This window comes from Sebastes umbrosus, chromosome 2 (genome assembly GCF_015220745.1).
Source record: "Sebastes umbrosus isolate fSebUmb1 chromosome 2, fSebUmb1.pri, whole genome shotgun sequence".
Taxonomy (NCBI): Eukaryota; Metazoa; Chordata; class Actinopteri; order Perciformes; family Sebastidae; genus Sebastes; species Sebastes umbrosus.
The window spans coordinates 36,402,128-36,659,838 of NC_051270.1; the positions used below are offsets into that span (position 1 = coordinate 36,402,128).

Below are 257,711 nucleotides of genomic sequence, written 5' to 3' on the forward strand. Positions count from 1 at the left end.
TCATGAAATATTGTTGATGTGTGCAATACACTGATCATACAGAGAGACGGACAAAAACTGTGTTTGTTGTCAGTTATTCTGCTGTGAATAAGCTCTAAACTCTTCAGAGCCACCTCTGGGCAGCTTTGGGCAAAGCTAATCCTAATGTCAGCATATCATAAATTTGTTGGTTTATCACTGAGCTTTTGTAGGCTACATCTTGTACATCACTGTGTAAACACAACCAGTGGTGGAGCAGCTCTGCTCCAACAGCGGATGTCCTACTCCAGAAGTAGAGTTTAAACAATTGCTGAGAATCCAAATACCTGTACAAACTTAATAATCCAGGTAAACAAAGGTATGACTGTCCTGCTTACAGGAACGAGGGGCCCCGCTGAGAAACACTAAACCATTTAATTGAGGCATTTTGATTTAGGCTGATGATCAACACGTCCATACGGGGGCTTAATGGATTCACTTCTAATCAAGCGAGCTTACCACTCAAAACAAAGAGGCTCTCAGTTGGAAAGGCTTCACTGTGCTGGTGTAATGGGAGTGCTGTTGATACAGAAACCTTCTCTGTGACTGGATACTAATGATATCTGAGCCTTGGGCTTAATCCAGTATGACAGTATGTCCTGCATGTAGAGCCTGGAGTATGATGAAGTGACTGCTCACACACTCACACACACACACATTGTCTGAGAACTGGAACATAGATCCGCTTTCAGGCTTATTACACTGATCTTGGACTTACTATCTAAATCCATTTCACCTATTTCTAAACTGTCTTTTATACTTCTAGTAAATTGAATTGTAATGTCCTTTTTTAGTCCCAAAAATAATCTGCAACTGTGCAAAGAAATAATGGAAAGAATGAACATGATTTCAACCAATCCCTTTTCCATTACTTCGACAACTTTCAGTTTTGGGGCCCTGCATTAATTAATCCACTTCAGAATCAGTGTTAGCCGAAAATCAAAGAAAATCAGAACTCAATTTCAATAGGGCTTAAACTAACAGTTATTTGAATTATCAGTTAATCTGCCAATTATTTTATAGGAGTATTGTCATTTTTGAAGATATTTTATATTCTTACTGGAACTAATTGCTTATTATGAATGTTACATATTACATATATTGACATACAGTATTATACATTATTGTTATATGTGTTCACTTTCCTCTAATTTTCTGACTGTTTTTTGTTGTTGTTGTTATGGTATATGATCTCAAAATTAAAGTAAAAATAATACATTTATTGGTTTATTCTTATTATTAATTATTATTAAGTTTGCAATTTTTTTTTTTTCCAAAATAAAAGTACGGGATAATGTACAGCGAGTCAGTCATTGTTGTGAAATAAACCCCGACAGGGCGATGCACAAAGCGGAGAGGTCTCTCATCGCCTTGAAGGGGTTTATATCGCAACAATGACCGGCTCACTGTACATTATCCCGCTTAGTACATGGCTACTTTCTTAAGAAATCAATAATTTCACACAAAAACGGTCCTCCAGATTCCGGGGTCAGAACTGCGTCCATAGCAACAGTCTGTTATCCATAGCAACGGTGTGCTATAAAGAAATAACAGAATCAAGTATTCAACAAAGCCGTGTAATAATGATAGATAACACCCTTTCTCTCAAAAAAAATCTCTTTTATTAATTTCTTTATGTCTTAAAGTTTTTGGGGGAAATTTTCTTCCTCCTCCTTGCCTGGCTTCTCTCGCTGATGTTTGAGCATGTAAAGCTCATTTAGACACTGTGATATTGAGCTATTCAAAAATAAACTTAACTCGACACCCACACGGAAAGATACTTGTGAATGCTTATTTTACCAGGTGGATTTATGTATTTCATGAAATCCTTTCCCCTACTCAGCGCTGCAAAAAGCACCAGCTGCACTCGAGCTGTAACTCTCATCCACTCCAAGACAAGACTTTATAAGGCAGTGTTATCCTAAAAGCGAAATGTTTGGACCTAAAAGAGCCTCACAGAAATCTGTTTATCAGTGGAGTGCCGCACTGACACTGTTTACTGAAAACCACAGCAGCACTGAGCAGCTTATGGAGGAAAAAAAAAACACTGAAGGTTAATAACGAACAGTGTGTTTAGCTGCAGAGGGAACCGGGATAGAAGATGTTGTGAATATTTCCAGCCCCGCTTTGGCTTTTCTTCTCTCTACTCTACACACTCTCAATCTAATTTAGTTTCTTCTATTCTTATGCCAAATCTCTGTATCAGTTTATCTTCCTCCTCCTCCTCTGTCTTTGGATACCCTTCTCTCCTCTCGGAGGCGGAGCCGAGCCTCCGGTGAAGCTGGCGTTGTTGACAGAATCAGGATGTCTCCTCCCAGAGGGATGCAGGGCTTTTCAAGCTGGGACAGAGACTAAGGAGGGCTGCAGGTCCTGCATAAACAACCCTATATACATGCACACACATCCATGCACACATATTTGTCCCATATGCTCATCACTATTCATCACTAGTCATCTGCATGTCCTCATAAGCTGACAGGGAGTGGAGAGACACAGGAAGAGGGAGAGAGAAAGAAAAATGAGGTGAACAGAGAGAACAAGGGATAAAAAAAAAATGTCTATCCTTCAACTTTTAAAGTCACAGGGATTTCGGTGGTTTCTTGCCTCTGTGATTAATATATTTCTGATTGAACAAGCATGTTAAGGCAGGACATAACACAGTTCATAACTGCAAAAATGATTCCTTTACAATCTTCAGCTGTCACAAAAAGGAACTTTTGTTAGCCACACTTCTGGCTAAGAGGGTATTCTTGGGCTTTTGGCTGGTCCACCACTTTGGTCCAGAGTGAAATATTTCCACAACTATTGGATGATTTGCCATGAAAGTTTATACAGACATGCATGTTCCCCAGAAGATGAATCCCAATGAGGTTGGTGATCCCCGGATTTTTCCTCTTGCACCACAAATGGGTCAAGGTTTTCATTTATCCTGTGGAATATCTCGAGATCTACAAGATGGATTGGCACAAAATTGGGAACAGATATCCATGGTGATTCACTTTTCATGATGTCAAACATTACTTACTAAACATTAGCGTATTGATGTTGTCATTGTGAGCATGTTAGCTTGACAAACACTACCATATTTACATTAATTTCACCGCCAGCCATTAGACCTGAACTTTAATCCATCTTACAAATTGTTTTTCTTTATGAGCATTACGGGCTCACACTAGCATGGCTGTGAATTCTTAGTTTTGTTGTAAAACACACTCACTTCGCCCCTATTCATTTTTTATGGGACAAGAGCAAGTATCTCCCCAAGGCCCACTGTGTTCTATGTTAAATCCTACGCACCTGCAGCATGTTTACTCTCCAGAAAAACAGCAATTTCATCACATTTGCTCCCTGGCTCTACATGTACACATCTGGCTTAATCACATTGGTTGCTGTACTGTAGCTGTAGTTTGTGATGCTGTTGAGTTGTGTTGACTGAGAGGAGTTTCTAGCCTACCCTCAGATACATGGGGTTGACAAATATTAGTGTACCTAATAAACTGGTAACTGAGTGTAGGTGTGTGCTGTGATCTGGAGAATCAGCAAACAGGAATAAAGTAGATTACAAGGGATACTCATGTCTTTTTGACTTTAATTAATTAATAAAGATTAATTTCACAGCATGCACACATGTCAAGTCAGCCAAGTCAATTTTATTTATACAGTGCCAAATCACAACAGAAGCAGGCTGGTCTCATTTGCAATTCGTAGCTATACCTAGGAAAAGTAATGCACTTTAATTTATACACCACAAAATTAATTTGTGTGTTATTCACGTACGACATTCACCAAGGAGACTGGTGTTTGTGTCCCGTGTGAAACCAAAAGTCAACTTTGATGTATTTGTCACATAACTTATGTACTTAAGTAACTTCCGATGTTATTTTAAACCAAACCACGATCTTTTCCTAAACCTAAGTTTTCTTACCTAAACCTAACCACAACGATCTTTTCCTAAACCTAATTAAGTAGTTTTGTTGCCTAATCCTAACCGAATCGATCTTTCCCTAAACCTAAGTAGTTTTCTTGCCTAAACCTAAAGACTTTGTTTCCTGTGAAGACGGAATTTTATTTTGAAAAGGCTGTATGCATGTAATGAACGTAAACTCACACATGTGTAGGAAAACAAACGAAAAAGGAGGAGTAACTTTTTTGTAAGATATCAAACAAACCGTTGTATGAGAATATGTTGACAGAAGTTATGTAATGACATTTTTCATGAAGAGCAGGTCTAGTCTGTGCCCGATCGCACGAAAAGGTGTATAAATGCCATGATGATACGCAAGTCAAACGTATGCAATAAGAATGTCTTTCTTGCTTTTGGCGTGTCATTTGTACGCTATGTAGTCTGTACCGACCGCAATGTAAATGCACCCGCGTGAATATGCTACGCTCAGAGCTATAAAGACTGCTTATGGCAGGTGTCAGGGGAGTTTCAAACACAGGACTTTCAACTAGGAAACTGGCGTTTTGTAAGTTGCGTTTGTGATGTGTTTTTTAATGACATTTGTGACATGTTTTCCGTACTTCTGTTAGGTTGTTTCTGTATGTATTTTACTTATTTCAAGCCATGACGTTTTTCCTAATCCTAACTAAGTGTTTTTTTGCCCCCTGCTGGTAGGCTACTGTACCTTAATACACACACTATCCTCTGGTGGACAGGCGGGTCTATTACATGCTTTGGCGTGATGCCGGGTTCCTAACATACTCTTTAATTTACAGAGACCCAACATTTTCCCCATGGACAAGCACTTGGCGATGGCGGCAAGGAAAAAAACTCCCCCTTAACGGGAAGAAACCTCAAACTGAACCAGACTGTAGGTGGGCAGCCATCTGCCTTGAACACATCACAGTAAATATTGTCAAACTGATATACACGTTAAAGGTGCTATTGATAACATTAACATTCAGCCACTAGATGTTGCATCCCCCCCGTTCCATTGCATTCACTTCATAAAAAGTCATTGCCAGACACTTACCGTCAATCTCAGCTATTTATCCGTTTTTTCAACACTAACTGACGATCCAGAGATATACCATATGATACCAACATCGTTATACTATTGTCTCACAAGCCTTTTTAGAAGTGGGAACCAAACGTTGGATATCGTCCAGATATTAAAGGTCCCATATCGTGCTCATTTTCAGGATCATACTTGTATTTTGTGTTTCTACTAGAACATCTTTACATGCTGTAATGTTAAAAAAAAACTTTATTTTCCTCATACTGTCAGCCTGAATATGCCTGTATTTACCCTCTGTCTGAATCGCTCCGTTTTAGCGCATTTCGACTGAATTGTGACGAAATTGCAACAGAATTGCGTTGCTGGGCAACAGCTTGGGTCCATGTGTACTTCCTGTCAGTTGATGACATTCACATACACTGCAACCAAGAATAAACTGGGACACATTTAGAATGTTTACGTTTAAATCTGTGTAAAGGGTTAAAATATTGTATATTTGTGACATCACAAATGGACAGAAATCCTGACAGCTTGATTCAAATGCAATGTTTCTGAATACGGACCATGTGTATTTCCCTGTGGATTGAGTTTTTCGATACTTTCACAGTATTTATATAGCACTTAAGCCTGCTTTATAATAAAAACAACATGAAAATCTCCCTTTTTTATAATATGGGACCTTTAACAAAACATTCATTTTCGACCCGCCACAATTTTTCAAATGATTAATACTTATTACTTTTGTTCTGGATTTTTCTAAAGGCTCTGTGGATGTATTCTTTTTTTAAATATTCATCTACATAAAAAATGTTATTAATAACACCTTTAATTGCTTTTCTGTTTCTGTTCAGCTACGACTACAGGAAACCATATAATGGTTGCATCGTGAATGCTAGAACACTGGTTATGTATTGATCTATCGCAGTGTTCCCACATAAAAAAATGAAGATCTTCCAATAAAAACAAGCAGCCAGTCAATCCTCTGATCCTCAGCATCATCGGGAGACACTATCTGGCGCTTCTCCATCGACAGAGAATTATAAACTGGACTTGCAGACACTGTGCCATTATGGTTTCTGTCAATATGAACACACCTTCTGGCTCTACAAAGAAATCAGCTCAAACAAGCTTCCCACGCATCCTTGAAGTCAGTGTTTTATTGATTGTCAATGCTCCAGAAAAGTCTCCTTCGGTGGAGGCCCGGCTGTTTGGCTCCTAGTTTTGGAAGACGATCGTTCACGGTCAAAAATATTGATCTAATTACTCTGATTCACTTTAATGGAGAGAGGAGAGCCAGAGCAAAGATTAAAACCCAGCCTCTGCAAACCCAGAGGAAATGTAGCTCATGTGTTTATCTCGGCTCCAATCTGTGGCCGCGCTAAGACCTGCACTCTGTTCTCCTGCCCTCGGTACTTTTAAGCATTTGAGCTTCAAAATAAGCAACTTCCAAGAACCACATGGTGCAGGCAGAAAATGGAAACAGCCCTCCTTGTTGGTTCAGCGGCACGATTTTGCGTGTTTGAGTTGAACCAGGGACAACTGCTGATTCCTTCATGCAAAGATAAACGTGTTTTCGTAGCAAAAAACGAGCTTGGACAGAAAGTACCGGCACATAATAAGTGGGTTTGTGTAATCATAGCGACATACATGACATGATGACACATTGTCCTGAGATAACCCACCTCACCCTCTAATGCCCTTCAACATGCCTTCGATCCGTCACACTCCTCCCTCTGCTCTGCTCACTTTCATCCCTCCTTCATATGATTTCTTTTAATGTTGCGGCCTGCATCTGTGCGTGTGTGTGCACATACTGTACACATGAACATGTGCGGGCCAAACTGCATGTAATATTAGACTTATAAATCCAATCAGGACACATCTGTAAAACATTAGAGATTAATAATCCAACCACACGGCAGTAAAACCGCCACCGCGAAGAAAATCAAGCAAAACAAAAAGGGGGTATTACATCCTTGCCTGGGATTAGTTAAATATAGACCGCACACTAGTGGTTTTTGCTTGGTGTAATTGTCGCCACACAGGAGGAAATATATTTCACACATTGTCACTTTTTTTTCCCCCTACCTGTAGGTTCATCGCTGCCTGGGATGATGGAAGCTAATGAAGTGTTGTGGTGCAGCGCTGCTGGAGACGCAGCCCAGAAGCTGTGGGAGTTATGGGGAGGAAAAAAAAGAGGTGAAAAAAAAGAAGAAAAAAGTAAGAGGAAACGTGGGAGGTGGAAAGTTTGACAGAGATAGAGGCTCTTCTGTGCCCCGTTGCTGCAGACGAGCCACCAAAACTCGAGTGGGAGACAAGTCCACAGCGCTCAACTGCAAGTTGAGTCTTAAGTTCAGAATCTCTGTGTGCTCACATTGCACCCATACAACTGATGTCAGTTATTCAATACAGCGAGCAGAAGAAGGCACACTGACATAAATTACTAATTGCAAATGTCAATAAAAATGTAAAAGTCAATAAAAAAAGCATGATTTCACTTATTTGAACGAATGAGTCTTTGACATGCTTCAGAAACACATTAAAACGATTACATTTAAAGCTACAGTACTTTTTTGGACACTTGATGCAATAAGCTCAATAAACGTATACATATTATCACCTTAAACTGTGTTATAGCTAGTCAATATCCCCACTTTCACACCTAAACACACTCGTGTACTACAGTAAGAATATCTAATCCTTGCTTAACTGTACATGGATCCTTTTGCAACCATTCAACTGCCTTAATGGATTTCCTTTCACAATTAAACATGTTTACACACAGCCCAGTTGCACAGCAGTTTGTGAAATAGTCACAAAATTGTAATGTATTGATTTATGTACATAGACATGAATTTCACATTTTTTTCATGATGGTCAACACAAAATCAATTAATATAATTAATATAATCTACATAACTGGGAACTGGGAAGTATAAAGACCGGCGAACGCCTCATAGGGAGGTTGTTGAATTATCAAAGAGCTCAAAGCTGAATTATTTGACACGTAACTTGTGTACTTAAGTTACAGCACTTCCAGAGTTATTTTAACCCAAACCACAATCTTTTTCTACACCTAACTAAGTAGTTTTTGTCACGGTACTTCCGTACTTATGTTATGGTAGTTCCGGTGTTATTTTAACCCAAACCACAATCTTTTCTTAAACCTAACTAAGTAGTTTTATTTTGAAAAGACTGGAGCGAAAATTGACATGTGCGTCACGTGTTGTTGAAAGTTGTGCTGAGCGTCACAAGCACATAGACACAGTATGTGCACGAATTAAATAGATTCAATTTGTGACTATTTCACAACATCTGTGTGACTGTGTTGTTACATACTGATTACAAATTGCTGGTCCAGTGTTTTTTCAGTTTTTTTTATTTTCCTCAGTGATTATTTGTGGCACAGTGTCACTTTAATTGTATTTTGGGCGTGTGATCATGTTTCAGTGCCACGTCCATCTCTTTTTTTGTTTGTTTGTTTTCTCTTGTTGGTATTGCTGCCCCTGTTGTTGCTTACTCTTTTGTTTTGGTTAGTTTGAGTCTAGTTATTTGGCTTTTCTTGTGCTGTGTCATATGTTCTATAAAAAAAAAAGAAATTTTAAAAAGTTTCCACACTTTCTGCTCTGTTTCGGTCTCAAACCACTCCTGAAAAAATATCTGGATTTTTATCAGCCAGCAGAGGCCTTGACTCTGAATCCTATATTTAAAGAAATCGTAATGCAGAATATAAATTCATAGGAAGAGGTCAGTGGTGATTAGGGAAGGTGTATTTGTGGGAGAAAGAGAGAGAAATGTGTTTTTGTATGTACATCAAGTGTACTTGAAATTAAAAGAAGCAAATATCATCGAATTATACGGAAGCCCAGAAAGGCAAGCGGGAAGTTTTTTTTTCTGAGTTCTGAGAATTTTCTAAGTCTGATCTAAATTATTTTCTATCCTGTGTTTATGACTTAAGAACAGGTGGATTTCTTTTGCCAGGATAATCTTTCTAAGTTTCTTTTTCTTTTCTTTTTTGTGAAACAGGTAAAAAAAAAAAAATAAATTCTAAGTTTCTTTTTTTCTTTGACTCTTAGGCTGATTTTGTTTTGTTAAGTGTTTTTTGTTGAGGAGCGACGTTAGCCTTAGCGATTGCGTCCAGTATGCCCTGTAACCGAAAGTTATAGCGTTAGTTCCCTCAAACAATGTGACAAAACACAATACAAACTAACGTTACAGTAAACTCCGTTAGCTAGACAGTCGACTTAACCTAGGTTGTATCTGTTGGTTAGCCATGAACAACATGTTTTTCACTTCTAGCTAGCAGGCTAACGGCTAGCGGGCTAATGGCTAACGGCAGTATAGCTAACGCTATGATTAGTGCCGATTAAAATACATTTCTAGCCACAGGAGAGAAAATAATTTAGATCAGACTTAGGAAATGGATCACCAGAAATAAAAAAGAATCACTTGCCTTTCTGGGCTTCCGTAAATTAAAGGCAGTTGTTGTTTGAATATCTTGCTCTGGACCAAAGTGTTGGGCTGACCCTGTTGTTTCCAGTGTGGTAAAAGTTACAATAATTAAAACATTGACATGCAGACTGAATGTAAACTTGTTTTGCTTAGGTTGATAGTTTGAGTATCCTGTGACTCCTGTGTAAGAGTTTCAGAGGTGTCTGAACTCTGGTTTCAGTTAGTGGTTAGGGTTAATCTCTGGTTACACCACAGATGTGATGAATTGCTCCCCCGTAGCTGTGTTGCTGGCGGTGAACTGGAGGCTGACTGTGTGTGGTGTTCAGGTTGGTTGAGTGGATATTTTCAGGTGTTTTCAGGAGTACAATTCAGGTCTGTTATTACACTGAGATGACGCTCAGTTGAAAGTTTCATGGATCAATGACCTTCTGCCAGTCAAACAAAAATCCATTTCTCACTCACTGTGAGCTCTGGACTTCTGTTTGGAAAGAAACCGTTGTTACAGTGAAACAAAAAAAATCTCAACTTGGCTTACTTTATTGTAACATACATAAATTTTTAAGTAAAGATGATTTGAGACAGAATGGGGTAGGTATAAATAGAAAATATAGGCTGTAATAGTTTGGCATGTTAGCATCCTTATGTTCCCTAAATTAGCAATAAACATAAAGTACAGATGCAGCTCCAACAAACACAGGACTTTCAAGTCAACCTGTTTTTTTTTTTGCACGGTTGTGCCGGTAACGGTTGTACGTGATGGTTGTCACGTGTTTTCCGTACCGACGTTACTTTGTTTCCCTACATGTTTTACTTACTTTATGTACTTATTTGAAGCCCAACATGATGTTTTCCCTTAACCTAACTAAGTGGTTTTCTTGCTTAAGCCTAAGTAAGTGGCTTTGCTGCCCCCTGCTCGTACTGCACGTTCATATAGGCATGTAATATTCACGTCCCTACGAGGCAAAACTTGACACTGACACGCTACCTTATATTTAAGCGTCTTCGAGTCCCTGAAAAGCGCTATATAAGTCAAATTTATTATTAATATCCTCTGGTGGACAGACGGGTCTATTACGCGCTTTGGCGTGATATTGGGTTGGAATATACCTGTATTCACGCCTCTGTGTCCTCCGGTGCTCGTAACGGCATCTGCAAGTGTTACGTGCCTCATTCCGATGCATGTATGTTGTATTTTTGAGCCCTCTCTCTGTCTCCTCAGGTGCCAACCTCCTCCTCCCATGTGCAGCTGCAGTCCATGGAAGGACACGGCTGCAGCTGATCAGCAATCAGGGCAGATTTTAAGAGAGCTGGAGAACAGAGCAGAAGTGGCCAGTGGGCCTAACGGCAGTATTCAATACTGTGTGTGGTGGTTGACGTCGTGGTTGGTGTCGTGGTTGGCGGGGGAGTGTCAAGAGTCGGCAGTGGTTTATTGTTAAGTGTGTTTATTGCTATATTGTTAGAAAGTAGCGTTAACTTGTTTAGCACCTGATTGTTCGCTGTCTCTGTGGAGCAGTAGATTTAAGTTGGGTACCTTTGGGTTGTTTTGTACTGCACTTTTTAAGCAGTAGCTTTAATTTGAGTGTTTTATTTTTCATTACTGCCATATTTATTTAGTTGTGCACTTACCTTCCGCTTTCTGTTAGAGAGTAGTTTTCATAGGTTTTGTACATTTTTGTCATATTTTTTGTTAATAAATTGTAGGATTATTTTTCACACAATCTTGTTGCCAGTGCTCTCATTCCCGGGTTTACAAATTTATTTTGTTACCTTCTCCATCCCCTGGACCTTAAATTGAGGGGAACATAACAGCAAGATTTCACAGACCAACAACCAATCAGAGCTGACCTGGGATCTGCTGTCCATCTGCTGTCTATGAGAGCCGGCTGTCAATCACTCAGGAACTCCGACCAAATGGTCAAACTAGGCAGCGCTGATCAAATATGAATCAATATGATGTTACGTTAATGCCTATTTCTCACCTCAAATGTTTTCAGAACCATCTTGTTGTGCACGGTTTATCTGTAAAATGAGAAAGTTTGTGACCCAGCCGCCATGTTGAAATCTCTTGAAGGAACGCCAAGCACCAATCACATGACTGGAGCACAGCCAGTAGGAACGCTCTCTCTATGAAATGACCTGTGATTGGTCAAAGTCTTCCGTTACGGGCTAGATTTTCTAAAGCCTGAAAACGGAGCCATAAGGAGGTGCAGAAGTCTAGTTATCTCTCAGAACACTTGAATTACAATATGCTGAAAGGTTATTATGGAATTTTTGCCCAATGATGCCAAAAGTATACTGCTTACTGAAGCTTTAAAGTTCGCAAATGTTTACCAAACCGTGACCAAGAAATAAAACCACTGAACAGCTAAAAAGACTGGATTTCATTTTTGGATAATAGTTGCATACTCAATTCTAAACTGGATCGACAGCAGATATTGTAAATCCTAAAGCAAGAAAGATAAAACAAACTCACCAAAATAACTTTTCAGTGCTGCGTGCTCTGGCTTCTGATTTGGTTCCTTTTGATTACTGAGAGTGATTAGCGTGAGCAATTTTCAGTCCAATCAGTCATCGATCAATTCACTGCAAATGTGGGAGGCCGTGGGTGGCCTTACTGGAAAACAGCAGCACTGGTATGTAACCAGCGAATATATCAATCCCACCTCTTTCCCCTGTAGTTATTATGACAAATTGCTGCATTTATGGGATTCAAACACATCAACACATTTCACTAAACATGTCCCTCGTGCATTGTTCCTCTGCTGCACTCCCTCATTCCCCACGTCAATCAAACCGCTCTGTTTCTTTACTCCACCCACCATCATCATCATCATCATCACTATCAGCAATCTCTCCCCCGTTTCTTCCCTCCATCCCTCCGTCTGCATACAGCAGCCTTTTCTAAGCTACAATCAATATGATATGGAGTGTGGCCACTTGCCTCTCAGCTGCTGTCAATCGAAGTGATTGTCACGCACACAGAAATGAAAACAGCCTCTATTATGTTTGATTTAGCCTCACAACGCCTGCACGTGATTTCTCCTCTTTCTTTCAAACAGGCAGTGAATCTGCACATTTACTCTGAGTAAAAATAGGACATTTATAAGGGGTTTTAATGCCAAAAACATAAAATCAAGAAATCAAAATAATACACGTACATTGCAAAAACAAATAAGCTATTATACAGAATTTATTAGATGCTATAAACACCTTATATGGAGTCATATCATCATAACTGGAATGAGGTTCTGAATAAATTATAAGGTGTGAAAAAGCCTCTCTCTTTCGATCATACTTTGTTGTGTATCTGGTTTAATGGCACAATCTGTATCTGATGAATAGATTATTATCAAAAGAACTCGGGGAGCATGTTGTGGATGAGGATGGGGATGATTTGATATTCAGTGTTGGTTGCTGTGTACTGATGATGTTAATGCCATTTTCCTACTTATACCTCTGCATAAAACATCCCGATCACAAGGTCTGTGGGCAAGCAGCAACATGTTTACTATCACCCCACTATAAACTGTGTAATAACTATAAATAGAGCTCAACATTTTATTTATATGTTTGTTTTTTGTTATTGTTCAGAAAGAAAAAAACAACTTGTTTTTTAACAATCAAAACAGTTACAAAGTAACGAGTTGTCCTAAAAGCTGCAGTAACGCAAGTACGTTTTTGGCCACTTGGGGGCAGTAAAACATCCTGAAATCACAACATCTGACATATTATCACCTCACGAAGTTGTTTTGGCTAACCTGTCGGCAAACGGTTGCTTATTTACTCATTGAGCAGACACGGAGCAGCATTAGCATTCATTTTGTGTCCACCTGATCAACCCAATCTCATGGAAGGCATATAAAGAGCACTACATTTTGAGGACATTCCGCGTTTCACGATAACGTATTTTAGACTCTTTGTGTGTCATTCATACGCCACAAGCTTGACGTTATGAAACCATGACACCACGTTGTTACTGTGAAACTATTTCCCTGTTGAAAGTCCTGTGTTTGGTGGACCCATCCACCTCCCCTCCCACCACCGTAAGCAGTCTCTCTTACTTTTTATTCTACGTCACTAGCTGTGAGCGTAGCTTATTCACGCGGATGCGTTTGCATTGCCTTCAGTACAGACTACATGGCGTACACGTGACATGCCAAAAGCAACAAAGGCGTTGTTATTACACGCAAAATGACTCACAAATGACTGTGTCATTCATACTCTTTTTGGTGAGACTGGGCTGACCTGATAAATAAGTCCAATAACACTCTATTTTTAGTTCTGATTTTATCTCCATCAACTCTTGAGAAAAATATCTGGTTGAGCAAGATTTTTTGACGTTGCCAGAAATTCAAAACAATGAGCTAAAGGAGGCTAAATGCTCTGCTCGAAGCTCAGTGGAAATACAAAGAGTGAAAGTAACCCATTACAAATAGTAATTTGATCCATTGTTAACATAGAAATAGTGAATAGTGCAGCTTTCAGAAAAACAACCGCCAATGTCCGAGCTTCAAGTGTTTTGTACCTTTGAGAAGACTTGTGCGTCCAGTTTGGTGAGAACACTTTCAAAGAACCTTTTACTCTGGTGTATAATGAACTACAAACAGCATGATATTAACAACCTGCTGTGTGTCTTCTGTTTGCTTTGATTTGGTTTTGACAAAAGCCAAGGCTCATTTCTGAGACTCACATGTAATTGTAGATGTTAAAGTGTCACATAATGGTCGTAATTTCGATGCTCCACATTTGCTGCTGTGGAAACATCTTTTCATGTTCTCTTTCTGAGAGCAGTGATAGTTGCCATTATAAGCCGGCCTGCTATCTGTGCCTCTGCACTCAAACTGAAGAGCTCAAACACACATTTATTACAAACTCTCGGATGTATAATCAAGTATTCATGCTATCGCTGCCATCATGACAAGCTAACAAAAACACAGAGATGTTTGACCTTACAGACGAGCTGAAAGGGTCTTCACTAATGCTCGTCTTTCTACATCATTATGATGTCCATGCTCAAAGTGAACGTTTGCATGCGATGCTGCTGTTTACTAATACATTGTACTGTTTTCAGTGTTTGAGTTATAATTGTTATATTATTATAAAACAACTTTTTTTTACTGTTAATGCTCTTACCTTCCCACAAGAGGAAAAAAAACAATCCAGTGGTCTACGATGATCAATGGTCAAACAAACACAGGACTCTCACTCAGGAGACTGCTGTTCGTGGCGAAACCAACAATGTATCATTTGTCTTTGTGTTCACAATGTTAAGTTTCACTTTCACTTTACAAACAGGATTTTTTAGCCAAATTTATAAAACTTTTGATTTGTTTGAGGAAAATCAAAGGACAAACAAATGGTTATTTTCAGTGCATCTTTGGCAACAGCATGCCTCCGCATGTAAATCACAAAAGTCATAATGAATCACTACATATTTATCTGCTGATGAGCTCTTCTCTTTCCCTCTGTGTGTCTTCTGTTTCTCAGTAGCTTCCCACATCACATTGACCAGACTTGCTGTGTGTGTGTGTGTGTGTGTGTGTGTGTGTGTGTGTGTTATGAGTGGATCATAAAAAGTGGTGAGTGTTTTCATTGCTATCCCAGCCTCTTTATTCCCTTTATTTTACAGGCTGCAGGGTCTGAATCAGCAATGGCGCTGCTTCTTGCCAAAACCAGCGAAGGTGAAATTTCTCTCTGAGTGGAATGTAGAGTTTCCGAATAAAATCCAAACAACACATGAGGCTGTTTATGGGGTAGAGGGGCGGCAAAATGAAGGCATCAGGCCCACACAGAGTTCACACCCAGCAGGTTCTGGGCAGCTTATTTGATCTTTGAAGTTTTTTGGCTCTTACTTCAGTTTGGCTGGCCAGGTTGTGATAACAGCTTAGAGAGAACAAGGTATACACTCAGAGCTCATTTAACTTTTATCGGTGACATTTTGACCCGACTCACATCTTTCAAAGGCAAATAACCGCGTACATGTTACCTTTATCTTGCACTCTTGCTGATATATGTATCTGGCACCTATCAATTCAAATTGCTTTATTGGCATGATGTAACACTGTACATATTGCCAATCTGGGGACATGGTTATATTGCTAGATCATCTGTTGTAACATACTGGAATCCCAGCCAGCTCTCATTCCCAGGGCTTAAAATACAGACGCTTTGTCACATCCATCGGCATGTGATACTAACGCACTTTAGCAGCTGTATGAGACGAAGTAACTACAATGTAAATCCGCAGCAATATTAAATGCTCAGAGAAAGTCCTCTAAGAGTGTGGTGACGTAGTTTAAAGAGCGAAAAAGAGACACACATAGGACGGGTGGGAAGGGAGGTGGATGGGTCCAACGAACACAAGGCTTTCATCCTTGAGACTGCTTTTTCAAGATTCAAGATTCAGGAGTTTTATTTGCCATTTGCACCTAACTACATTGGAATTCTGAGCAGTTTACACCGAGTCAGCTTTAACAAAAGAAAAGGTAGAAAAGGCACAAGGTAATTACAGTACAGAATAAGTATCACATTCAACTCAACACAATAAATAAATAAATTATTAAAACATAAAGCGCCCTCAGTGTAGTCAATAAATAAACTAAACTACCCTCTGCATAGGAACGATACCCCATAATACAAATATACAGTGTATATGCTCCATGACCATGTTAAAAGAACTTGTAGCTCTCATAAAAATATATGTATTTTTTTTAATAATTAATGTATTTCAGAGAATTACACAGTGGAAGGCAGCATATTGCACAGCATTTCAGTCCATTCAGTTCAGGTGTACTGCGTGTCAATAATGGTACCGAGGTAAGGTGAGGGGTATTTGTGTCCCCCTTTAATGTCCTTTGCCACCAGTCTTATTGTAGCTGGGAAGAAGCTGTTGTGAAACCGTGCTCTGTGAGTTTGTGTCCCATGTCTTAAGTTTCACTTTCACGTTACAATCACCTGTTAGTTTGTGTTCTGTGTTCACAACGTTCAGTTTCATTTTCATTTTACAAACAGTAATTTTAAGCCCGACCATGATGTTAATTCCTAAACTTAACTAAGTGGACCGTAAAGTGACGCCGAGGGGTCTGACAAAGCATCATAATGTGACGAGTTGGGATGAGAACATGTTGGGAATCCTCAAAATACTGTATGTCTGAAATTTTGCTTGAAATTAAAGTGTTTTTAGACATGGAGATTACCTATAACCATGATATCAACCAACAAATTCACACTCCCAACTCGTCAAATACCGCCGTTTGGTCAGTGTCCCCTGGCACTGGATACCAACGCATGGGGTACCTCTCTTGCATTACTTTTGGACAAACCAGGGATGGCGTGTCAATATATGCTCGTTACATACATAGTGTACTTTCAAAGTAAACTTCTGTTTCACAGGAAGTTATGTTTGGGCTTGGTAGGATTAAGAAAACGGTCGTGGTTGATGTTGACTTCACGTGACTAGTGACTCATGTGGCTAACGACTCACTCGACTAGCGACTCACGTGACTCACTTGACTGACGATACCACAACTTACGTGACAAAATAAGTCAACGTTACTTTTAGTTTCACACGGGACGCGAACAGCAGTCTCCTGGTTGAAAGTCTTGTGTTTGTTTGACCCATCCAATATCTAACCTAGACGTCTACAAAACTTTAACTTTTAAACCAAATGTTATCTAGTTTTAACCCAGACATCGGAATGTCTTTTGACCTGCAAATCATAAAATCAGTGCTTAATGGGCTTCAAATGACGTCCAAACATCCACAGATCTCAGTAGTTGGATAGTTTGTACAATATTCTCATAAGATCGTTGTTGAAAACTAAGCAGAACAAAATTAAGTCTAGAGACCTTTACCTGTTGCCAGAAACAGTAAGCTCACAAGGTCATCAAAACTTCCATCCAATAAACAAACAACCTGTTAGTCCATGTGGCTGCTGTTTACGAGTCCTGGCTGGCTTGTAATTGAAGTGTGTGAAATTAAATGGAGCAAGGACAAAATTCAATAAACTGTTCCAGTTTGGACCAAAGAAAAGCCAACTTTCTTCTTTTTCTCAACTGTCCTTTTGTTAGTTTTCCTTCCATCCAGATTCTCTTGCATCCAACTGCTCTGCAACTAATCTTTGTCGCTCTTCCATGTCTCCATCCTTCTGTCCTCACAAACGCCCTCTACCCCCTCCACCCGGGGAGCTGTAGCTGTAATGACGGTTGATGGAATTACAGTAAAAAAATATTGATCTGCGGCTGGCTGAAACACTGAGCAGATCCCCAGCTTGGCTGCCAGCTTTCCTCGGGTTCCAAGGTCTGTTTTTGTTCCTGGAGAGCTTTTGAGGAGGCGACGCACCACCAAGAATGAAATCACAACAACATGATTACAAAACTTGGAAATTGGGATGATTTTCTATTTTTTAGCAGAATATCTCCAAAATGATTGCAATTGGTGGAAAGCCAGACCGTAAGCCAAGGAACAAGTGATATGTTTCTGATTTGGATAGCCCTACTTGTCATGTATATTTTTTTTAAAACCTTGCCATTTAGACTTGGCCATGTGTTCATTTATTTGATTGTATTGGTGGCATTGTATGTCAACATGAAGCACCTGACAGTAGAGAGCTGACAGGAAGTGAGGGGTGAAAGAGATAGGGAATGACATGCAACAAAGGCCAATTGGGCACCCCACTTGTGGCCATTTATAAAGCACAACATTTTTGTCTCAAAACTCCCGAACTTTGAAAGTCGATCTAGTTATTTGGTTTATTGTCTTGGTGGCGGACATTTTCCCATCATGTTGCACTACAGTATGCGTCATCTTCTTCCTCTGGTCTGTCCTTTGTTAACGCCCAAATTCCAGTACAGATTTGGTTAATGCTCACATCTTATAGCCAAGAGGGTCCGCCCATGTTTGTGAGCCCAATATTCATGACCACACAGACTGTATGTGCTAACTGCTACTAACACGCATACTCTGGCCCTGTTCAGACCTGGCATTAAAATGCGTCTCCACATGGGTATGGAGTGACCACTTGTGATGGTTGGATCTCACTTCTTTGCAAAGACCAAATGCGTTGTTGTTTTTTTAACCAGTTTGGGTTTTAAATGATTTTGTTTACTTGTTTGTGCCGATCAAATGAAGCATTTAGCTAGCTACAGACTGAGAACAAATTATTTAATTTACTGTGGCTACCAGCAGCTACTGGGAACTTTTAAGGTGGAACATTTTCTTGCATGTTACTCAATGCATGAGTTGACGTCGTGAATCAATCAACACATGTCAATATGACAACTTTGACCATTCCATTTGTTTTTATTGGCTCTCTTAAGTGACATACGCTTTAGTGATGAATGTATCTTCAAGCGCTTAAAAATGTGTATATGAATTTCAAAAGAAATGTTAATGTTAGAAGAATGTGGGCATATGCGGACCAGACCACCTGCGAATGTGGTCTGAGCGATCAGATCTCAATGCGTCTTGAATGCATTCACATTTGTACTTAAACCCAGGATGCATGTTAATACCAGGTCTGAACAGTTCCTCTGACACCCAATGTAGTATCAACAGAACCGTGTCAGTTTTGGAGTATGTCAGAGCTTTAAAGGTGGTACTCTACATTTCTCTTATTGTCAACAAAACCAACAATGTGTTCTCTCAATACTTTCCAACTCCCCAAGCTTGTTTGTTGCACTCACCCCCAAGCTCATTAATTCCTACTAAAGACATGAATCTTTAAAAATGGATCACATATATATAGTTTCTTTTTTCTTTCTCTTTTTTAAAGCTAAATAATTTCCTAAAACAGATAGGCACTGTCATTTCTAACAATCATTACTCAACACGAGTAAGTCGTGCAATTGTTGGGGATTGTATTTGACCCAACGTGATCTCATATAAATACATGAAATGACCATGACCCCTTAAGAGTGCCTAATTTTAACAAGTGCCACCACCATGGTTTTAACATTAGGTTTAGGCAACAAAACTACGTTGTTAGGTTTAGCAAAGAAAAGATAAGGTTAAAATAACTACGCTTTTTACGTTACTTCTTACATAGCCAACGTAATTTAAAATAACTCAACATTGACTTTTGGTTTCACACGGGACCCGAACATTAGTCTCCTTGATGAAAATCCTGTGTTTGACCGACCAACCCCACCCCGACCCCCTCCCTATGCAAACTTTGATTAAACATATTTCTGTTGAATCTGTGAATTTGTGTGTCCACCACAACAAAGGATCCTAATTGATTTTCCATTGGCATTGTTTCTGTGGTGCCTGCACATCGTTTTAACACATTACGTACCACCATCACGTAATGCGCTGGAGGTGATGAGGTGATGGTCATTTCACATTTCTGTGAGATCAGGCTGTTTTGGCCACAGATTTGGTGAGCTAGCAAGTATTTACAGCAGCGGGACGTTTCATAATGTAATTGGTAATGAAGGAACATGTCATCCAGTGCAACACACTTGATGTGTTTTTAATAGTTTTCGAACAACAATGGAGTAGATTAAATCCTTGTTGGTTTTGGTCTTTTCGTGGAATTTGCTGACAACATTTCTGAGACTTATACTTTAAGTATTTCTCAGGTGAACTATTTGTGACCAACAGAGAAAATCAATAAAAGTCTTCAAGTGCAGTTAATGGTATCAAAACATGTTTCAGGTCTCCAGAATACACTCACAGGTCAATTTAGTGCTGATGGTGCAGGATGTCAAGTCAACAAAACTGTCCCACGGATGAGTTACCTGTCAGTCCGTGAAAAGTAATGTTTACAAGCCGCTGGCTGTTAGTAATAAGTCAAACAAACAATCTGTTGTCCCAAAATGGACTAAAACTAAAAGCCAACAATTGATTTTTAATCTCGGACCAACAGAGCAGAAATACAGTGGAGAACACATCCATAGTTCCTGTCGGTCCCTGTTGTGCCGTTACAGTGATAAGTGAATACCAGGGAGTCGAGGTGTGTGTGTGTGTGTGTGTGTGTGTGTGTGTGTGTGTGTGCGTGCGTGCGTGCGTGCGTGCGTGCGTGCGTGCGTGCGTGCGTGCGTGCGTGCGTGCGTGCGTGCGTGCGTGCGTGCGTGCGTGCGTGCGTGCGTGCGTGTGCGGTGATTCATTGAAACCGGCTGGCCCAAGAAGAGAGGAGGATGATTGAGTCATGGCTGCAGAGTGTTTACGGCTTTTCGGCACAGCCCTCCTTATTGTACCTATAAAACCCTTTTTATCATTTTATAGCGTCTAGAAAAAGAACACACACACACACACACACACACACACAAACACTATTTTCACTACAGTTTCTTAATGTAATTATTCTCTGCATCTCAAGCCAAGATTGCACAAAAACAACCTTTATAGCCTAATGATGATTATCTCCTGAAAACCGCTCCAAGTGTTTGTTTACACCAGAGCCCTGCGTCTTTGCGTTGAGCCTTTGGCTTCGGCCCAAACCGAGAACTTCTTCAGAGTTGTATGCAGTCGACTGGATGCCCACTTTCCCCTTCTGTCAAACTGGACTGATGGAATTAATTGAGGGATACAGAAGGAGCTTGTTCAGTTTACTGGAGTTATCTAATCTTCCAGCCATCTCTGAGATGATGAGTCTGGGGGACAACAAAGCCACTTTCCCCGTCCGACTGAACAAATCTATTTGAGCTCTTATCCTGCCACTTCCCGTCTCTTTAACTCTGTTTACAGTCCGTCTTTCAGAGATGGATACTCTAGTTTCCAAGTTGCAGGAAAGTTGCACTTGAAAAAATATATTTCGTTTTTTTGGTTGGTTTTTTTTACAGCCTGAGTCAATTTTCGTAGTTTTGATCAATTATGATTGCATCCGTTCCCCTTTTCTCCCACACGTATATACAGTAGATTGGCCAGTTCTTTATGTGTACTGCAGTTGTTGTTGTTGCTGCTGTTAAATGTTTATATGTATTTTTAATTTGCTTTGCCACATATGTTTTGGAGGAAACCTAATTGCTGTGTGGAATACAGTCACTGGCGAGGTGTTTTTTCCAATCCAGGCAGTGTGACGTTTCTCAAACAGCACAGAAGTCCTAGTGAGGAGGGCAGGACTGGATGGCTGGTAGAACAAACCGCATGACTCTGACACAAGAAGCAAACCTAGTCTCACTCCCAATTCGTCAAATACCGCCGTTGGGTAAAGGCTTCTCGGCATCTGAAACCGACGCACGGAGGAACCTTTTAGCAACAGTATGAGACAAACCGGGCTTTCAACTAACTCCAATGTAAACCCACCCACAACCTGTCGGAGTAAGTGACGTAGTATAAATAGCCTGAGAGTCCGCTAAGGCTGGTCATTAGAGGTGGTGGATGGGTCTAACACAAGACTTTCAACCAGGAGACCGCTGTTCATGTCCCGTGTGAAACTAAAAGTTGACTTACTTTGTCAAGTCCGTCGTTAGTCACGTGACTCGTTGGTGTCGTCAGTCCCGTGAGTTACATGAGTCGCTAAGTCAGGGAAGTTAACGACATCCACGACCGTTTGCTAAAGTAAAAGTTAACGTTTATATACTAAGTTAGTTGTTCGTCATGTGACTCGTTAGTCATTCGTCAGCCCCGTGAGTCGCTAGTCAGTCAAGTTAACGTCAACCACAATCTTTTCCTAACCCTACCTAAGTAGTTGTGTTGCCTAAACCTAACTTCTTGTGAAAACGGAAGTTTATTTTGAAAGGAGACCATGCGTTTCATGCACGTAACGAGCGTATATAGACACACTGTCCCCGGTCAGTCCAAAATGAACACAAGAGGGGTACCCCGTGTGTCATCTCTGATGCCGATGGGCGGTATTTGATGAGTTGCGAGTGAGTGTGTTGCAACCCTGAGACATACTTCTTGCGTCTCACTGGTTTTGACTACTAAAAAACACTTTTGTTTTTATATTTAAAAGTCAAATTGTCTTGTCTCATGCTTAAAGTCAGCGTTGAGTTCTTCCCAATTTAACCAAGACCTCGATCTTTCCGTAACTTTTATCAAACGTCAATCATATTTTTAAATTCCGGGATCAGTTATTGTAGGGAAATCAAATAAAATATTTTTACAGTGTAGGTTTCCAGATGTGTTGATGTGAACATTTGACGTTATGTTGCTTTAAAAAAAACATATCACTTAAACTTAAACATACGACTGCAGTTTTTCAGGTGAAATAGTAAGCTGTCACTAGTCACTTTCTTTCACACTATATTCACACTGTCTCCCCATCAGATCAAACCCCATTCCATCCAGGCATCCATGACAACCAGAAGACATCACCAATGTAGTGACAAAGACACAATCCCTCACCAGCTTCCCACCACCACACAGCCAAGCTGGAAGCATCACTTAATACCACCTGAACACTGTCCGCTGAGGAGATGAGTGAAGTTTTTTCTGTCTGCAAACGATTCGTTTCACCGTTGTCCATCTAGAAGGACAGATAAAGGCAAAAACTTTTAAGAAATTATTGAAAACTGGAGCGAGACATTAAATGACATAATCATATGATAACATTTCCAGAAAGCTCATTGTGCACCTGTCCACGCTGCTACACAAACCAGGGATTTTCAAAAGTGTCTTCCTTGTAGTGGGGTTTCAAAAACACTTGTTTATTGGTGAAAACACCGGAGCCCAGGACCACTGTACACACTGTGTCTAAACCGGTTGACAAGACCAAACTGTTGACAAGACCAAACTGTGGACAAGACCAAACTGTTGAAAATAACAGAGAGAAAGATGAAGATGTGATCATAAAAAATGAGATCACAGCCATATGATACAGATCCATTCCTTCTGTGAGAGCGTGTCATGTACATGTTTTGGTTGTTGATGTGTCATTGATCTGTTCCAGAAGTTCCTTTCATCACATTATCAGTAGTCTGTTGCGATCAGAGTAACGACAGCTGTCTCTCATTGGCCCTCGCCTCACCTCTCAGCTCCCCAGATGGCGATGATATGAAGGGTTCCCACCAACCCGTCTGATCAGAACCACCCAGCACGCCCCGGAGAGCAACCTGATCTTCTTCTGCGGGACCAAGGAAGAAATGCAAGAGCTGTGGAGACGAAAGTCTGCATAGAGACATCACACAGAGAAAGCTTTATTGAATCTATAAACACAGTGGGAGTTATTACACCTCGTAATAACAGTGAGAAATCAGTGTAACGTTCCCCGAGGCACAAACAAGGCAGTAACCAATGAGGTCATTCTACTGATGAACTATGTCCACAAAAACAGAGGCCTGTTAGACTCGTGTTAACGCATGTATGTCATAAATTCCTTTCCACAACTACACTAATTTGGCCCAAGGCTGTGTTGTTAACTTTTTTGCTTCCATATCACACTTCCTGGTCAAAATGAGCTGCTTGCACTGGAGTTGCTGGCATGCATGCAGGAACGTATCTTAGCTGGAGGGCTGGGGCTGCCCTGAATTAAGTAAAAACCAGTTTAAACTTTGCATTAATGTGCCTGGGATGTACAGATAACATGCAGCCTCACTGTCACTACTGGACGCTGTGTTCCTTTTTCCATGAAGCCTATTTTTAGTTGGTTTCGGACTATATACAGTGAAGAAATATGATATTTTAGCTTATTTTCTGCGTCCTCAGTTGGCCAACACGTTCTCATCCCAACTCGTCACATACCGCCGCTTTGTCGTCACTTTATTTTCGGCATCAAAACCACTATAGTTACCCATGGCGTCACTTTACCATTAGGCAACAAAACCACTATAGTTAAGTTAAGGAAAGAAATGCATAGTTGGGCTTGAGACTACTACGTTTGTACAGCGAAAATGACACTGGACGTGGGGACACAGGACACGAACGAACAGCTGATTGTAACGTGATGCGCTGGACACGAGCAGCAGCTTCCTGGATGAAAGCCCTGTGTTTGTTGGACCCATCCACCTGCCCACCCGGTGTGTCTCTTTTGCTCTTTAAAGTACATCACCAGACTCCCGGCGCACTTTCTCGGAGCGTTCATTGTTGCCGCAGATGGGTTTACATTATAGTTAAAGGGACTATTTGTCACTTTAAGAAATGCTTGTTAACAGTGACACCTGTGGCCGTTAAGTGAACGAAAGTCAGAGTCGGGCTCGCGCTGGTGCTCGCTCTAAATAGACATGAACGGGCATCGTTCAAAACAGTGAGGCGACACACGTCAGCTAAAACCACAATATCACTCTATATTTCACCTGCTTGGCAGTAATATTAGCTGACCAGACGAAGGTCTCTCCATGAATCAATGCTGATACCAGTGTGGGCTCCGCAGCGAGAAACGTTATCGTCTCCGACTGCGCCCGCAGGGAGACACCGGCACCCGGTCGGAGGCGATAACGTTTCTTGCTGTGGAGCCCCGTCACTTCACAAGACATGGGAAACCTCTGTTGGTCTGGAGGAGCTGCAGCATTTATTTCTGCACAAACGTCCACTGTACATTTACTAGATATTCTCAGAGCTACTAACTCTTATGCAGTGTGGAGTGAGCACGCATGCACGTCTAATAGAGGTGGAACGAGACAGTGAGAACGCGCGCGGTGTGTGTGAGTGAAGGCAAGCAGGCAGAGGAGGAGAGACTACGGCCACACGCGAGCACGCATATGCGAACACACATGGGATCCCGACCCGGTAGATTTATACGTGTAAAAAGTTACAAACAGTCCCTTTAATGGAACGTCCAATGCATTTCATATCGGCGCTAAAGGGTGCTGACGCCTGTGACAAAGCCTCGTTATTTAACGCCCTGGGAATGAGAACGGGCTGAGTCTGCTATGGTCAATTATGTTTAGCAGTGCTTCTAAACGTTTAGCTTAGGGTGAAGGAACACAGTCATGTCAGGATACCTCTGTAGGACATCTTATATATGGCTGTCCTTCAAATTAGTACTTCAACAGAAATTGATTTTAAATTCTTGTGTTTCACTCTGGCCAGCAGGGGGAGCTGCACCCCCCCCCTCCCACGCTAATGGTTACTGGAGGTCATTAAAACACCTCACTGTACTGTAAAGACAGAAAGATCTTGGCAGGATTTCATACGGGGAGCCTCGTATCGCTACTATTTGACCATGACTCATCGGATTGTGGAAAGCCAGCTTTAAATCACAGCTGACAGGGAAGTAATCATCTTTACTGGAGCCTGTTGTTCTTCAAAGGCTCCTCGTCCATTTTTAGCTCCATGTCGTTTTCAGAGTTCATGATGTCATTCCTGCTTTGGCTTTCAGGCTGATCTTTTGAATCCCTAGTTCCGTTTTTAAAACCTGCCATTAGCCAACCAGGGAGCAAAGTAAACCAGTGGTTCACCCCCCCACAACCCCCGCGTTCATTTACGTTCCACTGCTCGGAGCAAGATGATACTTCCTGGAGTTCAAATAATGTGTGTGTGCGTGAATGAGAGAGAGCAGACACCAACCAAAGACACACTGAGCATCAGCAGAGAAAGGGGGACGCAGAAAGATAAACAGAGATGTTTTGTTAAAAGATTGGGGATGTGGAAGTGGCTGAGCTCATTCTGAATATATGTCTGTAGTAGGAAGTAATGGGGGTTTAAGATTTCTCTCCTGCTCTCCACAAAGACTTGTTTTGGCCATAAAATGTTTGAACAAAAGAGATAGTATTTGAATTTGATTTGATATGAGGAATAGTAAAATGTTTAGACACCTCTCAGGTGGAGATAGAAGTTTGGATTTATTACGGAGCTGTTTCAGCTAGGTGTACCAAATAAACTGGCAACTGAGTGCAAATCAAATGAAGAAGCAATTGATGCTTTGAATATATCCAGCCCGTTCTCATTTCCAGGGCGCAAGTTACCGATGCTTTGTCACGCCCATTGGTATGTATGAAACGCAACGGGCTTTCCATTGACTACAATGTAAACCCATCCATGGCAACATGCTCAGAGAAAGTGCGCCGGGAGCGGCTGTAGTGACGTAGTTTAAAGAGCGAAAAAGACATACACAGGGCGGGTGGGTAGGGGAGGCAGATGGGTCCAACAACGGAGGGCTTTCATCCAGGAGACAGCTGTGTCCAGCCCGTTCTCTTTCCCAGGGCGTCACATATCGAGGCTTTGTCAAGGCCATCGGTGTTCGATACCGCCGCACAAGGTACCCTTGACTGCCGGTCTGAGATGCAACGGGCGCGTTCTGTGGTGGTGGCAGAAATCTCAAACACAGATAACTCAAAACCAAACTATCTGCATGGACAGGTACCACTAGAGGTTAAGTGAGAACATGTGGCTTTTTTTGTAATTTTGGTGAGCTGAACCTTCCATGTACCTGTGTTTATACACCTATAACTCTCTCCCTTCACTGACTCAGAGGCTGCTGCCGGATTTCCATCTGCGTCTGCTCACATCTCTAAAAAACGCCGCACGTTGATTGGTTAATGGTGACCGATGGTTGCTGTGCGGGAGTCTCGAGAAGATTTGGGGTCAGAGTAGCTGTGGAGATCCAGCGTAAAGTGTAATCCATCACTTTACTCTGGTCAGGCTTCAGATGTTCAAATCACGTGTTTGCCAAGCTCCGGCCACAAGTTATAGAAAGACAATAAATCTCATTGTGTTCTTGAACATTCTTTCCTCGGGGCTGAAAGCAGAAGTGGAAACTTCTCTGGTGTGGTCTGAGCACACGATCAGGTGAAAGAAAAAGAAGAACACTTGTTTTGTTTTGGGGGCTTTTTCCACATTAAATTTCTCCTCCATCACTTAGCAGCAGGGAAATACTGTAACTGAACATCTGTTTAAAGTTTGACACCAGTTGGAACAGAAGTTAGATACTGGAGGGTTTCAGAGACACAAAGAGATGAAACAGGTGATCCAATTTACTTTCTGTGGTCTGAAGAAATGGTTTCAGGCTGTCTAGCATAGAGGTTATTTTGGCACATACGGATTAATTAAAAACATGCCAGCCAAAGCTGCTCATGTCTGACTTCAACTCTGTCTCATTACATTTATACTACTAATTTGCAACAGCCAAATGCCACTTCTTCCAAGGCTGAGAATGAACCTTTCAAACTCAAATTAAAGGGACTGTAAGAATCACAAATTGCTTGTTAACAGTGACACCTGTGGCCGTTAAGTCAACGACAGTCAGCGTCCTGTTGCTCACACTGGACGTGATTGACAGGCATCATCGCTCGTTTTCTCACAGGCTCGCCGCCGCTCTCACTCTCTTGCTTCACCACTCACTTCCCACGTGCACACATCAAGCCCTCAGGAAAAGCGCCGGTCGTTGGTGCCAATTTTCTTTGTGGCCAAACAGCGGTACTACAACTTCTGTGTCCGTCACGTGATGCCATTGAGCCCAAAAAGATTTTTTCCCATAGACTTACATTGTGAAAGAGACGTCTGTAACTCATCGGATAAATTTTGAGGTGAATCAACTTCCCAGTACGAACACTTGAATAGCCCTTATTTAAATCATTAGGTCCTAAAAGTTGGAAATGCACTAATAGCTGAATCCAGAGTTATTTCCCTTCCTGTGTTCATGTGATTGAGACCCAGACCGAGACTGGAGCGAGGGCTGGGATGCGGAGTTAGCAAGTCGTGACGACAGCGTGACGGCTTTGACCCAGTAACCGAGCCATGTGACCGAGCGGACGCTACTGTGCCTGTTCCATGGGCCCAATGGATGCGGAAGATCGCCGAAGATCCAGGTACTTTTCCAGCCGGAAGTCGAGCCATTTTGTCATCATGCGCCACTGAGCAACTCTCTTAGGAATGAACGGGGCCCCGCCTCCAATGCTGTGTCCAGTTCTCTTAATACATCCATGGCTAACACACAGTCTTCGCACTCCCTCTGCTATACTCCCACAACACCAGTTTTCGCCCGACGTCGGTCACTTTGCAGGACGGGCTTCACTAGATATAACTTTGTTTGTTTTTGTGCTCCCATGGAGTTTGTGTTGAGTCTGTGGTGGGGGGTGGTCGTTTGTTGCCGTTAGCGACTCTATTTCTAAGCGAACGTTAGCTAGGGCTAAGGCACTCACAGGCGTGCATGATGTGGATTTTCCCAGAAACCCAGGCCAGAGTTCTTCACATTAAAAGCAGTCCACAGGCTGATAGAGGAAAACCAGAAAGTTGCGTAAGGTCTAATTTTTTAGGTTAGGTTACAACATGCTCACACATTGACAATAAAAAACTATTTATACGTGTAAAAAGTTACATAATGCCGCTTTCAAATCAAATGTGATATCTTATGCATTTGTATCGGCTGTGTCATCATTTTATTTCATTCTGATTATGTAATCAAAACTTTCTCTTATCATCTCAATTACTGCAGGGGGAGACTTTTTTAAATGATTTATTTATTATTATTTCTTGCTTTAAGAAGAGGCAAAAAAAGAAGCTGGCTTGTGCTTTTCTTTCCTCTCGTCTTGAACTCTTTCATGCAGTTTTCACCGCTCTACTAAAAGCAGACAATAGACAAGAGCACAGCTTGTGCTGAATGCCCCTACCAGAGTGCTGACTACAGGACAAAAGACAATGAACACATCGCACCTGTCTTGGCCACCTCACACCGGCTTCCTTTCTCTTTCAGCGTTGATGTTAACATGGTGGAACTTGTTTTTTAAAGGGCCTTGCATACCAAACAACATATCAGATTGCCTAAAGGACCACAGACCTGTTCACAGTTTGAGATAAACAAACAAGAGTCCTCTTTATTTTCCATTAATTTTCCAGTTAAAATTAGTAGAGAAGCTTCCTGATCCGACCAACACAGCTGATTCACACGTTGCATGTTTAGATATACACTTTGATTGCATAGCTTTTGATTCACCGATGCTATTTCTTTGCATTTAAATTGTCTGTTTATTTCTATTTCCTTCTATTTTCTCAAAGCTCTTACAATTCCCGCCTCTTTGTTCTCACTGTTTATAGCTTCCTGGTATGTGACTGATTTATTGTGAAGCATGTTCAGCTGCAGGAAATGAAGACCGGAGGATGCTATAAATTTAATTGATTGAAGACACAAACTGGGAGCACATGAAGGGCTAAACACAGAGTACCAACTGGAAGTCATTCATCAGTTTCCAAAATCTTGGATTGGAATTGAACCTGGTCAGCCTCTGCAGATACAGTACTAAGATCATTTTGTGTAAAAAAAAACGGAACTTTCAAGTATTAACTTGAGGAAAAGCCAGATGAATAAATCATCTTGGCCCTGACACTTGTTGGCTTCAACTGAAAGATTCTATGAGCCTAATGTTGCACCATCACAGCTTGTATCCCAAAATCCTGTATTTATCTCTTGTTTCTTTATTTTTCTTTTGTATAATCTCATTTGGGACAGTCTCACCGAGACACTTAAACCTAAATGTCTCCAAGACCATTGTTTTCCTGTGGTCCTGCACAGATATACTCCCCTCTTGCAACATGTTTTAAAGAAGATATTTCATGCTCATTTCCATACTTTTATTTGGGGTTTCTACTAGAACATATTTACATGCTTTAATGTTCAAAAACACATTATTTTTGTCATACTGTCTGTCTGAATATACCTGTATTCACCCTCTGTCTGAAACACTCCATTTTAGCGCCCGTCTCTTTAAGCCCCCCTCCTGAAAAAGTCCAGTCTGCTCTGATTGGCTCGTTGAATCACATGTTTTCTGATCTATGCAGCCCACAAAAAACTGACTGGGTTGTCTTATTTCACAGTCTGTGGGTTGGTAGGAACTCCAGATACCCAAATATATGTGCATAAGCACTGAAAAAAGGATATGTCCCCTTCAAAGTTTCCTGGGTTGTCTGTAGTTAACACTTTTAACTCTTTTGGCATAAGGTGCACTCATCAATGTCCCAGCACAGCCCCCAGGCATTTGAGCATTTGGTCTTTTTTGAAGACTATATCTAGCAGAAATAAGGAGACATTATGTTTGCCACAACAATTTTATTGAAGCTTGGTCACACGAGCATTTGAAATGTCAAAATCAATTTATTTCAATGGAATTTCCACAATTAGTGGGTTCGCTCGCAGACATGAGGTCGTCTAAATCTGCACTAATCTTTCACGTCGAGTTCAACTTTGGTGACGTTTGGCTCACAAATTTGTGGCTTTCACCAACTGTGTTGACAGTGCTGACCCAAAGGAACGAAGTGCTGGAGAGTCCGCAGTGGAGAAAGCTGTCGAAGCTTATTAGATGTGTTGCACCATCCACTATTATTCAGCCATGCTCCTCCAGAGTATAAACTGCTCCACTAAGGGGGCATGGTTTGCAGACAATTAGGAGTCGATGATAGTTGAATAAACAGAACTTATTGTCCTGTTTGCGACCAAACAAACAAGCTTGTTGAATGATATAATGTGCAATCTGGAGAACTAAATGCCCGGGGGGGGTAACAAAGTGGAAGATGGAAAATGGAGAGCTATTGTGATTGGCTATTCCTGGCTTTCTAGCCTGTTATTGTTACAGTAGTTCACCAACTACTTTTGCCTCATTTCCACTGTATGGTTTGGCTCGACTCATTTTTTGTTTTTCCGCTGCAGATAGTACCCAGCCAATATAGGTGGGATTCTTAGCTGATTGCCATAGACATCATCTTCAACGCGACACATGGCGCATTGCTCCATCCAGCTCTCGCTGCATCCTTTCATCGGCAGCTGAACAGAAGAATGTCTGCACTTCATCAACTGACCATGCCTTGGTTTTGCGCAGCACATTCTCACTCCCAACTCGTCAACTACCGCGGCTTGGTCAGTGCAAACAAACACTGGACTTTTAACCAGGAGAGCGTTGTTCGATATCGTTGTTGACCGGTGTTTTGTTTTGCAATTTACGTTAGTGACGATTGTCGCATGTTTTTTGTTGACGTTTGTGACGTGTTTCTCATAGCTGTTTCCGGACGTGTTTTACCTAGTTTACTTACTTATTTTAAGCCCAACCATGACGTTTTAAGCATTTTCTTAACTGAACCATAAGTTAGTGGTTTTCTGAGCAGTTTCCAGAACAGAAGTGCTCGCCATCCAATCACCGAAAAATGCAATTCTTGCAGAAATCTCCAACTGTCAAAAGTGTTTGATCCCAAATCACAGCATGGCTTTTTCTATGGTGTTCCTCAAGGTCTTGGTGTCTTAATGTGGTGTTATGGAGGGATCATTGATAATTTTTATCAATTCTCGAGTGGTAAAAAATGGTTAAATTTACTGTAGCACCAAATCTGTGTAACAAATGGTATCAACCCAAAAAATGCTGCAGCAACTAATGAGACATAAGTGAGAATGGGAATGACCATCATATACTTCTATCATAATGTTCTTGGCACTTTAACTTTCAAAATGTATTTTAATTAATAAATTAAATGTTTATTTCTGATTTATGACTAGAACAACTTTGCACACAGTGCTGAGCTTTCAGATGATGAACACCACTTCTATGTGACGCATACTGTTGACATACTATCTCCCCCTAAAAATCCCTTGTCCCCCCCCCCCCCCTAAAAAGGACGAAAAAACAGGTATGTGGGAGTCTCTTAGGGTTAAGATATTTTTCACAACATAGCTCAACATTCACTGCTTCACAGCAAAAACAAATGTTTAATTTGTGTGCACAAACTGACATGAAGAGTGGAAACGGGCCACTGAAACTAACAGAAAAAGCGAAGCAGCAGTATTCTTAAGACTGAAGCATGAAAGACGCCTCTGGGAAATAAGCACCTGAGCAGGCGGAGTAAGATGATGATGAGGGGAAGCGGGCGGGTCAAACCTCAGTGGAAACCTGCTACCTTTGGGATCACTGGATTGGACTCTGCTGCTCACCCTGTCAATCAAGACACTTAGCCTCAGGCTAAACAGTAAGCGACACACATACAGCACACACTACACATACTCACCCTGTTGAAACAGCTTAAAAGAAACAGCCAGCGGTGTCAAGACACTGTTAGTTATGGCTCACGTAAAAACTCCAAAAGACTCATTTCCAATGCAAGAGGCTGAAATCCAGCTGGACATCAAAGATGCCGACAGCCCAACCAGAGTGCAGAGGTGACTGTATGGAAATGAATTCGCTCATATAAAATTCATAAAGCACTCAATTTAAGCTGTGGAAAAACATGGCCGTGGTGTCTGTGACGATGACCCAGTGGTTCCATGGAGGGTGAGTAAATAAAAGTGAATTTTATTGACTTTAGTGATAACACAGAATCCAGCTCTACAAGATAATCCTGCTTAACAGTGTCCTGCAGTTCGCTCCATTTGTCAAGATAGAGAAGCTACATTAGCTAATACTAATGCTTATTTTTGAGCCAGAAATCACATTAGAAAAACTCAACAGCAATCTCTGTTTCACTTCTAACCAAAGTACATCTGGCAACAGCCAAGGCAACAAAACTGCTTAGTTAGGTTCAGGAAAAGATTGCGGTTTGGGTTAAAATAACACCGGAAGTGCCGTAACTTAAGTACAGAAGTTTACTGACAAAGAATACATAGTTAGCTTTACAAAATGGTCATGGTTTGGGTTTAAATAACTCTGAAAGTGCCGTATCTGTTATGTTTTAGTTTGCAAAACATGGACCCAAAAGCAGCACACGAACGAGAGTTTTAAAGGTAGAACAAAAGAATATTTATTCCAAAAAAAGGTTCCAAAATTAATCAATGAGCAGAGTGCAGGAGTGAGCTGGTGGCAGCTGCTCCAGCCGAGCCCGCCCAGAGGAGGAGGAGGATGAGGATGAGGAGGAGGCCACACCTCCCGACACACTGACAAACAAGACAAACCAGAGGAAAACACACAAGAGACAAAAGGACAGGGAAACATAGGAAACAAAAGGAACTCCTAGACTAACGGTAGTGAACATGACAATATCTTAACTAGTACAGAAGTTACGTGGCAAACAAATCAACTTTGACTTGTGCTTTCACACGGGACACAAACATTGGTCACCTGGATGAAATTCCAGTGTTTTTTGACCCACCCATCGACCCCGACTTCCTCCCTACATGGCGTTTGCCACTCTTTATACCTTCCGGTTCACAATTACGTGGATTACATACAAATTGATTTCATGCTGACCATCACGAAAAAAAAAAAAATTGTGTCTATGTACACGAATCAATACATTTCGCGACTATTTCACGAACTGCTGTGCAACTGGGCTGGATGTCAAGGGCATATGTTTAGTTTCAGAAATGGGGGGGGCTTCAATGAAGTGAGAGATTCTTCACTGAAGAAATCAAGCATATGAATTTAATTTTCTTCATTCATATAAATTTAATGACGACATTGGTTATCATGCTTTCCATAATAATGATATATCAAAAAAAAGGTAATTTGCTGCATATTAATGCACTAACCCAATAATCATCGATATTTCCTTGAAATTAAATCTACTATCTCCCATACAACTAAACTGCATTCTCAAATACATTTCGAGGGAAAGTTATTTTCTCTCGGATTACGGTCACAGTTTTAGTCCAACAAACACAAGTCTTTCCGGGAGACCGCTATTTGTGTATCGTGCATTAAAGCTGCAGTGGGTAGAAACGGAGCAAATATGATTAAAAAAACTTATTTTTATAAAATGGTCGCTATATCCTGACAGTAATACATGAGACGGGTAACTGCATCTGTGTCCTCCGGTGTTCCTAATGGCATCTGCAAGATTTCACAGACCGGAGGAAAAAAAAACAGTCAGAGCTGATCTGGAGCATCTTGCAGTGTACTGTTAAGCTGTAAAATGAGAAAGTTGGTGACCCGGCAGCCATGTTGGGATCAATTGAGGAAATACCAAGCAACGCTCACCAGCCGGAGCACAGCCAATAGGAACGCTCAATAGGAATGCTGTCTCTCTGAAATGACCTGTATTTGGCCAACGGTTTCCATCACGGGCTAGATTTTTCTAAAGCCTGTAAACAGAGTTAGAGGAGGTGCAGAAGTGTAGTTTTCTCTCAGAACACTTGAATTACAATATGCTGAAAGGTTATTTGGGATTTTTTGCCCGATAATGCCAAAAAAACAAAAACATTCTAGACGAGGCACACCAGGTTCCAATCACCTCATCAACCTCCCCATAAAAGCCTGGTCATCTCTCCACTACATTGCCAGATAATTCTGTCTTGTTCGGTAGTGCATCACGTTCCTTCCTCTGAGTGTTTTTCCAAGATTGCGATTTTTCTAGTGTTCGCTCGTGACTTTTTGACTTACCTGTGGTTTTTGTCCTCTTGTCAGATCTCCCGGTTTACCTTGCTGCTTCCGCATCTCCAGTGACTGAGATTTCCCATGCGCTCAGTCTTCGTGTTCCATTCTCTACTAGCCACGAGCCGGCCAGCTCCATGCCCTCTTGCTTGCGTTTTTTCCTCGTTGTTGGAAAATAAACACTGTTTCATTTTTTACTAACCCGTGCCAGTCTCTGCTTTGGGGTCCAACCTGAAAACAAAACCTAGCAGGTTTAAGTTTCACTTTCATGTTACAATCAGCTGTTCGTTCATGTCCCGTGTTCACAACGTTCAGTGTCATTTTACCATGTTGTTTTTTCCTAAACCTCATTAAGTGGTTTTGTTGCCTAATCCTAAGCAAGTGTTTTTGTTTAAATCACAACATTAAGCACGTGTTTACTGAGAACGAAAAGTGGGATGGGTCTGACAAACGCGTTGAACTATCATTACAAACACATTTGTGATACGTCAAAATCAAATATGATGACAAAACACGTTTCCTTCGAAATGTAATTCACAATGCACCTTCGTTGTATGGGAGCGTAATTTTTAGGAGACTAGGCTGCTCTGAACCCACTAAATAATGTCTTATTTCTATCTTTACTACACAAAGCATTGTCTTCAGTTGCATTATCTTTGAATTATGGTGAGTTCTAGAATACTTTTAGAAGAATTTGCTGTAAAAAAAGACTGAAGCAAAATTATTTTTCAACCAGAAAATACAGAGGAGTCGGGACTTTTTTCTGCACTGAATAGTGTAGCCTTCCTCACATGCTAAATACTGTTTATGGCCCCAACAACCTGGGGCTAAAAAACTCAGCATTGTTAACCTGAAACAAGAAAAGTTAGGGGGACAAAAATAAAGATTTCAAAGTAAAATTACACCCATGCTTGATATACCTTATAATTAAGGTACAATGTTTACACCTGACAAGGGGGGAAATTGTCTTTATAGTAGGCTACTAGTTATGAAGTCATGTTTCATGATCATACTTCTGTATATAGCGCTCATGAATGAACCTTGGCTCCATGTAATACAGCCTATTAAGGCCAGCCACTCTGTGAATGGCTCTATACAACCCACCACAGCTGGCTGCTGGGCGGTACAAGGGCGATCAGAAGCAGAAGGGTGAGAAGTGACAGGCAGAAAAAGGTGACAAGGGTGACGAGGGTGTGTAACCACAGGAGGAAACCCAGTCTGTTTACCCAAGTGATATTTTAATTTGCGCTGCGGGCCTCAACTTCGTTTTTTCTCCGGATCCTTTCAGCGTAGACTGGCTTTTTTCACCTCCTGAAATTGGGCCCGGGACGTTAACACAACATTGACTTTGGCACGGGGGGCAGCGACTGGGGAAGTGACGGGACTCTTAAAGAAGTTTCCTCCCGCCTGCTCTCGGTGCCTGGCTGCACTCTGATCAACGTCACATCACACTCGACATTCACAACAACCAGACACGCCGGCTCGTGTCCCCTGACGTCTCTCTCCGTGCCGCACTGATGAGGTCACAGTCTACACCTCACATACCTGAAAGACTTCTGTTAGCGCTGTATCACTTTATGTAATGATCATTTTTTTATGTAATGAATTTTCCAGCTGTGAAAATTATAATTTTTTTTAAAAGTTTTTACAGGTCTAACTGTAGGATATATGTCATGCCTGAACCTGCACTTTGTTGGCTCTCCTCAATAAAGAAATACCAAAATCCATTCAGTCGGGTCAGTTTTGCACAACCTCCGGGGTCTGAAAAGTGAAGCCAATGCTGAAGTGCCTTAAAACTTGCATTCTCCAGAAGGGGGCGACTCCTCTGGTTGCAAAAAGAAGTCTGATTGTATAGAAGTCTATATGAGAATGAGCCTACGTCTCACTTGATTTATTACCTTGGTAAACATTGTAAACATTAAAGAAGCGATTGAGACCATGAACTCAAGTCTTCTTCAATACAGCATGATGTTCATTTAGTAAATTATGGTACCATTTAGAGTCAAATAGACCATAGAGCAGGGTATGATTTAGGGCGTGGCTACCTTGTGATTGACAGGTCGCAAACACGGCGTTGTGCAGTCTGGGTGATGTCAGTGTCTTACAACTTTAACCCTTTCACAGTGTGTTTTCAGTCCATGCAAGTTAATTGTAACATTTTGTACTTAGCTCCACCTTCTCGTGTCGCTTCTGGTTCCAAAAAACCAAGATGGCGACGACCAAAAACCAAGATGGCAACAGCCAAAATACCAAACTTGAGGCTTCAAAACTGTAGTCCACAACCCAATGGGTGACGTCACGGTGACCACGTCCATTTCTTATAGTCTAGGGCAGGGGTGCCCAATACGTCGATCGCGATCTACCGGTCGATCGCAAAGGTAGTGTGGGTAGATCGCATGGCATTAAAAAAAAAAAAAAAAAAAAAAAAAAAAAATTAAAAAATAGACGTCAGCCTATCAGAGCAGATTGAGAACTGTCTGTCAGAGTTTGACAGACGCTTTCAAGACTTTGTTTTACTGGAGCCAGTCGCTACATTCATGTGCTACCCTTTTCGGGAAGATGCTGAGGCTGATTCACTTGCATCAAAAATTGCAACACTGTTTCACCTGAACTCATCTGGAGTGGAGGATGAGATTTTGACACTACAAGCTGACATTCAGCTTAAGTCCAGGGCTCATGGACAGTTCTGGAACTTACTCACAGAGGAAAAGTACCTCAACATGAGGAAATGTGCTACCTCCTTGACTGCATTATTCAGCTCCACTTATTTATGCGAGTCAGCCTTTTCCCACATGAAGATTATTAAGTCCAAATACCATTCCACCTTGACTGATGATCATTTGGAAGTGTGCTTGAGGCTGGCTATCAGCAGCTACTGTCCGGACTATGCATCCCTGGCTGATTTCATTCAGTGCAAGTCATCAGAGTAAGGTAATGACAAAAAATGTACAGAGTTATATTGTACAATATGGGTTCATGCAGTTATGCAAGATACACCAACATATATTATACATATAAAGAATACTCAATATATTTATAAATAAATATATGTTTTGCATTTTTATAGTAGGTAGATCATTTTGACTTGGTCATTTTATAAGTAGCTCGCATGCTGAAAAAGTGTGTGCACCCCTGGTCTAGGGACACCTGAACCAGTTCCATTTGCTGAAGAAGACCACAAAGTCAAAGAAAACCCTGTAAAGAGAACTTTTGACCTTAGATTATTTTATTACTCAACTCATTTAATTAAGCAAAAGTGACACAGTGTCATGTGACTTAATCAAACAGTATTTTGTATTTATACTTCAGCAAAAGCACATGTTGTTGCAACCAGAGGCCAATTGTCCGATATTTTGGGGGCGGAAAGAATTCTTATATTCAACGTTTGAGAGGAGACAGGAAGTTTTAGTGGGAAGAGGCTGGCACATCCCCTTAACAGAACAAAGGAGATCCAAGTATTCTCCAAGAGAATCCGAGAGTATTCTCAGTTGTCAGGCAGATGAGGGAAAACTGACAAAGAAAAAATTGATTTCCATTATCTCAGGATGTCTGACAATCTGCTCCATCCCAGTACAGTACGTGAACGCTTCGGATCGATTTGCCATCGTTTTTATTTGGTTAGAGGATATCTTGTTGACATTTAGTCCTGAGAGTGCCACGAGAGGAAAACTCAGGGAGTGTCCACAATATATAGGATTCATCCTCTGAGGACCATGAATTTGCTCAGGAAATTTGATTGCAATCTTCCATTATCTGCTGATATTTCGTCTGAAAAAGTGGCAACTTTATACTGAGGGTGGCAGTAGAAAAACAAATGAGGAGGGGTCACCAAAATGGCTTGGATTCATCCAGTGGATACCAAGAATATTCTCGTTTGATGGCAGTAGTTGTTGAGACATCTTACTGTGGATGGATAGACTGTCCGGCAGTTTTAAGAAGACGTTTTAATTCATTTCAAAGCTGCATTAATTGATTTTTTGGGGCCACATTGGGGTAAAAATATTATTTGGGGAAAACATATCTGAGGTGCTGTCACTTTGTAGGGATTTTATGGTGAATGTGTTGGCAAAGAATTGCCTTTTTACACATCCAGCAGGCACGGAGACATTAACATTCATTTGGAGTTGTGTTTGTGTCCATGTTGAGCAGTTAATATTAACCATTTTTACTACTCCAGAAAACAAATAATCCCTCCAAAATACCACATTAAGTCACCAAGACCTTGTGGAACACCATAGAAAAAGCCATGCTGTGATTTGGTATCAAAAAACTTTTGTGGATTTCTGCAAGAATTGCATTTTTCTGCAATTGGCTGGTGAGCACTTCTGTTCTGGAAACTGCTCAGAAACCCCCTTATTGTGAACATACCTAGGAAAGCCATTCATCCTCTGAATCCTCTAGGTCTGTAGTTTGTGACTGTAAAGTGTTATGAGCCTGTGATTATCTTAGAGAAGTGGTTTCCAAACTTTTTTTAAGTCAAGGACCCCTAAACTGTCACAAATTAGACCGCGGAATTAGACCGAGGTTCCCCATTTGATATTATTTTTGCTTTTAGATGTTTTATTACAGAATGTGTATGAAACCCATGAACAAAATGGTCATACATTCTGTCATCGTGTTACTTATGGATGGAATTAAAGTGAAAATAGTTTCTTCCCCTTTTTGCTGGGGACCCCCTGGAATCCCTTCAAGGACTCGTAGGGGTCCCCGGACACCAGTTTGAAAACCACTGTTCTAGAGGTCACAACAGGTAATTTTGGGGACTAACATCATCACACATGAACACAATTGGGCTCATTGAATCCAGTAGTAGTAGTAGTCCAAGGTATCAGTTTTACAGTTATACCCAAATTATGCAATTCCAAGACCGTGCATATTTGTTGCCCCTAACTACATGTGATTATCATAAAGCCGGCATGTACTGTATATAAAGGGGAGACTCGTGGGTACCCATAGAACCCATTTTCATTCACATATCTTGAGGTCAGAGGTCAAGGCACCCCTGTGGTGACGGCCATGCCAGTTTTTACCTTGCCAAAATTTAGCCCAACTTTGGAGCATTATTTAGCCTCCTTCCGAGCTAGCACGACATGGTTGGTACCAATGATGATTCCTTGCGTTGTTTAGTTTCATATGATACCAATATCTTCACTCTAGCTTTAAGACTGAGCCTGCTACAACCTCTTACAGACAGTATTGTCAGTCTATTCACTTTTACCTCTGGTTTGGTCTCCACCAACTCCCGAGGAAAAAATATCTGGCTTTTTAGCTGCTAGAGGCTTCCAATATGATCACCAGCCAGTTGCTAACTTCGTCTACTGTTGCAAGCCGCAAAGCCGGAACAATAACCTAAGAGAGGTCATAAAAGCTCCGTACTCTTGCAGAGTTGGGCGATAACTGTGGGTTTGTCATGAGTGGCGCCTATAAAAAAAAATACAGATAAATGCAGCTTTGCATCTCTAAATTATATCAATTTAGCTGGGTGGATTTAATTGATTTTGCTATAGAACATAATGAAGAAAATTGTCATCCTCAGGTTTTATTTGAAAATAAAGTGATGAGAAGTTAACAACGTGGGGAAATGAAACATTCCCTTAGTATTACCGGAGCAGTTGTAACAGGCGTTGGTTGTTTGTTTGTAGTTTATTTTTTGTACCTTTGGAAGAGAAAGGCAGACCTGTGGTCAGTGTGACGCTGTCATCCAGGCCAAACTACAGAGGACAGTCTGATGAGTATCCGTCTGGCTCTTCCCCCCGCTGAGAGCAGAGATTGAAGCTAAACTGTGTCCCGAACACAGACTAATCGTCCTCTCTCTGTTTACAGCACCCAAGGGTGAGCTTTAATGAGGCTAACGGTGATATGACTAAACATCCTGCAGCCTTCATCCGTCAGGAAGAGAGCAGCAGGGCCCCGGGCTTTTGATGCCTGCCTGAGCAGCAGAAGAAGCCGAATCCCTCCTCCTGTCCTTTCAGATGACTTTACCGCGTCCTTGTCGAAGTGGAAATATGAAATGTCACGGAGAGTTGTGTGCATGTTTGAAAATGTCAGAGATACAGCAGCTTGTCGCACGCGGATCTCCGAGAAGCCGGTGGGAGATTAAAGGAGATTCAAAAACAATTTTGGTAACAAAAAAAAATAACCAAAACAATTGTGCAGAGGGTTTTTTAGGTGGTGCTGACATTTCTGGATTTCAAAAGGCCCTTTCAGGCATGAAATCCATATTGGAATAAAAACTCTCCAACTGGCGCAACAGATTTTGTTCTCATGCCAGAAATGCAAATGCCAAAGCAGTTTTGTTATTATACTGTCCAGCATGCTAATGTTTTAGTCTTTGTTCTGTTTCTGTTGGATCTCTGCTCTGATTAGCCAGTCAAGTCCTCTCTGTTGTGAAATTTAACATTTTTCTCATTAACGGGCCACCATGAAGTGTTCTTGTCAATGTAGCTGTACTTGTCCGCTGTAAAAGTTGCAAAAGTTATTATTTAAAGTGTCAACATTATACATTAGACTCATTAGTGGTGAAAACAATATTCAAATCTTTTATTTAAGTGAACATCAATACAACAATTAAATAATAATAATATTAAAAGTAAAGCAGCAATCTAAACTTTATTTCAATTAAAATAACATAATTTCAGCAGTAGAATGCACTTAATCAAAGTCAATGCCAAGATGGGACTACAATTGTATTAAAGCTAAGTGGCCCACAGAGAGAGTGGCAAGGGGACAAAGACAAATTAGATGAAGGTGATATCTTAATGCTATTAACTGAAGGGAATATATTAATGTAAATTGCAGAAGAAAATAACAAATTATAAGGGATTAATAAAATGTTTCCCCCGGACAGAAACATCCTGGCGTTGTAAACTGTTCTGTACTATTTATTTCCTGTGTGAACTGTGATGCAGGTTAGGCTACCAGGCTGATATTGGTCTTTTATTAACCGATGGATGTTATTGCCTGACCTACAGTAAAATGCCTGCAGTAAAATGTAATTCTGTTCTGTAAATTGAAGGTTTCCCTGACATGGAGGAGGGGTCCACATGCTGCTAACCCTAAAATAATTTCACCAGTCTGGTAGTTGGTCAGAGTTTTACCGTCCCATGAATATCTAAATTTCCTTTTCTTGTGAGATTATTGACCTAAAATTGGTCATAATTAAAGAAATAATCAAACAGAAAGTAATGCAGTTAGTATCAGCTTTCAAGTTCCCATAGTGAAACCTTAAAATACATACACAAACTACATGTATATTTCCTTTGGAAGTCAGTTTGGTGTCCTTGCCGTCTCCTGCTGTTCCACAGTCCCTGTCTCGATGCTAATGAATGCACTGTTTGGGGGAGGCGGAGCATCGAGGTGTGGTGGCCCCCCTCCAAGGTGAGTCCACCTGAGTGAGGAGGACGAAGAGCAAAGAGAGTGGACACATCAGAACAGTGATGAATATGGATGCTCTGCAGAAGCTGCTGTCCTGCTGCTATAAAACATCCTGTTACTGAAACTGATGGACATGATGCAGTTTGTATTGGAAGCTTGTGTTAGCATAATCAGGTGCCTTAAGCTATATCAGGTTCATTGTTGGTTTAAATAGGAGCACCATAAAAGAAAATACATTTAGCATTGAACCAAACAGGCCGAACTGAAACTGAATGAAACAAAGAGACACCATACAGCTGTTCCCATGAGGTTTATTTGATAGACATCACCAGGTAACACCAGTTTTATATATGTACACATCGACTGTTTTCATGTGCAGGCATGGGAGAAAAAAAAAAACAGCTGAGGTAAAAATGTCTTAAAAGCTGTTAGCTTTGATGTACCAGCCTGTCATTAAGTATATTGTTCACTGAGTCTATCTAAATTAGCCTCGTAAACCTCTCGGCCACAGATGCTCCATCTTTACAAACTCAGTATTCAGTTGAGGTTGGGCTTAGCTCTCAGCTGCAATGTTTTCAATTGTTGCTTTCACACTCCCACACATAAAGAAGTCCAAAGAAATCTACGCAAGTTCAGGCAAAGCCTAATGATTTCCAAGTGACTCTCCTGAAATGTGCTTAGATAGGGGAGAGCGGGGGCGGTTGGGACACTTTTGCATCAACACCAAATAATCTTCCATTACTCGCAGACTACTTGAACAGTAATGAAATATTTGATCCCTGAACAGATACAGGTGTTTGCCAACAGTTTATCAAGTTTTTTAGAGCCCAACTCAAATGTGAAAGGCATAACTTTGTTAAAGTATATTTTTGTCATCTTTGGGAAAAAATTCCATAATAACCTTTCAGCATATTGTAATTCAAATGTTCTGAGAGAAAACTAGACTTCTGCACCTCCTGATGGCTCTGTTTTCAGGCTTTTAAAAAATCTAGCCAGTGAAGGAAGACTAACCAATCACAGGTCATTTCAGAGAGAGAGTGTTCCTATTGGCTGTGCTCCGGCTGGTGGGCGGTGCTTGGTATTTCCTCAGCAGATCTCAACATGGCTGCCGGGTCACAAACTTTCTCATTTTACAGCTAAACAGTACACTACAAGATGTTTCTGAAAAAATCTGGGATGATATAATCACAGTAACAGAATATTGATTCATATTTGATCAGCGCTGCCTAGTTTGACTGTTTGGTCGGAGTTCGCGAGTGATTGACAGCTGCTCAGAGACGGCAGCTGGACGGCAGACTGATTGGTTGTTTTCCTTCGGTATGTGAAATCTTGCAGATGCCATTAGGAGCACCGGAGGACGCAGAGGCAGATTACCTGTCTCATGAACTACTGTCAGGATATATAAATTTATAAAAAATAACTTTTAATCATATTTGCTCCATTTCTACCCACGGCTGCTTTAAATGTACAAGGAATGCATTTTCCCAAAGTTCTTCCTTTCTGGGATGGTGGGTTTGGACTTGCTCTGTTCAAAAAAATATAATTTAAATTGAAAAAAAAATTGCAGTATAAATTTGAAAACATTATATTTACAATGGTATTTGGTCACATATTTCTTTGAGAAAAAGAAAAGATTTGTAAAATCAATATATTTTCTGAAATTACTGAGATATGGAATTTGGCAAAAAAAAAAGGGTTTCTGACTGTCTGCCACTTTAGTAAAGATTCACTCAGTGACTTCACAGTGGGTCTTAATCAATAAGGAAAAGTCTTTGTCTTGTTTTTGTCTGCTTTTTGTTGATTTGTTAACAAGGACAGCTAAGACTAGCATCAACTGAGAGGCCAGAAAATAAGCTTCCCAACAATATGTTTTTTATATGTGGCATAAACTAAAAACACTATGGTAGAAGAAAAAGAACAAAAGTAGAGATTACTATTATTTCTCATTGCATTGTTTTTTGTTAAATTAAATAATACAAAATAAATGAATTAGTAAGTGATCATGAGAAAACCTTTTTATGTTGTGATTTTGACCTATTTATTCCATGATTGTGTGACAATGTGATTGACGTCTTGTCATCATTTACTGATTACTCTAGGAAGAAAAAGTGTTTACACATAATCAGAAGATAGTCTCACTAAGGAATAGTTGTTATAAAGTGCATTTCTTGGAGTAATGGGAAAACACCATTAAATCATTTTTTAATAAAAATCATCTCTGTTTCCCTCCGTTATTGTCAGACCTAATTTATAAATATGTATGTGAGCTTCCGTAAACCCATTGAACCCTGGTTATCCTCAGCCCACAGCTTTATTATCTGTGTCAGGTGTATCACCGGGTTCAGGTGGTTGACATTGAGGTGCATATCTATATTACTGTTATTGGATAATGGGGGTTGTGGTATATTGCAGGATTTCTTTCCCCCGTCCACTCAGTCGGAGCAGGTCATAATGGCTTCATGGCTAAGCCACAGAGGCCCGGCGAAGGTAGAGGAAATCTGTCTGAGCTGAAGTCTTCATCAAATTGAAGTTTCCATTTTCCTTCCCTCTGAAATCCCTAAAGCAGTGCCGAGGTGGATCCATTTCACACCTGGAAATAGTTTCCTCCGCGTGTGAGTTCACGACGGGCTTACAGGCAGGCGGAGGCGGCACGGGACGTTTAAGCCTCCATCAAATAATGGCTTTTGTAATTTCACAGCAAACGGCTGCGTCAAGCCAATCTCCACCGCTCCCTCCCTCTAATTTTATCTCCCTCTCTCTCCTTGTCTTCCTGTCTGTTTCCCCCCCCCCCCCACACACAGACGTCGCCCCCTATCTCGCTCTGTTTCTCCAGCCGTCTCTATCTCTGACAGATACAGACTCTATTAGCCGTGATTGGTTACAGTTCACAGCCATGAAATGATCCTTCCGAGGAAAAAACACACACACACACACAGAAAAATGGGAAGAACTCACATTAGCTGCAATGTGAAACCTGCTGTATCTGTACTGTGACAGGTATCGGATGGTGTAACTTCAAAGGCTTAAATAAACATCTGTGCTATCTCAAACCTGGCTGTCCAACTTTGTGCTGCTCTTTCTTCAGTTGGGCTTCGGGAGAAAAAGGAGGGAAATCCCACTTTCATTGTGGGATTTTCTCGAAGGTGTTGTTAACGAAAAAGTACACTCGTCTTGTGTGGTTTTGTTTTAACTGTTGTCAGGTTGTTCAGGATTCGATGCTTTCTCAAAAGACATTTGACATTGGAGATTTATTCTTTCAGGTGGAATCAGGCCGGTTCTAGATTGCTTTGAATGGGCAAGCAGTAAGAGATGTTGGTTGGTCACCAACGACTGTGGTAATATGAGTGTTCTTTAGGACTGTAAGCTATAACATGCACTGTTTTGTTTTTATCTAAAGCTATCTCCCAACCATACTTGCCAACCCTCACGATTTTCCCAAGAGCGTACCATTTTTCATCGCCCTCTCCCGGTTTCCTCCTGGGGTCACAATTCTTACGTATTTCGCCCGATTTATGACAAATGTTGAGCTGTGCTCGCCGCTGGGTTCAGCGCACATTGTCAGTGTGCGCTGCACCTAAAGTTGGGCTTTGCTCGAGGCAGCAAAGCCATTGGAAATAACGGGTTTTCAGAGAGCAGCAGTGTTGTTGTCACATCTGGAAGGTGAGTGAGAGAGGGAGAGAAAAAAAAATGGAGAGTACTAAGAGAAAGAAACAGGCCTACTAAATCAGAGGCAGAAAGTGAATAAATGCGTGAATGAATGAAAACTGATGATGCCAGAGATCCACACAAGTTCAGACCAGAGGGGCCAATTACTCTGTATTTGTTTCTGAGAATTAAAAGTATTTAACACAAAACTGCTGTTGCAGTGTACTTTTATAATTACCTCCGCCAAGGCCAATGGCCTTGGAAGGAGGTTTTGTTTTCACCGGCGTTGGTTTGTTGGTTTGTTTCTGTCTGTCTGTCTGTCTGTCTGTCCTTCTGTTAGCAGGATTACTCCAAGTTTGTGATGGATTGGGACGACATTTTTTTGGAGGGGTGGAGTGTAGCACAATGAACAATCCATTCGATTTTGGTGTCTCTGACAGCTACAGACTCTATTAGCCGTGATTGGTTACAGTTCACAGCCAATTCTTTTAAGAATTCCGATCAGCATGAGCATTAAGACCACAGGGTATAATTCATGCGCAGTGCACAGTGGGACTCTGCTTTGGTTTCTCCCTATTTTTGAGGTCACAAGGTTGGCGAGTATGCTCCCAACGAGTACAGACAGGCTGTGTACCTTAAGAAGGGCTTTCCACAAAGATATGGAGTAGCCAGCCATTGGGGAAAAGTAGCCAGCTAGGACGGTCCGGGGCATGCACCCCCCTGGAGAAACATTTTGGCCGTAAAAGCCCAAATTTAGTTCCTCTGGCCAGTCTGATGCCGCTATTCCATCATAAACACTGATATTAATTATTGCATATTTTAATGAGTTTGCATAAACATGTAGTGAATTATTGTATAGGAGAATAAGACTTCTTGTGCGATATTTAAATCCACACCTATTCCTGACTGATCAAAACTTTTGTTATTAAGAATCATTGGACATTTATTTATTTATTGACACCTTCGCTCCCTTATCTTCTCTATTGATATACTTCACACCTATGGGCAGTAAGAAGGTATGATTTAAGAATGAACATTCACTTTGTTGAATGACAGAATAACCAAAAATGTAAACCATGGATAAAATGTGGAAAAACATTAACTTGATCATATATATTACTACAGGAAGTTCCATTACATCATATTTTATTTTTTTAAAACATGTTTTGGGCCATCTAACATTAGTTCGCATAATTGGTCAATGGCAAAAAAAAATACAGTGTGAGGCTGAGGCCACATTTTCCTCATATGACATAGGCCTGTTACTTTGACAACATTGCCTGTTTTACTGTAGAGTGTGTTTTGCAAAGGACATGGCTCTGCTGTAAAAAGCAAAATGTAAATAAAGATAATTCATTCTTCGTTCATTCATTAAACCCTTAAACATCTGTGTGGTGTATATATGTGTATATATGGAAAATGCAGCATATTATTTTGATGTGACATTTGTATAATTGGTTGAATCAACACGGAACACATAAAATACTTTTTGTTTTTGAAATATTGGAGTAAAGGGAAGATACTTGGCATTTGGTGGGGCATATTGGCTGTTTGTGGCAAACAAAGACAGACTGCAAAAACATTCTGGAAGGCAAATGCAAATTTTCGCTTCACTTTTAGAGGCCTGTTCTACGAAGTGAGTTCAACATACCCAGGGTATCTTCTCGTTATCTGGCTTAACTAACCCTAACAACCAAGATCCCGCTAAGTGGTCCTACGACGGTGGTTATAAACTCAGTAAATCAACCCAGGGTTTCTCTGTCTGGTTATGAGCGCGTTCATGTGAACGGGGCAGTGTTTGCAGCACATGACCAATCACAGACATGGACAAGTCTGCTGTCAGCAGAGCGGCACATTTTACAAGCTATAATATTAGACAAATACGAAGAATTTAAACACATAATCCAGACTAAAATTAACACAGTTGAAGCTGCCAAATGCAGGAAGGACAACTGGCAAAAGAAAAAAACTCCCTATGTGTGAATGCGTAAATTAACAGACTTATTAATGTAACGGAATACTCAAAAGTCAGATATAGTCGTCTAGATGGGGCAGTGATATTATAAATAGCTTTCAGAAGTGTAATGGGTGAGTTAATTACACTTCTATGTCCTTTGACAAAATTGTGGCTTGTGTGACTATTTCAGCCTTCTTTCAGCTGCGTCCCCGTCTCCGGCGGTGTGAAACGAACTCGAGAGCAAGTAAAAAAAATTAAATAAAAACAAAATTCAAAGCGGTAAACACCCCCAGCATACAGCCAGCTGTCCTTCCTGCATTAGTCAGTTTAAACTGTGTTGCTTTTCAGATGGATTAATATTTAAACTTCTTTGTATTTGTGTAATATTATCATATAGTATGATCCGGGCATCTAGCTGTAATTGGTCAGTAGGCGGTGCTTTTTACGAGTTGATCTCTTATCTGGAACATAACCTGCTCCGGAGCTGGTTAGGTGTTCAGCATAAGTTACCATGGCGATCTACCACGGTAAGAAGTGAACCACCGTCGTAGGACGGAAAACCCTGAAGGGTTAACCCTGAAGTTACCTCGCTAACCCCAAATCCTGCTTCGTAGTACAGGCCTCCGGTCTAGAATGCCCACTTCACCCATCAAATAGCCGTCACTAATGCAGTGACAAGGGCATGATCCCTCACCAGCTTCCCACCAGAGCGGCCACACTGGGTGTATAGCTTTTGGGAATTGCATTCTGGGTCTCTCTGCTGTAAAACCTGATATTTATCTTTGTGTTACATCACACGGCATTAAAAAACGGACAGAGATGCATCACCATAGCAGCTTTTCAACAGTGTCGAAGTGTTTTAGAGCGGATTTTCCCTTTGAGCCCTCATTCTGCTACGACAGAAACTGTGAGAGATTTGAAAACATTATTACTATAATTAAACACTTCATAGGGATTAAGTGTTGGAGCAGAGAGGTATTCTAGTTTTTTTTTACAGGCCGGTGTGTGTTTGTGTGTGTGTAACTGTGAGAGAGCATGTAATTCATGGAGTATGAGGGCGGGGCACGTGGGAGATTTAGTGATGATTTAGTGCGAGCAGTCATAGCTGTGGAGAGGTGGAAATGTTTTCCTAAGGCTCATAGCACTTAACGGCCGTGGGTTACAAACACACACTCTCTCGCTCACACACACACATAACTCACATTAACACACCTGATTTCCCCACCCGCTGGAGTACAGCAATAATGAAGTGCAGATTGAAAAGCATTTGATGTAAGAACCCAGCAATTATATGCATTCACACAAAAACAAACCTACTGTACGTTTTACTGTTGCACGTACTGTACTGTATGGAGCATTTTTTGTAGCTGTGGGATATCATAAACTGATCACAGCATGCCTGGACTAAACATGACAACACTAACAGCGATGACACATATACTGGAGAGAAAGAGATGCTTAACTTTTCCACTGTCGACATCTTTTTCGTGCCTTCTTCTCTTCGTCCACCTCCCTCTGGAACTCCTAAGCTCCTGGGCGCTTCCACCTGTAATCATCTTTCATCGCTCCAACACACTGCTGAAGGCCTCAACAGCCTCGTGAAGGGAACATCCACCGTAAAACACTGACGGCAGGAGCTACGTTTGAGTTTGAAAAACAAATGTTCAGTTTTTTGAATGTTTGGGTTAAATGTCGGGTTTAAATTCAACAGTGGTTTAATTTTTTAGACAAACATCAGAAAAGTCGATAACAAGAATTGTGAAAGAAGAGGTCAACAAGTAGTGTAGGCTGTGTAGTTGCTGTACACGGAGGACCTTCCCCCAATTTTTTTTTAAACAACCTAACAATATAAATTGGTAAAATCAGGGATGTCTTTGAACACATCACTCTCTCCTTTCTCTACTTTTAGTGGTGAGAAGCAAGATTTTGATTGATTTTGTCGTGTTTGCTTCGTTGATGTTTGTGAGCTGTTTTCCGTAGTTGTTTCCATAAGTGTTTCACTTAGTTTACTTACTTATTTTAAGCCCAACCAAGACGTTTTCCCTTACCCTAACTAAGTGGTTTTCCTGGCTGAACCTAACTGCGGATGTTTGCGTGGCATACAAATGACGCAGGTTAACGCTAAAATGCGTACTCATGTCACACAGAATGTCTGCGTACTGTCGTGGCATTTATACGCCTTCCCATGAGACTGGGTTGGGTAAGGACATTCACTTTTTTCTGTTGGCTGATTATTACTTTATTACTATTATTACTTACATTTCACCAGCGTTGGTTTGGTGGTTTGTTTGTTTGTTTTGTCCGTCAGCAGGATTACTCCAAAAGTCCGCAATGGATTTGAATGAAATTTTTTGTTGGGGACAAATGGTGTTTTCTCACCCACTTTGTCACAATGTACAATTCCCCCAATACTGCAGTTACGTTTTCTTTTCTAATTCTGAAAATAAAAAAACAGACAGACTGAAAAACAGAAGTTCCTATTTATTTAAGCATATAGCACAGGTCTTCATCACATGGTCATTTGGGTAGCTCTCTCTTTTTTCACCATGTGTTTGCATCCCTGTAAAATATAAATACATGTCAATACAAACTAAATAAAGGAAAATAAGAGACAATTAACCAAATTATGTCATTTGTTTACCTCGCTTACAGTGCACTCTTAAACTCTTAAAAGACCAGTGTCTAACAACTAGGGGGATCTATTGGCAGAAATGGAATGAAATAGTAATAAGTATGTTTTCTTTAGTGTATAATCACCTGATAATAAGAACTGTTGTATTAACTTAGAATGATCCGTTTATACATAGGGAGCATAGTCCACCATGTTGCACCGCCATGTTTCTACAGTAGCCCAGAACGAACAAAACAAACTCTTAACTTTTCCTGCTTGGGCCGGAGTCGGTAACGTTACTCGCTCCCATCGCCGCTGCTCTCTCTCTCTTGCTTCACCACTCACTTCCCAATCTATGCACAGGCTCTGATCCAGATGGCTCTAGGGAGAGCCATTCACGTTTTAGCGTTGGCCACCGTAGCTCTCCAACATGCTTGTCCCACAAGGGAGGCTTCAGTTGGTTGTAATTTCCTCTCCTCACACTGGATCTTTAACAGCGACGCATGTACAAGTACACTCACCGGCCACTTTATTAGGTACACCTTGCTAGTACCGTGTGGTCTTCTGCTGCTGTAGCCCATCTGCTTCAAGGTTCGACATGTTGTGCGCTCAGAGATGGTATTCTGCATACCTTGGTTGTAACGAGTGGTTATTTGAGTTACTGTTGCCTTTCTATCATCTCGAACCACTCTGCCCATTCTCCTCTGACCTTTGACATCAAGAAGGCATTTCCGTCCACACAACTGCCGCTCACTGGATATTTTTTCTCTTGTTGGGACCATTCTCTGTAAACCCTAGAGATGGTTGTGCGTGAAAATCCCAGTAGATCAGCAGTTTTTTAAATACTCAGAGCAGCCCGTCTGGCACCAACAACCATGCCACGTTCAAAGTCACTTAAATCCCTTTTCTTCCCCATTCTGATGCTCGGTTTGAACTTCAGCAAGTCGTCTTCACCACGTCTATAGATGCCTAAATGCATTGAGTTGCTGCCATGTGATTGGCTGATTAGCTATTTGTGTTAACAAGCAATTGAACAGGTGTGCCTAATAAAGTGGCCGGTGAGTGTATTTCCTGTAGAAACGTAAATAAACAGGTCTTCGTTGGTTACACACAAGACAGTTGTGGAAATAAAAACGTGGCTGCATTTTATTGAAAGGCCAAAATCATCGGTACAAACTGGAACTTGTCGACTGTTGGCTAACAAGCTGAGCGGTTAGTGAAGGAGCTACTGAGCCAACTAGCTAGCTAGAGGTTTATAGCCGCTCAATCACTTTCAAGTCTTTGAGTGGTCCATGACCTCTGCAAACTGAAGCAGGCAAATCTATTTAATTAGCTAATTATTGTGGCTGATTAGTTACATTTCAATAAAATCCAATATTGCATTGAATTTAGTCTATTCATCTATTAAAGGAGTTTGTTTATGTCTGGTTTCACTTGTAAAAAACAAAAAAGTAAGACGAAAAAAGCAGCATTTAGGCTATTTCTCTGGTGTGACTGGTGTGTCGGTAATTATGGTAAGCCGTCTTGTAATGACGCATGACCACAAGTCGTAATAACAGGATGCTTAATTCCTGTTCTTCCCATTCTACCAACATTGTGTGAATGCAGCATAGTCAACAGTCAACTTTTTGTGTCGATGGCGGCCGTGTCCTCAGTGCACTCTGAGACAGGCTCGGAGGACTGAAAATAACAAGATGACATCATGTCTTCATGAATGGTAGCCATTGCTGCATCCCAATGTAAGAGTGTCCTCTTGTGACGTCCGCATTTCAAGATAGAAAATGATTTGACAAGGCCTGTTCCTTTTCAAAGGATCTCTCAATGTGGTTTAGAAATGCAGCTTTCTTTCCATTGAATTTACTGCTGGGAGTATCCCACAATCCATTCTGGGTCATTCCTGTGCTTAGTGATGCATTTAAGTGACCACTGTCTAATTGCAAAGCCAGGAAACATCGCGCAACCGCATCATATTTACCAGGTATTTGCCTTCAAGCAGTCATCAGTCATTTGTAAATACCTTACATGTGGTGGACCAATGAAAAGCCACTATGGATGTAAATAATGTCCCTTTGTTCAGCCTGAAGATGTTGTTAGTCATATTCAGTTGCAGATGAATGAAAGTTACAGTGGATGGATGTACTGTATTTACCATCACCTGTGTTGAACGATTCGTTCAAAAGAACAAATCTTTTGGGTGAACGAACTAAACTGGATAACTTCCTGAAACGATTCACTTGCTAGCGAACGTGCAGCCAGGGACTCACTGAGTGAGTGATTCAAGTCATTTGGTTGCAGGAGTGTGTTGTGTTCAAGAGAGCAAATACACCGCTGATTCGGGTAGGGTTGCTAACACACTAAGAAATGATGAACATATGACAGTTTTGATAAAAATGTAAATGTTTTCTGTGTAATAGAGACTTTATGAATAGAGACTTTATTTGTTTTGTTTTTCACGTGTGGCCTTGGGCTACAAATGCAAAAATAATATTTGCACATTGAAACGAATATAGACAGATGTGATGTGAAAAAATTGAAATTGAAATTTTCTTCTGCAACTATTATTTCTTGTTTTCATTTCAGTATAATAACTGTGAATTTAGAGTACATCATCAAACATTCCCCAGTTTACCACTGTTGTTTACCCTTAAGTGGTGGCTCGCGTGAGTCTCGCGTGGCGTGTTGTTTTTTATTTCGGCGTCCATGTTAACAGGTTAGAGTGGACACACTGCCTGCATGAGACGCGCGTCTATTTTATAGAATAGAAGGCTCGCCTATTTTACACGCGAGCCCCTCGGGTCTCAGCTGCGTGTCCCAGCAGCAACAGACAGTGAAGGTGATCTATTGACAGTATATGGACAACATATCAGCTACATAATACAGTTTCCATGTCTAGACATCTGTAGAATATGTCACAGACAGTGAAAGTGATCTAGTGACTGTATATTAACTTCATACCGGCAAGACTTTACTACAGTTTCGAGGTTTATCTGTAGAATATGTTACGGAGATGAAAAAAAAGTAAAGTTAAGTAAACTTGTTTTTGAATCAACACTTCCTGCTTTCATTTCAAAATAAAAGCCCTCAGGCATTTTTTCTATAGACAGAATCCCTTTATTTGTTAACACGAGGCTTTTATTCTGAAATATGAGCAGTCAGTGCTGTGGAACACGCAGTCACTTTGGAAGCTCAAAAAATGTATAAAGTTTGGGGTTTAAATCCACACTTCCTGCTTTCATTTAGAAATAAAAGCCCTAAAGCGGGTTTTCTTTGCACAGAATTCCTTCATTTGTTAACACAAGGCTTTTATTCTGAAATATGTGCCGGACAGTGATGTGGAACAAGCAGTGACTTGGAAAGCATCATAAATGAATACAGTACGGAGTTTTAATTGTGGATTATTACTATTATTTACTAATTACCACACGTTTCTGAACCTTTCTCTGTCTAAAATAAATATAAATTATATTTATCATGAAGTTAAATGGCCATTAAAAGGCAAACTCTATGTAGAAAGAAAGGGCTGACAGCAGCATCAGAAACACAGCTGACAGGTAGCAGACACGCTCCCGACAGGCAGCTAACTCGCATCTAGTGTGAACACCCTAGGTGTGCATCACGCAGCCACGACGCGACACTGCCGTCATGCGAGCCTCATGCGGGCAGTGTGCCCACAGCTTTATGTCAGCCGTGCAAGGGCAACTTCCTAAAACCCCTTATATTTTATACCATTTGACAAATAGCACCCAAAACACATTGTTAGTTTGGTCTCTGTGAGGCTGACCCATCTTATTTGGAAAGAAGGCACAGATTCAGCCATTAGCAGGTCTTCCTCCATGTATATATTGAATGTACCGCTGAGCATATGTTTACAACCCTTACTTGGCATTGTCAAAAGACTAGCAATCACTAACTGGAGTAGAAGTAGTAGAGGAAAGGCAGGTTGACCAAAAATGTTAATTTCCACACTTAATCTGAAAAAAAAACAACTCTTAGAATGCATTGAACATCACAGTCTGATCAAATTCAACCGTATAATAATGATCTGAGGGTGAAATTGGTTTCCTCAATGTGGATACCTATTTCCAAAACCCTCATAGCTTCATACACCACCGGTTTGCCCGCTGTTGTGTAAAATTAACCTGAAAATGTTTTCCCGTCATGAAATTAGTTTCAATGTGTTATTTCTCAATCAAAATGCGCAATGAGCGCAGCACCTCAGCGGCCAGAGGCAATTCCTGAATAATTTAGACTTAAAACAGCCTGATGGAGCTCTATAACCTCATCACAGATTCAGTCACGGAAGCAGGTCACCAACCCTCATCTATAATCCACAGAGAGGGTTCCCCCATCCATTAACACCCTCGCTGCTGAACGCATGCAGGACTAGAGAACCAACACAAATTACATGAGGAGGGGAAGTATGTATGTTTGTGTGGGAGGAGGTTGTTGTTGGGGGATGTGATTATGTTGGGATACGTTCAAATGGGATTTCTTTCCTATTTTGAAGCAGAACTGCAGCCACGTTTCATATGGACCCAACTTTAAAACCTTTCCCGTCATCCTGATCATTTTTGGACACATTTCCATCAACTACTTCACTATAAATCTACTTCAATCTTCCTCGACTGGGTGCGTTTCAACACAACAAACCACTTCATACTCAGAAGTCAACCACCAAAACATGAGGCCCAGCCCACAAGCACATGGCACCCACCAAAGAAAAACATTTTTATTATGACTTGTGAATAATTACTTCCATATCCTGTAATTATGACCTCTGGTATGTGGCATCTGGCAATTGTGAGAAAGTGATTTTTATTTTTCCCCTTTGGTGAATGCAATGCACTTCTGGACAGGTGGAACTGGGAAAACGACTTCAAAGCTACTGCAATGTCCAAACTCTGTGTTGATACACCTTGCTAGTAGCACTAGGACATCTGCTATCAGCTGAGTGATTAATTAGCCAAAAGACTGAACGAATGACCAATGACGTATGGCAAAATTATAATGTAATATTCAGTCCTGTGAGGAGCTACTGGCAGCTACGGGTGTGGCTTAGGTGTGTGTAATGAAACAGAGAGGCGATTGTTCGTTCTAAACAACAATGGCGGAATATATATATACAAGTTGTTGTAAGTCGAAATAACAATTCTGAAATCAACATATTTCTCTGATAAATATGAAAAAGAGTAAGTTAACTACTCCTAGCAACTGCTACAGTAGCTTTCATGTTAACAAAAACTGGCATCGGTGGGATGTATTTGTCACTCGCTACCGGTTAGTTAGAGGAAAAACAGAACAAACCACTCCCCCTCTTAACAAGAAATTGGCTAACCCGAACACAATGTCAGACTGAATGAATCAACTGAAAAGAAATGGCGATCCATTCTGATTACCAGGCTCAATGCACACCCTCCATAACAATCCATTTATCTATTATCTTAAATGGTGCATGCCTGCGGGTTCAGTTCCTCTAATGGTGTCTACAGTAGATCCAGGCGGTATTGAAGTGAATGGGAAACACCCCACAACACGTCTGTAGAAAACATCTGTATTTTCCCCAAGAAATAGGATCTTTAGTAAGGTAATTTCTCTTACATTAATGTGTGTCATGTTGACAATTGTGAACATTATTGTCCCATTAAAAGGAAATTATAAATTCTCAAATAATATCAGGATGTGTGGCCTGTTCAGATAGTTAAATACAAGTCAAATAAGGACAAATAAAACAACAACAACACGGACACAGCATCACTGATGTGAAACATCACTCTAACATAGAAGCCCTTGTGGTGTATGTGCGGTATGTATGTAGGATTGGGTGGAATATTCAGTTGGTTGAAGTGAATATTTCTAGATGAAGTAATGAAAGGCTGTCCCTGTTCAAACATGGAAGCTGTTCTGTTTTTAGCAGCAGTGTTGTACCGGACGCGGTTGCTGCTACGTTGCACGGCTATATTAAGAATAAAGAAATGTGTTGAATATTTCTGTTTACATAATCACTGCCTTTCTCCTACTTGTGATATCAGGTGCCAACACTTTGATCTCGCTTTCATACACACACTCACAGGCTTCCCAGAGAAAAGAAAGATGTTGTTGCCTTACAGCGTCTAACGGCGTGTCCAGGCCGCCCGCGTGAGCAGCGCCTGACGGCTGCCACGCTGAACTGCTGCGTGATTCACGCGTCGGGTGTTCACACCAGCTGCGTTTCTGCTGCTACTACCAGCCCTTTCTTTCCACGTAGAGTTTGCCTTTCATATTGGCCATTTCATTTTATTATGAATGTCATTTATATTTATTTTAGACAGAAAGGGGTTAAGAAGCGTGTGCTCATTTGTAAATAATAGTAATAATCCACAATTAAACCCCGTGCTTTATTAATTCGTGGAGCTCTCCAAGTCACTGCATGTTCTACAACACTGTCCTGCACATATTTCAGAATAAAAGCCTTGTGTTAACAATGAAGGAATTTTGTCCACAGAAAAAAAAGCGCTTGAGGGCTTTTATCTTGAAAAGAAAGCAGGAAGTGTTGATTTAAAAATAAATCTTTACTTTTTTCATGTCCGTGACATATTCTACAGATGTAAAGACATTGAAACTGTTGCTGGTATGATGTCAATACACTATCAAATGATCACTTTCACTGTCTGTTGTTGCTGTGAACCATGTCTCATGCGCGTCTCATGCGCTGCTCACGCGGGCGTGTCGACACGCCGTAACTGTAGGATTTGTACATTCTGGTGACTCCTGGTGATACGATCAAAACAACACTAGTCCTGCTGTAGTTTTATAGCTTTATATGAAAAGTCAGGGGATTACCAAAATCCTTAGAACACATCCTCTGGGGACTGTGAACATCTGTATAACATTTTGTAGCAATCTATCCAATAGTTGCCAAGATATTTCGCTTTGCACCACAGTGATCGACAGAATGACTGAGCCACTCCTCTAACGTGGCTAAAATACACTGCAGCAGACTTTGAACTAAAAATTAACATTGAATTCATCAAGATCTGACAGTAATTGGTTTAAGGTGGACAATTCAGCATCATAGATAACACATTCGTACAATGTAGTCATGCCATTCCTATCACTCGGTTGCTCTTAAAGTGCCAGAAGGCAGTATATTTTGGCATCATTGGGTATATATCCTATAATAACCTTTCAGCATATTGTAATTCAAGTGTTCTGAAGGAGACAACTAGACTTCTGCACCTCCTCAGGCTCTGTTTTCAGGCTTTAAAAAATCTAGCCTGCGATGGGAGACTTTGGCCAATCACAGGTCATATTACTCCTTTCAACCAGATCCACACCTTCTGTTCTTACCTTTCACAATAAAAGCCTGAGACATATACACTGCGTATCTGTTTACCAGAGGCAAATTCACTCCAATCATGTTTAGGCTACACAACAATTTTCCTCAGACGGACTGCCAGCCGCTGCTCTGGGTCGACAGGATCCCGTTTTTGTCCTCTGTTTTTCAAACCTTTTACTGAAAAAGTGTTGCAACTGTCGCAAATTCGCATCGCTGCCGGTATGAATAGTTTGGATGCGAAATATTCACAAGCGAGTATTTCACATTTTTGCGGCGTTTATTCATCACACACCCATTGTGTAGGCCTAAAGGCCTTAACTCAGTACATTCTACTGATTATCCTCTTTAATTAGTTTGCAATATTAAACTGCCTTAAACTTGACCATGAGCAGCAGCTTTGCAGTAATATCCTTCCGCAGAAGTGATCATGCACACTGAGCCACAGAAAAACGTTTTCAATGACACAGCAGGAGAAGAGGTTTGCATTTTCAGCATATGATCGTGAACCAGGATGTATAAAGAGGGACAAACGCTGTGTAGGGAGGAGGTCGGGGTGGATGGGTGGGTCAAAAAGCACAATAATTTCACCCAGGAGACCGGTGTTGTACCCCGTGAGAAACCACAAGTCAACATCGATTTGTCATGTAACTTACATACACCATTCGTAGCTACACCTACGAAAAGTAATGCACTGTAATTCATATATATCCCAAAAAGAAGTCAGTGTTGATTTATTTGTAACGAAATTTCCATACTTAAGTAACGCCACTTCCAAAGTTATTTTAACCCAAACCACAATCTTTTCCTAAAACTTACCAAGTTGTTTCCTGTGAACACAGAAGTTTATTTTGAAAAGACTGCATGCATGTAACGAGCGGAAATGGACATGTGTTGCTGGACGTTCATAGGAAAACGCATGAAAAATGAGGAATAACTTTTCACAAGATGTTGGAGAAACAGTCGACCAATCAGAGGTTTGTAGGCGGGTCATCTTCCTACATATATTATATAGAAAGATAGTGACAGAAAAGTGAAAGAAAGTGTTAATTCAGTGTAGTTATCAGGGTAGAAATACGAAGACAATTAGATGAAAATAGTTTGGTTGGAGTATAATGGTGCAGATACAGAATGCAGGCTTGAAAATGGTCAGATATCAGGTCGAACATCAGTTTCAAATTCTAAACATAATAAAACCTCCATTATAGCATTTGTAACATTCATTATTTTATGAAGAAGCACAAAGCAGCCTGCAGAGTTGCTCACCGAGAGACATTGCCATTGTCGTTATAATAACCGATGTCATATGAAATCACATCCAGCAGGCTGACATCCAGTAAAATGTTCTGTCAAAGATAATAGCTGTGAATGAGATCAAAGTCAATTTGATGTAATTTATTAACCTTTAAAGTGCATAAAAAGTGCATAATTGAACAGATCAAGGGATGATTTTTTCTTGTTTCTTTGATGTGCCTCGCAGTTCATCTCACAATGTGGATTTATGAGTCCTGAATACGGGGAGGGAGAGCTTAATATCTCTTTCTGCCTGTTCCACTTTCACAACAGATCGCTCCGTTGAGGCAGGTTCAGACTCGGGCCTTGTGCAGCTTCTAGCAGCGCTGTCCCCTGTGTGTAGGACAATCACCGACTATTAAGGGACTGCTGGCAAGAGACCGTGTATGATGATTTGTGTGTGTGTGTGTGTGTGTGTGTGTGTTTATGTATGTGTGTGTGTGTGGGTGGGTGTGTGCCGTGGTAAAAGTTGCAACGTGAAATCTATCAGCAGTGGGAGAAAACCAGCCTGCAGGGCTTTTGAGGCTTTTGTGAGTTTTCCACCTTCAGAAAAAAAAATTGGCAGCAGCAAACTTAATCTTACTCCTACAGGGCAAGAGGAGGCCCGACCAACAAGAAAGAGAGACCGAAAGAGAGAGAGAAGAACAGAGCGAGGGAGGAAAGTGAGAATTTCTAATGTCAGGGCTTCTGTTTTCAGGAATACAGAGCTTAACAAATCACTCATGATCAAAGTGCAAAGCCGTTTTTCTTTTTTTTTGCTTTGTGTTTGGAATGAACAAAGCAAACAAAGCAAAAGAAAACATTTTGTAGATGGAAAAGGATAAAAGTCACTGACTGCCTGGCGTTGTCTGCTATCAATTTTTACCCATGCTAAAAGCTGAAAGGATGGCAATGTCAGTCGGTCTGCCGGTCTGTCTGGCCAACCCTGTTTCATGGGAAGGTGTGTCAATAGGACAATAAGGACATTCCACGTCACGATAACGCATTTTAGGCTTTTTGCGTGTCATTTCTACGCCACGTCGTTACCGTGAAATGGTCACAGAACAACATCATGATTGGGCTTGAAATAACTACGAAAACTACTCAAATACTTACATAAATCACGTAACATAAGTATGGAAAACATGTCACAAACGTCATAAATGTAACTTCAAAATAACCAACGTATACTCAAAAGGTTTGTATGATAGCTTACAAAAAGGTTATTCCTCCTTTTTCGTTAGTTTTCCTACGAATGTCCTGCAACACGTGTCGATTTCCGCTTGTTACATGTATACAGTCTTTTCAAAATAAACTTATGTCTTCACAGGAAACAACTTCATTAGGGTTAGGCAACAAAACTACTTTGTTTAGGTTTACGAAAAGATCGTGGTTTGGCTTAAAAATAAATCAGGAAGTGGCGTTACTAAAGTACGTAACTTACGTGACAAATAAATAAGTTTTGACTTTTGGTTTCACACAAGACACGAATGCTCTCCTGGGCGAAAGTGCGGTATTTTTGACCCACCCATCCACCCCGACCTCCTCCCTACACGACGTTCACCACTTTTTATATTTCCTGGTTCACGATTACCTTAATTACACATGCAATGATTTTGTGGGACATACACAAATTACAGTGCATTACTTTTCGTAGGTACTGTATAGCTTCAAACAGCATATGAGACCAGCCTGAAACAACTCAACAACACTTTGGAACATGAACACCGGTCTCTGGAAAATGTTGATATTCATGGTCCCCAGAGGATGGCTCCTAATGATTTTGGCGATCCCCTGACTTTCCCTCTACTGCCACCATGAGGTTGACATTTTGACTTGAAGTCTATTCAACTACTGGATGGCTTGCCTTGAAATTTGGTACACACATTCACCTTCAGGAAGAATTGTGAAACTTTGGTGATCCCTTAACTTTATTCTAGAGCCATCATCAGGTCAAATATTTATTTTGTACAATAACTTAATTACATAATAATACGTTTTATGACCAAATACCTGCAAACCCAACTTTGTGTTTTGTGCTAATTAGCAAATATTAGCATGCTAACATGCTAAAATACTATGGTGAGCATGGTCAGCATTAACATGTTAGCACAGTCATTGTGAGCATATTAGAATGCTGATGTTAGCATTTAGCTCAAAGCATCATTGTGCCTAAATACGACCTCGTAGAGCTGCTAGCATGGCTGTAGACGCTAAGTCTTTGTTATTCTACATTTCAGGGTGAAGCTTCCCTGCAGGCATGCTCTCAGTTTCAGATTTCCTGTATGACAGTGATATGACAGGGATATGTATGAAATGCACATGAAATTCACTGGTTTTGCCAAAAGAGATGAGTGTTTGAACACATGTTTATGGTGATAGTGATCTGTAATATTTTTATCTTTGGGCTAATTTTGAAAAGCTGTATGTGTCCAACAGCCATCTCAGATGATACAGTAGTGTGTTAGGTGAGAACTGACATGTCGTCGGATGTTTTCGGATGTCATCCACTCTTCTTCACTTTCTTCATGCATGTCAACTGCATGACAAAATGAATAATTAACTTTCGTTTATTTATTCAGGAAGTATTTTTTTCATAATCTTTTTATTTCGGTAGAGTGTACAATAATCAGCAATCACCAATGGGTGAACATACAAACATATCTGAGTCTGAGCCTCGTATCCCTCGTCCATTCCGTCCATCCCCATATTCCCAAGTAAACAAAAAATAAATAAAACAGAACAAAACAAAAACAAACAAAACAAACCAACAAAAAAAGTATTCTTCAATATATTTTCTGAAGACTGATAATGATAAACCTCTGCAGACCCTGAGTAATTATTTACATCAACATCAACAGGTGAATACAACACATGAGCAGTATAATAGTATTTAAAACAAAAAGCATGAACGTGTCCAAATCTCAGTTCTGGATCACCGAGATCTAATCAACAGACAGGAGAGGTGGGAGAGAAGTTTGAGGGCAGCCAAAGTTCTTCAAGTCCTTTTCCTTTCTTACTGTTGAAAATGTGAGGTGACTGACCGTTCAAGCATTTCCAACATCCGGAAATACGTCAAACTCTCCTGTTTAAATCATCAGTTCAAAATAATGACCAGTTGTGTTTAAAAAAAATTCCAGGTGCATCAGAGAAAATATCAAAGTTGCAAAATGGTATAAAGGTCCCAGAGAGAAATATCCAATCAAAAGTTTAGAAATTATGTTTTGCCAATACAGAATTTTGCAATGTTGAGCTAATTCCACAGTGTTTTAATCCTTTAATCCATGTTTAATGTTTATTAAACATCTATTTAACCAGAGCACTGTCCTGGCATCACGATATCTCTTTTTCAAGCAAGTCGTAGCCAAACTGGCAGCACAATTTACAGAAAAACAACAAAATAAAAAATACAATATAAGACACAATGCCATATAAATAGACAGTGTTGATTAACACTATGAGGCTAAAAGCATGTGGACACTTAAACTTAACTTGAACAACAGCAAAATCAACTGAGGTTCATAGATGTTTTAGCATTTATTGTCATTTGACAAAGAAACTACTTTTGTGTTGGAAACAAAGTGAAAACTTTTTCAATTAATTGTTATGGGTCGTGGGAAGCTTGTTTGAGCTGATTTCTTTGTAGAGCCAGAAGGTGAGTTCATATTGACAGAAACCATAATGGCACAGTTACTGTAAATCCAGTTTATAATTCTATGTCAATGGAGAAGCGCCAGAAAGTGTCTTCCGACGATGCTGAGGATCAGAGGATTGACTGACTGCTTGTTTTTATTCTTCATTTTTTTATGTGGGAACAGATCAATGCGATAGATCAATACATAACCAGTAGTCCAGCTGATTAGATTGTTGTCTAGTCAATAGTGGCCTGTTACACCCACTAGTAGGTTTTATCATCTATGTACATGGTAGATCACCGAAAGAAAGTATAAAAGAACACAACAGTGACTTCTAGTGACCGTTGTAATTATTACAGGAGCAGAAGCGGAAGTCAGGCGCTGTAGTATAGACTGTGTGAAACTCCATGAGGGGTGGGGTGGGGGTGGAGGACGATGGATGGGACACAGAATACAGGAGACAAGAGTTTGCATCCCATGTGTAACCAACAACGTGTAGTTGTCATTGTGTTCGTTTTTTTAACCCAAAACAAAATGTTTTTCCCTAAACTTAACTAAGTGGGGTTTTTTTTGTTGCCTAAACCTAAAGAAGTTGTAGTTGAATTGCCTAAACCTAAAGAAGTTGTAGTTTTGTTGCCTAAACCTAAAGAAGTTGTAGTTTGTTGCTCAAACTTAAAGAAGCCTTTTTGTTTGTGTTCAAAACGTGACGTTTCATTCAGTTTTACATGTCAGAATGTGTTGCTTTTAAGTTTCACTTTCACTTTTACAACGTAGTAGGTGTAGTAGGCCCCTAATGACCCACATCTATAGATGGTGTTTATAGTGACTGATAACACCTATTTAATGGCCTGATAACAGTCAAATCGGGTGCGTAGTCTAGCATTCACAATGCTACCATTATATGGTTTACGAAGTCATAGCTGTCAAACAGAAAAGCAATTAATGTATATATCAGTTTGACACTATTAACTGTGATGTGTTCAAGGCAGCTGGCCGCCCACCTAGAGTCTGGTTCAGTTTGAGGTTTCTTACTTACTTAAGTGGAGTTTTTTCCTTAATGCCATTGCAAAGTGCTTGCTCATGAGGGGATGTTGGGTCTCTGTAAATTAAATAGTATGGTGTAGCAACCCGGTATCCCCCCTATCGACCAGAGGATGGCGTGTCAGTGTCACGTTTTCTTCGCCGAGGCGTGAATATTACACGCGTGTATGAGGGTGCTGTTCCAGCAGGGAGCAACAAAACCACTCACTTAGGTTTAAGAAAAACATCATGGTTGGGCTTAACATAAGTACGTAAACTAAGTAAAATACATATGGAAACAGCATAACAGAAGTATGGAAAACACGTCACAAACGTCACTGACGTAACTTACAAAACAAAACGCCAACGTCGGTCTCCTGGTTGAAAGTCCTCTGTTTGTTTGACCCATCCACCTCTCACCCGCCATAAGCAGTCTCTCTCACTTTTTATTTTACGTCACTAGCTCTGAGCGTAGCATATTCACGCAGATGCATTTACATTGCAGTCAGTACAGACGACACGCCAAAAGCAAGAACGGCGTTCTTATTGCACGTTTTTGCCTTGCAAATTATGTTGTCATTCATGCGCCTTTTCGTGCAACTTGGCTGTCATGACATGTGCTTAAAATATTGTTAAACTGAACGGGAGACTCCTGTGTTTCTATGATGACTGGAATTGGGGTTATTGTAAATCAAATATTGTAAAAATGATGCAAATTAAGTTTATCTCACTTTCCCAGTCTTCTGTTCTTTAAATGGAGGGTTCTCTGTCCAACAAGGAGGAAAAACAAGATGCTGCTGTGAAAAGAGCACTCATGTAGGGACAATAAATAATGCAAATGTTCCCAGAACTCAGATTAAATCACATTATGATCAGAATGCGTGTTTATCATTTACAAAACGGTACAAACACTTCAGAGTGCATTAAAACACTTCTGCTTCGAACCTCACTAAACCTAATTCACATAAGAAGGCCCAGTCTGAAGCACACACACAGGCTGAGGGCTGCTTAAGACATAAACTAGTCCACATTGCAGCCTTTCACGTGGTACTCCATGATTATTAACCACTAATAGGCAGTCTTACATAGTCCAATATAAACATAAAGCCCAAAGACAGCTATACGTCCAAACAGGCTGCTTTCTGATGCTAATTCAATACAGGAGACAGAGACAGAGGAGCTGGGCAAGAGACCACAAGCTAGCTGGTCTGAAAGCAGAGCCGACGTGGTCTTGGAGTCGCCCTCGCCTCGCCACTGAGGCCAATTTGCAGACGTTCATTTCCTCCAATCTGTCAGGGCGGGCGGTGGGAGCAGTGGGGAGCAGGAGTGGACGGGACGGGGGGAGTAGCGAGGAGAAATAAGGCTAAGTGAGACTCCAGGGGATTGGAGACCACAGAGCAGCTAGCTGTGTTCCTCTCTCCTCCAATGCTGGGATCTATGAAGTTCTACTCCTCTTCCTCTGGCTCCCGTCTCCAGAACAAAATAACCTCTTCACACTCTCAGCATGCTCACAGAGCGGGGATTAGCATTCAAGCACTGCTAGGTGTGCCCTTAAGATCTGCAGGGTAAACTATACCACTAAGCAAAACTGAGCTTGTGCTCTTCCTCCTCGCCTCAGAGGCCACACAGTCACCCAAGAGATGCTGTTAGGAGTATTTACCAATTGGTACAAACACAGAGGGAGTTACTGTGCAAGCCGTTGGCTTTGTTTCAAATTACCGTTTGCCCTACGGCAGGAAAGAGTGAACTGCTGAAATGTCTTTTGAAGCTGAAATCCACAAAATGTTGTAATGTTAGTTGGAATCCTCCTCTTTACTCTGCTACTGAGAATGTTGATTTGTTTTGTTGACAACGCTAATGCTATCTAACTTCATCACCTCAGTAAATTAATTTGCATTCTCACAACCTGGTAGGTTGATGACCTATGACCTTTCAGTGCAAACCAGCAACCTCACCTCGAGCAAAGCAACATTAGACGCCTGAGTGTTCCAATCCGCGTACTTCCGTACTTACACTTACTATTTTGAGTGCACAAGTGCGTTCACACTGAGAAGTATGGCAAAATGCAGTGCAACCGGAAGTACCCGGATGTTGTACTCAAAACGGTCAAATGGTTGAGTGTGGTACGCTGGACACTTTTCACACTCAATTGTCGCCATCCTGGCTACGTACCGGAAGGGGCGGGACCACGACCACATATTCTAACGTGAAAATGATGGCAGATGATGCAGGAGCTTTTGCGGTGCTGAACAACGTACCTTATAGATGTAAGTTATAAGGTTTCATGTCTACTCATTTGATTTAATTTTCTGTGTATTCTGGATCAACAAAGCAGGCAGATATTTTTGCGGGTAGTATACGGGTAAATCCTGAGGGAGGCAGCAGTGCAACACAAAGGATGCCAGCTGCCGTAAAACCCTGAAGAAGAAGATATTTTGGCGGGTAGCGAGCCGCAGTCAAATGTTGCGATCGTCATTTCCAGTTAGTGTGCCGCAGAGTATTCGATTTGAGAAGACCCTACCCTGTTGAAATTCACGCAATACTCAAGTAAGTACAGAGTGCACACAGTGCACTACATTGAAGTGTACTTCAGGAAGTACGTAGATTGGAACACACTGGCTGTGTTTTTGGCTGCAATTTTAAGAATCGATTCATTGTTTTAAAGGTGCAGTGTGTAGGATTTGATGGCATCTAGCGGTGAGGTTGCAGATTGCAACCAACTGAAACTTCTCCCGTGTGCCAAGCATGTTAGAGAACTACGTTGGCCGACGCCAAAACGTGAATGGCCCTCTCTAGAGCAAGTGTTTGGTTTGTCCATTCTGGGCTACTGTAGGAACGTTGCGGCCAGCTCCATGAAGAGTTACTATGTAGATATAAAGGTAACAGTAACACAACAATTTTTGTTATCAGGTGATTATACACTAAAGAAAACATAGTTATTAATATTATATTCCATTTTAGCCAATAGATCCCCCTAAATGCTACACAATGGTCCTTTAAGTAAATCATCACATAACAATGCCAAACAATTGGTTCCAGCCTCTTAAATGTGAAGATTTCCAATGTTACTTCTCATTTGTCTCAAATTTAATTTCTGAAATCCTTATTTTGTGACATTTCTACAGACAAACATCATCAATTAAACATGTTGATGTCTTAGTGAGGGTCAGCCATCGATTGTACAGCCTTGAAATGATGTCTGTCCCAAGCAAATGGATGTTGAGCCTCAAGACTGCAACAAGCAAAGCAAAATTAGACAACAAATCCTCTTAAAAAAACAACTTGTCTGAGCGAGTTGCCACGGAGGTCTGGTTAAATGAATAGTTTAACATTTTGGGAAATAGCTTATTCACTTTCTTGCCAAGAGTAAGATGAGAAAATCAATACTACTCTCATATCTCTCTGATAGATTTGTTGTGCTTACATTTTGTTTTTTGTATGGATTAAACAAAGAAGATATATGTGTTAACCCTCCTGTTGTCTTCGGGTCAAATTGACCCGAAGACAACAGGAGGGATAAATCCACAGAAATTCAACATTAGGTCATGAAAAATTAACAAAAGTATGCTCATATTATTAATAATAGCCAGACAAGAAAACATTATTGTCAAATAATAGCCTTGTTCATTATCATCAGTTGGCCTGTTTAACCCTCCTGTTGTCTTCGGGTCAATTTGACCCGAAGACAACAGGAGGGCTATACAGTGAGCTTTTAACCGGGTTCAGACTACATGGATTTTAAAATCCTACCCCATTTTGAAATTGTGTTGCATCACATAAGGAGAAACTTCACAGATGTTCCTATCTCTAATGTCAAACGTAACACACTACAAGATTTGAAAATAAAGGTGAGACGACGTGATGTAACAACGTGCTGTAGGCTAGTAATGCTTTGCAGTGAGAAAAAAACAAAAGCAGAAGGTTAAAAATGTCTGGATGAGAAAATGGTTGTGGAGACGCAGTCAACAAGGGTCGTCTACAGGGTGCTACAGGAATGAGTACTAAAACCCAGAAATTAGTTCCCAGAGTTGAGTGAAGTCAATGAGTTTTTAGTTAGATGCCAAGAAAGAGATTTTAATGTTTTGTTCTACGATATAAAATACGTCAGTAAATATCCCAAGTTAATTCTGAAGCTTTTACACGTCTTAAAAAAGGCGGTTGCTAACAAGTGGCTAAATGAGACTACAAAACATCATCACACCGACAAGTCCACCTTCACAGCGTGTGTACTCGCGCTCATGCGACCGTGGTGTAGTTTGTTTATAGCTACGTTAGCTTTTTACTTCTGGTGTTCATTTAAGAAGATTATCTTTCTTAACAAAACGTGTAAGTATCATAACCGTGTGTTTGCCACAGAGCTTATTTTCTGCAGTAATCCAAAAGCCAATGGAAAAATCCCATTGGCTTTTTGTCGAGGGAACCAGGGCGATACTGACTTCCTGGTTGGCCTACAAAATACGTCATCCCTTGAGCATTCTATTCTTCAGCGAGAACTGGAGGTGAAATTTTAACTGTCCATTTTAATATCTCTCAACAGTAGTATGCTAGCTAACGTTAGCATCAAGGGCTAGAATGTTTACCATTCTTGGCAAGCCCCCAGGAAGAGTGCCAGTCGTTGATGCCAATTTCCGTATTGGCCAAACGGTGGTACTACAACTTCTGTGTCCGTCACGTGATGCCATTGGGCCCAAAAAAAAAAAATTTCCCATTGACTTACATTGGGAAAGAGATATCTGTAACTCTGCGGATCCTTTTTTTTTTTTAGGTGAATCAACTTCCCAGTTTGAACACTTGAATAGCCCTTATTTAAAACATTAGGTGCTAAAAGTTATAAAACGCACTAATAGCTGAATCCAGAGTTATGTCCCTTCCTCCATTCATGTGAATGAGACCCAGACCGAGGCTGGGATGGAGCGAGGGCTGGGAGGCGGGGTTAGCAAGTGGTGATGACAACATGACGGCTGTGACCCCGTGACCGAGCCATGTGACCGAGCGGACGCTACTGCGTTTGCTCCATGGGCCCAATGGATGCGGAAGATCTCCGGAAGATCCGGGTACTTTTCCACTCGGAAGTCGAGCCATTTTGGCATCATGCGCCACTGAGCAACTTTCATAGGAATGAATGGGGCGCCACCTCCAATGATGTATCCAGTTCTCTTATGGTTCTTTGCAACACCGACAGCTGCTCCGGCTTGTCTCTGTTATTGGCTATAGTGGTCCATCTTGTTTAAAATAATCAGGGTGGCCCTGATGAGTCAGCGAACAGTTGGGGAGGTTTAAGACTGAATCTGTAAACCCCTCACATTAGCAGATAATCTGGGCCGAACATCGGTACTGACCAAGGTCCCAGAAGGGTGAATCGGGGATAAACCGGCCCAAAACCCCTGTAGTCTGAGCCCGGTATGGTATGCAGATTTTGTTACCTTTGGACAGTGCCATAGAAGATTTTGCTATATTCATATAAATGCCTAGAAATTGAAGCTGTTGCCAAAGAAATAATATTCATAGCAGACATATCAAGTAATCATTCCAAAACCTCATCCTAATATCTCATATTGTAGATTGACAGACTGCAATCTACAGGCATGATAAGTGCCGTGGTTTATTTGCGGCGTGTTTCATAAAGCTTCTGTTGACATATTTTTCATGTTTTAATACAGTGGCAGCCCTGATATGTAGTTCAGAGGTTGTGTAGTGCGGACCTCGTGGTTACAGTAATGACATGTTTAGTAGGACGATGGCGCCAGACAGCTCAGTAGACCCCTACCACACTTATAATTCGAGAACAGAATTGTTTCAGTCAGAAGTGTTCAACGCGCTGAATAATACCATATGAAAGCAAACAGTCCAAACAAATGCTGTGGGCCGAAGTGCATGTTTATGAATTTTTCAGGAATTTAGAGCACCCAGTCGCAATATTAGACAGTGTGTAATTACTTTAAATATTCCTCTGAGGGATTTCACAGAGAAGCAGCAGTAGCAACGCTGAAGCCGGCAGACTTCATGTCTCATTAAGCTGATGCTCTTCACCCCTGCAACCCAGACAGTGAGCACTTTGGGTTTCGTGTCTTGCTTAAGGACACATTGACAGGGAGCTTTTCATGGATCAAACCTGGGTGACCTGAGATGACCTCTCCAACATTCCCTGCCTCCGTACTCCCTCAAAAAAAAAAAAAGACATTCTGCAAAAAGGCTGAGAGTCCGGCTGCCAAACAAATGTTTGTGGTTCTGTGTCTGTTCACCCGCTTCAAATGTTATCCGCCGACTGAATGGGAGTATTAGTGGTTATCAGTCTCATAGCTATGGATTAGAAGGGGCACCCATAGTAGGTTCAGAGGGCCGTTATCTATTCACATGGTTGATCGCCGATAGGAATACAAGAAGACGACGCCAACCTCTAGTAGCCATAATAATTATGACGGAAGCAGAGGAAGTCAGGTGACGTAACATAAAGAGCGACACAAACAGATGGCTTTTCAACCGGGAGACCGCTGTTCGTTTTCCTGTGTGAAACCAATAGTAAACATATCATACTTTTGTTCGTAACTTACGTACTTATTTTAACCCAAACATGAAGTTGTTTTGTTTAAATTCACAACGTAAAGTTTCAGTTTTCACAATGTGGGAGGTGCAGGTTGGCCCGTCTAAAGAATTAGAATGGGAGTGATAACCACTGATAACGGCCATTCAATCAGCTGATAACATTCAAAATGTGGTCTGTTTGTATTGGTTTAACCTGCTGTAACATCCCATAAAACTGAATATGAGATCATCTGAAATGAATTATGTGAATATTATGTTCTTAATTCATGCATTGAATGATATGATAATAGGATTAAGTGGACATTTTTAACCTGTTTGGTTAGCAAACAGTTTTGGAAGGAAAGCAGTTAAACCTTCAATAACAGTTTCTTTGGCCACTTGGGGGCAGAGAAAACAAGTTGTGAACACAACATTGGCATACCATCACCTTTATGATGAATTTGTTGGCAAACAGTTCAAAGTATTCTCGTACAACGGTCCGTATGAAATCTTGCGAAAAGTTATTCCTCATTTCCATGCATTCTCCAATGACTGTCCAGCAACACGTGTCAATTTCCACATGTTAAATGCAATCCGGTCTTTTCAAAATAAACTTCTGTCTTAACAGGAAACAACTTGGTTAGGTTTAGGAAAAGATCGTGGTTTGGGTTAAAATATCTCTTGAAGTGGTGTTACTTAAGTACGGAAATTTCGTGACAAATAAATCCAGTGTTTTTTTTCACCCATCCATCCACCCTGTCCTCCTCTCTACACAGTGTTTGTCGCTCCTTATACTTACAGATTCACAACTTGGATACGTATTGATTTTGTGGGATATATATGAATTACAGTGCATTACTTTTCGTAAGTGTAGCTACGAATGGTGTATGAGAACAGCCTGAAAAGTTGCTTATTTATACCTCCAACAGTTGATGAGCGACATCATCATTCATTTTGAATCATGTTGCTGTCCATCTGATGAATGTAAGTCCAATATTCTCTCTCTTTTAGCTCTGCTTTTGGCCTCTACCAACTCCTGGGGGAAATATGTGTCTTTAGCGGCTAAATGCTCCACCAGCTAGTCACTAACTGTATCTGTCCATTGGTTTTAAAACTTTCAATGCCAAACTTTCAGGAATTTATTAAACAAAGAATAAGTTACTCAAAAACATTGTCCTGTACTTGCCAATGAAGGGCGATTTCCTAACTCATATGCCAAAACACTCTATTTGCTCCTGGTGCCTATAACATTTGGGCATTCTTCAACACCAAATCCATAACTGTTGGGGTGTTAACAATTTCTCATGTGGAATTTTCATTGACATGTGCAGTTATTTTTTTTAAATTTGAAACCAATGGAAGTTATTTACCTTTTTCATCTTTTCTTTTACTCTATATTTTTAACTTTACTCAGCTGAACTCGACTTGGTTCAATGTTGATATAATATCTTGATAGTGTTCTTATTGATGGATGCTATAAGGAAGTTTAATTCTTAGTTTTACAAGTAAAACTTGGTAATGAATGTGCATGAAGTAAAGTCTTTCTGGGCCTAAGAGCTTCACATTGCCAGCCAAACTCGCTGCTCAGCACACTGCTGTTCATCAGGGATTGGTTTCTTGTTGGTTCACCTCCAGCAAGTGTTTCCTGGAGGGAAAAAAAGACATCAGACTAGTTGAAAAGAGTCAGTTCATCCAAAAAAACAAAATATATACAATCCAAATGATCTTCTTTGCCAGACAACTGTAGGGATTAGTTTGGATCCCCATTAGCTGCTGCATCAAAGCAGCTATAAGTGCAAGCATAGGGTATGTTTATGTGTGTGTATCCATGGGATCCACAGTTTCATTAATCCTTATCATCCATGCAGTGTGTATCTTGTAAAAGTTTGTGGGAACGGTTATAGCTTAGGTGGTGAGTTAATATGAACCATAGGGTTGGTGGTTCAATTCCCCTGTCATGTCCAAGCATCCTTGTGCACGACTCTGAACCCCCTCAATAGCTCCCAGTGTGTGTGTTTGTTTGTTGCTCTGGGTAAATGAATGTAATGAGAAGAACACTCTCATTACATTGCGCTGTTGATTAAAGGTCTCTGATGTGAAGTGGATGTGTCAGCATGTTCGGCCGTCTCCCCCTCCGTCAGCCCCCTCCTTGTAAAGAATATGTTTTGTTCACGGCGGATTCAGCGGCACAATTATCACTGCGGCCTTTTCAGTCTCGGCTCTTTAGGCCAAGAGATGGAGCATGAAATGAATTCTGTGGCCAGCGGCCGGGGCCAGCTGGATTTGGACTGTGCCAACACAATGGCTTGGGCCAGTGCCAGGGCACTTATTTGCTTTTGCTATGAAGTTGTTTCTCTTGATATTTAATGAGTACTGTCAGCGTAAACTTCAGGTTACTGTGTCCTCAGGCCTTAACCCTCATTATGTCTGCATTTCAATATTCTATATTCTTGGTATGCTCAGTTATAGTTATAGCCGAGCTAAGCACAAATAATAGTAGCGTTTCTACTTGCTTTTTTTCAGAAAAAAAAACAAGACAAAGTACAGTATGGGAGGAATCTAGTTCAAAGGGCATTCAAATGTTCAATCACATGCTAGATGGCGTTGAAAATTAAAAAAAGGTGCATTTTAATGACGTCTAGGTGGAAGAGCTCATATTTGTAACTAAAGACAATCAGTAAAATAACCTTCCTGTCACTTGTAAATTCAACCATGGACAAAACATGTTTATTACATCTTTAAAAGCTGCTTCACTTATTCTATGCGGTAATTTAGTTAAAAAAAAAAAAAAGGGAGACAGAAATCTGTTTAAAAATAGAGTTGGTTAAAGTGTAGAAATGTTATGAAATTAACTAGAATTTGGGTGTTGGCTGTTTCCAATCCATCTGACCTGCATGTGTCTGGACTGTGGGAAGAAAGACATACAGATATTCTACATCCATCCATTAACTATACCTGCTCATCCTTTAGAGGGTTATCGGGGGGGGAGAGGCAGGTACTCCCTGGACAGGTCACCAGTCAATCACAGGGCTGACACATAGAGACAGACAACCAATATCACACTCACGTTCACACATTCACATATTTGAAGGAGGAAACCCACACCACTGTGAGAACATTAAAACTCCTTCATACAATTTAAAGGGTCAGTTCACCCAAATCACAAAATATGTATCCATGCATAGAGTTTTAGTTTTATTTGACCAGTTTTTCAGATATTCTCTTACCCAATACAATGGAAGTGAATATTTCATCGCTTACAGCATTGTAAAATTCCATTTAAAAAACAACACCAACATCTCTTTCCAGAAACAGTGTTGCAGTTATTCTGCATAACGCATAGAGCAAACTATCGACAGTTTTCATGGGGACTATTTCTACAGTTTAAAGTAGTTCTAGTAAAGAAAACCGTCCCTCAACGTTAATATTGATGATATATCTTTTGTTTTTTTCAGTGAAAAGTGTCAGAATGAGTGAGGAAATGATCCCATGTAGCAAATCACAGCTCACATGTGACAAATTTGTTGAAACCGACCTTAAGGGCACCAGAAGGCCTCATAGCTGTTTATTTTTTTTTAATAAATTATGAGAATCAAAATCTTCTTATTGCCTGGAAAAATACCAACCAAAGCTATCTGCAGGCTTAAGTGTGAAAATATAGATTGTTTTGTAATTCACGTGAGCAAACCTTTAAAGGGCCAGTGTGGAGCATTCAGGGGGATCTATTGGCGGAAATGGAATATAATATTAATAAGTATATTTTCATTTGTATAAAATAAGAATCGTTGAGTTTTCGTTAGCTTAGAATGAGCCCTTCATATCTACATAGGGAGCGGGTCCACCATGTTTCACCGCCATGTTTCTACAGTAGCCCAGAACGGACAAACCAAACACTGGCTCTAGATAGGACCGTTCGCCTTTTCATATTTTCGTGTCGGCCGCCGTAGTTCTCCTACACACTTGGCACACGGGAGATGTTTCACTTGGTTGCAATCTGCAACCTCACAGCTAGATGCTAGATGCATCCTACACACTGCACCTTTAAAAATGTGAAAAATGTGAACTTAAAAGTGCAGATATTAAATATAATGTGGAACATCATGCAGGAGTTAAAAAGCTGTGGATACAGCGTTCCAAAATAAATCTTTGTTCATCATACAATGAAACAAACATGATCAAAGGGAAGCTACCAGTTAAATTTTACTAAATGTGCCAAAGACGAGACTTGTCCAAGTTCACAGGGTCCATTTACGCAACAGGTGCTGTTCATCATTCAACAGGTACAGGCACACACCTTCACACCAAGCTGTACACGCCCCCATGCCCTCCCCCCTCCACCCCTCCCCCAAACACAGGTGTAAGAGTCTTTACAAAGAGCAAAGTGTAAACAGGCCCGTCTTTTAGCCAGGAGGCCAACATAAAAGGCAGTTTGCAGGGTTTTGAGGCTGCTTTAGGATCGCTCGGTAGCCTATTGACACAGCTGCAGGCCCCACCTTCTGCCCATATCACCTAAAGAAAAGAGGCTCGCATGGAAGCCTGCATACACCGCAATCTGTTATTTTGAAGGTTAAAAGAAAATCCAAGCGGGTAGAAGACATTCTGAAGAAGCCAGACAAAAACCCGACAAGCCTTTATAATCACCAGAGGATCCAGAAGCTTTTGTAAGCAGAAAATTAGGATTCTCTGTGTACACATGCATGCCTAGACACATATATGCATACATACTGGTGTATACTGTATATGTGTGCTTTTTATTATGTGTGTGGGATCTTTGTGTGCGCGGTAACTCTCCAGCTGTTGCAGGGAAAGTGCCGTTGCCTCGAAAAAGAAGCGGCACACAATTACAAGTTCCATTCTGAGGAGCACAAAGGGCCGATAGAAAAGACGCGTATTTATAGAGGACTCCTGGGCCTGTACAGCGCACGGCCAGCTTTGTGTTTGTGATGGAACATGTGGATGAAGGAAATTGTCACGTAATTACACCCTGTTAGGCATCTGACCTGTCATTTCGTTGAAATGCGAAAGGGGCGATTCTGCGAGAGCTTGTTATCAACGATGGCAGAGAATTTCAAACAGAAGGAAAAAAAGGGTTTGAATCAAGTGCACATCAATCAATGTGTGATTTGAAGGACACAAACACACACATACACTGGAGTACATCTCTGCACATACGGCATTGATTTTTCAATGCAAAGAAAATCGGTTCAGTGACCTTGACTCCACTTTTACCAGCAGTGACAAACAGGCCATGTCCACACTTTTGTCAATACACTTGAAAACATGTCTTTTTTTCTCTGTCTTGGGCTTTCAGTGGGTGTTTTTCCATGACAGAAAATAGAGATTTTGGAGACAGTTCTACTACGTCAGTACATTTTACATTAACATTTTAAATTTTACATTAACAACAATGTAAACTCAATCGCGGCAACAGTAAATGCTCCTTGAAAGTGCGCCGGGAATGTAGTGACGTAGTTTTAAAGGGAAAAGACACACACCAGGCGGCGGGAGGGGAGGTGGATGGCTCCAACAAACACAAGGCTTTCATCCAGGACACCGCTGTTTGTGTCCCGTGCATTTCCGTGTGTTAAGTTTCACTTTTACGTTACAATCAGCTGTTCGTTCGTGTCCTGTTGAAGCCCAACCATGTCGTTCTTTCCTAAACCTAACTATAGTGGTTTTGTTGCCTAATCGTAAAGTGACGCAGGGGCAGGGTGCCAAGAAGGGGCGTGACGCCAAGGGGTATGACGCAAAGGGGCGTGACAAAGGGGCGTGACAAAGGGGCGTGACAGAGGGGCGTGACAAAGCAGCGGTTTATGATGAGTTGGGATGAGAACGTGTTGGTTTCAACAGTAAAGTTACATTCAGACTAAAAATGTCACTGTGTTAAAGTGTCATTGATGTACTGTAGGTGTGTAGCTACAGGTTCAAGTGAGAAATTAAATAAGACGCAGGATGTCCAGTTGAGTAATAGATCAATGAGTTTAAAGGTTGTATGTACAACATTCATAGCGTTAATATAGCAACAATCAACTATTTGCTATGTAAAGATATGGAGGAGTAATGTCTACCTGAGCAGAGAATGAAGTCTCTCTCCCTCTTTGTGTGTTGTAATCAGAGCTTCTCTGTGCTTTGTTGACATAGCCGGGCTGGCCGTGCATGTGAGCGTGCCCCACTGGCTAGCTCATGGCCGCTGCTCTGCACTGCCCTCATACAGCGATTACAGCCGATAACGCCGTCCCGATCGATGGCGTCATCATGGAAGCGTAGCGCCCACCGTCCGGTTCCCTCCCAGGTTAACACTGTTAGCTCTGTCAGCACTGTTGCCGTTGTTATCACCTTTAGCCGCAAGCCGCAGCTAGGCTCACTTGTCGCCATGTTGAGAGCCGTGTGGAGGCAATAGCTCTGAATTTCGTATTGGGCACCTTTAAAGGTTTATCAGATGCTAAAGAAGTTCATAATACTACAAGAGAGGATTTTACTACTCTAAAGTTATCACGGCAACAATCGTTTTATCCTCCAACATAAAGTTTTCCACATGCAACAGCAAAAATGCATTATTCGTGTTACAAAGTAATCTACCAACAATGTCTATGACTATGAAGTCCACATTGAAATGAATGAGAAAGCTGCATTTTTGATGCAGTGCTAACGAAAAAAGCCAACCTGTTCATTGATGGACTGGGTCTCAATGTCGTAATGATTAGTTAACCCTCCATCAAATATTTGATATGTACAGTCTTCAGATATGTCAGTATCATAACCGGTATTGTGTCCTCAGCAACACAGAAACACAAAATCCTGTAAGTAATCACCGAGTCAGAGGAGACAGAACGCAGGTTTACACAACAGAGATCAAACAGAGAGTAACAGCCCCACTCCTTACCAGATGATGACAGTGATGCCACCCAAAAGAGAAGAGCATAAAGATTTAAAGGGGCCCTGAAGATTGTTCTTGTAAACAAACAAAGTTCTGTTTACGTCGAGTGTTACTCATCAAAACACACTGTGTGTATCCTTGAGGTCTAAAAAACATGCTGAGTAAATTTCCTTCCTCATGAAACATTTGCAAAGCAGATTTTTTTTAACATTCATATGGTTACGGTCCAGTGCATGTAATGCGGAACCAAAGTTCACAAGCACGAGTCCCGCCTGGAAGCTTTTAGCATAAGAGATGCTTTTTAGTTTTATAGCCTATTGTGACCTGTTGGGCAAAATGCTGCCTCAGTCAGCAAGGATCACCAGGATTTAGTCTGTCTTTGGCGCTACTGTCTGTTCAAAATAATGAAAAGAAATGTATGCATTTGGGTTTTTTCCGCTGCACCAAACCGAACCTCCTAAACCGGGGTATGAACCGAAGCGGTGTACCGTTACACCCCTACTATTGGCTCTGTTTAGTCAACATCCTTGTTGTGAAGTGGATCATTGACAGGTTTGATGTAAAGCTGCAGTGATTAGGCAACCTAATCTCATGGGAGGCCGTATAAATAGCAAGCCATTTCAAGGACGTTCCGCACGTCATGATAATGCATTTTAAGCTTTTTGCGTGTCATTTAACGCCACGTTGTTACTGTGAAATGGTCACAGTTATGTATAGGCAACAAAACTACTTATGGGTAACACTTCATTTTACAGGTCCGCAAATTTCATGGTAATTAGATAATATTATATGCTAAAATAGCATATAATGGTTAAAATAGGGCCCTTAGGCTTGAGGAGCGGCTATGCGCTGCTCTTCATTGGCGGTGGAAAACCAAAACTAATACAAGACAATTCTGATCGGGCACAAATCTCACCATTGTGTGACTCATTGTTTTAGAGTTTTTTAAGAAATTTCAAATAAGTTATTTGCTAATTATTATCTCTTTATCAGCAGACATGGAAATAAATCATATCAATTAACTTTGTATTCTTTTCCTGGAAACGTATTAAATAAATTACCAGCTATTGGGAAATAGCGGAATATAATTATTAAATAACGTTTATAATAAAGTAATTTTTGATCAATTTTGAGGTAAATATTGGGGTAATTTGGCAGTAATTCGGAAGAAATTTCAAATAGGTTACTTGCTAATTATCACCTAATTACCATGAAATTTGCAGACCTGTAAAATTAAGTGTTACCCTACTTAGTGAGGTTTAGGAAAAACATCATGGTTGAGCTTAAAATAAGTACGTAATCTAAGTAAAATACATACGTAAACAACGTAACATCACTCACTCACTCCTCTTCATCCCCTATAGGACATAAGGCTTCAATGAGCTTTCTCCATTGCATTCGGTCCTTGGCAGCATGTTGGGCCTCTCCCCATGACAGGTTCATCTTGTCCAGCTCCTGTATCACAGTTCTGCGCCAGGTGGATTTGTGCCTCCCGGGTTTTATTTTTTCTGGTGGTGTCCATCTTCAGGCAACCCTCGGGATCTGGTCCTGGTCCATTCTCAGCACATGTCCTAGCCATCTCAGACGTCTGTGTGTAATTTCCTTGGTGATGCTCCGGCTACCCGTTTTTGTTGTACAGTTGGTGGTTGGAGATTTTGTTTGGCCAAAAGATCTGGCATATTCGTCTGAGGCATCCATTGTGAAAAACTTCCACTTTCCTCATATCAGTTTTGATCACTCGCCAACTCTCTGAGCCATATAGCGGAACGGACTTGACATTGCTGTTGTACAAGAGCCTCGTAACAACAATGTAACATAAGTAGGGAAAACGTCACTAACATATCTTCAAAATAACTCATCAACACTTTAGTACACAAACACCTGTCTCCTGATTGAAAGTCCTGTATTTGTTTGACCCATCCACCATAAGCAGTCTCTCTCACTTTTTATTCTACATCACTAGCTCTGAGCGTAGCATATTCCCGCGTATACGTTTACATTGCAGTCAGTACAGACTGCCATGTATGACATGAAATGCCAAGCCAAAAGCAAGATCGGCACGCGAAATGACTTACAAATTGTAGATGGGTCTGGATGTGGGGATGAAGTGAGGCTGAAAATGTAGCTGAGCCTGCCAGGTAGGCAGGGCGAGCGTCTCCTCTGGGTGGAGTCCAGTGGATGCAGGAACACTAAATCACCAGCGGTCCCACAGTAAACATGTGAGCTTTATAGCAGCTCTGGCTTTCAGAGCTGGATGTCAATATTTGGTCCCATTCCTTGTGGTCGGGGCTGTGACGCATTCAGCCAGAGTTGGATTTGTGCTGCGGCCCTCCACAGGCCGTCCAGCCAGCGGCGAACAAACAAGCTGCTCTACATTAGCCAAATACCCATTCCAATAGCAAATACAATGCCTTATTATCTTATTGACCCAAACCACAAGCCGTTATGAAAAACACTGTGGTAGCAGAGACGACTCTTTGTGATCTGAACAGAGCCGATGCAAAATAAAAGTTGTTTCGATACAACAGTTAAAGGGAAATTCCGTCTTCAAATTCTCTTCCATTGTTAAATCTATCTGGCTGTAAAGTTTCATGAGGCTGTGATTATCCTAGAGGTCACCACAGGTCATTTTATACAGTGAGGTCAAGTTTAACAAAATGCTTTCACTACAATGAAATGTCTCCTATGGGGACAAACATCATTACCCATGAATACAGTATGCAGAAATATTCAAACAAACCATTTTAGAATAGGCGGAAATAACATGTATGTTTCATTCTTCCATTCTATTCTACTCTCTCAGTTCTTTGAACATGCTGAAACATTTATCTATGTCCCACTTTCACTTTTCAACAAGTTTAGTCCAGTTTTAACTTCGACATCTTTTGATGCTTGCTGTGTACTTATTGAGATCACAGATAATACAAATTATAAACCCCCCTCTGGTACATTTGAACTTAATTTCTGATCGGTATCCAGTTTGCCCACAGGACCCCTGAGGATTCATCATTTCAGATACAGCGCCGTGTGTGTGTGCATGAGATCCATGTATGCGTGCAGTATGACACGTTGTGAAAGCACATGATGATTAGCAGCAATTTATCCTTCTTCAAAATCTTAATCTCGCCCTCAGAGATAATTCTGCCCACAAAGCCGTATCAAAGCTCTTGGCCTCTGTTTCTATTTCAGCGGCTTTATCAGAAAGCCCGGCCCTGCCCCATCCATAGCCTCCAGAGCTGCCCCAGCTTCACCTCTCCTCAACCCAGGCCTCGGTGCGCTCCCTCTGGGTACGGAGCCCTCAGAGCTGGGGCCTCTTTGGTAGCAGCGGCGCCCTCCGGCGCTGTGAGTCATGGAAGATCTGATGGCTTTCTAATGAGGTTTTAAGACCCGATGCCAACAGGCCAGGTGCATGAGGCTGTATAGGTGGGTTTTGCTGCGTGTGTACTTTGTGCAGGGGAGGAATGTGCGTGTGTGTTTACCTGTGTGTGAACGCGCACATTCATTCAAATTATGTACACCTGCAGGAACAAGTGTGTGTTTGCTTGTGTGTAGGTGCTGATTATGTACATTCAGGTCTAAATCTCTCTTGCGCCTGCCGCAGATGTTAACGGTGGATCACTCATGTTGAAAGATGTCAAAATCAGATTCCTGTAAAATGCATTTGGAGTTTGTATAAAACTCAATTAAAAGCCAACAAAGCTCAAGTAACAGAGAGTGTTTTAACAGGTGAACGTGATGCTTTGTCTAAGTTATTGTCAGTGATCCAGGTTTAACTTGCTTGTATATGCTTGTTTCTGCTCACAGTAAGAGTTGGCGATAACAGACATCGGCCGTTTATTGTCCTTCTTTCACAGTAAACAAGCAAGTCCTCACATCTAAACAACAAAGTAATGTGTCAGTGTTTTCCAAAATGACATATACAACTATTTCAAAAATGACTGATACGAGTGTTCCCTGAGCTTTATGTTAGATTAAGTGTGGAAAACTAAGGGCGTATTCACACCGGCCTTGTTTAGTTTGGTTGAATGGAACCCTGGAGCATTTACCCTCTCGGTGCGGTTCGTTTGGGCAGGTGTGAACGCAGCAATCGCACTCCAGTGCGCACCAAGATAAGCGAACCGAGACCTCCTTGAAGGGGTGGTCTCGGTTTGCTTCCAAACGAACCGCGGTACAGTTTGGTATGCTTCGTTTGTGGTGAGAACATGATCCGACCTCAATCCAGCCCAACTGGAGAAAGCATTGCGCCTTTCGGGATTAAACCAGCTCCGGTAGCAAGCAGCGCTGTGCATGTCAACACCAGACACCAGACAACATTATTACAACAGAGCCTACGCTTGCCCTCGCTATTCACATCAGAACTAAACAGGTGTAACGTCAGGCTGTGTTGAAGACCACGGGCATACCTGACGGATCTTCGGAAATATTTTCGGCCGATGACCACGTTTCCTCCTGAACTGTCTTGATATACGCCTTCAGCAACTCCAGTGCATCAATACATTGTTTTCCAGTCGCCTCATTTTCGAACTGTGTCGTTTGCCTTGAGTGAAAAATTGCTACAAGGTAAAAAAAAGCGTAGTCGTCCTTCCATTGTTACGTTCTGGAATTCTGCTCTTCTTTGTTTACTTCCGGGAGATTTCCCGCATGGAAATTCTGACCAATTAGAAAGTAGTTTCTTTGCGCATTAAAATTTTGGTCGCTTGTAAATGGTGCTGTGTGAAAATAAACCAAACTCAAGGCAATATGCAACAATTTGGTCCCTGATTCAGACCAGAGCAAACAAGCTACAGGTGTGAAAACGCCTTAAACCTACTTGGGTAAGATTTGTGAAAGATCTGCTGAGTGGTTAAAGGAAATCAATGTTTACTGTTAGCAGGGAAGAAGATGTAATTTGGGGTCTACCATGTCACCCAAGTCACCCAACCATCCACCAGACCTCCTCCCTAAGCAGCCCTGTCTCCTAAAAAGTATACTCCCTTACAAAACTGCGTTCACTAATGCACTAAACTGCATTCTCAATTACATTTGGAAGAAAATGTAATTTGTTGCAGATTATGTTTGTCTCCACTATGGGCAGGTGGGAGGTGTGGTGGGTGGATCTGATCGTGTCCCGTGTGAAGCTAAAAGTCAACATTCACTTCTTTTACATAACATAACAAACATAGTCATTTTTAGTCAAACCATGATGTTTTTTCACTTCACCTAACCAAGTAGTTATGTTGCGTTTTTTGTAGGGCTGTCAAAGTTAACGCAATAATGATAATGCAAATTTGTTTTAACACCACTAATTTCTTTAATGCATTAATGAAATCGATCTTTCGGAGGATGTAGAGGGCTCAGTTTTAAAGCTAGAGTGAAGATACTGGTATGATATGAAACTAAAACACCTAAACCTCACTATATCACTTTTTGCACTATATTCACATTTTTAATAGTCCCGTATCTCAGTTGTTACCCTGCACTATATTCATTTTTAACAGTTTCTTCATTTCCTGTTATTTTTATATCTGTTATATTTTTTTGATATACTTTGTATTACTTACTTATGCCTTTCTACTAATATGTTTGCACTATGGAACTGTGATGCTGGAAACCGGAATTTCCCTTGGGATCAATAAAGTTTATATCTATCTATCTATCTATCTATTTAAAGAATCCATTGGTACCAACCATGTCATACTAGCTTGTCGTGAAGGAGGCTAAATGACGCTCCACACTTGTGCTAAATTTTGGCGAGGAAAAGCTGTCAGGCCATTTTCAAAGGGGTCCCTTGACCTCTGACCTCAAGATATGTGAATGTAAATGGGTTCTATGGGTACCCACGAGTCTCCCCTTTACAGACATGCCCAATTTATGATAATCACATGCAGTTTGGGGGCAAGTCATAGTCAAGTCAGCACACTGACACACTGACAGCTGTTGTTACCTGTTGTTACCATGTTATGATTTGAACATATTTGTTCTGTTAAATGCAGTACCTGTGAGGGTTTCTGGACAATATTTGTCATTGTTTTGTGTTCCCATAATAAATATATACATACATTTGCATTAAGCAATCATATTTGCCCACTGTTGATAAGATTATTAAATACTTGACAAGTCTCCCTTTAAGGTACATTTTGAACTGATAAAAAATGTGCGATTAATTTGCAATTAATCATGATTAACTATTTTAATCGATTGACAGCCCTAGTTTTTTGTTTTGTTTTGTTTCAATCCAATGTTAAATATGTGTTTAAAACTGCGACTGTAAATCGAAAACATGTTTCACTCAAAACGTAATTGAGAATGCAGTTTAGTTGTATGGGAACTTAATTTGGTAGGTGACAGGGTTGCCCTAAGGGCTTGGTCACACCAGCATTTATAGACCTTTTCAAACTTGACAATATAAACATTCTTTGTATTTCCTGTGTCAATGTTAGTTATTGGAGTACCTGACAGGAAGTAAACTTGGACCAAAGCTGTTGCCCTAGCAACAGAATGGCAATGAAAAGGTCTGTAATTGCGGAATTTCAGACTGAAATCCGCTCAATGCAATGTAACCACCACAATCAGTGGTTTCACATGTGGAGGAGAAGTCAATTTGCACGTTGCGACTTTGGTGAACTTGGACATGCACGTGTTCCACTGACATCTGGTCATTTAGGAAACAGAGAGAACCATAGAGTTGGAAAAAAATCCTGGAAGCATTGCATCCATAAGTTCTTCTTTAGGGCATCTTTGTTAACCAGGACAGCTGCGCAGTCCAAAATACCGAAGGTTTGACATGGAAAGAAATAACTAAACATCACAAGATCTGATCGCACGTGAAACCTAAAACAGAAGTCAGTGGACTGTAAGCTCTGAACAACACCAGTATTCTCCTTTAAGACACACAAAGGACGAGTTATGATTGGATCTAAAATAACACCAGCTTGTAAGAATAAAGGCCCTTCTCATTGCGACCGAGGACAAGCCGTGTGGTCAGAACCCGAGTCTCCGTGCTTCGAAAGGCCAACAACGAAGCGAGGCGAAAGGCCTGCGTCCATGTCAGCGTGTGTGTTTGATTTTGGCCACATGTAAACGAGCCCATTGTGCGAGGAGAACATGGAGAGAGCGGAGCATCCACGAAAATAAACCTCACACAGAAAAGCCCTGTAGTTAGACGGGCCACAGAACAGGCTGCTGGGCTCTGACCCACACCACAGCAGGACACACTCTGTGTGTTTGTGTGTGTGTGTGTGTGTGTGTGTGTGTGTGTGTGTGTGTGTGTGTGTGTTTGTGTGTGTGCGTGCGTGTGTGTGTGTGTGTGTGTGTGTATGTGTGGGTATGACTGTGGCACTGCAGCCAGTCCATGTGTACTGTGGTGTGGTCGGGTTCCCCTGCTAAATTTAATAAGGGTGTCTCTGGTTACATCATGGCCAGGAGAAACAGAGAGAGAGAGACAGGAAGTAGAAAATCTGCCATCAGCGTTATAATGTCCCAAGAACCATTCTGATGGATTAGCGTGTTTAATTCATCTAATTAGTTTACCATAAATTAAAGCTGCATTCATATTTTCTGGCACGTTGGGGGCAGAAGAACTCCACCACAAGCTGACAGACACTGAGTCCTAAAACCCTTAAATGAGTTAGCATTTTAGCACTTTCGGTTCCCTCGTCTCGAAGTCAATGGGTTATAAAAATGGGTTTTTATTTTGATGTCCGAAATAAGGTCTGTGGTTAACACGAGTTTAAGAGATTAAAGTTTTGTTCTACGACATAAAATACATCAATAAATACCCCACACGTGGATTTTGAAGCGTCAAAGCAAACACAATGAGCTAAAGAGGGCAAAAAACCTCCTCAGAGCTGCAGAGCTGGTGATAATTCCCTGTGAGTTAATCACTGAGTGACTCCTTTCACATCATACATGATCATTTGTCATATGTTAATTAAAATAGAAAAGATAATTAATGAATGATCCTCAATTAAATTATCAATTACTAATTGAAGGTTTAGTTATTAATGTAATGAAAATATGAATCAGTATCTCTGTTCTTGACTGTAATTGCTGTCTGGCACATTGTCTTTGTGATGCTTCCACTGAGGAGCACCAAAGTTAGACATTTTCAAATTCTACATGTACCTGTAGGGGCATGTATGGAAGCCCTGAGAGGCAAGGGACAAAAAACAATTGTCTGATCTAAATAGTTTTCTCTCCTGTGTTTGTGAAAAAAAGGTTTTGCCGGGATAATCTTTCTAAGTTCCTTATTTATTTATTTATTCATCTATTCATTTATTTATTTTGATATTTGAATCAAGTGGGGGGAAAAGTTTTGGCAGGTATTTTTTTTTTTTCCTTTTGGTCAGTATAAGTGTTTGTTGTTGTAATACTCATTTCGACCACAAGAGGCTGAAGTTCACCACTACCCCATGTTCTAAATAGGACTAAAAGCATTCATGTTTTCTTCCAGGTGAGTTTTAATTTATCCATACACTCTGTTTCACAGATGCACATACACATATCCATGGTATCCTGGCAAAACCTTTTTTCACCTGTTCTTAAGTCATAAACACAGAAGAGAAAACAATTTAGATCAGAGTTTTTTCTCACTTGCCTTTCAGGGCTTCCGTAAGTTTTATAATTGTTTAGTAAATAGATTTTGAAATTACTTTGTAAGGATTCAGATTTGAATTTGAAAAACTGATTTAATCGTGGATTTAGATTTGATAAAATACTATTAACCCCAATAACTGCATATAACAAGACACGAGTCTAGTCTTTTTTTATTTTTTATTTATTGTATATCCCACATTAGTGTCAAGAATCAGCTGCTGAATTGCATAAAGCCTACTTTTAAATGCAACAGCCAAATTGACATTACCTTTTTCTCTGATTTTTGCTCATGTTTTATTTTCTAGGTTCAGTCTCAGTCCTGACAACAGGCAGCAGTTTGAGAATGCGTTTTCCCAAGTGACTTGAATGTCTGAGTGTCCTTGAAAGCACCAACAATGAGAGTTCTTAAGAGTACTTTTTATCAATTGGGTTATTATTACACAATGCTAAAAGTACAAACTGTTCCCAGTGATAGATTTGTTTATCTCAAACAAGCTCCAAGTCTCTGCCAGTTGATTTTCATAATGCACTGAAATAAATGGAAACAAATGGCTGTCTGGTATGTAGGAAGTCGGTCTGAGAACTTGGCCTGCAACATGGGGTACACCCTGGACCGGTCGCCAGGCAATCACAGCGCTGACACGAGAGACAGACGACCGTTCTCGCTCCCATTCACACATACGGCAACTGCCTTTGGACTTCGGGAGAAAGCCGGAGAACCTGGAGGAAACCTACTAACACAGGGAGAACATATAAAACTCCACCTAGAAGGGCCCAAGCCAGCCAGTGGGTTCGAACCATAGACTGTATATAAAGATTGACGTTGCGTCGACACTTCCTCCCACTGCACAGATGTGAAGCCAAAATATCCCGGATACGGGATCATTAGGAGCCAGAGCCTGCGCAGTATTGATCGGGCGGTTGAGCCGCGGCATCGAGGTCACCCGCGGCATCGAGGTCACCCGCCCGAGCCAATCATGAGTCGAGCGCGGTTGCAGCTTATCAGAAAGAGAGACTCACAGTTGCCAATCCCGTCTGAACCCCTTTTCTATAGCATCAAATAACTAATTAAAACCAAACCGATCAGAAAATGAACACTTGAACAAACATCAGCGTGATAAGAACTACCTAAAATGACAGAAACCATCTTTGGGAAAAAATTCATTAGACGTGTACTTAGACTTTTTAGTGTCCCATCCACTAACATGGAGGGGGCGGGCTTTATGAGCTATACTGCAGCCAGCCACCAGGGGGCGATCCAGATGTTTTGGCTTCACTTTTTGGGGCGCTGTCATGTCATCCATCTTTATTTACAAAATATTAGTTGATAAGCTAAATCATACAAACCCACCATGTAAGGTCCTACAAAACTGGCGGGGTCACTGTGGCATAACTTTCATGCAAATATATGACTCTTGTTTCACATTAGTACAGCACTATAAATATCCATTCACTTGTATGTATGTGTGAGAGTGTGAGAAAGAAAGATGCTCAGGAAATGAATCACGTCCTGTGTTAATCTCAGAGAAGAATGTTCATAATAAGCAAGCGGTGGAGAGGGAAGGTCATATCTGTGTTTTACAAACACACACATACAGTACACAAACACATAAAAAATAGAAATAAACTTTCAACACCTGCCTGATCTTCTGTGGCGGCCTCCTCATCTCCCAGCACGCTGCTTTATTTATCAGCGGAAGCTAAAGTGATAAGCCCACAGCTGTTCTCCCAGCACCTACGAACACACACACACACACACACACAGTTTTTCTGACAGCCATATGTTGCACTGGCCAAAAGGTGTCAGCCACCAGTGGCGTCTTAGAAAGAGGCCGAGGATACAAAAGTCAGAGTAGCAGCAGTGTGACTTTTTGTCACTTTAAGTGATGAGGTTCTTCAATAAGATTGCTGAAACAATATGTAGTAGAGTATGCAAAGTCATTCTCAGAGTGTGTATGAGTGTGTGTGTGTCAGACAAAGTCTGGGACCTGAACGAAAGCCCTCGGTGCTGCGCAGACAGGCTCCTGGCCCGCTGTGGACACATTAATCACAGGTTATAATTAAATGTCTCCATCTCTTCACCCAGAGACAAGATGGGAGCTGAAAGGGGCCACAGCTGCCATCCGCTCACACTGCAGCCAGGCCGGCCGCCCAGAGTTCAGCCCGTCCAGGTTCTGATGCTGGATCAGCTCACCGCTCAGTCACCACAAAACTGGCGGCGTATCGCACAGAGGGGAAATGTGTCAAACTCATCCTGTCTTTATTTTCGTTCTCCTAAAGCCTCAGATTTGGACTCTGTTGGCTTTAATGAGTATATATTTCAGTATATTACATTTATTATTGTCATAGGAGGGTACTTAGTAGTGCATCTTAATGGCCTCTATAGCTGTTATGGTACCAGTGTGATATTCCTAAAGAGAGTTATGTTATGTCTGCGGAGCGGTGCACCTTTCGAACAGTCTCTCCTCACATGCATTCACGGTGTTGTATTCAGTTATACACGCAACAAGTGAAGGAAGTAGGTGCGTAAAGAATGAAATGGAGAGTTCGAGAGAATTCAAACCCTACCTTTCTGCACACCTGGCCAATCACTGCATTATAAGGGCAAGATTGTGAGATTATCTGTTTCCAAAAGTCACAAAAAGTTTTGGAAGCGGTCGCCCACCATGTGAAAGGTGCTATTAGATGATCAAAAATGCTCTTTGTTTGCATACTCAGGCCTAACGGATTAAAGGAACAATCCCTACGATTTTCATTATTTAACTCTTTTACACTATTTATGAAAAAAAATGTCAGTAATGTTCATTTAATGAAATTTACCATACACTGTATATAAGAAGTCACAGTGACGTCACCCATTGGTTTGTGGACTACGGTTCTGAAGCCTCGAGTTCGTCATTTTGGCTGTCGCCATCTTAGTTCTTTGCAACCAGAAGTGACACGAGAGGGTGGAGCTAAGTACAGCCTGACGCTAAATAAGACATTTTTAGGCGACCAAAATGTTACAATTAACTTTCATGAACTGAAAACATACTGTGAAAGGATTAAAGTTGTAAGACGAAAACACGTGTAACTCCCAAACCGGACAACGTCGTGGTAGCTACCTGTCAATCACAAGGTAGCTAAGCCCTAAAGCATCCCCTGCTTTATGGTCTATTTAACTCTAAATGGAACCATAATGTACTAAATGAACATCATGCTGTATTGAAGAAGACTTGAAACTAGCGATTGAGTCCATAAACTCATGTTTACAATGTTTACTGAGGTAATAAATCAGGTGCGAAGTAGGCTCATTTTCTCATAGACTTCTATACAACCAGACTTCTTTTTGCAACCAGAGGAGTCGCCCCCTGCTGGCTATTAGAAAGAATGCAAATTTAAGGTACTTCAGCATTGGCTTCACTTCTCAGACTTGGAGGTATTTACACACTATAATTGCGTGTTGGACAACATTATTGACTGTCTTCTCTATTAATACAATGTGAATGAATGCTCTGAGCTCAGGGTTTGTTTGGCAGTGCCCCCAGTGATTTTCACAGGTGTAATTTAGAATTTAAATCTGGGACCTGTATTGTTAAACTGCATTTGCTGTTACCATCAGTAAATGCTGTTGCCAGATCAACCAAGACTTAAATGTTAAATACTGTAACTTTAAGATACTTTTCCTTGTATTTCTTATAAAGTATTCTAAAAGGGACTTAAGGGCTTAGATGGTGTCTAAGGCACTTAATCATGCCATTGTCGATATTATCCATACAGTTTTCCTAAAGGAATGTTATGTTATGTTATGTTTTATTGTACTGTACTTAATTTATTATTTGTGCCTCTTATTCCTCTTATGGGATCGTACATGCAGCAGGAATCCAGCGGTATAATGAATGAAAACATAGATAATAAAAGCTGAAAATTGTTCAGCGTCTCTATGATCTTTCACAAGACTACCACAGTTCTTTGTCCAAACCGTTGTTTATTAAAATGCTCTGTATCAAATCATGAACAAGTGACAGCCCAGACCACTTTTATTGGGATAAAATGTAATGCTCTGATGGATGCTCCACAGAAGAGTGCAGGGGAGGCGTGCGCTGAATGATGATGTCCTGTTTAGAGACGATGGAGCTCACATCCGAACCGAAGCAGCCTCATAATTAGGAAGTGGGGTCTAAAGCCTCGGTTCCAGGGAAAGAGGAGAGACATAAATATGTAGACTGTGGAGCAGCGCACGTGCTACTGATTCAGTCATCTTATAAGGACAGAAACCTAGTTATATCATAATTCAAATTTAACAGTATTGTATACCAGAAAGGCCTTTACAAACTCATTATTACAATTAATAGTTGCCAATTAGCAGCACAGCCAACAGCAAATAATTACAGATAATCATTATACAATGGTAACATTCATTTCTCACTGCAGGCAGTAATGCTCAACTGTGATTTGTGAAATCACAGCCGTCACAGCTATTGTCCTTTTCTTGCTACAGTACCTCCGCCAACACTCTCTACACTCAAGTGCAGAAACATAATGAATGTCAGGTTGAACTGACACAAAAGTCACCCAAATTTCACTGGAACCGCAGAGTCAGCTTTGCTGACAAATGGGTAATGCATCAAATCTGGAGCCACTTAAATAACGATGGCTCGAATTAGACTTGAAAATGTCAGATTCAGTGTGATTTTTTTATGTACTGTTTTTTGGTGTTTTTCTTTTTGACAAAACAATAATATGCAAAATAATTCAGGTAAATAGCAGCAGCACATACAGAGCAGATATAAGTGGTACAATAAAAATACACACGAGGAGCATAAAATAAGATTAAAGGACAATTATATTAAATAAATAAATACAGGAGTACATACAGATAAAAACAAATTCAATCAGAGGTTTCAAGGAAAAAGATTTCATCATTTTTCAATAGCATAATTGTGTTTGTTGTTTAGTAAACTGACTGAGTTGATTAGTTCAATTCTAAGAAAAAAAGGTAACAATTTAGGAAGTGATTTAGAAAAGTTCTGTTTGTGAATGAAACATTTGGTATATAGAATATTTCTGCATGTACTATACTGTATAGCCTATTATGCTGCTGGTATGAGGTAACAGTATTCAGTTCACATTCATTGTTTATTATTTATAGCTTTATTATTGCCTATTGGCTGAAACTGATCAAAACTGATCTGTTTTGATGAGCCGTGGAAGGCCTTGAAGTGTGACTTTATGGGACCTAATGTACTTCTGTGTCTCTCATACCCTCAGCATTATCATGGGATGTTTTGGTGTATTGTACTACTTAATTTCTTGCTTTATACTTAAAATATATTGCATCTGTTGTAGTGCTGTAATACTACAGGAACTTGTCTAACAGTGAGATTATTGTAATTTTCTATGATATAATTCTCATTTTTAAGCTCCTAGTGTCCACATAATGTCCCTAAGGGGAGCTTGCAGTGCATCTCCAGTCTTAATTAGCGAATGTAAAGTGACTTCATTGTACTTAATAGAGTTGTTTTTGGTCTGATGGAGTCATTCCTAAAGGATTTTGCAATGCGTGTGTCATAATGAATAATGACTTTATAGTGACTGTTTGGACTAAACTGCATGCATAAACTTGCGGTTGTAACTATATCATCCCTATTGGAACATCTTGTAGCAGCTAATCCTAGGGTAAAATAACCATGAGTCCACAGTGACCTTTTTGGACTTTATTACATTTTAATATAAACCATAATATCCCTCCTGTAACTTTTTTTGTAAATCTGTGGTACTGAATAATGGCAGTGTAATGACCTCATCTCATGGCCATTACAACCCACTGTAGGAACCACTGCTCTGTCATTTGCCTCCATTGATTTAAGTGACAACAGAGATGTTTTCCCCTCTTCTTCATCTTCTTCATCTTCTTCTTCTTCTTAAACCCACATTGTGTAGGAAAGAAAAGCAGAATGAGAGGGGCCAAATACATTTTTTCCTTGCTGTGGGGATGAAGCACAAACAATTTACTCATGCCTCCAGATGCTCTCTGGATTTATCCTTTGATTTGCTGACCACCAGCCTCTCTTTTCAAAAGACATTGTAATTTAAGAAATGACACAACGAGAGCAGGAGATTTTTTGGACGAGCCAATTTCTTGCGGGATGGGGAAGTAGGGAGAGCGATGATGAAAACACAACGTCAAAAAACTACAAAATGGGGAGATTCAGTGTTTGTTTTGTATTTTATGATTATTTTATGAAAATTATTTGTCACTGTCGCTCATTTACCCTCAAGTTATCTTAAATACACCGCGTTAAACACAGTGAGCTCCCCCCTCACCTTGCTGTTGGTACAGCCCACAGCTCCTTTTGGTAGCTACAGCGTCAGGAACTAGAGCACAACATGTTGGAGACCGGAGCCGAGCTGCTGTTCCTCAGAGTTCACTTTTTAATCCCGGGTTTGTCGCGTTATCACATAGAAGAAGAGGAGGAGGAGGTCAGAGAGAGAGAAGGGGCTAAAAAAGTCAGTCATGGTTTTGAGGTTAGCGTGAAAGCCGGAGCCCGTTGATATTTAACTGTGAGGAGAAGAAGAAGAAGAACAAGAAGTAGTAGAAGAAGAAGAAGAAGAAGAAGGGGAGAAGAGGGAAAAGGGAAGCCCGGAGAAGCGAGTCTAAAGCGGGGTACAAGATGCAGCTGGCCGCGGTGCTGCTATGGGGCTCCATGGTAACTTTGCTGCTCAGCCAGAGTCCAGGTAAGAAAATGTCGTTGTAAGAGTTGAAACGGCGTGTTTGGAAGAGGTGAACGGAGCTATTTCTTTTTGTTGCACTGACTGTGTTTGTTAACAGTGTTTAGTTTTCTGTGAACTGGTTTGACTCGTAGAAACCCTGCAGCCAAGTTTCCCCCCTTACTAGAGAGCGCAGTTTAGGTGGTTTAAAATAGAAACTGTAGTGGAAAATGTGTCCGAGCTGTTTTAAATCGTGTTTGACATGCTGGTGTGTCGATGCCGATCAGATCTGCAGCAGTTCGTCTCTTTATTTCACTTGAGAAAATGTTGCTTTTTCATTTTATAAATTCTTTTTTTGTTTTATGTTTTATAGTCTTAAATCTTATTTTTTGCACACTGTATCCTGCACGCCAGGTAGCCCCTATACATACACGCTGTTGGTAGTATATGGATATGAGATGTTGTGGTTCTGTGAACTGTGACTTGGATTTTATGGGTTTTTGGAAGGTTTTGTAACTGTTTTTGTTGGTGTTGCATGCAGGTTAGGTTGTGTACTACTACTACTACAGTATGAGGGGTGTATTATGCATATGTCTGATGTCCTGTCAGATCTCTACCTTCAGGCAGATTGCCTTCAGCTCTGATGAGGGAATAAAATCCCAAATCAGTTAGAATGCTGGTTTAAATTGTGGCTTGTTGCAAGATACCTAAAAGACATGCAATGTACGAAAGACACGTGATGGATTTTGTACTCTAAGCTGGTAGAAAGTTCTGTACAGTCACTTAAAAATGCACTTTTCACTTGTTTCTGTTATGCAAAAACTGTGTCCTTGGGATATGACAGCAATGTTGGTGGATGCAGCCTTTATTTTTCCATTCAGATTTATATATAAAAAAAAAAAGAACCAAGCACACTGCTAGTGTAGAGTCGACTGTGATTGCAGGTGAACTGCGTTGTTTATCTATGATAACCTACATCCTGCCCCCTCCTCAAACTCCACACTTGTAATAGGTCTGAGTGATTTCCACCACCCCCTTCCTATGTTTTCTCTAACACCTTGTATTTACAACATGTTAGGACAGCCGCTGGAATGCAAAGACCCTACGTAAGCTATTTCTAAACACACACACACAGCGGCAGTATGCACACACAGTCACACAAACACACACACACACACACACACACACACACACACACACGGGTGCTGTGCCCTCTGACATGACATGAAAAAATTTACCCTACAGGATAGCAAACATTATATCTGTAATTGGCTGGTTGGACCCCAAAAAGGAAGGTTGCTGTAATTGCGGCGACTCCTAAATGTCACCAGGAGACTGTCTCCGAAATGTCAGCCAGATAAGATTCAATATCCAATTGAAAACAAAAGCTCCCCCAGTATGATCCACATCCTATTTATAGTTGGGTCTTTCATCCTTTCAGATATAGTTATCAACATTCTCCCCCCGCCTCCCCTCTTTATCTGGGGCGGGAAGGGGGGGCCGTGCTCCTTTGATAATGGACTTGTTCTGTCATAAAGCAATTAAGTCTGCCGGGCCTGTATCATGTCTTAAACACATCGCCGTCTGTCGTGCGTGAGTGTGAGCTGCAGCTGGTGGCATTTTTCCATTGTGGCACACAACATACAGCTCAACTGATAGTGTTTTCTTTTTGTAAGGCCTGTGCGTGATAAAGGGTGTTTAATTCCAATTTTCAATTCAAGATATTTAAATGCGATGCCAGGAATTCCAAATATAACATTTTCCTCTCAGAGTTTTATTTTTGTCCGGGTGGAAAATCCTCAGAAATAGCATTTAAACCCTTCATGACAGTGACAGTCAGACTCGCACTAATGACATTATTTTAGTGGCGCTTAAAGACAGGGATCTCATACCACAGCTATCCAGCGGTTGGGAAACTCCAGGACACATGAAAAAACAACACAGATACATATATCTTTGAACATTGAATCAACTAAATAAAATGTTCAAAGCAAAAATGAAATTCCAGTGGGGGAATTATTATAATAATAATAATTATAATTAGCCACAAATATTGGCAAAGTGATGTATCGTTTTTAATCAGCTGTTTATTCTCTTGACTCGGTATAACAACATATGGGCTCATGGAAAGATGAATTAAGTGGTAAAGGCTATCATTTCTAAGCTGTGTACTGTGAATGGCATTATAAAGACCAGCCGCCGGTCCCAGCTGACAGTAGATGACCCGGGGCTACGATTTATTACTCTGCCTGCCTGCCTGCCTGTGTGTGTGTGTGAGAGAGAGAGCGTCTCCAACATGTGTGCGAGGTCAAGATGCCTCCTCAGCTCAGTCTAGTGGCCTCGCAGTAATAGGCTGAGTTGGTTTTAATGGCGTGTTGGGGAGTGTCTCTTACGGTTTAATGATGCCGTCTGGGACAGGACAACCCCTCACCCGCTCCCTGCGAGCCCCACTGAACCCTCCTCATTTACTCATCAACTATCGATTGGATTCACAGGTTGAGTCAGAACTTTTGGTGTCGTTCCACTGAAGGCATCGCTACACATTCAGATCACATTTTGTACTTACATTAAAGCATCATTGACGGATGAATCCATAATCCAATGTTGGGATTGGGGATGAAATATTCAACTCGCATCACGATCCTTCTCCTGCTGCAGAACTGAGCAGGACTACAACACTGAAACAGTGCTGCTGTATGAATCTGACAGCTGGGCATCTGTCCAAAAAACTCCTTCCTTGAGTGCACGGGGTTGGTTGGTTTTAGCTTCTGACTGCAGCCAAACAAAGAAGCAGAAGAAAAGAAAGGAGGTGACAGGGAAATACAAGGAGAAGTGGTGGGCTGCAGTTAGTTACATCATTAAAAAAAATGTCCATTGCAGTTTCCCAGAATTCAAGGCTACATTTTCAAATAGCTTTTGTACCAGCTAAGAAGTCCGAAAAATTAATTTAAAATGCTATAAAGCCAGACAAAAGCAGCACCACCTCACCTTTGAGATGCTGAAAGCGGTGAATGTTTTGGCATTTTTACTTGATAAAAGGCTTCAGTGAGTTTCCAGCAGTGAGTTGTAGCGGAGGTGGGTCACCTCACCAGAAATAAAGAGAGCCTTTGCTAACTTGAAATAATTAGCAAACTTTTGATATTAAACATTAACCTTCAGGGAAAAAATAGCAGAGCAAATGCCACACTTCAATGAGTATAGCTGTTGTCTAGGTTGCAATCTATTAATAACAGTAAATTGATCACAAGTCAGACAAGTAAGGAGTATTGAAAACTTATTTTGTTGAACGAAAGAAAGGATTTTGTAGAAGATGTTTGTATTAATTAAGGTAAGGTGTTGAATAGGTATCGTTGTGGTACAGAGAGGCAAAGTCCCGCCCCTTCCGGTGGACCACCATGGGACCTTATTTTGGAAAAAATATGTTCGGTAGTCAACGGAGAGAGACAAATGTTTTTTGATCCCGTTTGAATTCCGTCATGAATCACACATATGATGTTTGTAGAAAGTCTCAGTTTATCATAGTATCATTTAGCTTTGTGTGAAACCGCTCAGTGAACTAAATCTCTCGTTTCGCACAACATGCGTCACCAACTCTAGCTAGCTAGCTAACTTAGCCATGTCCACGCACAAATGAAACGTTATTTTACCTCATGTATTTTATCCAGCGACTCCTGGTCTTTTATCAGCCTGGAAGAGAAAGAACGATAAGACACCGTTGCTGGTGTGAGTACATCCCAGTATTAATCACACAGGCTTCGTAGCTTCAGAGAGAGAGACGTCACTACGTGACTTTTGGGTGTGTCGTCTTTCTTATTAGTATTTTCACAGTCTGATACTTCAACAGTTTTACAACAAACTACAACCTTCATGACTTGCAAACTTATCTTTTAAATTGACAAACATCATTTGTGTGATTCATGGCTCAATTCAAACGGGATCAAAACAAATATTTGTCTCTCGTTGTTTGCTGCCGTTCGTATTTTTTCCAAAATAAGATCCCATGGTGGTCCACCGGAAGGGGCGGGACTGAGCCTCTCTATTGGTTTTCGGCACCAAAACTCAAGAATGGTATCCTCACTAGTACATAATAAAGTACTTCTTTAGTATAGTTTAACCCATACAAAGCCCCAGAGATGAGGTGCGTCAGGATCTGTCACATCTCCGCTTTGCTATCACTGCAGAATTATTTCATGGTTATTGAAGATGTTGATAAACTTTGTTTTGATCGACTAATCATTTCAGCACTGGTGGTAATTGAAAGGAGAACAGAAGAGGTCAAAAGAAGAAAATCGCAGACGTAAGACTAGCATACAGTAGGAGTAAGGCTGCATTCACACTAGATCAGGCGTTGCGGCGATTCGCCGTAAGGCTGTGCGGCGGTGTAGGAGAGCCACATTAATGGCCCATTAACTGCGACGATTAACGTCTTTCTTTTTTCCTCATGGCTTGGCTGTAATGTTTGGTTACGTGATTGGCCTCTGCAGTGTGACATCTGGTTGCGTTTCTCTGAAAGTTGATTATTTTTCTACTTTTCCGCCGCAGACCGCTGCGTTTTATTTCGGCACCCCATGCGGCAGCCACAGCCCAAATGCACTACCCCGATTCAAAATGAATGGGATAACCTGCGTTGAGGTAGGGAGTTTGACCTTGTGCTTGCTCTGCTCTGCGGGACAAGTTGCTGCCGGTCGTTGTGCCCTTGCCTGCCGCCTGTATCCCTTCATCAGATTGATTAGTCCCCTGACACTGTCCTCCTCTTCCTGAACTAACACACACTCACACACACTTTCTTTCACTTGTGGCCTTTTCACAGAGCTCGCAGGCGTGGTTTTTGCGTACCCATCAAGCATTACAATGTCAATTTATGACTTTGTCTTGCGAAATAGCTCCAACACCACATTTGATGAAGTGTCCACGGAGTAATTGTGTTGGTATTAATGGTGTTGCAATGTTGATATTGCAGAATAACTCAGATCCTACAGACAGATTTATTGCTCGCCACGAGTTGTTTTTTGGTACAGATTCCACTCTGCAGGCGACGATACTTTGCTCCGACAGAGAGAGGTTGTTTTGAGGATGTGGCTGCAGCTCAAGGTCTATGAAACGGGACTCCTTTGTCTGTTCTCCCGGCAGGGTTTGATTGTTTTGGCATATATGCACGTTCACCTTCCACTCTGGTGACTTTCTTCAGGGGCTTCAGGGGGAAGGACGAGGGGTGAAAGTTTCATTAATGGACGTGAGACTGGAGCTGCCGCGTTGGATGAGTGTATGTGATTTTTGTATCCTGAGTGAATGTGTGTGTGTGTGTGTGTGTGTGCCCTCCTCTGGTCTAGCTGGTTAGGTTGGTGTCAGCCAGGCTTTTGCTTTCTCCAGGGGAAGGCAGACTGGGCCACCTGATACCCCCACTGTGCTTTGTGTGTCTCTGCTGAGGGGATGGAATTGCACCTCCAAGGTAGCAGTGGAGGTAACCTATGATTACTTGATTCGAAGCCCACCCCCCCTTCAACATTCCCATGTGGATAAATGTCAGACCCCCCCACTCCGCTCCTCATGTTCCTCCACCTTCCTATAAATCACCTGGCTCCCTCCCTGCGATGCCGGCCTCCTCTGCGAGAGACCCCCGGGCGGGCTCTCGTCTTTGGGGTCGTTTCTGATTTCAGAACATGATGCCACGGCCCCGGGGCCCATTTCAATTATGTTCACAGCGCTAATATATGTCACAGATGTCCGCTTTGAGAGAGCGCAAGCAAGCAAACAAACAAAGTCAACCGCTGGCAGCCCTCCGTGGAGAGCAGTAACAACAGCAATGGTCTACTGGTGACAATCTGTGTTGTAAATCCGTTATACTATTTTTGCTGCTACTTTCACAGACTACAAGGGTATGAGAGATTGCCACCAAATAACCTGATGTTTGAGAGAATTCTAAGAGCAGTTCAGCTCCTTGGTCTTTGACCAAAGGAAATCTAAAAGGCTTAAAGGCCCTGACACACTAAGCCGACGGTCGGCCATTGGACAGTTTGCGAGCATTGGTGAGCGTCTGTCGGCCTAATTTTTGCGTTGTGTCTGGCATCGTCGGCTCTAGTTTTTTCGGCTGATTCAGCATGTTGAATCGGCAGCGGCGCCGTCAGTGAGAGAAATCACCCTGATTTGGCTGTTCAGCTTAAACAAATCAGTGCATGAGAAGAGAAACAAAAGTGAGGAAAGCAGGCACACAAGTAAAGTCAAGAGGATAAACACAGAGGGCTTTCATCTTCATCTCATCTGATCATTCCAATACACGGATATTTTCACAACAACATGGTCTTCTGGAATGAAGCTAAGTGGCGAGTGAGAGTGGTGTGAAAGTGGTCGCCGCTTTGTTTCATGTACGTATCATAACAACGGTGTGTATATCCGCCGTCCTCGGTCTTCTGGTTTCACTTTTTGAATGACGAATACAGACAACCGCTGCCTGCCGGTGTGGAGAGTTATTTCATCTCACGTGGTAGTTGGCCGTCGGCTGTAGTCTTTGCGGTGTGTCGGCCTTCGTAGCCGCTAGTTCTTTGATGTCGGGTTGGTGTATCTGGACCTCAAGATTTTAACATTTAGCACAGGGACAACAGATGAAAATTAATCTTCCAAACTACCAATTTACAGTTTTTCTGTTGAGCATTCAGTAAAAAGCATCGGGTCTGTCGGCAGCTGTGGGTCGCAATTAATCGTAGGCTTGGTGTTTGCCATGTGGACAGGAAGAGGTAGGGATCAAAGTGTCCTTGAGCGAGACACTAAACCCCAAATTGCTCCCAATGGCGGAGCAATTGGCCATCGGTGTGTGAGTGTGAATGAGAGACAATGTGCTACATAAATGCAGTCCGTTATCGTCTGGAGCTGGTATTATTCTTAAAACGCATATTACAAAACATAAAAAATGTAGGTTTCAGTTTAATGAACATTTCATGTTTGAATTCCTAGAGCAAAAAAACCTCCCAGAGACAGATTCCCATCACCTTTTGATGACAGATTTTCTCTGTGAATCCTCAGGTAACACGAGAAATATGCCCACAGGGTACAAGTTAGTTCAACAAGACGTCTGTGATACTGTTACTATCTACTGTCTTTCAAACATGTTGTTACATGAAATCGAGGCCACGTCACCGTAGAGGTTTGGTATCAGAAGGGACTTTCGTCGTTTTTTAGGCCATGTATGAATCCGAGTTCCTCAGGGGTTGCAGATTATTGGAGAGACTGTAATAAACTCTGGTTCTCTGTCTCAGCGGGGGTCTGCTGTGGAGGACAGAAAGATAAGCAGGGCTGGAGACTCGCTGTCTGAGCACAACCAGGGGAGGGGGGGGGGGGCAGGGACACAAAGACATTTTGAAGGACACACACTTGTGCAGATCCATAGTAACTTAATTCTTAAGGGAAAAAGCATCTGCAGGGATGCTGATGATATTCTGGCAAATTTGGTCAGTGTGAAATGATGGCATAGTTTTTTTTTTTTTGTGTGATGAAAGGCCTCTTTTCGTCCCCAAATGTGGTTTCAGCCATTCATTAAATATAAGCCACTTATTCCCGTGTATTGTCTCGTAACCAAGACCTCATGGGATCCTTTTTGCAGACAAAAAGGAGACATTTATCTGATGCCAGTGTCTGTATGGGTTCAGTCTACTGAGTGGCGACTGGGGATTTGTGCAGCCATATTTTCAGCGTGTCTAATGGCTTAAACCGCCTAGAGGGCCACACACAAACATATGGTTTGGGGATGACTTTTGTCTCCGGCCAGTAGAAACATCTGAACAATTTTTCAGCGCAGGACAGTTGTCCCCTTGTCATTTTTTTGGGGAGGGGGTGTCCAATAATCTTGGAAATGAATGGCCAGTTGAAAGTTTTATCTCTGAATAGACATCAATGAATCATGAACATCCCTCCTGTTGGATGATCATCTCTTAACAAGTGATGAAACTCCTTAGATGGCCGATTTGTTGTTGTTGCAGCAGAAGAATTCCATCATCCAAAATTGTCCAGGATGTTTTTTGATTTGTCAAGATTGAGAGTAAACGCACAGAGGAAAGCTTTTAGAAAAATTGGAAATATGGTGATATCCTACTAGGAGTGTAAGAAAATATTGATACACTCGAGTATTGCAGTGTTTTGCGATACTGTATATCGATTCTCAAAAAACGGCTTTTAATGAATAGTTTACATGCAAAGATTTGTGGCAAACAGTGGCTCAGATTGCACAACAAGTAGTGCTATGATGTTGGATGTTACAGGGACTGTGATAAATGTAACTGCAGATCCCACTGTTCTGATTACATAGAAAAGTAACCTCAGATTTTATGCATATGGCAGTGTTCTTTATACTATGACAATGTTCCTAAAATTAGACAAAAAAAACACACAATATATCCCCTTGTTTACAGTATTGCAATATATTGAATCCCAACCCCTGTATCGTATCACCAGATTTTTGCCAATACACAGCCCTGTATCCTACTGTGTCTTTTTCTTATTGTCAACAAATCCCATGATCCTCTGCCTTTGTAGCCAAAGATTATAAACGTATTCCTTCGTGCCATAGATCCATCGTTGTCAGAAAACCTTACTAAAAATACATCGAGTCACATCGTTGCACTGGATGATATGTTCCTGAATTACTATTATTACTACTAACATGGCCACTCAATCCCGTACACACCATCGTCGTCACTAGACATAATAAACTTTATTGATATAGATACTCACTAGAGCACCAAATGTTTCTGCTGCTGAAAATAGTCCACAAGTGCTCACTGTTTCCCTGTTTGAGTATTGTTTGTTAAAAAACTGAAACCCCCAGCTGCCTATTGGATATAAATAACTCCAGAGACGGAGACAGACAGGCTTCTTTTACTAACTGGACGTGGCCTCATTCACTGCAGCCGAGGTCACGGACGTGTGTGTGCGTGCATACATACTTTCTACTACAGCAGCGTCATAGAACGGGACGCTTTTTCTGTTAATTGATGTCAGAGCTGTGACTCCGGTTTTTGTTTCTCTGCACAATATTCATCACACACACACTAAAACACACACACTTGCTTCCTCTCCATTAGTATTTGGCACGTCTTTCTCAATTGGAATCTATGTTTTGAGTATTAAACACACTGCCTTAAGGCTTCAAAATATTTGTAGCTTGCTCCTTCCTCCTTCAGCTTCGATTCACAACAGTCTCAATCAGACCACTCCTGCAGTGTAATTCATGAACTCATCCTCTGTTGATCCAAAAGTTCCAAATAATTGGCATTTCACCAGAAAATAGCATGGCAGGCTAGTAGCATATTTTGCGACATTGTAAACTGCTGTGATTCCAAGCTGCCGGAGTAAGCTGCAAACTTTTCGGTGCCACCTTTTCAAGGTTTTTCTTTTACTTTTTTTTGCAACACAGCTTCCTTTGTTCTCAGATGGGGATTTGTTTTCCTTCTTTTTTTTCTGTTTTCCTGATCATATCTCTGCTCCTCTCATGCTCAGCACTTTAAACTCTTCCGGGGTTGCTTCTGGTCACCATCTTTAACCGTCCTGCCCACCCTCTCTCTGTTCACCAGTGGTGGTCCTGCAGATGGGGGGGGCCTGCAGCTGTCTCATAGCTCACCTCCAAAAGGTGCCTGAATGAAGGCCCCCCCGTCTCTCTCAACACGCCTGTATGCACAAACAAGCCCGTTCAGCCAAATGCTCAGGAACACACACAAACACACCCACAGCTTCCATCTCAAGCTACAGATAAGATTAGAGTGCGATATGATTTGACCCCCCACACGCACTTCACTCGGCATGCTTTCTCTCCAAACACACACACTTGTGAGTGTCAAGTCCTGTAACACGTCAACAAATCCTGTACATTTACACTGTTGGTAACCTAATGAGAGAGAGAGCTTAAAGGCCTGATATATCTGAACAATAGGTGAATTCTGTAGGTGTAATTCTGTCTTTTCCAAATCTCATGTTTAGCTGCTGTCCATGTATCATCTGATGTCGGCGTGTGGCTCAGCTCTGTAGAGAAACAGCTGAGCAGACTTGGGTGACTTTCCGATCACACCACGTACAGTATGAGCACATGGTGGATCAGTGTTGCCTTTCCTTTCCCCGAGACTCTACAACTGCGGGGAAGCACCTGCTACGTATCTGATGTCCCTCTAGCTGTTGAAACCAGGATGAGGCACGCTGCAGCACCTATGGAATTAAAAGCACGTCCAAAGAAATGTCAGACACACTCTCAAAAACCTGATTTAATGTGACACCGACTTCCAAAGGCTACAGTGTCTGTCGAATGTTTGGCTCAAAGATAAAAGTGTAAGAGTGGATAGCTGACAGATTTGTTTTATGTCTCATAAAATAATGTATATATATATATAACATAGTTGCAGAAATCTACACAATTCAAAAGTCTGGCGCTGTGACACTTATTTTCTTCATTGATTTAATGTATTGATTTCTCTATTGATTATTGCAATTAGTTGTTTTTATTCTATGTAAGGGATAATGTACAGCGTGCCTCTCATTATTAGGAAATGAACCATGGCAGGATGAGTAGGTTTTGAATCACCATGAAGGGTTTCATTTCACAATAATGACCGGCTCGCTGTACATTATCCCGCTTATTACACGGCTACTTACTAAAGAGATGAATAATTTGAAAAATGTAAAAATTATTTTATTGGTTCCACTAAGAGAAAATAGTCCTCTCGCTGCGTACGGAGATCAGAACTGCGTTCATAGCAACGGTCTGTTATTCATGGCAGTGGTCTGTCATAATTAAAAAACGCATGCTGTATGTAATTGACCAATCAGAATCAAGTATTCGACAAAGCCTTGTAATAAAAACTTTAATAAAATAATGAAAAATGCTCATCTCAGTTTCCCAGTGCCCAAGGTGACATCATCTAATGTCTTATTATGTCCGATAAACAGTCCAAACACACAGACGCTGTATTTATGATATAAAATAAAGAAAACAGCAAATACATTTCAACTGGAACCAGGTAATATTAGGCTTTTTTGATTTAATAAATACTTAAAATAGTCATGGATTTAGCCTATCAAAAAATGTCTGTCGATCTACCTATTTCATTTCAGCACTACAAAAATGCAGGTACCCCCAACCAACGTGGATTCAATATGTGTGTCCACAAAGACAAAAATACATAGCATGATGTGCTATATATTTTGGTCTTTGTGGATTCAAATATATAGCATGATGTGCTGATTGACGATCATATTATTGTGCTTTTGTAATACACTATTAATTTGCCAAATATGCGTTTAACATTTAAAACTAAAATATGACATAAAACTGAATAAACCCTGCTCCCTCCAGAGTATTTTCCGTACGTCGTTATCTTTAGATCTTCGACAAAGGACTCCCTAAAAAACACCAGCTGTGTCTGGTTACTACTCTTACGTACTGCTGTGAAGTCACATTTTTGGGCAAGCATGAAACACAATTAAGATCCTGTGCATAACATAACCGATTCCCATAGCAGTCCCAAGTTCATGATAACAACCAAGACTGCTGTGCCTGTGGTACAATATAGACTTTAATGGAAATTAGGACATATACCATACCATAATGAACTGCTAGCTAGCAGAAGCAGAGGTGTACAATCACCCCACTTTTATTCTCTCACTATAATTATCTCTGAATGTAGTGTGCATATACACGCACACATATACACACACACACACACACTCACAGAGGCAGCTGAGACTTCCTCGGGGCGCGTATGATCTCAGAGTGCCTTTGCCCTTCTAGAGTGACATCTCTCACTTTTGTCCCCTCGATACTGACGCACAGTGATGTCACCTGAAAGTGTGAGAGCTGAAACCTGACTCTCGACAAACACATACACACACACACACACACACACACACACACACACACACACAATACTAGCCGTTGATGAAGGTGATGCACGGTACCTGTATAATTCATACTTCATAGAGGGGAAAATGTTTGTCCCGCATCTTCCTTCTACGCTGTATGTCTTCATGCTTCTTCTTTACATTCTTCCCTCGCACTCTTTCTTCTTCACCATTTCCTTTCAGTGCGCCCTTACCCTACAGGCCTGAATTCAGCCAGGCCTGTGATGAAGGAAATGGAGGTGGTAGTTGTGAAGGTGGTGAGGGTCTTTATTATACAAACAGTGAAGGGCTTTGGAGGCCCCCTTTGAGGCCTGGAGCCGGAATGGGGACGCGACTGAAAGAGCGCTGCACTCCCTAATGAACTCGAGTGGCCCATAGAAGCGGGGCCTTTTCACAGAAGCCAAGGAGGACAAAGTGTCAAAACAAGCCCAGCCCCTCTTCGTTCACAGGGGCTAAACGCCGCCTTTTGACTCTGTGGAGTGTGGGCATCTGAAGGGGAGGCCATGAGGAGAAAGGAGGGGGAGGCAGAATGTACTTGTTAAAACAATGGCCTCTTAAATCAAGCACCCCTCCTTGCCTCTCTTCTTCTCCTTAGCTCCTCCGCTCCCGCCTCCCTAACCCCCTCCTTGTATCGCCTCGACTTCCAATTAGACCTACTCTCGCACAAGCAGTTGAAAGCCCCATATATCGCAGGGGCCTCAAAGGAGAGGCTTTGGAGTTGCGTCTCTGTAGCAGTGTTGCCTCTATGAAAGGCCTTAGTATTCAGAGGAGAGCCCTGTTTGGGCTCTTAAAAGCACTCAATCTGCCACTGGGGACTTGTGTACCATCATGTCCCCTCCGTCCGCCGCCTCTACACTCCCTTCTCCCCTCTTTTTTCGGAGCCGCTCCACCCCCTCCATTCCTCGTCTCTCCTTCTCCGTCCCACCCTCAGCCAAAACTCTTTTCTTCTGTTTGTGACCCCTCTCGTTGCTCCTCCATGCTCGGCTGCTCGCGGGGGCCGGGGCGGGAGCCGTGCACGGCCGAGGGCCCGAGCGCTCGCTGCCTTCCCTCCCTCCCCTTGGTTGTTTAGCCATGGATGAAAAGCGGAGACAAATATGTCTGTGGTTCAAAGTCCATCCCGGCAATTACAGTGACTGATTAAAGAGTTGGCCTACACAGGCAGCTATGTATAATACTACAACTCCCACTCAGTGTTTCATAACAGCACCTTCAGAATAGAACTGAGCGCAGCAGCGCCTGATAAGGGCCCACGGCTGGCTGAGTCCACTGTTTACGGTGCAGTGATCGAGAGTTGGTGCCATAAAAGGGGGGCCACGATTGTTTTATGGCCAGAGTTTATAATAAGTAGAGCAGACGGTGTTTGTTAAATTATTCTTGTGCATTGAATAGAACTAAAACTTGCAAGGGTTAAAGAACAGTTAGTAGTATAGGGATCGATGGCTAGACTAGTGCTGCAGCGATCAATCGCTCACTAGCAAACTGATAAGACAACATTTTCTTTCTTTTCTTTTCAAAAATCTTTTTAATTGAAAATTTCAGCAAAAATTCCCCAAGGTTGGGCAAATATATTCCACATTGTTAAAGAACATACACCAATGTAGTATCATATAAATTAACAACAACAATGACAATAATACGAATAATAAGTTAATCACGATAAATCGCAAATTAATCACACATTTTTGAATCTGTTTAAAATGTATCTTAAGTGAGATTTGTCAAGTATTTAATACTCTTATCAACCTGGGAGTGGGCAAATATGCTGCTTTATGCAAATGTATGTATATATTTATTATTGGAAATCAATTAACAACACAAAATAAAGACAAATATTGTCCAGAATCCCTCACAGGTACTGCATTTAACATAGAAGATATGCTCAAATCATAACATGGCAAACTGCAGCCCAACAGGCAACAACAGCTGTCAGTGTGTCAGTGTGCTGACTTGACTATGACTTGCCCCAAAACTGCATGTGATTATCATAAAGTGGGCATGTCTGTAAAGGGGAGACTCGTGGGTACCCATAGAACCCATTTACATTCACATATCTTAAGGTCAGAGGTCAAGGGACCCCTTTTGAAAACGGCCATGCCAGTTTTTCCTCCCCAAAGTTCAGCTCAAGTGTGGAGCGTCATTTAGCGTCCTTTGCGACAAGCTATGACATCGTTGGTACAAATGGATTCCTTAGGTTTTATAGTTTCATATGATACCAGTATCTTCACTCTAGCTTTAAAACTGAGCCCGCTACAACCTAAAAATCCCAATTTGCGTTAATGCGTTAAAGAGATTAGTGGTTTGCCCTAAGTTGACAGCCCTTTGTAAAGGCTTGACATATAGCTAAATAACAGAACATGGGATGGGAATTTGGCATCATCTGTGACATTTTATCTGCTAAATGAATAATCGATTAATTGGCATTTGTTGTCCCAGACTGAACTGGCCAGGATGTTGTAGGCATCTCTGTCTCATCTTGCTTGCGTTTGCTGTGAAATGTACATATGTCCCACATCAGTCTCGCAGCACTGGAGCTCTGCGTGACAAACAAAAGCCTTATTGTTAGATGTTGTTTATCTGCGATGTTGTACTCAGATGTTTGATTTACTTTGGACCTCTCTGTCATCAACACAAATGACCCTAAATGCAGCACTGTGATTACAACAAGGGGCAATTACAAACGTCCATGTAAACGTAAGCAGCACTCGCTGCAAGATTGAGACTCTTTTGAACTTGTGATCTGAATTTACGGTGTAGCTGCAACTTCAAAAAGTATGTTTGGCTGATGTGTCCTGGAAAGATAACCCCTTGCTTGCAGAATTGATTCACTAGAAATTTGTTTTGATCCCCGTCATGGATTTTTGCCATTGTGATTATCTTTTTGAGCCATGACGCTGTGTTCAGGGCTTAAGGAAATGTCCGGTATACAGGGATTTCACGTCAGCTGCTAAACAACATTGCATTCCTACGTTGTTGGAAAGTAAAAAACCCAGAAAGCAATCAATAAGCAAACAATGGAGGCTAACATTTAGCAAAACCAAAAGAATTAATAATGTTCTGGTGCTTTCTACTTTTGAATGTATTTTGAAAGGTCCAATAGTTGGATGTCAGCACATAAGTGGGCATTTTTTAAAGTCTTTAATAAATGATCAAGAAGCAGTAGATTTGCTGGAAGGAAGAAAAGAGAAAGGAGAGGAAAATAGGATGAATAATGAGTGGTACAGTGACTTTGCCTGAGGATTGTGGTAGCCACTCCCAGGGGCCAGAGTTAGTCTTTATGCCTTGAGGCAAAACTAAAGGAAAGATAATAACAACAACAAACTCTCCACCAGAACCAGGGGAACCATCTGCCTGGACTGAAGTGAACTCAAGCGGGCCCGCAACAATACTCTGCTGAGAGTCGGCACTAATTGGGTCAGCATGATTTTCCACTTTTGTTGCTAGGTGGTTGATCTATGGGGCTTCTATTCTGAGAAGCGCCTACTTAAAGTTATTGTATCGGCCATCAAGAGACAAATCCATCTATGTTGGGCAAAGTCCGTCGTCTCACGTCGTCCTCATTTTCACTTAGCCCACATTTATTTTAGAGAGCTCGCTCCAAATCGCAGTCGTGGCCCAAAATGGGTTCTCTCAAAGGCTTGATCCACTTCTTTTGTGATTTTTGTGTATACGTGGCATTTAACTCTGAGATCTTGGCCTTGGGTGTCCGCTTGAGATGACAGGGACACCACGAGCTCATATGGGGAGAACTCGAGACTAAAGGCATGCATGTTTGGGACGCAATAAACTCACTATCAAAGGATTGCACCCTATTTGTTTTCCTGATGATGCTACATTAGCCGTGTTTCCATTCGCATATTTTTCATGCGCATTTTGAAGTATGGCATTAGAAAAGCCGTATGGAAATGGCAAAATTCAATAAAACTTGCTCAATTGCGAAAAAAAAAGTTTTTACACTCGCTTGAGGTAGTTTTGGCCTTTTTCGAAAAAAGAGTTAATGCGCTAAATGTGTTATGGAAACACTTTTGCAGAATAAATTCTGACGTAGCAAACATTTAACTCACACGACCGATCAGCTGTTTCTGCTGTCGGCGTCTTCTCGGATATTCTCATGACGTGTGAATGATTGTCTTTGTCTATGGACAACATGAAACATGGCCAATACTAGCTGACATTAAAGAGTAATTAAAACTTTCCAAATTGAAACAAATTCTTGAAGACCTCTCTCCATTTTTCTCTCGTAGATAGTAAGATGGCCAAGCCGACTTGTTTCGTTTCCGATGTTGAAGTACATGTAATTTATTGTTTTACTTTAGTTTCTTACAATGGTATCAAATTGGTATTGAGAATTGTGGAATTTCACTGGTGTTGCTATCGACTACTAAATTCTGGTTTCGTGACATCCGTAGTCGGTAACAGACAGGGGACTCGGTGGTTTTCCTAAATCTAATTCATACAGTATGCCTGCATTTTTGTCTGTGATTAAAGGAGAGAAGACCTAGTTTAGTAGTAAAAGGTTTGACCTGAGTAGTAGTCATATGGAACATGTCAAACGCTTCACTTTGGCAGCAACAACAATTTGCCTGTCTTGTTCCTTTATGCTGCTTTTTCCCTCTTGCTCAGATTGGACAAAGGCATAAATCTTGCACCGTCAGGCAGCACAGAGGCTCTCGCATAGCTTTGCATTGGTGGCAGATGCCAAGTGTGTTTCCTTGCTCCTAAGTTATGAGGTGACTGGGGATAGAGCAGCAGCCAGGGATGTTTTTGTCCAGACCTGGAGGACTGGTGCTGCTTACAGATCCTGTCCAGGTGTTAGCCTGGGAGGGAGAGGAAATCTGGGGCACCGGTAAATCAGAGCCAGGCCTGGACCCAGCCCCGTAGGCTGGAGCAGCACGCTGGGGTTGGACTGGGCTATTGAAAAAGCTCTCTGGTCAGTGTCCAAACTGGCCTGTTCATTTTCACAGTTTCACTGTCCTTGGTAAGTTTGATGGCTTCAGTTCCAATAAGAGCCAAAGTTTTTTGCTGCAGCTCACTCTCCAGTTGCAGGCTCATTTGTTATTGTTTTAAAATGTTGGTTAAAATCCATTGAACATCTGATAATCCCCAAAAAGTATGCAGAAACCAAATAAAGGAATACATAAAGGACGCTGAGAATATGAAATAGAGTGATATGTGTTGTTTTGCTGAGAGAGTCAGATTTCAGGGTGCATATTGAAAGGTATTTCAGTGGCTGCTGCTAATACTACCAGCAACTTGAGATGAAATTGAATTTGTAAACATGATAGGGGTGGGAAAAAATCTATACAGCATTGCGTGGCAATAATGTACCAATAGATAGACGTCAAGTATCGATCTTTTATTATATAAACTATAATAATAGCTGCTATTCTTTCTTTCAGAGGTTGTAGTGGGCTCAGTCTTAAAGCTAGAGTGAAGATCATATCATATGAAACCAGAAAACCTAAGGAATAGATCAATCGATTCAAATATTTAATCGCAATTAATCGCGTGATTGTCTATAGTTTAATCGCGATTAATTGCACATTTTATATCTGTTCAAAATGTAGGAAGGGAGATTTGTCAGTACTTAATACTCTTATCAACATTGGAGTGGACAAATATGCTGCATTATGCAAATGTATGTATATATTTATGATTAGAAATCAATTACCAACACAAAACAATGACACATTTTGTCCAGAAACCCTCACAGGTACTGCATTTAGCATAAAACAATATGCTCAAATCATAACATGCAAACTGCAGCTCAACAGGCAACAACAGCTGTCAGTGTGTCAGTGTGCTGACTTGACTATGACTTTCCCCAAAACTGCATGTGATTATCATAAATACGGGCATGTCTGTAAAGGGGAGATTCGTGGGTACCCATAGAACCCATCCTCATAGGTCACAGGGTCCCCTTTGAAAACAGCCAGTTTTTCCTCGCCAAAATTTAGTGTAACTTCGTAGCGTTATTTTCTTCTCCGCGATAAGCTAGTATGACATGGTTGGTATCAATGGATTCCTTAGGTTTTCTATTTTCATATGATACCAGCATCTTCACTCTAGCTTTAAAACTGAGCCCGCTACAACCTAAAAATTGCAAGTTGCGGTTAATGTGTTAAAGAAATTAAAAATAATTTGCGTTAACACGTTATTATCGCGGTAACTTTGACAGCCCTAATCGTATTGCAATACTCAGCATATCGCAAAATGTTTCAAGTTGCAAAAAGATCGTATCGTGACTTATGTAACGTGATAATATTTGCATCACGGGGCCTCTTGGTGATTCACAACCCTAATACATGATATTGTCAGGTGTGAATTAGGTCGAAGCCTAATGAGATACTGTATATTGCAATCCGATCTCTCTTACCAGCCTGTTTACTGTCAGATATGTAACCGTCTGTCAGGATGGCCTGGGGTCTTTGGCCTTCTGTAAAGTTCATCCTACAGTTCAAGGACAGTATACATGTACACCAACAGCCCTATAGCCACCCTCCTGTGTGTACCATATAGACAGCAGTCAGGGCACACTTACAAATCCCTCCTGACAATGTCAGTCCTCTCCGACTAGCTCTCCTCCTGCAGGCTACTTTAGATGCTCGATTGATTGCCATAACCTTGGCAGCCAGTAGGGAGGCAGGGACACACTTTAGAGCAGCGTTCATAAAACACAGTCGCTTCTGAAATTGCTCATTTAAGAGGGACGCCGTGTGGGCTCTCGCTCGCTTAAGAGAGCCGTGCACGAGGCTCTAAAAGCATATTTCAAGGTTTTTCTTCCTCTTGCCTCCTCCCACTCTGCAGTGAAGCATTAATTTTATGTCCACGTTTGGGTCATGGTTAGGCTCAGAAGTGGCTGGCTTTTTTTTTTTTTTCTTTCAGCTAGGTTGTCAGGAGCTGTACTGTGCTTCACCACTGCTGTCCAAGTAGAGAGATGAGAGCAGGGAAGGAAAGGTCACGACTTGTGGCTTCAGGATATCAGAGCTATCTCCTTCCTTTTACTTTCACACAGTCATTCATGGTAAATCCCCGACAGGTGGCGCGGCTTAATGCAAAGTCTCTTCCACGCTACATGCATTTGGCTCTGTTGTGTGCGTTTTCATGTGGTGGGTGCGTGTATGCATATATGCGAGACAGGTGCCAGGGTGCAGTCAAGTTGCCCAGCAGTTGCAGCAGCGGGCTGAAATAAAAAAGGTTCAGCTGGCGCCTGGCGCCCATAGTGCTCTGCTCAGATATGTGCCTCTGGCAGCGTGCCACACCGCCACACACACACCGACCAGGAACCACTCAACTAACCCTGTTGATTGTAACAAATACACACTCCCACACAATCCCACGCACACATCTTCCTCTTGATTTTCTTCCTCTCTGCTGCCACAGCTGAAGCTGGCACCCCCGGCTCTGCTGTCGCCCCCTGGGGGGGTTCAGGTAGACGCCGTCATCAGGCTGAGTGGTGCCAGCCCGCATTATAATTGGATTTAGTGTTGGCACTCTTCCGTCCCCCCCCCCCCCTTCAGCCGGATAGCATTGATTTATGAGGGAGGCCTGGGAGACTGTATGTGACCGAGTCCAACCAGCATCGCGCCGCACTGAAGGCTTTGTTCCTGCTGTTAGCTTCTCCTCTGTCACTGAGCCGAGCGGCGCTGAATATCTGGTTACACACTTACTACTAATTTAGATCGGTGTGCGTGATATCACTTTAGTACTTCTCCTTATCTGATAAGCTGATTAAAAGTCAGTTGCATTTGGTGTGCTGGTATTGTTTGTTTTTTTTGGCCGGAGAACTGGGATGGGAATTGCGGATGACTCTTGTTTTCATAGCTTGGTCTCATTACTGATGAAACATAATGCTGTTTGATAGAATCTTAATCCTGTATCAAACCTGCTTATCAAATCAGAATCTTTTCGAATTCCATATGAGCTCTATTCAACAACTTTAAATGAACAGTGTGTAACGTTTCGGGGGATCTATTAGCAGAAATGGAATACAATATTGATAACTATGTTTTCATTGGTGGATTATCACCTGAAACTAAGAATTGTGTTTTCGTTTAGCTTAGAATGAGCCCTTCATATCTACATAAAGAGCGAGTCCTCTTCACGGAGTTTGCCATGTTGCACCGCGATGTTTTCTACAGTAGCCCAGAACGGACAAACCAAACACCATCTTTAGAGAGAGCCTTTCACGTTTTTACGTTACCTGAAGGTCACTGTAGTTTTTGCTGCGGTAATGTGAGCCATCGAGTGCAAAACCGTGGTACCGCAAAACTCCCGTCTGTCTTCCGTTGCTCCCAAAGTAGTGTTACTATGGTAATGATGGCCTCTGAGCGAGGCGAACGGCGTTACCACGGTTTTGCACTCTGCGACTCACGTTACTGCAGTCTTGGAGAGGGAGGAGTGAGTAGAGGGGTACTCATTTGGTTGCAATCTGCAACCACACCGCTAGATGCCGCCAAATCCTACAAACTGTACCTTTTTTCAAAGTATCAAAAGTTTAAGAACAAAAAAACTAAAACTTGATTGACCTACAAATTCTCATTACGTTTAATAAATTACGTATATGCTCTTTAGCTAAATTGCTACCTGAATGTTTTGTACATTACTCTCTTGGAACCAGATCCTAAATGAAACCAGCTATCAGAAACTCAACCGTCGTCACCATCCCAGTGTCTCGTTGAAAACTGGATACCACAAAGGCTCTCACTTGCCCTCCAGTTACTGTAAACCCCAAACACCCCCCCACCCCGGCCTCCGCTCAAGTCTTTCTCAAGTGTAGGGTGTCAGCGCCCCGCTCCATCCTACCCCCTCACCTCGGGGGGGTTTTGGGTGACGGCTATTCCTCGGCGGAGGAGCGTGCTCTTTCACTATACCGCACAGCCTCACCCCTTCCCCAAAACCCTTTCCCTCCCCCCTGCATCAGATGACCTGTTGCCCTTCAGAGGAGGACGCAAAGGTTACGTGCCTCCAGGACTCTCAAACACTGACTGTCTGACCACTTAAGCAACATCGAAGCAGCCCTGGAATGCAAACAAACGCTCCCATTACCCTTGAACTGCCTCTGACCTCGGTTCGTGTTCGGGGAAGGGGAGTGACGGTCAGGATAATGGGTGGGTAGCTGTACCTGTCATCCACCTTCTGGAGCAGTGTCTCTGTGGAACAACCGGAGTGTGAAATGCCCTTCATCTTAATATCACTTTGCTTCACTGCTGTTAGTCCAACACAAAAATAACATAAAGGTGTGGTCAGATGGGACCAGCTGGAATTAGAGTTTGAAGAGTGTTTATTTTTTGGTGACTCACACTTGATACACAGGTTGAATATTCTGGACTGGCCTTATGATATTTTGGTATATCATAACTATACTCCAACTGATACTCCACCCAAAATCTTATCTTTTGTTTATCAGAAATGCTCAAAGATTGAGAGTTGGCTGCCCCCTCTTAGTCGATTTGTTGGTCTTAGCGGACTAATATTTCTGTAGTTGATTGTCATCTTTTTATGCTTTTTTTCCCCAGCTGAATGATTTATTTCTAAGAAACTTATGAACACATGTCTGGTAAACACAAGATTTAAAGTGCTTTTGTGTGATTCTTTGTAGAGAAACTCCGTTTTAAAGATCTGTCGAGTGTGAGTCGACTAAGAATTTCTTTGGCCGAGAACAGCCCTAATGAGTTCTTAGTTTTGTTCTTCACAGAGAACGAAGGCTGTGGACAATGGAGGAGGAACGGCTTGTCACTAAAGTGAGAATAGCTGGTCAGCCCAGGTTAAGCAATCGAGCCAGACCCGTTGTTGTCAATAACTTCGGGGCTTCACTTTAATCTGCAGGTGACGAGCAAGACACCGTGACAGGAGCTCGGCCTGGGAGTTGTATCATTTAATAACCGACAGCCTAAACTGTACAAACACTGCACTGCTACGTTTCACAGCTATAACGTTAATGCTGACTTCATACTCACCGCCTCACACACACACGCGCCTCTCTCTCTATATCTCTCTCTTCCTCGACCGCGCACACCGACACTCGCTAACGTTAAAGGAGTTTTGCTACCTGTATAACAAATTTTAGTTAAAAAAAACATCTTAAAAATACACAATTCCCCAATGATTGGGCCCGGCGGGGAAGTCAACTTAGGTAATACACTGGCGGAAGCCCTTGCTGACATGTAAATAGACTGAATTTTTTCAATCACATAATTAGTTTTCATTGTCTGTGGCCCATAAGGATGCGAGTCCCTCAAAACCCCCCCAGAGATATTCCCAGTAGCAGGTCAAATGACGGTGTGCACATAAACTGTAGTTTTGCATAATTACTTTTTACAAGGGTGATCCCTCAAAGATGTCAGATCTGAAAGGAACACTGAGCCGTCGAGTCACATGATGATGGGGAGGAAGATCGGAGATAACACAGAGACAATGTCCAGGGAACATCAAGTGCTGACCTCGTGTTCCTGATCAGTCAGATGGCTCAGGGCTCGCCGTTCTGCAACAGAGCCGCCATTCACTGCAGCGACAGACCGGCTAAACCAGTCACTCCCAGACACAACCACCGCTGACACAGCTCTGAGACAAACACATGAGCACTAGTAGAAATAAAAAGGATCACTTAATTCTTTTGTCTTTCCAAGTTTTGAATTGTTATACTTGTTTCAAGTCTGCAATTTTTATTTTTCATGCTGTAGTTAACCCTCTAAGACCCACAATAGACCTGTTTTTGTCTCTTTTATTGGGGTACAGGGTTTGTTTTAGGGGCAGATAACAGGTCAACAGTAGATGCCACATAGAAGTGGTGTACATCATCTGAAAGCTGGGAACCTGAAGATTAATTTGAAATGCAGCTCAGCACCCGGTGTGCCGGGTTTGTTCTAGTCATAAATCAGAAATAAACACGAATGAATTTATTAATTAAAATACACTACAATGAAATGGCTACTATGGGGACTACCAACATCACACAAGTCTCAACTTTACAATTATACTCAATTTATGCATTTCCAAGACTGTTTAGGAACCCCAGTATGCAGAAATATTGAAACACATCATTTTAGAATAGGTGAAAATATCACATTTACTGCATTCAAAAAACAGCATGGTTTCAGCCCAAAACTGCATGTGATTATCATAAAGTGGGCATGTCTGTGAAGGGGAGACTCGTGGGTACCCATAGAACCCATTTTCATTCACATATCTTGAGGTCAGAGGTCAAGGGACCCCTTTGAAAATGGCCATCTCACTTTTTCCATGCCAAACTTTAGCCTAACTGTAGAGCGTTATTTAGCCTCCTGCCTGACAAGCTAACATGACATGGTTACTGTTTACATTGTTACCAATGTATCCTTAGGTTTTTCTAGTTTCATATGATATCTGTAGCTTCAGTCTAGCTCGAAAACTGAAACTGCTAGCCTCTGAAAGACAGTAAAGTTGGTCAGGTCTCAGGGGGTTCAATGAATGAACGAGAAAGTTGGAAAAACACAAAACATCACTATGGTAATGTAAAGAAGACGTAATCTGTAGTAAAGGGGTTCAAACTTAAAAAAAAGAAAGAGAAGCATTTCTTAATTTTTGTTTCCTGGTTGGTTCTTGGGTAGAGTTAAAAGAAAGATTTCTTCCCACCCTCTGACTCACTGCTGCCGCCGCCGCGATCACATACCCTTATGTTCAACTGCTTAATCTTTGACAACATGTTGTAATTTATGGCTTTCTGTACCCATTTTCTTTTCTTCAGTCTGCCCCATCTACTACTTAAGTACATGGTTTTCTCAATTAGCTGGAAGCACTTTGTAAAACTTCCAGAGAAGGGGCCTGAACATGTTACGTTCAGCAATGGCTTTCATGTCTTCTCGGAGAGAACAACAGTAGCAGTGATTGCAATGATGGCACAGTAAGGGCAAGACATTGACTTTTTTTTCCACTGATGAAAACAAACCCCTCATAATCCCATCCTTTATTCAAAAAGTCTTCTTGTGCCGCTGTCTGATCTATTTAAAGCTGGTGAACACTATTTGAAAGCAACAAAATAGTCAGAAGGTCACATTGACTCATTATTGTCAAAAGTGCTTAAATGTGTTAGAGTGGATTTTTTACTTGAAGGCCGAGGATAAAGCCAAATAGATGGAGCTTTTCAGCGCATCACACACATCAACACTTATTTACTTCTCTGAATGCTTTAGTGTTTTCGAGTGCCCTAGTTTGACCTTTTAAGTCATTTATTCTTCAGAAAACGGGCTGAAAATAACACTGCAGAAAGGCGGCATTGATCATCAAGAACAACGAAGAGCAGTGACGACTGCTAAGGTTGAGTGGGCTTATTTTCACATGAAGGCTACTACATCATTGAATATGCTTCGCATTCCGTATTGAAATTGCTTTCCTTTTTCTAAAGACAAATCTACCGCTGCTGTTAAAAGCAGCAGCTCAGGATCTCCGTGCCAGCGCTGAGTCATGGACGACTTAATGGTGTTGTGCCCTGTTTACTGTGTTTACAATGTCCTTGCAGATATTTCCATTCCTCTGGGATAGAGAGAAGCACTTCTTATCTGTTAAGCGATGGCACTAGAAAGGGAGAGAGAAAGAGAGATGCAGGCTGAGGGAGGGGGGAGAACATCAAAAGGAAGAGATGCTAAATATACTCATCCCATTTTTGGCTCTACATGTGCATCTATATCTCAGTGTGTGGGGGCTTCACAAGAGGAAACTGAACCTTCAACATTTAACCGATTCACTCTGCGGAGAGGTTCTCGACGGAGACGTTCTCATCGTAAGATGCCTTTGGCAAAGGAATCGATTCATAATCCAGTGTCGGATTCAACCCGCTGATAACACCGCTGTGACACAAGCAGTGTTCATTTTGGCTGCTATTTTAGATTAGTCTTAAGATAAAATTTAGTTTAGTCCAGTTTTAGTCAAAATGTTTTCTCCCAATGTTGTCAGCTATTTTTTTATTTAGCCTTAGTCCTGTGTCAAATGTCTTTTTTAGTCATCAGATTATATTAAACATTTCAGTCAATCCCATCTAGCCAAACCAATAATTTTAGTCGAACTTATTTCACATAAGATTTTATCTTATCGTTATCTGATGATAAACACAGTTCGAATGATTTAAGAATGCAGCTTTTCCACTCTGAGACCTCCTGACTGTGGTCGTTACTGATGTGCGGTTCAGTCGCGCCCACCGCTCCGTTATGAGAGCCAATCTGCCCACCCAACATGCCAAATATGCGTTAATCAACCGTCCGAACCTGACCCGCAAACCACCAACTTTATGCATTATGGTAGCACAATTGTCAGGAATGAGGTCTGAGACAAGAAGGACAGAGATGGACTGAGATTTTGGTAAAGTTTTTTTTATTTTCAAAACTACATTTTAGTCTCGTCTTTTTTTCGTCAACAATATTGCATGTTTGATATCGTCACCATTAGTGTTTAATGACACCGGTGCTGTCTCGTCATCTTTGTTATAGTCATGGAAAAAAAGGTTGTTGACGAACATATTTCGTCGTAGTTATCATTAACAAAATTAACACTGGACACATTAACCAAGCTGGTTATGTTACATTATCAGGCCATGTTGTGCTTTAGAGATACACCCAAAAATTATCAAACTTGTATTCTGTCATTCACTTTGTTTTTTTGTACCAACTTAAGTCTGTCTGTATCATACTGTTAAGTACTGCAAGTACATACTCTCTTTTTTAATTTAGTTCCTTTATGCTTTACCATTGGAGAAGTATGAATAAAGGAATAAATGGTTTTGTAGAAAAGCATGTTTATATTCCTTAAAGTATCGACACTTGTTGTATCAGTAGTAAAATCAAAAAATTCAAACAATACCCAGACCTAACAATATGCCTTTCATTACCAAAAAGGTCTTAGAAACCGAGACATCAGAAATGCAAGCAGTCAAACTGACCAATCACAGATCTCACAGTTTTCACGTGGTGTCTGCTGTAGCCCGGCATGAAGTTTTTGGTCAGGGGCATATGGGCGGCTCTGGTGTACCCCACGGTGTAGGTTCGTCATCCTCTAACTTGCAGGTCTAAATCCAGCTTTACAGCTGAACGTCAGCGATGACGAGACTGTTGAACAGTGGTTGTGAAATGATGATGGACAACATACAGACCCCAAAATAGATGAGTAAAATGAAAGGTGAAGGAAGGGAAAGAGTAATACTACCTCACCCATGAACCTCAACACTTACTCACTCGCTCTGTCTCTCTCTCCACTTTGCCTGTCTCCCATCCAGCCACTTCATTACTTCCTTATCCATCACACACACCCATCTCTGTATCACACTGTTGACTTTGCCAAATGCTTATCTGAACTATTGCCAAACACCAGTCCTTTGTGTATAACCCCTTGCAGGGACACTGGGGCAGCGCCATCGATAGAGTAGCATGAATGTTATCTGCCGCGCCGGACTTTGGATTGAACGCGGCTCCGATTTTAGGAGCAGTTTGCAGAAGACTGGAGGTTTGCCAGACTCTTTCTTCCTACAGTCGACTAGTCTAGCTGTCTGGTCCTTGATGCGGCCTTGACTGCACCGGAGATCGTTGCTCAAACTGACGTCAAGTTGCAGATCTGCTCCAAGCCGGGACCAGTGCGCCAAACTGCCATGCCCAGACAAGAGCCTCTGTCTCCAGTCTGGCCTTAGCTCACGGCCTCCGAGGCTGGATGCCGAGCCGTGGAGCTGTGAAGACTGATAGCCGAGGCGCAGCGAGTGGAGGGCAGGGGGCGGTGAAACACTCTGCTAATGGTAGCTGAGGATCAAGACCTTGATATGCATCCAACATGTTTTTCGTATTTGATCAGATTTTGGACATTTGATACACCAGAATTATCATACACACTTCTCACAGCAGCGCCTTGTCCAATTCTGCTCTGGTTTTTACTTGTTGGAAAACTAAAAGAGTGCCCCTGGCAGTTTCTTCCTTTGTTGTTTGTGAGCGCGGCCAGCTGTTTATAGACTTTCTTTGCCTCTGCCTGTAGTCCTGTCAGAGGCCTGTTTTTTTCCCCTCAGCTGTGAAGGCTCAGTGTGCCGCTTGCTGTGGGGCTCTCAGATCTTTAGAGGTTGACCTCTCCAAAACGCTGGGCTGGACTCGGACACAGTTGTGGTCATTGTGCTGGTAGTTAATGATTCTGCCCCTCCATTTTCACCCTCAGTCTCCTTCAGTTCCGCTGCCTCCTTTATAGAGTCAGGAAATGGCTGCCCCGAATGGACGTAACTTCCAGGTCAGTGGACTTGGGGTGAAGGGTCGCGGTTGGGTTGAGGCAAGCCATAAACTGGATGACTGGGCAACTTTCCGCGTTGCTCGATGAATTCGGAAACCTTTCATGGTCAGCTCGCACAAAAACAAGCGCAGATGTGTGCGGCACGTGCGTGAGAATATATGAATGTGTTTTTTTTTTGCATGCAGAGATGAGAGAACACGTGCACCCAGCTGATCTGCATGGTTTACTATCCTCTGCTCTCTTCTTACTGTTGTAGCTTTTCTCCTGCTCCCTTCTTTCTTCACTCTTTCTCCTTCTATTCGCCTCATTGCTAAGCAACAATGACAGCCGTGACAGATCTGTGCTTTGGCTCACAGTGTCACATCTGACTTTAGCCAACCCCCTCCCACATAAACACACATACACACAACCAAGTGCCCTGCTGGTTTGCGGTTTATGATACTGAACCCACCCCCCCAAAAATGACTCCCTGGTCAGCACCCCCTCACTGAGGTGACAGGAGGGGAAGCATCCAGCTGGATGGAACTGTTGTGTTCCTCTCCTGAGGGCTTTGATCCTTTGCCCTTCACCCCCCAAATCAGCCCTGCCCTGCCAGCCTGGAGAAGGGGGCCGGATCGCTCCTTGATTTAGCACCGTTTCCCCCTGCCTTTGGGGGAGGCCCGAGTGTTGGAGAGGTACACCGCATACTTGTGTGGGGCTGTGCGACAGCTGGGACAAGGTGGAGACCCTTTTCTCCAGATCGGCCGCCCCCTTGCGCCCCACCCGCCTGCCTCAACTTCCCCCTAGCCTGCGCTCGCTCTTGGCTCCTCTTAGCTCCACGGCGCAGACTCATTGTCCCTAAGCCCCCCGCTCGTCTCTGGGGAGCCGAGGGGAGAAGGCTGAGGCTCCCTCGGTCTCCCCTCCCTCGGTAGCCCCCTGATCCCGGCCCCATTTTTTAAGGCTTTAAGACTGACCTGTCAGCCGCTCTCTCTTCCCCAGAGTCAATGCGACCCAGCCCCCTCAAAGACCCATCCGCATCGGCCTTCTGTTTGAACAGGCCCCACCAAAAGGCCCCTTGTGCTGCCCTTTGTGTGCTCATAAATAAGATCAGAGTTAAAGTCCCCGTGCTCTTGTGTCCAGAGACGGGCCCTGTGGGCCGGGAGGACTAATGCCGCTTGGCAGGCCTATCGATCACAAAGCTCCTCCCAGAACGTTGACCGGCTCTGCAAATGCCCCCGATGCCTAGCCGTGGACATGGAGCTTACACATGCACACAATTGTAGCAGGTTGCTCAAACACACGTTCACTAAAGTCGGGTGATATGAGTACATACTGAAACAATAGAAAACGGCAAATGTCTTTTTTTTCCTATACCATTTATACCAAAGTAGCTCTGGATGGCAATATTAGATTTTGACATTGATGTGATGATGTTTTTCTTTTGGTGTTTAATTAATTGGATTAGAAACATGACTCAGCATTCCCATCAAGATAGTTTATCTATGAACATGTTTTCATAAAAATTCTAGAAGATTTGCCATATCAAGGATTTATATGTTGAAATATAAAATTGCATATAACATATACCCAGATACACAGTTTCGACCACATAACTGACCCTAACATTATAAAACAGGTTGCATGGACTGCAACAGTGATGCCCTTCTGTCTCTGACTCAATCGCTTCTTTCTTTTCTTATGTGACACCACTTTCCGCAAAACCCCTGGCCTGACCATCAAGCCCATCAACTCTCAGTGTATCCCCGCAGCCTCGGCCCTCTCCAGGAAGCTGTCTTTGCAGTCTAAATCACCCCAGATTTATAGCAGGGCTTGGCTGGAGCAGAGCTCTGCTTAAACAATCGTCTGTCTTGTAACTTAAGAGGCAAATAAAAAAAAAGAGGTAGTCTCTCATCCCCGGCGTCTGGATGAGACGTCCCAGAGCTGGGGGGGCCACCACATGTACGATGAGAAAAAAACACGACCGGTGCTGTAAAAAACTCTGCTCTCTTGACGACAGACTGAGGAACAAGGAAGGAATATGTGAGTAAAGGGCCAGAGAAGAGAAACTTGAAGACCGAATAGAATAGCAAATAGACTGAGGGTTAAAGGTCCAGTGGATGCGGAGATCAGAGGAGAAGGCAGGACAAGCCGACCTAAAAGAGTGGAAAGGAAAGGCCAGGGTGCTGCAAAGAGAGGAAGGAAACAGGTTATCAAGGCAAGGCAAAGGTTAATCATTATGAGTAGATTAGGTGAGGGGGAAGCTGAGCTTTAGCCACAAACCGGATTACACAATATCACTGGCAGCTCAGTTAACTGTGCTTAAAGATGCCTGAGCCCTCAGAGGCTTATAGTTAGTTGAAGAACATGATGAGTCAGTGGATATTTCCCCTGGCGGTGGATGATAAAAGTCAAGAAAGAAGTAATGATACAGTGTATGTTTGTAGCTGTTTATTTCCTCAACTTTGGGGCTCCTCAGAGGTCAAAAAGTCAAACCATCCAAAGGTTTGCAGTGAGGAATCACACACACAGACCTTTCTGTACGTACACGCACATGTTGTACACAGAGAGAGACAATTGTCCAGCATGATGTCAGGAAATATCGTATGTCCTGGGGTTAGAGGATGTTTGCCCCGGGTCCAAATCCCTCTGTCATGACGATTACATGCGTGTCCGTGCGTCTGGAGCCACTGGCCCACCTGTTGTCATTCCTTCATCATCAAAAGCAGACAGGGAGCCTGGCCAAGGGTGGATGGGGAGGTCACCACTGTTGTTGGGGGGATTTACAGTATTGCAACCTTATGAACTTACACAGTAGCAAATTTGGGGTTCAGCAGCCGTCCCAATGGATGTCAGAATGTTAGAACGTGTTACAAAGTTGGCCAAATTATGGCCAGATGTAATCAAATAACTATGATCATACATTTATTTATACAACACATTTATGTAACACATAACACGGCAATAAGAAGGTTAGGTCTTTTGTAATATAGTTACAATATCAGATGCAATACAAGTAAATCAAGACATGAAATACAAGAAAAGAGGATTAAAGGTTAAGGCGGTAGTTGAAATGAGGAAAAAAGTACAAGACGCTATTGTAGAAAGGCTTTAAGACGGGGAATTTCACAGCCAAGGATCCCTGGCTGCAAAAGTTTGGATACCCTTGGAGCTGAGCTGAGGGTGAAGGGCTTCTTTTAAGAAAAACAAAGGCATCACACTGACGTCATTCTATTCTGTTCGGTAGTGATGCTTGGATCGACCCGGAACCCGCGGGTCGGGTGAGCTTACTAGAAAATATCGCGGGGTCGGGTAGGCGGGTGACAAATTGACAAATCAGCGTTCCAAGTAAGTTATTAATAACTTACAGAAACATTGCATGCAATAGTCCACCTTCTCCTTCCCTCTCTCTGCCTGTTGTGGTCATTTCATGTAGGCCTATGTCTGAGATGACGTTGTTCGCACGCACACACACACACACACACACACACACACAGACAGACACACAGATGCACTGCAAGCTGCGGTGCTCAAGTCCGCTTGTCTCTGTCCTTGTCTCAGACCTTAGACAATTGTGCTACTATAATATATATACTATAATTTATATATAATATATACTATAATGCATAAAGTTGGCAGTTTGCAGGGTTGGGTAGGGTGCGGGTGGTTGATTAATGCATATTTCTGTGGGTTGGGCGGCTTTGCTTGGCCCTCATAATGGGTCGGGTGGGTGCGGGTCATTAAAAATCCTGACCCGTGCTGCAGCGAGCCAAGGTTAGGAGAGATCTTTGAGACGGGAGATGGCTTTATGGTTAAGTCTAGAGGAGACAAAGTTTTCAAGCTAGCTAAGCTCAAAAACTGTGATGTCCAATCACATCTAAAGGCAAAAATTGTTTATACGTGTTCTTAATGGCCACACTTGAGTGTGGGGGGGTAAAGGCACATGAGACACAATGAATCGTGGATAATGCTGCATCCCTTTGGTCAGCCTCTCCTCATTCATTCATGGTATTGCACCCGGTTGTACACATGAAAAGTAACAGATGTAGTTGCATGAGAAATTAAAAGAAAAATCTTGAGAGAGAAGTTCAATTATTCAGCATACTTTCTCACTTCTGCACATCTGGCTAATTGCTGCGTAAAGTGTGCATGCTTGCTGGATTGTCGGTTTCAGAAAGTTTCTAAAATTGCTTCCCGCAGCTCCTGTGTCGGAGTGGAGTTTCACATGCTGCTTGACAATCTGACAGGCACTTCATTTGAAGCATACTAATGCTTCAAGGGACTCTAGGTTGCTCTTGATGGCACGTCAGGTCTGCGGGGCCAAGTAAACCGTCTGTTTTTTATCGGGACATCCTGGGACATGTGTCATTTTTGTTGTTGTTGTGCTATTGTAGAAGCATTTGATACCAAGTTCAGTAAACAAAGTCAACATCTATATTTAGAGTTTGCCTGCGAGTGGAAAGCCGGCTGCTTTCAGCCTGTTTTTTTTTTTGCTGGGCTCAGAGAGACGTTTGGATCCGGGAGTCTTTATGGAGGAAAACTTGCTTTTTCACCCTGACAGAGTGCCTTTAAGAGCAGAGGAGTCAGTCGGTTTCTCTATGCGTGTGTGGGGAGGAAGCCTTTTGGAAAATGCTCTTTAACAAGTGTGAATAGAGTCATCTCTAGCTGCTTCTGTGTTTCATGTGAGACTCCGCCATTTCTTCCTCTTTGCCTCTAATCAATCACAGAGACCCTCTCCCTGCCTGCCCTCACTGTTTTTCTTCCTCCTCTCTTTTCTGTGGGATAAAAGTCTCTCTTTCCCCCCTCTGTCCCTCTTATGAAGTGAGAAGAGGAAGGTGGCGGTGGTGGCGGTGGTGGTGGTGATGGGGGGGTGAGTTGGAGAAAGAAAGAAAGAGAGAGAGAGAGTGAAATACAGAGAGAAAGGAGTGCATAAAGACGAGAAAGAGTTCCTCCAGTGTTTCTTTAACATGTTTAACTGTGGTCCAGGCTGCCCAGGGGCTTTTGTTAGGGACCCACAGATCCCCACTGGGCATTGTGGGAGCTGCTCAGGACAGCAGGGGATTGTGGGAAAATCCATTGAACCAGTTACATGGATCAACAAATGAAATGGAATATGGAACTGAGCTCTACCACCATCATCATCATCATCATCATCATCATCATCATCCATTGTTCTTAGTAAAAACCTTGTAACTCACAATATTGGAGTTTTTACGAGTTCATGCTCTTTGTGTGCAGAAAGCCAACCTTTGCACCACATTAACTAGTGACAGTTGACATATTACGTGGGAGGTGAATGTGGTGCTCGCAGCGACATAAGCTCTGCTTGTCCTACTGCGTGTTGCATTTACAAAACTACACTGCACCACTGGATTAGAAAACCATTGAACGCATCATGTATCTAAATGATGTTTGTTGAAAAGACACAGTGGAGCATTGGAGATGAGCGGTTTTCTTCTGTGTAAGACATTGTGTAGCATTTCCACAGGGTTTTGTTTTGTTGTGTATCTGTAAGTTCGTACGATTTATCTGTATGAAGTTCAACGGCATATTTAGCTAGCATTGGTAGAATGCTAGCTGTTTATAAATAGAGCTGTATTAAATTCATCTATCAGTTTATGAATTTGCTAATTTATTAATATGCATGTATGCTAACTTCCTGTGACATGTGCATGTGGTTTGTGTGTCATCTGCCGCAAAAGTTAAATTTTTTCAACGAAGATTAGGGGCCGACAAAAAACAGAAGGAGGAGTTTTGCAAACACATCGGAGATCACGGAGGTTCCACAGGAATGAATGAACTTCTGGTTGATTCGCGTACGTACACAGAGCTACTCACCGGCTATTGTCTGACGATGATTTAACTTTTTATTGTTTTAAAATTAGCTCAACAATCCGGTCGTACCCAACACCTCTCAACTCCAACTCCAGTCTTGCATCTGTAGTTGCTGATTGGACTGTAAACAATGAGCAAAAGCACGTCTTGGCTCGGAACCCCAGAAATATAACCCTTTGCCCCTTAGAGGCTTATCCATCGTCGGAACGATGGCCGATGGGTTCCGCAATTGGGCTCTGGTTATTAGTGGATAAACTCCCTGTACTGCCCGTTCCTTCGTAACTATTGATGGTGCACGAATTTTGCTTTCAGAAGTCTGTCATTTTCAACACTTTTGGCCAACACAGGCCAGTAAGGGATGATGCTGCGTTGCGTTGCAGCAAAGGTTCAACCGTTTTATGGACATCCTTGCTGGAGCTTCTGTTTCGCGCCCTCCCCACTGTGTTAAGAAGCTACATGTCTTGGACACAAATGTCAGTCCAAATGCACCGACTTCTTATCACTCTTAACACAGGTGTATGCAGGTGATGTGTTGATGGGATGCTGTTGGTTTAGTTCCAGTTCACTGCTCCGTGTTGGCCTCCTGTGAGGTTGGAATGCCTTGACAGGAGGAGGAGGAGGAAGGGAGTATTTTGGGGGGATGGGAGTTTGGCTAGTGATCTCTTTCTTCCTCCCTTTCTGTCTATATCTCACACACACACACACACATGCACACACATACACTCACACACCCCGAGAGTGGCCGTGCGGTTAACTCTAGCTCAAGTTCATTGTGGCTGAGTTCCGGGAGGCGGTGGTGTTGGAGGTGGGGGGGGCGAGGAGGAGCAGTAATTAAAGAGCTTTGAGAGAGGGGCCCCATGCGCTCTGTTAGATGCATTTCACCCCCCCCCCTCCTTCCCCTCACCATAATCCCCACAGGAATAAACAAATTGGGCTTTTCAGCCTGCAAGCTGGGCCTGGGGGCTCCTGTAATGGGATAGACATGAGGTGTGTGTGTGTGTGTCGGACGGAGAGAGGTGTGTGCGTGTGTGAATACGAGATATGAGAGAGAGAACATGTGTTTCTTGGTCAGTTGTGCGTGTGTGCGTGTGTGTCGGTGTGTGTCGGTGTGTGTGTGTCGGTGTGTGTGTGTGTCCCACCACAAGTGCAGTAAGTAGCTAATTGCTCCCAGCTCAGTGGTGAAGTGTGCAGACGGACAAAGAGGCCTCGGCTTCATTTACTTAATCCACGGGTTTGATATCTGAACCAGATTATACTGGGATACCTCTTAAACACCTGAGCACCCTGTGTGTGTGTGTTAGAAATCCCTGGCCGGATTCTGCACGTTTACAGGTCTTATTTTTGCGTTTTGTGTGTCATTTGTACGCGGGAGAGGAGGTGGATGGTTTCCAACAAACACACAACTTTTATCCGGGAGACCGGTGTTCGAGACCGGTGTTTCATCTTGTAAGACGTTTATCACATGTGTCGTGTACGTATTTTACTTAGTTTACGTACTTATTTTAAGCCCAACCATGACGTTTTTTTCCTAAACCTAAGTGAGTGTTTTTGTTGCCTACATCTACCTGTGGATGTTACCGTAGTTTTGCGTTCGACAAATGACACGCTAAAAGCCTAAATGCATCCTCATGACACGCAAAATGTCCGTGTAATGACGTGCTATTTATACGGCTTCCCGTGAGACCGGGTCGGGCCATCAGTCCCTATCTGTTATTATGAGGTTTTACTCACCACTTTAATTGCTTAGATGTGTGGAGTACTACAGGGTAGATATTTTCCTTCATTTCCCAAAAGGTTTGGTAGAACGTCTGGTCTGTTTACAACCATGTGAACCTGATGTTTCGACCACTCACGAGTCATGTTCCTGCCATGATGTCATTGTAGAGATGTCATTGCATCCCCGGATCTCAACAATCAAACAGGGCTGAATCCTGTTTTTTTTTTATAGGCACACACATGCTACCTCCACAAAACTATAAACTACTACCCATTTTTTTCACGCCCACAGTTTGATGTATATTTCCCCACCTGAACACCTCAGCTGGTACTAATCCTAAATCTCATTTTGGCGACGCCGCGCACCTCCAAACGTCCTAATCGGATCAGAAGCACGGGAGCATGATGTCAGGCAGGCAAATGAAACGGAGGAGGGAGAGTGTATCTAAATCCTCATCTTAAAGCTGAAATGTGCCGCACATCACACGGCCGGCTGTCTTCCTCTTTAACGAGAACAACTGACGCGACCGTTTTGTCAAGCTAATGAGAGCCGTGTGTGTGTTTTGACATCGGGTCCAAGATGGCCACAGCTGATCAGTTCTGAAGTGTGTGTTTTTTGGTGGGGGTTAAATGAATTCAGGCCCTCTCTTCTTAATGAGCCTCAAGCACATCTCATTTCACTGGCTGTTGCACTCAAAAAAGAAAAATAGTCCCCCCACCCCCCTCCTTTCTCCTCTTCAGTTCCTCCACCTCCACTTCCAGTCTTTCAGGCGACTTCAGAGGCTTCTGCCATGCAAAACAGCCAATGATTTACTAAAAGGTCCTTTAATCATTGCAGGTTTTTATTCCCCGGCCTGTCTGGAGGTCAGTAATCGTCTTTTTTTCCCACACAAAAGGAGCTCTGTTTGTCGTCGGGGGCTGTTGACAGCAGAGAGGAGAAGGAGGAGGAGGAGGAGGAGGAGGAGACGTTTCAGCTCGTCGTCCTGCAGGTCTGATGAGGATCAGCAGGTTGTTCATTAAACATCACTCCCGAGTCTCAGCTGCTTTGTTGTTGTCCTGCAGAATGCGGAGACACAGATGTTGCTCTGTCACCGAGGAAAGGAAAGAGATGCCAAAAAGAAAAAAAACTCTGTTACAAAAACAGCGTTGAAGCTGGCATCCTGCTGAAGCCCCGTTCCCTCTCCGCCTCAAAGCCGCCTTGACTAGAATATCCCGTCAGAGAGAGGAAACGGCGTCGGCTTTGAAAGAAAGCAAGTTTGTTTATGTCCCCGTCCTCCTCTCCTCCCCTTCATCACCATCCTCCTCCTCCACTGTTCGGCTCCCCCACATGCTGTTACAGTGAATGCACGACGCCTGCTCACGCCACACACATCTCAACTCCCGGCTCGTCGTGGAGTCATGAAACGCTTCCTTTTGCATCTCATACAGGCCTGCTTCCCCCCCCACAATGCTCCGCTTCATTCACCTCTTCTTACTTTATAAAAAAAAGTAGAAAAAGAACTAGGCTGTGGGATGGGGGAGGCCGGGTGGCTGCTGGAACAGAAGCCAGAACAAGAAGAGGAAGACGTTAGTTGTGCTCTGATCCATCTTTAATCAAAGTCTAGAATATTCCATCAGTGGCGCTGTGTTTCTCTGTTGCTGCCAACGTTCCTCCTCCACACTCCTCTCTCTTCCAAAGCACCGCGGTTTGTAACTCTTTCTGCACTTATCCTCTGGTTTCTTTCTTTTATCTCTAAAGTGGGTTGCATCTGTTCTGTGTGAAGGTAAAGATCTTCAGATGCTGCAGAATGAGGGAGAAACACCACAGAAGGACGTGACAGCCAGTCAGGAGGGTGGGGGAGGAGGGGTTGGGTATTGAAGGAGAGAGTAGTTTGAAATAGAGAAAAGTGAGAATAGTAAATTATCTCTCTCTGCGCCAACTCTGATATCTCTGCATGGTGTTCCTCCTTCATGCCTTCCCTGATCTTCTCTGGCCTGTGCGATTTAATGATAGATTTCTTACTTCAGAGATGCTGCAATGATTGTTATATAACAGTTTCGCTGTGAGGACAAATTAATACTTCCCTTTTTTTTTCTTTTTTGGTGTAAATCTGTAAAAACCAAACCAAACCTGATTTCCCATCAGACGCTGTTAAAGATAAAACAAACTGGAAAAACGAAAAAAAATGATTTAATTGTTGGCTGTCTCACCACAAAGTCCATTCATTTGCTGTGTTAAAGGAATCAATCACATCACATAAGCTTCATCAGCAGAGGGAGCTTGCACAAATGTTGATATTTCAGTTTTTCGGAGTATTGTGAGGACAGTGATGATCTGATGAACAGATAATGATCATGTGATGTGATGAAAAGCTTCAGAACTGCTACCAAAAATGAAAGTTGCAGTTTGTTTTCTGAACTGCTGCTTTCATGATCGAGAATGAACTTTGACCCCTCAGTTAAATGTTGGCTGTCATCCACTTGTTTTTACTTGCGCTGGACGCATGAACTGACTGTGGGGTATTAAGACTGATGAGTTAAAGGTCATCCTTAAGTCATTCATTGGAAAAATAAGAAGATAAGATATCTTTTGTCACATCCTTGGAAATACTTCAGATTTATTTCTTTTTTTTCTTGTCCATTCCTTGTCCATAGTTAATCGCGATTAATTGGACATTTTTAATCTGTTCAAAATGTACCTTAAAGAGAGATTTGTCAAGTATTTAATACTCTTATCAACATGGGAGTGGGCAAATATGCTGCTTTATGCAAATATATGTATATAATTATTATTGGAAATCAATTACCAACACAAAACAGTGACAATTGTTGTCCAGAAACCCTCACAGGTACTGCATTTAGCATACAAAATATGCTCAAATCATAACATGGCAAGCTAAAGCTCAACAGGCAACAACTGCTGCAGGGCTCCCTTTGACAGCCCTAATTCCTTCCTCCGATTTCTTTTCACACGATTGTTCTAACGCTAAATGAAAGCAGTGCAAATATGTGAAGGTGCACAAGTTCATCAAGTCTGATTCCAGAAACTGACACGATCATAATTTATCACCCCGATCACGGTACTTAGCAACATAATCTGTGCAATTATCATTTTTCCTGTAAACTTTCTGCCCTACAAACTGCGTCATGCGATAATAACAGACGATTATTACAGTTTCATTTATCAAATCAATCCTATGCCATGTTCACCTGACTGTTAGCAACAAGGAAGCAGTGTGTGTGCGTGAGTGTGTGTGTGTTCTCGGTTGTAGGCCAGCAGCCTGCGGGAACTGAGCCGACAGGCAGGCCCAAGCAGGCCCAACGCTAAGATCAGACCTCAGGCAGCACCTCTTCTGTCTTCTCCCAGTCTGGGCCACAGCACTCTGCCCGTATGGTGTGTTGTGTGTGTGTGTGTGTGTGTGTGTGTGTGTGTGTGTGTGTGCGCGTGTGTGCGTGTGTGCGTGTGTGCGTGTGTGCATGTGTGCGTGTGTGCGTGTGTGCGTGTGTGTGTGTGTGTCGAAGTGGCCCAGACAGGTCCATTCTTTGAATCAAGGCTGGCTTAAAAACAGACTGGAGCTGTCAGTCATCTTCAGGAAAGGACAAGAGAGCAAGAAGAATAAGAAGAGGGAGGGAGGAAGGAAAAAAGAGGAAGGAAAGGAAGGATCTGATGCATAAATAAAGAAAGATTTAAGACAGCAAGATGGAGGTGAGGAGAGGACAGAGCGGGGCAGATAATTGAGGCGTGTGTGTCAGGAGAGCGATTTACTTCCTTCCCTAACAGTAAAATATGACGCCGTCGATCCATCCGTCCGAAGGCAGACGGTCTCCGAGGCACCGTTTGTTATATAGCTGAACCCCCGAAAGAGATTTATCTGAATGAAAGATGTGATGACTGCAAGACGGTCACGTCATGCTCACTATGTTGATGCATTGTCAACAATAGTATTCTGATGAATGAGCTTCATCTTCCCTCCTGGATGAAAATGGGACAGAATAGGATTTTTGCACCTGGAACCGCATGGGACACTTGGGACTTATTTGTATAAACATATTTTGTTTTGTTTGAAAATGGCAGATCTTATCTTTTGCAGTTAGTATTGTGAAGAAAAACAGTTTAATCTGGTTATCCAAATTATTTTGGAGGTACAACTGAAAGTGAATGTACCTGAAATGTCAGTAATAAGCCTTCATTTCACACAGGCGTCAATCTCCGGTTCTGAAAAGTGGAGCCAATGCTTAAGTGCCTTAAACCTGCGTTCTTTCTAATAGCCAGCAGGAGGCGACTCCTCTCATTGCAAAAAAAGAAGTCTGATTGCATAGAAGTCTATGAGAAAATGAGCCTACTTCTCAATTGATTTTATTACCTCAGTAAACACTTTAAACATGAGTTTATGGTCTCAATCTCTAGTTTCAAGTCTTCTTCAATACAGCATGATGTTCATTTAGTAAATGATGATCCCATTTAGAGTCAGATAGACCATAAAGCAGGGGATGCGTCTACCAATCACTGCCTCGCGGTCCGCTTGGAAAGAACCAATCAGATGCCTCTCTGCCTCCCTGCTCGTATACGCTACCCTTGGCATGCTCCAGCCTGAACTCAAAGCGCGTCGCCGCAGAAAGTTTGCTGGAGAATGGAAGAGAAAACTCAGCCCTGCAGCAGCACTGCCGCAGTTACTTGTCATGAGGAAGCGTTGTTGAGTTGAAGTCCTCTCTCCCCTCTGTGTCTGTGAAGTAGTTACGATGCGGCGGTGCTCGTTCATGTGTGTGTGGGGTGCGTTGCCTTGGAAGGAGCCCCGAGAGGAGGGTGGGGGTTTAGACGGAGCTCCTGAGGTGGTACTACTTTCAAATTATGCTAGCTTTCCAACATCGTCGACCCTATATTTAATTGTAAGATTTTGGTCACCTAAAAATGTATTTTTCAGCGTTTGGTTGTACTTAGCTCCACCCTCTCGTGTCACTCCTGGTTGCAAACAATGTGTGACGTCACAGTGACTACGTCCACTTCTTATATACAGTCTATGATTTCACAGGAGAGTTGAAAGGGTGCACAGCTTCGGTAGCTCAAAGTTGGAAGTCGGTCTGGAAACTGGCAATAATGTATTACAGTTCGTCTTCATTTTCTCTTCCGAATTAATTTGTCTAACTTGCCTGAGGCTTTGTTTAAAATCTTGATGATTGCCCGACTGCTCATGTTTCTTACCCCACTGGACCTATTTTTGGCAATATTGCTGTGTTGCCGAATCTCATTACCTTGGTGAGAACAATGTTATTATTACCGTTAGAGAATGATGGCCAAATCTATCAAAACGAGGCTGAAGTTGTAATAAACTGGAATTACCCTTGAAATGTCTTCTTCTCTATCATCCTCTCTGCTGCTTTCTCTGCTCTCTCCTCCCTCTCCTTCATTACACCAGAGCTGTTTTGGGTGATTACTTGATCTGCTGAAGCTGCTGTCACAAGCTGACGGGGGGGCAGCATGAAGATTGATGTCTTCATATCCCCAAAATGCCTTGGGCCAAATTAACGGTTATTGAGTTACATCCTGATTTTCCTTTTATGAGGGTCTAAAACTGGAAAGCACTCGCGTCATCCTGGGCAAGATATTAAAAAATACACAATGTCTTGGGACCAAAAGACACACAAACACACACACACACACACACACACTTGATTGTTCTGGCCTTTATTGTTGATCAAGGTGGGGGATCTTAACTCGAAGAATGGGATTATGTTGTGATTTTGGGTGATTGCAGCGTCTACAAATTAAACTTTGATGAGAGTTGTGCCTCCGCCTCCTTATGGGCTCTTGATGATCCATTAACAGTTGTCCTAACACCGGAGCGTAATCATTCTCCAGCCGGAGGGGATACATAACTGCATCTCCGAGTCCAACGCGATCCGAAAGCTGCGGCGCATTAAGCACCTCAGACTGGCAGAGCAAATATTTGCGCCGTCTATTTAAACAGGGGGGTTTATTAGGGCAGCGGAGTGGGCTGCTGTCATTTCTACTTGCAGACAGTGTGAAAAGCTTTCTGTCATGTTTAACTTCTCCCCCGGAGTCAACCGGAGCTGCTCAAGTGACTGCCTTGTTTCAGAGCTACATTACCCCAAAAACCCACTTACATTTTTAGTCTGTTTTCTATTTGCATTAACAGCTTGTGCTTTTTTGCAGAATTTCTAGCACACAGAGCAAATGTACTCTCAGCCGGTTTTATATTTTGACATTCGTGGTACGCAGATAATGGAATATGTGCACCATAGCAACAAAACCAGTTAGACACGGCCTATAATTAGCCCAAGTGAATCTGTACCTCTCCATCCTACACACACACAGCGGAAAATTGAAAAAGTATGTTCAGTGGGAGTTTTGCTTTTCCTCTTAAAAATGAGTTAGAGAGCTGCGGATTTTCTCTAATTCAAACAGGAGGGAGAAAAAAGCCTGTTATTGAAAAAGGTACTGCGTCGCACCTTTGGTGACCCCACTGTCAAACACCACTTATAAAGAAGGCCTTTACAAACCAAGTCCGTATTATTCAAATGTTTTTTTTTTTTAATCCGCCATCCAATAAAAAAACGTTCAACGTACAGCAACCTCGCACACCGAGTCTGATATTATCCTATTCGTTGTGGAAATTCACAATACAAGATACAACTGAATTAATTACATGGGTGCGATGGATAGCGCTAGTCCCAAACACGGCGTGGCATTAGCAAGAAGCTATCTTTTACCTGCCTATAGAGCACAATCACTACATTCTGATCGTTCCTACAAATTTGTTTTGTGACAGTCCCCGATTCCAATCTGTTGGGCAATCACCTGCCACTCTGTATTCTTTACTTTGTTTGTTGTGAAATGGTTTTGCTGGGAGACCATGGATGTATATAAACGGCGGTAGATGAATGAACGCAGTGAATTAGCTTATCTGACGCCTTTTTGGATGACAACGTACGGTGGTTTAAGTGGTCAAACAACTCTGACAGATGCGGAAAAAACACAGAAAATCAAACCGAGTTGGTATGTAAACCTGACTGACTCAACTTGTATTTTAAACATGCCACAATTTTGGACAAAAAATATGGACTTGGTGTGCAAAGGACGTAACAAAACTGTACCTTCTTTTCTCCGAGTTTAAGTACTAAGATGTAGTGTGTGTCTATATGGCTCTATAAAGCTGTACTTTAATATTAATTAGATTTTATACAGCAGTATAACTGCGAGCTGACTGTATCGTTACACCCCTAGTCTGCAGAGCTACATTCTTCTGAATTCAGAATGAAGACTTGAGTAAATGATGACCCGAGGAGCCGCTCTCACTCTCTCCATCAGACCTCCGTGAAGCAATGCGAGACCCTGACATCTTTCTAGTTTACTCAAATGCTCAATCAGCCGGACAAGGTCCCGACTCCACGGACGCCTCTTAATTTCCTACAACACAACGGATCTCCGGCGCTGCCCCTTCTTTCCTTTTTCTGTTGTCTCCTTCTTCAAACAGACAATTGGTTTGTATTGATTTCCTGCACATCATTCCCAGATGACTCATCCTCTCTCTCTCTCTCTCTCTCTCTCTCTGGGAGTCTGGCTCTGCGAGGAAACGCTTTCTTCAGGTTTCCTGCTCTACTTTTAGGTGGTGCTCGTCGAGGTGGAAGGTCCCGTCTGGGCCTTGAGGCTCGGAATAGTCGCCCGTGATAGTAGTAGGTGGGAAAGTGTGTATATAAAAGTGTATTCTTTCTTTAAGAGGAATAACAACGTCTTTAGTGGGGCCGAGGCTGGCAAGAGGTGTGCTGTGGGCGCCCCTGAGGAGCATTTGGCCTTCCTCGACTGTTTTGTAAGCGTTTGACAGGTGAAATAGTGTGGGAACTGCGGGGAGTGTTGCTTTAAAATGCTTTTTGTTGCGCTTGTCGGGGATGTGGAGGTGCCTGGTGAATGCTCAATAGCTCTGTAGGAGCCACTGGTGAATGGCTGAGTGCTGGGGGGGAAAATGGCTTCCCGCAAGAGCTGTGCAGATTGTTGCTGAGGCTCCTTCTGTAGGGGAAACTGTCCACATTTCTTTCCCCCAACTGCTGACTCCCACAGAGGAGCCCAGAAACATTTCTTTTTTTGTTATTGATTGATCCGACTGCCATGTACTTTGCCTGTTTCTCAGCCTGAACCAGTTGGAGTGCCGCCATGCGAACTGATGAACCACATGTTCCGCCGAAGCCCGGCTCGCTCTCTTAACATCCTCCGCCTGGGGAAAGAGACATGCTATGGAGTTTATTGTAATGGCACAAAGCTGTCTCGCTGTCCACGCTCATTTTCATTGTTTTCACTGTGGCGTTCCATGTGTTGCAGGGGAAATCGCACATGAGGCTACGGTAAATCAAAGTCAGTTGTAGTGTCGTCCCTGACAAATATGCTGTTAATCAGACCAATAATCGCTTTGTTCACCCTTTCTCTGAGATTGGTCCAAGCCCCCTTCAGGCAGTAAAGATCCAGCAGTGCTTTTTCAATGATGGAAAGATGGTTGTGGTGAGACATGGTGATGAAGGATGAGTCGCCCGTGTTTTGATTATTGGGGCAATGGGAGGGTCAAACGGGGTCCTGAGAACCCAAGGAAAATGTGGGGGCGCTTCGTGCTCCCCTTCGCCTTGATTCAGAGCGTTTGCCTTCGTGTTACCAGAAAGAGAGACCAGAAGAGTTGAGGCAAAGATAAATGGATGCGGAAACCAAGAGAAGATTTTGGGGTAAAGGAGAAGCAAAGAGGAACGCATGAGAGAAAACAGTTTACGTTGAAGGAAATAGCTTCTGACGGACTATATTGGATGGATGGAGGAATGTGGGTTTTGCGGGAATAGCTTGCGGTTGCTTTTAGAGCCGGAGGAGAAAGTAAGGCAGAGAGCGAAGCAGAGAGAGAGGGATTGTTCGGAGCCAGCGCCTGGCGAGGGCCATTGTTCATCCTTCCCTTTTGAGCTGAAGGAGACAGGAGAGTTTCACACGCCACTCGCAGGCATCCTGCTGGGCAGCCCCGGAAGGGGGCTATTGCAGCCGGTAAAGAAGGCCTGGCCATAGGGATAAATTACTCTGAATGGAGGGGTCTGTGTTTGCCATTTTCTCCTTCTTTTTCTAAAAGGAGCCGGAGAGGGAAAGAATTCAACCCCAACCACAGGTTGTCCGCTTCGCTTCTGGAAAGGCTCTGCCTTCCAAGTCACCAATTTAACGTCTCTCCACCCCCACCGTCCTCCAACCTCTTCACTCCCACCTCCTCTGGAATGCTCCGGGGTTTTGTTGTCCTGCGGGGACCAGGGTGTGTGTGTGTGAGTGTGTGTGTGTGTGTCCTGTGGTTTCATAACTTCAAGATGTGCATGTAATCTTATCAGGGTACGGGATATAAAATTAAGCCAACATTTAATTACTTTCAGAGAAATTAATTCACAAACTTTCTTGCTAAATATCAACAAATGTATGACCTAGGGTACCTCTTTAAAAACCCAATTAAATCGTTCTTTACGTCTAGTTTACATTCCCCTACTTATTGTTTCATGTGTAAATAGACAATTCTAAGATGAACTTCACAATGTCAAAGTCGGCCTTAAAATAACTGATGTTCCAGCTAATAAAGACGCCCCAGATAAGATTTTGACAGTGACGTTTGTCAGGTAACTTGTTTGAAGGGATTATTTCCTGGTGAAGACTTTGATTCCTCTTGTTGGTGTCAGGTTGGTGATTGACAGGGATGTCATTCAGCACTGATATAGAACGGCACTGGAGCTGTTTTCACACTTCAAATAGGAAAATAGTTTTTTTCTTAATGAGAATAAGAAGCCCGGATAACTATAAGTATGCTGTGAAAAAGAAAATTAAGTTCCAGTAGCCTCACCATTATGACTGGATATTGGTACTCAATACCTTTTTAAAGTATTGACCGAAAAAACCCAGTACCAAGTAGTATCGAAACTTCTCCAAGTCAAACGATACCTGCAATCGATCCTTTTTATGCCCAGATCTATTAAAAAAAAAAGACTATTTGTATGGTTTTGCTTGCAGCCAGTCCCCGCAGCAGCTACTATACATACAGCCAGGATTGCCTGAACGAACTACCAAACTGTAGTACTCTGTGGTATCGGTATTACTTTAAGGGTACTGGTATTGGTACTGGCATTGTGATTAAACGATACCCAGCCCTACACACCATCCGTCATGATACCCTACATGGTTGGCAAAGGATTGAGATGTGACTGAATGAAAATATGAACGTGGATGACAAGTATGGTCTAGTTTCCAGTTAGAGCTTGACCAATATATCTCCCTGAGATGATATTGGTCAATACTGACCACAGAAATATGAGTGTATATGATAATAGCAAAACAAAACTGCACTCAGATGTTTTATAGATCATATTTGTATGCCTACATTTTACTTGATTTGTTGTTTGTGTTTTCATTTATAAAAAAAAAATGTTGGTGAGGCTTGCTGATAAAAATGTACTCTCAAAGTTCAAAATAATTTGGAATTAAACAATATACACAGTTGCTTGTGTCTTTGACAAAGTTTTACTGACGTCTTTGAATTTCCTCTGAAAATCTCTTGCGGTTTCTTGAGGTGATAAGTTCATATTCTGCGTCAAACAAACATTTAAAACAAAAATTCAAATATCAGCATCTCAATCCAGTATCGGTCTGGATCTATTCTGATGTTTCTTGACCAGTTTGGCTGATAAATAGAAAGACTTAAAGCCTTTGACAGTGTGCACAGTTGTACAGACGTGTGTGTGTTTGCGCGCGCTTGTGCGAGCCCTCCTCGTAGTTAGCAGCTCATTTTAACGGCTGGCTGTTGGACTGATGTAGAAAACAGAGAGGTCAATATACCGAAACTGGCAAACTCTCACTCGGAGATCTGGAATTTACAAGCCCAGTTTTTGCCCCAAATCCCAAATGTTAACATCATAGAGCGTCTGGTGCCAACATGGAGGAGGTTAGAGCTGCGGAGCGGAGCCCTTCATGCTGCGTCAGTTTATAACTGGATATTACCGAGCTGGACCTCAGCGCCTGCTCTCCTCATCCAGTCAGAGCCCATAAAGTGAGTTACAGATCGCCCGCATGGAATAATCTCCTCTTATTACACTTATCCCTTTGCTGCGAGTTCACATTCACAGACATGCTGCTAATACTGATCTGGCATCCGGTGCTGCCATGAGGCCTGTTCAGGAACGCTCTACTTGCTCTCGTTCTGGTTTCGGTACCTTACAAAGCTCAGGTTATTCTTCTTTTTTTGCAGTGGTTGAAGTTGTAATTTGTTTCAGGTGTTCTGATGGACAAATTATATGCAGATAAGGGTACGATGTGATTTGTATGTGCAATTTGGTGATAAAGAAGTTGATAAATAGATCCATTTTTGGACAAGGTTAAAAATAAATTGTTTCATCATGACTAGAGGATGACATTTACACCACAATTTGGTCACACATCTACAACCTAGTCTGCTGACGACTTCGGTCATTTAGTTTAGATTCATAGATATGGATGCACCGATATGTTGGGTCAGTATCCGTGCCGATATCGATCTTATTAAGTGGATCAGGTATCGACAAGTTGTGACCTATAATTCAGTCAAGGTGGATGGCTTTTGGTAAGCTTTTGAGCAGGAATTGAACATTTTGTATTAGCTGATTAGACAGTTGAATGGTGCCGCATTTTGTTACAAGTGAACAAAGTTCACTCTAACGCAAACAGCTACAGATTTTGACACTGCTGAGCCAGTGTACTCACTTCATCCTGTTGTAAAGATTTGGTTGTTCAATTGTACTGTAACTAATACTTGCAATTTTTAGTGTTGTAAAACCAGCTCCTCCAAAAATGAAAGGTTTAAAGCTGGGGTAGGCAACTTTGGAGCAACCAACAAGAGTAAGGTATATATTGAGTGTATCGAGCCGAAAAAATCCCAGCCCCTGTCTTAAGGCCTTCCTCCAAAGCAACTCCCCCGAAACACATGACGGACAGCACTTCCTGACTACTGCTGAAGGACGAGTCCACGAGCACATCATTGTCTTTGCTAACTGTATCCAGCTACCTCATTCACACGTAAGAGAACACCTGACATTATCATTATGAACATAAACAATTCAACTAGCTTGCTAGCTCTCGCAATATGTGCGCCTCGCCCATAGATGTATAATAAGACCTGGATCCGGCACCACCGTTCAGCCTTGTTTCCAAGTGGTCATTGCAGCGGTATTGCAGCGAAACGTCCTCCTGTGGCCCCAAGAAGCATTTTCCCCATAGACCACCATTATCAAAGAGACGTCTGTAAAACTGTTGACAGGACCTCGAAACAAGGTTGATTATGATTCTTTCTATTGTGAACTGTTGATCCATGGAGGTTTTATATTTGTAAAACTTTCCTCGAGCCAAGAAATGCGATGTTTAAAATCAGTTATGTCGTCACAATGTAAAATCTGGGCCGATCGGGAACTCATCGGCGGGGGCTAGTGGGAGAAATACTACTGCGCATATTCAGTGGGCCGCATGCCCCGGAAGTAAACCAGGAAGCTAGAAAACGTTTTTGGCATATGAGCCAGGTGAGCAATTCTCATTGGACTGAATAGGCGCTGACTTGGGGTCTGGTATCCAGTTCTTATAATACATCCATGGCCTAGCAGCTGAGTGCACAAGCAGAGTTTGTGTAGGTAGGTAGGTAGGCAGCCCATCCATCCAGTCATTTCATGCGGGCCAAATGAAATGATTGGATGAGTTTATTACAGGTATGCAACAGCCACAGATGCCGTATCTTTCTCTTTTTTTTCCAGAGCATTTGATTTATTGATTGCTGTCAGGATGTAAAGAGAATTTCGACAAATACAACAAAAAAGTGCTTCTAAAATAAATGGCCTACCCCCCTAGCTTTTAGGGCTGTTTTTGTGAAAGTTATTCAGCCATCTATCCTGGTTTGCTGTACTTTCTCCTGAAGGCTGCCACGGTCTGACTTTGATTTGTACGTCAGATGGATTTCAGTCTGTCAGCGTGCAGCCCTAGAGCAGGTGATCGATAAATCCCAGGGAGAGGTACTGATCTCTGGAGGGGGTTTCTATTACAGGGAGGGTCCAGGCTGGAGTTTTGGCCCAGACATGTGGCTCGTGTATAACTTATAGACTGACTCCACTGGACTGGACCTGATCCAGAAACTAGTTACACACAAAAAAAAATCTAAAACTTCACCTGCAGTCCTCGTGTGCTGCAGAGACGTCCCGCTGGAAATAGTCAAATTGTCCCACACACAGAGATTTTAGAGTCCACTAGACAGCCAATTCACTTTCACCTTTTCTCTCTGTTTCAGCTATTCTGCAATTTTATTCTACTTGGACTCTGGTTTAAGCACGGCGATGTTAACATTCCTGTTGGTTCAGCTACTTTAATTTGAGCTGAGTGAGGTCCGCTGCTTTTACAAACCAGAAACATGGTTTTGATTTGCCTCCACAGAACAATAGATGTTTGCAGTGGAAACGGTTCGCTTAGTTTGGGGTTTTTGGAGGACATTTTTTGAGGTTTGCGTCCCATGAACACTGCACTCATGTTGGCATTGATCTCCAGATTTAGTTTTGATTTTTAAATTCACCATGTCCTGATTTTATTTGGTTTCACGCTTGAAGATTAATTTCGGGTTATATCAGTGAAATAGACGACCGTTTGATGCATGTTAAATTGTGTCGACGTCTGGTTTAGGACCGGCGTCATTTATATACTTTCATTTTCTGTAGAAGCAAGTCAAACTACTGTTTTTCATTTGTTAAATGACAGAAAATTGTGAAAAAAATACCCAAGTTGGAAGGCTCCAAATCTTGACTGCAAACCTCTACTTTATCTGATCATGTGTGGGCAGAGCAGGGGAGTTGGAAACTCAGCAGGACTTTGGTTAGCCAGGATCTGGATTGGGATAAACTGACATAAACAATTAATTGATTATCAAAATACTTGTTAATTAGTTTTGAGCCATTAAACATTTAATCGACTAAAAGTCTCAGTACAGTGTCCTCTAGGGGGGAACCTCTACATAGAACGATTAGTGTTCATTGAAAAAAGGTACAGACAGAAAGATGGATCTTGGCATTTTAAGAATTGATAGAGCATAATCCAATTGGAAATTGGACTCCAAACTGGAAAATCAACTCTTCCCAGGAGGGAGCTCTGAGCTCTGAGCTCAGCTGAAGCTCTGACCCGTGTATCCCTGATAGAGGCCCCTGTTGGAGGATTTTGGGGGTTAAAGTGTGGATGGTGGGGAGTCCTGTATGTGTGTGAGTGTGTGTGTGTGTGTGCGTCTGTGTTTCAGTGTGTGTGTGTGTGTGTGTGTGTGTCAGGCCTGGCAGCAGTGTAAACACAGAGGAGCTCTGAGCTCTGCCTCTGGCTGTGAACACTAGACTCGCTGGGTAATGTGCTGAGTGAGCACTTGGTGTCCAAGCTCGCTCTAATCCACAGATTGTCTCTTTGGCCAGCTGACCCCCCTCATACACACATGCACACGCACGCACACGCACTCACACTCACACTCACACTCACACTCAAACAATCCTATTCATACCAACGCCAATACATATTTGCACTGAAATGCTCAAAGTCTCACATTTACTGTAAATCTGCAGTGATGCTCTTTGAACTGTAGACGCTAGAGATATTCCGATACCATTTTTTCCTTCCCCTATACCGATTCCGATACCTGAACTTGCGGCCGATACCAAGTACGATCCGTCTGTGTCTCTCTCTCTCTCTCTCTCTCTCTCTCTCTCTCTTGACCGCACTGAGTTATTCCTTAAAGGAGTTGGCTACTTGTATAACACATTTTAGTTTTAAAAACATCTTAAAAATACATAATTGCTTTGGCTTGGCAGGGAGTAATCGCAGGCCCAGCAGGCCACCGGGCTTGCAATACACTGGCAGAAACCTTGGTATTGGATCGGGGCATAGACTGCCGTACTTGCCGATACCATATCCTGAACTTTGGGCAGTATTGGACTCACTTTCGATACTGGAATCTGTGTCGAAACAACTCTAGTAGATACAGCAAAAAAACAACACTAAACGTTTTATTAATACTTGTATACTTATGTCTTTTAACAAAAGAAGCCAAAGTTCTCAAATGTTAAATGTTGTTGAAACACAAGAAGCCGTACCATAGGACCTTGCCTAAATGAATTACAGCATCAAATTGAAATTTGGAACTTCGTATTGATCAATGAATAAGTGATGCTATAAACATTCAATATCAACTTTTGGTGCAAAGTTTTTGAGGTTCGATACCACGCGGGCCCTAGTCAGAGCTGTCTTTCCCTCCCGACGGCATCCCTTTCATCTCAGTGGTGTGGCGTTCGCGCTGCTGTTTCAACAGCCGCTGAACAAATAGACCCAACTTTCACGCCCTTCGTCTCTCTCTGCCCTCCTCAACCCCTCCTCTCTGACTCACTTGCTTTCTCACCCGCACTTCATAAAAACACCACAAGAATCCTCCCACACTGGCGTATGACAGTCAGACCTGCGGGTCTTCATCTGCCCATATGCAGCTCGCACCCTGTACAACAGCTTCATCATCATCATCATCATCATCATCATCATCATCATGTGTGTCGTCTTTGTGGAAAAGCAGTCGTCCGGTTTCCCATTAGGTCATTAAACCCCTTAAAGCCTGTGTCCCACACAGAGTAAGTAGCGGTGATGGATCTTTTATGTGTTTTCTCTTTGATCATAGTAGAGTCCTTCCCTCATTCACATACTGTATACAGTACACACACACACACACACACACACATATTGAGTCCCAAACCCACATAAGTACAGTGTGCGGAGGCCCGAGTCATGACAAAGGGCTGACAGTAGTGGAAAATGAAACGTAGTACGACGCGCTCGTCCCTCTCCCTCCTTAACCCCTTCATGGCCCTGTGACTAGACAGACTGCACCGCATAACACACACAACAAGAACACTGACGTCATCTGCTATAAAAGTTTAAATTTGTGTTTTTTTCTTTAAACAATTAAAAAGTCTGCCAAGCGGGAACATTTTACTTCTGTATATATAGATGGACAAAGCGTTTTCCCTTCTTCCCACAATACAAAAGTGAAGCCAAATATCCCAATACGTGAGCTGCCATCTTGAGATTTTGATGAACATATACCAGATAAGATAAGAACTAACTAAAATGACAGAAGCAATCTTAGAACAAATTTAACGTGTACTTTTATTTATTTTTTTGTTTGGCCCATCACCCATTCACTAATATGGAGGGGGCAGGGTTTATGACCTATACTGCAGCCAGCCACCTGGGGGGTGATCCAGATGTTTTGGCTTCACTTTTAGGGAGCTGTCACATCGTCCATTTTTACATACAGTACATTCTATGGTGTAAGCCAGTCAGCGAAATATCTCCCAAAGCTACAGGTTTGGTTTAATTCTCCTGGATGCATCTGCTTCGGTCCAAAGATCAAGTGATTAGACTTCGGCTGTAGCAAAGAATCACGATTTTCATTATTAGATGATATTTATTGCTTTTTAGCTCTATTATTTATTTAAGGTAACTCTAGTGCAATTCAGCAAATAACAGCATTTGTTTAATATTGCACATGGTTCCGTACAAATAGATCTAACTTGGCACATAGTACTGTAGTACCGTGCAGTAAATGCATCACCGAAATGGATAAAATACATTTACATGCATGTTGCGTTCACATAGTGTCGGTAAATGATAAACAAATGTAAAGATTTCCGGAGGCTGCAGCTCGGGTTGTTCAGTGTTGGCGTAATCATGTTTTATTTTGAGATCTTGACACTTTGCCCAGAGAAAATGAGATTTGGGGGGGATTATGTTGGATTATCTCAACATTTTTGGCAGATTTTTTTCCACTTGGTTTCAGTAAAATAACAAATGAAAAGACACACTAAAACATTTGTTTTCTCTCCACTGTGTGGATATTTCTTCCCTCTTTCTATCTTGCATGTAGCCACCACTCCCACCCCTCCCTCCACCCCCCCAGTGCCAGCCCACATGCCCGTCCAGCAGCCATCCACTCATCCCCGGCCAAGTCAGTGTTATCTTTGAACTGACTTCAGAGAGACTGCTGGCCGGTCGCGGATGATGGCACTGTGTGTGTTGTGTGTGTGTGTGTGTGTGTGTGTGTGTGTGTGTGTGTGTGTGTGTGTGTGTGTACTGTATACAGCTCCGTAGCAGCACTATCCTTTCATTCCCCCCCCCCTCGTTTGATCTCGGAGGCCTTTATTTTTAACCCTCAGCAGCAGGACGATGATACATCACTAAGCGTGTAATTATGTTGTTTTCGCTCATTTCAAGGGAATAAAGGACAGTATCCTCCCACAAGCTTCTGGGTTGCACTTAGTTAATAGGCAATGACTTGGCGGAGTGTGTCTCTGTGTTTGTGTGTGTGTGTGTGTACATGTCTGGTGTTTGGTGAGCATGCAGAAATGAGGCTCTGTAATGAAGCCTCCAGTCAGGTTGGGGTGCCAGCAACACACACACACACACACACACACCCTCCTGCTGAGTTACGTCACAAGAAAGTGATTGAGCGCTGCAGTGTGATAAGACTGGAGTTTTAATGAAAGTCTGAGATGAGCAGGCGTGAAAAGAACCCCGCTGCCGACCAACTGCTGCACATTTCAAACACTCCCGTGTGTGTGTGTTTCGTGTGCGAGCGAGCAAACCAGAGGGATGAGCTCGTGATGACGGGCCTGTCCGGGAAGATTTTTAGCAATGCTTTAGAAGAGCTGGCATCAATCTGAACTTGTTTGTCTGGTATACTCTGTTTGCATAGACGAGTGCGCAAACCTGATATTTTAAGCGATTTTTTTAGAATTCCCCTCCGGTTGAAAAGTGGTACATGTGTACATCTGCTCATGCATGTTGTTGTTCCTTTGCGCTTTTTGTTCCCAGCAGAGCTCAACATGTGCTGCTGTGGTCACCAGCTCGCCACATCAGGGCGGCCTGACCCACGGTGGGCAAATTAGTAGGTGGAGATGAGCCAACGGAGAGGGGTGGTGGGGGGGAACGGGCAGGGAGGATGAGCTGTTTGGCACCGTGAAGCCGAGTCAGCGTCACCCAGAGCCATCACACAACCACAGGGAATTCAGCAAATGAGTGTCGGAGCAGCTGTAAAGCTCCCATATGTTGTAACGGAGAGAAGTATAGAGATAAAAAAGGAGCAGGAGCCTGGGAAAATGGTACTTACAATCATTAAAGCTCTGCCAATCAATATTTAATGCAACAACGAACGTGTATATATCAACCCGTTGACAATTATCACCATCTCTTTATGGAGCTGTTTAGCCTCTTTAAGCTCATTGTTTTAATTTATGGAACCTCCTGAGCTTTTTTTCAGTTACAGTTAGTGACTAGTCGGTGAAGAAACTGGAGCATCTAAAGCAGGGCTACCTAAAGTGTGGCCCGTGGGTCAAATTTGTCCCGCCATAAGATTCGATTTGGTCCGCCAGATGTTTCTAGCAATTTTTTCAAATTTAAATTTTTAATTATTTTTAATTTAAAAGACCAATCGGCCAGGATTGCCAACTTTACTCTCTTTCAGAGAGCTGGCTGTTGTATCATGAAAATAGAAAAACCTAAGGAATCCATTGGTACCAACCATGTCATGCTAGCTTGTAGGGAAGGAGGCTCAATAACGCTCCAAATTTAGGTTAACTTTAGGCGAGGAAAAACTGGCAAAATGGGTCGTCTCTAGACGGGAGCTAAAAAATTGCGAAATCTGATCTGCGATCTTACAAAAACTTGCAAAAACTCTCGCTTGACTCGCTGCTCGACTATTCAAGGTCAATCTTAACAATATTGCGAGAGTTTACCCAGTTTACTGGTTCCCGTCTAGCCACTACCATGAAAATGTGTTCTATGGGTACCCACGAGTCTCCCCTTTACAGACATGCCCACTTTATGATAATCACATGCAGTTTTGAGCAAAAGCATGCTTTTTTTTAATGCAGTATAAATGTGTTACCTATTCTACAAAAATTATATTTCTGCGTACCGGGGTCCCTAAACGGTCTTGGAAGTATATAAATTGGTTATTACTGGAAATGAGCCCAATTGTATTCAACAGGTGGGTTTTAAGGGGTTAACTATGTAAGAATCTAAAAGAATATTCAATTAGGGGAACTTGGGATCCTAGTACCATTTTGCATCTTAACAATATAATACAACAGGTGTATGCTTTTGGCCTGTGGCCCATCATTAAGTTCTAGATCTAAAGGAAAGATTTCTGGATGTGGACAGAAACACAACTCCAAATGACACGTCAAGACAGCTAACCTGCCACCACCACCGTTGGCATGTCGGAGCAGGAAAAAACTGAATCAAATTGTTTATTACAGCTTTCCATACCTCACAACACACAAAGCTCGTCTTTCTCATAAAAAGTCTGGTAGATAAACAGTTTGCTTTCTGATATTGGCTTTCACCTCTGATGCAGATTCACAATTATTCAAATGAATGAAGCGTCGATGTCGACTCGATCTCAATGTGACAGACGAGACGAAAGATAGAAGTGACACAATCTGCTGTGTGAGTTGAGGTCACGTTAAAATTAGACAGGTTTGTTTTTTCCTGATAAGCTAAAAGATTGCTTGCTTTGATTGTATAAAACAATTTCTTCTTGATAATATACTATAAAAAAGTCTAAATTCTTTGATTCCAGCTTCTTAAATGTGAATATATTCCGATTTCTTTACTCCTCTATGACAGTAAACTGAATATCTTTGAGTTGTGGACAAAACAAGACATTTGAAGACAACATCGTGGGCTTTGGGAAACACAGTGATCACATTTTTCAGCATTTTCTGACATTTTATAGACCAAACATCTAATCGATTATTCAAGAAAATAATCGACAGATTAATCGACAATGAAAATAATCGGTAGTTGCTGCCTTTATCCAGATATATCAAGATATCAAAACCTGTTTTTTTAAATGTCTTTATCTAAAAACAGGTGTTGCCAAAGTGTTTATCTTCTATTTGGAACAGTATTTTCATTATCTTAATACCAGGAAAGCCTGAACACAGAGTCAGCCGTCTCTGTTCAGTGTGAACTGCTGAATGACAGTTCTCACAGGTGAACAGCCGTCCTGTACACGGCGATCAGTCGGGCGTCTCGTTCTGTCAGCGGTCTCGCAAGGCGACACATGACGAAGGATGAACACTGTTGCCTGACAGAGAGGTGGGGCGCCAGTTGTGTCCATTCTCATTGTGCAGAGCTGCGCGACGCCGTGCGGCGCAGCTGAATGCAGCTGGTTTGGGACGGTTCGGGCTGAACAGTTGCCGACACGCTGAGACGCAGCTGTCTCTCCGAGGCGACGCCTTTACAGCTCGACACCAGCGGCGGACGGGTGGCAGGGAGACAGAGGACGGGACAAAAGGCTTGACTCATTCCGTCCGTGCTCCTGTCTTACCCCTTCACATTGTCAGACGACTCATTTCCCCTCCGCCCCCCAATTTCCCGCTTATCACTTTTTATAGCGGCGCACTCGCACGCTGAAAGAAAGACGCAGCTCCGACCCTCCAGGTAGTCTCCGGGGAGGTCCACGCCTAATTAACTGGCAGCCTTTTGACATCGTTCAAAGCGCGTGGCCACCCGCTCTCTGCAGGGCTGAGTTACCATTGTGTGTTTTGGCCCCACTGCTCTCCCCTCAACTCTTCACACTCGTCATTTAACTATTTAACAGCAGCAAATTGTGAATTGGTGAAATGGAGGTTGAATGCCACCTGGTTAGATCTGAGACTCCCGTACGACGTGGCGGCTTCCGGCTCGGTTGGGTTGGTGAACGCAGGCTGCTGTAGGTGGGGTCAGGTTGAGACGTGGTGTCCCGGTTGGTTTGCGGGATCATCTCTGTTTACCTTTTGGGGGACCACCTGTCTTGTTCCACACCAGGCCTGTTTAGACAGTTTCAGGCGGTAATAACCAGCAGCAGAGGATCTTTGGTGGTCTCTGTTTTCTTTTTCTCTACTGGAGGTTCTTTCTGACTCACACACCGGCCTCTGGCAGCAGCAGGCGACGTGATAATTTAGTTGTCTGTCTGTCTGTCTCACTGTTGGCCTCAAGAGTGGGTTCATCGCGTCAGCCTGCATCACCTGTTATTGGATTGAAATAGAAGCTTTTCTCACTTGGTTGTTTGTGGGTTTGGTGCACTGACAATCAAGTTTCAACTTCTCAAATCTACAAACAAAATTGGAAGTGTTATCTTCTTATGAATATTTGTACGAGGCCGCTGACTGACTCATCCTTTTCTTATAATCCTTGCAACGTTACAGGCGCTAAAAGCAGAGGCGCAGGTAGAGCAGGCAGTGTTCACCTTACTTGTATATATTAAAGAGGACCTGTTATGCTTATTTTCAAGTGAATATTTGTATTTTGGGTTTCTACTAGAACATATTTACATGCTTTAATGTTCAAAAAACTCTTTATTTTTCTCATACCGGCTGTGTTACAGCACCTCTTATCACCCTCTGTCTGAAATGCTCTGTTTGAGCTCCTGCCCCGTCCGAAAAAGACCAGTCTGCTCTGATTGGTCAGCTGGCCCATTCGGTCAACCGAATCAAACTCCTTGGACTTCGCTCCAGCTCTAGCTTTGTTTGAGGCCGTAACAAACTAGCTGTTAGACAGGTATTATGCAAAGGTTACTTGGTGACATCACCACATTACGGAAGAAAAGGCGGGACTTCAATCAAGGCGTTTCAGGCAGTTCGGGAGCAGTGTTTCTGTGGGGGGAGAGTAACTCCCTTTGGAGTGGACTTTGGGCTTTGTAACTTTGCAAACCTTTCCCATGCATAAAAAAAACTACATAACACACTAAAGGAAAGAGGAAAAGCACAAACGCATAATAGTTCCCTTTTAAATATTCACCCAAGTTGCAGCACGCACCTGCAGCTCTTCGCTTAACATGTTCAGTGTCAAACTAATCCGCTGATAGAAATGTGGCTTAAAAATGTCTACTTGTAGCTTTAGACCACTTGATTAATGCTTATCTATGCTAAAGTTCTGCCACTGACGGTTCCCGTGGCACCTTAACAACACATTCTCTTGGCTGGAAGGCTTTTGTTGTGAAAGGCAGCTATAGAAGAAGCACGACAACTTCAGAAAAGTTGTACTGTTCTACTTCGGCAGCACTTTGCCCCTCTGTTGCTGCTGCCTGTGTTCAGTTTCTTCTCAACTCAGCTTTTCAGGCAGTTAAAAGGAAATCTTGTTTAAGATCAATTAACTGCTCAGGTTGTAGCCGCTCCACTTAAACACCCTCTAATAGACTGAATGATGTGTTGTCGCCTAACTTGCACTACAGCTCAAAGTGATCCGCTGTCTCTACAACACAGCCCGGCATGTGATCTGCGATGCATCAGAGGCTTGTCATGCTGGCGCTCTTGAAAGCGCAGGCAGGGCTGCCATGCCTGGCTGCTACTGCATGGTGTGTGTGTGTTTGTATGGACTCTTACATAACAATGTAATGAGTGGTGATGATTCTGTTTTTACTTCTTCAGTAGCTGTCAGTATAAATCCTTGATCTGCTGGTTGTGACACATTCATACTTGATTTTTAAACTAATGTGCGTGTTGATCTTTCACTCGTCATCATCAGTCTCATCAGGATCTTTTTGTCCTCCTTAATCCAAGGAGTTAGAAGTTGTGATTATTTTTGGTGGCAGGGTTACAAGACTATGTTTGTATGAGACTAATTATATCCCCGCGACAACGTAGTCGGGGGTATATAGCGTTCCGCGTGTCCGTCCTTCTGTCCGTTCGCGTGCCACACTTTTGTTTTTTCCGGAGCAGAACTCAAAAACGATTTAACTCAGGAGCTTCACATTTGGTATGATGGTTGACAGTCTGGTCTAGTTGTCCATTTTGGGGGTTAGAAGTTCATGGTGCTCAAAATTTTTGAAATTTCTCCAAAAGGGCAAAACCTTTGGCCCTACTTTAGCAGGGGTCAAGCAGTGAGCAGGGGGAATGTTAGCCATGCTCACTTTTGCCTTGTGTTTGCATTACTTTTTGTGACTTGGTACAACTCATAACTCTCCAAGAGCATCCTGAAAGACTTATGGATACAATCTTTTGTCACATCAATGTCATTTTCGTATTGCATTAGTAACGTATTTTGTAAAATTGTAGTAGATCTTTTTGGAAAAGTAGTTTGAGAAAGCATTTAATAGACAAAATAACAGTCCTGCTTCTTCATTTGCAACACTTCCCACAATGCTCTGATGATACAACCAGAAATATTAAAGAAATGGATACAACCAGAAAACAGTATACCAAAAATGATAACAAATGCAAAATACTTCATCTTAGGGCTGGGTGATATGGAAGAAAATCAATTATCACAGTATTTTTTTGTACCATATACCTTAATATTGATATTTATAGTAATAATAATTATCAGTAATGTGGATATAATGACTAAGTGGGTAAAGACAACTAATAGAACAGCTAGAACAGTCTGCTAAGTTTAGAAAATAACATCACTTTATTATTAAAACCTGGGAAAGACAACACTTACACCATTATGCGATATTCTGATATCCAAGATCTAAGACGTTATCTGGTCTCGTATCACAATATCGATATAATAGCGATATATCGTCCAGCCCTACTTCATCTTGCCATATATTTATTGTCACATTGCCTATTCCTATTCTCAGTTATGGTACATTCACATGCACGTGCAGCAGCACAGTGCGTACGGTGGTTTCTTTGGCTCTTGTCGGAGCCAGCGGCCTCTGCTTTTTAAAGCATGTTTGACAAATGCGCGGCCTGTGATGTGGCTTCGTGTTGACACAACTTCTGCTCCAGCTCACGGACTCTAATTTAGCTCGTCGAAAACCCGCACGCACACGCACACACATGCACATCTGAATAAAACACACATATGCTTAAAATTACAAATCCAGCATAACTCACAACACTGCAGTGTTAATCTATGTTGTAGTCTCAGGAATTAGTCGTAGGATTTTCAGGCCTTAGTCTGTGCCTGTCTGTCTCTCGGAGGGTAAACCGGCGTTCCCCCCCCCCCCCCCCCCCCCCCCCCCCCCGGGGGTCTGAACACCGTAGGAACTATAGACCGCTCAAGAATATTAGAAAGACAACTTTACAGACGGGAAGACTTGGATGACGCCATCATCCCCGTTTCCCCTCCCGTTATAGCGGCGAGTTCTCGAAGCGAGGGGGAGGAGGGAGGGAGAGAGAGAGAGAGAGAGGGGGAAAAAAGTGAGGAAAGAGGAGAAAAGAAGGGAGGCAGCTGAAGGGGAAGTGTGACGAGAGGATGGTGGGAAGACAAGAATGAGGAGAGGGAGAGGGAAATGAAAAGAAAGAGGCCATTAATTTAGTGCTGTGGGAGGGATCTGAAGGTTACTGAGCTCTCTCTGCCAGGCCCTCCTGGGTTGACTGATGCCTTTGTGAGGAGGCCAGGAACCACACACACACACACACTGATACACACATGCGCGTTCCAAGAAACTCTGAGTTTGTTGCGGCAGGCCAGTTTGAGCAAAACAGACTCACATACACACACACACAGATGGTCATTAATGGGCTTCAAAGTGGGAGCAAAATGGGGAACCTTTATTTATTTCCTTTCCCGCTCGTGATTCGCTGTGATGCGCCTGAGAATGTGTTGACTCTGAGTTTTATCTCTGCTGTGGAGGGAAATCGGAGCAGAGTGTACAGAACGCATGGATCCTGTGTGTGCGTTTGTGTGTTTGACGATGTATTTTGGGATGTTTGTCTGTGTACATATGCATACTGTCAGCGAAATGGGCCACATTAAAGGGCCAGTAAGTAACGTGTTATGGGATATAGAACAGAATTAATATGTATTTCTTGTTGATGTAATGCAATATATGGTTGAGTTGCAGTAGAGAGAGATTAAAAAATGTTTCATAGATTCATAATTTCCTCTTTGGCTAAAGCTCCTGCTATTTAGAAGTCCCTGAGCGGGAGTCCAAGGTCAAGGCAGTAAAAAGCCCTCTCTCCATTTTGTGGATGGCTGTAAAAACGTTTTTGTTTTTTTCCCCCTAGACTTAGCTCTAATCTTTGCTCTTGTCTTACGATTTACTGGATTTATTTCTTAGGGCCTCTAAAGCCTCCACACAGCGGTGTAAAATCGCTCTGCTCTGGCTGTGCCATTGTTCTTCTATGCTCAAAATCGCCACAGAGCGCTGCGCTAAAAAGTTCCGATTATTTCAACTTTGAGCTCGGTTGCTGATGACCTTTTCAAAAGCGCAACCAATGAGATAAAAACCGCAACCGTTGTTGTTGCCTCGAAACAGCGAATGGCGTCCCTTGCGCTCTTTTTGGGGAGATCTTTTACCTGCTGTGTCTGCAAGTCTCTGCATACTATACCTCACAGTGAGTGAAGAGCTCATGTGAAGGCAGCTTAAGGAGAGAAGTAAAAATGAGTGAGTCTTTAGCTAACTGCTCACAACTCATGGACAGGTGCAACAAATAAGACATTGCTTTGTTTGAGCAGTCAGTGAGTGATTACACATCAGGGCAGTATTAAAGAATTTATGTTGACAATAAATGAAAGTAGACCATATCTCATCAGTTTACACAAAAGTAAACTTGCTGCTTTCATATGGAATCAGGCAGAGGGCAAACCGGATATCATGTTTGTGGACGAGAGAAGGACGGTAACATTAGGTGATGTCGGCAGAGAAAACAACAGTAATTGCTAGGGGTGGGGGTAAAAATCGATACAGCATAGTATCGCAATATTTTGCATAGTTATAGTGTATCAATAGACGGACTTCAAGTATCAATCTTTTATTATAAAGTATTAACCTCTTAACAATCCGACGGCCGCTAGTCTGAAAGCTAGAGTGAAGTTCTTGGCATTATATGAAACTAGAAAACCTAAGGAATTGATTGTTAGTAGTACCAACCATGTTATTCTAGCTTGTTGGGATGAACGCTAAATAATGCCGAAAAAATACGCAACATTTTGGTGAAGAAAAACTGGCTTGACCAAGAGGTCCCTTGACCTCTGACCTCAAGATATGTGAATGAAAACTCTGAGATGAACAGAGTGCAAATTGGATCTCATTAGATAAAACGGATGCATTTTGCATATCACAATCTTTTTTTTAAATCGCAATAAGATCGTACCGTGACTTAAGTTTTGTGATAATATCGTATCATGGGGACTCTGTTGATTCCCACCCCCTAGTAAAGGGAGATGGCATTGCTGTCCAAAGTTAAAATATTTTCACTTTTTGCTGTCCTCTTTGACGGAATTTACAACCGGATGTTACGTAGCTCCGGAGAAAGTTGTTTAAGTTTGCAACAGAATATTAACAGAAAGGTGCATTTTAACAGCTACACGCATAACTAGAATAATTACATCAAATAGTCGACACAAAATAATTTTATTTTAATATATATATATATATTTATACCCTCACTAATAGCACGCTGATAATGTTACACCTTGGAAATGAATAGAAATATTGTGCCATTGTGCTTGTATCTGTGTTTCGAGTGACACCTTTGTTTTCTGTCCGACAGGTAAATTGACTAAATTATAATTTATTTTTTTTAATTAATCACTTCATTAATCATTATACCGATGGGTGTCAGTCCACCAACACTGTCATATCGGTTATTTTTTCGAGGACGAGAAAGAACCTTCATGCGAAAAATCCACTAAATAAATGTATAAATTGATGCTTTTAAAAGACGCTTGTCCTTCTTCTCACAAAGCGTCTCAGCTGGAAACACCACAATACGCGTTCACACATGCAAATTTACACCGATTTATAAAACCTCCCGACCCTGAGAGGCTAAAACTCCCCGAGGCTACACACACAGCTGTACTCACGGTCGTAATACCGTCTCTCTCTGTGACACATTCAACACACATGTTTATGTTCTGACAGAGAGAGATTCATTTAATGAAAGCCATTCACAATATGAAGATGGGTGCATGTTTACGGCCCCCAGAAGGGTTGTGAAGTCTCATTTCTACACGGTGACATAGTGTGTGGCTGTATGGAGCGTATTAGGCCGCAGTTTGCAGTACACAGCTCGTTGGAGCGCTGACAGAGAAGCTGCGCGGCAGATGGCAGCCCAGCAAATGCAGCTAAAAGAAAGAAAGCAGCACATGAATGTAGCTGTGTAAAGCAGCCCGTGTACTAAAGGCCCTGATAGCATCCTATTGTTGTTTCTCCATCCGGGGAACTTTTTCATGAACACCGCCTTCGAGACGACTGACAAACTTTCCGACGTGAGCAGCAGTGATTCAGAGAAGTGGAACCACGTTAATTTTAATCTGTCCCAGACAGGTGGATCTTTACTGCTACGGCATAAATCAAATAGACAATCACATTATAGTACTCTAAACAGATGTTCGCACACATGGCTGTGGTTTTCTGAAACGTTTGTCACACATACAGATGGGTAAGTAGGGAGTAGTTACAGGTCCATACTTGTATTTTGGGTTTCTACTAGAACATGTTTACATGCTTTAATGTTCAAAAAACACATTATTTTTCTCATCCGGTCTGTCTGAATATACCTGTATTCACCCTCTGTCTGAAACGCCTCGTTTTTAGCGCCTGTCTCTTTAAGAACCCCCCCTCCTGAAAAAGCCCAGTCTGCTCTGATTGGCTTACGAGAAAAATATGGTGCACCTTTTGTAAAGGTAGTTCTCAAGCTGTGGACGGTATATTCTAATGAGCCCACATGTGACATAGGAAGGGGGAGCCAGATCTGAATGGCTTGTTGAATCACATGTTTTCTGATCTAAAGCAGCCCACAAAAAACTGACTGGGAGGTCTTAGTTCACAGTTTGTGGGTTGGTAGGAACTCCAGATACCTAGATGGATGTGCACAAGCACCGGCAAAGTGAGTTTTTCATGATATGTCCCTTTTAAGGAGGACGAATATATCATAGTAAAAAAAAAAAAAAAAAAAAAAAAGCAATAACTCACATGGGTAAAGTCAATTTTAATATTCCACTGGATTTCTGGTAAGCTGACCATCGCCATGGTAATCAACCTCAGAATCAGTATTCGAATGCTTCGTTTTTATTTTTTTTTAAATATATATATATATATATATATATATATATATATATATATATGTAATAATAATGTATAAATCCCAAAATAGCCCACGAAATAAGGAATAATCCAACAACATTATTCATTATTCGTATTCCTCATTAATTATTATTAGTTATTCTCAGATGGATATCATTGTTTGTTGTGTGCAGAGGTGTGTGTGTGTGTGTGTACAGTAGTGTGGCAGCGGCGCTGTACTGAAGCTTTGAATACCTTCGAATATTTACTCACCGAAGCTTCGAAGCCCAAAAAATGGTATTCGGGACAGCCCAATTTTTCTGGGTTTTGTCCCGGGAACACACAGAACTACCAGTGATGAGTAACTGATGAGAAAATGAGCCAGATATGTATAACTTGCAGAATCACTATTTGCTTATTATATGAATTCCAGTAACAAAACAAGGTCAGTAAGCATCATCTCTAACCTTCTCTTACCTCTCTGTGTTCAGGAGTCCAGGGCAGCGCTGAGTGCTCGTGTGGGAGGAACCACTTCACGTGTGCGGTCAGTGCGTTCGGGGAGTGTACCTGCATCCCGGCTCAGTGGCAGTGTGACGGAGACAACGACTGCGGGGACCACAGCGACGAGGACGGATGCAGTGAGTTGGCAATCCTCGTCTTACTATGTTGTCCTCCTCTCTCTCTCTCTCCTTCTCTCTTTGCTTCTATCTCACCCTGACTTACCTTACTTAAGATTTATTGACTCTGAAATTCAGAGTCTGAATTGGTCCAATTTGAAACTCGATCAAACAGAATCCCGTTTACCGGCTCTGACGTGATCCATGCGTCTGCTCTTAGTTTACTTTGTCTCCGTGATCAAGTAGAAATCGATGAATGCCCCGTTGGTGATGCCGATGAAGTTGGACAGAGAGTTCTGTTTTTCTAAAAGATTGTAATACAAACTTTTGTCTCTGATTTCAAAACATTTGTCGGAACTGATTAGAGAACCCGGCGTAGGATTTGTCGGCTTTTTATTGGAGGTTACTAAAAGGTACTTTTTTAAATTTTAACTTTCTTTGATTAATGTAAACATATTTTTTTTAATTTTTTCTTTTCATATAGAAGTAGACAAACCCCTACACAAGCATCTGTACAAGATTTTAGTCTAAAATAGTCTTAAAATATTTAAAAAAAAGAGTCTGATCAAAAAATAAGTACATAAGATTACAAATCTGACCAGACGTTTGATATTAACTTTCAGTACATGACAGTTTTTTGGGACTCTACAGACACATTTTGGTCAGTACCAAACCAGTGTTAAGGTTGGATACTCAGACTGCTGTATTTAAAATTTTGATACAAATATTTATATATGTATATTTAATTTGTACTAATGCAATTTTGGTTTTAAAGATATTCTGTAATTTAAAAAAAATTCAAACTGGAAGTTGCAGGTTGAATTAGCTTGCAAATGTGGTTCTAAAGAATAGTAGGTCTGCAACTAATGATTATTTTCATTGTTGATTAATCTGTTAATTATTTTCTTGATTAAATGATTAGTTGTTTGGTCTATAACATGTCAGAAAATGGTGAAAAATGTCAATCAGTGTTTCTCAAATCCCAAGATGACATTCTCAAATGTCTTGTTTTGTCCACAACTCAAAGATATTCAGTTTACTGTCATAGAGGAGTAAAGAAACCAGAAAAAATTCACATTTAAGAAGCTGGAATTTTGACTTTTTCCCTTAAAAATTACTCCGACTGATTAATCAATTATCAAAATAGTTAGTGATTAATTTAATAGTTGACAACTAATCAATCAATCATTGTAACTCTAAAGAAAATCTCCCCTTGAGCAATGCCTTAAAGTCCCAACACTCAGTCAAGACTGGTTGTGTTTGGCAGCTCTCTGCTGCAAATTTGAGTAAAAGCAGGACTTCTGAATTTCGCCAGAAAGGTACAAGTGTGCTCAGGCAGAGTTTTCCTGCAACTAGTCCAGAATAGTAAGAAAAAATATAAGTGGGTCCATATGGATCCCATCATCACCCAGTGAAACAGTGAATGGGTCACTGGTCCAAGCGGGGTAGTATTTCTGATGCAGCGGCAGAGCGAGGCGCCCTGCGTGGTGTGTGCCCCGTGCACAAAAATGCTTGAGTGACTTCTGGCACCAGACGGCGTTTGGCTGGAGGGGAAGTCTTGGCAGCGGAGCCAGACAGGAGTATTTTTCCTGCAGAGCATGTCAGTTTGTCAAGTGGAGGAGATCTTCACCGCTCCTCTTTTACACTTGGATGTGAAATGTCAGTGTGAGGGTCTTTCTTTTCCCCCGCTCACTCGTAGAGCAGAAAAGCAGATGCCGTCCCCTTTGTTTGACACTTCCTAAGCCTCTCTGAGAGGTGTGCGGTTGTGTTTGTGTGTGTGTTGACGCTCTGTCTCCAACCCATCAGTCTTCCTCTGTCACATTAAGCTAGTTAGGGGTTGGGAGAGGGGATGCTAAGTGTTATTGATCTCTGGCCAGTTGAATGTTCAGCGAGGCCTGATCGCCGCGCATCGATCTGCGCTACGTTACTTATTTAAGGAGACACATGGAAGCAGCTGACAGATATCAGAGCATCGAGCTGGACCTTCCCTAATCCATTAGTACGGTCTGATCGATCCTCTGCTCCACCGCTACGCAGCCGGACGCTCGCCCTGTTGGATTCACTCCAGTTAATCTTGTTACCACGGAGCTCATTTCAGACATTCAGACATTACAGTACTTCATATTTACTGTTTTCTTGTGAAATGATGGATACTTTAGATCTTGAGGCCTCTGAAAATCTTTCTAATTGAACCATCAATGAAGGAAAAATCACTCTTTAAGCTTTTGGACTTCTCCGAGCTCAAATCTAAACTACACGCTGTGATGAGGGATTGCAAATAGAAGTTGATTTGTTTTAAAGGGATAGGGATCAGGTCGTCATACAACCCTGCTTCAAAACACCCAAACTATCCCTTTAAGGGGGCACAAACCAAAAAGGGTGGGAACTGGGTTGGGTTATAGACTGTATCAATAGAGTGCTACAGGAATGAGTCCTAAAACAGGGAAATGAGTTAGCATTTTAGCACTTCCGAACACGAGCTTAAGAGATTTTAACGTTTTGTTCTACGACATAAAATACATCAATAAATCTGTTTGCCACAGAGCTTATTTTCTGCAACAATCCAAAACTCAATGGAAAAATCCCATTGGCTTTTTGTCGAGGGTACCCAGGGCGATGCTAACTTCCTGGTTGGCCTACAAAACTACGTCATCCCTTGAGCACTCGATTAATCACCTATTGATTCGGTGTGTACACACCTTTGTAACTCCAAACATCAGGTGAGAGTAAATCCAGCAGAGAGCTGTCAGATTTGAATAGTTCCCGGCTGGAACTGGAAGATTGATTTCCTCAGGTAACGGACTTTGTCAGTGTCATGTGTGTTTTGAAATTGAATGCCATTCTGTGTGTGTTTGTGTGTCACTGAGGCCCACGTGACTCATTACACTGATTGAATTAAGCAATTCGGATCGTAAAACGGTGGAGTGAAATTTTATGGTTTTTAACGACGTCTTTCAAACACGACGATGAATTGAATTTACGGAGGCACAGATTCAGTGCACGGCGGAGAGAGAGTCAAACGTTTGTGACCGTGAGAAGGCCGAATCACAATGAACACACACACACAGATGAACACAGAGGAATATCTCTTTTTCTGCAGAATTGAAGCAGTGTGTAGCTTGTGGCATCCAGACTTTGTTTGAGCTTTAACGTATTTATCATTTGTACCAATTTAACAATTTCTAGAGAAAGCGACAATTGTCCTGAATCACAATGGAGGAATGTGTGTGTGTGTGTTTGTGAAACTCAGGAGTGGAGGCAAAGTGGCCCACTGTGGCTATGAAGCTATCCGTGTAAACTTCTGATCTAATTACGATGTGGGAATCATGTGGAAATCGTGTAGTGCAGATGTGGCTGTTCTGTGTGCGGTGTGTGTGTTCTCACGTGTGTGTGTGTGTGTGTCGTGAGCTTGCTTTCCCCCGTATAAAGTTTCATAGCTGCACAGAGACCAGAGAGGGAGTGGAGAAGAGTTGATGAGGGACTGAGAAGAACATGCAGGGAATTCTCTTTGTATAGCCGTGTGTGTGTGTGTTTGAGTGAAGGATAGAGCATGTGGTGTTGTGAATGTCAGTGTAGGAACTCTATCGAACTCAGAAGGAGTTGTTGGTGTGTGACGGTGAGGAGGGAATGGTCTTTACAGCCGGCCGCTCTCCTCCTCACCTCGCATGTAACATCTGTCTGTTTGTAGCGGACCACGCTGGGTAGAAGGTGATCATAAATGTACTCATTTAAAAATCACTCATTAACTTAAAGGCAGAAGGAATTCTTAAAAAAATGATGCATAGACTCATACAAAAAGAATCCCTCTCAATCAGCACTTCTGACCCATTAGAAGTGTGTGGCGGTGTGTCTCTATAAAAACGTAGCATCCAGGTGCTAGATCGTAAGCAAGAATCCAAGAGGAAGCTACAAAAATGGCAGACATAGTGCCAAAAAATGCAAATACAGCGAGTAGGGATGTCACGTGAACCGATACTTTGGTACCAAATCGACGCCAGAATTCTGAATACGTGACAATGCTTGTTTTTCTACAGTACCGCAGGTACCTCAGGTACCGTCAGAGCTCGAGGCTAACGTCCCGTGTGTTTGGGATGCGGTAAACTCACTATCGACGTGTCCAGGGGACGCACCCTATTTCTTTTCCCGATAATGCTTCATTGTGAACAACAAAGTTATGTTAAAATCGGCAGGACAAGATCTACTTAATGTTAGCTGTTTGCTCAGTTATTTAGCCGGACGCTAAGAGCTAACGTTAACTAGCTCTCATTCTACCGAATTCAACACGGAGATGCCATTGATTTACAATACGATGCGTTCAGGCTCTATTCAGTAAAAATTTGTATTTGGCGAAGTTGTCATGATGTGTTCAAATGTAATCTTGTAAAATGTAGTTTTTGGTGAGAAACTTGAAAAGATCCAGTTGTTTGAAGGAGATGTTTTCACAGCAATATAAAATAGATAATAGAGAGGGAATTATGAGCCATTTAACTTACCTAACAAAAAACAGTATGCCAACGGAAATAAAGAAGTGTCTGTTGAAGTACATGGGATTTATTGTTTTACTTTTGTTTTTTTCCGTGGTATCGAATTGGTTATTTTGAATCCTGGAATTTCACTGGTATTGGTATCAACTACTAAATTTCTGGTATCGTGACATCGCTAATAGTGAGGCGAAACGCCAAGCAGACGAAGCTCGTTCCAGAACAAGAGTGAATCTTGGGTTGGTTTTCACCCGTTGACGAGCATCCTAACCCTAACCGCTGTCGGGGGGGCGTGAGCTTCTGGTGTCGTTGAGCTGGGGGGGCCAACTTTGAATGTTGTGTTTACAAACCGCAACTGACAAATCCTACTCATTGTGCCTTTAACGGACCATGCCGGTGTGTTTTACAAGTTTTATCTCCCTTTATGCCCCTATCTACAATTCCTGCATTCATTATATTTTTTTAAATGACAGTACAGTTTTACATTTCTGGATGTTTTATTCCTACAGTTCCAGGCAGCCATCGGTTTCAATTCATTTCCATAGTATGAAGTATGAAAATCAACATACACTCTTGAACCTTGCTTTTGTTGTAAAGTCCTTCACTATCTGAATTATTTTCGTCAATGTTACGTTATCGTTTTGATGGAAATACAGTTCAAGAGCAGATTGATTGAGAAGTGCATTGCTTTGGGGTGATTTTGAATAAATATAGCTAAATAAACATGGCTGTATAGCAGATGTCCTCTGAGTTAAATCTAAGACAGAAGATGTGGTGTCACTGGATGCACAGATGATCTTCGTTAGCCGCAGTGCACAAAAGAGGTAGAAAAACAGATTAGATCACTTCAGATTACTTTACATCTTTGTATTGCCCTACTGAAGACGATAGCGGTATCTTTGCCTCGCTAGTGGAAGAGCGGGAAGGAGCACGTTACAGGGTCACACATCTCAAGGACAGGACTCTAATTAGCCCTGATGCAATTTAATGAAGACATAACTCACGGACGTTTCATCAAATTAATAACACCCCTTTTTCCTCATTGATCCAGCTGTCTGAGCTCAGGAAGCGTACACAGCTTCGGGTGGCGCATGGACACAATAACACACTTTGGCTATGTTTGATTGTAAGGCCGAATGTATGAGCTGTGAGAGACTCATGACACGAAGCGCTGCTCCATTAGAGGGCTACATGTTTATGTTCTTGGCAGTCGGCTCCACGTTCATAAACCCTCATAAGGAGAAGGAAAGGTTACACTCTGCCTTTATGAATCTGGTTCCTATGGAAATGGCAGCAAAGTGTTCATTGTGCTGAAAGCTACGCAGTCAATGGAGGGAAATTGGAGTGAAAAGTGACTGAAAAGGGAGAAGGACAGAGAAAGTGATGAAAAGGAAGATTCTTCATGTTGTGGTCACTCGGTGCTTTCAGCTAAACCTCTAACTGCTCTCTTCCGAAAAAGTTTTGTTTTCTTATGAATGTCCAGCAACACGGGTCAATTTTCGCTTGTTACATGCATACAGTCTTTTCAAAATAAACTTCCGTCTTCACAGGAAACAACATTCTTAGGTTTAGGCAGTAAAACGACTTATATCTATTTAGGAAAATATCAACTCGGTTAGGTTTAGGCAACACAACTACTTAGTCAGGTTTAAGAAAAAATTGTGGTTTGGCTTAAAATAACTCCGGAGGTGGCGTAACTTAAGAACGGAACTAACGTGGCAAATAATCAACGCTGACTTCCTGGTTTCAAACGGGACACGAACGCTCCAATGTGGTGATTGCTGCTCTTTATATTTCCATGATCCACGATTACGTGAATTATTACGTGATATATCCGAATTACAGTGCTTTACTTTTCGTAGGTATAGCTACGAACGGTGTATGAGACCAGCCTGAGCTGCTACGTTAGCACCACGGTAGCCATTTGGCTAGAAAGATACAACAACTTACCATAATACCTCTATAACTACATTCATGATCAAACTGACACATGTTCTGTTACGCAGGCTCGTGACGGTTATGGAAAGTTAAAGTCACATCTCCTCTCTCGTACGTACATTTCCCGAGCCTCCGGCCGCGCAACTACTTCACTCAGAGCAGCTGTCAATCACAGCTGCCAATCATGACGTCCCACCCCCTTTTTTAAAGCATCAAATAACTAATTATAACCAAACTTCATTAGAAAAATGACCACTTGAACAAACATCAGCGTGATTAAGAACTACCTAAAATGACAAAGTGACGTGTACTTTGACTTTTTAGTTTGGCCCATGTCCCATCTGCTAACACGGAGGGGGCAGGATTTATGATCTGTACTTGTGTATATACAGTATATGAGACGTTTTGGCTTCACTTTTGGGCCGTCATGTCGTCTATCTTTATATACGGTCTATGGTTATAACCTGTTGATCTCATTCATTCTCTGATTTATAGTTTCTCTTATAACTTGTGATTTATTACTCTTTGACATGCTTTTGTTTTGATATGTCTTGACTTCAGTTCCAAGTGTCATGTTTAAGAAGTCTCAAAGGACATGCTTTTTTTCCCCCCCGTTAAAAATCTGGATGTTATTTTTGTAGTTTTGGCCGCCAGTCCAACTACATTTCCATTTTTTGTACGTGCAGTTGATCCACGATGCACCCAGAACAGTATTTTCCCTCTGAACTCTGCAGATACACTTAAAGGCCAACAGTCTAATTGAGTCTGACTTATGTTTTCTTTTTCTTCTCTCATATCTTATCTGCTTCTCAGTTTTCCTGATCCCTCCTTCCGTTTCAAGGCAATAAGATTTATTAACACACTGATATAAGATGTTCATAACAACAGTAACCACAGCAGATAAGGCTCGATAACCTTGGAAGACTTATACATCTTCTGTTACTTCACCAGGCGTCTCCTCCCACTTCCTCCTCCTCCTCCTCCTCCTCCTCCTCCTCCTCCTCCTCCTCCTCCTCCTCTTCCTCCTCCTCCCCCGTTGTTTTAGATCATCCTTCAAGTTATTCCTCTCTCTGTGTTCCACTTACATTGAAGGAAGCAGGACGTGAGCACACACACACACACACACACACACACACACACATACATGCATACACATGCATGCATGGGCACACTGTTGGAGTCCTGCTGAGTTGAAAGCAGCTGAGGTTGTGAAAGAGTAAATGCTTTGGGCCAGAGTGAGGAGACAGAGCTGCAGAGGAGATACATGTAGGTGTGTGTGTGTGTGTGTGTGTGTGTGTGTGTATGTATGTGTGTGTATGTGTGTGTATGTGTGTGTATGTGTGTGTATGTGTGTGTATGTGTGTGTATGTGTGTGTGTGTGTGTGTGTGTTATTTGGGTGGATGTGAGATGAAATGGAAGAGGAAAATCTGTGTTGTGCGTGATTGAAAGCGCTGCATGAGGGTTGGCTTCCTCTGCTGTCGGCTCACACAAGCCTGTGAGGTTTGGGAAATGGGTGTATAAACTCAAACACACACACACACACACACACACACATGCACACTTATAAGAACCCTCTATTGGATGTATTTCAGGATATCTGTGAGGTATAACGGGGCCTCCTGGTGGTGTCATATTTACCATATTTATGAGAAGAATCCATTTGAACGATGCTGATGTTTTAAAAAAATGTTCCGAAGCCTGTGATTGGAAGTTACTTTTCACCAAACTACATATATATATTTTGTTGCTCCGTCCGTAACATGATGTTGTAATGCAAGAAACACAGAATCGTTCACCAGTTCTGAAAAGGGACCTATAGGCAAAGTCTGCTTTTGTTGTCAGTTGCCTAGCAACAGTGTTCTCACAATTTTAAAACGATTCAACGCCAAGCATAATGTGTACTTGACTTCCCATTTGGAAATCACAACCTCTCGAGTTCTTTTTAGAAGCGAGCCTCAGTGTTAAAATGAATGTTTTTTTTAATCCAAGTCCTTCAAAGGTATTAAAGGGCCAGTGTGTAACATTTAGGGGGATATATAGGCAGAATTTGAATATAATATTAATAATGAGTATGTTTTCTTTAGTGTATAATCCCCCTGAAAATAAGAATTTGTTGTGTTTTTGTTACCTTAAAATGAGCCGTTTCTATCTACATAGGGAACGGGTCATCTCTCCACGGAGTCCGCCATGTTGCACCGCCATGTTACTACAGTAGCCTAGAACGGACAAACAAAACTGTTCACTTTACCTCTCTCTCTCTCTCTTGCTTCACCACTCACTTCCCACAAACACACACACTACACTCTAAGCAGTCTGCTCTTACAACAACTAGCTCTAGGGAGGCCCATTATTGTTTTCACGTTGGCCACCGTAGCAATCCATCACGTCAGGAACACAGAATAAGTTGTAATCTCAACCTCACTGCTAGATCCTACACACTGTTCCTTTAAGGCACGGTGACACATGCACAAAATTAACATTTGCCTCCCGTTCACTTACATTCCATGCGAGAGAAGGGGCGAAAAAAACATTTGCTCCCTGTGGCATAGCAAATTGGCATCTTTGCGAGTTAAACTGGTGAACCTTCCGGCAAATCGCGGGGTGACCAGGCGATGGTCACTCGCCTGCATTCGCGCATGTGTGACCGTGCCTTTACATTGTGTTGAATGCTGTTTCCTTCAGACTATGTTCAGAAGAATTCAGCATGGAGTTGATTGTACAATATGCTTCTTATTTGCTATTGAAACACAGTTGGACTTAACATAATAACGTTTCTGGTGTATTCAATCATAAACAGTTTTTAAAAACCTCAATTATGTCATAATGACAGAATTTCATGATTGTTAACTAGGCTGCAAACGTGGTGGAACGTCCTGATTCTCATGATTATCCGACACGTTTGATTTTTTTCCGACAGGAATCTAAACTCTAAATTTAAGACGACTCTAATCTCCAAATGTCGCTCTTTGAGACTGTGTCTGTTGCAAAGTCTTTTAAGGGTGAGTTAGGCTTTTGAAAGGCTTAAAATGTGTTTCTGGCTTAATAGACTTAAGTCTAATCTTGACCTTTAACCCTCGATCAAACTTGAAACTATAGCCCCCCTGAACAAAACAAGTGAGGAATGACCGCAGCGGCGTCCTTGCTCCAAAACTCTTAAACTCTAACTGCTTCTCACAAGGGCATTGATACAAACTCACACACACACACATATAAACCACCAAAAAATAAGAAATACCCCCTCCGTCCTCTAATCTACCGCTCTCTGCAGTCTGAGCCAATCAGAGAGAAGCTGTGACCGCGGGAGCTCAGCTGATCCGAAAGCAGGAGCGGAGAAGATTAGGACCCCATTCCCTCCTTCTCTATGTGTCAATTTCTCTCTCGGTCCCTTCATCTTTTTCCTCCCTCCTTACCTCCCTCTGTCTCTGCATCCTTCTCCTCTCTGCCCTCTGACCACAGGAAACCTGCTACCCCAGCTCCCTTCTCTTTTTACCCAAGGCCTTCTCATTTATTTCCTCCCTATGTGGTTGAGTTTGTTCCCCTCGCTTAGTTCGTCTGTCTTCCTGTCTCTTTCTTCTTGTCTTTCTGTCTCAGGATATGACCGTAGTTGTTTGGACACATTAGCATAATCCTCCTCCTCCTCCTCTTTCTTCATCCCCCTTCCTCCAAATGCTCGCTCTGTCCTCTGTCCTCCGCCTCCTGCCTAAATATTTACTCCCTGCTCAGTAAAGGAGGGTTTAAGCTTGTTTGAGTAGGTTTTAAATGTGTTCTGTGTGTAATTAAACACAACCAAGGTGATGGGTTAAGGTTTAAAAGTGCTATGTGGAACATTATTATTATGTACTACATACTGTAGATGTAGGCCTGTCATGATTACGTTATCAACTTATCATGCGATATATGAACAAAAAATGTAATTGCAAGTGGGGAACATTGGTTGGCATGCTACATGTTGGAAGTGATTATTATTATTCTTATCTGTTCTTCCTGGAATGTCTTTCATCTGGCAAAACGTTGCATTTCCAAGACAACCCTGTGTTGTTTTGCTGGAGACTGATACGGCTCTGTGCGCTCGTATAATATGCACGTGCCTAGTTTTTATGTGCACGGGTTTTGAGATTAATTAAATGCTATACACACAGTATGTACATAGCGGTGCACAGCACACGATGCGTGTGTACGTATACGTAGCGGCGTAGAACATTACAAAACAATCCATTTAGCTGTTACGTTGTTCCAAAAATGAAGCGGCCTATAGCTGATTATTTTAAAAAGCAAAATGAGGAGACAGCGGAATAGACTGTTGGGGAGGGAGAGACAACGAGAGGTTCCGACTTACTCCTCTTCATAACTGGCCGCGATGCGAGCATCGGATTGTTTCAGTTTTTCTCAATGGAGATTTCCTAACCTGCCCCGTGTCCTAACCTGCAACGTGTCACTTGTTTGAAAAACTGCTCACCCTGGCTCTATTTATGCAAAGTTTTCTGTGCCTCCAACCTATTTCCATTGGTTAAAATCAACCTTTATAGTAACTGACAGTTAATCAATATCACATCGCTAGTAGTATATCTGGACTAGGGATGTTAATAATCAATCGTTTAACCGACATTAAGAATTTTAACCAATTTAATGCTATCGGTTAAACGGTTCAAATATATACTAAAGATTAATTAAAAATCTGAGCAAAACTCAGAGGAGCAGCTTGTCACTTAAAGGAGAATAGCTGGTCCACCTTAACAGCCCACCTTAAGAGAATCTGAGACGGTGTTGTTGCTAACGCCGGGGCAAACCGCCTTCACTTTTATCAGCGGGCGGCTGGCAAGACACAGCAGCTTGGCTTGGGTCTTGAGGAGTTGTAGCATTTATTCACTGGCAAATACACTTACCGCTACTGCTACGTTCACAGCTATAACGCCACCGACAACCCGGCACTCACCGCCGCCACACACACACACACACACACATGGTCTGTTGGACACTCGCTCGCTGGGTTGACAAGAGTACACCGCTGTCACACACTCACTAAAGTTATGCCGTGCTCGTTGAGTACGTCAGGCAGACAAACAGCTGACAACCTCGCAACGTTAAATGGTGCGGTGGAGACTTACTGGGACAATACACACAGCGTCATGGCTGCTACAGTAACTCTCCTGACGGGTGAACTGGGGACTCAGTTGTGTTCATACCCCGCAGCTGGCGATAAACGATGGATTTAACCTGTTTGTGCATCAGCTTATCGTTGCAGCTGGGCGGTTTGTTAGCACTAAAAATAGCACCTAATCTTGTCGATTAACAGTTAATAATCGGTTAACGAGCGTTGGCTAAAAAAAAAAAAATTCTAAATTAGCATACCTAATCTGGACAATTTGTTGTGCTCCATTTGCCACAGTTCGTGGTCTCTGTATGTTATGAAGAGGTGTGATGCCACTGATGATCAAAGTGCAGGCAGAGAGAGACCCACTGAGCCACGCTGTACCAAAACCTGAGAAAGTTTGAAAAGTTAGTCTGGAGCCCTGGAAATCAATAAGGATCTTAAACATTGAACAGGACTGAGGTGGATATAGTGAATTAAGCAACTGCATCATTTTCGTTACCATCATGTGACCTCTCCTCCACACATCAGAAAGGTAAAATATATAACCTACAGCTGCTGCAGTTTGGCTGCATTTTTGGGAGGGAGAGTGCAAGTGGATAAAGCTGTGATTTACCTGAAGAAAGTGGCAGCTAGAGAGGATGTATTTTACCTGTTAGAATTAATCAGCCACTAACTGCTGAGTGTGTCAAGCTCTTTTGCTTTTAGTGTTGCTTTCCTTCATCTCTTCATCACTGTAATTTATAATGATGTAACCTACAATACTTCATTTGGATTTCTCGACAGCCAGACAAAATAAACAGTTTTCAGACATCACCTCGGGCTCTGAGGACTTGTGGTAGGCACTCGTCATTGTGCTCGACATTTAATAGGCTAAATAACTAATGGGCTAATTGAAAATAAGGATTGATGGATGTATTAGTCGCAGCCCTGACCAGAACTTTGGTGACTTGTTGATCATCATCACTCACAATGAGAACAACAGGTTAACTGTTGATGTCTGAAGTAGACAAATGCATTCATCTAATGTCACATAACCAGACAGACAACCGCAGCTGTGTTTGCTCTGGGTGAATCAGTTTTGTGTGCCAGTGTGTTTATTACCTGCCTGAACTCTTCTCAAACTGCCTTATTATCTAAAATCAAAGCTGCACTGACACACAGAGTCAACGTCTTTGTCCTGCTGGTGGCTCAGCAACGGTCGCTTTGATCCAGAGTGAGATATCTCGACAACTTGCTGGGCAGATTATCGGAAGATTTGATATGAATATCCGTAATCACCCAAGAGAATGCTGATTTTGGTGATACTGATATTTAATCAAACCACAATTTCCACTTGTACACAAAATATATAGAAATGTCAAGGAATGGAATTCATTTATTTTATTTTATACATCAGACCGGCAGTACGTCATCCAGAGTAGGCTCACGTGACCACACCTCCTTTTAGTGGGAAAACAATCCCGTGTCCAGAGATGGCAACAGAGTAAACAGAAGAAAGTTGAAACATGTCTCCAAACTTTTACTTCAAACAAACCGGTAATAGTAATAACGCTATGCCGAAGAGTTGCAGTGTAGTTAGTTGCACCAACAATAACTCCCAAAAACACTGATCTCCGATTTGTTCCCCTGTCGTGTCCTAAAAAAGATCTAATAGAGGGGCTTTATGGCTCCAAGCTATAGACCAGACCAGCAAGGCTTTATGGCTCCAAGCTATAGACCAGACCAGCAAGGCGTCATCGCCGAGGCTGCGCTCCTGTTTGGGGGGAAAGAAACTCGCCGTCACAGGAGAGAAAATTATGAAAAGCTGTTGTGTAGCGGGTTAACCGAGGCTTTCACACTGAGATCTGAGGCCCATACGATACGTGAATATTCACTGTCAGTGTGGTAAATTGCTAAATGATGCTGGTGACGGTGGCTAGTATGGCTAGCTAACGTCAGCTTGAGTTGGAGACTGCTGCAGTGATACAGACATACATTAACGTTACAGCAGCATCAGACTGTCGTCTCCAACTAAATCTCAGCCTATAGATCAAACAGTTGGCTGTTAACACGTTGGTTATTTACAGACAACACTTAGCCTAATGTGATGCAATCAGATATGTAGAGATGTCTGGATGAGCTATATCTAGCCACTGTGTTGGACGGGGTAAGACTGAAGGGACATGACGGCGATTAACCCTAATTTATGTAGGTATCGTGAACGCTCAGGTTCAGGCAAGATCACAAAATAAAACATCAGACGTGTGTAAAATAAACGTTTGGCAAACAAGAGATGAATGCATACAAACATGTCAAAATTACAAACCAAAGATACGTCAAATGGCGTTGGAGTCTGAGGGATCTTTGGTTGTCTTTCCTCCAAAAGGGGGCGTGGCCTTGACTTTTTGCGAAGTACCCGTATGTGCCAGTCTGATGTATATTCATTTAGTGAGTTTTCCTCCACTCTTTTTCACATTCTGACTTCTTTTGAGACAGTTTCCTTTTGCTGTCGATCTGTTTTCAAGCCCTCTATTTGACTATTAATCCTCTTGCTTTACACGTGGACAACTAATTATCCTGGCCAGTAAGCGGTCAAGTAGGCCAAGCATAATCTACGTAAAGAGATGATTTAGCTGCTGCACATGGGTGTCCAAAGGATAGGCAAGGTAACATTGGAGAGAAATTAGAACTTCATTCAGCCAGTGACAGATAATCATAATAGTCTTATAATGTCATCATTAGACCCCAGCAGAGTATCTCCCGTCATTCAGCCTCTTAAGAACTAAATGTGTGGGTTGAATGGATGACAGAGTGTTCCTCGCTGGTGTCAAGCACTCAGTGGAGATTTGTCATGGCAACAAGCAAATGTTTCTGCATTAATCTGCCTTGATGGACAGTAAAATGTCTTATGACGATGTCTGCAGTTCATTCAGTACGAGTACTGTATGCTTAAGTACGGTTCTGATGTAGTTAAACCCCTCTACATTTCAGAGGGAAATATTATCCACTTACTACTTTACAAAACAGAGAGTGATAAAAAGTTAAAGATGGATAAACAGTGTGTGGTCCGAGGTGTTGGGTTTGATACACCAGACTATGATTAACGCTTATTAATGAGGTGATAAAGATTGACGCCAGACTCAGAAAGCTAGTAAAAGTGATTCTGCAGTGATTTTTCAATGGGTTTCTGAATGCAGAGCGGCGTTGCGGCAGCTGTGCACGGCGAGGCAGGAGGTCTGTTTACTGTAGAGGTGGAGGAGGGTGGAGAGAGCCCATCACACAGGCCACACCGCCGGATGCATTGCCAAGAAAAACTCCGCTGGCAGCAGCGCCACTCCACTCTGACGGACTGAAATATGCGCTGGCTACCGACCAGAGCTGCCTCGAATCAGATAAGCCGCCTCTGTTGGGACCGGCTATGAGAGGCAAATAAAGAGCGAGCAGAGCAGGAGGGACTGAGACGGATGAGAGGAACAGAGGGGATTAGTTTGAGTTGGAGAATGGTGTTTTAGGCAGGACAAGGGAGATGCTTTTAAAATCTGAAAAAGAACTATTGAATTGTCGTGCACAGACTGCACCTGTTTTGGTTTTAAAATTGGGAAAGAAATGAAAAAGACAGGAGGAGAATTGAGGAAATACGAGAGAAGTGAAGAGAGAAAAGTGGAAACCAGAGAACGAATGCAGACAAATGTTTGGAGCTTCAGAGGAGAATCTCTTTACATGCAAGAACACGAATAATTTGGGTGCAGAGTGTCAAAGGTATAACAGAGTTATCCCATACCGATAACAGTATCGGAATCACCTCCGATACAGTCTACAAAGCTGGATCAGGTATCCACGAGTATACGTGATTCACGCACCGATCCAATATCACATTACAGCTCAGTCTCACGGCCTGTTCACTGGAAGAAAGCGTCAGTGTCACGTTTTGTGTCGCAGAGACATGAATATTACACGCCTGCACAAAGGTGCAGTGTTTTGTAGCGACGGTTTGTCATGTGTTGTATAGTCATGGAAGTCTAACTTCAGAGCTAGTTACGTAGTATATAAAGTGAGAAAGACGTATACTTATGGTGGGCAGGTCCAACAAACACAGGACTTTCAAATGGGAGACCTGTGTTAGAGACCGGTGTTTTGTTTTGCAAGTTACATTAGTGACGTTTGTCATGTGCTGTATAGTGACAGAAGTCTAACTTAAGAGCTAGTTACCTAATATATAAAGTGAGAAAGACGTATACTTATGGTGGGCGGGTCCAACAAACACAGGACTTTCAAATGGGTTAGAGACCAGTGTTTTGTTTGCAAGTGACGTTTGTCACGTGTTGTATAGTGATGGAAGTCTAACTTAAGAGCTAGTTATGCAATATATAAAGTGAGAAAGAGTTATACTTATGGTGGGCGGAGACCGGTGTTTTGTTTTGCAAGTGACATTTGTCACATGTTTTGTAGTGACAGTTGTCATGTGATGTTTGTCACATGTTTCCAATTCTGATATCACGTTGTTTCCGTAAAGCTTTTACTTAGTTGACGTACTTATTTTAAGCCCAGCCATGATGTTTTACCTTAACCTAACTAAGTGGTTTTCTTGCCTGATCCTAAGTCAGTGGCTTTGTTGCCCCCTGCTGGTACTGCACTTTAATACAGGCGTGTGATATTTACGTCTCTGCGAGGCAAAACGTGACACTGACACGCTATCTTCTGGTGGACAGGCGGGTCTGTTACATGCTTTGGTGTGATATCGGGTTGCACATGATCATATCATGATCATGTGCTAGCGGAGAGTGTCACGTTAGCCAGAGCTAGCAAAATGTCAGCAATTTGGCAATATTTTACACTGGAAAATCTGTCAGACTAGATGATAACAGAAAGTTCTATGGCATTCATTCTCTGCATGCACTGGTATCGGATTGGTACTCGGTATCAACCGATACGCAAGTTCAGGTATCGGGAAGGAAAAACTGGTATCGGAACATCGCTAGTATACAATGAGAGAAGGAATGAGAGACAGTTGTGGGATTATTCTGCCTTTGGCCCATTTTAACACTGAGACATTTGTTCAAGTCAAAGTAAGATTTTATATTGTAACCACCTAGACTGTATAGTTGTAGGCAAGTCTCTGGACTTGTTGTATCTGTCTGAAGTCTGTATTGGTCAGTGATGTTTAGGGCATGTGTAGGGCATGACTTCTCATGTTGAATACCTGCTGCACCTGTTGCTGAAGGAACATGTCATAAGTTTTCAACCTTATCTCTGTGTATTCTTCGTGTTGTAAAATACCTGTGTACACCCTTACACTTCTGTCTGTATCTCTTAAAAAGTCTGTGTTTATACCACATCCTGCTGCCGGTGATGCAGTCATGATCCAAAAGGCAGCACGAAAAGCTCAAGGTGACCTTCAGCAACTTCTCACTGTTTTATCTAAGTTTGAAACAAAAAATAAAAAACGGTATTCTGATGTGACAGCGCACCAAGGGGCTTCCTCCAGGTTAGGGGTGTTTAGAAAGAAAACTTTAATATAAAAACAAACATATTAGGAAAAAAGAGAAATGTAGCAACTCCCAAGAATGAGACGCAACAACTGCTGTTCAAAAATAAATTAGAAAAAAAAGTAAGAGGCCGTTTCAGTAAAAGTATTTTTAGTATTTTTACACATAAATTGTTCTTCTTGGAGTTGCTGCTTTTCCCTCTCATGGGATGATTTTTTTATGTATTATTTTTGAGACATGTTTTTACCATCTCTGGCAGCACCGCCAAGGTGCTTTTTTGCCAACACAGTTTACCCTCAACTGCTGCAGCGGAGCTCAGTCATGCAGGTGTGTGTTGGTCTGTGCGTAATGGCTGCTTGATGTCAAACACAGAGTCAGAATAATGAAAACAGACGCAGACCACCAGTGTGAATAAATGTTTCCAGTGGAGACGACAGTAATCTGGAGGTGAACCGACCTCTTCTGGACTGAAAGAGAAAACCTTTATTAAAGCTCCTCGGGATGAAATATTCTCGTTAGACTTGCAGACTCTCTGGAGTCCACATCTGTTTTTCAGTGAGACACAGTGTCCTCTCTCTCTCTCTCTCTCTCTCCCTCTATCGCATCTGTCCATCCTCCCATCCGTTGAGCCGGTGTGATAAGCGCTGTTTAGGCAGATATATTGGTCCCATTAGAGCCACTTGATTCAGCTGCTCTACAGCAAAGGGGAGGCCATTAACTCCGCTGCTCAAGGCCACTTAAAGACACACACATACATCTTCTTAAAGACCTGGGACACACACACACACACACACACACACTAGACACAGCAGCAATAAGCATGCAAAATCCATAGGGCTCATTATTTTCAGAAAATGATGATTAAAAAAGAAAACTTGGATATACCAATGTTTATTTTGAAACCGATAAAGAAAAAACACTTACACACAAAAATTCACTAGCTTTTTTTCTTAAACTTAGTTAAAGGGCTTCTGGCAACTAATCAACAGCTTGTGTTTTTCAGGGTTGTTGTTTATTGAGGACTACGATGATCAGCGGTTTGTTACAGCAGAAAACACATGAACTCTTGAGTATGGGAGAACAAAACATTTTGAAAAATCCTTTTAAACCAATCTGTTCCTGTCAAAAACAAATCCAGGTGTTCATATATGACGGACTTTAAAGGGCTTATTCACCTAAAAATACACGTTTTCTCACGTACGTCTAGGGATATCCAGCCACGCAGATCGCTTTGCACCCCATTACAATGAAGGTGAATGGACTGAAGTTTGCGGCGCTCGCACAGCAAGAAAGCCACATTAAAGGGACAGTCCCGATTTTTTGAAGTGGGGTTGTATGAGGTACTTATCCATAGTCAGTGTATTACCTACAGTAGATGACGGTCAGCACGCCACCAGTTTGGAGAAACAGACAGGAGTACCAGCACGGGAGCAGAGGAATGTACTGCTGTGAACGGGGGCAGCACAAAACATTTGTTCATTAAGTGTACGATATATGTTTAGAGTATTTTCACTACTTTACCTTGCCTTTGCCTTTTAACTTGGTGACCTCAAACTAACCAAAGTCACACAATAACGCAAACAATCTAACCGATCGAGGCAGCGGTAGACCAGCAACTCCCGTGTTCTACGAGGTAAAATTGCTGTTTTTGTCAATGGAGTCTGGTGGCTTTGAAGAGAACATGGATAAGTTTCACTTTCAGTTCAGTTTCCCGTCAGAAAGGGCTGTCTGACCGCAAGGTAAAGGGATGAAAATATTGTAAATATAGCATACTCTTAAACTGATATTGATTTTTTTTGGGTGTCTAAAATACGTTTTGCTGCTGCCCCCCGTCCACAGCAGTACATCGCTTTGCTCCCATGCTGGTACTCCTGTCTGTTTCTCCAAACTGGGGACATACCAACCGTCATCTACTGTAGATAATACACTGACTATAGATAAGTACCTCATACAACCCTACCTGAAGTTCAAACTATCCAAACAATCACTTAAAAAAAACTCAACAGCAACATCTCTTTCCAGAAACAGCGTCCGTGTAACCGTGTAATAATTCAGACTCACTACACATATTCCATCAGGTCCATTATATTGGGGTCGAGGCAGAAATCTCACAGCAGGACAGAGGAGTCTGCACGCTTAACAAGAATATTTCATCCAAGGAGCTTTAATAAAGGTTTTCTCTTTCAGTCCAAAGCAGGTCGGTTCACCCAAAGGTTACCCTCGTGTACTGGAAACATTTATGGTGATCTGGGCATCTGTGTGCATGTTTGACATTAGTAGACTGCTACACACAAACACACCAACTTTTGTATGACAGTCTTAAAGCAACTTAAACAAACACTATCCGTATGGCTGTATACCACAAGAGGTGAAATAAAACAAATGAATAAAAGAAGGTAAAATGTTTTTTTTTTCTCATAATTTGGGCGAATCAACTCTTTAACCCTTTAAAAACGGACGCCGCGGGAGATCATTGTTTGCATGATCCGCTTTAAATCGATCTAAAAAAAAAAAAAAACGTAACAGCTAAAGCATTCATTAACTATGCAGGGGAAAGTTAAGGCTTCTGTCTTTCGCGTCGCACGTTGTATGCTCGTGATGGTGTCATTATGTTATGGGCGGTGTAATACGCAGTGACAACGCGCGGCAATGTATTGCCCCGTAATGGCCACGGGAGATCGCTGTTTGCGTATTCCTGTTTAAATCGATGTAAAATAAAAACTATAATAGCTAGAGCATTCATTTTTTTGCAGTAGAAAGCCAAGGCTTCTGTCAAATATTGTCCAGAAACCCTCACAGGTACTGCATTTAGCATAAAAAATATACTCAAATCATAACATGGCAAACTGCAGCCCAACAGGCAACAACAGCTGTCAGTGTGTCAGTGTGCTGACTTGACTATGACTTGCCCCAAACGGCATGTGATTATCATAAAGTGGGCATGTCTGTAGAGGGGAGACTTGTGGGTACCCATAGAACCAATTATTGACTTTAACTTAGGTTGTACAGATTTTAGGAATATGCAGCATTTGAATATACTCTAAGAAATGACATCGCAATAAGCGAAGACACCAATGTAGGCACAGGCGGACCATCTCCATTGCAGAGTTCAAAGGGTTAAAAATGAACTCACCGCTCACTGAAGACTGAGTGAGCAGCTCTATGGTCCATACAGACAGGCCTTCACTGTGTGTGTGTGTGTGTGTGTGTGTGTGTGTGTGTGTGTGTGTGTGTGTGTGTGTGTGTGTGTGTGTGTGTGTGTGTGTGTGTGTGTGTGTGTGTGTGTGTGTGTGTGTGTGTGTGTGTGTGTGTGTGTGTGTGTGTGTGTGTGTGGGAATGACCTGTCGAATGCAAGTGGGAGTTCTGTAGGTTGGATGAGAAAAGCCCGTTGGTGAAGGTCAGGGTATGTGTGAATGAACTAGTCAAACAGGTAGTTATGCAAACTTGGAAGCAAATTTCCAAAAGTTGGATGCATGAGTATCACCTACTACGGTTGTGTGAATATGCTCAAGAGGATGTGACAGTATTACATAATTAATGGAGCACCACCGGGGCAGGAAACGGACCAGAATGCAACGTGTTGTGCATCTGTCGTCAGAAGCCTGTGAAATGTGGCACCGTCTTTGATGCGGTTCTGCTGTGGCACAATTCTGTCAGCGCTCTCACCGCCTTTTTCTTAACTGGGGAAAATATCTACATCGTCAATGTTGTCGTCAGCTTAAGTGAGCGCACTAGACCCCCCCTCTTTTCCTTTTGAGGTGGAAAAGCATTCTGAGAAATAGAGTGCTGCAGGAATGAGTCCTAAAACCCGGAAATGAATTAGCATTTTAGCACTTCTGGTTCCCTCGTCTGGAAGTCAATGGGTTTTTAAGTTAGATGCCTGAAATAAGGTCTGTGGTTAACACAAGCTGAAGAGATTTTATTGTTTTGTTCTACAATATAAAATACGTCAGTAAATATAGTGAATTTTGAAGCTTTTATGTGTCTTAAAAAAGGTGGTTGCTAACAAGTGGCTAAATGAGACTACTTCAACGTAATCGCGCTGACTCGTCCTCCTCTACAGCCTCGTTGTGTATACTTGTGGTCATATGACTGTGGTGCGGTTCGTTTATAGCCTATGGTTAGCTTTTTTTGGGCTGCAAAAATTATAAAAGTGGTGTTCATTTGTAGAGATTATCCTGCTGAAGTATCATAAATGTGTGTTTGCCAAAGTATTGCCAAATGGCTGACATTTTCCTCGCTCTGACTACCGTTACGTTACCCTCTCCACTAGCACCGCATTGTTGTTGTTTGCTACCGTGATGTGACAAACTACCTGCGATCGGCTCTTCTTCGCTGCTCTAAAACAGTATTGGCAGCCATGATACATCCAGGGCGACGGCACAGAGAAGGCTGCTGTTTTGGAGCGGCGAAGAAGAATTAATATCTGTTTAAACAAGTAGATTTAATTTTCTGGGTTAATAAATGATGGTTTAACCGATCAAATTTGATACCCGATCCCGAATTTTGGGCAGTATTAGGACGTATTTCCAATTCTGGTATCCGTATCGGAACGACTCTATGATTTTCTGCAATAATCCAAAACTCAATGGAAAAATCCGGTTGGCTTTTTGTCGAGGGTACCAGGGCGATGCTAACTTCCTGGTTGGCCAACAAAACTACATCATCCCTGGAGAACTCTATGTAGGAATGAGGCAGGTGGACGGAAAGTAGAAAACATCATATAATGATTCCTAGGGGTGTGAGAAAATATAAAAAATATTGAGTATCACGATATTATGTTTCGTGATACTGTATCGATTCTCAAAAACAATATCGATTTTTAATTATACATGCAAAGATTAACTCAGTCAACACCTTTCTTGCAAAGATATGCATCCTCTCAAAGTAGTGCTCTGATGTTGGATGTTACAGGGACTGTGATTTGACTTTGACTTTTTTACTCCAACTTTATGCATATGATGGTGTGTTCTTTATAGGCAAATCTAATTTTAGTTTTCCTAAAATTAGATAAAAATTTTTTTTTAAATATGTCATCATGCAATATATCGCAACATATTGAATCGTAACCCCTGTATAATGATACGTATTGTATCGCCAGATTCTTGCCAATACGCAGCCCTAATGATTCCTGGAATGCAACAAACAACACAAAGTGGACAAAGCTAATGTTAGGAAGGCTCTTGCGAGCGTGTTAATTAATGTGTGTGTGTGTGTGTGTGTGTGTGTGTGTGTGTGTGTGCGTGCGTCAGCCTCAGAGGAATGCAGCGGTAGCAACAAGAGCAGTGCTGAGCTGAGCACAATCTGTGTGATAAGAGAGATCAAAGCGCCCAGAGACCTCATCAACCTTCCCAGCATGCTCCCCTGCTGATCCACCTGATACTGTAGTATACAGGCCCCATCTATACGGCGCGTCCTTGCGTGTGTGCATATGAGTAAGAGAGCGAGTGGAGTATTTATTTGCATACAATTTGCCTCCCTCCCAATTTGTGTGCCTAAACAATTCTGCACCGAGTGTGTTTATTTAGCCCGAGCAGCGACGGTTTGCTTATGTCTGCATGTGTGTGTTTGTATGTATGTATGTGTGTGTGTGTGTGTGTGTGTGTGTGTGTGTCAACGCCGCGCTCTCTTCCTCTTCTGATAAGCTGAATTATTTATTGAAATGTTGAGAAGCAGCATTTTTCCACTCTTGACGGTTGAGGCCATGAATCTGCTGACGTCCAGTCGGAAAAGCATCCAAAAATGCTTCAAAAACTGCTTCAGTTTGACAAAGAGCGGTTTGTAGACGGTGTGCAGGCGTCAGGACTCCACTGACAGACTCTCTGGATGTTTCACTAATGGACCACCACGAAATTTACTTCCAGCTTATTGCAGCAGTTCTGGCAAATATTGGACTCAGACGTTATTTCGTTTAGGCTGAGCTTTGTACCTTTGAAAGTGAATCATGTCAACTGAGAGGGATTTTTATCTGTTAAACTTATAGGAACACACGAGTAGCTTTCGGATGTTTTATGGGAATCTTTAATCATTTTGCAATTTGATTTTTGACTCTTGGAGCCAACATTCAATCAAAGTTGTATTCTTTAAAGTCTTGGGCTGCAACTAGTGATTATTTTCATAGTTTATTAGTTTGTTGATTGTTTTTCTAGCCAATTGAACTTTCCCATGGCCCGAGTTGACACATCACCTTTTTTATTTGACCCGTAGTTTAACACCCAAATATATTCAGTTTTACTATCAAAGACTAAACAAAACACAGATATTTAGGTTTTAGAAGCTAAACTATATGGACATCTTTACATGTGCATACTGTACATAGTCATCCAGTCCATGTATATCCATCCAGGATTTATTTCTTTGCACTATTTGTATTGTTTACAACTTCCAGAACACTTGACTTGTATATAGCCATTTTATTTGTATTATTGTATTCTTATTTTATTGTGGTCATTATTGTTCCTACCTGTTATTTCTATTCTGTGTAAGTACATTTCACCCCCTATTACACCACTTATTACACGGCTATGTAGTAAAGAAATTTGTAATTTGACTCAAAATATTGATTTAAAAATGATTTTATTGATAAAAAAAATCGATTTTATCGCTTCCGCTAATAAAAGTAGTCCGTTCGACATGGTTGGAGAGAGACTTCATTCTCTGCTCGGGTAGACATTACTCCTCTATATCTTTACATAGACAATAGTTGTTTGTTGCTTATGTTAATGCTCTGGATATCATATAGAGCGGTGGTTCTCAACCAGGGTCCGGAGACCCTCGGAGAAGAGTGACTATTTTGGTCAGAGGTTTCACTTCCTTTATAGTTGCCAACTATATAGAATTATGGTCTTAATCATATCTAATCTAACAACCAAAATCTTTTCAGATGGCGGTCCTCGAAGCAAAATCTTATCAAAAGGGGGGTCCGTGACCTAATGTCTCTCAATGTAGGGGTCCATGACACGACAAGGGTTGAGAACCCCTGGTGTGGAGCACCTTTAAACAGTGGCAAAAATGTAAAGGTGGTCATTTTCTTTCTGTAATGGAGAATCACCCGTCTCCAGCACATCTCTAAGTTGATTTTGACATAATGTTGAACTGAAACCAGAGGCTGCCTGTGAGGAAGGAAATAAAGAAACTGAAGGTATGATGTAAATAATTGTTTGCATAAATGTATTATATATGCAAATTTAGCTCAACTGCCAGTATGGTCGTTTAATTTAGACAGAAAGAGAGGTCATCAGAAGGTGAAGAGAATAAGGGGTTCTGTTTGCTTATGTCTATCTATCTCTCTCTCTGAATAATGTAATATCCATGCAGGGGTATGTGGGTCAGTGGGGCTTTACTTCCCCTGGAGACCAGAGCCACACCCTGACACACACACACTCACACACGCTTACTTAATTCACTCACTGAGCCCCGACTTGTCCGCCTGTCTGCCTCGCTGGTTAACTCGCCGCGTGACGTCATACATTTTTCATAAAGTCTGCTTTGCTCGGTCAATATTTCATATCTGGTATCGACAGGCGGGTGAGAGTCGACCCTGAGTAGTCGCTCCCTCCCTTCCCTCCTCTCCTCCTCTCCTCCTCCCTCCATCCCTCTCTGGCCCGTAATTAAATTAGCTCTGTCTGCGGATGACAAAGGGCCAGTCATTCGGGCTCTGCTTAGATAGCGAGTAGCTGCACTTAGAGCGGATATGAAGTTAAGGAGGAATGCGCTGAGCTGAGCTGAGCTGAGCTCGGTGCTGCTCTCCAGGTCTCAGGGTGAGAAGGTGGGAGAGAGAAGAGGAGGACGTCCACTAAGGCTCAGGCTCTGGATGAGCTGAGACCAGACAGCATTTAAACTGTGTCTGTAAAACTCTGACCTTTTCCTGACTTTACTGCAGCCTGCTGCCATACAGGAGTGATGACTGTGACCTGCGGGTCAAAGCTTTTTCACCGTGTTGGATTGACATCGCATCTGATCCGGTGTACTTACTTTTAGTTCAGTTCTTGATAAGGGTTTTCATCATCATATAAAGCATTGAAATAATCCCAACTTTTTCAATCGATGCAGTATGGCTGTGTAGGTGTTTTATTTTGACTCATCTCATGCAGAATTAAAGAGTAACTTCCAGAGACTAGACTTTCGGGAAACTCTTGGAATCCGGCCGTGATCAGGGCAAAATGTTATCTCACATCGCGATGTCTGTCACACATCATATATTAACTATGTTAATCATTAACATATATTAATGATTAAATGTCACTCGGGGCAACATTACGGTATCATACATGATAGGCACATCATGTATCATAACATACAAATATGAAACCAGCAGGGAAATACAGAATAAAGCAAAAGGAAAAGTGACATTAAAAGTCGAAAATACTAACAGAAAAGCACCAAAAGTCATATTTGGTGTATTTCTTGAAAACAACCGCTCGCTCTCCTCTCCTCTCCTTTCAGCCTCACAGTTTGTCTGTTTGTTTGTTTGCTCCTGCTGACAGACTTGTTGTCTGGCCTTGTTTGTTCGCAGTGCTTCCCACCTGCTCGCCGCTGGACTTCCACTGTGACAACGGCAAATGTATCCGTCGCTCCTGGGTGTGTGACGGAGACAACGACTGCGAGGACGACTCCGACGAACTGGACTGTCGTAAGTAGTACACCTCCCCCCTCTCTCTCTCTCTCATCAACACAAACATACAAACAAACATTGGCAGTCACGCTGATATGTGTCGTCACAAACACACTCTGGACGTACTCTTACAGGCCCAGGGGGGGGCGATGAGTTATTAAAGTGGACAGATGTTGGAGGCAGCCATGTGCAATGAGGTGTTTGTTTGGAGTCTGAAGGAGGCTGTCACACACACACACACACACACACACACACAAGGTCAGCACTCCCACGGTCACCACACAGGACACTCTCTGACCTTTGCCCTCAGTTTATCCTGTTCTTTTTTGGATCTGTGGACTTATCTGTGTGTGTGTGTGTGTGTGTGTGTTTGCATGAGTGTGTGTTCGACTCAAAATACCCCTCAGCTGCTTGCCAGGCAGAATGTGGCCTGCAGCGGGTGAAGTAAGGAGAGTGTCTATTTCTGCAGTCGTATTTATGCATGTATGCATCGCTGCCTGGTGGGTTGGTGTGTGTGTGTGTGTGTGTGTGCGTGTGCGTGTGCGTGTGCGTGTGCGTGTGTGTGTGTGTGTGTGTTTGTGCTACTGTATTTCTATCTTTGTGAGGACCATGTTAAGTTTGATAGTGACCACAGTTTTGGAACGGGAGAGCCTTTTGTCTGTTCCTGTTTTCTTCAGAGGGCTGTTTAACGAGTTAAAGCCGGGGTTGCTCGCCGTAGTGTCTCTGGCACCAGGGTTTGCGAACCAAAAATGACATGTATTGTGCATGAAGCACAAATGCTCTGCAAGCTGTCGCAGCGCTTGGTCGTGCACCTCTGATTTTTTGTAACCAGGCGCCCGCGCACAGGGCTTTTCAGACATGACTACCACAATAAAATAAAAGCAAAAATATAATGAATTAGAAAGACGGATGATTAATTTTTAAATGCTTTTAGAGCAGGAGATCTTAATCTAAACTACATTTGAGTAAATATTTTGCCAACCGAATGAAATTGTTTTCAGGATACTAAACCTTTCAACCTTTCTTTCATTATAATTCATTACAATACTTGACTCCTTTCTTTACAGGGATTGTATAAAGGTGATAAAGTCCATGGATATGAGATACGAGTCTGCAGTTAATTACAATTCCTCCTCCGGCATTGAGGAGCTTGGTTTGTGGCGTTGTGCTGGTAAAACTCCTTGACTTATTGCTTCTTCAAAGAACATTTTGTTCGTACGCCTCTCTGGCGTTTCGGAGAACACTGCAACGAACAACGCGTTGCGCGTAAATGCCTTTGTGCGTGCTCGTAGCTTGTGCGTTATCTGTAGAAGGTCTGTTAATGCTGCGTTCACGCAATGAAAGCAGAAAGGAAAGGGAACAGGAAAACCTCCTGCCGGACGCCCGACAGAAGTTGTTCGTCTAAATGAGATGCTTTTGCTGTGTTACACATTTGGAGCGATTTGAACACTTTGTATTAGTGTCGATGCTGGAGTAATGAGGGCTTCGCAGCCATTTTGCCAGCATTCCTTTGTGTTGCTTCTGTAGTTTTCCGTCGCAGAAATTTACAATGCCAGTCCGGGTTTGCCTGTTCGGAGCGTGTGCCCATTTGGAACCAGCTGATTGCTCGGCTCCCGGTATTGCTGCTTGCGGCATTGTGGAAGGGCGTGCACATTCGGAGCGAGCGGTCGTTTGGAAGACGTTCCCGTTCGGAGCGGGCCGATTGCGTCCGGCTTGCGGCGTTATCGAGGAGCGCTCATCGCTCGTTGACTCCAGGGAAGTGAAGAGTTTGGTTGTAACGTCCAGCATCCAGCAGCAAAAGTGAACTGCAGTCAATGAGCCGCGGTCTGTAAAGACTCGCCGCGGACGACGTGCTCAACTCGGTCCGCAGAGCCCTGAAGCACCCGACCCTGCTGCTGCACAGAGCGCCATTCGCTCCTTTAGTCAAAGTTTATTAATATTGAACATGACCAAATTGCTTCATCTTCGACACTGCACGTCCTTGGGTATCCAGCAACACACTCGCCAAATGTGAAGTAGATCGGATCGACAGTTCTTGAGCTATTTGAAGGACACACAGACGTACATAGAGACGGACAGAGATTCCTTGATTTCTAGTTAGAGCTCAGACTTTGAATTACAACCAGGATGCTGACTTGAAAGCTGACTACCTGTCGGTGTTGTGTTTGAAAAACACGGGCATTTACCAGCCAGGGAGGGTCTAAAGAAAATATACTGTTGCATTATAGGAAATGTAGGATCCAAAAGTAGTATCAACTAGTATCAAAAACTGAGAAGTACTGAAGGTCTGGTCAAATTTGTTATTCATTCTTTCAGTACCCCAATTTTATAGAAGGTCAGTGCTATCGCCATAGTAACCCTTTAAGGCTAGAATTAGGTTAAGTTTAGGTTGGAGTTGTGAGGTTAGGGGAACGTGTGTGTTGTTTCATTAGTCTCGGTGGAGTCGGCGGTCAGATATTCTGTGAACACATCGTCCTCTTTTAGTCTCTGTGTTTACCCATAATGCCTCCATGTGTGCCATCTGATCCGTGTGAATGTACACCGCACGCCAGAGTCGTTCCATCACACTGCCGGTGTCAGTTTGGTGACTCAGTTTAATCACACTTAACACTCTGAGCGGGGACAGGAATAGTTCCAGGGCGTGACGTGATCCTGATGGAGACAACACATGGCAGACGGAGTCAGACAGTGTCCTTTTAGTGACTAACTTTAATCTCCAGATCAATACAGGCTCTTTTTTTCCCCCTCTAGATCTCCCTGGAACTGAAAAGGATTGATAACTCATTGCAACATTAACACATACAGACAGTGGATGTTTAGCTTAGCCAAAGAACGTACTGTATATTGCCAAGAAGTGAAAGTCAATTGTTAGTTCCATTGCAACGTCAGCGCCCAGCAGCAAAGCTACGCCTTCATATTCTATCGATATCACCTGAGTTGAACAATAAAATATCATAAATGTAATAAGTGTTTTTAGTCCAGAATGGCAGCAGCGGCTGTTGTAAAAAAAAACAAAAAAAAAACACTTTGGCTTAGCTTAGCATACGGTAAACGAAACGGGGGGAACTTCCTGGAGTCTTGACATCACTGTGAGGTTGCTAGGCAACCCACGTTGGGAAATCAAGTATATGCAGCACTTTAATGCTTCTAATTTCTGTATTTGTGTTTTTTGGTGTCACAAAGAAATAAGTGATTAGAAGCATTATTAGTATTATCGGACTGCAAATCGACCTGCATGTTATGAATAATGACTAACCGGTAGAGACAGTAATGAATCAGGGCTATTAAAACAAATTCAATACTTATTGTTAAATGCAGAACACAGAAGGGAAATGAGGCACAGGGTTTTTTGTTTTTTTTCTTCAGCTGCGCTTTGGTTGCATCCGGTTGCTATGATACGGAATATCAAAATATCGGCACAAGATACAGTACATGCTCTGGATGAAGGGAAGGCTGAAACACGTATAGGGAGAGAGGACGGACCCGCCGGTCTATGTGTATTCATTTCTCCACCATTGTTGTTGTTGTCCAGCACTTGTAGCCTACATGTAGTGATGTGACGTTTGGTCGTCGTGGAGTTTTACCCAAAGTTGAACATTTTTCATCTCTCAATGACCAGAAGAAAACACTATACGTGCGTGCCTCAGTGCAGAATGGAAGCTCAGCACCTCATCACCTCATCACGCTGCTGCCGTTTGCAGCAAAGTGTAAAAATGCAGCGCTCCCATTGGAAAGAGTTCAAAAAAGAAAAAAACGTGAACATAGCGGTTGTGGCGGTTGCTTGCCATCCCCCACGGTTGGCTTGTCAGTATTGCGGTATCTGCTACCAGAAAAATAGTTTTCCATAGTAACTCTTGTATCATATACCTCATGCAGTTTGTGTGTACAGCAGGTACAGGTTAGCTCCTTCTCTTCTGAATGATTTTTCACATCAGTCTGTCATCTAGTGATTTCTCCTCCTCCTCTGTTGACCCACATACTGTATCAGCAGCCAGACACTGAATCACTTCCTGATGGGGGGTCTGTCTGCTGCGAGCCAGCTATGAATTTTTCATCCTCATGCCCAGTAAATTTCCCTCCCTCCCCAAACTACTTATTATTTCATGCTTCTTTCTTTCTCTCCACTTTTTTTTTTTCCACCCCCGGTCTGTCTTTCACCTCCCAATATATATTTTTTGTGTGTCTCCCCGCGATGCAGTGGTTTTATTTCATTATTTAGAGAGACGGGGAGACAATCCTCCACGCTCGGCTGGAACCGGAGTACTTGTCAAAGATTTTCAGACAAACACGCAGACTGAGGTGTGTCTCGGTGCGGACGTGTGCGTCTGAACATGAGATATTCTGAATTCTTTAAGTTTAAAAGACGTTTCGCAGAAGGAAAAACATGACACCATTTCACCGCACGCACATGCAGGGAGCCTGGTAATGACTCCCAGCGCCCTTTGCCCTTTGACGTTTTGGCTGCTGTGTGAATGATGAGCGTCTTCGGGGCTTGTTGACCTCCGACCCCTCCCTCTGTTTACCTCGCTGATGGGAGGGGAGAGAGAGAGCGAGAAAATCAATTATTGGCTTACAAGTTGAATAATAGATTAAATGAGTGTATATGTCGATAGTGCAGCGCACGTAAAATTAAAATTTCATTTGGACCTACCGGGGGGCGATGTGGGTGAGGTCAGCTGAGGTTTAGCCGTCAAAAGTAGAGCGATAAATCGTCCGGGCTGATAAATTGGCCGATATATAGCTTATCAACGCTAAAGATATATTTGCGCTAATTTATAAACAGTAATGTCATTATGTATTCTATTATCATTACTTACTTGTTCAGATAGTAGTGACCAGCTGCCCTGCTCAGTACGTAGCTCACAGCTCTTTAATAACCTTATTTAAAGGAGAAGTGATTTAGTGGCATCTAGTGGTGAGGTGGCAGATTGCAATCAACTGCAACCTCCCTTTCCAAGCGTATCGGAAAACTAAGGGGTGGCCTTCAGGCAACGTAAGAAAACTAAAACAACACAGTATTTGGTTTGTTTGTTCTAGGGCTGCCCCCCCTCTTAGTTGATTAGTCGACTAATCAGTGGTTTTGGTCTTACTCGACTACGATTTCTCTAGTCGATTAGTCATTCTTTTTGCTTTTTTTTCATGCCGAGTTACTTATTTCCAAGTTAGTCAATTAAGAACTTCTTCAGGCGAGGACAGCCCTAGTCCGTTCTCGGCAACCGTAGAAACATGGCGGAGCAACATTGGGGGACTCCGTGAAGAGGACCCACTCCCTGTGTAGATATGAAGGGCTCATTCTAAGCTAACCAAAACACAACAATTCTTAGTTCAGGTGATTATACACTAATGAAAACATAGTTATGAATGTCATATTCCGTTTTGGCCATTAAATCCCCTCCTATCCTACACACTGGCCCTTTAAGGCATCCTTATAAAAAAAATGTTTGTTTATGTTATGGGCTTATGTGAAAAAACAAATATCGGCCGATATTTCATTCTTCTTCTTAGTCTTCTGACAACTCTACAGCTATTCCAACCAACCGGGGTGATAAGTCGGCCATCATATGGAGGGGTGAAATGCAATAATTGTTTAAATATGGGATAACTTATTAATTAAACAATGGTATCGGATCGGTATTCTGTATCGGCAGATTCCCAAAGCCCAGGTATCGCTATCGGTACTGAAAAAAGTCAGATCGGAGCATCCCTAATTAATTACTTTTCGTAGGTATAGCAAGAACAGTGTATGAGAACAGCTTACACACACACCCACACACACACACACACACACACACACACACACACACACACACGCACATAAACAGACGGGCTCTAGGGCCTCATGTCATGTCATGTCTCAGAAGTGGAGTGCGTCTCCGGCAGCCTTGACTCGTGCTGTGATGCAACACACCTGAGAAAAGATGAAAAATCTCACTGAAATAAAGAAAAGCTTCATCCTCTGTTTCTTCTTCTCCCTGCCCCGTCTATTCTGTGGGCATCCTTCTGTCCTTATCTCTCTCTGTTTGTCTCCGCTGTCTTAACACTCACACACACGGCACCGATGAATTATAGATTACCTCCTGCCAGGGGACATCCATCATTGGTTCTCCTTGACGAGCCTGTTTACTCGGCCCCAAGGCGAGCGTGGCTGGGTTTTTGCCATCGATTGCCGGCGGTAACAGTAGAAGGCGGCGTTTTGAAAATCCATTCGGTCTTTTATCAATGGCCGTGTGATTAAAGAGGCAGCGCGGAGGAGTTGTTTGGATAAATGAAAGGGTTTGAAACTGAAACACCGTCAATGTCACAGTGCTGGAAGTTCACTGGAGGGAGTGACTTCTCGTGTCTAACTGCGTCGTCGCGGCTGTTGGCGTGAATGACAAATGTGTCTTTTATCTTCAGTCTCAAGGTTAACTGTCTAGTGAGACAACAACTAACATACAGCAGCCAGTACATTTAATTAAGACGTACAACAAGCTGCCGGAGCTCAGCTTTGGTAGATTAAACCGGGCCTGTATTCAGCTGGTTTCAAATTTAAAAGGACGTTTTTTTAATGCAACTTATCGATTCCTGAAAATGACAGAAGAGTTCGGACCTGTCTATGTTGCACGTTATACACATTAATGCTCATTACTGTATATTGTTACAATATGGTGGACTGAAACATGGAAATAAGAATGGTGTTCCTCCTTTGCATGTTTCTTTCACCAGATGCAGGAGAGTCAAATAATGGTCGGACATCCACCTCAACAAACGACATTTAACTTGTGCACGGCAAGATAGAGAATATACTTCCGATATGTTCTATACGGCCATATCTTTGACAAATTACAGAGTTTTTTGGTCTAGATCTCTCAAACTTGTTCTCAAAGAGTTGTGACTGCACACTGTACCGAATGAAGATATTTGAAGATGTCATTATGCTCAAAATGAAGTAGTTTTCATAGTTGTTCCAAGCAACCACACTCGAAGACGAGGTGAAAAATAGGGAAGCACCGATACCGGTACCGGATCGGATATCTGGCCGATACTGACTCAAATAGCTGGATCGGATATCGGTGACAATGGGGCCGATCTATTAAATTCAATTCTATGTTAATATACTATATACGTTATGTGTTGAAATTTTAATTCCTGTTTAAGTTTTGACCAATTTATTGCTGCATTAAAAAGTTTACACTTGAATTAAAGTAATTCTCATTAATTTTAAATATTTTTTTACCAAGTTGTTGGTGCACGATTTATTATTTTTAGTAATAAAGAAGAATTAAATAAATTGATATCTATGTATTTATTGGTCACATTTTGTTTTATAAAGTCAGGAAAGCAATGTTTAAGTTGAGCCTGATGTTGCCTTACATGTAAAAGAATGATCCCAGTCACTTCCACACAGTGAGGCATACAGCTTATTAATTAAACACTGGTATCGGATCGCTACTCGGTATTGGCAGATACCAAAAGCCCAGGTATCACTATCTGTATCTGAACTGAAAAAGTTGGATCAGTGCATCCCTAGTGAAAAGTAGGGCCGCAACTAATGATCAATTTCATTATCGATTAATCTGCAGATCTTTTTCTAGATTAATGACTAATGTTTTGGTTTATAAAATGTTCAAAACCCAAAGATATGCAATATTTGAGAAGCTGAAAACAGCATTTTCTGCAATTTTTTTGCATGAAAAATTGCCTTACAATTAACAGATTATCAAATAAGTTGGCGATTATTTTTCTTTTGAATCGTTGCAGCTCTAGTGACAAGTCAACCGTCATAGACCATCAATTAAACAATTGTTTAAATATGGAGATAAGTGTGTACATTTTTGAACAATCTTTCCAGGAAGGCTTTCATAGTGATGCACTCGGCTGTTCACACAGAAAGAGACAGAAGTACTTGTTAAAAAAAAATAAAAAGAGAGCTTGAGAGAGAAGTTCAAACCCTGCCCACTTTCTCATCTCCACACACCCGGCCAATCGCTGCGCTAACTGCTTGTGAATGTGTGTGAATGATTGACGGTTCCGGTGAGCTGCAGAAATTGTCGGATGCAACTCCCCCAATTCCGGCATCTTAAAGGTACGGGAGGAGGCTGTTCGACCATCCGACAAGCACTGTAGTTGAACATTCTGACTGCTTTACAGTTGAACTATAAACGTCTTCTGACCAATAGGAAAACAGCATTTCTGTGAGGTCAACGGGGTCGAGGATTGAAATGGATGCGGAGTATTTAGCCCTATTTTGGTTAAGCGACAACTGGTACAGATACAGAGGGACAATGAAGATGAGGATTATGCTTCAGTTGTGGTTTGAGATTTTTTTTGCCATGGAAGCTTGTCACTATTGGCATCCGTTTGTAACCAACATTGCTTCAAGCTGACCACAGCCTTTGTGCTCCCTGAGGGAGGATTTTTTATTTTACAGCCAGCCGTTAAGGCGGTTTGGTTTCATGTGTTTTTGTACAGCATTTGTTACACGTCTTGGAAAAGTGCTGTATAAATAAAGGTATTATTATAGCAAATGTTTTCGCTCTGCTCAGTCGGTGACCGTGAAGACAGCCACACACACACTCGGTATGACTTCCCTCAGACCTCCTCCTCCTCCTCACCGAGTTGCAGTAGCTGTCGGTGGGACGTCTTATGTGCTGAGATGGAACCACAGGATATTCAGTCTTTGAGCTCTAGACCTGCAGCCTCGGGAGAGTTCAGCCTGTTTACGGAGAGAAAAAAAAATCTCAGTTACTTCTTCCCTCCCCGGCTCTCTCTGAGCCTGACATAAAAGGCCACGGTTTCCCTTGTGTCAGTGCAGCTGTAGATATAATGTCAGCGGCGCTCAGAGACGGCTGCCTCTTATCGCATTCTCGTACAGTATCTGCTCTTTGCTTTTGTTGTATCCTCATTACTTGTCCTCTGATACCTCTCTTTCTTTTTTTCCCCCTGCAGCTCCCAGAGAGTGCGAGGAGGACGAGTTTCACTGCCAAAATGGCTACTGTATTCGCAGCCTCTGGCACTGCGATGGCGACAACGATTGCGGGGACAACAGTGATGAACAGTGTGGTGGGTGCACACATCTACACACACACACACACACACACACACACACACACATGTGAACACCATCATGCAAGCACATATTCACTCACACTGTCTTATATATATATATATATATATATATATATATATATATATATATATGAACTGTGAGTTTTTGTTTTTCTCTCCATACCAGACATGCGTAAATGTTCGGACAAGGAGTTCCGCTGCACAGATGGCAGTTGTATCGCCGAGCACTGGTACTGTGACGGAGACACGGACTGTAAGGACGGATCAGACGAGGAAAACTGCCGTAAGTTACTGAGAGTTTGTGTGTTTAAGAAAGACACTGTAAGAAACAGGGCTTAAAGGGATAGTTCAGGTGTTTCTCAGTGGGGTTGTATGAGGTACTTATACCATAGTCAGTGTATTACCTACAGTAGATGATGTTTGGAGAAACAGACGAGAGTACCGGCACGGGAGCAAAGCAGCAAAACATAATTTAGCCACCTAATAAAATCAATATCAGTTTAAGCGTACGCTATATTTAGAATATTTTCACTGCTTTACCTCGCCATCAGACAGTCGTTTCCGACAGGGAACTGAAGCCATTGTATCCATCTATGCTGTCTTCAAAGCCGAGAGACTCCGTTGACAAAAACAGTCATTTTTCCTCGCAGAACACGGAAGTTGCTGGCCTACCGCTGCCTCGATCGGTTAGTTTGTGTTATTGTGTGACTTTGGGGAAACCAAACTGACCCTTTAAAAACACTAAACGCACTCAATAACAAACTAACCGATCGAGGCAGCGGTAGACCAGCAACTCCTGTGTTCTGCGAGTTAAATTACTGTTTTTGTCAATGGAGTCTGGTGGCTTTGAAAAGAGCGTAACGGCTTCCGTTCCCCGTCGGAAAGGGCTGTCTGACGTCAAGGTAAAGCGGTGAAACTATTCTAAATATAGCTTATGCTTTGTAGACTGCTATTTTGAAGCCTCGAGTTCGACATTTTGGCAGTCGCCAGCTTGGTTTTTTGCAACCAGAAGTGACATGAGAGGGTGGAGCTAAGTACAGCCGAACGCTGAACAAGACATTTTTAGGCGACCAAAATGTTACAATTTACTTCCATGAACTGAAAACACACTGTGTAAGGGTTACAGTTCTAAGACGAAAAAACACAGACAACTCCCAGACCGGACAACGCAGTGGTAGCGACCTGTCACCCACAAGTTAGCCACGTCCTAAAGCATCCCCTGCTTTATGGTCTATTTGACTCTAAATGGGACCATAATTTACTAAATGAACTTCATGCTGTATTGAAGAAGACTTGAAACTAGCGATTGAGACCATAAACTCATATTCACAATGTTTACTGAGGTAATAAATCAAGTGAGAAGTAGGCTCATTTTCTCATAGACTTCTATACAATCAGACTTCTTTTTGCAAACAGAGGAGTCGCCCCCTGCTGGCTGTTAGAAAGAATTTAACTTTAAGGCACTTTGGGATTGGTTTCTCTTCTCAGTACCGGAGGATGCCGCCCGATGAGAAGCCCAATTTCATGAATCGATGTAAAAGAGTCCCGGTTAACATTGCTGTTTTTTTTTTTGTTTGTTTTTTTTAACTGGGTTTTTAATAGGGGTTTCATAAGAGAGTGAATCAAACAGGAAACTTTGTGGCATCATTAGCAAGATGAAAAGAAAAGCCACATCCAAGCATTTCCACATCTGAACAATACGTTATTTGTAAACTTTAAACATCACAAGAGAGTCTGTTGTCTCTATGCGACGTCAGTCCACACTCCTCAGGCTGCAGCCTCATGATTCCAAACGATGTTTCCGCAAGAAGAAGGGGACAAATCTGGTTATTACTGACCAGCTGCATGTAAACTAAGATCTTACAGTAGCTGTAGAACATGTACACGTGTTCGCTGTCTTAACGGAGAGCTGAGCCTCTCGTTCATTTCATGTATATGTTCTGACGGACTCAGCAGAGAAGAGTCGAAGCTTCAAAGTGCCTCAGACAGCCAGCTGCTGCACCATCTTATCCAGCATCTGTTTAACATGACTGTGTGTGTGTGTGTGTGTGTGTGTGTGTGTGTGCAGCATCAGATGTGATGGCAGCCACCTGCAGCGTGGAGGAGTTCCAGTGTGCGTACGGCCGCTGTATCCTGGACATCTACCACTGTGACGGAGACGACGACTGCGGAGACTGGTCGGACGAGTCGGACTGTTGTAAGTTCCCCATCGCTCACGCACACAAACACACTTCCAACATTATGAAGACCTAGCATTGGCTTTAGGTGTTCGTTAACTTCGAACCTCGATGGAAAAATCTTCCCCCTCAGACACCAATCCACCGGCCGATATATCAGTCTAGCTCGAATCTTTCCACCTTAACCCTCTAGACCCATTTTTGTCTTTTTTAGAGGGGGTACAGGGGTCTTTAAGTGGAGATAGCAGGTCAGCAGTAGATGTCACATAGAAGTGGTGTACATCATCTGAAAGCTGGGAACCTGAAGATTAATTTGAGATGCTGCTCAGCACCGTGTGTCAAGTTGTTTTAGTCATAAGTGTATAAGGGCTTAGAACATTATGATGGAAGTATATGATGGCCATTCCCATGCTCACTTATGTCAGGGGGTTGATACCATTTGTTTCACAGATTTGGTGCTAAATTTATCCATTTTTTACCACTCCAGATTTGATAAAAATGATCAATAATCCCTCCAAAATACCACGTTATGACACCAAGACCTTGAGGAACACGATAGAAAAAGCCATGCTGTGATTTGGTTTCAAAAACTTTTGAGATTTCTGCAAGAATTGCATTTTTTGGTGATTAGATGGCGAGCACTTCTGTTTTGGAAACTGCTCAGAAACCCCCTTACTGTCAATATATATATATATATATACCAATATACCATCCATTCTCTGAATGCTCTATGTCTGTAGTTTGTGGTTGTAAAGTTTCATGAGGCTGTGATTATCCTAGAGGTCACCACAGGTCATTTTATACAGAGAGGTCAAATTTCAAAAAATGGTCTTACCACAATGAAATGGCTATTGTGAGGACTAACATCATCACATATAATGGGGTTAATTAAATCCACAAGCGTCTCATCTTCACAGAGATACCCATTTTATGTAATTCAAGACTGTTTAGGGACCCCAGTATGCAGAAATATTCAAACACATAATTTTTAGAATAAAAAAAAATAACACATTTATACTGCATTACAAAAACTGCATGTGATTATCATAAAGTGGGCATGTCTGTAAAGGGGAGACTCGTGGGTACCCATAGAACCCATTTTCATTCACATATATTGAGGTCAGAGGTCAAGGGACCCCTTTGAAAATGGCTATGCTATTTGTTATTTAGCCTCCTTCCCAACAAGTTAGCAGGACATGGTTTGTACCAATGCGTGCCTAAGGTCATCTAGTTTCACCACTTTAAAACTGAGCCCGCTACAGCCTCTTAAAGACCGTAATTAACCTCAAAGTTTGTCAAACTCAACCCTAAAATGCAAGCTCCATCTTCAGATGAACTCTGAGCAGAGGGAAAGATTTGGCCAAATTATATCACTACACAAAAACCTCCCTAAATTTGAACATCCAAGATACAAACTTGGTGGAAGTCCAAGAAGAAAACAGAAGGTATTGTTCCAGTAGAGTGACTGATCCAGCCTGTCCTGCCGGTGTAAAGCTCACAGTGAGCTGCTGTTATCTCCTTTCACACATACACACACACACTCTGTATGATCCGTGGCAGCGCTCCTGGCTCTCACTAAACAGCGTCTTGTGCAGGAGGAGAAGATGAAGCTCCTCCGGGAGATCAGTCCTCTGTTATGCCGTCAGATGAGAGTTAAGTTTCTTCTCTCCCTCTGGCAGATGCCTTTCCTCTTTCCATCCCTTCTTCTTCTTCTTCTTCTTCTTCTTCTTCTTCTTCTTCTTCTTTGCTTCACTCTCTCCCTCCACTTACCCCAGTAGCACTGCTGCACATGTGTCCCAGAACAGCCAGTCATTCTCCTGTCCTCCTGCACTTAGTTCAACTGGAGTTTAAAAGTATGTTACAGGTTCATCTGAACAGGAAGTCTTAAGTTTAGGCATTACTCTTTTTTTTTTTTTAGTGAATCCACCAACTGAATCAGATCCAGAGTGGACACAGTGACTCAGTACACCGACACTTAAATCTTAAAGTGTCAGTGTGTTCGATTAATATGTCAGAAAATGATGAAAAATGCCACCCCGAGTCCTGTGAGCCTAGGACATCGAGGACATTGTCGTCATTGCTTGTTTCGTCCAGCCAACAGTCCAAGAACCCAAAGATATTCATTTTACAGTGACATGAAACAGCAAAAAGAGGTAAATCTTTACATTTGAGAAGCTGGAAAAACACGGACAGTCATGAAGAAGCAGAATGATTAAACGGTTTGAGGGGTTCAACTTTTTTTTAGGGCTGTCAAAGTTAACGTGTTAATGCAAATTAATTTTAACGCCACTAATTTCTTTAACACATTAACACAACTTGGGGTTTTTAGTTGTTGTAGTGGGTTTAGTTTTAAAGCTAGAGTGAAGATACTGGTATCATATGAAACTAGAAAACTAGAAGGAGGCTAAATAACGCTCCAAACTAATGCTACATTTTTATGAGGAAAAACAGGTGCGTTGACCTCTGACCTCAATATACTTGAATGAAAAACGGTTCTCTGGGTACCCACGAGTCTCCCCTTTACAGACATGCCCACTTTATAATAATCACATGCAGTTTGGGGCAAGTCATAGTCAAGTCAGCACACTGACACACTGACAGCTGTTGTTGTCTGTTGGGCTGCAGTTTGCCATGATGTGATTTGAGCATTTTTTTTTCATGCTAAATGCAGTACCTGTGAGGGTTTCTGGACAATATTTGTCATTGTTTTGTGTTGTTAATTGATTTTTAATAATAAATATATACATACATTTGCATAAACCAGCATATTTGCCCACTCCCATGTTGATAAGAGTATTAAATACTTGACAAATCTCAAAATCAATTAATCGTGATTAAATATTTTAATCAATTGACAGCCCTCACTTTTTATCACTAACTTTGCCCTTTCCGTCATAAATATTTGCTATTATACAGAAATACATCCGAAAAGCATCACAACATTCAGTGTCGATTGTCGACGTCAGGTTGAGCTCAGGAACAGCTGCTTCCTGCAGGCCGCCGCTCCACAGCATCTGTCAGAACTGTCTGTTAGATCTTTTCTGTCACTGTATCACACGCGCACACACACACACACACACACACACACACACACACACACACACACACACACACACACACACACACACACACACGCACAGTGTGACGCCATGGTCCTGATTAACACAGACTATCATGTTTCGCTCCCCTCACTCCAGAGACGCTGCCTGCTGCTGACAAATCTCTCAGCATCTCCCTCCTCATTCTCTCATCTCTGATTTCTCACATGTTTGTTTCATTCGCTTATTGTCTATAACCGCCCACCACATGACATCTCTCTCTCTCTCTCTCTCTCTCTCTCTCTCTCTCTCTCTCTCTCTCTCTCTCTCACACACACACACACACACACTCATACACAGTGGTTTCCCCCTTTGATGTGTTTATCTGCAGCGCGATAAGCACAGCTTCAAGGTTTTGGTCATGTCGGTCGACTGAGCTGCTCTCTGTTTCTCCCTCGTCTCCTCCCACGTCCAGGTTTTTTAATTGCTGCCTCGCTTCTGAAGTGTTTGACATGTCTTTTTGGAAAGTTGAGCTGGCATCAAAGCTTTAAAAAAGCAAAAAAAAGAGACAGGAGATTGGTCCTAAAAATACTTAAAATAATGGTGCAGCACACACACACACACCCTGGGTTTTTTTTTTGGGGGGGGGTCTTTGAAAAGTCTTAAAGGACCAGTGTGGAACAATTAGGGGGATCTATTGAAATGTTCCCTGCTGGAAAACGGTGGATTGCACCCTCCGGGTTGTTGGGAGTGAGTCACTACCCCAAGCGAGAGAGTTATATAATATAAGTATCTCAGGGTCTTGTTTTCGCGTGAGGGTAAAATGGAGCAGGAGATGGACAGGCGGTTTGGAGCGGCATCAGCAGTTATGCTGTACTGGACCGTTGTGGTGAAAAGGGAGCTGAGCTGGAAGACAAACCTCTTGATTTAAAGGTCCATCTACGTTCCGACCCTCACCTATAGGCATGAGCTTTGGGTAGAGACCAAAAGAATGAGATCGCGGATACAAGCGTCCGAAATGAGTTTCCTCTGTAGGGTGGCTGGGCTCCGCCTTAGAGATAGGGCGAGGAGCTCAGACATCAGGAGGGATCTCGGAGTAGAGCCGCTGCTCCTTCGCGTCCAAAGGGTCCTGCTGATGTGGTTCGGGCATCTGATCAGGATGCCTCCTGGATACCTCCCTTTGGAGGTACGTTTCCGGGCACGTCCAACTAGCCAAGATGCCCCGGGGTAGACCCAGAACACGCTGGAGAGATTATATATCTCGTCTAGCCTGGGATCGCCTCGGGGTCCACCCAGGAAGAGCTGGAAAACATTACTGTGGAGAGGGACGTCTGAACTACCCTGCTAAGCCTGCTGCCAATGCGACCCGGCCCCGGAATCGTAGTGTTTTCGTTACCTTAGAATGAGACGTTTATATCTACATATGGAGCGGGTCCTCTCCACGGAGTCCTCCATGTTGCACCGCCATGTTACTACAGTACGGACAAACAAAACTTTTCCTGCTTGGGCCGGAGTCAATAGCGTTACTCGCTCCTGTCGCCACTGCTTTCGCTCTCTTGCGTCACTACTCACTTCCCACTTACACTCACACTCTACGCACTGGCTCTGCTCCAAATGGTTCTAGCTGGGTCATTCGCGTTTTCGCGTCGGCCATCGTGGCTCTCCTACACGCTTGGCATCCGGGAGACGCTTCGGTCGGTTGCAATCTCCTCACCTCACCGCTACATACCACCAGATCCTACACACTGGACCTTTAAATGATTTCAGAATAAACCCAAACACATAAAATGCCCCTAAGTCCTGTTAGTTACTTCTGCAGGACTCTTTTGTTTTTCTTTTTTGTATTAAAAACCAACAAGGTTAATAGATCAATCTACATCATGTCTGGTGTACTGAAACCAGCTGGACCTCATGTCCCCGAACTATCAATTTCCTGATGTCCTCTTCTCTCAAACTGCCCGTCTGTGCTTGCTATTTTATTTTCATTTTATGTTATTTCTGACCAGAGTCTGTTTTTTAGTGTTTTAAACTAATTCCATTTCATGAAGCATCAAAAAAAAAAAAAAAAGTCTGACGACGTCTTCGCTTTACAAAACATGCATATAGTTTGTGGACACACAGAGGAGGCATTCCTCACAGGCATAAGACGGCCCATCCTCAGACAGCATTCCTTGGCATCGACTCTCCAGACACATGAAGGGCGCTTTGTTAGAGAAGAAGCCTCCCCTCCCTCCCTCTCCCTTATGTGAATGCACACACACATACACACACACACACACGCACATCCCAAAACACTCACAACTGCATGCTTCGTTACCGCTTGCGAACATTGATACTGCTTTCGGCTGCATAGCTGAGCAGATGAAAGCGCATCGTTGCTGCGTGTGTGTGTGAGACAGTGAGAGAGAGAGTGTGGATGAATCATTTGAGTGTGTGTGGGCGTCGGTGTGTTTGTCGGCATCCCACGCTGATTCTTCTGACCTATAAGTCTCTCTCTCTCTCTCTCTCTCTCTCTCTCTCTCTCTCTCTCTCTTTGTGGGAGAGCCACCTGCTGTTTTGATCATCTCTCTCTCTCTCTCTCTCTCTCTCTCTCTCTTCTCTCGCCCGGCTGATAAGCCCGCACGCGGACGCTTGAAGCTTCTACAACATCTCCTCTCTTTTTTTTTTAGTTCCCCTGAATTCCCTCGTTTGTCACTTTTGTTCGTCCCTTATGTCACGCCCACCGCAGCTTTGATGGGAGCCGACTCGTGCTGTCAGGAGGAAACATGTCCAAGACACATACACACGCTCACACACACACACACACACACACACACACACACACACACACACACACACACACACATACACACACACTCAGGATTTAAGATGCTTATGTCTGATTCAGCTTTAATCTTCTCGTCCACCTCCGTCCTCATCTGCTGCCAGTTTGAGCTTCACTTTGATCCGCTCACATGTTGAGATGTGGTGGGAGATTTAAAGGTGGGACAGCTATGATCTGCAGTCAGAGATGATCATATGGCAGCCAAAATAAACAGAACCAATTCATGTCTATGGGGAAGGAAACATCACTGGTATAAAACACTGTATCTTTGCACTTTGTTTTGCACTTTTTATGGACAGCATTTTAGAGTGAACAGCAGACTTAAGCTGGGCATACACTGGACCATTTTAGCCACAAGACTCATTTTAGAGTCGGACCGAATTTCAGCTTCGTTAGGCGTCGTTTGCCGTGCAGCGTACGGCGGGGACTGAAGACCGATTAACTCCTCCCGCCTGGCGGTCGGATGAATTTCTGACATGTCAGAAATTTTGGTCGGCCGTCCACAGGCTCTCGTACAGTTGGAGCAGAGCCACGAGCCGATTCCCCAACATCAGCGCCTTATTTCTCCTCTTCTTACAGTAATCAGGGCGTAGCTATCGAGGTAACAATGTAGGCTACAACAGATATAGCCAGTAAAATGTAGCTAGCTTACCTCCAATTCTCTCTGCAAAATGGACAAGCCATACTGTCCATGTCTTCCTCGCCACCTTGCGAGTCCATATAACGTTACGCCGCTGCCTCTTTGTTTTTTAGACGTTTCAGCAGACAGGATGGCACAGATGATCAAGGCAGCACGTTTCTGCCTTGTTAGCATTGTGACCCGTACAGACCTCTGCTAGCAAACAAACTTCACCTGCCTCGGAGCTTTCAAACAAATCTTTATTGACAACTGTCAACAGCCAGAACGGCCCTCAGGAGCCAACAGGCCGTGTTTTCTTTTTTCTTTCTATTTTCCACCTACAGTGTGAGCACGCAGGTCGCGGCTGACGATCGGAGCACATAAATCGTGCACTTTGGCTTTACATCGCAAACGATCTACTCGTACAGTAGGAGTAGGAGTTACACAACCACGTTTCTAAAATCGTACAGTGGATGGGCAGCTTAAGATTGCTTATTTGCTGTGCATATGACGATAAAGCTTTCAATCTTGTATTAGAGGACCTTATAGGTGCATCGTTTGGATCTGATCCGAAACTGGTTTGTGGAAAACCTACCTGAATCCCACGTGCATCAATCCGTTTACAAAAAAAGATAGAGGCAGAGACCCGATCTCAATAGACCCCAGGATAATTGGACCCGATCCAAAATGTGGTCGACCCGAACAGACCCAAATAGTGCAGCAGCACAGTGCTGCACCAATCAACAAGCAGCAACAATCTGTAAGAGATTTGTGTTTCTTGTAGGGTTGTCAAAGTTAACGCGATAATACACATTTATTTTAACGCCACTCATTTCTTTAACGCATTAACGCAACTTGAGATTTTTAGGTTGCAGCGGGCTCAGTTTTAAAGCTAGAGTGAAGATAGATTGCATCATATTAAACTAGAAAACCTAAGGAATCCATCGGTACCGACCATGTCGTACATCATACTAGCTTGTCGAGAAGGAGGCTAAATAACTCTCCAAAGCTACACTAAATGTTGGTGAGGAAAAAAGGGGTCCCTTGACCTCTGACCTCCAGGTATGTGAATGTAAATGGGTTCTATGGGTACCCACGAGTCTCCCCTTTACAGACATTCCCACTTTATGATAATCACATGCAGTTTGGGGCAAGTCATAGTCAAGTCAGCACACTGACACACTGACAGCTGTTGTTGCCTGTTGGGCTGCAGTTTGCCATGCTATGATTTGAGCATATTTTCTATGCTAAATGCAGTACCTGTGAGGGTTTCTGGACAATATCTGTCATTGATTTGTGTTGTTAATTGATTTCCAATAATACATATATACATACATTTGCATAAAGCAGCATACTTGCCCACTCCCATGTTGATAAGAGTTATAAATACTTGATAAATCTCCTCTAAGGTAGATTTGAAAAGAAAAATATTTTGTGTGATTAATCCCGATTAAATATTTGAATCTATTGACAGCCCTCGGTTCTTGCATTTTACAGGCCAAACTTTTCCTCCTGCAATGTTTATGACACAACAAGTGATCAGAGCTGACCCGCTTGGATCCACTAGGCTATTGGACATTTTGATAGAAAGATACAACAGGACACTACCCGACCCAATCACACTGAATATCATTTGGATAAGGCCTGGGCTGATGTCTCGGTTACCAGGAACTATCTTGTACCTTTATTCAAATGTAACCCAGCAATTCTCAACTTTTTAAAAAATCCTTTTTTAAAGCAAGGTGATGCCTACTCCTAGATGCAGGAACAAGAGAGATATTTAGCATTTTTGACATGATATAGTGTTGTCAAAAAAGTATCAATACATATCGATACTGAATAGGTGAAACGGTTTCAATACTGATTGTCCACAGTATCGATACACGGGTACCAGCTGTGGGTTCTGCTCTCTTTTCTCTCAGACAGCAAGTTGACACACACACACACACACACACACACACACACACACACACACTGCTCTTTATCTTTTAATAAAAATCCCAATTTTTATGCCCTCAATGTTGTGTCAATTTTTCACCGTGGTTTCGAAAATGGTATCGAAAATTAATATTTTTGTGACATCACTGATGTGATAATAATAAACACCCCATGAATAAAGTTGTGACTTTAAAAATCATGTTGCGAGAGATTTGTTTAACCCCATAAAGATGGTTAAATTACAGCTGCTGTAGTTGTTGTGTTTCTGATGTCATTCTGTATGTATCTGTGTGTGTGTGTGTGCGTGTAGCTTCCCACCAGCCGTGCAGATCAGTTGAATTCATGTGCAGCAGCGGGATGTGCATCAACGCGGGCTGGAGGTGTGACGGAGAATTCGACTGTGACGACCAATCAGACGAGAAGAACTGCAGTGAGTAGCTGCTTTCATCACATTTACGGAACAAACACGTGCTCTGTCTGTAAAGGCTTGTGTGTCTCAAAATAGTTTTTTATTCCTTCATCATGTTAGTGTTTCTGTCAATTTCAGCCTTTTATCTGACTTCTGTTACTGATGGAAAAACAAGGCAATCAATATCTCATCTGAGATTGAATGAATGAAATGTGTGTGTGTGTGTGTGTGTGTCCTGCAGCCACGTCCATGTGCACGGCCGATCAGTTCCGCTGCGGAACCGGACGCTGCGTCCGGTTGTCATGGAGATGCGACGGCGAGCCCGACTGCTCCGACCGCAGCGATGAAGAGGGCTGCGAGAAAACCGGTGAGACTGTGGTTGTTATCTTGTTTTCAGGAGCTAAATATAACACCAGCTTCAATCGTAGTCATGACAACAGCTCAGAACAGCCCTCCTCGACTCACAAACTCACTTTTTTTTCTTTTTGTTGAGAAACACAGTTGCTTTCAAACAATATTGACTTATCTTTTTGGCAGTTCCTCTGCTGATGGGAACACCAACCTGTAGACAAACTACAGAAACCGGCCTGTGTATTGAGATAGAATCGAACAATGAAGAGAAAGACGGAACGTTTTTACTCGATGTTTGGATGCTATCCACCTTTAACCTGAGGAGTTCTAGATCGCTTTGCATGAACCTCTTGAACCCTGACATTTCCCTTAAATTCCCAGCTTCAAAGTTAATACATTTTGTACTCACTCCAAGTATTTCTTTCTTTACTTTTCTGAAATGTCTTTCTGTTTTTGCTCGTCGCAGCACTTCATCCATATGTAATGAAATATTCAAATCCATGATGTCATCTTTATGGTGGCACACTTAATCATTCGTAAGTTTCCCTGTAGTTCAGCCTGACATGTTAGGAGTTTCTGGCTACACTGGAACCTCTGTGAGACTTTCAAATAATCTCTTAATGAACAGTTAAATGTAATGATGGACTAAGGTAGTGGGCCTAATGTGGAAGGAGAGGTTAGTGGAAAACAAAAAACAGACACCCCAGTTGAATGGGGTAAAAGAATTAACTAATAGATATCACCATGAAACTTCCCCAGTTGATTACTCACATTAAGGCAATTGTTTTTTGTATTACAAGTTTTCTGAAATGTTATGTTTAAATATGCAAATGTGGCATTATGTTATCAAATATGTGCTGTATATTTCCAGAACAGAAATCTGAATATTGGATACAGCCAGGTTCAAAATTCTTGTTTCATTGTGTTGACATGTTAGAGTCAAAGGTTTGTTACAGAGGGAATTTTGGATCACTCGAAAAATCCATTTTCGACATGTTTTTTGGAATAAAATGTTGAATGAATCAGGCTATGAATGATGTATGAACAAACCCCTCTGTAAAAACCTTCAGAATATAGATGGGAATGAAACTGGAAAGTTTGGTGGATGGAAGTGCTGCTGAGGTGGAGATTTCTGGCTCAGAGTCTGAGAAAAAGCTAATTTTGAGAAAACAATCTTTAAAGATATACTATATTGTGAAATTCCATACATTTTGCAAGACACTCCAGGTGAATAGGGTAAACAATGTTAACTAATAGATATCACCATGAAACTTCCCCAGATGATTACTTACATTAAGACAATTCTTTTTTGTATTACAAGTTTTCTGAAATGTTATGTTTAAATATGCAAATGAGGTATTATCTGATGTTAACTTTTAGTGAATCTAGGAGAAATCTACAGATGCAAATAGACAAAGTAGTCAAATAAACATCTAAACGTGTATTTTGGATGTTTTCTTTCCACTAGTCTGAAAGAAGACATGTTAGAGAAGCAAAATAGCCCAAAATTGACCAGTGTATGAAAAACAATGTGTTTGCCTAGAGTGTCTCTCCTTAAGTTCTCTTAATAAACGCTGTACTTAAAGCTAAAACTTCTTTTTTTTCTAACTTTTAATGAATGAGTAACAATTATTTGGTAAGTGAAGGGCAGAATGGGAGATAAAGAGTTGTTGCCTTCTCACTGTATATATTATTATTATTATCTCATGTCCCCACAGAGAGTCCTCCATGTGCTCCTGATCAGTTCCAGTGTGGGAACGGACGCTGCATCGGTCAGAGGAAGGTGTGCAACGAGGTCAACGACTGCGGAGACGGGACTGACGAACACCCGCACCACGACTGCCGTGAGTTGATGCACTATATCTGCGTCTGTACCGCGGTGTGAAGACTGAACATTAAGTCTTTAATTTTAGCCTTTTTTTATTTTCCTTAAAGGGAACATATCATGAAAAACGCACTTTTTTCAGTGCTTGTGCTCATACATTTGGGTATCTGGAGTGTCTACCAACCCCACAAACTGTGAAATAAGACAACCCAGTCCGTTTTTTGTGGGCTGCTTAGATCAGAAAACATGTGATTCAACAAGCCATTCAGATTTGGCTCCCCCTTCCTATGTCACACGCAGGCTCATTACCGCCCACAGCTTGAGAACTACCCTTGTAAAGGTGCACCATATTTTTCTCGCAAGCCAATCAGAGCAGACTGGACTTTTTTAGGAGGGGGATTTAATAATAATAATGATAAAACTCTTCCAAAATCCACGTTACAAAGTGCTTCACAAGGGCAGTATAATAAAACGGACATGTCAAAAAATAAAACATTATTTAAAAGAAATAGAAAGACAGTTCAAGGAAATTAAAACTCCAATAAAATCAGGAGGGTCTCCGATGACTCAGCTGACCCGATTTCCAAAAAGAGACAGGCACTAAAACGGAGCGTTTCAGACAGAGGGTGACAGGATATATACAGGTATATTCAGACAGACAGGATGAGAAAAATAACATTGAAGCATGTAAACATGTTCCAGTAGAAACCCAAAATACAAGTACGAACCTGGAAATGAGCATAATATGTCCTCTTTAAAGCATGCATAGACTCTGCAATAACACTTACTTGGAAGGGATAAGACTCGCATACCAATGTCTAAATTATGAAGACTAACACGAGCACTTAACTTATTGGATGTTTATTGAGATTCATTGACAATCTTGTGTGGGGGGGAGCATGAAAATGTTTGTCAAGGTGAGATTTTAGGCCTAAATGGTGGCATGAGAAGAAATGTCACCAAAATGCTTTAATGACAGTCTGGACTGTTCTAGTTGAGCTTGCTGACCGACATCACCGTCCTCAGGCGTCGCTGCTCGCGGGCCTAAAATATTTCAAGGCTCACCACCACATGAGTCATACTTTTTACAGTGTGCGGTTGTATTCGTACTGAATCAGCAGGCTGTGTTTATGTTCCCGTAATGTCTCTGTGCGGCGAGCAGGTCCGCGCTCCAGCGAGGGCAACTGTAACCAGAATAACGGAGGCTGCTCCCAGAAGTGTCAGATGGTCAGAGGACTGGTCCAGTGCACCTGTCACACTGGATACCGCCTGATGGACGACGGCCAAGCCTGCCAGGGTACTGCTGTGTGTGTGTGTGTCTGTGTGTGTGTGTGTGTGTGTGTGTGTGTGTGTGTGTGTGTGTGTGTTAGTTTATCTTTATGTCAACAGGATATTTCCCAAAAGCATGAACACATTTCTATTGAACTTCATGAAGGTTTGGGCTAAGAAAGTATTGATATTAAGAATTTGTTGTGGACCTGAATCTGGGATTTCTGCCTCGAGCCGAAAGTCATATTGCCAGACTTTTTAAACTCGTGGAGACAATCTTCCATTCTCTGCAAGTGTGTTTTGCAAGGTCAAGAAATTAATCTAGAATTTAAGGGGCGTAACAAGAAGTAGGACGTGAATGTGTTCCCAAAGTGTGAGTGACTTTTTCACCTTCCAGCCACCTCTGCACACTTTGGCCCAATTCCAATCCGGTCCCTCCACCCTCCCACTCTGTGACGGAGTGAACTCTGTTTGTAGTCACACTCGCAGCTCAATGAAGCACCCTTCTGTAAGGTGGAGGGTATCAATACAGCGGCCACTTCAGGACAAACGTCCCTCTCTCCTGCAAGGAAATAAATATCAGAATCAGAAATACTTTTTCTATTGATTGGCAATTGAGTTATATTTTGCACCTGTTCTAGAATATAAATATATAAAAATAGAGAAATAATAAGAAAATATAAATAAGAACTATATATATATAACAACAGTGCAATTAATAATGCTGATGCTAAATAATGCTGAATAATAATATAAATGCATGCATTTATAAAAATGCAAGAATAGTGTAAAATAACAATATTAGTTTAAATGTTCTGTATAAATAAATACAGTGTAAATGCCAGAGTAAACCAGATTATTTCACATCTAAATTATTGCACCAAATTATTGTACTGTTAAGTCAGTATTGCACAGTTGAAGATCTAAAAAATGATGGGGTTATAGCTCCTGATAGGGGTAAAAAATAATAAATATATGTTGTATATATATATATATGTTGTGTGTGTGTGCATATATATATAAAATATATAAAAATGTACAATCTAATGAACATGTCTACTGTTTTCTAAACTGGACGAGGGTATATTAGATCCTAAATACAATCTATTTACTTTATGTTGTTGCCGTCTGTATGACAATTAAGTAGATTAAATTAAATGTCTATCAGTTTGAGCAGTTTATGAGTAAATAATTGTAAGGTAGTCGTACGGAGCTGACATTGGAGCGTGTTCCGTGACGAACACAAAGCGGCGTTGCATGTCGTCAGTAAGGGCCACTGGTTAAGTCAGCATCGATGCAGGCTCACTGTTGGAGGGTTATATAACACACTTCCACTCCCCGCTGATTGGTTTGGAATGGCACTTAATATGGCGGGTAGGGAGAGGGTGTAAGGGGTGGTTTGGAATTGGGCCTTTGCTTTGTGTCTTGTTAACCCTGCGGGAGTTTGACGCCAACATCTCTCCGTCCCTCCCCTCTCTTGTCCTCTGCCTCCGTGGTCCGTTCCAGATGTGGACGAGTGTGCTGAAGAAGGCTACTGCAGCCAGGGCTGTACCAACACGCAGGGGGGGTTCCAGTGCTGGTGCGTTCAGGGCTACGAGCTCCGACCTGACAAGCGCAGCTGCAAAGCCCAGGGTAAGAAAACCACCGTACTGTATTTCAACCTTGACATGTGACCGCGGAGAAGTCGCGGGGGTTTGACCTCCAATAAAAACAGTGGTTGCATAGTGTTTATGCTCAGTGGTAACTGTATCCATTCCTCTGCTGCGGGGTCTTTACTCTGAATGAGGCTGGCTCATTCGGAGGGTCTGGACTAGATTTAGATATGAGGTAGAGTGCAGGCCTGGTACAGCAGCCCATCAATCTGCTGCAGACCAGACCAGAGCTAAACCCAGGTCAGGACTGACTGTCAGACATCTACCATGACCCCGACCTTCACCTCCTGTCAGATTAATGCTCGCTGTTATTAAAAGTGACCATCGCTCCTGACTCAGACTTTTTTTTAGTTTTGTCTCTTCAACATTCCAGTCATGTTTGGCTCCTCGCTGTTTTCCTTTCCACTTTAATTCTCGTCGTCTCCATCCCCCGTCCGTCCTTTAGGTCCGGAGCCGGTGCTGCTCTTCGCCAACCGCATCGACATCCGTCAGGTTTTGCCGCATCGCTCCGAGTACACCCTGCTGCTCAACAACCTGGAGAACGCCATCGCCCTGGACTTCCACCACAACCGCGAGCTGGTCTTCTGGTCCGACGTGACGCTGGACCGCATCATGAAGGCCAACCTCAACGGCTCCAACGTGGAGGAGGTCGTCTCCACCGGTCTGGAGAGCCCAGGTGTGTACGGCAGCCAATGGGACGCAGGTTCAGATGTGGGACAACGGGCCCATTTATCTTTTATCCAATTGATCTAACTCTGCTGCTTTCTGTCCAACTACACTCTGCTCTCCCTCACCTCATCCATCACCCTGATCATGTATGAGTTCAGCAGCACGACATCAATACTGTTGAAACTCAAAAGTATTTTTTTTTTTTTTTGCTCTCTCTTTCTCTCTTATTTTCACTCTTCTTGTTTTGTTCTTTCTTTTACAGTTTGTCTCTCTCTTTCTTGCTTTCTCTCAGCCTCAGTGTCTCTTAAACTCTCTCTGGGTCGCCCTTTTGGTCGGTTTCATCCTTTTTCTCTCCAGTATGTTTCACTGTTCATCTGTTTCATCTCTTGCTTTGTTCTTTTTAGTTGCGCTTCCTGTCTTCCTCTCTGCCTCAGTTCAGTTGGTCATGTCTAGATGGTAACCCATAAATTGCGAAAACTTGCAAAAACTCTCAAGAGACTTGTTGCCCAACGACCTATCCTCACCTTAACTATTCAAGCTCAATGCCTAAACTTGTTTTTTTATGACTCTTGTAACTGTTTTTAATTCCTGTTTATTGTGCAGTTTCTGTTTTGCTGATTGTGGTCTTGTGAATGTTTCTTGTTCTCAGGTCTCTCTTGGAAAAGAGATCTTGAACTCAATGAGACTGCCTGATTAAATAAAGATAAAATAAATAAACCCTAGACATTCAAGGTCAATGCCTAACCTTAACCATCTTGCAAGAGTTTTGCAAATTGTGGGGTACCATCTAGACACAACCAATTCAATGCAATTATTGACGTGATGTTCTGATCACAAGCTGTGGTAGCATATACATAGACTAAAGTAAATAGTGCATACAATGAATACATGCAAAATAGTGATATGAAGATCAGAGAATGAAACAACTAGTTACAGATGACACTTAAAGGAATAGTTCAACATCGTGGGAAATACATTTATTTGCTTTTTTTGTAAAAGTGACGCAGAGAGGATCAATATCAATCCAATGTCTGTGTGAGCATGGAGCTGGCGTCTTAGTTAGCTTAGCTTAGCATGAAGCCTGGAAGCAGAGGGATACAGCTAGCTTGGCTCAGTAGTAAAAAAAACAAACATCTACAGACACTCTTATAGCTCACTTGCTAACACATTGTATCTTGTGTTTTAAAACATGACTTAAATGAACAGTGTGTAGCATATCGGGAGATCTATTAGCAAATAATGGAATATAATATTCATAACTATGTTTTCATTAGTGTATAATCACCTGAAGTTAAGAAACATGTTTTTGTTAGCTTAGAATGCTTCTACATAGGGAGCGGGTCCTCTTCACGGAGTCCACCACCATGTTTCTACAGTAGCCCAGAATGGACAAACCAAAAACCAAACCTCTAGAAAGGGCCTCTCATGTTTTTACGTTACCTGGAGGCCACCGTAGTTCTCCGACACGCTTGTGAAACTGCGGTAACGTGAGCCACAGAGTGTAAAACAGTTGTACCGCCAGCCGCCATCTGACTTCCGTTGCTATTAAAGTAGTGTTATTATGGTAAGGGTGGCCTCTAAGTGAGGCAGCTCACGTTACCACGGTCTTGGAAATGGAGGAGTGAGTGGAGGGGTATTTAGTTGGTTGCAATCTGCAACCACACCGCTAGATTCCACCAAATCCTACACACTGTCCCTTTTTAAATTGAAAAATGGGTTCAAATTCAGACAATTTCAAAATGTTTTTTTTGTCTCCTTCAGGTGGACTGGCCATCGACTGGATCCATGACAAGTTGTACTGGACAGACTCGGGGACGTCTCGTATTGAGGTGGCCAACCTGGACGGGACGCACCGCAAGGTGCTGCTGTGGCAGAGCATGGAGAAGCCCCGAGCCATCGCGCTGCACCCCATAGAGGGGTACGAGTCCAAACATACACACACAGACACACACCACTATAATTCACTACAGATGGTTCCAAATGCACACACACTCATATATACATATCCCCTCTGGATGTGTCCCAGTTGTAGTGTAGCAGCAGAGCAGGGATTAAAGTTTGGCAGCACAGCAGTGCCCACAGGCAAGCATCTGTGTGGAACCAGTATTTCATGAAAGGGGCAGTAGCTAAGTGTGTTTTCATCCCCGGCTTCATATGCCGCAGTGGCAGGAAGGAATTTTAGATGAAGCCCCAGAGAAATGTTAAGCTAGAAAACTCATTCAGCGTATTAGGTAGCTCATTTGCATGGGATAATTGAAAAATATTTTTAAAAAGTTCCCTCTGAGGTCGGTCAGAGCAGATGATGGGGAGGACGTGAATGTCGAGGACAGAGGAGACTTTTAATTCCATGAGACACCTGCTGTGTCTTGAATCCCGACAGCAATCTGTTTACTTCTTAACAACAAGTAAACTTAACCGTGACTGTCCCACTTTCCTCCTCAGTAAAATCTACTGGACAGACTGGGGCAACACGCCTCGCATCGAGTACGCCAACATGGACGGCTCCAACCGGCGGGTCATCGCAGACACACACCTGTTCTGGCCCAACGGCCTCACCATCGACTACGCCGGCCGCCGCATGTACTGGGTGGACGCAAAGCACCATGTCATCGAGAGGGCGGACCTGGACGGACGCAACCGCAAGGCCGTCATCAGCCAAGGTAAACTCCTACCTGTTATCTGTTTTTTCTGGCGAGGGTTGGATATCAAGAACCGAAGATCCATCAGGTATGCCCATGGTCTTCAACACAGCCTGACGTTACACCTGTTTAGTACTGATGTGTCTGGTGTTGACATGCACAGCGCTGCTTGCTACCGGAGCTGGTTTAATCCAAAAAGGCGCAATGCTTTCTCCAGTTGGGCGGGATCGAGGTCAGATCATGTTCTCACCACAAACGATGCGTACTGAACCGTACCGCAGTTCGTTTGGAAGCGAACTGAGACCACCCCTTCAAGGAGGTCTCGGTTCGCTTGTTTTGGAGCTGCACCCGAGTGCAATTACTGTGTTCACACCTGCCCAAACGAAACGCACCGAGAGGGTGAACGCTCCAGGGTTCAATTCAACCGAACTAAACAAGGCAGGTGTGAATACGCAACCAGCGTAACATTTTCACTAACTTTGTTTTCCACCAGATTTGTGATGTCGAACGTGACACACCAGAATAAAAAAAAAAACAGAAAGGCATACTTGTCTACTGTCAATGGGAAAGGAGTAAATCGCATATTTTTAACAGGTTTTCCTATGTTTAAAAAAACCTGCATAGACGTGCTAATTTTGGTGGGAAAAAGAGTATGATTAATGGAGATTATTCAGCACTTGGTTGAGCTACTTAAGAGGAAGCATGGAAGAATCACAGAATTTTGGCAACACAAATCTTCAGGAAATTGAGGCTTTGAACGTATTGGAACTAAGAATCGATGAGCAGAATTGGAATTGATAAAATATAAACGCATTTCTGGTGCTTTTTTTTTTCGTTGGAGGCTTCGAGTGAGCTGGAGAGAAACAGGAGAGATGTGGTCTACAGAGGTCTGGCCAGAGTTCAGATTCTCATTAATTACCACACACACACACACACAAGGGGATATTTATATATAGGATGTAGCATGCTGATGTTGCTTCATGTGGATCTGGCATTTCCAGACGTAAGGAGGCTAGGAGGGTACTGATGTGTCACAAACACACGCTCTGGCCTGCTTCTGAGACCTCATGTTGCAGTTCCATGTGTTTCTCAGGTTTTGGCTGATCCGTGCACCTCTGTACAGTTTTAGCTGACATAGTAGATTCCAATTTGTAAGTAAAAAAAAAAACGACGATCAAGAGTGTTTAAGGGTGTGAAAAGAGAGAGGGACAGGGGGGAAATGTTTCATGAGGGTGTGTGTGTGAGCTCTCCTTAATAATGTGTGCTCTCAGGATAAAAAGCTGTAATTGGCCCTGTCCGTCCTCCACAGCCTCTGTTTGCTGAGACAACACACTGGACAAATAGGACGTGTGTGTGTGTGTGTGTGCATGGTTACATTCTGAGCCTCTGTGCCCAGGAATGTTAACGAGTGCCTTTCTCCCTACACCTATAGTTTCCTGTGTGTGTGTTAGCTGGATGCGTGCCAGCTCCTCTGTCATTGGAGCTGGACAGCGGGCGGGTGTCACGGATAACACCGCTATCCAGTCTGCGCACCTGTGCAGGTGGGGAGGGGGGGGAGGGCAGGGGGCAGGAAGAGAAGGGGCTGTGTGTGTGTGTGTGTGTGTGTGTGTGTGTGTGTGTGTGTGTGTTTGTGTGTATCGGACGTGATCATAGAGTACATCTCCCTGAGGACAAATGCTGCATGTGTACTGCAGTGATTCACAACAGCCCTGGTTACACTCGGTTTTAAAATGCATCTAGGATCATAAGTGGACAGCGCTAAATAGGGCTGTGTATTGGCAAGAGTCTGGCGATACGATACGTATCACGATACAGGGGTTACGATTCAATATATTGCGATACTGTAAGCAAGGCCATATATTGCAATATTTTTAACCAAATTTTAGGAAACCTGTCATAGTAAAAAGAACACCACCATATGCATACAATCTGAGTTTAAAAATGTTTTTAATGCAATCTGAACAGTGCGACCTGCATTTGCCTTCATCACAGTCTCTGTAACATTATGACTCAAATGCATCAAACGTCTTAGGCGATTTGGTTTGGCTGGAACACACCAAGGAATAAACCCAGTTTGTTTTGTTTTGATTTTCTTCATCTTTTAATTTTTCAGCCGACTAGTCACAGGAAGTCAAGCCCCCAGGAAGTGCACCGGGCTTTGAAGCAAATTTATGCAGTGGCCAAACGGCGGTACTACAACTTCCATGTCCGTCACATGATGCCACTGGGCCCAAAAACACTTTTTCCCTTAGACATTAGGAAAGAGACGTCTGTAACTCGGTTGATAATTGTTTTCGAGGTAAATCAACTTCCCAGTACGAACACTTGAAGAGCCCTTATTTAAATCATTAGGTCCTAAAAGTTGTAAAATGCACTAATAGCCGAATCCAGAGTTATTTCTCTTCCTCCGTCTCATGTGAATGAGACTGGGACCGAGGCTGGACTGAGGGCTGGGAGGCGGAGTTAAAGGAAACGCCACTGCGCTTGCTCTATGGGCCCAATGAATGCGGAAGATCGCCGAATGATCTGGGTAATTTTATACTCGGAAGTCAAGTTGTTTTTTTTGCTTCAGGCACCACTGAACAACTTTCATAGGAATGAACGGGGCCCCGCCTCCGACGCCTTATCCAGTTCTCTTAACACATCCATGTGGGAAGTTCATTGCTGCCTCCCGCCGTTGAAAACAACAACGCATAGAGAAGCGAAAACACATGTATGGTAGTCAACAACGAGAGACAAATCATTTTTTGATCCCGTTTGAATTGTTCCATGAATTAAAAGCCACTAAACGTTCCATATATTGCAGTCCGTCACACTGTAGTCTGAGTAGCGTTGTGTCCAGCTGGAGGCGACGCTGTTTTGGTGACCAGGTGACCTGTAGATAGAGAGTGTGACAGATTCAGGCGAGGCGTGAAAGGACTGGGAGGTGCCACATGTAGGTTAAAGGGGACATTACTGTGAAGGCTGGTGGGACGTTTGATGCCCTGTCGGCCTGCAGCTGCTCCTCCAGCTGTCCCGGAAAACAGGAGCGTGGGGGGGCGCAGAGACGACAAGGAAGAAGGTGACCGTATCAAAACCAGGCGCCTGGTAGATGACGATGACTCAGAGGAGGGAAGAGGGTGCACTGTTCTCTCCCTCATGTTAGGATAAGATCAGAAAACACACACGTTCAGCCGGTATCAGCTCACACACACACACACACACACACACCTGGACCTGTCTGAGGAGGAGGAGGGGCAAGGGAAAATGTACAGACGTCGTAGTACATTGTTTTCACCTGTTTCTTAAAATATTTTGTTTTGTAATAACTTGAAATTACTTTATACTTCTTAATTTAACTTATATATTTCTCAAAGTAAGGTATCGAATTAGTATTGTTTGGGGATTAGTCCTGAAAGTCAGGTATAATATCAACACTTGAAACCCATTTATGTCCAGTTTTCATATTTAATGATAAAGCCAAACTTTCAGTGCTGTTTTTTATAAAAATGGATGTCAGGGCTTTGTACGTTTTGTGCATTGCCATGCAAGTGCACATGGGAAACGCAGTTCACAATTGTAGTCTTCAAGGTCCAAGTACAATAGAGACTGCAAATACAACACATTGCTAAAAAAAAGGTTGATACATTTAATACGATTAATACATAAATAAATAAAATAAAATACACATTAGAGGTAATAAAATAGCTCATTATTTCATTTGTTTCTGTGAAATTATAATTTTTAAAGTTTGGATAATTATTTAAGATATAAACAGATTAATAACTGAACACAAGTTTTTATTCACAGAGCCTTCCATCTCTGCTAAACAGCCTCGTGCTGCATTAGAAAAGTACGCAGTTAAAACAACCAAAGAGCTGATAGAACAATAGCAAATCATCAGGGAGAAGAAAATACAGAATTTGTCAAAAAAAAGAAGCCTGTTGTATGATTGTTAAAAATGAAAAAAAAAAAAATACAGACAAAGAATTGTATTAACTGTTACTAAAAATAACAAAAAATAAATCATCTCTGATGAAACATTCACAGGAAATAATCTGCTCAAAATTCATCCAAATTGCTCGTTTTACACAAACTTCCTGCAGTTATTGCGTTCACTATTTGGGTTAATTGTACAGTTGTTCTGCACTGTTATTGTTATGCAGTGAATATATCCATAAAATATGTCACTTAGTCAGGAGTCATCAGTTTACTCACTGATGAATGATGAGAAGGGGTCCCTTAAGGAAAAAGGTTGGAAGCCACCGATCTGTAGTATGATTAATGTGTATCATCCACATTTACACATGCAAGCTGCTAGGAGCCAAGTAATGTATCTAATAAAGTGATCTTTGATAAAGTCTTTGCTCAATGTGCCCCCGTCTTATCAGATGTGCACGATGCACGCTTAGTACCCTGAAAGCTGAGATAACAGCCAGCCCGTAGAGAGCTTCTCATGTCCTCCAAAAAGTCTGTAACATCCACGTTTCAACAGGGCGGGATGCGAGGAGTTTTACCGTAGCAATTAGTTATTAGAGACTTGTGACCAAAATATGTTCTGAAAAGCCCATTTTACAGTTGAAAAATAAACCAGTCGATGCTCTCTGGTGGACAAACTGTGTACTGGCGATCAGCCAACACGTGCTGAACCTGATACACCTCTAATAAGATAAAATCGCTTCTGTATTGGCAGGTTAAAACCTCATTCACTTCTGATTACATCATACCGTCTTATATTAGGCCTACCTCCCCAAGGGCTTGTCTCGTTTTGTCTCCCATTGAATCCGGCCTTCAGCTTCACTGCCAATTCTGTATGAAACAAAGTCATGAAGTTAAACCTTCAACTATTAAATTCCCAACAGACAGAGACACTCAGGACGTGACGTCATGAATCTACAGACATAACTTCTGCCAAGGATAAAATATTTGGTATCTTTATCTCTAAGTATCTTTATCTGAACTCCATTCCCTCTCTCTATCTCTCTCTTGCCAGCGTTTGCAAATGTGAACCTTATTTATTGCAATAAAACTCTTAACAGGACAGGACACGCTCGCTCTTTTTGAATTTATCTTTCAGCTTCTAATTTATAACGAAGCTTCGAGGTATTAGGAAAAACGTTTTCTAGATGAAAACGGAGGTAAAATACGTTCTTTGTTCCTGTATACACTAATGTAGGCGTGGACCAGAGGGGCATTAGATAAAATAGTTTGTTGCTCATAAAACATATAAATAGATTAAAACGGTAAAACGTTTTGTATCATCGAGCACTCCCACAATTACTCTGATCCTCGTGGCTCATTATTATTCTGGATCTCTCTCCAGTTTTGCCCATTTACCACTTGACATTTATGCCGTGCTGTAAAACACTGTCATTAAATGAGCGGCGCTGTTTTTAAAAGCCCTGCGCCGGCACGCTCGCCACACCGCCACCTCCACCACCTCCACCACCTCCACCACCACCGCGGCTCTGTGGAGCAGCAGAAATCACTTTTTCCATCCATTTAGCGCTCTCCTGCAACTGGTTGTGCAGCTATACTTCACCGGAGGAGGATTAAGCTGGAGCGAGAAAGAGAACGTTTTTATTTGGACGAGTGTGGAGGAGTCACCCTGAGCAGATGTTCCCAATGGAGGCCAAATCTGAGAGGAGTTCCCCGTTGCACATTTTAGTGTTTAGGCCGGGGGTTCCGCTGATACGGGCTGTCAACAATCTGTAACAAAGACAAAAGCAGTCGAACACTCAAAGCCTCGATGCAAAATCCAACTTTTTAAAGGCCCCGAACCTCATTTTTTACAATCCACTTGTCTTACTATATGCGATGGGGTTTTACATGAGCACATTATGAGCTGCCAAAGTTACAACAACACACGCTTATATCACATAAGTGATTCTTGTATTTGTGTTTTCTCTGTGTTCTTCCCACTGCTTTGAAGTGGGTGGGAGCGCCGTCGGACAAAGTGACATCAGCTAGACTTTTTCTAACTTTAACTTTGATTAGTCACAAATGTTCATGACATTCTATGCTTGAGGGAACAGTGTGTAACATGCCATGTTTCTACAGCAGCCCAGAATGGACAAACCAAACACTGGCTCTAGAGAGAGCCTTTAGTGTTTTTACTAGGACTGTCAATCGATTAAAATGTTTAATCGCGATTAATCGCGTCAAGATTTTGTCAAGTGTTTAATACTCGAATATGCTTGCTTAATGCAACTGTTTGTGTATATTTATTATTGGAAATCAATCACCAACACAAAACAATCTGCAACCACGCCGCTAGATGCCGCCAAATCCTACACACTGTCCCTTTAAGATGAAAAAAGTGTTTTTAAAGGGGATATATCATGCTAATTTTCAGGTTCATGCTTGTATTCTTGGTTTCTACTAGAACATGTTTACATGCTTTAATGTTCAAAAAACATATTATTTTTCTCCTACTGTCTGTCTGAATACACCTGTATTCATGCTCTGTCTGAAACACTCCGTTTTAGCGCATTTCAACGGAATGGCAACGAAATTGCATTGCTAGGAAACAGCTTGGGTCCATGTTTACATCCTGTCAGCTGGTGTCATTCACATACACTGCAACAGGAAATAAACTGGAACACATTTAGTATGTTTACGTTTAAAACTGTTAAAAATTCTAGCATATATTAGTCCTTCAGATTAAAATCTCCCATTAAAATGATTAAAATCTACAAAGTCAAGACGAGAGCTGGTGTATATCATCCCAGTATCAGTCTCTTACACCCGTCTGACCCGGTTTATGGGCTGTTCTCGATCTTGCTTTCAGATTCTGGACGGAAAAAAAGTCACATTACTTAAGGAGGCCGATGGAGCGTCTCCGCTTTTGGCCGCTCTGGCCACAACTAAACCAGCTACAGGCCAATGAGAGGCAGGGTAATTGAAAGCAGCTCTAAATGGGGACGTTATGACATCAGCCAAGCCCACAGCGCTGAATGGGAGGATGTTTGGAGAGCGTTGGTGGAACGAGCCAAATGTAGCATTTCTTCTTTCCATTTTTTGTGTGTGTGTTTGGATTTAAACGTCAACACGAACCTCACGGAATCATTATTTGTTCATTATAAAGGCGCCGAACTTAACGCCTGTGTTTGTTTACATCCCTTAAACAACAGCTCATTGTTTCATGAAAGATGTCGTCGGCCTGTTTCTGGTTTTATTGCACACTTCATCAAGCATCTCTCAGCCATTCTGAAATCTCTCTCTCTCTCTCTCTCTCTCTCTCTCTCTCTCTCTCTCTCTTTCTCTCTCTCTCTCTCTCTCTCTCTCTGTAGGCCTACCCCACCCGTTTGCCATCACAGTGTTCGAGGACAGTCTTTACTGGACCGACTGGCACACCAAAAGCATCAACAGCGCCAATAAATTCACCGGCAAGAACCAGGAGATCATTCGCAACAAGCTGCACTTCCCCATGGACATCCACACCCTGCACCCCCAGAGGCAGCCAGCAGGTCGGTACACAGCCACGTGTCGGAAGCTACATTTTTAAGTTTGTTAGATATCCCTGAAATGTCCCAGTGATAGCATCTTAATTTAGCTCTCAAAGTGCACCAGATAGACGCATTTAACCTGCTAAATGTACAACATTTTATTTCTTAATGCATGTTTCCAAAGTAAATGAGAAAATGTGTTAAATAATCGTGATCTCAACATTGAGCCAAATAATCATGATTAGAATTCTTGCCGTAATTGAGCAGCCCTACCCTACTGGACATGGACAAAAAGACGTGCAGAGATATTATACTGTACATAATGTCAGCTGGAGTTGAAAGCAAAAGACTTCTCCATTCATGAGGCTTAGAGGCTCCTTATATGGTCACTTGCTCATCCCACATCCCTTCAAATCTCTCTGTCATTGTGTTTTTTTTTTTTTTTTTAAAGTCAGTTGTGAGAACAATGGACCTATTTTTGAAAAGTTTGCAGCCCTAAGCAGTAGAACATGTTGTCATGCAGCAGAACAAAATGCTGAACAACAAAAAACATCAAACACAAAGTCGACCCCCATTAGAGAGTTGGAAGATGAGCCGGTTGAGGACAGACACGGAAAATAGGAACGGTCTTTAAAGCGTGTCATCGCACACAGAAGTGAAGACTTTTCCCCACATGGTGGCCGACCCAGAGATGAGAGAACGGTTTGTTGTTAGTGTCGGACCCTGTGGTGAACTGGCCGGTTGAGCTGTTTTTACCAGCATGGTAGCAAAGGACTTATGTTCTTTGCTAACACGCCGTGTTGAAGTTGAGTTCTGTCCAAGAGAAAGTTTTGGTTATCATGCTGATAAAATACTGTAACAGTCGGACACTAATATGCCTCTGTGTTGGCGCTATTCCTTTTTGTTTTGAGTCGTGTGAGTTCATGTGTGAGTGGGATAGATTTGAACAAAGAGGGTTCAGAACTCCAAGTTAAATCCAGAGCCTGTCCATGTGTAGTTCATTATGTTTCTAAAATAGAAAAATCATTTATTTCCAATATGAAATGCATTCAGTATACACTGTAACTGCTTCAGAGTTAAAGGAATACTTTGACATTATGGGAAATAAGTTTATTCTTGCGAGAATTAGATGAGAAGATCGATACCACGATAAAGGAAAATGTCACAAAGTGGCTTGCAGATTCTTGCTCGCATCTTAATGTGAAAAAAAGAGTGTTATTTAAATTAAAATTATAAAAAATAGCCTCCTCAAAAAGTTTTCTAACCACATAAAGCATCATATACTGAGCTGTGTGTGTGTCTCTGTCTCTCCTTCAGGCGGCAGGAACCGCTGCGGCACCAACAACGGCGGCTGCAGCCACCTGTGTCTCCCCAGCAACAAGACACACACCTGCGCCTGTCCCACCGGCTTCAAGAAGGTGGACCACTCCAACTGTGCCAACGGTCAGTCCCTCAACATCTGGATCCTTAATATTGAGTGGATGTTGCATATTTATTTATTTATAAAAATAAAAAAAATGCCAAAAACAACAATTTTAGCCAGTTGACAACTATTGAACGCATTAAAATACAATTTAATATTTGTATGTAGTTTTTAGTGGTTGTGGTTGAATTTATACATTTCTCATCAATTGAAATCTGGAATAAGAAGTTTGATTATCAATAAAACATTTTTTTAACCTATGAACGGTCATATCTGGTCTTCTGCCAGAGGCTCTCTATCTTTGCTGTGGCTCAGAAAGAGTCAAAAAGTTAAAGTTTAAAGACAAATCCTGCACTTGACTGCACTTTTTACTGATTTAACAGTCAGTGTCAGTGTCAAGGTCGTACTGTAAAAGGAAATACAATTTTAGAGAAAGAAATATACATGCTGAGGATTACAAGACATCCATTAAAGTGAAATTAAACAAGTTAAATGACATGTTACGGTTCAGTGCAGCTAAAGAAATGCTGAACTAAAATTGACTTTATGTTGGCAGAAATTTTTAATGAATCCTTTTCTTTAGTTTTTTTTTCACTACGCTATTGCATCGCTTGAAATAGAATAATTTGTCATTTACACACCCTGTAGTCATAAAAAACATCTATGATCATTATTCTAGATAATAATGTTAGAGGAAGGGTTATGATTTATGATATTAATCAGTCAGTTGTCTGTGTGTCAGTGTTGTTTTTTGCTGTGTTCACTGTTGACCCCCCACTGTTAAACCTAGAAGACTGACAGAAGACCTTTGGTCTTTAATCAGGTCTTGACAAGTTCCTGCTTTTTGCCCGAAGGACGGACATCCGACGAATCAGCTTCGACACAGAGGACATGTCCGACGATGTCGTCCCTCTGGCTGACGTGCGCAACGCCGTGGCGCTGGACTGGGACGCCAAAGACGGTTACATCTACTGGACGGACGTCACCACTGACTCCATCAACAGAGCGCTGTGGAACGGCACCAAGCAGGAGGTCAGTGACGTCCACAGTCAAACTGAAATTTCACTCATCATCTCTTGCAACAGAGGGAAGCAGCAGGATTTAAGTTTAGGCAATACTGCCATCTCCTGGGGCTGATGTGACAGTGCAACAGCAGTTCATGCTCTGTAGAAGATAATGCAGGTGTAGTTGAGAACTAGAACTGGGGGGTAATTGAGATCTTTGTCGTCCCCGTCTCTCCAGGTGGTGGTGGACACCAGTCTGGAGAGCCCAGCAGGTTTGGCGATTGACTGGGTGACCAACAAGCTCTACTGGACCGATGCTGGTAAACGGCCTCATTTCACATATTGTCACATACAGTCATATTCCTGATGCCCTCACCTGCTTGACGGTGTCATGTCACGTGTTGTGTTTCTCAGGTACGGATCGTATCGAGGTCTCTAATGCCGACGGGAGCATGCGGACGGTCCTGATATGGGAGAACCTGGACCGGCCCAGGGATATTGTCGTCGACCCGATTGGAGGGTGAGATGATTTTAAAGGTTGAACTTAGGGGTGTCAATCAATTAAAATATTTAATCGCGATTAATTGCATGATTGTTCATAGTTAATCGGCAATTATCGCACATTTTTTATCTGTTCAAAATGTACCTTAAAGGGAGATTTGTCAAGTATTTAATACTTTCATCAAAATGGGAGTGGGCAAATGTGCTGCTTTATGCAAATGCATGTATGTATTTATTATTGGAAATCAATTATTAACATAAAACAATGACAAATATTGTCCATAAACCCTCACAGGTACTGCATTTAGCATAAAACAATATGCTCAAATCATGACATGGCAAACTGCAGCCCAACAGACAACAACAGCTGTCAGTGTGTCAGTGTGCTGACTTGACTATGACTTGCCCCAAACTGCATGTGATTATCATAAAGTGGGCATGTCTGCATGTCTCATTTTCATTCACATATTTTGAGGTCAGAGGTCAAGGGACCCCTTTTGACCCCTTCTCGACAAGCTAGTATGACATGGTTGGTGCCAATGGATTCCTTAGGTTTTTTTAGTTTCATATGAAATCAGGATCTTTACTCTAGCTTTAAAAGTGAGCCCGCTACAACCTAAGAATCATAAGTTGCTTTATTGTGTTAGTGTTACAGATACGTGTTATTATCGCGTTAGCTTTGACAGCCCTAGCTGAAACATAATATGAATCTGAATTTAGCAGTCTCATTGTTTCTCATTTGTTTTATTATCTCTCCATAGTTTCATGTACTGGACCGACTGGGGCGCCAACCCAAAGATCGAGCGTGCAGGAATGGACGCCTCCAGTCGCATCGTCATCATCTCTTCTAATCTGACGTGGCCCAACGGGCTCGCCATCGACTACGAGACCAAACGCCTGTACTGGGCCGACGCTGGCATGAAGACCATTGAATTTGGCAACTTTGATGGTTCTGACCGACAGGTAAAGGGTGTTTTTATGACAGTATGCAGTCATTCTCACAACGTTAATGTCTTCATGCTGATTTGTTAGAGAAATTCTCCTTTAAATAGTTTGTAATTTAATATATTTCGTTAGCAACAATTTGAGGAATTGTTCATCTTTAGTTGAGATTTGCTTTCAAGCTTTCTCCGTTCATGTGGAACCAACACTGTAAACAGATGTTTCCCGACCTCACCGGACCTCTGCGACTGTTTTTACGTACAGGTTTTGATTGGCAGCCAGCTGCCTCACCCCTTTGGCCTGACTGTACACGAGGACAAGCTGTACTGGACAGACTGGCAGTCCAAGAGCATCCAGAGCGCCGACAAGCTCACCGGCCTGGGACGACACACGCTCGCCGAAAACCTGGAGAACCTCATGGACATTCATATGTTCCACCAACACAGAGACACAGGTCCGTGTGCATCCGTATGCTAGATCGAGATTATACATGTACGGTGCAGTCGGCAAGTAGTGTGTGTAGTGTTTTGCCTCGCTGCTGCAACACATTGGATCTGAAATGAATGAAACAATGACAATGACATTTAAGCACTAAAGACTTTCAGCTGTAATTTGAGGATGTCTATATCCACGTCAGATGAACAGTGTCGGAACTTGAGCCAATTTTAGCAGCTAATTACTGTTTTTTGCCCAAGCTTGACCAATAGGCCTCCAGGGCTCTGAACTATGGAGCAGCTTGTCCTGTTAGCATTAGTTGAGTCCGACACTGTTCATCCAGAATTCATGTAAACAAAAACACTTCAGTTCACTTCACAAACACTTCAACTCATTATTTCATTTCAAATCCAGAGTGCTGCAGTACAGATATGAAATATACCAAAAAAAATAGAATTGTGTCACTGCACTTATCGTGTCCTGTTGGACCTTTAGTCTCTTGTGACAAAGAAAAAAGAAAAAAAAACTCCTCCTGTCACTTTCTGATTTTTGCCGCCTTTTCTCAGAGCTCAGACGCTGTGTCTCTGCTGACACTGAGAGGATTACAGGTAAACCGAACCCGGATCAGTGGCTGAGAGAGTGAGAGAGCCTCAGGGGGCTCATACCAAAGTGAAACCTCACTGATCTCACTGATGTGTGGGGCTTTCCCGTGTTCCCTTAAGGGACGCTGCGTGTTTCTGTTTTGTTCGCCCCGATTTCTCCCCACTCCCTCTCTGTCCCCCTTGCCTCAAAGCAAACCCCAGAAAGTAGGACGGTGTGTGAGCTGAGTTTGCTTTGTGTGTCTCCCATCTGTAGTGCGTAACCCGTGTGCAGTGAATAATGGAGGCTGCAGCCACCTCTGTCTCCTGGCTCCTGCTCCCAAAGCCTCTAGCTGTGCCTGTCCCACTGGGATCAACCTGCAGGCGGATGGGAAGACCTGCACGCCTGGTACGATACTTCATCTTCAGTTGTCAAAACTAATCCAGTTATTGTTGCCCGTACATGCTCACGGTGCAAACAGTAACTACTTTTAGCTAATTCAAATGATTTTCATGGTGCAGATTAACCAAAAGTACAAAGACATACAGTATAGGCTAACAATATCCTTGAAAAAATGGCTGTGTTCAAAACCTCATACTATACTAGTAGTGCGTACTGATTTGGCCAAAATGTAGTGTGTGGTATGTGAACAAAAGCAAAATCTACAGTATGCCAAAAGTACCGGGATGTCGTACTGATTTGGAAAAAATCTCCAGTATGCATCGGACCAGTCTACTTCGCCTACTGTATCCCACAATGCAAAGCGCTGCCACGGTACAGGCTACGGTCACAACAGAAGCCAAAAACGGCTCGTTTTCTACATTTTTCGTAGCTATTTCATCACTAAATTCACTTCTGAAAGTTGTTGAGGCGAGAAATCAACTGTGTAGATTTTGAATGTTTACAGTTTTACAATATTAGATGGCTACACCGTTGTCCGAGTTAGAAGCTCCACAAACTGCCGGGACAGCTAGCTAGCGCCTGCCGGGGTCGCTGCTTCTCCAGCCGGGCAGTCACGCTCACAAACCCCGCTATGAGCTGGCCGGAGCTCTCTCTAGAAACCGGTCTCGTAGACGAGGGGATTTTATTTCCTTGTTGACGGATAGTTTGTTTAAATATCACAACACAAATATCAATAATGAAATTAAAAGGAACCTTTATTTATCTGCCTTTTTGGAGTTGAAAAGCTCCACAATCGCCCGCGGGCGTAGCTCGCTGGAGAGCCGGCCAGTGACGCTCACAGACCGGCTACAGAGCAGCAGAGTGGCGAGGGAAAGAGCAGCCTCTGACGGGGCAGAGAGATACCTGCTGAGACAACACAACACTTTTTAACATTCCTCTAATATCTGGAGGGATATCAGTCCACTGTTTTGTTGCTGTAACTGATAGCAGTTTGAGTGACGTAAATTTTCTCGAGCAATGTTTTATATTTCCCGTCTCCCCTCGTTGATGATCCTGTTTGTCTCACTTTACTATGTGCTGTTAGAATAAATAGTTTGAACCTGCAGTATCCTATAAAGTAAACTATCATAAACAACAAAATTTAAGTTGTATTTTTTAATAATATTGCAACAGTGGTACGTTTTTTTTTTTGTCCAGTGCTTTAAGAGCTGGTTTAAATGCTACAGCCTGGTCTAGCATGCTGCAAAATAAATCACTTTAACCGTCGCATACTGCATACTACTGAGGAACGCAGTATACAGTGTGTACTGTATAGTGCATACTGTGTTCGTCAGTAGTATGTAGTAGGCGGTTTCGAATACAGCAAATATCTTTTACAAGCCTGCGAATGATTGGAGAGAAAACTGCACCAAAACAGAGTTCAAAAACTCCAAAGTTTTTGCTTCCAGGATGATAAAAGCATGTCAGCCCCCTTTTGTATTCTGACTGGAAGGTGCTGTGATGTGTGTTGATGTGTTGATGTGTGTTGATGTGTATTGATGTGTGCAGGGATGAGCAGCTTCCTGATCTTTGCACGGAGGACGGACATCAGGATGGTCTCTTTGGACATCCCCTACTTCGCCGATGTGGTTCTGGCCGTCAACGGCTCCATGAAAAACACCATCGCCATCGGGGTCGACCCCAAAGAAGGTTTGTATGTCTTCTCAAAGTATATGTATAATGCACCGTTTCAAAAAAGACAAGTGATGTAGAGTCCTTACGTGTGTATGTGGCGCCTCCTGCAGGAAAAGTCTATTGGTCTGACAGCACACTGAAGAAAATCAGCAGATCCAACATCGACGGAAAAGAACAAGAAGAAGTCGTATCTACAGGTGAGGAGGGCTTACATGTACAATGCTGTTTTACTCCACCCAGTCCTGGTGGCACGTCTCCATCTCTGCCTCTCTCTCTCTGTAGGGTTGGTGACGACCGATGGCCTGGCAGTGGATGCCGTCGGCAGGAAGATCTACTGGACGGACACGGGCACCAACCGCATCGAGGTCGCCAACCTGGACGGCTCCATGAGGAAAGTTCTCGTCTGGCAAAACCTGGACAGTCCTCGAGCCATCGCCCTCTACAACGAGATGGGGTGAGGCTACTACAGCGGGATAGCTTTTTAGTTTTCAGAACGTTGGGTGATTACACTGGAAAAGATTAAACGAGATCTCACATTGTGATCACTAATGATGGTACAGGATCTGGACCTGTTTGTCTAAACTATATGTCTAATATTTGTTGGTCTTTAGATCCAGCATGTCCTGGTCATCTTATATTTGTCCTACTTTCAGGCTGTGCTCGAAATCACATACTAACGTACTGTATACTACACACTCAATCTGTGCATACTACATACTGTATACTAAAGTAACGATTAAGTATATCATTACCGCGTCACGACTGTTCACACTGAAGTATTCTCAAGCATTACGTCCTCTCTGTATCGACCACGACGTCACCGGTCCGAGCTACCGTTGAATGGAAACTGTATCACAAATGTAAATCAACATTACCTCCTCCACTCAATTTAATATTTTCCTGTATTATTTAAAGCAATGTCACTCACCATCATATGTAATTATTTTATCCAACGGTTAATTATTTAAACTGTCTGCCTCACAGTCCGCCATTGGACAGTCTGAAGAGCTGCAATGCATTTTGGGGCAGTAAGCTCACGTCTCATCCTCAGAAATTTTCTTGCCTTTGTAGTATACATCCAGGCATTTCTCGTGTACACAAGATCCACTTACTATGTAGTTGGAACGCATTACATACTCAATTTTACGTCCTACTTTGAATTGAACACAGCTTCAGTCTCCTTACAGTGTCTGACCTTTGACCCCTCTGTCCCTCTGTCCCTCTCTCTCTCTCTCTTCTCCAGTTATATGTACTGGTCAGACTGGGGAGAGCACGCTAAGCTGGAGCGCTCAGCGATGGATGGTACAGACCGCACTGTCCTCATCAGCAACAACCTGGGCTGGCCCAACGGCCTGGCCATCGACATGGCCGGCTCCCAGTTACTGTGGGCCGACGCTCACACTGAGGTCAGCACGGACTCCTACTGACACTCACACGCATTTTCACCTCGCAAATCATAAATTGTAATAGGATGAAAACCCTGGTTTGCTCTGTGTTTTTAAGGACCTTTTAGATTCATAAAGATGTACCAACATAATTAAAAACAGGCACTAAAGTCTGTATAAATAAATAGAGATGTAAAGGTCAAATTGCTAATCGACTAAAATGCAAACGGTACATTATGGAGTCATGGCGGTAATCCCTCTCACCTCTCCGGTCCTCTCCAGCGCATCGAGGCGGCCGACCTGAATGGGCAGAATCGCCACACCCTCGTGACTCCGGTCCAGCACCCGTACGGTTTGACCCTGCTGGGGCCCCACATCTACTGGACCGACTGGCAGAGCCGCAGCATCCAGCGGGCCGACAAGAACACCGGGACCAACACCATCACGGTGCGAGCCAACCTGCCGGGCCTGATGGACATCCAGGCTGTGGACCGGGAGAGGCCACTGGGTGAGTCCGAGGACCACGAATAGACCACACTGTAGTCGCTGTATGAATGAAAGAATGTTTGTGCTAAAAAAACAAAGTGTCGCCGTTGGACTCAACAGCAATTAGTTCACACATGAGTGTCTGTTGTGTGACTGGTACAACTGAAACAGCCCTGCTGCCTCATGGGAAAAGAGTTTCAATCTATTTATACTGCTCATTTCATTCATTTCCATCAAAACGTTAAACTGGAAAAAAGGCTACTTCAGAAATAAATAAAAAAGAAAAGACAAAAAAAACAATGAATACAAGATGTTTTTGATTTGTAATTAGTGAAAAAATCTGTCAGTGGAACAAGTGAAAATTTGCTTAGTAAGATTTCTTGAAATAAGATGTAATATTCAGGCTTTTCAAGATCTTGAAATTAGCTGGGAAAACTCATTAGAACTATATTTCACTGGTATTAGTCGTGTTGTGTGTCATAATACTGTAAGCCTGTAATGTAATCAAAAGTAGTTTTTTTTTTTCACTTAACAAGATATTCAAGATGTATTGTCTAAAATCTAGTGCCTATATCTCACTGAGATGTTACTTGCTAGGTGATTGTGTCTTATAATAAATGTTATGAGATAGTTTGACTAGTAATTAGTAGGGCTGTCAATCCATTAAAATATTTAATCGCATGATTGTCCATAGTTAAACATTTTTACCTGTTCAAAATGTACCTTTAAAAGGGAGGGATTTAATACTCTTATCAACATGGGAGCGGGTAAATATGCTGCTTTATGCACATATATGTATATATTTATTATTAGAAATCAATTATTAACATAAAACAATGACAGATATTGTCCAGAAACCCTCACAGGTACTGCATTTAGCATAAAAAATATGCTCAAATCATAACATGGCAAACTGCAGCCCAACAGGCAACAACAGCTGTCAGTGTGTCAGTGTGCTGACTTGACTATGACTTGCCCCCAAACTGCATGTGATTATCATAAAGTGGGCGTGTCTGTAAAGGGGAGACTCGTGGGTACCCATAGAACCCATTTACATTCACATATCTTGAGGTCAGAGGTCAAGGAACCCCTTTTAAAAATGGCCATGACCGTTTTTCCTCACCAAAATTTAGCTCAAGTTTGTTATTTAGCCTCCTTCACGACAAGCTAGTGTGACATGGTACCAATGGATTCCTTACTCCTTATATCATGACCAGCTCTACACAATGTATTTTATTTGTTTGCAGTTTGTACATTTCTGCAGTTTCACAGGGAATCAAACTGGCTTTTGTTACACTCTCACCATAGCAATTGTTGTAGTTCTTCTGGATTTTGTTTCTCCACCTCTATTTTTGGCATCCTTACACGATGATCCCAAATATAGCTTCTGTTCATTGTATTATGTGTAGCACGCCAGGTGATTGACAAGTGATTACATGTTGCCTAGAAACAGTAAGAAGTATCTGTGTAAACAATAATCTGCACACAGATTCTTGTGTGGCTTGGAGAGTCTCTTTGCATCAATCCTTTCGTGTCCGTCCTCCTCAGGTTTCAACAAGTGCGGCAGGAGGAACGGCGGCTGCACCCACCTGTGCCTGCCTCGACCCAACGACACATCCTGCGCCTGTCCCACCGGCATCCTGCTCAAGGGAGACGGCAGGTCATGCGACGACTCCCCGGAGTCGTACCTGCTCTTCTCCAACCGCGTCAGCGTGCGCAGGATCTCGCTCGACACCAACGACCACACCGACGTGCACGTGCCGGTGCCCGAGCTGCACAACGTCATCTCGCTGGATTACGACAGCGTGGACGGGAAACTTTACTACACCGACGTCACCCTGGATGTTATAAGGTGAGAACCATGTCTACATGCAAACCCTTTTATGTTTTAGCTTTCATTACATAAATAGGATTTTATGATTATCAGTATTAATCAAAGTCAGTCATTGTCAGTCACTCAGAGATTTAGAAATACAGTAGATTATGGAAACATATAAATAATATTATCAGGATTCATTTATCTGCTCTAATAAAGTAGCCCTTTGTCATAATGATGATGTCCATCCTTTACTCTGTTCTGTAGGCGTGCAAACCTAGACGGCAGTGGCATGGAGACGGTGATCAGCCAGGGCCTGAAGACCACAGATGGGCTGGCTGTAGACTGGGTGTCCAGGAACATGTACTGGACAGACACCGGGCGCAACACCATCGAGGTGGCCCGTCTGGATGGGACGAGCCGTAAGGTCCTGGTCAATAACAGTCTGGATGAACCCCGAGCCATCGCAGTGTTCCCGAGCAAAGGGTAAGAGAGGGGACCGGGCTCCACCCTCAGATTAGAGTTTGTGTTTTGACCATAAACTGTATATAAGAAGTGGACGTAGTCACAGTGACGTCATCACTGGTTTATGGACTACATTTTTGAAGCCTCAAATTCTGCATTTTGGTAGTCACCATCTTGTTTTTCTGCAACCAGAAGTGACACGAGAGGGTGGAGCTAAGTGCAACAGAACGCTGAATCAGACATTTTTAGGCGCCCGAAATGTTACAGTTAACTTTCATGAGCTGAAAACACACCTGCTTTATGGTCTACTTGAGTCTAAATGGGTCCATAATTTACTAAATGAACATCATGCTGTATTGAAGAAGACTTGAAACTAGCGATTGAGACCATAAACTCATGTTTACAATGTTTACTGAGGTAATAAATCAAGTGAGAAGTAGGGTCATTTTCTCATAGACTTCTATACAATCAGACTTCTTTTAGCAACCAGAGGAGTCGCCCCCTGCTGGCTATTAGAAAGAATGCACATTTAAGACACTTTCACATTGGCTTCACGTTTCAGAACCGGAGGTTTGTGCCTGGTTTTGACTCATGAGCCGTTAGCAGAATTTTACTGCAGCTGTTAAACGATGTCCAGATAATGAACTACGCTGAAATTAGCGGAAGAAAAAGCTAAGGAATATTAGCAGAAAGAAGGCAAATGGCGTGAAGAGAGATATTTTTTCAACTTTGTACAGTAGAAGGTCTGCTCACCAGTTCGTCTCATCTCTGCAGGTACCTGTTCTGGACTGACTGGGGTCACATCGCAAAGATCGAGCGATCTCACCTGGACGGCTCGGACCGAAAGGTTCTGATCAACACCGACCTGGGCTGGCCCAACGGCCTCACGCTGGACTACGACACGAGAAGGTCAGAGAGAGAGAGAGAGAGAGAAAAGCATGTCGGTGGAAGGAGCTACCTATCTTGCTGTTTTTTTTCCACATAAGAGCCTTGTAAATTTAAATAGATTAGGTTATTATGAATGTTTCATGATGTGATTATCCCTGTGTGGAAATCAGATCATCACAGTATCAGAAAGTATATCTACGAGGCAAGTAGAGTTATTTATTATACAACTGCCACTTATGGTATATCAAACTAGAGCTGGAGGATACAACTTTTGATTTAGGCAACAACACAACCCACAAATAATAACGTAAAAATGTAAAATTAAAAAGTTATTTCTCAACTTTTTGTGTTTATTTGGCCTTGAGAGAGCCTTAAACTCTTGGTTACAGTGCAGTCAGATGTACAGCGTATTTCCAGACAGAAGTGTGTTTCTGACTCTGTGATGTTTTCTGCAGGATCTTCTGGGTGGACGCCCACTTAGACCGGATCGAGAGTTCCGACCTGAACGGGAAACTGCGGCAGGTCCTCGTCAGCCCGGTGTCCCACCCGTTCGCCCTCACACAGGTAACCCCGCCCTGACCCCTCCTCACCCTCAGCTGTCAATGACTGGGCTGACCCTTCCTCCTGGCTGCCTCCTCCTCCTCCTCCTCCTCCACTCACCTGCTCTCTTTCACTCATCGGCTCCCCGTGTGACTGTCACTGCTCGTCTCTGCGTCCTCCAACTCATGCTGAGCCCATTCGACTTAACCATTTCTTCTACTTCTCTTCCACTCTGACCCTCATTTTTCTTCCTCCCCTTTTCCCCTCCCCCTTTCTTCCTCCATCCCCCTTCTCCTTGTCTGTGTTTTTCTCCTCTCCTCTCTTCTTCTCCCTCGTTTCCCCAGTTGAAGCCGGTGTCCTCCCCTCTAACCCCTTTCTCCCGACTCTCGCAGCAAGACCGCTGGATCTACTGGACGGACTGGCAGACTAAGTCCATCCAGCGGGTGGACAAACACACCGGCCGCAACAAGGAAACCGTGCTGCCCAACGTGGAGGGCCTCATGGACATTATAGTGGTATCGCCTCACAGACAGACAGGTAAGGAGGCTGACAGGTGGAGACACCAAAGACCTCACTGTGTTTATCTGGGAGGACACTGATGTGTTCGGCCGGTAAAGCGCTGCGGCAGCTAGAGGCTGATTTGGATGTCTGATGTGTAGCAGGCGATGAACGCAGGTACAGAGCGGGTCTATAAAATGTCAGAAAATGGTGAAAAATGTCAATCATTTTTTTCCAAAATCCCAAGATGATGTCCTCAAACTTCTTGTTTTGTCCACAACTCAAATATATTCAGTTTACCGTCATAGAGGAGTAAATAAACCAGAAAATATTCACATTTAAGAAGCTGCAATCAGAGAATTTTGACTTTTTCTTACCGATTATAAAAATAGTTGGTGATTTATTTAATAGTTGACAACTAATTGATTAATTGTCGCAGCTCTAAAATATTCATATTCAGTCACTCAATGCTATGTGGGAATCTGTCGGTCTGTCAGTATAACCTCTACTGAGTAGAAAATGTTTCTACTTTGCTTGATTACATTATAAGTAGGGGTGGGAATCTTTCTCACGATTTAATTCCATTTTGATTATTGGGGTCACGATTCGATTCAAAATCGATTCTCAATTCAAATTTCAGCATCTCTTCCAGTCTGTTGTGTGCGAATACTGGCAGTGTGGCAAATTATGGCATGTAAGCAGAGTAAAGTGTGTATACGATTATAGAGTTTTTATATTTGAAATAAAAAGTTAGATCAACTGATGGCGAAAATGTAAACACAAAATGTTAAACTTGCATGATTAAACATGTTTGGTAACACTTCCTTTTACAGGTCCCCAAATTGCATGGTAATTAGGTGATAATTAGCAAGTAACCTATTTGAAATTTCTTTAGAATTACTGCCAAATTACCCCAATATTTACCTCAAAATGTATCGAAAATTACTATTATAAACATGATTTAATAATCATATGCTAAAATAGCATATGATGGTTATAATAGGGCCTTTATTAGGCTTGAGAAGCGGCTGCTCTTCATCGGAAGTGGAAAACCAAAAATAATAGAAGACACTTCTGATCAGGCACAAATCTCATCATTGTGTGACTTATTGTCTACACAAATGAAACCTGGTAGCTAATGTAAAGATTCAGGGAGTTTTTTAAGACATTTCAAATAAGTTATTTGCTAATTATTATCTATTTATCAGCACACATGGAAAAAAAGCAAATCAATTAACTTTGTATTCTTTTCCTGGAAATGTATTAAATAAATTACCAGCTATTGGGAAATAGTGGAATATAATTACAAAATAATGTTAATAATAAAGTAATTTTCAATAAATTTTAAGGTAAATATTGGGGTAATTTGGCAGTAATTCCAAAGAAATTTCAAATAGGTTACTAATTATCACCTAGTTACCATGAAATTTGCAGACCTGTATAAAGAAGTGTTACCACACTTTTTTAAAAGTTTTTTTAGCATTTCTCAGTTCTCAGTGATTTCAAGAATAACAAGTTAAAGTTATACAAAAAATAAAAATGCTGCCTGTTCCATAAATACAGTTGGTAGGCTGAGGCTAGCTGCCTTTTTATTTCTCAGAAACCTGCCAATTTCAAAAATAAATTGTACATAAATTTAACACTGTAAAACTGGTATTTTTGGGGTATTTTTTTTTTTTTAACAAATCACACAATAATGCTTGACACAACTTTGACTTGTTTTTTTAAAAATCGATTTTCGGAAGGTGCTAATCATTTTAGAATCCCCCCCCACGCCCTCCACATCCCTAATTGTAAGACTGCACAAACATCTCATATCATATCATGTGTTAGACTGAATGATTTTTGTTATCCTCTGTAATAACAGGCTATTTTCATTACAACACCACAAACTACAGCCTTGAAAATGAACACTGAATTTAATCAGTGTCTCTTACAGTCTCGACAAAATCAAAACAAAATGTAATAATAAATTCAAAATAATTAGTCTCTTTATCTTTGTCTCCCTGGTAAAAATGAAGCAACACTTTTAATTAGAAGTCACATGGATTTACAAGAAGCTTGTTAATTGGACAGAAGCTTGTTTTTTGGGTGGTCAAAATAAATCTGATTCCAGTCACTCTAATGTTAATCAGCTAAACGGGATAGATCTGTTAAGCTTTTAATTAATGGAAAAAAGTATTTTACTTGACGTAGCCTCGGGTATATAGTTTGAATTGCATTTCAATTAGTAGCAAACAGCATCACAGGTCTCTCTGAGATGGCTGGGACCTTCATTTTCCAGTCTCACAGTGCTGTTACTTGATGCGAGCTGAATTCAGATCTCATCATTCTCACCTGATGAAATGAACCAGACTTGAGGAGAACACACTCCCTGGTTTGACTGTTTGCTGCCGGTTGTGAAGTTTCCCCTCTCCTCTCATTTAGGGACCAATCTCTGTGGGGTAAATAATGGCGGCTGCACTCACCTCTGCTTCGCCAAGACCAACAGTTTTGTATGCGCCTGCCCTGATGAACCAGATGGGCGACCGTGCTCCACCAGTGAGTGAACACTGTGATTGTGCAGTGTGACTGTTTTATGTGCTGACTTTTTGACGTTTGACCAAAAATAACCTTGCCCACGTGTTTACATGTTTTAGCGTTAACCCCATATACTTGGTCAAGGAGAAATTGTCATATTAGGATTATCTACGAAAGCCTTGAGAGAGAAAAAATCCGGTGATCCATTTTCTAAGTCTGATCTAGATGTTTTCTCTCCAGTGTTTATGACTTAAATGGACAGTGTGTAGGATTTAGGGGGATGATCTATTGGCAGAAATGAAATATAATATAATTATTTTTCTAGTGTATAATCACCTGAAAATACAAACCGTTGTGTTTTCGTTAGACTGAGCTTAATGACCTTAGAATGAGTCGTTTATATCTACATAGGGAGCGAGTCCTCTTCACAGAGCCGTCCGCCATTTCTACAGTAGCCCAAACGGACAAACCACGTTTTCGCGTTGGCCACTGTAGTTCTCCTACACGCTTGGCACACTAGAAAAGTTTCAGTTGGTTGCAATCTGCAACCTCACCACTAGATGCCACCAGATCCTAAACACTGCCTCTTTGAGAACAGGTGAAAAAATGTGCCAGGATAGTCTTTTTTAAGTTCCTTAAGTGTTTTTTTGTGAAACAGGTGGGAAAAAAAGTTTTGCCCGGTGAAAAAGTATTTTGTTTTTTGTCAGGATCCTTTTTCTAAGTATTTGTTGTTGTACTTCTCATTCCGGCCACAAGAGGCTGAAGTGCTCCACTACCCCATGTTCTAAATAGGAATAAAAGCATTCATGTTTTCTTCCAGGTGAGTTTTAATTTACATAACTTGCTAACACACAATATACGGTATGTACTGTACCTTGTGTTTAGTGTGCATGGAGAAATCAAAACTCACCAAGCAAAACTTTTTTTCATAAAGTAACTTCAAAAGATTATCCTGACAAAACCTTTTTTTCACCTGTTCTCAAGTCATTAACACACAAAACTATTCAGATCAGACTTAGAAAATGGATCACCACAATTATTATTTTTCTCACTTGCCTCTTTGAGCTTCCGTAATTATCCTAGGAGCAGTTAAAAAATATATCCACAAAGAAATAGTACACTCAGGTTCTGACCCGCATGTGTTTATCAGTTTCAGGTTACATCCCCACCTCTCCTACCAGAGGAACCAGCAGCACTCCAGTCCCCAACAAGATCCCCAAAGCTCCAACAGACACGCCACATGGAGGAGCCTCACCAGTCAAGTACGTCTCTTTGTCCATTTGAATCGGGGTTTTTTTAACAAGAAAGCTTCTTTCTGAACTGAGTAGTGATACAAAAATGTGATCAATAACTTAATCAACGTTTCTCAGAGTACTTTCACATGATCCCACTGAGAAACACAGTGTTGGCATCATTGCTTTAGAATCCCATGCCTTGTTTTTAAAACTATTTCAAATAGCAGCGTGCTGTCCCACACCAGATGCTGCCAGGTTTTCTGTTTTGAGTACTTCTTTTCAACTTTGTTCAGCTAATGTGAAGAACTACTTTATCAGAAATAGCAATAATTGGAGAAGTGAAGTTGTCCTTGCTCGAAAAAAACCCACTGAGTGTTCTGAAGCCTTTATAGAGGTTGGATAATGTTCTCATCCCACAGAGGAGTATTATGTAATTGTTCATCTTCAACAGAATACACAGTGAGATTCTGTAGGGCCTCTCCCCAAAGGCCCTGCAGAGTTATCTTCAGGAAAAACTCTATAATATTTTGACTTCATAAGCTTGTTAAGAGCTGATATTAAGTGAATTACCAAATTAAATAAATAATAACAATAATTAATACATTGATTATGCTCAAGCTGTGTTTTTGTCTTATTTTTACAGCTGCACTGACAAGAACCTGAACGTAGAAGGCTGCTTGAGCAACGTGGTGACGGCTCCTCACGGTCAGTACACCAGAACGTTCTCTCCTCAGCACTCTGTACATAGTCTGACATTCATGTCTGACGTTTGGGAAATTCACGTTTCCCATCTTACCCACAGTAGAAAAGCACTGTATTCATATTTTTCCATGAGTGTCAAGTACAGAGAGAGGTCCAGGATGTGTTTAGCCTAGCTTAGCTCAAAGACTGGAAGCAGGGGGAAACTGCTAGCCTAGCTCTGTTGGGGATTTAAGGCAAAGTTGGTTATTAGCTTGCTAGCTAACACGATAACAGCTTAGGAGTTGTCAGAGGGTGCAGTTTCCTCCTGCTTCCAGTTTAGCTTTGCTAATGCCACAGTTACGTCACGCAAGAGTTTCAGTAATTACCAGTTTCCAACTTGTAACTATCATTCACATCAACCACCAGGCAATTACGAGTGGGAAACTTTTTTTTTTCTGAAAGCTTTGATATATATGGAAGCCCTGAAAAGCAAGTGAGAATACATTTTTTTAAGCTGATTTTTCATGAGTTACTTTTTTGCCTCTTAGGGAAAACAGGTGGAAGAATTTTTTTTTTGGTTTATACGTACCTTGTGTTTAGAGTGCATGGAGAAGTTAAATCAAAATAAGTATTACAACAACAATCAAAAAAACAATTCTTCCATCTGTATCCCCTAAGAGGCAAAGAAAAAAAAGGAATTAGAAAAATCAGCCAAAAAAAAACTGCCTGTTTCACAGACGAATAAGGACCTTAGAGAGATTATCATGGCAAAAAACAACAACACTTGTTCTTAAGTCATAAACACAGGGGAGAAAATAATTTTGATCAGACTAAGAAAATGGATCACCAGAAAAAAAAGAAAAAAAAATTCTTGCTTGCCTTTCAGGGCTTCCGTAGCTATACTTGACTTGGCACAAATAATACAGAAGTGCCTGAAAAAGCAATAAATATGGATGCTAAAGTCAGCCAGAGACTGTAATAAAAGCTTTAAATGCAAGTTAAGTGATGTAACAATAATAATAATAAAACGTTATTTATATAGCACTACTCAAAAACACAGCAACAAAGTGCTTGTAGCAACTCATCATGTTATAACTGCATAAAGTAAGAAAACCATGAGTGCATAACTAAATAACAGTTCTGTGCATTAATGTAATACGTTATTACATCATAAGACAATTATTACATTATAAACTAAGCAAAAAAAATGTTGAATAACGATTTTGATGAACAAGTGCTTTACAATAAGACAAAACAACATAATAACTTGACAAAACTAAATCAAAACAACAATAAATAAATAAATATATCAATATATCGGCAGTGTTTTTAACCCTTACAGGACCAGCTCTGTAGTCATACAACTATCACTGAAAGTTTGAGGCTGTTGTTCATTTAGTGTTGATGTAGTAGGAGATCCACAGTGACACCTGTCGGCGTTCGCCTTCTGATGTCGTGAACGCTGACCGGTTGTAAATACATGCTACCTTCGTCCCACAGGACATAAACGCGACATAAGCTAGCCAGGCTAAACACTTTCAGAGCTGTCTCTGTACTGAGATTAAACTGAAATTAGGTAAAATGGCAAACAACTGCATTTTCCTAAAATAGTCTATAATGTTCCTTTAAGCAAAGTTTGCTCTGTAAACACACCCGTCTTTAACATCTGTTGCAGGAGAAGGACTTCATATCAGCTACGTGATTGGTGGAGTTCTGACCATCCTGGCCATCCTGATCCTCATCGCTGCTTTGATTATTTACAGGTCAGTCCGCTGCTTGTTCATTTTCTTACTCCCTGGTCTTAAACGCCAGGTATAATATAATGATATTAAAAATATAACTTACATTTGATACACAGCGGATCATTTTTTTTAAGCTGTTTTCATCCTGTTTTTGTTCGACAGACATAAAAAGTCGAAGTTTGCCGACCCGGGAGTGAGCAACCTGACCTACAGTAATCCCTCGTATCGGACGTCAACACAAGAGGTCAAGATCGAGGCGTCGCAAAAGCCTCCAATATACAACCAGCTTCGATATAAGAAAGAGGTAACGGAACAGTCTGGACGCTGAAGTGAAAACCACTTTGTTTAATATATGAATGGATTTAAGGTGAATCCATGATAATTCCATAGAATGGTCACAGTCTATGGAGGTGTATTGTGGGTAACCACGGAGACAAATGATTTGACTGTTTGTCTCATTGATTGTGTTGAAATGTTGTGACACAAGCAGGTTACAGACGCCAAGCGCTCATCTTTTCTTCCCCCCTCTCTCTCTCTCTCCTCACCGCAGCACTCTCATCCCTACAACTCCCTCTCTCCCTTTATCTTTTGACCCACTTGTCCCGTGGAGAGGTAGTTACACAGCATGGAGGAGTTGTGTCCTCTTTGTCTTTCACCGCATGCAACCTGCTTTCCAAAATTAACAGTTTCTCTCTTTGGTGCAGCTTCAGAGCTTCTGTGATCAGTAGCATGATAAGGTTTTCTTTTTTGTGAAACTGACATTTCAACTGGCAAGGAATCAAAGTGTACGGATAGATTTGTTAAAGGTGCTTCATGTAGCATTTCTTAAAGGGGACATGTCATGAAAAAAAGTCACTTTCAGTGCTTGGGCTCATACATTTGGGTGTCTGGAGTGACTACTAACCCACAAACTGTGAAATAAGACAACCCAGTCAGTTTTTTGTGAGCTGCCTAGATCAGAAAACATGCGATTCAACAAGCCATTCAGATTTGGCTCCCCTTCCTATGTCACATGCAGGCTCATTAGAATATACCGCCTTCAGCTTGAGAACTAGCTTTGCAAAGGTGCACCGTATTTTTCTCGCAAGCCAATCAGAGCAGACTGGGCATTTTCAGGAGGGGGTCTTAAGGCCCAGACACACCGAACTAGCGGCGATAAAGGCCTACTGTTGCGCTGCCTCACGTCGCCTTTGTCTTGTCCGACAAGTTGCATTTGACACCGCAAAGACCACAGCCGACGGCCAGTTAGCACGTACGTTCTGCGCCTGCATTAGAGGAAATAACTCCCCCTACCAGCAGGCGGCGGTAGTCTATTCATCATTCAAAAAGTGAAACCGGAAGACCGAGGACTGCGGATACACTGTACAAGCCGTTGTTATGATACGTACATGAAACAAAGCAGCGTTTGCCGACCATTTTCACACCACTCTCACTCACCACTTAGCTTCATTCCAGATGGCCATGTCCATGTGAATGATCGGATGAGATGAAGATGAAAAATGAGAAGAGCCTTCTGTGTGTGTCCACTTGACTTTACTCACTTCCATTTCTCTTCTCGTGCACTGATTCGTTTAAGCTGAACAGCCAATCGGAGTGATATTTTTCAGCGACAGGCTCCGCTGCCGATTCAACATGCTGAATTGGCCGAAAAGCCTCTGCCGCGGGCACACTAGAGTCGACGGTGCAGGACACAACGCAAAACCTAGGCCGACAGACGCTCACCGATGACCCCAAACTGTCTGACGGCCGACCGTTGGCTTGGTGTGTCAGGGCCTTTGAAGAGACAGGCGCTAAAACGGAGCGTTTCAGACAGAGGGTGAATACAGGTATAATCGGACAGACGGAATGAGAAAAATAATGTGTTTTTTTTTCATTTAAAGCATGTAAACATATTCCAGTTGGAACCCAAAATACAAGTATGAACCTGAAAATGAGCATGATATGTCCCCTTTAAACTCAGCACTATATTTCCCATAAACCCTGTTAGCTCCCACTGCAGGTAAGATGTTGCTATTTGTCAAAAGAGAGAAAAGAATTAAAGGATGTCTGCTTTTCATTTTATTCATCATTATGAGCTATGTATAAATAAGGCCAAATCATTTTTCAAATCACTATTTATTGCATCTCATTACACCAGCTGTAGAAAAAGATACTCCTTTATTTAAAACACTGTAAACTTGATGGCTGAACTGTTTGTGGGCTGTTAGTAAAAGCAGCAGTTTTAATGCAAGCTCACTGATTTGGGTCATTTAGCCTCTGTTTCAACAGGTGTACCACGCCTACGTATTTTCATGCTGGAGATGAAGAGACACCTGTTTAAATGATCCCTGCTACAACAGACTGAATAATTTGTCCTCGGTGTTATACACAGCACTGTGGCTCTGGGAGCAACAACACCATCTCCTGTTTTTTTGTGCCATAGAGCAGTAAAAGTAGATTTCACTCCAGATTAGGCTGACAGCCTGGTGTATTTTTGTATTATTCACCTTAATCTGACAATGAGAAACTAACTCCAGAAGAAAGCACAGCAGGTGCTAAAAGGTGCCAACTCGCTGTGCATGGGTTGTGTTTGAAGGTGACATTTGTTCTGGAGTGTTGTGCAGTTGGCTGCGGATTAATTCTCGAAGGGAAATCCACCTTTAACAGGTTGAACTTTGAAAGTTTTGGTGATGTTTTGTAGGGATGTCACGAGAACCGATACTTAGGCACCAAGTCGATTCCAACATTCTGAAAAACGTGACGGTACTCATTTGTCTACTGTACCGTAGGTACCGGGGATCGGGGCTCGAGAATAACTGCTTCCCGGCGACAGTAGAATATCTCCCTGGCAACGCTACATTATGAACAACAAATCCATGTTGACATTGTCAGGAGGAGAGCTAGTTTACGTTAGCCGTTAGCAGCCGGTGGGCAGCACAGTCCTGCTTGGCTAAACAACAAAGCTAACAGCTAACGTACAGAGGTTGCATTGAGTTACATTGTGATGCGTTCAACCTCTATTTAGTAAAAAGTACTGAGCATACTGTAGGTAAATTATAACGTTATCACGATTTGGTAAAATGTAATCTTGTAAACTGTAGTTTTCGGTGATAAACTTGAGGCGGATCATCAGGGTTTAATGATAAATCTGCAAAAAACAATATGCAGTAATAAAGGAGTGTACAGTATGTTGAAGAAATGGGATTTATTGTTTTTTTTTTTTACCCTAGTATCGAATTGGGTATCAAGAATCACGGGATTTCGCTGGTATCGGTATCGACTACTAAATTTCTGGTATTGTGACATCCCTAGATGTTTATTAAGCAGATTTTAACATCAATAACCAGTAATAATTCTTTAAAAAGGAGGTTAGGGTTCAGGAAGGGCGGAAGAAAGACAGAAATGTGCATGTGACAAAGAAATAAAGGAAATCGGCTCCTACAAAGTGTTTACTTTAACAAACTGAAGAGTACCTGAAGGTGGATTATCCCTTTTTAAACCGCTCACATAGAGGCCATCACTCTGACTAACTACTTGTCTCTTTTGTCCAGGGTGGCGTGGACGGAGGCTACACCAAGGAGAAGATCCGCATCGTGGAGGGCGTGTGCCTCCTGTCCAACGAGGAGCTTTACTGGGACGACCTAAAACAGATCAAGCCGTCCCGAGGCGGCCTGCACACCTGCATGCGCACGGACACCGTGTCCCTGCAGGCCAGCAGCGCATCGCTAGACGACGGCGAGACGGAGCAGCTCCTCCAGGAGGAAGCGTCCGAATGCTCCTCCATAACCACTCTGACCCCTTCGGCCATCACCCCGCAGCGCCACGCCCAGCACAGCCTGCCCGACACCGGCTGGACCTCCACGCGCAAGCCCTCCACCGAGAGCGAAGTGTGAGGGAGACCCCCATGCCCTCCACTACCCCTTATGCTTTATCTCAACCTCCAATACCTAACACACACACACACACACACACTTGTATTTATAGCCGGTACAAACACACAAAAACAAATAGGTGCAAACACACTAACAACGGTACAAGTTAGACACAACTAAGCTCCCATAAACACAACCCCTGTCTGAAACTGGGGCTCCGTACTACTTTTGCGCGCACACACGCACACACACACACGCACACACACACACACACACACACACATACACACATGCAGTACAGTCCTCCAACAGTATCCTCAGTGCTACTGCCTTCAGGCAAAATGATAAACTAATGAGCATGCTGGAATAAGAAAGCAAAAGACTCTGGGGAGGAAGTGAACAGAGAGACACGAGCGTTATCTGGAGCCTTTTTTTTTAAAGGACGCAGACTCTCAATGCGACAAAAACGCTTCTCTGTGTGTACATCTTTTATTTTTTGTGAACTTTTTTTTTTGGGGGGGATGAAGCTAGAACGACACACTCCCCGGACGATGTAACCACGATGCTCTCTCTCTCTCTCCAATGCCACTCATGTCTCTATGAACTCTATTTATGAACGTTTTTTTTGTACTTGTGGAGTGGGTTTTGCTGACTTTCAGAAAACGGCGAGAGTGTTGTGTTCTAGAACTTTGCGCCGCAGGACCCGGGTATTCAAGAGTTGTATTTATGACAGTGCCAAAGGGTGGGGCTTCACAGAGTCCCCATGCTTCTTTTCAGCATTTACACTTCAATAGAAATGTATCTTAATTACGGGATGTTTGTTTTCGTTTGACTTTGACTGACTTGCCCTCGCCGGTGGGGACACCTCAGTGACGACACCACCTGCTTCTGATTCCTTATTTTACAGCCTCCCGACAGGTCAAGCATGGACGTTCTGCAGCTGGTACTCTCAGTTGGGTGCAGATGTCCATTCATCCTTTGCTAAAGTAACACGAAAGGAGCCTCCTTTTCTTTTTTTTTTGAAAGTTGTAATTCAACCATTGCTGATCCTCGGGCGTAGCAGAGGAAGCCACGATGAAGTAACAGCCTAAGTGCCAAACATTTAGTTTCCTAATTATTTTTTTCTCTCAGAGGGGTTTTAAAAATGTTCGTGACATTCTTTTTACTCGGGTTTGGTCACCCAAATCACAGAAAAAAACATATTTTCTCAGACATGTATCACTAGGGCTGTTGAGCCATGCAGATGGTTGTGGTTTTATTTACCCAGGTGTTAGACATACAATACATCTCTAAGATTTCTTTTGCCCCAAACACTGGAGTCATTGGTCTTTCTAAAATATGTGTTCCTGGAGTTGACTATCCAGATGAACGATTATCTACGATAGCACTTACTTTTAGAATTTGAAGCTCTTTGATTTTAACAAGTTTAAAACAAGTTTTTTACCTGCTAAGTTTTTAGCACTAAAAAAATAAAAATAAAAGCAAAAAACAGCTCCCTTTAATTTTTTTCCAGCATGGAAGTGTGTGTATTATGCATCGTCATCACCAGTGTTCCCTTATCCAACGCTATCTACCCACATTCTCTAATAATATCAACTCCCCAACATTTTTGCTGTAATCTCAGCTGCCTAAAAAAATGTATACGCCATTCGACCCTCCCTGTCCCGTACCATCCACAACGCTCGTAGGCTTGTGTGAAATAGTGTGTTTTTTTAAGCTGTGGTCAGTAATGTTGAGAAACTAGTAATTTTTTAGAGCATTTCATGTTTGATTGCTGTCGGGATGTAATGATAATTCTAACAAATCATTTATTTGAACAACACTACCAAACCTAGCTTTAAAGGCTGCTACAAACAAATATTAGATAAACGATATTACATCGTTCAAAAAAATAATTTAAAAAAAAAATCCCCATTTTAACAAATTGTCGAGAGGTTATCCTGTAGGCTTAGATCTTTAGATATTTGCATCACTACAATTACTACTGTACTAGCACTACTATTTGATTTTTGAATTAGGTTTTTCTTAAGTCTGGAACGTAATTTCCAAGTTCCGTCAGTTCCAGTTTCACCATTGCTCTCTGTTGTATCGGGGTAGGAGGGAAGTTTCAGAGGTGAATATATCAAAAACCTGCCACATCCAACCAAAAGTATCTGCATGGCCAAACACCACTAGAGGTAAATGAGAACATGTGTTCTTTTTGTAATTTGAGTTTTGATCCATCAACTCTAAAATCCGTAATGCAAAAGATGTACTTGCAGTATCTGCCACAGTACAGTATATAATAACAAGTGGGTAACTTAGGAACACTGTGCATGTCTGACCCCATCAGACAGTGAGGGTTATAGTTTAGAAATGTATCACTGACAACTTACTGAAAAATGAATTTAATACAAGTAAAAAGATATTATGCATTGCTTTAACTTTAGAGTACCAATCTCTGTCTGTCGTTGAAACGTGGTACGAGGAAATACTATATTGCTATATTGACAAATATATCGGTTAGACTTTATAGAACCATGTATTTTGAAGTATCTGCTACAAGCTCAGCAACGTGCTGATTTGCTGCTAGACGAAGCACTGAGGCCAATGAAAGAGGGTCTTGGCAGCTACATAACGGTCTCCGACGGTTGGTTGACAGTAGGCCCGCGGAGCATCACAGCGACCCAGTAACCAATCATCCCGGCTCACAGTCCCTCCAACTCTGCTGCAGGAAATGCTAAAAACTGTACAGATTTTATCATGCGGATATAAGCAAACATTTCTGTTGAAGATATTGTGTTGATTAAGTTGTATAGTCTTTTGTACAAAGGGATTTCATGACCGTTTTTAGACTTGTATTAATTTTACTCACTGGAGAAGAACCTTTTTTTTTTTTGCTGGATTATTTTAACCACTGTATTTCCAAGCCTTGTAAATGATAGGGAAGATGCCAGTTATTTAATAGTGCTCTTTTATCTTATGGAATACTGGTCGCGTATAGCTGTTGTAAAGTTAACAAAAAGAGGTATTTATGATTTTTTCTGTTTGGTTGTCACTTGATGTGTAAATATGAAAAGACTGTATATGTATTTCCATGGCAGTACTAACAAGCTGTGTTGTGTGATATAGTGAATGATCCCTTTGCTATCTTTTAATATAAAATTGCATTTGCATTTCAATGAAACCTTTGGCTCAGTCATCTGTGCACGTATCGCTCTCAGACAAAATGTCCTCCTCATCAGACACAATCATCATCTAGCAATAAAGGAAAAGCTGATGTCTGCTTCTGCAGATAATTACAGTCATAACAACGGGAGCAGAGATGTAATCAGAGAATCTGGGTTCTGGAGGCATGAAGCCAAGTCATCCAACTTAGAGCAACAGAGGAGGGATCCCTCTCCCAGGACAGTTGTAGTATATTTATAGCATAAAACATAGTAATTAGTAGAATTACATTATAAAATGACAAAATAAGCCAAGTACATTACTTTTAATATCATGTTAATATTCAGTGTAAGAAGTTATCAGAGAAGACATTAAATAGGACCTATTATGCAATATATTATTTTCATGTTCATACTTCTATTTTGGGTTTCTACTAGAACATGTTTACAGGCTTTAATGTTCAAAAAAACGCTTTATTTTTCAGCTGTTGCCCAGTGTTGTGATTGGTCAATTGAACGAACCTTCGGACTCCGCTCCAGCTCCACTCTAAATAGTTTTGTTTGAGGGTGTGCCAAACTAGCCACAATGTATGTATAAATAAGATAAGATAAGATAAGATAGAACTTTATTAATCCCGAAGGAAATGTGTTACTTTGTGACATCACCACGTTACAGAAGAAAAGGCGGGTCTTCAATCAAGGCGTTTCAGGAGCAGTGTTTCTGTGGGGGAGAGTAACTCCCTTTGGTGTGGACTTTGGGCTTTGTAACTTTGCAGAACTTTTACATGCACAAAAAACAATATAACACACTAAAGGAAAGGGAAAAAGCACAAAAGCATAATAGGTCCTCTTTAAGCAACTTCCAGGTCCCGCCAAGAGCGGGTAGGACCTGAACCAAAAACCTCACTCTGAACCACAAAGACCTGGAAAAAGGACATACCCCACAAACACACAAAGGTAAAACACAAAGATACCATTCACACGGAGGGAGAAGAGACAAGATGCTAAAAGAGGATGAAGCAGTTCATTGCAGTCTATTAACTGATGTAAACAAGCACTAACCAGCACCAGAAAACACCAGTAACAGTAAAAAGATAAAATAAGATGTAAAGTGATGTAAATGAAGGTTACAAACGCAACTTTTAAAATCAATTAACTTAAAGATTAAAATAAAGTGTCTCTAAACCAAAATACTGGGCAATCCACTCTTGTGAAGTGAGTGTGTGCATGTGACAGGTATGCAACTTGTCATTGGTGGTTCAACAGGAAAAATGTGTCCACTATCCAATAAGTTGTTTGAGCCTGAAAGAAAAAAATAAACCAGGAGTAGCAACAGAAGTGGGAGCAGGAGACAAAGGGGGGGCACCTATGTTCAGTATAAAGCAGAGTGGGCAGAGTTGCCAAGTCCACTTATTATAAGCGACTTTGGGTTTGTTTTCCTGAAAAGTTGCTTACAAATAATAGTCGCGGGTTGCATTTTTTGAGGCTTGTTTCTAAAGTGTCATTGCTTATTTGGGCTCTTGTCTCTCTCCTCACCGCCCGCCGAGAGTTGTTGTTGTGAGACAAATCTTAGCTAAAAATGTTAAGTGGGCGAAATATGGCAAAAAGTACAACAAAGACTGTGAAAAAGAGAGTGAACTTTAAGATTGGATTCGCCCTCAAGTGGAGGACGATTCAAAGGCAGTTTGCCATTTTTTATAACTGTGATATAGAAGCACATCATGCCGATGCTGATTTGCAAAAATGCAAAAATGAAACAAAATGCAAAAATGTAATTAATTGTTCAACTTCATTAAGTTTATAACAAGAAAAATGTAAAGTTACAAGTTAAAAATGGATGCAAAAATGTGATGCAATCCAAAAATGAAATGTAATGCATGCAATACAAAATAAATTCATACATATATATGAAGTGATCAAGTGGTCGTCTCTCTTGCTCATATTGTGGTAGGTATAAGTAGGTTGCTTGTTTTGGGCTTTTTTGAGGGGGAGAGTTGCTTCTTTTCTTTTGGGCTTGTTTCTATAGACCCGGTTGCGAGATCTGGCAACACTGAGAGTGGACAGTACAGCAAGCAGAGAGGGGAACAGGTGAAGTTGACCAGAATCAGACTGGGACACACTAATCTGAACAACACACCAAACTGGGTCATTAGAACAACAGTGCCAGCAGCCACAGACAGTATGTACTTGTGTAATGTAGGAGGTATATGGGACAGAAAGTGAAGTGATGCTATCTGAAATGAGGAAAATGGGATTAACAGAAATATCAATAGATAGATAGATAGATAGATAGATAGATAGATAGATAGCAACTTTATTGATCCTGAGGGAAATTCAAGTTTCCAGCATCACAGTTCCATAGTGCAAAAACATGTTAGTAAAAAGGCAGTAAAAAAATTAGTAGTGCAAAGTACAAAGTACAAAAAATATACCAGATATCAAAATACAAGGAGATGAAGAAAACTGTTAAAAGTGAATATAGTGCAGGGTAACAGCTGTGATACACGACTATTAAAAAGTGAATATAGTGCAGAAGAGACTGTTAAAAGTGAGTATAGTGCATTATTATCTGTCCTGCAGACCGTCCTCCACTAAGAAGTATTCTAAAGTATAGGGGGTAAATGTGAATGAATAAAGTGTCTGTTTGACTTCTTGAGAGTCACTGGTCTAGTAAACAGGATCTGAATGAAGATGGAGCAGTACTGGACTCGTTCCAGCAGGTGGCAGCAATGCAACATAACGGATGCGGGCTACCGTCAATCTCCAACGAAGAAGAAGAAGAAGCAGTTTGAGCCAATCAGCGACGAGCTTCACTAAACGCACTCTGCTTCAAATGAGAAGCCAACATGCTGGAGGCTAGTTCAGCTGCTACGAGCTAGAAACACAAGATACTGTTCTATTCACATAACCCACATACCTGATGCTCTTTGGTAAGGCTGTATTAGGAGCTTTTGGTTGGCATGTTTTGTTTAAGGAAGAGCAGTGACATGTTGCGGTACTGAAGCGAATGTTAGCTAGATGCTACCATAGCAACCAGCTAACGTTGAGCTAACTCGGCTAACGGTAGTCAGAATCTGCTTTTTGTTCAACCGATCTTTAACGTTACTGTTTTGCATCGTTGAAGGAAATTGATTATTAGTAGCCAACATTTCTAGTTTCTTTCAGTGTTACATGTGTAAGTTAACACGTGTACGGCTCTGGCTAACCTGCGTGGTTGTCATGGTTTGTCGTTGTACGCAGGCGTTGCTGCTAACTGCCATGAAGTCCTCACATCGCAGCGAGATGAGACTGGATGGAGCTACCTGTCGATCAGAAATGGGAACTCAGGGTAAACTCAATAGTGTCTCCAACTCATCCAGAGAGTCAGCGGTGCATGTTAACGTCAGAGGGCTGGAGGGTGTGAGAGTGATGAGTTGCACTAATCAGTTGGGATGTTTGTTGCAGTGGCATCAATACCCCAATCCGGATCAACCTGAGGACACACAGTGTGCACAGGGGCCATCTGACTCAACCCTCCACCTATTTACAAGTGTTTCCTGTACATATTAAATATGTGCACACAATAACATGACATGAGTTTATGTAACATGAGATTAAATTAATTAATTTGTCAAAAATGTAGGATTTTTAACAACTAAAGTTTCTCTACATATACAATTTACAATAAGCTTTTTAGCTAATTAGGTCTAAGATTTATTGAGGAGTATACAGTATAATGTAGGCTATTAATAAGAACACTGCATTTTGCATGATCTGTACTAATCATACTTGAAAGTGTGTCTGTTAACTGATGTAAACAAGCTTTAACCAGCACCAGAAAACATCAGTAACTTAGAATTTAGTTATGTGTTCAGATTTTGTAATAAAAGATACAGAAATAGATACAAAATACAGCAACTCCATGAATCTTTATAGGGTTATTTTAGTGGATACCATACAGAGGCACTATTAATCCTTGACTACCTCACCCACCGCAAGCCCCTGTTGATATGTTACAGTGTGACATCATTAGGAATACATTTACATTTAGGTGCTTTAATGGCATATTCAGGATATGCATGTGGACCATTTTATACCAGTATCACTATGTGACAGCAGCCATGTTGACATTTGGACAGTTGTGGTGAGTATGGAGTACCTAAGGGCTGGAAACTGCCACATCAAGGGGTTAAAGTTCAGTAACCGGGTGAGCCACTGGGAGTGTGTGCTCAGATTTTACCCACACTTTAACTGGAAAATATAAATATTTCCAAAGTGCTTATTTTCTGCAAAACACAATGATGATGACTAATAACATCTTGACATATTAAAAATAAGGGTTACATTTAAAAGTAAGATGTAAAAGAAAGTTACAAACAATGTTCAAAATCAAATTCATTTTCTCAAAGTTTCTCTTAACCAAAATACTAGGTAAAGGTCTTATGAAGTGAGTGTATGCCTGTGACAAGTATAGAACTTATCTTTGGTGGTTCAACAGGAAGAAGTTTCATCTTTTACTGTTTGTTTGCAACGTTGATGAAAAATAATTATTTGTAGCCAACATTTCAATTTTCTTTCAATGTCATTGGCCAGTTGACCTTTTTACATTTGAGTTTTTCACGACACGTTGGGTAATGTTAACTGAGATTGACCACTTTTTGTGAACATGGCTATGACTAACCGGCTTGGTTTGCATGGTTTGTCGTTGTACGCAGGCATTGCTGCTAACTGACATAAAGTCCTCACATCGCAGCGAGATGAGACTGGATGAAGCTACCTGTCGATCAGAAATGGGAACTCAAGGTAAACACAAATCCAGCAGGCACAATAGTGTCTCCAACACATCCGGAAAGTCAGCGGTGCATGTAACAGTCGGAGGGCTGGAGGGTGTGAGAGTGATGAGTTGCACTAATCAGTTGGGGTGTTTGTTGCAGTGGCATCAATACCCCAATCCGGATCAACCTGAGGACACACAGTGTGCACAGGGGCCATCTGACTCAACCCTCCACCTATTTACAAGTGTATGTTCTATGTGTGTGGTGCACACCATAACAAGACACAAGTTTGTTTAAGTAACATGCGTATCTTATCTTTTTATCCAGTTTATCCAAAAATGTTGTGATTTCAACAACCAATGTTTTCTCTACATCATATACTTGCAATAAGATATCTATATTAGGTCTGATATTTCTTGTGGGGCTCTGTTGATTTAATCAATGTGATATTAATAAGAATACTGCACTAATCATACTCAAAAATATGTCTATTAACCCAGCTTTAACCAGCAAACATCAGTAACTTAGATATGCTGTAGTTGAGTATCTTGTATTCAAACTTTGTAATAAAAGATATAAAAATACAGCAACATTACTCTTTACCCCATAAGCACCTGTTGGTATGTTACATTGTGACCTCATTAGGAATACTTTTACATTTAAGTGCTTTAATGGTATATTCATGATATGTATGTGGACTGTTTTATATACCGGTATGACTGTGACAGCAGCTATGTTGACTTTTGGACAGTTGTGAGTATTGAGTACCTAAGGTCTGGAACCTGCCACATCAAGTTCAGTCTCGGGGTAAGCCACTGGGTGTCTGTGCTCATTTTACACACACACGCACAGTTGAGTGAAAATATGAATATCTCCAAAGTGCTTTATATTCTGCAAATCACAATGACAGAGACTAAAACAAATCTTAAATTAAAATAAATAAGGGTTACATTTAAAAGTAAGGTGTGAAGTAAAATAGGGTTACAAACACAACTTATAAAATCAAATTAATCTGAGTTTCTCTAAACCGAAATACTCGGCAGAGGTTGCCCTTGTGAAGTGAGTGTGTGCACATGACGGGTTTACAACAGGAAAAAAGTTTCACCTTTTACTGTTTGTTTGCAACGCTGATGAAAAATAATTATTAGTAGCCAACATTTTTGTTCAATGTCGCATAGGCCAGTTTATCTTTTTACATTTGAGTTATTCACGATGGGTTGGGTAACTGTTTGTGCACATGGCTCTGGCTAACCTGCGTGGTTTGCGTGGTTTGCATGGTTTGTCATTGTACGCAGGCGTTGCTGCTAACTGCTATGAAGTCCTCACATCGCAGCGAGATGAGACTGGATGGAGCTACCTGTCGAAATGGGAATGGGAACTCAAGGTAAACACAAACCCAGCAGGCATGATAGTGTCTCCAACACATCCGGAAAGTCAGCGGTGCATGTTAAAGTCAGAGGGCTGGAGGGTGTGAGAGTGATGAGTTGCACTAATCAGTTGGGGTGTTTGTTGCAGTGGCATCAATACCCCAATCCGATCCAACCTGAGGACACACAGTGTGCACAGGGGCCATCTGACTCAACCCTCCACCTTTTTAAAGTGTGTTCTGTTCATATGTATGTGCACACAGATTTCTTTGGCTCTGCTAAATCAATATTATATTAAGAATACTGTCCTTCAACTTTTGCATTTCAGAAGAGTAAACTGTGTACCATTAATTCTTCAATAAATGTGGTGTATTTTCCAGTATCTGTATTAACACCTCCTGTGCCCATGTTATTCTTTAAGTCTACCGTCTGGAAGAGGAAGGACGCTGTGCTGTGGAGTTTCTCGAGCTTCTCTCCCCCCCTTCCCTCAATCAGCTCTCTGACCTGGAGGCCAGCTCTTTCATTGCTCAAGGTTTGTTTCTGGATGTACTGTCTACCTCACTATAGGAGAATTACTTCCTCTCCTTTGACTAAGGGTCTTTGAACATAACATAACATCCAGTACAATGTCCTCCACGTACCCTAATTACTGTGTTATAAGCTTCTAGGGCTGTCCTCGACCAAAGACATTCTTAGTCGACCAACTCATGATTTTGTCAACTAATCAATTAGTTGATTTAATCGACAGATCTGTAAAACTGAGTTTCTCCACAAAGAATCACACAAAAGCACCACTTTAAATCAGGTGTTTACCAGAGATGGGCTCAGGAGTTTCTTAGAAATAAGTCATTCAACATGAAAAAAGCATAAAAAAATGACTAATGGACTAAGAGGGGGCAGCTCTATTGGCTTCAGTCCACCAGATTGCTTTTGGGTCCATTTGATTAGATTAATTGGTTATGGCAGTCAATACAGCAGCATGTCTTTTAGATGAATCACTTCAACTTAATCATATTTTTCTTTTATCCTGGAGGTTTTATGATGACACTCCTTGACATTGTAAGTAATGACGGATAGCTCTATTCATCCAGAGTGTTTAGCACAAACCTATTTAGGAAGACAGGGGACTTAACCTGTGCTTCAACCGGAGGGAACCGGGGTGAAATTCAGTTCCTTGCCCCGTAACCGTCCCATAGCTCAGACTACGGGGGCAGCGTTAGCAGTGCTGAGTAATGCTGACTTGTCAAACTAAATCCTTGTGGCTGTGAGAACTTGTGTACAGCATTCAGTTTCATAGCTTCCCAACTAATATTAAAAGAGTGAGGGTGAGGGGAAACAAAGTTTAATTCAGTGTATGTGTATGTACTAAACCAGAAACTAAATGCTAGCCTGTCATCACCAGGGACATATTTGCCTTCCTGGTGTTTTGGGACTCCCTTTCAGAGGTGTATGTGTGCAAAAAAGTTGCATCTCAAAAGTCCATTGATCTGATTTATTTATATTTTTCCAGCTCTGCGAATGTAGTGGAAACAAACCGGAATGGGGTGACATGAATTGAAATGCCTTTCCTATCCAAGCCTAAATAGTCCTGCTATACCATATAGTGTTTTAGAGAGGTGGGGTAGTGTGACAATGATGAGTTGCACCATTAGTCGGGTTGCTGATTGCCGTAGCACAGCAGATCCGTCCTGAGAAGCCTGTGGTGACACCCATTGTGCACAGGGGCCATCTGAGTCACACTCACACCTGACAGAGAAACATGGGGGCACCTCTTAGAGGTTTTCTCTGCATTTCCTTTCTTACATTTGTGTGTTTTTGTTTTGCTCTCTTCCTTTCCCAGCCTGAAGATGGGGGGGAGTTCAGGGACACAGTTATGCAGGATGAGCCATTCTGAACATGATGAACAAAAACCGTATCCTGCCAGCAAAAGTTTTCCCTTCATAATGAGTGGAAGACCTCCAACCTGAGAGCTGGTGAGGACACACGACCTAATTCAGTCTAACTCTTGTGTTTTTGTGGAGAGCAAATCTTTTCCAATTTTGTCCTCTTCTATGTATCATCTTATTTAAATAGTCACAGCTCAAAAGCTTTCCTCTCAGCTTCTTGATTCACTTCTTGAATTCTAAAGACTATCTACGGATTGCTGACACTCGTATGCAGCTCTAATATTTCCATACAAGTGACCCAAACTGTTTCGTCAGTTAACTTTGTAACAACTGTAATGATGACGCTTAAATAGGTCCTTCATCTCTTCACAAAATCCTTCTGAAAGCAATTTGTTTTTAGAAGGCTCTTCTCCTCCTCGTAGCTGTGGCCTCATGCCAGTACTTGGCCCAATTCGTGTAATTTTGTCCCTAACTGTCAGAGTTATGAGCATGTTAGCATTCAGCCAAGAACTATGGCTCCACCCCTTATGGAAGCACCATAAGAGAACTGGGTCCACTGAGTATGAGCACTGAAGTCTTGAAATCCACAACATTAACATAAGTAGATGGTTGAACCCATCAAATTTTAGATGGTGTAACATTCCATGTAGAGGTGGACAGCAGTAAATGAATCAATGCCTATAACAGATTGTTGCATTTGTCGGCTGCTATCTGGCCAAATCCTGTGAAAATAAATGATTGATTTTTATTCGGAACAATCCTATTTCAGTGTGCTTGATGGTGAAGATGCTCAGTCAGCTCTTGGCAAGGGTTATGCTGCGCAGGCTACGCTGTCTGTCGTGCACATTAAACTTATTTCTTACTGCGTTAATAACTTAGTACATTTCTATTTATCATTTAACAGCTCTGTTGGTCACTTATGACCCAGTTAAAACTGAAGGCCGGCTGTGATCAGTGGCCCACTTGGTAGTTGGACTCTTGCAGTTTTCTAGAAAACAAAAATTGCCCACGGTAGCGTTTTTTCCTGCTAGATTTACCTCCTTTTTCTTTTGGGTCCCGATTACTGCCATAACTTAATCATTTTTTACTCTACTTTTAAATTCCCCATGTCCTCTTTCTGTCTCCTATCCCCCCCTCCTTTGTCCCTGCAGGCAGACTCATTCCCAGAAAACCCTGCCAGCCCCACAACAGCAGCCGCCGGTACAATCCCAGGTCACAACCACCTGTCCTTGATCCCTAAGATGCAGCACTGCGACCTGGATTGACCCAATGCTGGGGAACGCATTTCCAGTATGTGTGCTTGTACTAAAGGATTTTATAAGGTCCTAAAGTCATGTTAACTACTAGTAGGGCCGTTGGCACTGAACTCCAGATTCAGAAACTTTAGAATTGAGTTTGGACTTTGTGAGGATTCAAATAGGTTACATTAGATAATACGAATGGTTTAGAGCGTCCTGTGGTCATACACTGAAAATGGTCTGACTCTCTGTAGTATCAAATCAATGTCAAGCTAGAAACCTGCAGGACAGGGGGACCTTGTTCACGGATTGTCCGACTGAAAGTAATGATTAAGCTTTTAACAGTCCTGTAAACGGACAAAGGAGGAAACAGTAACTCGAATGTCGGAACAACAAACATTCAATTCCTGAACAGATTCATAGAGTTCATAAAGCTCCACAGGTCACCTATGATTTAAATTCAATTCAATTCAATTTATTTTTATATAGCGTCAAATCATAACAGACGTTATCTCGAGACGCTTTATATATAGAGCAGGTCGCAGACCATACACCACAGTTTAGAGACCCAACAAGATCCACCAAGCGCGCTGTGGCCATTTAAAGGGGATATATCATGAAAAACTCACTTTTTCAGTGCTCGTGCTCATGTATTTGGGTATCTGGAGTGCCTACCAACTCACAAACTGTGAAATATGACAATCCAGTCAGGTTTCTGTGGGCTGCCTAGATCAGATTTGGCTTCCCTTCCTATGTCACATGCAGGCTCATTAGAATTTATCGCCCACAGCTTGAGAACTACGGCCCAATTCCAAACCACCCCCTACATCCTCTGCCTACCCACTTCCACTTCCGTTCACGTGGAGGGACCATCATATTAAGTGCCAAACTAAACCTATCAGCGGGCGAGTGAAAGTGGGTTATATAACCCTCCAACAGCAAGCCTGCCGTGTCAGTTCCGTGCGATTACAGATACAAACATTTACTCGTAAACTGCTGAAAATTAGACAGACATTTAAATTACTCTACTTTATTGTCATACAGAAGTTATCAACTTAAAGTAAATAGATTGTATTTATTATAAATATACCAATGTCTAGTCTAGAAAACGGTAACGTTAGACATGTATGTATGTATGTGTGTGTGTATATATATATATATATATATATATATATATATATATATATATATATGCATATATATATATATATATATATATATATATTATTGTTTTACCCCTATCAGCAGCTATAACCCCATAATTCATATCTTCAACTGTGCAATACTGACTTAACGGTACAATAATTTAGTGCATTATTTCAGCTGTGCAATAACTCTGGTTTACTCTGGCGTTAATACTGCATTTATTCATACAGAACATTTAAACTAATATTCTTATTTATTTATACTATTCTTGCATTTTTACACAATTGATGATAAATCCTATTTTTCATCATCATTTCCACTGCTGTTATACATATTTCATATTTGTATTTTCTTATGATTTCTCTATTTATATATATATTTCTATTCCAGATTGGGAGCAAAATGTAACTCAATTCCCCCCCCGGGAATCAAGAAAGTATTTCTGATTCTGATACTTATTTATGTCCTTGCTGGAGAAAGGGAAATTCGTCCCGAAGTGGCTGCTGTAATTATACCCTCCACCTTAAAGAAGGGTTCTTCATTGAGCTGTGAGTGTGACTACAAACGGAATTCACTCCGTCACGGAGTGGGAGGATGTAGGGACCGGATTGGATTTGGGCTTACCTTTGCTAAGGTGCACTATATTTTTCTCGCAAGCCAATCAGAACAGACTGGGCTTTTTTTCAGGAGTGGAGCTTAAAGAGACAGGAGCTAAAACAGAGCGTTTCAGACAGAGGATGAATACAGGTATATTCAGACAGACAGGATGAGGGAAAAATAATGAGTTTAATGAACTTAAAAGCATGTAAACATGTTCTAGCAGAGAAACCCAAATACAAGTATGAACCTGAAAATGAGCATAATATGTCCCCTTTAAGTTCAGATTGTGCTGTTGGTAAATAACACGCAATGACACCAGGAAGGTCACATGTAATGTCAAAATTACCATCAGAGATGAGCAATGTTTGTTTTTGTCTGTCTCAGTGATGACTTATTCTCTTTGTAGGCTGCGCCTGCTTCCTGCTGCCTATCATCGTGACCCAAATCCTTCCTCCATGTTGCTATATCCCAGATTCTATCAGGGGACCTGACCACACAGGTGAGGGCATATTCTTAGATATACAAATTAAATACAAAGCTGACAAAACAACTGTAGAAACAATTTGCAATATTGAGACTTTTTTTTTTTCCATTTCTACTCCGTCTTGTCTACATGTTTACATATCTGTCTTTTCTCTCTTTTCCCTGCAGATGGGCGACAGGTGTTGGACCAGAACATCATGTCAGACGTGACGGCCAATAACCTCAACAGTGTTGCAGCTGCATGTCATTCACAGCAGGAACACTGAAGACCACTGTGTACCTCGGGCAGACCTCATGCAGCTCTACAGCTCTATTGTGGGTTTATTGCTGGTGAGCAACACAGAGGGGAAATCTACATTAATCTTCAAATACATTTAGGCTTCACTGTCATCACCGCAAAAAACATATTTTCCAGACACATTCTGAAGTAAACAGGCACAAACAACTATCATATATATTTCTAAATAGTCCTTGTCACAGCATCCAACTGTTCAGTAATCCTTTTGAGTCGGCGCAGTCGCAGTACATCACCGTAATGGCTTTTACTGAGGGGCTGTTTTGTAGAGGTGACCGGAATGGGTTGACAGTGCCTGTGGATTCCTCCTGAAGGGATTGCAGTTTATGGGATTGCCTTGCATCATCACAGGGCCACAGCTCATCTTAAATATCTGCATGTTCTCTGTGGTTCTGTCAGCCAAGCAGCCGGTATTAGGCTTGGTGATGTGTGCTTAAGGTTAGGGCTGAGAAATAACAGGATTCCATATCATAGTCTTGATACACCTAAGTAATAATAAAAGCAACAATAGCCTAACACTTGTGAGCAAGATTCTCTACCAAGTAGACAAAACGTATATGAGAAAATTGAAAAACTGGTCATCCACAACTTGAGATATATGGTCAGCTGCAACCTTATTAACACTGGAATTCATTTATGTTTTAATAATATATTTATTTATTGTGTTGAGTTGAATGTGCTACTTATTTTGTAATCTGTAATTACCTTGTGCCTTTTTATACCTTTTCTTTTCTTAAAGCTGACTCGGTGTAAACTGCTCAGAATTCCAATGTACTTATAGGTGCAAATGGCAAATAAAACTCTTGAATCTTGAATTAATTGACCTCAGACCCTCAAATATCAGATAGACGTGTAGTTTGTCAGGCGTGCTTATACTGTATATGAAAAGGAGTCATGGTTGTACCGGTGTTTTACACACAAAACTAACCTTTTTTTATTAAACAGTTATTCTAAATTATAAGTGAAGTGCAAAATTATTGATGCAGATTGATATCGGCACCAATACTAACTTGGCAGTGGGCAACCTCCGGGTCTGAAAAGTGAAGCCAATGTTGAAGTGCCTTAAACGTGCATTCTTACTAATAGCCAGCAGGGGGCGACTCGTCTGATTGTATAGAAGTCTATGAGAAAATGAGTCTACTTCTCACTTGATTTATTACCTCAGTAAACATTGTAAACATGAGTTTATGGTCTCAATCTCTAGTTTCAAGTCTTCTTCAATACAGCATGATGTTCATTTAGTAAATTATGGTCCCATTTAGAGTCAAATAGACCATAAAGCAGGGGATGCTTTAGGGCGTGGCTACCTTGTGATTGACAGGTCGTTACCACGGCGTTGTCCGGTCTTGGAGTTGTCCGTGTTTTAGTCTTAGAACTTTAACCCTTTCACAGTGTGTTTTCAGTTCATGAAAGTTAATTGTAACATTTTTGGTCACCTAAAATGTCTTATTCAGCGTTCAGTTGTGCTTAGCTCCACCCTCTCGTGTCACTTCTGGTTCCAAAAAACAAGATGGCGACGGCCAAAATGCCAAACTCGAGGCTTCAAAAAGGCAGTCCACAAACCAATGGGTGACGACACGGTGACTACGTCCTCTTCTTATATACAGTACAGTCTATGGGTGTTGTCCAGACACGACTCAGTAAACCTTTTAAACCACTGTTTCTGCTTTTGTTCACCAAATAAAATTAAAAAAAATCTCTTGTTAAGTCTTAAGCCACTTGTGTTTTAAATTATTATATTTTTTTTTTATCAAATGAATGCAACAAGATGACAGAAGCTGAATAGCCATCATGAACAGCATGAATAAGCATGGCTGGCAAATAGAAAATTCTTGAGACAGTTGCTGATCTTTAGGCATTTATGCCCATATAGTTAAGGTTATACTTGATTCAAATCCTACTTTAGTTGCACTATTGTGATGCCATTACAATTTTAGCTACATTTTTCAAGGTGCAAAGGGAATATTTTGACTTTGTTATGATTAACTGTTTGTGATTGGGTTGCTTTGTTTGTGACGATGGAGACTTTTTGGAGAGAAGGACATTTAGGACAGATGATGCTTATGTTGGAGTACACATTACCTTCTGAAAAATTCAGAAAATGGCAAGTCGTAAATAACGTTTGGCTATTGGAAGATCTGTAAAAAAAAGCTGAATGTGCAATGGCAAACATGTAACTCTGACAGTGTTGCAGTAACATCCTGTAGGAGTTTACTCAAGTCTTACCAGTCTGTTTTTTTCTGGATGAACTGCTTCCTCGAGTGCTGGAGAGCTCTCAAAATTGTGAAATGAGCAGCTACAGTGTCTTGAGATGACAACCTGCTGCCCTCCATGGCTCTCTGTATCTCTGCTGTACAGTATGATTCTTACCACCAGGTGGCAGTTGAACATTAATGTTCCTCTGGTCTGTGGACAGATGCTTGTGGCCTGATGCTCTCTCAGTCACAGGTGTGTAATAGTGCAACACATTTCACTGCATTTATTCTGTTACAGAAACACATGAGCGCCTGAAGGCACCACACAAATGCCGATAGCTTCCACAGGGAGAAGTCTTGTTGGATGAAGCTACAACTCCAATAAAAAGCTTCATCCTGCAGGCACGTTCACACTAAATTCTTTGATTCTGAAATTCCTTTTAAAATTTAAATATTCATATTTTTTCTAACACATGATCACAGTTGAGAGGTTCTCTGGCCAAGGCCTATTTGCTAAGAAAATATTTCAAATGGAATCATTTAATTTACATGAATGTCCTGTGGGATCTCTAGGATTCTGGATGGAAACAAAGGTCTATGCTGTTAAGTTTGACACAGATATGCTGTAACACATCGTTCAGATCTAAGTGTGAAAGACTAAGAATATACTCCAGGGGCCATATTACAGAAACTTCTGAACTTGCAGATCCTCTTTTTACTGTTTGGTATCCATGGAAATTAGGGTTAGGACCTGATTTAGGAAAAAAAACATTAC

The 257,711-nt window shown here is 42.0% G+C and overlaps 1 protein-coding gene and 4 non-coding genes across 7 annotated transcripts; all 5 read left to right on the top strand.

Annotated features, from left to right (window-relative positions):
• Positions 1-91,697: 91,697 nt before the first annotated feature.
• On the top strand, positions 91,698-242,992 carry lrp4 (low density lipoprotein receptor-related protein 4). Of its 3 annotated transcripts, XM_037792268.1 has the most exons (39): positions 91,698-92,048; positions 155,158-155,304; positions 180,776-180,892; positions 189,803-189,916; positions 190,089-190,205; positions 191,991-192,119; positions 200,829-200,948; positions 201,169-201,294; positions 202,997-203,122; positions 204,266-204,400; positions 205,879-206,004; positions 206,470-206,700; positions 208,455-208,611; positions 209,136-209,353; positions 216,604-216,780; positions 218,077-218,202; positions 219,006-219,214; positions 219,425-219,506; positions 219,601-219,706; positions 220,449-220,650; positions 220,894-221,083; positions 221,920-222,051; positions 223,594-223,734; positions 223,830-223,916; positions 224,002-224,173; positions 224,963-225,125; positions 225,387-225,612; positions 227,139-227,442; positions 227,674-227,892; positions 228,646-228,780; positions 229,215-229,323; positions 229,644-229,836; positions 232,225-232,338; positions 233,468-233,579; positions 234,196-234,257; positions 235,909-235,996; positions 236,138-236,279; positions 236,526-236,587; positions 239,506-239,630. In XM_037792268.1, the coding sequence occupies exons 1-38, from the start codon at positions 91,985-91,987 to the stop codon at positions 236,565-236,567; spliced, it is 5,460 nt and encodes a 1,819-aa protein (XP_037648196.1). In that variant the 5' UTR covers positions 91,698-91,984; the 3' UTR covers positions 236,568-236,587; positions 239,506-239,630. The 3 variants fall into 3 exon arrangements, with proteins under 3 accessions (XP_037648196.1, XP_037648178.1, XP_037648188.1); XM_037792250.1 differs by lacking the exon at positions 236,526-236,587 and having other exon boundaries at positions 239,506-242,992; XM_037792260.1 differs by lacking the exon at positions 236,526-236,587 and having other exon boundaries at positions 229,692-229,836; positions 239,506-242,992.
• A 3,378-nt stretch (positions 242,993-246,370) lies between these two features.
• LOC119482833 lies at positions 246,371-246,484 on the top strand. Its single transcript, XR_005205556.1, has one exon. It is a non-coding gene; the product is annotated as a small nucleolar RNA SNORD67 (small nucleolar RNA).
• Positions 246,485-247,839: 1,355 nt separating this feature from the next.
• On the top strand, positions 247,840-247,953 carry LOC119482828. Its single transcript, XR_005205555.1, has one exon. It is a non-coding gene; the product is annotated as a small nucleolar RNA SNORD67 (small nucleolar RNA).
• Positions 247,954-249,195: 1,242 nt separating this feature from the next.
• LOC119482822 lies at positions 249,196-249,309 on the top strand. Its single transcript, XR_005205553.1, has one exon. It is a non-coding gene; the product is annotated as a small nucleolar RNA SNORD67 (small nucleolar RNA).
• Positions 249,310-250,718: 1,409 nt separating this feature from the next.
• Positions 250,719-250,832, top strand: LOC119482837. The gene has a single exon (XR_005205557.1). It is a non-coding gene; the product is annotated as a small nucleolar RNA SNORD67 (small nucleolar RNA).
• The last annotated feature ends 6,879 nt before the right edge of the window (positions 250,833-257,711 follow it).

Coding starts and splice junctions, on each gene's coding strand:
- lrp4 (XM_037792250.1), top strand. CDS start 91,985: ATGCAGCTGGCCGCGGTGCTGCTATGGGGCTCCATGGTAACTTTGCTG. Junction 209,354..216,603: donor CAAGGCCGTCATCAGCCAAG/GTAAACTCCTAC, acceptor CTCTCTCTGTAG/GCCTACCCCACCCGTTTGCC. Junction 229,324..229,643: donor ACCCGTTCGCCCTCACACAG/GTAACCCCGCCC, acceptor TCGTTTCCCCAG/TTGAAGCCGGTGTCCTCCCC.